This window comes from Dama dama, chromosome 5 (genome assembly GCF_033118175.1).
Source record: "Dama dama isolate Ldn47 chromosome 5, ASM3311817v1, whole genome shotgun sequence".
NCBI classification, from domain to species: Eukaryota; Metazoa; Chordata; class Mammalia; order Artiodactyla; family Cervidae; genus Dama; species Dama dama.
Window position 1 is genome coordinate 112,568,243 of NC_083685.1, and position 231,705 is coordinate 112,799,947.

Sequence of the window (231,705 nt, forward strand, 5' to 3'; positions counted from 1 at the left end):
AGGCAGGAAGCACAGGTTTGATCCCTAGTTAGGGAACTAAGCTCAGTGGTTAAGAATCTACCTGCAATGCAAGAGCAGCAGGAGATGCAAGTTCGATCCCTGGGTCAGGAAGATCCCCTGGAGGAAGTATTCTTGCCTGAGGAATCCCCATGGACAGAGGAACTTGGCAGGCTACAGTCCATAGGGTCCCAAAGAGTCGGACAGGACTGAAGCGATTTAGCATGCACACTCAATAGCTTCCAAATGGTGCCCTGTGGCTCCATAGGAACCCCTCAGGGACCTCCTGAGTGCCTTCAAAACTCCATGCCTCCACTTCCTTTTCTTTTTTTTCCCACTTCCTTTTCCAACCAGATCAACACAACTTTCGTCCATTTCTGAAATGGGCTTTTATATGTAAGGCTCATGAAGAAAAGCTTCCTTTATTTAAACTAAAGACAAAAGTCTAGAAGCCACTGCACTAGGTAACCACTCAGTTCCTTCCAGAAAAATTCAATGAAGCCATGCTCCCTGCCTCTGTCTCTCTAGCAAAACAGTAGCAGAATTTCTTCATGTGGGAATTTTACTTGAATAAACTCCTGGTGAGAACAAGAAGATGGGCATCTAATCTGAAGCTATTTGTTGATAGCTGCTGGGTTCAAGGGAAGATCCCCTGGAGGAGGGCATGGCAACCCACTCCAGTATTCTTGCCTAGAGAATCCCAAGGACAGAGGAGCCTGGTGGGCTACAGTCTACGGGTGGCCAAGAGTTGGAAACAACTGAAGCGACTTAGCATGCACACACACACGCTGGGTTCAGAGGAAGCTTCCCTTGGGCTCAATCATAGCTCTAATATAACTAGGAAAGCACATGAGGTGCCTGCACCCAAATCCATCCACAGCAGCCCCACCCAGGGATGCGGCTCACCTGGGGGTGGAAGAAGGCCAACTGCTCCTACTGTTACAATCAATCCTCGATTTGCAGGTAAAGAGAAACAGAACACTAGGTGATCAAAAATGACCAGTTGCTAGATCACCTCTGGGAATCCATTAAGTGCTTTTTAAAAATTTTTGGCTATGCTCAATCTTTATTGCTACACTCAGGCTTTCCCTAGTCGCAGTAAGCGGGCTTCTCATTGTATTAGCTTCTCTTATTGCAGAGCATGGGCTCTCAAGTGCATGGCCCAGAAGTTTTGCTCACGGGCTTAGTTGCCCCTCGGCATGTATAATCTTCCAGAACCAGGGATCAAACCTGTGTGCCCTGCGTTGGCAGGTGGATTCTTAACCACTGGACCACCAGGGAAGTCCCACAAAGTGCTTTCTTGAGCACGTACTGCCATTTTACCAGTGAGGAAAGTGAAGGTTGAAAATGCAAGGTAACTTTCCTAAGTGAGTAAATGACAGAATCAGATTTTTTTTTTTAGTTGTATTCTTAAATTGTGAAATAACCCCATGGAATAAAACATAAATGCAGGCCACAATGCAAAACTATTAAGCAAAGTGAAGTGTAAGTCGCTCAGTCAAGTCTGACTCTGTGACTGTATTGTGCATGGAATTCTCCAGGCCAGAACACTGGAGAGGGTAGCCTTTCCCCTCTCCAGGGGATCTTCCCAACCCAGGAATTGAACCCAGGTCTCCTGCATTGCAGGCAGATTCTTTACCAGCTGAGCCACCATTAATAAGCAAAAGCCTATGTAAATGCCACCCAAGTCAAAAAACAGAATGTTGCCAGCATTCAAGAAACCACTCTCCCACCCACCCCCACCTTGGGTCTCTGCTCCGTGCTGCTTCACTCCCTCCCCAGAGGTAAATGCTGTCCTGACTTTAAATTATTTTCCTGCTTTTCTTTATAACTTAACCACCTGTAGGTGCACAAAGCCAGGATTTCTACTCAGGTCTGTGAAAATCCAAAGTCTATGCTCTTAACCTAAAGATGTTTCAATAATGAGCCTTAAAGTCTTACTTGTTTCATATTAATAATGACCCCAGCTTTCTCTGGGTTAGTTTTGCCTGGTATCTCTATCCTTTTCCTGCCTCAGTAGCAGACTTAGAACATTTTTCTACAAATATTTTTGTGGAGTCTTAACCTATTTACAGTCATTGATAGTTCTTAATTCTGAAACACAAGACTAGGGAAAAAGTAAGAGAAAACAAGGAGATGTGAGTCTACGTCCTAAGCCAAGCCTCCAGCTTGACTCTTATCTCCTCGGGCAGCTGCATTTCTCTACAAGGAAAAGACTGCAGCTGGATTTAGATACATTCATACATTTCATCAACATAACACTCACGGGTAGGATATACATAACAGGAGCCAAAGAAAGCTGTTTAAGACTCACAGACTTAACAGACTTGTGGTTGCCACGGGGGCGGAGGGAGGCGGAGGATTGGGAGTTTGGGATTAGCAGATACAAACTATTATACATAGAACAAATAAAGAGCAAGGTCCTACTGTGTAGCGTAGAGAACTATATTCAGTATCCTGTGACAAATCATAATGGAAAAGACTATGAAAAAGAAGGTATAGTTTATATAACTGAATCACTCTGGTATATAGCAGAAATTAACACAACACTGAAAATCAACTATACTTGAATAAAATTTAAAAAAAGAAAGAAAGAAATCTGTTTATTCACAAAGATGCTGACTACATAAGCACACTGGAATACACTGCATAAATTCGTCACTTGTCATATAAATATACATGGTACCACAATCATTTCAAGTCAAACTATTTTATTGTCCAAGAGACTCCTTCTGTGTTCTCAGGAGGCCCGCTGTCAACGGAGGACCAGCGGGGCACCCGAGTCCTCACTCCTCTGCGCTCTGCGTGCTGACGTAGTCCTGGAGAAGCGCCTGCACCTCTGCCCGCCGGCTCATCTTGGTGGCCTTGCCCTGAAAGCGGCCTTTCTTCCCAGCGCCCTTGCCTTCCAGCACCTCAGCCACCCTGGGGAGCAGAGGGATGGTCAGGGAGGGTCTCTTAGGGGAGAGTCACGGGAAAAACCAGGCCAGCCCTGAAGCTTTCCTCGCGGGCTGAGGAGGAGGGAGAGAAAAAGTAGAAGGCTTCTAGAAATAGTTGTATGTGGGCACAAAGATACACGCAGCATGTTGATAAGAGTGAATAACTAGAAACAACGGAAGTGCCCTAGAAATGGGCTAAATTACAGCAACCTCCAGGGAGCAGGGCAAGCATAATTAAGGGTAAAGAGCTGTAGACACAAAGGCCTGTGGGAACAGCAGTGAGTGAAGCAACTGGGGCTGAGTGAGAAGGGTGGGCCCGCGGCACTGGCTGAGTCTATGGTGTCTGAAGAGGCAGCCGGCACTTACTTCCTCACAGATGCTACCCTGGAGGAATGTGGACACAGAAATGCCAGAGCATGCCTTTTCCCACCCCCACCATTTTTTAAAAAGCTAGAATTCTATACATTTTTAAGAAAAAATCTCCTAATTTTAAAAGGTAGCAACTAATTTTGAAAATTTAAAATAGTACACAGGCCAAACCAGTCTATAGGTCTCACCTGGCTGTCAGGAACCTCTGCTCTAAACACTTCTGTTTTCCTTTATGTTTTACAATGAACATGTATTCATCAGAGCCCATCAAGGACTTCAAAAACCCTAAATGCCACAAAGAACATGACATACTCCACTTCCATAGCTAATTTAAAATAAGAAAATACAAAAAATAAAAGTCCAACACAATTCTAACTTTTCTATAATAACTACATCAATGCTTTTTGATTCAGTTTCAAAATCCTAATTTTTTCCCCCAAGTTTGCCTCTATCTTATGGATGCCTTAAGCACCTGTTTCATCTGCCTAGGGAGAATCCAAAACCTATATTCAAGCATCACTTATGAATCTCAATTTCTAAAAGAAAAGGACTTTCAAAAAGTCCTGGGCTTGAGTCTCAGTTCTCTCACTTTAACCGTGAGATCTGAAGCACAGGACGTGCTGTCCCTCGTATAGCAAAGTGCGAATGATGGTGGTGATCATTATTTCTGCTCAGCCAACCTCACACGGCTGTGATGTGATCAACGTAAGATGCAGACACAGTGGTGGCCCTTTGCATTCATCAAGGGCTGTGTTAGCAGGTTAGGCTTACAGGCTCTCCCACCCGCACATAGCTGTCCACAGTTAATCACCTGGGCCCCAGGGTCTCCACGGCCTCAGCTGGTCCTGCCAGTAAGAAGAGTCCAGCACCTTTCTCATCGCCCACAGTTAAGAAGAGGAGGGTCTCCTAGGATGGAAGACAAGAAGATAAGCCCTGATACTTAAAGACACGCAGTCAATCCCCTCTAAACTGCACTCTTTTCAGCCTCAAGGACACATTTTTATCACACTGCAATATATATCAACACACTGTACATCTTAAGACAATGTGATATGTCGACTATACTTTAAAGAAAAACAGCTTTTCCCTCTAAACCACAAGTGATGTTCCTGATGGATGGTAAGACAGCCCCTCCACTCTGGGGCCCATAAGGGACAAGAAACTTTGACAATGGCTTTAGGAACTCAGGCTGAACATTAAGTAGGGGGCAGAAGGCTGCTGACCATGATCAAGGATAAAATGCCTTTCATGATCTGACTCCTGCCAACCTCTGGAGCCTGGCCACCCCACTGCCCTCCTACACTGTGCCTGCCACTGCCTACACCTCCATGTTTCCCTCGGCCAGGCCGCCCCGGCTCCTGTGTCTGCCGACTCCTGAGCAGTCTTCTAGGCCCCTCCCCTGAAGCCTCCTCAGCCTGACAGAGAATGCACTCCTCTCACTCTAGCATCAACCACCCTAAATTACAAAGATCAGCATACATAGCTATCTTCCCATATAAAAGTGAGCTCCTTGAGAATGTGCACTTCTACACAGGATTATGAAGAGAGATGTACACACTGCTTGGCCCAGAGTGACTATTTCAAAGAGTATTTTTGGAGTAAAGGCAAAAGAGAGACCTGGAAAACACTAAACTCTGGACAGTCAGGACTGGGAGGAATGCCTGAGGCCAGAGGCAAAGGTCAACAGAAGGGATGGCCTTCTAAGGACCAAGCCAACCCCCATATTTCTGAAATCAGGCCCTTGGCACACATAAATATGGGTGGTATGGAGGAATTCCAGTTCTGATAAAAGGAGCTCCAAAGCTGGTAAATGACACAGCCCAGAAAGGTCAATACCACTGAGCAAGTCTGACACCTAAAACAAAGCCTGGCTCACGGTTAGTGTTGAGAAAATGGCATTGAATGAGTTTCTATTTCCTATTCTCCACATGTTCATGAGGAAGACCCCTTGCAAGGTCTCCAACTAGGGTGGACAAACAACCTCACGCGCCTCTTACCTCTGGCCCAATCTCATTGGCGATGATATTCATGAACTCAGAATCGCCATCCTTCCTAAAACAAAGGGCACAGACGTGAGACCCAGGCTGCAAATGGAGCTGGGAAATTGCAGGAAGCCCAGCTCCTCCTACTGGCCTCCCCGCTGCCTTCCCTGCAAAGTGCCAAAGAAAGAGGGCAAACGGAGGGCCAGCCCGACGTCCTTCTCGGCCTGAGCACGTTACAACAAGCTTTGCTTTACGTTGTTTCTGTTTCCCTTAAACAGGATTCTCCCAGGTAAGTGGAGAATTGTTAGATGGTGAAGGATCTGAGGCAAGGTGCTAAGAAAGTTACATGTGAAGATGTTTATATCAAACCCAGGAAACCTGGAAGGTAACACATTACTTAGGGTCTTCTCAGTCTTGAGAATACCACGGGGGTGACCCGCCTCCCACTCCTGCACTCTACGCCGGGAAGAGGCTGAGCCCGAAGCCCAGCGCCCCCGGCCTGTCTCACCTGTGTAATGCGATCACACCTCCACAGTCCGCGCTGTTCCTGAGGCTGTGGGCAATGTGCACAGCCAGGTCTCTGAGCAGATTCAGGTTGTTCTGAAATGGACAGTGTCACTCAGTCATCCGGTGGGGAAAGGGTAACCAGAGGGAGCACCATCTCCCTCTGCCCCTCACTGCTGCCACACTGCACATCCAGTCAGGTGAGGGGCTGAGTCTGGGAGCCTGTTCAGGCAGAGCCCACGCCCTTTCCACCCTCCATGGATAAATCACCTTCTGCAGGAGCTTGCTGGAATTCTGCAGCTTCTTCACTGCTTCCACGTGGTCCTCTGCTCCACACCTGCAAGAGAAAGGTTCGTGGAGGCCTCCCCAGTTTCCCAACTGCTTCTGGTGTTGGGCGTAAATCAACAATGCCCCTCCTGATGGTGTGTCTCCCTCCAGATGGGACTCGGGGACATTTTGATGGAGCCTCAGAAGGTTGGGGGGAGAGGATATAAAGGAAGAAACCATTCTGTGTGCATCTGGCTAACTACCCAAAGCGCTGCAGCATTTATGACCGCATCTCACCTCCCAGAGATAAGAGTATTCTGTCTCCTGTACGGGTGGGCAGGCTACACTCTGGCTGCCCAGGAGCTGAGAGTTGAGCCCAGGAAGGGGGCATACGTACTTCAGCAGAGCTGTGAGCGCCTTCTCAGTGCCGTGACTCCTCTCCATCCACTTCAGTACCCGATTCCCAGCCAGGAAGATCAGGTTGGTTTTGTTCTTTTTCCCCTTCTCAGTGCCCAGAATTTTAATGACCTACATGAGGCAAGAACGTAACATACACATGTATACATGGGTAAGCCACAGCAGGTGCTGGACCCGAGGGTGAGAGACCCCAAGACCTCCCCAAACAGCTCAGGAGCAATAATGGAGTGACTTCGCTCAGGACCCCTCGGGTGTCCCCTCCATCACTCCCAGCCCTGCTGTGATCCCCCACCCCTGACACCCTCTCTCCCACCCATTCAAGAGCCCTCTCTCACTTACCTGAAGGTCACTGAGATTGCTCACGTGAGTCCCACAACACATGTTGGAATCGACGCTCTTGATCGTAACAACTCGAATAGGCCCAGCGTGATCATCCGGCAAACCCCGGCCCCTCACCTGGAACGTGAGGAAAGGAGGAGGGCTGTCTGAATTTTGATGAGGAGTCCTCGGGTGGGCACTCTGCATAAGACACCCCGCTGGCTCTCCCCTCACCTGCTCCACCTCTGGATCATCCAGGCTCAGTTCTCGCACGTTTACTGGCAGCCGATCTCGGATTTTTTCATTGACACTCTGCTCGATGGCAGCTACTTGCTCTGCAGTCACAGAGGGGCTGTCCAGCTCAATGACACTCCGGAGTCGCCCCAACTCCCTGCCAGAAGTAGAGTGGTCACAGGATGCTGACGGGGATGATGAACAGTATAAGGAAGAGTATCGTTTACAGAGCATGTTCATATAAATGCTGTTATTGAATCCTCACAGAAATGTCACAAGGCAGGGACTGTCACTTCCATTTTACAGGTGAAGGGGTTAATATTAAGGAACTTGATCAAGGTCATGCAGTTGGGATTCACCCTCTAGGTCACTGGGCTCCAAATTCTAGTTCACTCCTAAGCAAAGGCAGATGTTTCTCAGGGGGAAACAAAGTCATCCACCACCCCATCTTCACAGGGACCAGGTGAGCAAAGCAGATTTTTATTTTCCTGCCCCTAACCCATGAGAAGCTGGCAGTCAGGGACCCATGCTGGACAGTCCCCTGCTCACCATGATGTTGTCTTCAGCCCAAAAAGATCATCAGCAACTGCGGTGATGAGATGCTGCCCTGAACAGAGAGAGGAGACAGGAAAAGAGTAAAGATCCCAGGCAGTCACACAATCCCCATGTCAATATCATCCCAGAAATTCTGCTGAAGACCTGCTAGACATTGAGTAATACTCTCGAGAGATACTTTATTGAAAATCCTCAGGAGAATTCTGCAAGAAGCTTTATGATGCCATTTCATGAATGAGGAAATCGAGGCCTAGAGAGATCAAATAAATGACTTGCCAAGGCAATCAATGTACCTCGTCAGAGGCAGGATTTGAACTCAAGTTCTCATTGAGCCACATCCATTCATTTGACAAAAAGAAAATCTTTTAGGCATGTTTTTTGTTTTGAATTTTTGTTTTTTTCCTGGCCTTACCGCACAACTTACAAGATCTCTCAGTTCCCCAACCAGGAACTGAACCTGGGTCACGGCTGTAAACCTGGAACTCTCACCAGTAGGCCACCAGGGAACTCCCCATTTGACAGAAATTTATCAAGTGCCTACACATACAAGGCACAGGGCTTGGTACTAGAGCTATGGTGCTATCCCTGATCGATGACAGTGAGGAGGAGGAAAAAAAGCAAGAGGTGGAGAAGGGCTAACTGTGAAAGCAAAGGGAACAAGACAGCCAAAGGCCTTTAAGGAGGAAACAAACAGGATATATTGAAGAAATCAAGAGAAGGCCAGGATGCGGAGAGTGGGAAGCAGAGGCACTGGATGAGGCTGGAGCAGTAGAAAAGCAGCAGCCCAGGAAGGTCTTACAGCCCATGACAAGATGTTTGGCTTTACCGTGAGCTACAGGCAGCCTCTGAAAAGCTTGAAGGCTGGGAGTGGCTTGATCGGATTTTCAGTTTTATATTATTCTGGCTGCTTTGTGGAGAGTGGGCTGCAAAGTAGCAAGACTGAATGTGGGGAGACTAGCCAAGAGACTGTTACAGAAGGCTGGGGAGAGATGGCGAGAGGTGGGACAAGGACAACGGCGTTGACAGTGGAAGTGGGCAGAGAAGTATTGAGAAAGTAAACCGTCAGGATGCAGACTGACTGGCTATCCCTAAAGAGGGGTCTGAACAGACTACCAGGATTCAAGTGACCGGGTGGATGCTGATGCCATGCACTGAACATAAGAGGTGAAAGGAAAACCAGATCAAGGGGAGGGGGTGGCTTTTCAATTCCATTTTGGACATTTTGAGTTTAAGAAGGCTATGAGACATATCCAGATGAAGATATCCAGTGGGAGTTAGTAGTACTTAAATCCAGCAGTTATTCTAATACTTTAACTGCTCATCTTGGAGGGTTTTTGACTGTGCTATCTTCGTTGCTCTGCGTGTGCTGTTTCTAGTTGTGATGAGCAGGGGCTACTTTCGTTGTGGTGCCCAGGCTTACTCACTGCGACAGCTTCTCCTGTTGCAAAGCACAGGATCTAACATATGTGAGCTTCAGCAGTTGCAGCATGGGGTTCAGCAGCTGTGGCACATGTATAATCTTCCTGGACCAAGGATTGAACCTATTTCCCCTGCATTGGCAGGCAGATTCTCAACCATTGGACCACCAGGGAAGTCCTGCTCATTTTGCTTTTATAACATTTATCACATCTTGCCAGAATCCTGACTCTGAATACGTCTGTCTCTTCTAAAAGGTTAGCTCCTGGAGAACCCACACATCTCAATCATCTTGACATTCCCAAACAGCAACTGCCCCTGCTAGAAGTGTCCCATCCCACCCATCTACCTGAATGCTGCTGCATGTGGTCAAACCTCCGTTCCCAGTCCACCCGGACTTGAACCTCAGTCCCAGGGGTCAGGGGTGTCTGGGTGAAATGATCAGCCTGGGTGCCCCGGCGAGTCACTCTCAGCACAGAGATGTCATTGATTGTACCACGGTCATCAGGCTGCGTAAAGAAATTAAGATAATCAGTGGTGGCAGGCAGGGCTCACCTAACTCCTGGAATCAAAGACTCTCCAGGGCAAGTATGTGAAAAACACACCCAGAATTTGAGATTCTCTAAGGGAGAAAGGCAATGCCAAGTGAGGTGGTTCATTTTGCTCCAGGAGGGGACTATCTCTGTCCTCTTCACTCTGAACACCTGTATATTTTGGTCTTTAGAACAGAATAACAGAATTAAACGTTGTAACTATAGCAAGGAAACTTTTAGTAAAACCCAAAGAAACTTAATCCTCATTCTCATTGCTTGGTTTAGATTCTTCTCTTTCAATAGTTTCTAAAATGATCCAAATTTTTCTCCCTTCTTCCATTCTATCTTCTTCACTGCTACTAAGATTAAACTATAAAAATATGAAGTATTACAAAATACAACTGCTTACAAGATACTGTGACTGCCCAAGAACACAATGTAAATAAGACATGGTCCCTCAAGCAAATGAAGAGTCTGGAAAAGATACAGACATGCCAACGGTAAGACATGGTCCCTCATGCAACTGAAGAGTCTGGAAAAGATATAGACATGCCAACAAGCAATTGCAAAATGACCTACAGCCTGCTATAGTTCAAAAAAGTACACTGTTCTAGAGAAGCTCAAAAGAAAGGGTCCTAACAATCTTGGAAAATCAGGGAAGACTTCCTGGAAGGGGTGGTATATAAAATGAGACCTACTATGGATACTGGACGTCGCAGGTTTTCCTTCTGCAGATCAGAAAACCTCTACACTGGCCACTTAGTATGTTCTCTCACATAATTTCTTTGCCTAAGTACTTCCATGGCTCACCACAGCTTCCTGAATGAAGTCCACACACCTTAACACATCCTTCAAGGCCCTCTGAAATGTCCCCACTTAGCTTTTCAAAGCCATCTCCAGCCTGTCATCAACATGTACCATAAGCTCCAACTATATGGGACTGTTTGCAGTTAACCAGACTTGTCAGATTCTTTCAGGCTCCCCTGCCTTCGACTGTGCTACTCTCTCTGCTGGGAACGCTTCTCCCACAATGCCCACCTTTGAGGTGAGTATCCTCCTTTCTCAAGTTCTCACTGGATCTTGTCCCTACCCCATCACAGTATTGATAAGTCTGCCCTCTCTTGTGCTCCTTCAGAGGAAACTTTTCCCTCTGTGCTAAACATGCTAATGGAATTCCGACCTCAGGTCCTTTGCACTTATTCTCCCTCCCTGGAAATAGTTCCCCTCCCCCACCAGCATCACCAGATGACAGAAACGGCTTAACACCCACTTCCCTTAGTTCTTGACTAAAGTAACTTGTCCCCTACCTAGGAGATCATCCCATCACTCTCTTTCCCTCAAACTTTAGTTTTCTCCATAGAACTTATCTGAGCTGGTATATTATTTATCTAGTCACCGTTTTTTCTGTTTCCTCCAACAAATACACTATGTAGGTAGAGACACTTTCTCGTTCAACCTTTACCCTCAGAGCCTGGAACAGTACCAAAGAGGGTGTGTTAGGGCTGGATAAGTATCTGTCGATAAATATCTGTTGAGTGAACAAATGAGCTGAATTGAGCTAATTTCCAACTGTATTCATTACAGCTGAGACTGAGAGACAAGAGACACTTTCCACCGGGTGAGAAAGAAATTGAGGGCTTCCTGGGAAGGGAAGGGAGGAGATCGAGATGGGCCTGGTACCTGTCCCCCGCCCTCGGGAAAAAGCAGCGTGTCTTCCAGTACCACTTGGAAACCGCTCAGCACTTCCTTCTTGCCGTTGCTTCCTTCGGTGTGCAGCTCCGCGGGACGGCAGGAGACCACAGTGGTGGTAAACTGGATGGAGACGGATGCAAAAGTAAGCCCCGACCCCAACCCTCAGCGCACCGGACTGAATCCAGCTCGGCGCCCCCTCCACGCGGCGCCCCCTCGCCCCGCACCGCCGCACCCGCTCGGAGCAGCACGTTTCCCGCCCCGCAGGCCGCACCTCTCTGGCGTAGCTGTCCCGCTGACACAGAAACGCCATCGCTGCTGTCTCCCAGGACGCGGGGATGCGCGCTCACTGAAATGCCCGGCGGCGGACGGAGAGCAAAGCGGGACAATCTTCACACCGGGCGCGTCTCTGCGCAGGCGCAGCAGGGCAAAGAACGGGATGCGGTTTGAACAAATTTATTCAAAACGCGACGTGCAGGCTCTCGGAATTGTTTAGCGACTATTTGTGAAAAGGACCAGGAAAAAAAAGACAAAACTGCGGCCTGAACTTGTCGAAGCACTTCGTTTGGCCCCTTTGGACCTCAGGGAGGGACACAATTCAGCCCCGCGGAAGCCCGGTCGATAGAAACGTGGATGGTACTGGTTTGAATACATAGCAGCGCCGCCCAATGGAATTATAATGCAAGCCACATATGTTCATAATATTTTTATTTAAATAACCATATCTAAATTTTTTCACCATGTAATGAGTATTTTAAAATGAGTTTCTCCCCCACCCCGTACAAAATTTTCGAAACTCGATGTGTATTTTACACTTACAGCACTTCTCAGTTGGGGATATCAATATTTCAAGTACTCAGTAACCATGTGTGACCATTGCTACCTGATTGGACAGTGCAGATAGATTAAAAGAAATTAAACTGCAATCAGTGTCTTAAAACGTTAAACGAATTAAAAGTTTAGATTAACTTTCTGCTGTTTTGCTGCTAAGTGGTCAGTCGTGTCGGACTCTAGGACCACATGGATTGTAGCCCACCAGGCTCCTCTGTCCATGGGATTTTCCGAGGCAGGAATACTGGAGTGGATTGCCATTTCCTCCTCCAGGTTCTGTTCTTTTAAATTAATTAATAAAAAGCTTGAAGTCTCCAGATGCTTCAGAATTTAGGATTTTCCTGATTTTAGGCAGTAATGCAGACCATACCTATATGTTACCTAATGTGTTCCATTTGGAACTCTGGAGCAACCCCCTATGATCAAATGTATGAATATTTATGCTGAGAAATAAATGCACTAAACCAAATGAACAAAGACTATAAATAGCCTAACATCATTTTAAGTCATGTTTTGATGCCAGATGAGTTTTGGTGTTAATTTTTTTTAACTCATATTTTAGAACTTTTCAGTTTTCAGAATTGTAGGTGAAGAGAGATATGCTATACGAGTTCAGGTCCCAGCTTTGCCACTTACTGTGACCTGTTTGAGCACGATTAAGAAAAGACTTAATAATTTTATACAGTTGATATGAAGTTCAAATATGATATAAAGTTTACTTAGATAATATATAAATACTTAGTCACTCAGTCATGTCTGACTCTTGCAACCCAATGGACTGTAGCCTGCTAGGCTACTCTGTCCATGGGATTTCCCAGGCAAGAATACTGGAGTGGGTTGCCATCTTCTTCTCCAGCGGATCTCCCCAACCCAGGAATCAAAATCAGCTCTCGTGAACTGCAGGCAAATTCTTTACTGAGGGAGGTTCTAAAAAGAAACATTAGTCACTAATGAACAATAAGCAATCTCATAATTTAAAGCAAATAAAACCAGGGAATTCCCTGGTGGTCCAGTGGTTAGGATTCTGCACTTTCACTGCTGAATGCCTGGGTTCAATCCCTGGTCTGGGTACTAAGATCCTGCAAGCCTTGAAGGGCAGCTGGAAATAAATAAATCAAGCAAATCAAGCCAAGTATAATTTTATCTTGGCAAATACCTAAAAGAATTTGGAGAAGTGGTGGAAGTGATGGAAGTGGTGGTAGAAGTGAAAATCAGTATTTCATCTAAGAACAACTTAGCAACAGCTTTCAAAATGTTTACATGTATCTGCTCTTTGACCTAGCAATTTCACTTCTAGAACTTACACTATATGAACTCCTTGGCAGTCCAGTGGTTAGGACTCAGTGGTTCCACTGCCAGGGCCCAGGTTCAATCCCTGGTGGGAGAACCAGGATCCCACCTGATTCTGGCAGCGGGTAGAGGTGGGGGTGGTGTGGATTTACCCTACAAATGTTCTTGCCAAACATGTAAAGATGTACTTTTTAAACTGTTCCTTGCACCTTTGTGCAAGGAAATTTCAATTTTCACCTTCGTGAAACTTGAAAAAGACCAAATTGATAAGGAACCAGTTAAATTATGGAAAATATGTTCAACTGAATAACATGGAGCCATAAAGAAGAGTCAGATCTATGTACACTGACTTGGGAAGAACTCCAATATATATAAAGTGAAAAAAAGCAGGGTGCAAGGTGTATATAATAGTGTGATTCCCACTATACACACACAGAGTGCATTTGCCCACGCATGTGTTAAATTTTAATATATATTGTACTGTATATACACAATACAGGATACTGTATATGTTTATGTTCCATATATGTTGTATATTGTTTTATATATAATTATATAAATTATAGGTATTATATAATTTATAATATTATAGATAGATATAAATATATCAGTTTATTGAAGAAACTATTAACAGTGGTTATAGCTATTAAGAGAATACAAATCCTACTTTACATTGTACACCTTTCTATACTATTTAATTTTTAAAACTATGTCCATAAATTACTGATATAAATTTTAGAGTTTCTTTAAACAAATCTCAGTACTTTACCCTGAGTTCAAGGGCAAAGTCTGGGTATTGAATTTTGTTTAAGTCACAGTTTAAGTACACATTAGGCAATCAAAAAATGTTTGTGGATGAATGGGGTAGCTGATGAATGGAGAAGTAAAGAGACATAGGCATTAACTAATGTAACAATTAGCTTTAAAAGTATAAAGATACTTCTGGAGTATGCAGGAAGCTGAAGTAGGTTTCTGGCTGATGCTAGAGGTGGCAGTGTTAGCCATACAATGAAAGGCTGGATCCTGCTCTGAAGATCAGAGCATAGGTATGAGCGTGGAAAAGTTCCTCAGCTTGGTTACAAGTCTGCTTCCAACATCTTTCTTCTTCCAATCTTGACAGTAAGGGCCAGGATATCTGACACCCACCTCTCCACTAAAGGAGCTATAGAGGGGAAAGAGGCTTGCCTCCAGGAGGAAGAAGTACCAGAAGGGAAGAGACAGTTTCTAGAGATTTATTATAATCTATATGTTGCTTCTGTGGGTTTTGCTTTAAGGCATACACACACACAGGCTCAAATACTCAAGAAAGCCCTGATGAGTACAAATACAAAGATTACGGCCAACCCGTAGGAAATCAAAGGCCCCGTCTGTCTGCTCCTCTCCTATCCTGCCATCTGATACAGCAGCCATATCAAGTGCCTAAGGAAAAAAAATAAAAGATGAAGGAGGGACATCCCTAGCAGTCCAGTGGTTAAGACTCTGCACTTCCAATGCAGGGGGTGTAGGTTCAATTTCTGGTCAGGGAACTAGGTCCCTACATGCTGCATAGCACAGCAAATAATAATAATAAATAAAACGAAAGCAATGGAAGAAAGTGAAAAAAAAATGAAGGAAGACCCTTAATAAAAAGCTTCTAGGAAAGTTCAGAGATCTCAGAGGACACCGGTGCACCATCAAGGAGCTGACAAAGATGCAAGTCTTGGCTTGTTAGAGTGACTAGAAGATAGTCACAGCTTCCTCTTCAGCTTTGCTGTCACAGAAAGTTAATTACTTGTTGCATCAGCACTGTCAGAATCATCCTAGAGAAAAAAGAAGACAGAAATACCTGTAGAGTCTGCAGTGGACATTTGTGTTCACAAAAGCTGCTCACTCCCTCTAACTTCCTCCAAAGTTTTCTTTGGTGATTTTCTAAATCACACAACTTCTAGGGAGCCTAACACAAAAGGATTTAAATTTTGGATGATAAAATAAGCCACTGGTACTCAATAAACAGCACTGTGCCATGAATCATTTAATGTGAGAATTGCAACAAATGCTATACTGGTCCTTACAGTATATAATAATATATACACAGTATATAATAATATATACACAGTATATAATAAACAGGGCCAGGCCTGCTCTAAAATGGAGAAGCAGAAGGGAAGAGATAGAAAGGAGGAAGGGCTTACTGGGGTTTTCTAAAGCATTAAAGAAGGACATTTGACCTCTTGTGTTAAATTCAGATTTGGCTAACGTGCACTGAGAATCATGATATGCTAGAGACTGGGACCTTTCTAGAATCTTTATTTTTAAGGACAGAAAGGAAAGTGAAGGGTTAAGGAACAGGCTTTACTTACATCCAGATCATCCATTGCAGGGGGTGGTCCCTTGGTGCTGACCTTTTTCAAAAGCTGGTGGGAAGAGAAGAGGAGTCACAAAAGATAAAGAGGAATGAGGGAAGAGCAACCTGCATATTGATGAACCACCAGAAAATGGTCCCAGGCAAACACTTGCCCCAGTTTCAAAGCCCCTAACATAACACTGGAATAACAGGAGAAAAGTATATTGATCCCCTTTTTAAAAGGAAATTTAAACACACACACACACACAAATCCTAACAAATCTAGGTTAGTGTCTATTAGTGTTTTTGCAACTTGAATAAATAGTAGCTGAAATTCTGAAACCAAATATCTTATGCAAGGTGCAATTTATTGGGAAACAGTGATTTATTTTATGATGTGAATTTTTTGACTGCATAGTTTGAGTTTCCCCTGAAGCTGTCTGGGTCATGAAAACACATACACACATACGTACAGAAAACAGAAGAGAGAACAAGAATTGCAGAAAAGCAGGAAAAGTTTTTGCCAAACTTCATCAGCATACAGGCTCTACTCTAAACAGTGAATGAATCTGTTTATAGTTTCATGAACAGAATATTCACTTCTTGCATCCCTACTAAACAATGCACAAAATATATAAAGACGACCACACCAATGAGCAGCCTGCCGGGGAGCTCACATACTTCTGCCTAGCCTCATGACCCTGGAGGAGGGCATGGCAACCCACTCTGGTATTCTTGGAAAATCCCCATGGAGAGAGGAGCCTGGTGGGTTACAGTCTATGGGGCCGCAGAGTCAGACACAACTGAGTGACTAAGCAGAGCACAGCGCAGTTGATGACAATCTTTGAGTGTGTGCAGAGGGCCACCAAAAATGACTGAGATGGGCAGAAAATGGAATTACCTCTGCATAATGCTCCACCTGAGCCAGCTCCACTTCTTCATCCCCTTCCCAGTCTCTCCAGTTATCAAAGTCCACAGACAGCCACACTGGCTGTAGGAGAAAAGCACACAGAGTCCCAGGTCAGGAAGGCAGCAGCCGAGGTGCATAGATGTGTGTGGACATGTGTGTGGGAGCGTATGTGGGGGAAAGAGAGTCATTGCGGGTATCATCTTTCCCCTTTGACTAACCCCCCTCTGGGCTGCCATGTCAGCAGCAGCAGCAGCAAAGATTGACCAAGGACTTATTAAGTGCCAAGCACAATGCCAGGCATTGTAGGGAATGGAAAAGCATAAACTCTGCTCTCCAGGAGCAGACTGAGTAGACAAATAACACATCTAGGAAGATAACTGTATCATAAGGCATCCTAGGAGTCAACAAAGCTGCATTCCCTGGAATCAGAGACAACTCTTGGAGACTGATATTCGAAGTTCCCATGCTTAGACAGGGAAAGAAGCTGGTCACTCATTCATTGAACAGGTGTTTATACATACTATGTGATTCCAAGGTTGGCACTAGGATTATTAAAACATTTAATACTGAGTCCCAGCCATCAAGAAGCAAGTAGGGGGACTTCCCTGGTGGTCCAGTGGTTAAGAATCCACCGTGCAATGCAAGGGACGCAGATTTGACCTCTGAATGAGGAACTGAGATCCCACATGCCACGGAGCAACTGAGCCCATCAGCTGAACTACTGAAGCCTGCGTGCTCTGGAGCCCACATGCTCTGGAGCCCACGTGCCTCAACTAGAGTCCACACACCACAGTGAAAGATCCTGCATGATGCAACAATGAAGATCCCACATGCCACTAGATCCAACACAGCCAAATAAATAATAAAAATAAATTTAAAAAGAGAAGTAGGGAAGAGAAATGTAAATAAATTATAACACAGCGTGGAAAGTGTGACAGTGGCTTAGGTAGGGGGTAGTATGGGAAACCAGGCTTCTTGCGGTTTCAAGGCCTTGCCTTGAAGGATAAGCAGGGGTTAGGTGGGCAAAGGTAGTGATGATGGAGAGTTTCCAGGAAGAAGGCACAGTAAGAGCAAAGGTATGGAGGTAAACAATAGCCTGGTGCATGAAAAAGAGCTTCAAGCAGTTTGCTTTGGCTGAAATGTGAAGTCCAAGGCAGAGAGTAAAGTGGTGTGAGGCTGCAAGAAGGCAGAAATAGCCAAATCACGAGCTTATATACCACACTGCACTGTGATGCTGAGACTTCAACCCAAACAGCAGAAGCTACACATTCAAATGCCTAAGCGTGTCAGAGAGACAATGAAAAGGAGTGAAGTGAAGTGGAGCACATGCCCCATTTAAAGCTCAAACTCTAGGCATTTGAGAATTTAGATCAATGTGGTCAGAGTCTTTAGTTTCCAAGAGAAGTTGAGAATCTGGATTTTTAGGTGAAATTTTTTTTTTTAATCTCTACTTAAAAAACAAAAATCCAGGTCTTTCATTTTCTTTACACCTATCTTGCCATGATGTGTTGCAACAGTTCAGGCTCGCTTCCATTGGTTCTCATGAAATGTCCTTCTCTAAGCAGGGCAGGTGGGTGCTTCAGCTGAACTCAAGGACATTTCTCTTTGGCTTCCTTTCTTTTTCTGGCTTCCTTCCATATTTCTTCACACATTTCAGGAAGCTACCTCAGCTCTTAGAATGCTTACTATGCTTTTGGCAAGAATCCTGCCCTTAACTTGTTTGTTTACAAAGATGCCAACAGCATGCTGGGTAACACTGTACTCTTCCAGGGTTGCTATGTTACAATTATAACATTTGTGGGGCATTCATTTTTGAACAATGCCCCTTCCCTTGAGATCTACATCACCTTTCTTGTAGATTCACATGTATGTGGCCAAAGGAACAACTCCATGTTTTCTAAAAGGCCTAGAGAACATATAGTGGGTGCCCCTCCTCTTTCCCCATTGGTCTTTTAGGTGAATTACTGGAAGATGGTGGTTCTGGCCAAGAGGTGAAATCCTCACATTTTTAAATGTAAGTAACCCTTCAAAATAATTTTCAACACTGAGAAGACTGCTAAAACAAATCTGAGAGCCAGATCCAGCCAGCAGGGAGCCAATTTTCAACTTTTAGGGGAAAAGAAGCCACTGGAGGATTTTAAGAGGAAGAGTGACAGGGTCAAATGTGTATTTTGGACAGACCATGTTGGGAGTAATGCAGAGGGGCTGAAAATATGCAACAAACCTCACCCAGTAATGGATAGGGCCTGAATTAGGAAGATGTGAAATCATGGATTCAAGACTATTTAGGAGAGGACTTCCCTGGGGATCTAGTGGTTAAGAATCTGATGTGCAATGCAGGGGACCTGGGTTCCATCCTTGGTTGTGGAACTAAGATTGCACATGCTGCAGAGCAACTAAGCCCTTGCACAACTCGAGTTCATGCACCCCAATGAAAGATCCTGCCTGCAGCAAGTAAGACCTGATGCAGACAAATAATTTTTTTAAATGTATTATTTAGGAGGTCAAATAGGCAGGACCTGGTGAGTAACAATGTTTGTGGGAAAGGAGCCAAGGCTGATTCCCAGACCTAACTTGGGTACCTGGGTACACAGACAGAGCACATAGGAGAAAAAACAGCCACTTCCCACACACGCACCTTGATATCCTCCTTGGTGAGCCTGGGCCAGGCCACCTTCTCCTTCCATTTCCTCACAAAGCAAGTAATAGAGCGGCCAGAGCGCTTATCCTGGGAGTCCTGCCAGATAAAGAACCTCACTTTTAGGGTCTGAGGTTTAGAATGAATCTCCAATTTCCCAAACAGCTTTCCCATCCAGTCCTTACTGTTCCACCCCACCCTTACCTTGCAGTTCACCTTGGCATAGAACTCAATCTCATTGTAAAACTCCACTCCATCAGGATTCTTGCAGCTGAGGAGACAATACAGCTAAAGAGATGAGGAAGGCTGAGAGAGGGGGCAGCAGAGAAAGCAAAGATTCCCAGGAAGTGGGAGGTGGGAGGGTGGCGGGGGTTACCTGAACACAATGCGGTGGTCTTCGATGAGCACGTGGACATCCGTGCTGTCCTCAACACAAAACTCCATGAACACATACTTGGGCCTGTCGTACCACAGGGTCCGGGCATGCTGCCTGAAGAGGAGTTGAAGTGGGGCTTCATAGCCGTGTGAGAGGGAAGACTGAGGGAATTTGGGAAAGGTGGAGGGAAAATACAGTGACGTTTTATGCTACAGCACGGCCAAAGCGGGGCCAAATAAGACTGAAGGGAGTGGAAGAGGGGCTGACAGGACTGGGGTATGCGGTGAGGGGGAACCTGAGAAGAACCGGAAAAGTGAGAGAGTAGAGAGGTAAGGGAGACATGGAGAATATTCAGGTCACATTTCTCTTCACCACCCCAAGGGTACAGACCCGGAGTCCAGGGTTCCCTTGGCACCTCACAGAACCTGGAGGGCCCAGAAAACATAGAGAAGCGACTCTCTAGTGAAAGAGGCGGCCAGAAGCACTTACCGTGCCATGGCTGCTCCCGCTGCCCCGTGGCGTTTGGAGGCCGAGGCAGGGGCTGCTATCTTTAGATCCTGGGGACGCCCCCAGCAGCTGCCTCTCCTTATATGGTCGGGGAAAGGGTTTAGAGGAATGGGAAACGTGGCCTAAGCCAAGGGATTCGCATTCTAAAGGGTCTTTGGGAGAGCATAGTCCCTGCAGCCCTTCACATCTCGGGGTCTCCAGAAATATACACTTTAGGAACAGACGACCCGCCAGCCGGAACCAGAGGAAGGGCTAGAGGTCGATACACACGGAAGGACTTGTCCTGGCTTCATTCACCTGTTTCTCCAATGCTCAGTATACTCAGTGCCCGACACAAACCAGGCACTCAATTTAAAATAACCATTGACCAGAATTATACACCGAGGGAAGTCAGGCACCGAATGACGTCTCAACTTGGTGACGTCTGAGCCCCGCCCACACGCTCCCCGGGTTTCCCAGCTGGCGCGCCGTTGCCATGGCAGCAGGGGGGCGCGGCTGACGTGCGGCGGCGTTTCCTGAAACATGGCGGCTGTCGAAGCGGCTGCGGAGCCGGTAACTGGGCTGGCGGGCGCGGGACCAAAGGCGAAGGACGAAGAGGAGGAGGAAGAGGAGTCGCTGCCGCCGTGCGAGGCAGTGCGGTGGGCGCCGGTGGGGGCGGTGGCGGAGGCCGGGCCCGGAGCGGCGGCGTTCTCCGAAGAGGCGGCAGCCGAGGAGCCCGGAGTGGTCCCCGGCTCCCCGCCGGACTCCCCCGGCCGGACGCTACGGCGGCTGCGGGCCGAGAGGCGGCGGCTGGACTCGGCGCTGCTCGCGCTGTCCTCGCATTTCGCGCAGGTGCAGTTCCGCTTGCGGCAGGTGGTACGCGGGGCGCCGGCGGAGCAGCAGCGCCTCCTGCGCGAGCTCGAGGACTTCGCCTTCCGTGGCTGCCCTCACGTCCTGGGTTACGGGGGCTCGGAGGACCCCGCCAGCGATGATGGCGACGGGCTGCCGGGGGACCGGCCACGGTTACGGGGCGAGGACCAGGTGAACAGCTGGGGCCAGGCCCCGAGGGATATGGGAATAGAAGGCTGGGTGGGTGGCGATGTTAACTCGAACGCAGGTAGCTTTGGTGAGGAGCCGGCTCGTCTACAGGTGGGTATGCGTGTCCCAGAAGAGACCCGACAGAGACCACACAGAGAGGCCTGGGAAGCTGGTGATGAGAGGTGTCCACCAAAGGTGTGGAAAGACATGCAGGTGTGATGACATAAAAGGCAAAAGAGAGATGAGCGAGGAGAGTATTCAGACAGTAGAGCAACCAGCTGAAACAATACTGCTCCCAATCACCTTGTTATCGCTTCCAGTACCTGTCTTGAGCATGTTTGCTGATAGAGTACCCCGACCCTGGGGATTGAGAAAATTGTTTAGCGAAGAGCAAGCGAATTGAAATCCATGGAAATTTACATATACTCCTTATCTGTGCTTTCCCAGAATCTAGAGAATGTCTTTTATCTTCAGATTCTCCTGTCTGTGTGAGAGCTTTGGTAAACAGTAAGGTCTCAGTAATTGAAAGAAACACAACTCCTTATTATATAAATTTACTGATGCTGGTATTTTAAAAACTTCTTCCCACCCTACTTAATAACTAGATATTCTAAAGGAAGCACCTTTGGCAGCTATGACAAGATTGATTCAGTTAGCCGACACTAAGTACTGAAAATTTGTATGACATCCACAGGCAACATTTCCCTTCAGTTTTTGAACCGCTGTAAGTGCAGAATTGTAGATAGCTTGTAGCTTGTTGGGCTTTCTTTTCCCACCTTTTTGTTGTTTAGGTTACAATCCACATGTGGCTTTCTTCCCACTAAAATTGGTTTTAGCCAAGACGACTTATCAGTAGCAGATATTGACTTGCTTATTTTAATCTAAATGTTTCCAGTACAATCCTGTGTTTACTGTACCACCCTTCTCTCCACATACCCACAGCTCTTTGCACAAGTCCCCAAATTGCCAGGCTTTTAAGGAACAAATAGGATAGAACTACTGTGGTTGGACTCTGTTCAGGAGTGAGGAGCACCTAAGGTTCAGTGTGGATGTTTGGCTGTTCACTTTTACTTTTGGACACACAGTACAACTGAAAAACACCTGAGAGATCAAAACACCTGATGTGCAGCTGCAGTCTTACGTGCGTATATTGACACATGAACAAGTAGCACCAAAGTGAGGATGTGTTTGAACTAAATGATTTAGTATGTATCGGTTTCAGTTTTTCAGGTTTTTTAACCAGTATTTTATCTCACCTCATACTGGAAATTATTTGTTATTTCCTGTCTTGCACCAAAGCTCATTGTTCTCACCTAGTAAACTTGTTTGCCCACACTCCCGTAGATAGCGTACTCAATAATTACCATCGCAGGTGAAGCATTCAGCTGGTACACTCATGAAAATGGAATCATGATCTGACTGGTTTCTTTCTTCCTGGATTTCATAGCTTGGGAAAGGATACAATGAAAACAAAATTTCGCTACTTCTTTCCATTTGGGCCAGTCAAACAACTTTCACCATAAGAGTTCAGTATTTAGTTATGTGTCCTTCTGAACATGATTGAGTTCAGTAACATACAGCAAATGTATACTGAGAGCCTGCACTGAGCTTGACCCTGGGGGTACAATCAAGGCCTTTGCCCTTAAGGAGTTCATAGAACTGAGGAGACAGACTCATACACGGATCTTTATAATGTAACATGAGCTAGCGTAAAAGTGTATATAAAATACAGAGGATGTGGTTGGTTCTGCCTGGGGAAATCGAGGAAACCTCTTAAAGGATATCTAGGCCTTCACTCAGTGGGGGAGAACAGGATTCTAAGAAAAAAAAACTACGACTTTGGGAAAGGATTGGAGAGCAATATCCCCCAAGAAAAGGCTTGCTTTTCTATTGGACAAAACTAAAGCAAGAGGCTTGCTTTTTTAAGTAGCCAAACAAAAGTTAATTTGTTATTTTTCATTTGTTCTCTCTCATACCTACTTCTGGAGGCCTTGGTAAGTACCATTTTAAGATTAAATTTAATATCCTATAGATATCTAGTTTAAAATGCAGGGTTACACCTGCAAATAATTTGCTGCTTTTGCTTTTTATACTCAAGAAAGACAAGGGAGGGGCTTCCTGGGCAGTCCAGTGACTGGGACACTGTAATTCCATTACAGGGCGTGTAGGTTCAACTCCTGGTCCAGGAACTAGGGATCCCTCACGCTGCACAGGGCAGCCAAAAAAAAAAAAAGTAAGGCAAGGAAGAACCCGTTTTTGAGAACATATTGGCAAGACTTTACCTCTCCAAAGAGTTTTTGTTTTGTTTTCTTGCCATACAGTACTGCATCTGGGATCATAGTTCCCCCACCAGAGATTGAACCCACGCCCTCTGCAGTGGAAGCACAGATTCCTAACCACTGGACCACCAGGGAAGAACCTCTCCAAAGGATTTTTAAGCATTTAAATGCAGAAACGACCTGGTGACAGTGAGAAAAGGAGTCACTGTTTAGGGAACCTTACCGGACTTTTTTTTTTCTTTTTAAGAAAACTTATTACCTTCCCATCCCTATTACTTGGCTTTAGATTTTTTTTTTTTTTCACTGCCTTAGGCACTAGCATTTATTCATTTGATTTTGCAATATATTGGAGGAGGTTTGACCTTAAAAAACTAGTTATGAGTTACCAAGCCTTTCTCTACACCCTTACCTCTAGATTCTCTTGCACAATTTGACTGCTGAAACTCTTCAGGAGAATTGGCTATGGAGGATGGCATGTTTAATTCCTGGAAGGCTTCCTGGATGAAATAAATTGTGTCAGTCTTAACTAGAACTTTGTGGTGTGGGAGGGGGAAGCAGTGTTAACAAAAGGCCCCATTGTATTCATATCCTATTTCCAGTGAAGGAGAAATTCCTAAAGAAAACACACATTTAATATATTCTCCCAGATGAAATAATTCTTTTTGAGTCTGTCTCATGAATTCTGTATTTCATTTGGGTTCCTTGGGAGCATTTTACATTTTTCTAGTCATCATTGGCTTAAGAGGATTCTTAATATGTCCTGACTTTTTCTTTTCCTGTGAAACCGACCTAAATCTTTTTCTTTCTTAGAGTGAGCAGGAGAAACGGGAACGTCTGGAAACCCAAAGAGAGAAGCAAAAGGAACTGATCCTGCAGCTCAAAACCCAGCTCGATGACCTGGAAACATTTGCCTATCAAGAGGGCAGTTATGACTCCCTTCCACAGTCTGTGGTCTTGGAAAGACAGCGGGTGAGCAGACCTTGAGGCTCCTCCTTTACTGCCTCTGGTTCCTTTGTCCCTTCCCAGCTTGCTCACCCTCGGCCTCACCACTGGCCCAAATCAAAGGGAAATGTTGCTACTACCTGGGACCAGTCTTTATTCACACGTGGAAACAGAAGTGCCAAAGCTTTCTAATATGATGATGGAGCCTTTTTTTTTTTAAGTGGTGGTGGTTATTATTAATAGTCATATAATAATGTTAGGTAGTTAGAATAGGGAAAAAGAGTCCAAAATGGCGGTGGCTAAAAGACCTGGAAGGGAAAGCCCGGGAAAATAGAACAAAGGAAGGTCTGAGGACAGGAGTGAGAACCTCAGGTAAAACAAACAACGCTCCTGCCTAAGCCCAATTTACATAAGACAGGCCCAGGGACAGAGAAACATATAAAAAGAGGAGCCAAAGCCCTTTTCTACTGCGCAATGGGGCGATCTTCTCTTCGCATCTTTGGATCAATGTGCCCTCACACCTCGAAGATGGATTTTCCTGCTATTATCTAAATAAATAGAGCTGTAACACTGAGCTGTAACACTGATTTATTTAAGAGCTATAACACAGTCCGTTTGAGACCTGAGAGCTATAACACGGTCTGTCCTCCGAGAGCTGTGACCCGCCAAGGGGCTTTAATGTCCGTCACTCCAAATTTTTGTTGTGATGAGACAAAGAACCGAGGAACATACACTCGCGTGACAGTAATAAAAACAATAATTTCTTTCATTTGACATTAAAACCATTCTACTTGGGCACTTCATAGTAGTTTTATAAACTAGTTTTTTCCCTCAGCACCCGTTGAGAAATATTCCAGGACTCCTGACTTTAATGCTGTATATATTAAAGCAACACCTGGGCAGACAGGTAAATCTGCTGGTCAGAATACAGCCTCCCCTATGTGTTTGTCTTCCTGGAGCTGTGATGTGGCTTTTTTTCCGGCAGAGCTGGAGTTACACATTATATGGTTTTCACATTGTTCCTCATATTTTCACTGGGGTATTTTGGCTGCAACGTGCCTGGGTGTTTTGCAGAGCTTTTCCTTTAGTTGCCTAGAATAGGGCAAAGGGGGATGAGAAGGACTAGAGACTAGGATAAATCAGTATTTATTCTCTTGGAGGCCACGAGGGAATCTACTTATGGGGCTTTTGGGATCATCAGCCACTTTGGATCATTCACACTGTTGTTCTCCTGAGGGAAAGTTACCTGGCCAGGTAGAAAATTTGCAGCGAGAAGAGCTATTCTGTTGGAACCAAGTGTCCTTATCTCTATAAGAGAAGTAAAGGGCCTGTGCCCTCACCTTGATCAGCAGTTGCACCATTTTTTTTCACAAATTTGATTTCCATTTAAGGATAGGAGGGAGGCAACTAGTCAAGATTCTCCTTCTCCCTAACCCTCTCCCTAAAAATTCCAAAGGGTGTGCTCATGGCTTTGGTCTTGGCAGGTGATCATTGATGAGTTAATAAAGAAACTGGACATGAATCTGAATGAGGACCTCAGCTCACTGTCCACTGAGGAGCTTCGGCAGCGTGTGGATGCCGCTGTGGCTCAAATTGTCAACCCGGCCCGAGTGAAAGAACAGCTGGTTGAGCAGCTGAAAACTCAGATCCGAGACCTCGAGATGTTCATCAGCTTCATCCAAGGTCAGAGCAGATGGCTGGACGTCATCATAATTATATGTATTTTTGAGTACTAACAGCTTATAGTGTCGGTCCTTGATGAACTGTTAAAGAGATTTGATCACTTGGTAAGGGAGCCAACACAATGGTGTGGAAAGGACATGGATTTTAGAACCATAGAGTTAAAATCTGAGCCCTGTTGTTCACCAGCTTCGTGTCCTGCATGGACTAAAGAGGGTAGGCAGTTTTCTAACCTGTTTAGTCTGGCTCTCCTCCTCCATCAAATGATGATTCATGCTTCCTGCACTCAGCAAATAGTTATTGAGCCAGCTAGTATATTGCTAGTCACTGTTCCACACAATGAAATACTATTTGTAAAAGTCTTGTCACATGGTAGGCACTAGTAAATAGTATTTCTCCTTTAAAATGAGGCTTTCTCCTCATTTAGAAATGAGTATTTCTCCTGCCAAAATGAGGCTAAACAAGGGTCTTCTCTTCATAACCTCTGATTGCAGATGAAGTAGGAAGCCCATTACAGACAGGGAGTGGACACTGTGAGTGCAAGGCCAGCGGGAAGACAGGAAGTGACTCCAGCAGAGCTGGCAGCAGCAGACTGCCTCCAGGAAACAGCAAAAGTAAGTACAGCTTCCAGAATGCACAAATATAGAGAGACAGAAAGTGGACTAGCAGTTGCCTAGGCCTGGGGATTAGGGAGAAATGGGGAATGGAAAATGCCAATGCTACATGGTTTCTTCGGGAGAGGATGGTTGCACAACTCAGAATATTAAAAAAAAAAAACTGAATCATACACTTTTAATGGGTCAGTTGAATGTTATGTGAGTTATATCTCAAAATAGTTGTTATTAACCAAAATAGGTAAGTCCGGTATCATCCTGAGTGGCTCTTGGCTTCATGCAGGACCCGTACTGTAGGTCAGAAGCCAGCCTGAATCTCGGCTTCTAAGCTGTAGGCGGCACCTCTGACCACTACAGCCTCTCACTGATGAGTTACTGTGTTTCCTACGCAGCGAAGGCAGAAGATGTGAAGAGAGTTCGAGAGACAGGGCTGCACCTGATGCGCCGAGCACTGGCAGTGCTGCAGATCTTTGCCGTCAGCCAGTTCGGGTGTGCCACGGGCCAGATCCCGCAGCCCCTGTGGCCGAGGGGCCAGGCCGACAGGGACTACTCTCCCTTGCTGAAGAGGCTGGAGGCCTCAGTAGACCGGGTGAAGCTGCTCGCCCTGAGACACCAGGCGCACGGGCACGTCACCGGCTCCACCAGCCTCCAGGACCTCTCCCTGGGAGGCAAGGATGAGCTGACGGTGGCTGTGCGGAAGGAGCTGACAGCGGCTGTGAGGGACCTGCTGGCCCACGGACTGTACGCCCCCTCGCCAGGGATGAGCCTCGTCATGGCCCCCATCGCCTGTCTTCTGCCCGCCTTCTCCTCGGCCCCCGAGGCCATGCACCCCTGGGAGCTCTTTGTAAAGTACTACCACGCCAAGAACGGCCGCGCGTACGTGGAATCCCCGGCCCGAAAGCTCTCGCAGTCTTTCGCCTTGCCCGTCACAGGAGGCACGGTGGTGACGCCCAAGCAGAGCCTGCTGACAGCCATCCACATGGTGCTGACGGAGCACGACCCTTTCAAGCGCAGCGCAGACTCGGAGCTGAAGGCCTTGGTGTGCATGGCGCTGAATGAGCAGCGTCTCGTGTCCTGGATGAACCTCATCTGCAAGTCGGGGTCGCTCATCGAGCCCCACTACCAGCCCTGGAGCTACATGGCGCACACAGGCTTTGAGAGCGCCCTCAACCTGCTCAGCCGCCTCAGCAGCCTCAAGTTCAGCCTCCCTGTAGACCTAGCTGTGCGCCAGCTCAAGAACATCAAAGACGCCTTTTGAGAGAGTGCCCTGGCCCCAGGCCAGCACCTTGCTCAGTGGGGATGGATGGACAGTCTTCTGGGGTAAAAGCAGGAATTAGGAGAGGCTAAAGACATTTTCACCAGCCAGATAATACAAAGTCTGTTTTCCCCATCAAATTAGCATCTCAGAAAGATATGCTGGAGACCCTCTTGTTAAAAGGTTCAGCCCTGATGTGTGTGTACACATGAGCACATATACTTGAGCCTGTGGAAAAGAAGTCAGTCATGGGTACACCTTCATCATGCCACACCTGATTTTTAGAAAATCCAGGTTGCTGTAAGCATTCTTTTCACGGTAGTGAGTGAGTTGTTGGTCTTGGGAGAGATTTAACTTGAGGCTCCTGTCAGTCAAGTTGGGAGTCATCTTCCTTCACTTGAAGCAGGTTTGTGAGAGTCCTGGGTCAGAATTTAAATTCTTTTTGTGAATACCAATGCCTCTGTCTTCCTGAGCCCAGGGTCAGGGGAGGCCATTTCTTTTCCATAGCTTCCTCTAAAACGGGAGTAGAAGTATCTGAGAACAGTATTTCTAAGGGCATTAACCACAACTGGTTTTTTTTGTTGCTGTTTTTTGGGGTTTTTTTTTTTTTTTTTTGGTGGTGCCACAAAGCTTGTGAGATATTAGTTCCCTGACCAGGGATTGAATCCAGGCCTATAGTGGTGAAAGGGCCACATCTTAACCACTGGACTGCGAGGCAATTCCCCACAGTTGATTCTAATATGAGCCCTTTTTCACACGGAGGTGAGAACTGAATTCTGTCCCTGACGAGGTAGACACGGCCCAGGCAATGGTCTTTTAGTTTCAGAACTGGTTTCCAAGGACAGCAACCATCTGGTACCATATCCCCTGGCAAGTAACCTTTTCTCTGTGCACCTGCCAGCTCCCACGAAGGAAATGTGTTCAAGGTGGTTGTGCTCCATGAGTCCTGGAGGCTGCTTGGTGGAGGAGGTCTGACCTCATGATCAGTACTACAGCAGGGATAGGAACTGTGGCTGATCATTGGTGATAGAGAAGGGGCTGAGCATTTCCTTGTAAAACTGACTCTAGATTGGTCATATTTGGTCTGTTTTAGCCTTTTTAGTTCACATCTGCTATTCAGCTTGCATACTGCTCTGGGACTGACCAAAGATGAGCAAAGTGTGTCACCTTCTGGAAAGCCAAATGGGTTCCCCAACACTACTGGTTCAGCGTCATTTCATGTATTAAATTGCCAGTTGCACTTTGTGTCTGCACTGTTATGTAGTGCATTTTAACTTAATTTTGGGGGATAAAATATTATTTAAGATATATTCTTAGCAATTCATTAGAATGAGTCTTCCTTCTTGTGAAACAGGATAAGTGTAAAATATTGTGGAAAATGATACCTGTGATTGCTAATAAAATCATAGTATTTTGTGTAGCTTCTCTGCAAAGACCTTCGAGACCATTGGCTTTGGTTTATAAGTCTGTCTGAGCGCTGTCAGCCCATCTGATCCAGATCAGTATTGCCTTGAGTAATGCCTGGCTCCTGGCCTTTCCGCCTCTTCTCTGCCTTCCGCCCCTTGAAAAGTTCACAAAAAAGTGCCCTTGGCATTTTCATCTCATTCTGTCCAGGCCTGCAGTCCTGTCCCCACAGCAAATCTCATGACACATACCACTTTTGGACTTGGCACTTTTTGGTTTTTTTTTTGGCTTTGCCGGGTCTTAGAGCTTGTGGGATATAGTTCCTGGGATTGAACCCAGGTCCTCTGCATTGGGAGCTCAGAGTATTCACTGGACCACCAGGAAGTCCCACATTTGGCACTTCTAAATTCATTTGTCTGGGGCTTCTCTGGTGGCTCAGTGGTAAACAATCCACCTGCCAACGCAGGAGACACAGGTTCGGTCCCTATCTGGGAAGACATCACATACTCAGAGTAGCTAGGCCTATGCACACAACTATGAGGCTGTGCTCTGAAGCACAGGAGCTGCAACTACTCAGCCTACATACTGCAGCTGTTGAAGCCTGTGTGCTCTAGAGCCCATGTTGTGCAATAACAGAAACCACCGCACTGAGAAATGCACTCCACAAGCAGAGAAAACACCCATGCAGCAAGGAAGATGCAACACAACCAAAACTAAATAAAATCATATTTATCAATGTATGACAAAACCCACTACAATATTGTAAAGTAATTAGCCTCCAACTAATAAAAATAAATGAAAAAAAAAAAAAGCAGGCAGTTATAGCATCTATGACTGTTTCTGGATTGTAAAAACAGTCTTAGCCCCTGGCATGTGCATATAGATTGCTGAATTTCATGAAATAATAAAAATAATAGGGCTCTGTATTGGCATAATGCTTTATATCATTTTCAACACTTTGCCAGAAAAAAAAAAAGATATGAAAACCAACATGCATTCCCAAATGACCAGTAATAGAGCAATATGCCCGACTCTAAAATTTCTTTGTGTTTCTTGAATGCCCATGATGTATTCAGAACTGAAATATAAGGATTAAAGGGAGTTCAGTAGAGTAAAAAAAATAAAATCATATTTAAAAATCACTCAGCTAGATACCATTTCAGTCGATGAGTCAGTTCAGTCGCTCATTTGTGTCTGACTCTTTGTAACCCCACGGACTGCAGCACGCCAGGCCTCCCTGTCCATCACCAACTCCCAGAGCTTGCTCAAACTCATGTCCATCAAGTCAGTGATGCCATCCAATCATCTCATCCTCTGTCGTCCCCTTCTCCTGCCTTCAATCTTTCCCAGCATCAGGGTCTTTTCCAAGGAGTCAGTTTTTTGCATTAGGTGGCCAAAGTATTGGAGCTTCAGCATCAATCCTTCCAATGAATATTCAGGACTGATTTTCTTTAGGATTGACTGGCTTGATCTCCTTGCAGTCCAAGGGACTCTTCAAGAGTCTTCTCCAGCACCACAGTTCAAAAGCATCAATTCTTCAGTGCTTAGTTTTCTTTATGGTCCACTCACATCCATACGTGACTACTGGAAAAACCATAGCTTCATTTAGGGTGGGTGATAAGTGCTATAGCCATGTGGCATAGCTCTGGATCACCCTCCCCAGTATAATCCTCACAAAAACTTAACTGGTATGAAGGCTTTTATGCTAACATCATGAGAAGCATTTTGTGTGTGTGTCTTCCTAACTTAATTCTCACTACTTGTAAGGCAGGACAATATTATCCCCTTTTTGTAGTTGAGGAAAACTTACTGCAGATAGGGTTAAATATTTTGTTCCCATTTACATGTTGGAAGAGTTGGGATTTGATCTCAAGTTGCCCAAATCCAAATCCTATAGTCTTTATACTGTTATGTTACCTCATTGCATCATGCTGCTTCAAAATCTTTTGTTCCTCTCTCTCCTTTATCCACCCCATCATTTCATCAACACTTTGGGAATGACAAGGTATTTTCCACATACCTGCCAGAAATTTCAGCTGCCAAATGACTGGACTGTAGAGAGATGGACAGGCAGCCATTGTTGTGCCAAGTGCTTCATGAAACTTAAAAGACATGTAGAGACAGACAGGCATGCCAGCCATCACACATCTACTAGTCACTGGTAACGTCTGCAATATAACTGAGGACAGAAGTCTCTGCTTGGCTTGGAGTGAGGCAGACAGGATGAAGGAGGAGAGGAACAACTGTCAGCCCAGGTATTAGGCTATGCAAGATCAAAATGAAAGAGAACCATGGATATGTATCCAGTCAAAGTTCAGGTTCCATGGTATGATCTTCAAGGTGTTAAAGATTCCCAAGGTGCTCTGCCTTCATTCATTCACTACTGACCACACACCAACTGCTTGGGCCAGGCTAGGTGCTCAGGACTTACTGCTCTCTGCCTTCAAGGAACAAGATTTAGCAAAGGAGATACCAAATCGATTGGAGATTTTAGTACCTTGTTAAATTGCTGGGATCTATCCCGTTTTTTATTTAGTAGCTCTGGGATGGTTGCATTTCTAACAAGTTCCCACACTTGTTACACTGATTCTGCTGGTCTAGGGACCATACTCTGACAACCACTTTCCCAAACCAACTAAAATATGTTCTACAATAAATTAAATGTGGACTGGATTGCTGAGAGAGCATAGAGAAGGAAGAGATGAATTCTGCCTGGGAGAATTCTATACAGTGGCCTTGAAGGATGGATTGGATAGGATTTTGCCTGGCTACAGTGGAGGAGAAGAATAAAGAAACATGGAACAGCCTGAGTGAAGACCCTGGGCTCAGAAGAGGTTGGATCTTTGAGTAGTTGAGCTGGCTGGAACCTGGGGGATGTGAAGGGTGGTGAGGAGGGAGTGTGTGAAGGGTGTGAAGAAGGGAGAAGACAGGAAGGGAGAGTTCAAACTTTGGTTTGAGCCACCAAAGGATTTCAGGCAGATTAAGAGGCAGTACATAAGTATTGTGTTTAGGACTTCCCTGGTGGTACGGTGAATAACAAACTGCCTGCCAATTCAGGGGACACAGATTCAATCCCTGGTCCAGGAAGATTCCACATGCCACGGAGCAGCTAACTAAGCCTGTGTGCCACAACTACTGAGCCTGAGCTCTAGGGCCCACAAGCCACAACTACTGAAGCCCACACACCCAGAACCTGTGCTCCACAAGAGAAGCCACCATCATGTGAAGCCCATGCACCGCAACTAAAGAGTAGCCCCCACTTTTCACAACTAGAGAAAGCCCACACAGCAATGAAGACCCAGTGCAGCCAAAAATAAACAATTATTTTTAAAAAGAGTTGTGTTTAGAGAAGTTTCTCAAAATAAGACCTGTAGCTCATGACTCCACTCCAGACCCAAATTGGAGTCTCTTCAGTTGGTGATGCATATTTAATAAATATCCCAAGCAATTTTGATCCACCCAAAGTTTTGAGGAAGGAATGGAGAAGACAACTGAAGCTGGATCAGTTAGGGGGGTAGTGGAAAAAAAATTGACTTAAAAGGTGAAATTCACAGGATTTAGTTACTAATTTGATTTGGAGAGTTTAGCATGTGAGAAGAGTTCAAGGCAATGATAAAATTTCAGGGTTTGGTTTCTATTTTCCAAGAAAGAAACAGCAAAAGAGACAGAAGCAAATAAGGGGGCTGAAAGAAGACCATGGAGGTGGAAATGGACAGGTTGTGTGGTGCAGCGGCAAAAGCACAGGCTTGGGAATGCGGGTGCCTTCCTCTGTGCTACCAATTCTGTGACTTTTCTGCTCTAGAACTGTCCTCTAATCTTTGAGAGGCCCAACTAGATAACCCCTGAGGTCTTTTCCAACTCTAAAACATCATATTCTGAGTTAAAACATTTTAATTTAATATAAAAATGTAAGTATTGACACATAATTAGGGTGATAAACCATTGAAATGAAGTCCTGAGGGCTGCAGGGGAAATTGGTCCCCAATGAGTCTCTAGAGGAGAAATGATGAAACCCTGATTGTTCCCATGGCTTGCCCAAGACCTACAGATTTGTCAGTGTTCAGATGAGCAAAAACTGTAAGATGGTTTCTCTTGAACTTGAAAGACAACTGCATTGGGAATGTGGAGTCTTAGCCACTGGACCACCAGGGAGTCCCTGAAGAGTTCTCTTTGGCAAACAGTCTCATGGTCTAAGAGCTTCCCTCGTGGCTTAGAGGGTAAAGAATCCATCTGCGATGAATGCGGGAAACCTGGGTCCGATCCCTGGAAGATCAAACTGGAGGAAGGAAGATCCCCTGGAGGAGGCAATGACAACCCACTCTAGTATTCTTGTCTGGAAAATCCCATGGACAGAGGAGCCTGGCGGGCTACAGCCCAGGGGTCGCAGCGTCAGACCTGACTGAGCAACTAACACTTTGCTTTTGCTTTTTGCTCAAATACTTACTAGTTGTGGAGTTGGGGCAAATTACTCAACCTCTCCAAACCACAGTATCTTCAACTGTAGAATAGAGATAACAGTACTTATCTCCCAGTGTTGTTATGAGGATCAAAAGATAATGTACGTAAATACATTAACACAAGGCATGCAGCTGCTAGCTAGCATCACCATAATCATCTTCCACTTCTCTCACTTATTTTAGAAGGTTGAGGGCAAGCACCCTCGTTTGATTGATCTTCGTCTCGTCCTTATGCCTAAGAGTGAACACAGTTGGCACTAATAAATGTCCTATTTTGTTTATGATTCTTCCAAGGCAAAAAAGGAAATTTCAAAGTGTGTCTCCCCACCCTCTAGCGCCAGAGAAAGGACCTACAACAAGTGGAGCAGCGGAGCCGCTGTGTCCACCTTAAAAGTCTTCCGCGGGAGACAAAATTCCTTTGCCCCGTCTACTGCTGGAGCTGCTAATAAAGTTTGATTTGAATAAACGAGCCGCCAGACCTTACTTGCCCCTCAGGAGCTTCCTCCTTCAACACAGATTCTAAGCGCCACGGAAGAGGCGGGGAGAAGCCCAAGGGGGCGGGGCAGGAAGTGAGATCACGCTCCCGGGGGTGAAAGGTTAGCGGAAGTGCCCTTTCTTCCTTTCTGCTGTAGTCCTGAGTGGTAGCTGCCGGTGAGTAGTGGCTGTGGTTGGGGTTTCCAATCCGCCGCCATCCGCGGCCTTGGAGTCGAGTTGCGGGGTGGTGCGTGGTGCTTTCCCTTCTCCGGTCTCTGGCGGCTTCGTACCAGGTCCTGTTCTGCGAGCAGGGCCCGCAGGCGACCTGAACCGAGACGGCAGTGAGCACAGCTGAAGTTCCGGGGCCCACAGCCTGAACTGGCGGATTTCTGAGCGACCCCTTCTTCCTCTGCAGAAATGGGCAAGTTCATGAAACCCGGGAAGGTGGTGCTGGTCCTGGCCGGTCGCTACTCCGGACGCAAAGCGGTCATCGTGAAGGTACCAGTTCCCCGGGCCTGTGCGCCTTTGTATACCGTGAATGGGCTGGGCTGGCGGGCAGCTTGAAATTCAAGATCTAGTTTGGGGGCATTACTCCCTGAGCATTGCGGGGCGGGGGGGTTGTGAATGCATGAGACCATTTGAGAAAGACGCAAAATAAACGGGAGTTGAATTGGATGGTTAACACCTGACGCGTCCTCTGTCAAAGAGGCTTTTAATAATAGTAATGGCCAACGTTTATGAACTCTTGATTGGTCCGTGGCAGTGCCTTATAGGTGTTGTCATGTAGAGTTGCTTTCTACTGCTGAGGTTTAGAGGTGTAGAGTTTCACCTGAGGTCAAGCAGGTACTAAGTGTCCTTGCAGGGACTCCGTCAAAAAGAGAATAAATTGTTTCTAGTCCAAATGGTCACTTAACATAACCTAGCTCTTCAGTGTTTGCTTTCTGCCTACCTCTCCAGCCTTTTATGACATTTCCCTAAGCTCTGGTCACATACAACACTGTTTTTGACTGGGGCGCCCTTGGTTCCCCTTCCTCCATCTCCCTGAGGCTGGTTTTGGAGTTAGACGCCCAGGTTTGGCACCCTGCCTCTATCCCTTCCAGTTCTGGAGGAGATTAAGAGACTTCAAGTCCTGACAACCAGTGCTTGACAAATAGCAATCATTAATTATAATCGTTCACTCTTGTTACAACTTAAATCTCTTACTTCCCAGGCACCCTTCCAGATTTTTCCTGGTGGGAAAGATACCTCCCTTTTCACTGTTACTCCTTGGGCATCTAGCATAGCACTCAGAATGTTTGCTGTGTGGTTTTTACAGTCATGGGTGTGAGAGGCCTAGGGGCAGGGTTATTCTAGCACAGGGCCTAAATGGCTGGTAACATGTAATTCTTGCTCCTTCAGAACATTGATGACGGCACCTCAGACCGACCCTACAGCCACGCTCTGGTGGCTGGAATTGATCGCTATCCCCGCAAAGTGACAGCTGCCATGGGCAAGAAGAAAATCGCCAAGAGGTCAAAGATCAAGTCTTTTGTGAAAGTTTATAATTATAATCACCTCATGCCCACAAGGTGAGCATTTTGAGAATGGAAATGAAAGTGATTTCTCTTTTCCCCTTCTCTGCCTGACTGAATAAGAGGACAACCTGGTAGCCGCTGTAGTGTGGGGAGAGGCGTCGTTTTGAATTTGTCATTGGCAGTGGTTTCTAGTATTGTCTCTCTTTCTGTTCACTTTCCTGTCACTTCTGAAGTGTCTTCCCTGCCTTGGCCAAGTTTAGGTGTTAAGTAGAGATTGTTCCATTTGTTTCCAGCCACAGTAAAACACAGGATCTGGCCTGCCGTCTTCCTCTCTCAGGGATAATAGTAGTATAGGATAGGGTTGTTGTGGGAAATTGAGAGAATGAAGCATGAAGTTTTTCAGTGGCTTGAATCTGTGTAAATGATTTTGTTAAAATTGGGTGTTTTCCAGAAAATATCATTGGGACTTTAGCCTGTGTTGATAGCTCCTATAGACCATGACATGCCAGTGTCCCAGGAGTGGGATGGAGGGGAGAGGGCCCTGGCGGCCTGTGGGCTGCTCCTACCTTCTGCCATTGTCCCCAGGTACTCCGTGGATATCCCCTTGGATAAAACTGTTGTCAACAAGGATGTCTTCAGAGACCCTGCTCTCAAACGCAAGGCCCGGCGAGAGGCAAAGGTCAAGTTTGAGGAGCGGTAAGAAGGCTTTGGTAGTGAATGTTGGAGTGTGGTTTCACTGTCCTCTATGAAGACAGTTTTGTCTTCTGTGATTCCTTCTCTCATTTGTGTCTTTTTTCTTTCCCCCCTCCAGATACAAGACGGGCAAGAACAAATGGTTCTTCCAGAAGCTGCGGTTTTAGGTCTGTCTCAGTTAATAAAAATATTGAAAAAAAAAAAGTCCATGTGTCTGCCTATTTCCTCTGTTATCAGACTGGGAAATAACATTGGTGGATGAGGGACTGTGGGGAAATGTAAAATAAAAGCTATGTCAGCTTTTATGAGACATGGGCTACTTCTGTCCTCAGCCTCATAATCCTTTAATGGTCTGACTGAATGGGTAAAATGTGATAACTGAACTGTTTCCCCAGAAGAGCTACTGTGAACAATTTTAGGTGTGGACTTATGTTTTAAGTTTCCCTGGCTTCCACCCATTACATGTTTAGAGAACCCTCCCCCCCCCCACACACACACATTGTAACATCAGAAGACCCCTCTAAGAGCACACCATCTCCTTTGGATTGAGAATTGCTGAATTGTGGTTTGTTGAACCCATGTGCCAGATTTCTTCAAGTGCTACTTGGAAGAGGACCACACTGGAGAACTGCTGTAGATGGGGACGGACACCAACAATGAAGGCTTGAGCCACAGTGCCGCCATTCCTAGTTGCACCAGGGAGAGATCCCAAATGGTCTGGCGAGAAAGGGGTTTAGGCTCTGACTTGGCACCACTGTACTGCAGAAAAGGCATTTGGCCCTTTTATCTGACATTTTACCTCTCATTGGGTACTTAACTGTGACCAGGTTTTACTGTTGAAATAGGCTCTCTAGCCAAGCTGGTTCTAAGCTACTAAATGGACTAGGATTCAAATAGGCCTACTTGCCAAGCCTCACACTTGGCATACTTACATGAGGGGGAGAGGGATTGAGAAAGGGGCCCAGAATAGTGAGAAATCCTGGATTGGGTGAAAATAGAAGGCATCCTGCAGGATTTAATTATACTTGCATTTGACTCACCCTTAAGTGCTGGATGGCTCTATGAAGTTCAGGCAAGAATACAGGCGGGGACCCATTCCCTTCAAGGGATCTTCCCAAGCCAAGGATCAAACCCAGGTCTCCTGCATTGCAGGCAGATTCTTGACCATCTGAGCCACCACGGTAGCCCTGGATGTCTCCAATAAGTGTTAACAGCTTGCCTACTCGAGAATCACAAATAGAACTAAAATATAAACCCTCTGGCGGCAAAAATTCAACTACTTGGATATTTGTATCACTTCTAGCAGTGGGACTTTGGGCAAGTTTCTATACTGTGTTCACAAGTTTAGCATCTCTTCTGTAAAATGGAAAAAAGAAAACCAACTTTGAGGGGTTTTGAAGGTTAAGTCATGAAAAGCAGAATAGGGCATGTAACAGCTCTCAAATGCTGGCTATTACCACAGTTTGGCGAACTTGGGGCTTTTATCTATCGGTTGCAATTATCAACATCTGCATGTTCTGGGTAACATTCTAAGCCATTAACAAAGCAGACCAAATTCTACAAATAGGCCTGTACTGGGATTGCTAGGCTAGAAGGAATGGCTGATGTGGGCCAGCATTCAGTTTGTATTTGCTTGTGGGGCAACTTCCCTGAGGCCTCATAGTTGGGGGAAGTCGACTTTGAAGACCAGAAAGCCACCCAGGGGTGGAGTGTGGGAGGGGCAGGGACTTCAGTCAAACGAAAGTGAAAGCAAACAGCCTGCATAAGAAAGAAGTGTCTTCCAGGCTCCGGTGGGTAAGACCAAAGCTCCTCAAAGTGCAAGCAAGATTTTAGTTACTGGGGACTCTGCCAACGTGTGCCCAGCTCTGAAGGTTCACCTCTTGCCAACTGGATCCCAGACTATGTCGGTGAGAAGGAGGGTCTTGGGGGTGGGGAGAATCAGAGGAGCGCCCGTTTTGGCCAGGAATCTACCGGTTTCTGAGTCTAGCAAGGAAGCCTCTTCCTGCCCATCTCTTAGACCTGCAGAAGGTCCAGGGAGACATCGCTGAGATGACATCTCTAGGGTGTTGGTCCTCTAACTGCCTCAGAGACAGTTCTAAAACTACACCTCAGGAGAGCTTGAATTCCTCTTGTGGATGTGCATTTTTCTGGAGAAAGAATCCATCATTTTCATTATATACTCAAAAGGGTTCTGTGACCCCTAAAAATTCAGGAATTGCTCACACCTTTATCTCCTGAGATCTCCCTCAACAAATTCCTCCCCTCCTTACATTTCAGCTTAACCTAGGACTCTCTTCAGGATGAGAAGAAGTATTCCTCTTCTGAGACCTAACCCCCACCCCCCCACCACCCCTGTCTGCTGTGGTCCTCCCTTTCCCAACCCATGAATGCCCCTGCTCATGGTAGACTAAGCCCTCTGCTGGCTGGTCCTCTGTTTCAGCCTGTCCAACTTTGATCACCAGTGCCTGGCATGCAGTAGGCACTCCGTAAACACTTGTTGAATGAATGAATCTCATCGAAATTCTTCAGCCTTTCTCTCCCTCATACTACCCCATCTGTTACAAACACACAAATCTCTTGCTTGGAAATATTTCATCTGCTTCTCAAACGTAGGAAGAAAGACCACAGACTTTAGAGCCAGCCTGACTGGTTTCAGAACCTGGTTCCTCCCATTGTGTGGCCCTGGGCAAGTTACTAGCCTCTCTAATGCTTACAATCCAAGTCCTATTCCCCTATCTGTATGGTGGGAATAACAGTAACACTTCCACAGAAGAATACCTATCTGCAAGAATTAAACTAAATAATCCCTAAAATACATAGTGAACACTGCACACTCTGCTTGGCACATACTAAGTGCTCAATACCTGCTCATTATTGTTAACATTACCAACCTTTTCAGAACCCCAGTTCCCCAGGACGATCTTGATTCACCCCCACCTCACTCCTACCACTCTGCTAAAACTGCTTTCTCTCTTTTTAAAATTATTTTATTTATTTTTGACTTGTTCCAAGTAGACTCTCTCTAGCTGCGGTGAGTGGGGGGCTACTCTCTAGTTGTGGGATGCTGGCTTCTCATTGCAGTGGCTTCTTGTTGCAGAACACCGGCTCTAGGTGTATGGGCTCAGTAGTTGTGGCTTCCGGGCTCTAGAGCACAGGCCAAGTAGTTGTGGCTTAGCTGCTCCGAGGTATGTGGAATCTTTCCAGATCAAGGATCGAACCTGAGTCCCCTACATTGGCAAGTGGATTCTTTTTTTTTTTTTTTTAATGTATTTATTTTTAATTGGAGTATAATTGCTTTACAATATTGCATTGGTTTCTATCATATATCAATATGAATCAGCCGTAAGTGTATGTATGTCCCCTTCCTCTTGAACTTCCCTCCCATCTGCCACACCATGCCACCCCTCTAGGTTGTCGTAAAGCACTGGATTTGAGCTCCCCACATCATACAGCAAATTTCCACTGGCTATCAAATTTTACATATGGTAATGTATATATTTCAACGCTAGTCTCTCAATTCATCCCAAGCAGGTAAATTCTTAACTACTGAACCACCAAGGAATTCCTAAAACTGCTCTCTTAGACGGACTTTCCTCTTAAACAGGAAATAAGGAAGGTGGTTTTAGGAAACTGTAATTTTGAAAAATCACCCTGAAAGCAGGAGGAAGCCACAGCAGTGGGAAGATGATGCACTTTGGCACAAATTGCAGTCAATTAGGGATCCTTTCTCAGATTCAAGTTAGAAGTGAGAGTTCAGATAAGTGAGACCGCCATTGCTGCTTTGAACACCTCAGAAAGGGGGAATGGTTTCATCAGGACTGGAAAAAAAGAGCTTCAGTCAGTCAGTTCAGTCGCTCAGTTGTACCCAACTCTTTGCGACCCCATGGACTGCAGCATGCCAGGCTTCCCTTTCCATCACCAACTCCTGAAGCTTGCTCAAACTCATGTCCATCAAGTCAATGATGCCATCCAACCATCTTACCCTCTGTATAGTAAGAAGAGCTTCAGTCAGTCAGTTCAGTCGCTCAGTTGTAGTCGACTCTTTGCGACCCCATGAATTGCAGCACGCCTGTCCATCACCAACTCCCGGAGTTTACTCAAACTCATGTCCATCGAGTCGGTGATGCCATCCAGCCATCTCATCTTCTGTCATCCCCTTCTCCTCCTGCCCCCAATCCCTCCCAGCATCAGGGTCTTTTCCAATGAGTCAACTCTTCGCATCAGGTGGCCAAAGCATTGGAGTTTCAGCTTCAGCATCAGTCCTTCCAATGAACACCCAGGACTGATCTCCTTTAGGATAGACAGGTTGGATCTCCTTGCAGTCCAAGGGACTCTCAAGAGTCTTCTCCAACACCACAGTTCAAAAGCATCAGTTCTTCAGTGCTCAGCTGAAGAAGTCCAGCTCTCACAGTCCAACTCTCACATCCATACATGACCACTGGAAAAACCATAGCCTTGACCAGACGGACCTTTGTTGGCAAAGTAATGTCTCTGCTTTTTACTATGCTATCTAGGTTGGTCATAACTTTCCTTCCAACGAGTAAGCATCTTTTAATTTCATGGCTGCAATCACCATCTGCAGTGATTTTGGAGCCCCCAAAAATAAAGTCTGACACTGTTTCCACTGTTTCCCCATCTATTTCCCATGAAGTGATAGGACCAGATGCCATGATCTTAGTTTTCTGAATGTTGAGCTTTAAGCCAACTTTTTCACTCTCCTCTTTTACTTTCATCAAGAGGCTTTTTAGTTCCTCTTCACTTTCTGCCTAATAAGAAGAGCTTACTAGGAGTCAAAGAAAATAATATGAAATCCAGGACTAGGGCGCCCTCTACTAAATGCAAAGTTGGCTCTGATGAAAAGTCCAAGTATCCCTCTATAAAGATAAAAGGGCCACCAAGGAGTCAAGCAAGAAGGATCATTTGTTGTTTAGCTGCTGAGCAGTGTTCGACTCTTTGAGATCTCATAGACCCTGGACCACAGCACGCCAATCTTCCCTGTCCTTCACTATCTCCCAGAATTTGCTCAAACTCATGTCTATTCAGTCGGTGATGCCATCCAACCATCTCATCCTCTGTTACCCACTTCTCCTCCTGCCTTCGATCTTTCCCAGCATCAAGGTCTTTTCCAATGTGTCAGCTCTTTACATCAGATGACCAAAGTATTGGAGCTTCAGCTTTAGCATCAGTCCTTCCAGTGAATATTCAGGGTTGATTTCCTTTAGGATTCATTGGTTTGATCTCCTTGCTGTCCAAAGGACTCACAAGAGTCTTCTTCAGCACCACAATTTGAAAGCATCAATTCTTTGGTGCTCAGCTTTCTTTATGGTCCGACTCTCACATCCGTACATGACTACTGGAAAAACCATAGCTTTGACCATATGGACCTTTGTTGGCAAAGTGATGTCCCTGCAGAGATGAAAGTCAAAAGAGGCACAGCACTTCCAGTGCTAGCAGCAGCTTCAGGTCTTGGTCCAGTTCTGCCTCCAGTCTGGGCTCCAGCACCAGCACAGGCTCCATCAGTGACTCTAGCTCATCTTCAGCATCGAGCTGCTCAGGCAGTTCCAGCATGTTCCCCAGCTCCAGCTCCAGCAGCTCCTCTGGCTCTCCGAGTCCTTCTTGGCACAGACATGACAACAGGTGGCGTTCATGCTCCGAAAGAGATGAAAAGGAAAGGAAAAGAACACTTCCCCCTAAACCCACCAAAGAACACATGGGGAGGCTCACCAGGAATGTGATCAAGGATCACATCATGAAGATATTCTCCACCGCTGGAAAAATTAAAATGATTGACATACGCCTGTAGAAAGCATCCACCCCCATCTGTCTAAAGCCTATGCCTATGCGTGAGTTTGAAAATCCACATGAGGCTGAGAAGGCGCTGAAGCTCATTGACAGAGAATAAATCAATGACCAGGACATCATAGCTACTGCTTTGCTGGCCCCTTGGACTTGGCCACCCCCCAGGCAATCCCCGCCCCCGGTCCCCGAAGAATGCTGCCACTGCCTCCCATATAGCGCAGGTCCAAGGATGAGGAGAAAGTCACGTTCCCCTGGACAGACGCAGGACCCCGGTGCTCCTGTGATCCCGTTCTCCTGGGGCTGCCGCCACCACAGGAGTCTCTCCAGTTCCGACTCCTCCCGATAATCAGGGCCACTGAAGCTCTACCCCATCCAACTCACTTCTGTCACTTTTGTAGCCAAAGGAGGATTGGTAGGAAAGAAATCCCTCCTTAGGGGCAAACTTGGAAGGTGAAGGGAGCAGTTGAGATGTTCCCGGGGCAGCAGAGTTCTGGCTGTAGAGTGTTGTGGGTTTGGTTTGGTTGGCGTCTTGCTTGTAAAGATGCCCTCCTGTTTTCTAGCTAGAAAGCTTCCACGTTTCTAGTTCCTGAGAGTCAGTTTGGTGGCAAAACCAGCAGAGATGAGCAGGGGGCTCCTAGTGATGGGCCAACCCCAGCCTGGGAGCATGTTTTCCCATTCTACAGATGACTTGGAGGGCTCTGGAGTCCCACAGGAAAGGACATACTTTTACACAAGGGCTGTTCCTGTTAGCGTGGCCCTGCCCCCCTGCCTGAGTCCTCTCTGACCTCTAGGGTAAGATACCCCCACTTATCTACCCAAATCGTTCTTTTTAGACGTGTGTGTGTGCACACACCCAAGTCTCCCTCTCTTTCTGAAGTTGGTAAGTTGAGAGCCAGATATGCCAGGTCACCACAGAACCCCCCACTGTGTTGGTGTTCGTGGTGGTCCTGGGCGTTACCTTGGCAATGTGGACACGGCTTTTCTGGCTTTAATTGTACAGTCAGCACTATAAATTTTCTGTTTTGAGTTTTGTAACTTTGTAGAATTTTAGATAATGTTGTGTTTGTTGAGTAGAGTAAAAGAATTGTGTTGAATAAACCTAGAATTAGAGTTCCAAAAAAAAAAAGAAACACCCTAAATTCGTTGCTGAGAGACAACCTTTATTAATGACATTGTGATGTCTATCCTCCCAGAATTTTTTTTTTGCATTTCTATACTTTAATAAATATCTTCATGAGTTAAAACATTTCAAATCAACAGACTAGAAAGAAGATTTATAGGCAATTTTATATTTTGCTTTTTTGGTTTATTGTGACCATTTCATGTTAAATGTTCCTCATTACTATGTGTTTTAATTGCTATGTAATATTTTATATGGGTTTTACCAGGTGGCTTAGTGGTAAAGAATCCACGTGCCAATGCAGAAGATGTAGGAGATGCCAGTTCAATCCCTGGGTCAGGAAGAATCCCTGGAGGAGGAAATGGCAACCCACTCCAGTGTTCTTGCCTGAAAAATCCCATGGACAAAGGAGGCTGGTGGGCTACAGGCCATGGAGTCACAAACAGTCAGACAGACTAAGCACATAGCACCTAATATTTTATATTGAATTGTTTCTCTCCTGTTGGCCATGTAGATTTCTTTTTTTTTTCTGTTGTAAATAAGGCTACAATAATCATCCTTGTATGTGTGCTGACCATTTCCTTATGATAAGCAGGATTGTTTTTTGGGGGGTTTTTTGCTCAATCTCAGAGGTCGTTATCATGCCTCCTGGCAGAAGGCCTATTAGCAGCACTGTGCCCAGCCCAGGCTCTTCCTCCTTAAATGTGTTGTTCTTCATGCGCCGGTTTCACTAGCCTCTCTTCTGCATTCTCCTCGGCTGGTTCTACCTTGTTCCCCAATCTCTTAGTGTTGGATGCCCCAGAAATCAGCACTTGGACCCCTTCTTGTTGATCTCATTTAGTTTGTGACTTTAAATATCTCTGCATGGATAATTCTCATGTTTATACTCATGGCCTAAATCAGTGGTAAAGAATCTGCCTGCCAATGCAGAGATGCAGGTTTGATCCCTGGGTTGGGAAGATCTCCTGGAGAAGGAAATGACTGGTGGCTCAGATGGTAAAGAATCTGTCTACAATGCAGGAGACCTGGGTTTGATCCCTGGGTCAGGAAGATCCCCTAGAGAAGGAAATAGCAACCCACTCCAGTATTCTTGCCTGGAGAGTCCCATGGACAGAAGAGCCTGGCAGGCTACAGTCCGTGGGGTTGCAAAGAGTCAGACACAACTGAGCAACTAACACTTTGACTTTCCAATATTCTTGCCTGGAAAATCCCATGGACAGAGGAGCCTGGTGGGCTACAGTGCATGGGGTCGCAAAGAGTCAGACAGGACTGAGCACAAATACACACACACATATGTGGCTCATCCCATAGAATGTAAAAGCTCCACAGTGAAGTTTTCTCTGTTTGGTTCACTACTGTATCCCCAGAGCTTAGAGTAGGGTCCGGCACAATGTAGATGCCTCATAGTTGATAGTTGTATGAGTGAATATGGAAGCAAATGAGGGAGGGGACTTCCCTGTAGCCCTCTTTTTCTTTTGCCTGTTTTATTTTTCTTCTTCCTTTGTGTCTCTGACACTACCTAATTCTGGCCCTGGCCCTGTCCTGACTATGCCCTCTTTTTCCTCTCAGCATTCCTCTGCATGCATGCATGCTAAGTTGCTTCCGTCATGTCTGACTCTTTGCAACCCTATGGACTATAGCCCACCAGGATCCTCTGTCCATGGGATTCTCCAGGCAAGAACACTGGAGTGGGTTGCCATGTCTTCCTCCAGGGGATCTTCCCGACCCAGGGATCAAACTTGCATCTCCTGCATTGGCAGGTGGTTTCTTTACCCCTAGGGCCACCTGAGAATCCTCTGTGTTCATTTATCTTTCCTGAAAACTGACTAGGTATCTTCATAGATTTTTTTTCTGCTGTCCTGCACAATATACAGAATCTTAGTTCCCTGACCGGGGATAGAACCCCTGCCCTCTCCAGTGGAAGCATGGATTCTTAACCACTGGACTGCCAGGGAAGTCCCAAAGATCATGTATTCTGTCTCTGGATGAGTTCTTCCACCTTCTTGACTTCTATCATTAGCACATACTGTTCTAACCCAGAGTCCTGTCCACCAAGTCCTGTTCCTGACACCATGTGTCTTCAATAGCCTTGGGTTTGACTCACTTTTGCCCACTAGGGGTCTTTTTTGTTATTTTTGGTCCCACTGCATGGCTTGCACTAGGACATAACCAGATGAAGGGGGAATATATTTTCCTTTTTTTTTCATTGCTATGTCTCCAGAGTCTATAATATAGGACTGCATGGTGCAGGGCAGATAATCTGTATCAGAGGTCCTCAACCTCCAGGATCTAATGCTTGATGATATGAGGTGGAGCTGATGTAATAATAATAAAAATAATGTTAGTCACTCAGTCATGTCTGACTCTTTGCAACCATATGGACTGTAGCCAGTCAAGCTCCTCTGTCCATGGGATTCTCCAGGTAAGAATACTGGAGTAGGTTGCCATGCCCACCTTCAGGAGGATCTTCCCAACCCAGGGATCGAATCCAGGTCTCCTGCATTGTAGGCAGATTCTTCACCGTCTGAGCCACCAGGAAGCCCCAATAGAAATAAAGTGCCCAATAAATGTAATGCACTTGAATTGTCCCCAAACCACCCCCCTCCCCAGTCCACAGAAAAATTGTCTTCCATGAAACTGGTTCCTGATGCCAAAAAGGTTGGGGACCACTGGCTTAAAGGATCTCAGTCCCCTGACCAGGGATTGAACCCAGGCCATGGCAGTGAAAGCCCAGTGAAAGCCACTAGACCACCAGGAAACACCCTCTATTATTTAACCTTATGGGATCTCAGGTTCCTCAACTATCAAATGGGGATTATTAAATACAAAACATTTAACATAGCACTCATCAGATGCCAGAAACTACTTTTACAAATAAAATTATACATGGGTAGAAATTGGTGTTCCCATTTTATAGATGAAACCAAGGCACAGAGAGTTAAACAACTTGTCCATTGTCTTGCAGTAGTAAGAACAGCTGGATGTAAGTCCTGGAGGTTTGGCCCCAGAATTTATGTTCTTAATTGTTATGTTACACTGCCTGCCAATACTGCTATGATGAACACAGGTAGCATGAGATTTTACCATAGGTGTGGTCAGGTTCTAAACTTCACAAATAAGGAGGAGAATGCAGTTGTTGTTGTTATTGTTCAGTACCTAAGTCATGTCTGATTCTGCGACCCTAAGGACTGCAGCATGCCAGGCCTCCAGGTCCATCACTGTCTCCCAGAGTTTGCCCAAGTTTACATCCACTGAATCGGTGATATTATCTAACCATCTCATCCTCTGCCTCCCTCTTCTCCTTTTCTCCTTCAATCCTTCCCAACATCAGGGTCTTTTCCATTGAGTTGGCTGTTCGCATCAGGGGGCCAAAATATTGGAGCTTCAGCTTCAGCATTCTGAAGAATGCTTGCATGTAGTCAAATGAACCTCAAATCATTAACTCACTCCTAAGTTTCCAGAATTTACAGTCTCAATAAGCTCAATATAAATTGATATAAATATAAATTGGATAGCAATTTTTTTTTTTTTTCAGTTGAGCACCTGACAGATATTGGCTTCCACTTAGGGACCAAGTTATAATGTTAAGGAAATAAATAGCATGTATAGCTGAATTTAAGTGCAAGTTGCTCAGTCGTGTCCAACTCTTTGCCACCCCATGGACTATACAGTCCATGGAATTCTCCAGGCCAGAATACTGGAGTGGGTAGCGTTTCCCTTCTCCAGGACAGCTTTCCAACCCAGGAATTGAACCGGGGTCTCCTGCATTACAGGCAGATTCTTTACCAAGTGAGCTACCAGGAAGTCCTGAATTCAAGTAAACCACTATAATCAGTCTATGTTGTCCTTGAAAAGTCTGAAGTTTCAGCTGGGAATTGGAGATAGGAAGCAGTTTCATGATACTTAAATGGGATGGATTCCAACTGTGCCTGGCATTTAGCAGGTCCCCAATAACTACTGGCTCTCTTCCCTTGCTTGTTGGGTCAATGATATTATACCAAACCCTTGAACACCCAGGTCTGCAACCTCAGCACTCTCTCCAGTCTGTCCCCTCTGTCTCTGATCTGGATGTCTCCAGCATCCAGAGTCTGGGGGCTTTTCCTCAAGGGACATACTCACCCGCACGTGTTCCTTGTGCCCACCGCCAGAGGCTCAGGTCAGCTCCTGTCACATCTGTGAGAATTAGAGCTGCAGAGTCTGGGTTTGTTTCCTCATTCCACAGTTCCTGCTGCTCCCGTTCATCCTGCCATCACTGTCAGATAGAAATCTTTTTTTCTTTTTTAGTATAGTTGATTTACAATGTTGTATTAGCTTCAGGTATATAACAAAATAATTTACTTATATACATTAGTATACTTATAGTGATTTTCAGAGTCTTCTCTATTATAGGTTATTATAAGATATTGAATATAGTTCCCTGTGTGATATAAAGGATCCTTGTTGTTTATCTATTTTCTTCATAGTAATGTGCATCTTCTAATCCCAAACTCCTAATTTATCTCTCTGTCACCCCTTTTGTCCTTTGATAGCTGTAAGTTTGTTCTTTATGTCTGTCTTCACTTTGTCAAAAATTCATTTGTATCTTTTTTTTCAGATTCCACATATAAGTGATATTATATGATATTTGTCTTTCTCATCTGATTTATGTCAGTTAGTGTGATAATCTCTAGGTCCATCCATGTTGCTGCAAAATGGTGGTACTTCATTCTTTTTATGACTGAGTAATACTCCATTGTGTGTATAAAACATCTTTATCCATTCATCTATTGGTGGACACTTAACTTGCTTCCATGTCGTGGTTATTGTAAATAGCGCTCCTATGAACGTTAGGCTGCATGTGTCAGTGAAAACTCCGCAAGTTAGAGTTTTCATCTTTTCTGGATGTATGTCCAGAAACAGCATTGCTGGATGATATGGGTAACTCTATTTTTAGTTGTTTATTTTTTGGCGGCATCAGGGTCAGTTCTTAGTTGCAACATGTGGGGTCTTCCTTACATCATGAGGATCATTCATTGAGACACACGGACTCCAGTTATGGCGAAAGGGCTCAGTAGTTGCAGCACTTGGGCTTAGTTCCTCAACCAGGGATCAACCCCACATCCCCTGTCACTGGACCACCAGGGAGGCCCCTATTTTTAGCTTTTCAAAAAACCTCCATACTGTTTTCCGTATTGATTGCACCAATTTACATTCCCTGCAACAGTGCGGGAGGGTTCTCCACACCCTTTTCTCCACACCCTCTCCAGCATTTATTATTCAGACTTTTTCATGATGGCCGTTCTGACCTGGTCTGAGGTCATTGTAATTTTGATGTGCATTTTTCTAATAAATTAGTGATGTTGAGCATTTTTCTCATGTGCCTCCTGGCCATCTGTATGTCTTCTTCAGAGAAATATCTATATAGGTCCTCTGCCCATTTTTTGATGGGCAAATTGAGCTCTTTTAAACACTGTATCCATCACCTCACTCCCCCTTTCAGAAATCTTCACTAGTTCTTCATTTCCCTGCTGATAAACTCCCCAGCTTGAATATTTTTTTAATTGTATTTATGAAGCTTTTAAAAACAAATAAATTTACTTATTTAAAGCTACGTATTGAATAGCCTTGCCAATTACTAGGTTTTCAAACATGTCTAATTAGATCAAGATTTAAAGCAGAAGTAAAAAGAGGATAGGTTAAGGACTGAATCCAATTCAAGAATGCATTTTATTTGTCATATTTCTTTAAAGTCAAGCCATCTTTTTCAAATAAAAAATCTAGGTTTCTGATTTCCCTTAGAAATGGGAAGATATAGGATACTGAAACCACATTCCATGTGAAGAAAAGTTGGCTGGAGCCAAGATGGGGTTGCCACTCTAGTGGGGACATGCTGTCTCCAAGATGTCAGAGTCCCCACCTCTCCACATGACACTACACGGCCTCCCCTGACTCACGGATGTCATCTCGCTGCCCCTGAGAATCACTGATTATTTCTCACTACTCATTACCCAGCATTATTTGGTCCAGCCCTGGGTTTCGTCTGCTTAAAACAGAGTGAACTCACCCTGAATGACTCAGCGCCCTGTGTAATATGCTTCCATTATGTCGTTCGTTCACTTCATTCATTCATTCATTCAACACACAATTTACTGAATGCCTGTTTTGTGCTGGGGACACAGAGATGGCCAGGACAGAGTCCCGTCCTCCCTAGAGACCTCACACTTCCCTGAGCTGACCTTATTTATCAGGCTTCCAACCGCAGAGTGAGCGATCCACCCCACAAACAAAGGTGCATTTATTCCCATCCCTGGTGTCATTCCCCTGGCCATTTGTCAGCTCTCTCTCTCTCTCTCTGGACCTGCCCCAAATCACGCCCAGTCTGAAAGGCTGCTTGGCACAGGGGAAAGGGTGGCAGTCATGGGACAGGCTGGGAGATCTTGGGTAAATTGCTCCCCTATTCTGACTTTGATTTCTTCACTGTAAAGCACAGATTAAGAGTCTGGAGTCAGACTGCCTAGGGCCGGATGACTGTGAGCAAGTCATTTGATCTCTCTGAACTACAGTTTCCTCCTCTGCAAAATAAGGGCAAGAGTGTCTTTATTTCATAAGGTTGTTGCAAGATGTGAGTGATATAATTCATATAAAGGGCTTAGCACAGTGCCTGATATACAGTAAGTGCCTAATAAATGTTAGCTGATAGTCTTATCTTACAGCTCTAAGCCCCTATTCCTCCTCTAGGTCTCCCTAGCTGTGTTAACCCCTACAGGACGTTCCCTCCTCCAAATTCCTGCTGTCCTCCACCATCAGTTGTGTGGTTGTGAACTGTCTTGAGTACCATCTTACACAGGCCTGAGGGCTGGACCTTTGTCTTCCACTGCCCTGTGTCATGCCCAGTCCCTCATAGCAGGAGCTCAATCGATGTTTCCTGTTTTGTTTTGGACTATGCTGGGTCTTTGCTTGTGGTGCACGCACGCTCAATAGTTGTGGCGTGTGGATCTCAGTTCCCAGACCAGGGGTCAAGCCCGCGTCCCCTGCATTGGAAAGTGGATTCTCAACCACCGGACTCACCAGGAAAGTCCCTCGATCTGCATTTGTTAAAACTCTAGGGCTCCAGGAATGACCCAGCCACGGCTGCTGCAAAGGCTCCTGCCCTTCAGAAGAGCCAAGATGAGGGCATTCAAGCTGGGCCAGGACGAGCCCGGGCCAGGGTAAATGGGTTGGGTTGTTCTCAGGCTGAGCATCAGCCCTGCTCTTGGAGAGTCCTGAAGAGCGCGGCGCCCTTCCCCTGGCTCATTCATTCTCTGGTTGTTCCCCCTCTGCTCCAACAGGCTCTCCAGGCCCTTCAGGAGGAACAGGCCAGACTAAAGATAAGGCTGCAGGAGCTGCGGGTGCTGCAGAGGAATCTCAGGGACTGCCCCCAAGACAAGGTAAACTTCGAGGGGGTGTGGCCTGGTAGAGAAAGTTGGGGAAGTCTTAATTTCACTCCTGGCCCTGCCACTTCCTTGCTGTGTGACCTTATCCACTTACTCACTTCTTCATCCAGCTCTCGTTTCAGGATTAATCCCTGGCACTCAGCATCAGTTACATATAATCAGGGGTGCTTCCCTCCTAGAAGGGAGTGGGGGGCTCTCCCCAACCCTGAAGTCTGCATCACCCTCTCCTCCCCCACCCGCAGGTCCCATTCCCTGTGCCCGAGTCCCCTCTGGTGTTCCGAGGACACTTTCAGGAGGGCAAGGCAACGGCCAAGTCTGTCGTTTCCCATGTGCGGATTTGTTACCCTCTGCCTGGAGGCTCTGCTCTGGTGACCTTTGATGACCCCAATGGTGAGCTCCAGGAAACCCTGGGAGGGAGGCTGGGAGACTTCCAAGGACCAACCCTGCTCCCCTTCCCCAGTGGCCAAGCAGGTGCTGCAGCAAAAGGAGCATCAGATCAACGTGGAAGGGTTCCGGCTGAGGGTTCAAGTCCAGCCCCTGGAGCTACCCGTGCTGACCAGCATCCAGGTGACAGAGTGGCAGGGCCCTGGGACCCGCAGGGGGCCCCGTGCACTGAGCACAAGGGCGTTGGCTGTGCCCGGGACCACTTCCTCCTGTCTTTCCCCAGGTGTCCAGCCGGATGAATGACCAGAGAGTGCTGGTCAGTGGGTTTCCTGCTGAGCTCAAGCTAAGTGAGGAGGAGCTGCTGGACAAGTTGGAGATCTTCTTTGGCAAGACCAAGAATGGAGGTGGTGACGTGGAGATGAGGGAACTGCTGCAAGGGGGTGTCATGCTGGGCTTTACTGAGGATGGAGGTAAGGGCCTTGCTGGTGAGATGAGAGCAGGGGCATCAGGCCACGGGAGGGGAGAGCCCTGGATGCTGAAGGTCTCCTGCTCCCTGTCCCTGCAGTGGCCCAGCACCTGTGCCAGATGGGCCAGTTCACAGTGCCACTGGGTAAGCAGCAGTCCTGTCTGACAGTCTCTCCCTATATGAGCGGGAAGATCCAGAAGGCCGAGGTAAGTGGGAAGGTGAAGATGGGGACTGGGCCAGGCCACCTGTCTGCACACCAGAAACTTGCTCAAGGAGGGATCACAGCCCCAAAACCCCACTGACCTATCCACTTCCCACCTCTCCAGGCCTCCTGCCCCCTCCCATACTCCCAGGGTCACCACCTTCCCCGACCTCTGCCCCCTCCAAGCCCAACTCGCATGAGCCTTTGCCCATCTCCCGGCTCCCTTTCCAGGTCAGGCCCCAGCCTGTGCCCCAGTCGGTGCTGGTGCTCAACATTCCCGATGTCCTGGACAGCCCGGAGCTACAAGACATCCTGGAGATCCACTTCCAGAAACCCACCCGTGGAGGCGGGGAGGTGGAAGCTGTGACAGTCGTGCCCCCGGGACAGCGGGGCCTGGCAGTCTTCACTTCGAAGTCAGGCTAGGAGCCCGCCCTACTCATCAATCCCACCCCTCTGCCAAGGCTCTTAAACCAGGTTGGGGCTGGAGGCATGTACAGGAGAAAGTGATGACGCTGGTCAACGAAGGGAGGTATTATGAGCTGTGAAATGCTGCCCAAGAACAGTAAAAGTGCCCGCCTGGCGTGATCCTCTTCCTCATTTCACTTCGTAAAAGGAAACTTGATCGGGGCATGGAAGGAGGCTGGGGGAGGGGGAAACCCCAGCCTTCCGCTAGCTGTGCTGGCCTTCCACAAGCTCACCTTCCCCTTCACTATCAGAGGCAGGATCCAGGACTCAGGGTTTGGCGTTTTATTGACACAAACACAAAGGCAGCTTCGGTAATGGGGTGGGTACACAGAAGCGAAAACAATCGCACTTCACATGTTATTTGGCCTCATTCAGATGATGAAGAGGCTGAGCCCCTCCCCCTCACCTCCCATTGGCAATGGCTCGGGTAATAACCCTCCCTCATCCCAGATCCCAGGGCAGAGGGACCTACTGTACCCCTGCTCCAGGAAGTCCCTACTTTGGTTCCAGTGGCCCAGGTCCTAAACCACCCCACTTTGAACCCCTATTTCATCTCTTCACCCACGTAAACAAAGTCTGGGGCTGACTGTGAAAAGCTGCCTCCCTGCTCTGAGGAGGCAGTGGGCCTCCCTTGACGACAGGGGGAATGTGCTTTGATTTTTACACTGGTCCCAGAACAACACACAGATGGCATGGTCTCTCAGAGCTCTGGCTGGTAAATGCCACACTTAGCTGCAAGGCAGGGAAAGCTCCCCCACCTCTTTCTCCTCCACCACCACAGAGAAACGACAGCCCCAGAGACAGGACATGGCCCAGGCCCCAGGAGGCTAGGGGCTGGCCCCCCACCCACTGGCACACACACAGATTTTTGGCAGTGTTGTGGGACTGGGGAGCAGCAAAACCCCAGCTCCGGCAGAACAAGGAAGGCACTGGGGAGGACGGGGGAAGAGGAGGTGTGAGGCAGGGACCCCCACATACACAAGCAAGGTTTCCATTGCTAAGGCACTGAGAACAAATCCAGAGAACTCAGTGAAGGGCTGAGGGGGCTCCACGTCCCTCCCACAGAGGGGGGCTGGTCTGACTCCCGCCCCGGTTGGAAGAGGCACCTCTGGTTGAGAGTGGCAGAACACCTGGAGTGGGAGCAGCCCGATTGTGCTCGAGAAGTTGGCGACAGGACGAGGCCTTGCGACAGGGCGGGGGGCGCTGGCTGGCCCGGGTTGAAGGGACACTAGGGCGACAGAGGGACATGCTGGATTCACATAGATTGGCCCCATATCCTGAGCTGACATTTCATTTCTTTGGGGAGGTGTGGGGCAGGGGCATGGCGGGCGATGAGGGGTAGGCGGAAGCACACAGAAACAGGATGGGAAGGAACTGGCTAACCTTAATCTTGGCACAAAAGCAGCACAGTGGGCCTGGGGAAAGGGTGGGGGCAGGAAGCAGCTGCCTCCCTCTGACCCTCCCTGTCCCCTTGGCAGGGCCCAGACATCCAAGTGGTCACTTCCCACCCTCTTCAGAGGGCAGGAAGGCGGGAGGGGGAAGCCCTGACTGAAGAGAAAGAACAGGGCAGGGGAGAGGTCATCACCACGGGGACCTTGCGGGCAGAGAGGGCAATGTGTGGTGACAGAGGATGAACCGAACAGTGAGGGTCTGGTGGCCAACAGCACATGGCTTCCTAACTTCTCTCTTTCCCGGGCCCCGAGGGTTGCCTAGCCCCTGGCCTAGTTCTCCTTCTCCGGCCCAGGCACCAGGAGGACTTTGCCCACATTCTTCTTCTCCTGCATCTGCCTCATGGCATCCGCCACCTGGAGAGAAAGACAAGACTCTGCTTTCAGCACCATCCAGCTCCTCCAGCAGCCAGCCTAAAGGGGTCAGCCCTCTTCCTCCCCAGACTCCTCCTCTGAGGACCCCCGAGCCTTCCTGGGTGTCCTCCCCAGGCCCTCTCTGCAGAGCCACCACACTCACCTTCTCAAAGGGCCACACGGAGTCAATACGGGGCTTGATGTGGCCCTGGTTGTATAGAGCGAGGAGGCGGGTCACCACACTGCTGACCAGCTCCACCTCGCCCTCCAGGTAGCCCAGGTGGAAGCCACACACGGCTCGGTTGGCTGGCAGCAGCTGCAGAGTCGTCACGCTGAACTGATTCCACCACGTGCGTGCCAGGGCCATCAGGTTCCGCTTGGGGCCCGTCAGCAAGTTGGCCATTCCTGAGGCAGAAAAAGACACAGCCTGTGAATCCAGGGGCCAGGCACATCCCTGCATGTCTGGATTCATGCTCATCTGCCCACTGCAGGCCCTTTACAATTATCCATGCCGGCACCAGGAGTGACAGGAGAACCTTCCACCACCTGCTGGCTACCTGGCCCAACAGACTCAAAGATTGCTCTGAGCTTTACTTATTTATTTTGAGTGTGAAGTAGTTTTTTAAATGAAAATGCAGCTGGCCCAAGAAGCCTGGGAAGTAGGACAGAGGAAAGCAGACAGGTTGATATTGTATCAGGAATAATCCCCAAACAAGAACACAGAACACCGAATTTGCTATGACTCATGAAAGAGAAGGACAGTAGGTACACCCAGGAGGCAGCAACCTGAATGCAATAACCAGGACCATCCTAACAGTGATGCTTTCTCAGAGCACCGGAGTCTCCACACCTTCTGCCTTCAAAAGCCCCGGGCCCCTAATATCCCACCCCTCCAACCCACAATACTTCCCCAAACTCCCCCTTCATCTCTGGCCCACTCACTTACCGTAAGTGACTACTTTGCCCATGGGTTTGAGGAGGTTGTAGCCCTTGGCAGTATCTGACCCACCCAGAGGGTCCATGACAATGTCCACACCTGTCACAGAGTAGGAGGCCCAAGAACAGCATTAGGAGTCACAGATCCAGAGATGCCCCACCTCCCCAGCCCCATGCCATCTGAGCCCTTCCCATTCCCTGAGACCTTTGGGGGAAATCTTCTTGATCTCATCCACGTAGTCAGTCGTGTGGTAGTCGATGGGGTGTGTGACTCCGTTCTCCTTCAGCACCTCGTGCTTGCTGGCTGAGGCCGTTCCGAACACGGTCACATTCTCCACTGTCCGGCACAGCTGCAAGGCAGCCATACCCACACCCCCTAAAGCAAGACACTTTCATAAGGAGGGCATATGGGGTCACCTAGCCACCACTCCCCATTTCCACCCCTCAAGAATCCAGCCCATCATTTTGCCTAGGTTCATCCTGGGGCTTTCTTCCATCATCCCATGTCTAATTTCCAAGACTGACAACTGGGGGGAGGGAGACTGGCAAGGAGGGGGTGCTGGGCGAGGGCACGTTGCTATGATAGCACACCAGGTTGGACCTGGTGCCTGAGTGTTACCATGGCAACAACACTGCAGAGGCCTCTGGGCACCATAGGCCGAGCCAGCCAGTGTTGCCATGACAACAACCCAGCCATGCAGCAGGGAAGGGGCCTGGAAAGAAATCTGGGTGAGATAAACGGAGGGTGCCTGTCACCTGCAGCCATGTGTACCAAGACGCTGTGGCCAGGCCGTAGGTTGCCAAAGTCGAAGAGGACCATGTAGGCTGTGATATAATTGACCAGCAAGGCAGCAGCTTCTTCAAAAGTCATGGTCTCCGGCATCAGAAATGTCTGGGCTGAAGGCACAGTCACCTCCTCCTGCCACATGCCTGACCGGATCAACACCATCACTCGGTCCCCTACCTTGAAGAATGGAAAAAGAGACTGAATCACTTTGCTATATACCAGAAACTAACACAACATTGTAAAACTATAATTAAAAAACAAATTAAAAAGCATCATTCATTCACTCATTCATTCACCTGCTGGTAATTTACAACATTCCACTGTGCACAAGGCCCTCTTCCTGGCAATGAAGTGACAGTACAAGCAGCAGCAGGGCTCAGGGTAATGGTTATAATAACAACAATAGTAAATATATCATCAAAAACAATAACAATGTATCTTTGTTGACTGCTTACCAAGGGTCAGGGCCTATTGTAACCACTATATATAAACACTCAAAACTCCTATCAGCTCCCTGAGGAAGATACTAGCCTTATCTCCACTTACAAATCTTACACTTTACTATTGTGTAAGAAGCTTATAGTTAGGGCAGCATGAAATACTGGTGAAGATATCAAACTGCTCTGGCTATTAAAAAAAAAAAAGGCTCCATTGTTTTCTGACAGTATGATCTTGGGCAAATAAACATTGTCTAACCTTTTTGAGCCCCAGGTTTCTTACCTGTGAAACAGGGCAGTTAATGAGGATTAAGTGGCAAAAAATATATATATATCATTCAGTGATTTTTTAGCCTAATGTTTGGCACACAGTAAGAACTTCACAGTGTTAGCTAATAATCATGACGATAATGATGACAATACCAGAAGCAAGGAGGGGCAGTCACCAATCTTAAAACTGAAGGAAAAAAAAAATATTGAAGGAATAGGGCAGTATGTGCTAAGGGCCATATGAAAGTGCAGGTAAAGGTCTCTGAATAGCACCCAGGGCTCAGAAAGAACCTTTACCCAGTGACTGGGGGAAGGGGCAGTGGACAAGGAGAGCCAGCCACACCATCCTACCTATCAGGAAAAGACATTCCTCTTCCCCTTCCCCAGGCCCTCAGCCAACTGCACAAGAGCCTCCTAGCAGGAGGGAAAGGGAGCAAAGAAAACAGGAGCTTCCCCTCCAGTTTAACAACCAGGGTCAAGGGAAGGACAGGGGAAAGGGGGCAGTCTGTGGAGGAAAGCCTCTCATGGTTCTCTGAAGAGCATGGAGAGGGAGGTGTGGGTGCTGTTCCAGGACAATCTGAGTCTGTCTTGGATCCTGCCAGGAATGATGGGAATTCGGCATAGTAACCAGACTTGGGATCCATGGGGTAGGGGGATGGGACACCCACACATACCTTTTTTTTCATGTCCTCAAGCCCCCACACTCCACTAAGGAGGAATACTGAGGGCAGACTAGCATCTTTCTTCACAAGCACTGGCCTGAGATGAGGTCTGGGGAATGGCCTCCCCAAGACTCAGGACTAGCGGACTCAGAAATAACCATCGAGAGCTGGGAAAAGTGTGGTCAGTCTAGGTGGTGGATAGTCCCAGATTTGGTCCAGTACAAGGTCCACTCACCAAAGTTAATGCTCATCCCTCAGCCCAGGACCCCTTCCCAGCTAAGATATCAGAAGCGAGGAAGGGCTCTCCCCTCAGAATTCAGCCTCTTACATCAGATTCTTACCCTGGACAGGATATCCTGTATTTTCGAAGCGGAAAGTGTGGGGAGAAGGGGTTAGGTAGTTGGCCCGGAGCAGTAACATGAACTAAAACTCCCATCAAAAAAAAAAAATTCCTCTTAGCACCTTCTTGGAGTAGGGTTAGAAGTCAGTGGAAAGGGCGGGGTGGAAGCTGAATCCAGGGAGAAGCCCTTTAAGGAGGAAGGCGATGTATGCTTGTACAATAAATCCAAAATTCCCAGCTCTGGGATCTGGGGCCGGTAGGTGTGGCAAGATGAAGCCTGCCTTTGGTGAGTCTCTCCAGCAGGGGCCTGATTTGAAAAGAAACCCCTCAACAAACGACGTGCAAAGGCCTTATTACCCCAGGTCTCTCAAAAAGATCATTTGGATCTCTTCGTTGTCTGGGGTTTTGGCCAAGATTAATGATAAACAAAAAAGAGACACAGACCGGCAGAGCTGGGCCAACCTGCTCACGGTGCCACCGCCCCCCACCCCAGTCCAAATGGGCACCGGGCCCGGTTTCCGAGGCGAGGGTCCCCTCCGAGGAAGGCAGAGGTGGGTTCTGCCTCAAGTTCCCAAGAGCGGCGCCCCTGGGGTCGTGGTCGGCTTGGCTGAGTCACGGGCGGAGGAGATGTTGCTGTCACGGGAGACAGAGAGCCCAAGACAAAGATCCAGACACCCAATCTCGCCCCCCGCCCCCCCAAAGCAGTCCGCACTCCTACCCCTACCCCCACGATCAGTGGAAGGCCGGTGTTCGGGGAAGTGGGTGGCGGACTCCCTCTCCTCCATGATGGGCGTGCCCGTCTCCTAGGCCGGGCTCTGGGAGGGGCCGCCTCACACCCCCACAGACCACGGGGCAGCATGTGACTAGGGCTCTGGCACGGCCCGGAGCCCCCGCCCAACTCCGACTACAGAGCTCTTCAAGCTTCCTTGGCAGGGGTGGGGGGAAGGTCCCCACCGTCACTCAGAGTCACAGACGACAATTACCCGCGGAGAGTTCAGTGGGCAGGGGTACCGCATAGGTTTCACGGGTGGTGGTAGGGGGGTGGGGGCAGCCGGGAGGCTCACTGCGCGCATGCGCAAAGGCTCCTTATTGTTTTCCCACCCACCCAGCACCACAGCCGCTTCTGGGCGGCGGCCCCGATTAAAATGTTTGGGGAGCCGGCAAGGGCTCCCTCTCAACCCCCACTCCCCAGTATAAATCCAGTTCTCCAGGAGCCTCAGAGCACAGTCTCCTGTCCTGTGCTCTTCCGAGCCCGTCTACCCGGGTTCGTGCCAGTTTCCCCCAGCTCTGCCACACCCCCGGCGCCCGCCCACTCGTGCCCCACTGCCCGGTAGCCTGCGGAGCCTCTCCCCGCCCTGCCCGCTCACCTTGCGGTCGTTTACGCCCTCGCCCACAGCGATCACCACGCCCGCGCCCTCCATGCCTGGAGTGACGGGCAGCGGCGGGAGCCGATCGTACAGCCCCTGCCGGGCCATAAGGTCAGCGAAGTTGAGCCCGCAGGCCTTGACGCGCAGCGTCAGCTGGCCGGTCCCCGGGGCTGGGGGCGCGGCCGGCCGGGTCTGCAGCTTCACCTTGTCGTAGCCGCCGAAGCCGGTGAGCACCAGACAGCGCAGCAGAGGCGGCGGCGGCGAAGGGGCGGCTGGCCCCTCGGAGGCCGCAGACGGCTGAGCGTCGCCGGCTGCCTCCGCCTTCGGGGGCTGCGAAGAGGCATCTTCTCCAGCCCCTGCCTCGGCCGCCGCCACCGCGGTGGCCGCCTCGGCTACCTCTCTCTCGGCGGACATGGCTGAGACTCCCGACGTGGGCGCACAGCTGGACGGAGAGTGCACCGCTGGGGAAGGCGGGGCGCGTCAGGACTAGCGGAGGCTGCGGACTCTGAGCGGGCGGGGCGGGGCGCCGAGACAGGGGCGGGGCCTCGTGCGCCGACTTAAAGGGCCAGGGCCACCCGGCAGGTGCGGCGGGAGCGCGAGAAGTGGAGAGGAGCTTATGGGTACGGACTCACGCGAGATCACTCTTGGGATCAGGAAGACCGCGAGTTAATTTATGTATTCATGACAAACAAGTTTTAAAATATATTAAGGGACAGTCTGAAGGACGATCCCAAAACCTGAGCTTACGTCAGATGTGGGGAGCCAGCCACCTGTGGAGCGGAACTCGACCCAGCTGGTCCTCAGGCTCTGACACTATCCATATGTGATCCACTCTTTGTGTTCTTGCAGTGGCAAGCTGGAGCAGGGTGACCGAGCCATCTGTCTTTGTTAAAGCTCTGTGCCTCAATTGTTCCTTCCGTAAAATGGAAATGATGTTGCTTGCTCCAGTTATCCTTACAGGGTAAAGATACAATTAAATCGAGTATCCTCTATTTAAAGAAGCCCTTTTGAAAAGTAAAAGATGCCATGTACATGCAAAACAGGTTTGATTAATGTTAGGCTCCGAATTAAGCCTGAAATGATTTTAGAGCTTGTCTCTGGTTCCAGCAGGGCTGTCTCCCTGGGCAGTTCTGTCTTCCTCTTCTTTCTCTCTTCTCCGCGAAGCATCCACCAGAGGACGCAGCTTCCCCAAAACTTTCCACCCTGCGCTTGGCTGGAGAAACTCAGTCCATGTTTCCTTGCTTGTCCGGGCCCGCGGTTAAATCACTGCAGCTCCGGACCCGGCCGGCCGTTGCCATGGAAACGGAAAGCCATGACGTCACCATTGTCCTGGTAGTTGTGTTGGAGTCCTTTCCTACATATCCTCAAGACTCCCTGGACTTGAGAGTGGAGGAGAGACACTAAACCAAAAGACTCCTTTTCCCCCCTACCTTCTCGCGCCCCCTTCAGTTCAGAAAGTGCATGGATGCCCCCGCGCGTGTCCTCAGTAGCACACCGACGTTCACACGTGGGCACGCAGAAGGCCCGAGCCTCATGCGTGTGCAGCTCCCACCCTACCTCTGAGAACTTTCCCCGAACTCCGCCCCAATCCCAGGCGGGAGGAAGTCAAGTCAGTCAAACAACCCCGCTCAGCGGGCCCCAAACCCGCAGGGGCCCTATCACTCCGCGCGCAAGAACCCTGTTCCTGGGCCCCTGGCCCCGCCCCTCTCCTCTGGGCCCCGCCCCTCTCCTCTGGGCCCCGCCCCCCGGCAGCGCGGATGGGAGGCGGGGCCGGGGGCGAGGCCGCCGGGTTGGGGGCGGGGCGGAGGGGGGGGCCGCGGCCCCGGGAGGGGGCTCGGCTCGGGCCCGAGAGATGCCGGTGTCGGCGGCCCGAGCGGCTGCAGCTGCAGCGGCGGGGGAGGCGGCAGCGGAGCCCGGGAGGGGGGCTGCGCGGGGGGCCGGCGCGTAGCCGGGACCATGGAGGGGCAGAGCGGCCGCTGCAAGATCGTGGTGGTGGGGGACGCCGAGTGCGGCAAGACGGCGCTGCTGCAGGTGTTCGCCAAGGACGCCTACCCCGGGGTGAGGAACCGGCGTCTTGGGAGGGGGGCGCTGGGGCCGCGGGGGTGGGTGATTGGAGCCTGGGGGACGGACGGAAATGGGTGCTGGGGTAACCAGGGATCCAAGAGAGGGGTTTGGAGGACTGGGGAAGGCGTTAGGCTTTCTGGAAAGACTGCAGAGGTTTGGGGTGGGAGGAATTGGGGAGCAGGGTGAGATGAATGGGGCTTGGAAGAACCAGAGGATCCCGGAGGGGGCGCCAGGGGAATGTCGGGGGGGGGGGGGAGTCCTAGGCATTGGAAAGAGGAAGACTTAGGGCCTGAAAGGACCGAGAAGGGGGTCCGGGAGCCTGGCAGAAATTCCGCTGAGGCAGCGGCTCCCGGGATCTCCCCGTTGCCCAACACCGGACCAACTTGGGTCCTGGGGCTGGGCTACACGGGGTGTGGGAATTAGGAGTGCATTTGTCTGGGGTGAGGACTGGAGGATCTCATCTTGACCCATTCGTGTCTGCAGAGTTATGTCCCCACCGTGTTTGAGAACTACACCGCGAGCTTTGAGATCGACAAGCGCCGCATTGAGCTCAACATGTGGGACACTTCAGGTAGCCAAGTCCCTCGGGGTCACCCTGACTTCCAGACCTCCCCCTAATCCCTCCCTGGACTAGATCCTTAGGCTCTAGTTCAACCCAGCCCATCCATCCAATTCTAGGAGGAAGGAAAATCAATATTCTGCTTAAAGCCAGGGAAACTGAGGCAGAGCTTTCAGAGACACATAGAAACCTTGTCCTGAAGGAGAAAGCCTGTCCCCTTAGCTGGATTCTGCATACCTGGGAAAGTTGGGAAGGAATGACTTTTGTTTTGGAACATATTTCTTAGGAGATAAGGCTGGGTTTAGAAAAGACATTTAGAATTTCTTGGGGTGAGGGGGTGCAGCAGGAAACTGCTTCTCTAGACTGAACTGTAGAAATCCAAGATCAATTCTCAGGAGGAGAGTGGAAGAGCTCTGCCCCTGCCCGTTCATCTTCAAAAAGGGAGGGTGTTTTGTTTTGTTTTAAATTTTTGCTTGGCTCCCCTAGAGAGCTATAGAAGATGTCTATCAAAGCCCAGAAAGCACATGCAAAATTTTGTGAGAACGTTGAATGATTTCATGAGCTTCTCAAAGACCCAGAAGAGATTAAGAATGATTACTTTTAGAGAACCCCCTAGGGAAGTGAAGAGCTTATTTCTGCCCCTAACCTCCCTTCTGTCTGCTCTCCTTGGAGAAACAGACTCCTTGAAGGGGGCTAATACCTGCTCTTTCCCATTCTCTGCTCAGCATGCCTTAACCGCCAGGATTGCTAAGGTCTCCTGTTCCCTTCCAGGCTTTCCTCCCTCTCAGGACCCTCGTCTGTCCCCTCCCTCCTTGTCTTCTCTCAGGTTCCTCTTACTATGATAACGTCCGGCCTCTGGCCTATCCTGACTCGGACGCTGTGCTCATCTGTTTCGACATTAGCCGACCGGAAACACTGGACAGTGTCCTCAAGAAGGTGGGAGCCTGGGGAAGCAGGACAGCTAGACTGAGGGGGACAGGGAAACGCATGGGCCAGGAGGGAGTTAAAGCTGAGCATGGCCATTAGGAAGAAAGTGTGTGACACCCTCAACTTTTCCCGTCCTCCCTGACTTCCTGGAAGTCAGTCCTAGAGCTGGATATGGCATCTGGGGGACATGGGGGACAACAGAGAAAAGTACTCAAGGGATTACTAGTCCACCCTCCTCATCTCCTTGGATTTGGGAGCCCCTGGATGGAGATGGGAATGCTGCTGCTGGAGCTCGGGAAAGCCCCTGCAGTGTCCTCTGCAGGCCCCTATTTCCATGAGAAAAGCCCAAGGTGAATGGACAGAAGTCAGCTAAGGCAGCCCTAGTTCTCAGTCGCAGTTGTGGGAAGAGAGGGCGGGATTGGTCTGTTCCCAGGAACAAATTTGGGAAAGGGGGTGGGAATGGGAAGGTTCCAAGCTGGCCGACCCCGCATGGCCCCCACTCTTGCCTTCTCCTTCTTTCCCTTCTCCCACACCTCTGCCTGCTTTTCAGCCCAAGCCCACCAGTGTCACCTGCTTGCTTAATTACAGGGGAGAGACTAGAGGGGTGCATGATTCCTGCATGCTGTGAGCCAGCAGGGTGGTTCCTACATGTTGTGCCTCCTTCTACCCCTGCATAACTTTGTTTTCTTGCTCCAAATAGTGGCAAGGGGAGACTCAAGAGTTTTGCCCCAATGCCAAGGTTGTGCTGGTTGGCTGTAAACTGGACATGCGGACTGACCTGGCCACGCTGAGGGAGCTGTCCAAGCAGAGGCTTATCCCTGTTACGCATGAGCAGGTGGGCCTCTTGATCTGTGACCTAAGACCTCTCACCTCTGCCCCTCCCAGCCTCTTTTCTAAAAACACCCTATTTAGCTAATCCCTTGCCCTGGCCTCTGACCTGATCCCTTAACCCCCTGCCCCAGCTCCCCTGCCCCTTGCTGAACTGCAGGCTAAGTCCCATGACCCTCTCTACTCACTCCATCCTTCCAGGGCACGGTGCTGGCCAAGCAGGTGGGGGCTGTGTCCTATGTAGAGTGCTCTTCCCGATCCTCTGAGCGCAGCGTCAGAGATGTCTTCCATGTGGCCACCGTGGCTTCCCTTGGCCGTGGCCACAGACAGCTGCGCCGTACTGACTCACGCCGGGGACTGCAGCGATCTGCTCAGCTGGCAGGACGGCCAGACCGGGGGAGTGGGAATGGGAACGGGAATGAGGGTGAGATACACAAGGATAGAGCCAAGAGCTGCAACCTCATGTGAGGGGCCCTATGGGAGGAGGAGGGGGGCCTGGGGCACAGTTGTCCCACTGCTGGTCCTGGCTCCCTGATCTCCTGACTCTGTTTGGGACTTTAGGGTGGGCGAGTGAACAGTTCTCCCTGACAAGGGAGTTGGAGGCAGAAGGGTGCCTCTCTGTTCCCCACATCCTCATTCCGCTCCTGTCCAAGGCAAGTTGAGGGAACCAGCAGAGCAGGCATCTGGGCTGTGGGCTGGGATGAGGCCAGGGGTCTGGGGAAGCCAGCAGCAAGCAGTGACCTTGGTTGAGTCTCAATGTGTGAAGGGTGCCTTCCTCCCCACCTCCAGTCCCCATATCCTGGTCCTGGCGCTCTTCCCCAAGGAAAGTGTCCACTCGCTGACCTTCCTTCTTCCTCACCTCTCATTTCCACAGCTGTTCTCACTCATCCTAACCTCCAGGCAACATGCACTAAATTAAAAAGCAAATTGAGAAGCCTCTCCCTCTCCCCCTGCCCCCATCTACCCACCAGTCCTAGCTCCCTCCCTCCCTTCCCCCAGTAGAGTCCAAATAAAGCCCATGTCCATGGAAAATGACTGTGGCTTTAGTTTTGTTGCTTTCTTAAAAAAAAACAAACAATCTACCAGTGTCTAGTAGCTGGAGGGAAAGTTAGGCTTCAGGAAGAACTTCTCTGTCGATGCTCACAGATGGAGCAGAGGAAAAAGATGTGGGTTGGATCAGCAGTGTCCTTTTAGGAGCCAGAGGTGGGAGAGAGAGGTGTCTTGGGACTATTCATCTCAGTTAATGAGCCAGACAATCCTAAAGCCATTAGGGGGGTTTAAAGTGGACTGATGTGCAATTCATTACTTAGCCCAACTGGGGCCCCCTGCTAATGTGGGAGGAGGCCTGCTGAAGTGGTCCAGGACCCTTGATCACTATCTCCAGCCCCAACTTGGAATCAGCTGGTGCCCTGGGAGCTCTGGGGTGGGAGGACATTAAAAGCCTCTGCATCCAGCTGACCCCATGCAGAGTGAAGTTTCCCAAGGGGACAGTCATTTGATTCTGGGGTCTCCTTGGTGGCTGGGGCAGGGGCTGACTTCATCTTTCCATCCTGAGCAACTTGATGATTTTGGAGGGAGCACAAGATAAGAGTTGAGGGTCACATCTCCTCAACCTCTGCTAGACAAGGAAAGCCAGTGGAGGGACTGGCTAGAGTACTTGTTGTCAAGAAAGACAGTGCTGGTCTGTTTTCTCCGGAGTCTGGTTTCACATTGCCCTGTATTCCCTCCCTGGCTCTGATCCCACTGGCCTCTTTTTGGTGACATTCTCCCCCAGGAACCATCCATGGCTCTCCCCTCCCCCAGCCCCAGCCCGTTCTTGAGACACACTTCTGGGAGAGAACACAGACCTTACCCTCCCATCTGCTGGGATCCCCCCCTTCTAATTCACAGCCCCTCCCTCCCTCATTCATTCAGCAAGTGTGTACTGAGCACCAACTGTGTGCCCGACACTGGCTTTGGATTCTGAAAGGACCAGTCTCTATACTCTGGAGGCCAGCCCAGTGGGGAAGAGAGGTACCCCCGGTGTGATGGTGCCTCGGTTGTGGGAGCTCCTTACAGCCTCAGAAGCCCATCCTCTGAGCCAGGTCCTTGAGGGTCGAAGCAGAGTTTGCCAGGCAGGGAAGGGGTAGGAAAAGTACTCTGAGTGGAGGATACAGCATGTGCGAGCACGTGGAGATGAGGAAGAGCATGGCACTGGCACATTTGGGGCTGCCACGCCAGGGAGAGAGGAAGACAAGGCTGGGAAGGTTTATCGATGCAGACCCCGCAAAGGAACCAGGAGTTCATTCTGGGGATGTGAGGTGGCCAAAGGGGTTTCAAGCAGAAAATGAAGTGACCAGATTTGGTTTTTTGGATAGATGGTTATTTGGATGAGGTGACCCCGGGTGTGTGTGTGGGGGGTGGGGGCGCTGGGGGATTTGGCTCTGTGATGCTATTAAAGCTATTAAAATAGCTTCTCCCTTGGTAGTTCTCTGGTGGCCCAGTAGTTAAGACTGCTTCCACTGCAGGGTGCATGAGTTCTATTCCTGGTCAGGGAAGTAAGATCCTGCATGCTGCAATGTGTGGCCAAATAATTAGCTTCTCCCTTCCCTTTGCCAGGGTCCAGTCTTGAGAGGAAAGGAAATTCCTACCCCCTCCTGGCTTGTCAGACACTCCGTATTCTCCCTCTTCCTCCGAGACCCTGTCCATCTCAGCCAGTCTCCTCAAGGATTCTGGGACGGCTTCAAGGGCACTGGGTACCCCACCCTCTGAAACTGAGACCTGCTTAGGGGCTAACTCCAAGATCCTCTGCAAGTCCTGGACCTGGACCGAGGGCGCTGGAGAGAGCTGGGGCCCAGCTCTGTGGATCTCAGTCTGGCCCTAGAGGCCTGACCCTTCCCCCACAGGGGCCTGACTACCATTGTCTTGGGATTTTGGGGCTGTGGCTTCTCATCACTTTGGTACAAAGCAGGCTCAAGCCTGTAGCCGCCAAAGTGCATCCCAACCTCCCTCTCCTGCCGGGCTCAGGGAACGCAAATGCATTTCAATATCCGCCTAAAGCAAACATAATTAGGAAGATAAATCAGCTGGAGGAACCCCCAAAGTTTAATACATTTCTAGTACCACCGGGAACAGATTTTTGTCCCCTCTGCAGGTCTGGGCTGCCAGACGTTTTATTTCCACGGAGAAGGCTGTGCCTCTGGGCTGAGGAGCCCAAAGGATAGGAGGAGGGAATGGGACTATTCCTGTTCCTAGATCCTCAAAGGCCCCTGTGGGCTGGAATGGGGGCACCTACCCCAACCCCAGATATAGAAGTCAGACCCAGCTTCCTCCCCTGCAGCTGTTTCCCCCACAAATTAGACACTCATTTGGGAAACAATGTAGCCTCGTTAATCATTTAATGAAATAAACAACTAATCACACTGTGATGCCGCCAGTGCTTCTTAACACACTCCCCCCGCCCCCAATCAGCCTGCCCTGCAGGGAGGAGGGCAAGGAAGGGATGACAGAGGGTCTTTCCCCTCAGGACCCCAGCCTTTCCAGAAGGGACGGTCATGGAAAGTGCTTGAGATCTGGAGGCAGAGGTCCAAGGATCTGGGTCCCCACTCTGCTCCTGCTTCCCTGGGGAACCTTTGGGGAGCCCTGCAGACATATGAACCTCGGTTTTCACACATGGAAAAGGGAGCTGATGGCCACATCTGCCTCACTACGCTGTTGAGTATTCAGAGAGGAGAAAGAATGTACAAAAGTTGTTTGACCCTTTGGGTCAGACCCCTTTGGGTCTGAGTTGCTGTCAAGCTTTATTATTTACAACGTCGACGCCAGGCTTGAGTGTCTCTAAAGCAGGCCTGATGGAAGCAGGAAAAGCTGCTTGGAGGGGGCCTCTTGCGCTGGGCTTCAGGCTGGGGACAAGAAGGGGAGCTCAGTTGTCTCCACACCTATCCTGAGGGCCAGAGAGAGAGCTCTAGGGACCTCCTCCAAAGGCTGACGTCCTTTGGTCTCCATTTTTCTGAACTCCCCTCATTACAACCTTTTCTGAAGTCTGGGTGAGGGCCCCATGTTGCCATAGTAACCCCGCTCCAGATACACACAGACTGGTCAGAGGTGGGGGCTAAGGTCACGTCCTTGAGGTTCCTGGTGGACGCCAGAACCCTGGCAGGCGATCCTAGTACAGCTGTCTCCTTTGCTCCACTCTCTTCCCAGGAAAGGGGTTCAGCTCTTCAGAGCACCCCCCACTTCCCTCTCTGCCAACAAAAGAGTTTCTTCTACACAGTGCAGCCCCCTCCCCCGCTTCCCCCTTCCAGCTGGGTTCCCAGGTCTCTCTCCATTTCTAGCCAACCCCCTACTTCTCCTCTAGGCTGGGAGTGAGGGTCAGAGAGAGGGGAGGCTCCTGGTCTAGGCATGTGGGGTGATTCCCAAACAGCTACCTGCCCCCCGCCAGCAGCCGCTGGGAGCTACCCAGCTCCCCAGCAGCCAAAGAGACAAGAGGGACACATACATGAGTGTTCCTCCCCACTAAGAAAATGCCTCTGCTGTTGACTCCTAAATAACAGATGTCTGCCTGCATATTAATGGGATTGGACGAATAATTGGTGAGTTTTTCATTCAGTGTCAGAATGAACCCGGAGGCCTTATGTTCATGCACACAGACACCCACTCACCCCGAATCTCCCCTTCCCCCAGAGCACAATGAGACAGACACAGATGCTGGCAAGCTTGATCCACAAAGGGGAGGGGCAGACATGGAAGTGGGAGGGGGTGTCAGCAGGAGGGGGACCGCCGCGGTCTGGGTCTGTCAGTTTTCTCCCTCTTGACTGCTATCTCACCAACCCCCCACCCCACCAGGGGCAAAAGCTTGCATCTGTGAGATTTTACCATCATGCCGAAGGGGCCCAGAGGAAGGTAGGACCTGAAGGTAGGGAGGAGGGAGGCAGGTGCTGCCCCAGGGAAGCAACAAAGCAGTGGCCTCCTTCAGCAAGGTTGTACCTAAATGAACCTGGAATCAGGGGCCCCCTTACCCTTTGTGGGTCAAGAAAACTGACAGACCCAGACCGCGGCGGTCCCCCTCCTGCTGACACCCCCTCCCACTTCCATGTCTGCCCCTCCCCTTTGTGGGTCAAGCTTGCCAGCATCTGTGTCTGTCTCATTTAGCCTTTAGCCTCTGTGCTGGGGAGCAATGAGGAGCAAGGTGGAGACTTTTGAGTCAGATAGCCGCCATTTGGCAGCTGGGCGCTCTTGTGCAATTTCCCCAACCTCTCTGAGCCTGTCTCTAAGATCACTACCTCCAACAATTGAAAGGACAGAATGAGACAACATGTATCATGTGTCTGTTTTATTGTCTGCCTTATAAACCACCCCCCACCACACCCCAACAATCCCCTTAACACACCAAGACAGTTTCAAAATTGCTGCCTCTCCTGCCAGACCCACCCTTGTCAGGGCAGGGGTTAATTAGAAGTTTAGTAATTATCTTAGCTGCCTAGAAACCAGGAGGAAAAAATACAGAGAGGAGCAGGAACAGAGAGAGATTAGATAGACAACAGGAGAGAGAATTGATGGAATCCAATGCCTGGAACAGAAGGAAGGAGACCATAGAGAGGTAGAGCGGCAAGCTGGGAATGGAAAAGGTGTGGCAGGCCAGTGGAGTGAAGCCTGAAATGAGAGTCTAGAATTGAGACTGTAGATTCTAGAAGTCCCAGCTCTGCCATGAACTGGCTGTTTGACCTTAGCAAGTCTCATCCCCTCGTAGCATCTCAGTCTCCTCATCTGTAAAATGAGGGGGTTGCCTTGCTCTTGGGGTCCCTTCTCATTGTGTGAGAACAGGAGTTGCAGTGGCGGGGAGAGGGGACAGGGAGGGGAGGCGGGCTCCCCCTCCCCCCCAACTTACTATGGCCCATCAGTCACTCTTGCTCTGTGTCCTCTTTCCCTTGGTAAATGGATCTGCTGCGCCAGCAAACAACTGTCCATTGTGTCCTAATGAGGGACGAGCAGGGAAAACCAATCACTTATGATGCAAATGAGCGGCGGCTGCGGCCTCCTCGCTTTCACTGAGTGCTGTATTCCGCGGCAGCGGCACTGCCCCAGTTGGGCCTTTCTCCCCAGCCCCAGTTCCCATCTGGTCCTGCTGGAGGAGGGGGCGGGCCCAGACTGGCCTTCCCATTGTCCTTCATTGCCACTCCCAGCAAGGGGGCTCCACCCTCACAGCCTCAGAGAGGCCCAGCTTCTCTCTCCTCACCAAAGAGCTTCCAGGGCAGCTCCCTTCTAGTTTTTTAATTAAAGTAAAACCCACATAAGGTGAAACTAACCATTTTAAGGTGTACAATTCCATGGCATGCAATGCATTCACGGTGTAGTGCAACCACCGCCTCTCTGAGCGAGGGTGTCGTGCTGCTCTCCACGTTCCACGGGCTTCAGAGGCCCAGGGAAGCTGCCGAGGCCTCAGAAAGAGTTGAGGAGTAATGGAGGTTGGTGTTGGGCTAAAGGCTGAAAAAAGCCCAGAGCTGGCCTGGGGGTGTGGAGTGGACAAAGCCTGTGCCTCAGGATGGATCTTGGGGAGAGAGCTCGGGCTTTGGTGGGAAGCAAGAGATTATCACTGTCTTCTCCAGCACAGCCCTGGGACCACATCTTTAGGGAAAGGGCTCTTGTTTTTTAAATTAATTAATTAGGCCCACGGGCTTACTTGCCCTAGGGCATGTGGGATCTGAGTTCCCCAGATGGGAGTTGAACCTACTTCCCTGGCATTGGAAGGCTGATTCTTAACCCCCGGACCACCAAGAAGTCCCAGGAAATGGCCTCTTGAATTCCTGTCGAGATTTTTTTTGACTTAATTTTTTTCCCTTAATTTTTCTGAAACCAGAGGCTCCAGCACAAATCTTGGTTTCCATGGCTTTCACAGCCTGTGTGCTTGCGAGACGATGATCCCACCAGAAGGCTTCTCACTCTGGCAGCTGCGGAGTGCCCTGAGACAGCCCCCAAAGCCCTTTGCCTCCAGGAGAGACCTCCCCTCACCAGACCCCAGGCTTCACCAAGGGAAGATTTTTCTCTTGGTGAGACTAGTTTCACTAGTTTTCACTTGGGACTAGTTTATTGCAGAGTCCCACAGCCTAACAGCTGGGAAGACCCACATAAGTAGTCATTTGAGTTTCTCCTGCAATTTGGTTTGAGATTGTTTTCAAGAGAAGATGGCAAACATCTGCTTACCTGTGTGTCTGTTATCTTCGGATTCACCTCATTCCTGCCTCCTGCCCCCGCCCCAATCTGTGACATGTGGTGATGTTTTAAACAAAAAAAACCCACAAAATCTCTTCTAGAACTAACCAGTGCCAACTGCTGCAGGATTGCAGAGGAAAAGCTTTACAGGGTCACAAACTTTCTTTTATCTTTCCGTATCCCTACTCACCTGAGTCCACACACTCTCTCTCAGACAAAACATAGCTCAGACACCATAATGAGAGCATTTTCATCTGTGCTGTAATGAATAGGGAGTCCTGGGTTAGTCAGTTCTAGGTCTGCCATCAATTCACTGGGTGACCTTTGACCAGACCCTGGACACTTCAGTTTTTGTTTTGCTGCATGGTGCAGCTTGCAGGATCTTAGTGTCCCCAACCAGGAACTGAACCCCGGGCGCTCAGCAGTGCAAGCGCCAAGTCCCAGCCACTGCATCACCAGGGAATTCCCACGGACCTCAGTTTTATCACCCATAAAGTGAGGATAACAATCTCTACCCTAGTGATCTCCTAGGGAGCCAGCAAGGAGACAGAAATAATGGTTGTGGCAGTGCTTTGAACTTGCAGAGAGATTATAGTGAGCGTCCTACTTATTTCTCCAGTGATGGTGGCACAGCAGCTTATCTGTCGCAAGTATCCAGCCTGTGGAGGCTCTGCTGGAGGACACATGGGTGGGGAAACACCTTCTTTGTCTGGGTAGGTGGTGGTTTGACTCATCACAAAGCAGTGGACTTCATGAGATCAAGGAGGAAATCTGTAGGTGTGGGCTTAGGAGAGGAAGAGTAATTCTTGGACATTTGGATCTCTCATACTGTTTCTGGAATGAATTTGGGTGCTAGAAAAATGGGTGGGAGGGACTGAAAGGAATTAGCACTCTCAGTGGCAGAATGTGGCTGGTTTTCTTGTGGGTGGGGCCAGCAGTTGGATAAAGCCTTTACTCAAGAGTCCATTCATTTATCCTTTAACCCATTAATTCAGCAAATACTCATTGGGTACCCAACAAGGTATCCCCAAGAACAGAGCTGGGTTATAACAAAGATAAAATGATACTAATCCTGCCCATAAGGACCTTCTTGTCAAATAGAGAACATAGAATATGTACAGAATAACTTAGAAAGTATCATAAATAATGCAAAACTTCTGGGATGTTTGGGGATGGCAGGGGGGATTCTGGCCTGGAAGAAGTTGGAAAGGCTCTGTGGAGGAGGTGGGGTGGGCAGTATTGGGGCCTGCAGAGATGGCAGAGCAGGACACACTTAAGACAGAATGCGAGCAGAAATCTGTGAATCTCCATATATGGTGGCCAGGTTGCCTGAAAGAAACAGCAGGTGAGGCATTGATTAGGATGTGCTTCAGCTTGGAAGGGACAGTCTGAGATGCGGTAGGTCAGAGAAATAAATCCTTAGAAGACTTTCCAACTCTTCTTCTGGACCCTTCCCCCAGTTCTGCTAGTTGGGGGTGAACTGGGACTTCTGGAATCTTCTGACTTTCCACTTGGCCAAATCCTACCCAAGCTCCAAGGGTCAGTTTGAGATGCTTTGCCCCTAATACTAAGCCAGTGGTTCTCAAACTTGAGCAGCTTTTTGTTTTTTTAATATTTATTTATTTGGCTCCACTGGGTCTTAGTTGTGGCACACAGGATCTTCCATCTTTAATTGCAGCATGTAGGATCTAGCTCCCTGACCAGGGATAGAATCCAGGTACCCTGCATTGGGAGTGCAGAGTCTTAGGCACTGGACCATCAGGGAAATCCCTTGAGCTTGTTTTGGAATCAGATTGCTTTCCCCATGGCGTTTCTGATTCAGTGGGTCTGAAGTGAGTCCCTGGAATTTGCTATCTAACAAGTTCCTAGAGGATGCAGTTTCCGCCCACCCCTCAGTCCCCATCAGGGGCTCATGGCTTGGTTTGAGAATCATTGCACTAAGATTGCATGTCAAATGGCCTTATCATTCTGGGTCTCTGAAACTAGATCTCAAAGCTCCTGTTTGCCAGCCTTCATGTGAAGATGTGAGGTGCCCCACAGCAGGCAGAGCCCACCACACAGCTCCCAAAGGACTTCTGAACCAGAAAACGCTGTTCTTTTGTTTTTCTTCCTGGCTGTGCTGGGTCTTCCTTGTGGAACATGGGCTCTAGAGCATGTTGGCTTCTTTGGTTGTGGCACACGGACTTAGTTGCCCCATAGCACGTGGGACTTTAGTTCCTCACCTAGAGATCGAACATGCATTCTCTGCATTAGAAGGCAGATTCTTAACCACTGGAACACCAGGCAAGTCCCCCAGAAGATACAATTCTGCAAAGGTAATCGGTGGCTTCCTTGCTCCACCCATTGAATAGTAAGCAATTAGAAGGCCAGGGATGGATATTTCCGCCACTCTTCCACAAGCCTAGCACAGAAGAGTCCACCGGAGAGCAGGGCACGTAGTCACCCCTCAATCATTAACCTTGTTATCATCTCCTAGGACTGGTTCCCAGCACAATTTAGCTTTACACAAATCTTTGTTTGAATCAAAGCTCTGCCACCTCCTTCTGTAGTGTGACCTTGGGCAGGCTGCTTGACCTCTCAAAATGTCATTTTTAAGTTGGGAATAGATTCTGGCACTTTGTAGGAGTGCTGCAAATGATCAGTCACTTATGATTACGATTATTTATTTATTTGGCTGTACTGGGCCTTAGTTGAAGCATGCAGGACCTTTATTGCACATTCTCTATAGTTGTGGCTCAGGTTCAGGAGTTGTGGCACATGGGTTTAAACTGTTCCATGATATGTTGGGAATCTCAGTTCCCAGACTAGAGATTCAACCTGCGTCCCCTGCATCGCAAGGCAGTTTCATAACCACTGAACCACCAGGGAAGTCCCTTGGGATTATTATTGTTGCTCCTGAGAGCTGGCAAGATCAGATGATCCCTAGAACCCACGGTTGGGTTTCCATTTCTCTTTTTAATTGAGTCATCTTCTTCCCATCCGCCTCTGGTTTTGCCCTCCTTGGGCCTTTCCTGTCACTAGGGGTCTTCCCTGCCTTTCTCCCTCCAGGCCAGCTTTCTCTTCTCCCCTCAGAGCCTGTTGGTGGCCACCTCTCACTGTGTAAGGGCTTGATCTCCCTCAGTCAATAAAGGTAAATTATAAAATCATTTGTTGTATTTGTTCTCATTACCTGGAGGGTTGTCTGAAATTGCCTTTTGTTGCAATGCCACATTTGCATATCTCTATGCTGGAGTCAAAGGCTGCAGCTGTGGTTTCACTGCAATTTAAATATTAATAAAACCTCCTAAACCTCAAGCTGTTGTTTTAAGCAGCCTGGCTCTTCGGCTCCTAGGTTGCTAATATAATTTAATCTTTGTCCTTTGCTTCATATTTGTTTAAAGAGCCATTCTGGAGTCAACTGGAGCCAGCTCTGTAGATAAGATCCACTCACTGACCCCGGGAACCTTAGTTTTCCTTAAGGGGCCTAAGACCTACTTCTCCTGGAACAGAAGAATAGACCATGGGTAACATTTTATACCAATTAGCAGCCCCTTACACTAAGCCAGTGTTTCTCAAACCTGAGCTTGCTTGACTGCTGGGCTCTTCCCCCAGTTTCTCATTCACCAGGTCTAGAGTGAGGCCCTGGAATCTGCATAGCTAACAGATATTTGTCTCAGCCTCCCCCCATCACTCCCCATCAGGGGACTGTGGTTTGAGAATCACTGTGCTAACCTGCCCTTTCATTCTGGGTCCCTGAGTTCTGGTTGGCTGGCTCCCACAACATGCAGGGAGTCTCCTGTTCTCCATTTCTTCCAGCCCCTCAAACCATTGCTTAAGATTTTCCTGATCTCTGAGACTCATTTCGGACTCTGCTTCCTCCTGTACCTCCCCGATCCTGATCCCTGCTCTCCACAGCAGCTAGCTGTCTCCAGTTCTCTGTAATTTTCTATTGGCCCAGATTCATTTCTTTAATTTTCTCCTTGTTAGGGGCAGATTTACAGGCTGTTGAAGGGAGCCAGGCATTCTTGGAGTTTGGTACAGGACTTAGCCATTTCACAGCTAGCTCCCCCATCCCTGGCCATAGAGCCCCACTCTCTCTGGGGTTCTATAGGTGGATCTGCAGTTCCTGCCTCACCCTGCCCTGCTCCTCGTGCTGCCTGCCTCTGGGACTGCCCTTATCTGCTCCTCACAGCCTTCACAGGATACATTCTGGGCACCTTGGCTCCTTCCGCTCCAACCACCCCAACACCGATTCCTTTCTTCTTCCCCTGCATGTTTTTGAGCAGATACTTTGTGGATGATTCTGGTTGCATTTTTTTAGGAGGGAGATAATCTATGAGCTCTTCTCTAGGCCCCCCTCCCTGCGCCTGCATGATAATCCCTCCTCTTCTCCTTCCCTTCCAGCTTCTTTGCAGAAGTTCATTTCATGAAATGAGATAAAGGTAGTACAGGAACTCATTCCCCAAAGGCTGCTATGCCCAGAAAAGGCTGAATATTGTGGGATGGAAAAGTGGGAGGATACCTTAAACCCAGAGATCAAAAAAGCAAGTAGCTTTACTCCATCACCAGATAAGATTCTTAAGCTCTGCCAAGCATCATGAGGCCAGGGCCAGAAGCTGACTTCTGGGAGAGGTTAGGCAGAGCTGGGAAAACAGATTGGGTGGATATTTGTTGGGAGACTTTATTTTTTTTTTTGTTTTTGTTGGGAGACTTTAAAAGACAATTACAGAAAGCTTCTTAGTCTCTGCTTTCACCCAGGATTCCTGGGAAGGCAGGATACTCTACATAGATGTCGCTTTTTCTATTAACCCATCAGTGATAGGGGCAGCAGGATGAGGCCTAGCTTACCCTCAGGGTCCAGTAAGTCATGGTTTGTCACAGGAATGAGACATTTTGGACTGAAGACAGTGAAACACTTGCTTCCTGCCTGCCTTTATGGACTCTCTGCCAGGTAGACAGGAAGGTGCTGTGGGCCCAAGAGAGGCTGCACAGTGGGCAAGGCTGAACTGGACTGATCTGGACAACTGAAGGATCAACAACCCGAAATGAGGAAGCTAGATGGGAGTGGAAAAACAAGTAGGTATGATCCAGTCAAGTAAATCCCCTTGCCTAGAGCTGCTTTCCAAGTAGAGCTGCCATCAGGAGGTAGGAATTTTCTACTGCCCCCCACTATAGCCCATAAAAGAAACCAGAGAGGGACTCCCCTGGCAGTCCAAAATAGGGGGCACAGGTTTGATCCCTGGTGGGAGACAAGATCCCATATGCCATATGGTGTGGTCAAAAAAAAAAAAGCCAAAGTGCACTAATTCGTCTCACAATTTGCACCTCTCCCCAAATTCCCTTGACCTGAACCACTGCTTTCTGACCCAGGGTCAGTGACAGATGCAGGTGAAAAGTTGAATGGTGGGTTGGAAAGGGTGTGGGTTCAGATCTTTGCGTTGTCATTTACTAGCTGTGCAAACTCTGAGCAAAATCTTGAATTTCTAGTTCCTAGTCTTCAAATGAGTTGACAAATACCCACCTCACAGAGCGATGATGAAGACTAAATGAGGTATTTCCCTGGTGGTCCAGTGGTTAAGAATCCACCTGGTGAAGCAGGGTACATGGTTGGATCCCTGGTCTGGGAAGATTCCATATGCTACAGGGCCAACAAAGCCCATATGCCATAAGGACTAAGGCTTTGCTCTAGGGCCCATGCACCACAACCAAGAGGAGCTCCTGCTCACCGCAACTAGACAAAGCTCACGCACAGCACTGAGGACTTAGTGAAACCAACAATAAATAAAGGACTAAATGAGATAAAAATATAATGGCAGGTAGTTCCATTTTCTCTAGTTCTCCCCTTACCTATCCACCTTCCTTACAAATAAGGCAGTACTGAATTATGTAAGGATTCCCCTCTCTGAGTCAAAGAGGATGCTAATTTCTGAACAGAGCCAAGACCAAGAAAAGATACAGACTGTTATCAGTGGATTAAGCATGTTAAATAGGAGGGGTTGTCAGAATCCTAAAGATGTCCTCCCTGGATTTCTGGCCCCAGGGGTTATTCAATCAAGCACTAAGCTAGGTGCTGCTGTGAAGGGACTTTGAAACTTTAATTATGGTTATGGACCTTAAGATAGAGAGATCACCCTGGATTACCTGGTGGGTACACTCCTACCAGAAACAGAAATTTTTCTGGCAGGAGTTATGAGGTAGAAGCAGGAGTCAGAGAGATCCCGTAAGTGAGACAATTTGAGCAGGCAATGCTGGCTTCTGAAGATGTAGGTAAGAGGCCATGAGTTTGGAATGTGGGTGACCTCTAGAAGCTAAGGATGACCTCTGGCTGACAGCCAGCAAGGAACAGATATCTCAGTCATAAGACTGCAAGGAACAATTTGGACAACATGAAATGAACTTGGAAACATTAATTCCCAGAGCCTCTGGGAAGAAACACAGTCCTGTGAAACCTGAAACAAAGAAACCAGCTGAGTTGACTTGGACTTCTGACCTACGGAACTGTGAGATAATAAATGGGTGTAGTTTTAAGTCACTAGATTAGTGACAATTTGTTATGGCAGCAACACAAAACAAGTACAATAAGATTTTGAAGTCCCCTTGATAATCCTAGGAGGTAGGTACTATTATTACCCCCATTTAACAGATGAGAGGGGCTTCCCTGGTGGTTCAGTGGTAAAGAATCCACCTGCCAATGCAGGAGACTTGGGTTGGATCGTTGGGTTGGGAAGATCCCCTGGAGAAGGAAATGGCAACCCTCTCCAGTATTCTTGCCTGGGAAATCCCATGGACAGAGGAGCCTGATGGGCTACAGTCCATGGGGTCACAAGGAGTTGGACCCACGACTTAGCAACTAAACAACAACAGAGAAGATGAACATACAGTGAGAAAAGGCTCTGAGCAAGTCTGCAAGTGAGCCATCAGACTTGGTGGAAGTGTTTGCTACCAAGTTTATTTGCAGGTGAAAATACAACATTTACAAAACATATTTTGTACAATCAAGTCTTTACTGCCCCACACACTGGGCGACTAAGGAAGACCTAGTCCTTCCAAAAGTTATAAACAGTCCTGGATCATGAGTTTATGAAACACTTTCTCTTCTTCCAGCAAACAAAATTATTTATGAATCTGTACAGTTCAGCAATAGGGAGCAAAGGGAAAAAAAATTACCTCAAGGAAAGCAAACAGCTCCTTTCCTGGTGGGATCCGTCATCTTACGGACATGAAATATTCATATCAGAGATCTTACATTTCAAGAGGAATGGGTTACATATCAGAGCTACAATAAACATTTTATTTATTACTAATGGGGAATTAGAAGACTCTCTTTGGACACCAGTTCTTGAAAAGATTCTGTTTTAGAGCACATTAGTGCTGAGAAATTCTTTAGAAATCCAACAACTATGGCCCAGACTTTAGGAGATAAGGGCCAGTATGACTCCCCTCTCTTCTAAATAACCCTCAAATTTTATATTATATCCATTACCTGCCTCTGGGTTCACTTCCCAATGCTCCACTCCAACACTTGAGAGCTGCCCTCGGACTGTTCTGATTTTAAGTCACGTTATAGATCCCCAAGCACTCACCTTCCATTGAAGGATCTGACTTTTGGCCTTTAAGAACACAAGGTTTTTGAGAAACAAATTTGGGGAAACCAGCTACTCTCCTGAGGCCAGCCACTCTGTGCCTCCAGCTCACCCTCGGACAAGGAATAGGGCTGATAAAATAATGAATCAGCATCCTGTTCAATTGGTGAGGTTTAAATGATTTTAAATTCTTTTCAGGTGAAAAATTACTACAATTTTGTGCTCATGGCAGATTTCAAAGGGAGACCTGAAGCAGAAAATCTTTAAGCAACCCTTGCAGAGCCAGAAGTTCTTTTCAGGCTGATGTACATAAAATATTTAGTAATCGGGGCTGTGGAAGCACTGAAGAGGCGCTTTTTAGACCTGGAAAAAGACCATTTCTTAAGCTCATTCTTGGGGTCCTGCAGAGACAGGCCCTCTCCCTATATACACGGCTGGCTGGAATCAGCAGCAGCTCTGGGCGACCTGGGGGACCAGGTAGGTGTCCAGCTCCTGGCAATGGTAGAGGGCCACACTGTCCAGTACCCACTCTCGGGTTACCACAGGTGCTTCACACATCTGCCCGATCACTGGGGACAGAGAACAGAAGCAGAGATTAGTATCAGTTCACATTTCCCAGACCAGACTCTAAATCTACTCAGGGCAACTGGTTGGATGCCTTTGTAGAGCTCCTCAGGCAGGAGCAAAATCATGGATCCTCAGCAATGCTTCAGTATGTATTAACAGAACCTTACTCTGAAGCCCAGGAGTGACTGCTGGTAAAAGCCTACAGCCTCTGGCAATTTTATTAACATGAGCTCCAATCTGTTAAGGGAAAAATCAACGGAGACAGCAAAACAGCATTGCAATTTAATGATGTGGAAACATGTTTGTAATATCTTAAGTGAAAAAGCAAAACAGTTGATGAGCATGATCACATCTGTATAAAATATACGTGTGTATACAGAGACACACACACACAGAGGCCTGGAAGAACTTTCTAGTGATCCTCTCCAAGTGGACGATCTTGGGCTTACTGGGATTATTTTATTGTGTTTATGCTCATTTATATTTAATGTAATGAATTTTCATATTTAACCCTCCACCCCCCCCCCCCCGGGAACAATTCAGGCACTACTTTCAAAATACAAAATAAACAATAAACACTTTCTGAAAGGACATTTCAGCATTCATTCATGCATGCAACAAATATTTATTGAGCACCTAGAGTGTGCTGAGAACCGTGTTAATCAAGCACTGGGTAATCTGTACTGAATAAAATGCATCCCGCCCCATAGGACGCAGGTACAAGCCTATGGCTCTCTGGAGGCCCTCACAGGTGCACCATCCACCCAGTTGATACAAACAGGACATTTAGACCTAAAATCACCACACTAATCTGCACACTTAACCTGGACCTTCTACCCCAGACTCCACTGGATGAAGGCTTACAGAGAGACTTACCACGGAAGCCAGCATCCTCTGTCCAGGCATCCGGCTGCACGACCACAACTGGGTGAGTACCCTGCACCCCCAGGAAGGAAAAAACATTGAGGGTATCAGAACAGGACTTTTGCGACAGTCACTTCACCACTTCTCAATGGTTTGCTTAAGCAGACTACTCTGCGGGCGACCACACAAATGAGGGAGAAGGGCACATGGTAAAAAGGAAGGGTCAGAGGGAAAGAGGGCTTCCCAGGTGGCTCAGTGGTAATGAATTTGCTTGCTAATGCAGGACATGCAGGAGACTCATGTTTGATCCCTGGGTTGGGAAGATCCCCTGGAGGAAATGGCAACCCAGTCCAGCATTCTTGCTTGGAGAATCTCTTGGACAGAGCCGCCTGGCGGGCTACAGTCCATGAGGTCGCAGAGTTGCATAAAACTGAGCGACTGAGCACACATGCACATAGAGGGTGTTAAATACCCGGAGCTCTTAGGTTCTCACTTATCTCTTAGAGATAAGAGTCTTCTGGCACAGGTACAAGGTCAGAGAAGGGTCAGGGTGAGGTGAGGCACCTAAGGGTACATTGGGGGGTTCCTAGGGACTGATGGGTTCTTCCTAGGGACTGATGGGTTCTGTCTTGCTCAACCTCAGGACAGGATAATATGTCCTCCCTGATAGGGCACCACTTACCTGGCCTGGGGTGAATGACGAGGGCTCCTTCACCACAGAAGCCCCACACAGCTGCACCATCCACTCTAGTTGATCTAAACAGGACATTTAGACTCAAAATCAGCACAGTAATCTACACATTTACCTGGGCTCTCTACCCCATCCTCCTCTGGATGAAGGCTTACAGTAAAACTTCTCAGTGGGAGAGTCCATGTTCTGCTGCTCCAAAGGGACAGAAAGGCCTTAAACTACAAATTCTAATTCTACAAAGTAAGTCAATTTGCCACTGATATACTACCTACTTTGCTTATCAGCACCCATAAGGCCACTTGGTAGATAAGGTCTGAAAGTCTCTCAAATGAAACTCATTGGAAGAAAAAAAAAAATCAAGAATCTAATTTCCATTAATTTGCTAAATTGCTGGCTAAGATACTGTGAAAAAATACCCACCCACCATCCCTCCTTCCCTGCCTAATTCTGTGTTGGTAATTGATAATCACAGCCACTGAGAGCACCATGCTTGGTGGTAATTACTGTAAATGTCAAGAGACGGGAAGATAATTCATTCAGTCAAGAAAAAAATACAAGTCACCCTGGACAGAGACTCAGCACACAGGTGGGGAAAGGCCGTCTGCCGACCTGGAATCAAATCACTTGGGGGAAGAAAAATCAGAAGTGATCATAGAGATATGCCACTTGGACCTGGAAAATCAGCAGAACTGACCGCTGGGTGGCTTCCAGGCAGCTTCGAGTTCTCTTTTCCATCAGTCAGTCCATTTCTAGGGATTGCTGAGATACTCCTGCTTGTTTGGCTGAGTACACTGAGGTCCATTAACTCACCTCCAAAATGACAGCTGCTAGAGACCCCGGTTCTCATTATATCAAAGTACAGAAACACTGAGAAAGCTCTGAGTGGCACTTGGAAATTTCATAAAAACCCAATCCATAAACAATAAAGACAAAAGCAAAATTACTTTGCCAGGTTTTGCTCATCTGATCCTCGGGGGAGTAGGAGGACCTAATCCCTGGGACAGAAGTGGTTACAGAGGCAAAGCTGGGTAGCCAGAGGGTAGCCTCTGTCTGCAAAAGAACGAACCAAATCTATACACACCTCAGGAGCTCAGCGCTGCACAACTCCAGAGCTGAGCTCCACAGCACCTCTCAACATAACATTACATTCAGTATCAAATTTAATTAGAAAATGTTCATCAAGAGTCTTCCTCTGCTCTGGGCCTGTGTGGGGCACCAGGCCCACAGGGCTTAGGCAGCTGCTGTGCTTTTGTCTCTGTTTCAAATAAAGATGGTTTAGGAAGAGCAGAATTCTTTCTTGACATTTACAAGCCTAAAAGGTATCTTCTCCCTAACTTATTATTTCCCCCTTTCTTAGACCAAAGGGCGTAAAAGCCACTCTATCCCACTGAACACAGAGCATACTGTGTGCTAGCTCTTCACTGCTTTCTAGCTCTTGAGAAGGGGCACTGGGCTAGTTCCCTGCCATAGGCTATTTAGGCACAGTTTTGTCTGATGGGTGGTAGAGAAAGAAAATAACTTCTAGAATATCTCACCCACCTGAGGGAACCCCCATAAGGTGATGATGTAGGGGAAAGGTTGGTGTTGGATTCAGCAGTTCTCTTACCTGTGGGCATATTGGTAAAAGGTCCATAGCAACAGATCTCTAGGCCTTTGAAGATCTGGGAGAAAAGAGGGACAGAGGGGTGGAGAGAAAGAAACATTTGTTGTAAAAGATATGGATTTTATAAAAAGCAATATAGAGGACTTACCTGGTGGTTCAGTGGTTACGATGACACTTCCAAAACAGGGGGCAAGGGTTTGGTCCCTGGTTGGGGAACTAAAATCCCACATGCCATGGGGAGCAACTTCCCCCACAAAGCAATATAAAGACTCTCAAAAGTAAGAACTTTTCCTTTTCTTTAACACCTGATAATTTCTGCTGCTATTTTCCAGAGATAATCAGCCCAGTGTCCAGAACACTGATGGATTTTAGAAGAATTTAAGTGCTATATGTATTTGATCTACTCTACAGACATTCATTCTTTGTCGTTCAAGGGCTGAGCATCCCACCTTGCTACCAATCAGGTCCAGGCTCTCCCCTGACCTGTGCAGGTAAACTATACTTCTTGTAAGATGAGAAGAAAAAAACTGGTCCTCCTTTATGTTTAAGAAAAGGCTTGGATGGCAAAAGATTCAAGTTATCATCTGAAGTTTGATGTCTATCCAGACTTGATAAGTCAGTACAAAACAGGGGGCAAGGGTTCAGTCCCTGGTTGGGGAACTAAAATCCCACATGCCATGGGGAGCATGACCTGATCCTAATTGCCAGAGAGGTTTATATTTATTTTATGTGTACATGCTCCTTTTCTTCTAGTCCCAGAACATCTGCTCCTGCCTTCACACTGCTCTTCGAATGGCCATTGTTCCTTCAGGCAACCCAAGTTGTCTTTAATCTGAAAGTGAAGCCCGATTCTGCCTCTCTCCACTAAGCTGACTGCATAAATTTCAGGAGACACAGATCACACTGTAACTTACAGGTACCTCTTCTACTCACAGTACTCAACAGACTGTCCAGAGAACTTTCTGTGATGGTGGAAATGTTCTATATTTGCTTTAATGAGTTACCTGTAGCTAACGAGCACTTGAAATGTGACCAGGATGATTGAGGAACTGAACTTCCTATTTTATTTAATTTTAGTTAATTACCCATGTAAACAACTTCATGTGGCTGGTGGCAACTCTTTCCAGACAAGCAAATTCTTACCCATGCTTTGGCACAGGTTCTTAGTGAAGGAATTAGGTATCATTTTAAAGAAAAAGTTGAAATTGTGCCAGTTGGCTGGATACATACGATTTAGGTAGCCTGTGTTCTCTCCTGACCCTCCTTCTTTCTCCTTATTCCACTAAAATGAAAATTGTCTTGGCCTAGAACTCACATGGAGAAGGCAATGGCACCCCACTCCAGTGTTCTTGCCTGGAGAATCCCAGGGACGGCAGAACCTGGTGGGCTGCTGTCTATGGGGTCACACAGAGTCGGACACGACTGAGGCGACAGCAGCAGAAGCAGAACTCACGTGGCTTCAAGAGACTGGAGCAGAGAAAAATCAGAAAGCTAAAAACACATGTCGACCTTTTAGGAAATGCTCACCTCTCTCCTTCCTCCCCTCCCTCCCACTTTAACCTCAGCCAGAGGAATAAGGACAGACAGCAGGACAAGTCTGCTTCTGCTATAAATGACAAACTCCATCTGTGCCATTCTTACTATCTCTACAAATAAGCTGCATCCCAAACCTGTTAGCAGGACCTACATGTTTATGATGCTAAAAGTTGTCTCCAGATGGTCAGCTGGAGCCAAGTGAAGTGAAGTGAAAGTCGCTCAGTCGTGTCTGACTCTTTGCAACCCCATGGACTATAGAGTCCATGGAATTCTCCATGCCAGAATTCTGGAGTGGGTAAGCTGTTCCCATCTCCAAAGGATCTTCCCAACCCAGGGATTGAACCCAGATCTCCAGACCAGGTCTCCCACATTGCAGGTGGATTCTTTACCAGCTGAACCACGAGGGAGCCCAAGAATACTGGAGTGGGTAGCCTATCCCTTCTCCAGCGGATCTTCCCGACCCAGGAATCAAACCGGGGTTTCCTGCATTGCAGGTGGATTCTTTACTAAACGAGCTACCAGGGAAGCCCCACTGGAGCCAAATGTTGCTGCAAATAGTACAAAAGATTAGGAATTCTAATTCCTAGTTCCATTCTGGATGTCAACATCCAGGCTGACATTCACTGATGAGGATGTCTAGTTATGAGATAAGAAATCTGAAATTTCACCTCTTCAAATACATTTCTCTTCCACAAGGTGGAAGAAACACTACAGTGACACTTGGTGTCTTATGAACGACATTACTTTGACCAGCACGTTCTGTCACTGCCATCCCAAATGCAGGACAAAACTCCAAACGCTGGACTTTCCTTTCAAGGAGGGAAGAATCTGGTGCTGATTCTGCCTCGCATCCAGTGGAATAAAAACAACTGACTAGCTCACACAGAGCTGCCCTGGGGCCCAAGCAGGAGGAGAAACAGGGCGGCAACTTTTCTTGGCATCACTCGAAGGGTGAGGGTACGCCAACCACAAGGGTTTCTGAGCTCCAGGGCTTGAGCTGTGCTCATCTCCCAAAGCAGTTTTCCTCAGAAAAGCATCTCTGTTGCCTGTCTCTCAAGTCCTATAAAGGAACAGGAGGTGCTCTGTATGGGGATGTTCTGAGATGCCCACGGTGCACCCTTGGAAAAGGAGGGAATGCAGACAGAAGCATCAGCGCTCAGTCAGTGACCCGAGAGCAGCCAGCTCAGGCCTGACAGGCAGGTGTGAAATCTTATTCTTTTTTTTAAGTTGGAGTATAACTGCTTTACAGTGTTGTGTTAGTTTCTGCTGCACAATGACATGAATCAGCTATATATGTGTGTGTGTGTGTGTGTGTATATATATATATATATATATATCCCCTCCCTCTTGAACCTTCCTCCCATTTCCCCAGCCCATCCCACCCCTCTAGGTCATCACAGAGTGCTGAGCAGAGCTCCCGCTGGTATACAGCAGCTTCCCTTCCCACTAGCTATTTATTTTACACATGGTAGTGTATATGTGTCAATGCTACTCTCCCCGTTCATTTCACCTTCCCCTTCCTGCACTGTGTCCACATGTCTGTTCTCTACGTTTGCATCTCTACCCCTGCCCTGCAAACAGGCTCAGCAGTACCATTTTTCTAGATTCCATACATTTGCATTAATATACAATATTTCTTTTTCTCTGACTTCCCTCTATATGACAGACTCTAGGTCCATCCACATCACTACAAATGACCCAATTCCATTCCTTTTTATGGCTGAATAATATTCCATCATGTATATACACACCCCAAATCCTCTTTATCCATTCACTTATCCATTTGTCCTGGCTATTGTAAATAGTGCTGCAATGAATACTGGGGTACGTTTGTGTCTTTCTGAAGGTGTGAAATCTTGCCTGGATTTTTCCCTGAGAGAATGATATAATTTTGGCTATATCATCCACAACGGTATGATCTGGGGAGGAAAGTCACTGAATCTCCCTGGGCCTATAGTCTTTTATTTGTAAAGTTGTTAGAATAATTAATTTTCCTCCTGTATGAAACCTCCTACAACATTCCAGGAAACTACAGTGTTGTCATTAAGAGTCAGATTTGAGAAGGAGACTGCAGGGGTTCAGCTTCTAGTTGGGCTCACAACTAGCTGTGTGAGCTTGGGGAATTTACTCAACCTCTTTGAGCCTTAACTTTCTCATCTATAAAATAGGCATAATTATAGTACATGCTTCCTAGAGTTGCTGTAAAATTCTTAATTAATTAGCAGTCCCTGGATATAGTGAACATGGCATAGATGTTGTTAATGATTATCACTTTCTCTTCTATGCTTCCCAGACAGCACTGGGTACACCCCCCTCACAGCACTTACTACACTGCTGTAGAGAAACATCACCGCAAACGATAAAGGGCAAAGGTTTTAGATTCACATCTATCTCAAATGCCAGCTCTGCCATTTTATCAGCTAAGATTTGCACCCTAGAATGAAATCCAAATTACATAACTTCTCTAAACCTCTAAGCTCTCTCATTTATAAAACAGATAATACAGTTGGCCCAGTGTCTTATTGGATCCAACAAGTTCTGTGTCCAGATTTAATCAACTGTCAATGGAAAATATTTGGGGGAAAAAAAAAAAAAACTTTTTTCTAGAAAGTTCCAAAAAGCAAAACTTGAATTTGCTTTTTGGCAGCTATTTATATAGCATTTACACTGTACTAGGTATTTGAAGTAATCTAGAGTTGATTTAAAGTATATGGGAAATGGAATTCCCTGGTGGTTCAGTGTTAAGAATCTGCCTGCCAGTAGGAGGGACATGGGTTTGGTCCCTGCTCTGGGAAGATCCCACATGCCTTGAGGCAACTATGCCTGGGCGCCACAGCTACTGAGCCTGCTCTCTAGAGCCCATGAGATAAAACTACTGAAGCATACATGCCCTAGAGCCCATGCTCTGCAACAAGAGAAGTCACCGAAAGAGAAAGACCCTGCTCCCAGCAAGTAGAGAAAGTCTGAGCACAGCAAACAAAGCAAAAATTTAAAAACAACATATGGGAGGATATTATATGCAAACGTTACATCATTTTAAAAAAGGGACTTGAACATTCTTGGATTTTGGTTATCTGCAGGGTGTCCTGGTACCAATTCCCCAAGGGTACTGAGGAATGACTGTACTTATTTACTTTGTTGGGTTAGGAAAGCTAAAAAACAAAAAACCTATTATGAATGCACCTACTTGGTGTTCTAGCAATATCTATAAGGCCCCTTATAAGATGAGTCAGACCATCTCCATGAAGCAGGTCGGAATGCAGAGGAGTGGGTGGGCTTTTTGTCAACGCTGGGGAGAAGAGCTTTACCTTCTTGTCTTGGGATTCTCTTGCTCGCTTTGGGCCTTGATGGTTTCTTCCATTGACAACATCTCCTCTGACTTCAAAATCATGCTGAAAGAAACCAAACCCAAACCACAGGGGTCAGAGAAAAAGAAGCTTCCTTCAATGGAAACAAAGGAGATATGTCATATTTAAGGAATGTATTGCCAGGCAGTTTTGACCCCCTTCCCCCAAAATCATGCTTTTTGGTAGAATGAATGAAATGACCAGCATTTCAGCTGCTGAAATCAGTTCACTGAAGCCAATCTTTCTGGACAGAAACTAACAATTGGCTTTTCACCTCACTGGGACTTGATGTATTTTAATTTTGAACATCTATCTCCTCTCAAAACATTCACTTAGCATTTAGATTAAACTGCTAATACTGGGCTGTTTAAAGATAACTGGAGAATTCCTGATCTTTTAAATCAATCTGTATTATCATCTAAAGAAGTAAGGGCTTCTCAGGTTTCCCGTTGAGAGATGTACAGTTAAGGAAACCAAAATGATAAAATATACATTTAATATACTGAAGAAAGAGGGTTTTCATTATCATATTTTGACTGGTCAAGGATAAGGAAATAAAGACTAATCAGATTGGAGAGGTTTGGGGAGAATTTGGGGAAAAGAAAGCTTAGAAACAATTCTTTCTGAAACTCAGATTGTCAGGGACCACATCTGTTGCTAAGAGTATTACAAAGAAAAATAATGTCATGAGTATAACCACAGGCTGTTATTAGGTGAAATAACTCTGGGACTTTCCTGTAGTCCAGTGGTTAAGATTCTGCTTCCAGTGCAGGGGGCACAGGTTCCATCCCAGTCGGGGAACTAAAATCTCAAATGCTGCCTGGTATGGCCAAAAAAAAAAAAACAACCTCCGAATATTTCCTGGTCATGTAAATGAGAAGAGTCTAGTGATAAATATGTCATCTAGTTGAAGATGACACTAAAATTAACAGTCCTCACCATACCCCTGTGCCTACTAACCTCTCTATCTGGGTGTCACACAACATAATTCCCCAAACCCACGCATCTAAAACAGAGCTCATGGTGCTTCCCTAGTGGTCCAGTAGTTAAGAATCTGCCTTGCAAGGCTGGGGATACCAGCTCAGGAATATCCTACATGCCTCTGAGCAACTAAGCCTGTGGGCCGAAAGTACTGAGCCTGCACCTTAGAGCGTGCCAGCTGCAACAAGAGATGCTACTGCAGTGAGAAGCCTGTGCACCAAAACTAAACAGTAGCCTTGCTCTCCTGCAACTAGCGAAAGGCTGCCTGCATCAGTGAAGACCCAGAGCAGCTGACAATAAATAAATAAATAATTAAAAATAAATAAATAAAACAGAGCTCTTGATTCTACTCCTGCCTCTCACTCCTCCCCCTCCCAACATGCTCCTCCCTCAAGTCTTCCTTATCTAATGAACATCACTAAGGTTTACTTCACTGTTCCTGACAATCAGAGGTTCCTGACAACTGTACAGGAGGTGTGATCAAGGAGGTGTGATCCCCAAGAAAATGGAAAGCAAAAAGGCAAAGGTTGCTTGAGGAGGCCTTACAAATAGCTGAGAAAAGAAGAGAAGCTAAAGGCAAAGGAGAAAAGGAAAGATATACCCTGCATATTTAGATATGCAGAATTCCAAAGAATAGCAAGGAGAGATAAGAAAGGCTTCTTCAGTGATCAATGCAAAGAAATAGAGGAAAACAATACAATGGGAAAGACTAGAGATCTCTTCAAGAAAATCAGATACCAAGGGAACATTCCATGCAAAGATGGGCACAATAAAGGAGAGAAACAATATGGACCTAACAGAAACAGAAGATATTAAGAAGAGGTGGCAAGAATACACAGAATAACTATACAAAAAAGGTCTTCATGACCCAGATAACTACGATGGTATGATGACTCACCTAGAGCCAGACATCCTGGAATGCGAAGTCAAGTGGGCCTTAGGAAGCATCACTACGAACAAAGCTAGTGGAGGTGTTGGAATTCCAGTTGAGCTATTTCAAATCCTAAAAGATGATGCTGTCAAAGTGCGGCACTCAATATGCCAGCAAATTTGGAAAACTCAGCAGTGGCCACAGGACTGGAAAAGGTCAGTTTTCATTCCAATCCCAAAGAAAGGCAATGCCAAAGAATGTTCACACTACCACACAACTGCACTCATCTCACACACTAGCAAAGAAATGCTCAAAACTCTCCAAGTGAGGCTTCAACAGTACATGAACCGAGAACTTCCCAGGTGTTCAAACTGGATTTAGAAAAGGCAGAGGAAACAGAGTTCAAATTACCAACATTCAAAAAGAAAAAAAAAAAAAGCCAACATTCATTGGTTCATAGAAATAAAGCAAGAGAGTTCCAGAAAAACATCTATTTCTGCTTTAGTGACTATACCAAAGCCTTTGACTGTATGGATCACAACCAACTGTGGAAAATTCTTAAAGAGATGGGAATACCAGACCACCTAACCTGCCTCCTGAGAAATCTGTATGCAGGTCAAGAAGCAACAGTTAGAACTAGGTATGGAACAACAACCTGGTTCCAAATTGGGAAAGAAGTACATCAAGGCTGTATACTGTCACCCTGCTTATTTAACTTATATACAGAGTATGTCATGAGAAATGCTGGGCTGGATGAAGCACAAAGTGGAGTCAAGATTGCCGGGAGAAAGATCAATAACCTCAGATGAGCAGATGACACCAGCCTTATGGCAGAAAGTGAAGAAAAACTAAAGAGCCTCCTGATGAAAATGAAAGAGGAGAGTGAGAAGGCTGGTTTAAAACTCAACATTCAAAAAACAAAGATCATGGTATCTGGTCCCATCACTTCATGGCAAACAGACGAGGAAACAATGACAACAGTGACAAAGTTTATTTTCTTGGGCTCCAAAACCACTGTAGATGGTGACTGCAGCCATGAAATTAAAAGATGCTTGCTCCTGGAAGAAAAGCTATGACCAGCCTAGAGAGCATATTAAAAAGCAGAGACATTGCTTTGCCAACAAAAGTCCATCTAGTCAAAGTTATGGTTTTTCCACTAGTCATGTATGGATGTGAGAGTTGGACCATAAAGAAAGCTGAACACTGAAGAATTGATGCTTTTGAACTGTGCTTTTGGAGAAAACTCTTGAGAGTCCCTTGGACTACAAGGAGATCAAACCAGTCTATCCTAAAGGAAATCAGTCCTGAATATTCATTGGATGGACTGATGCTGAAGCTGAAACTCCAATACTTTGGCCACCTGATGCAAAAAACTGACTCACTGATGCTGGGAAAGTTTGAAGGCAGGAGGAGAAGGGGATGACAGAGGATGAGGTGATTGGATGGAATCACTGACTCGATGCACATGAGTTTGAGCAACTCTGGGAGTTGGTGATGGACAGGGAAGCCTGGCGTGCTGCAGTCCATGGGTGGCAAAGAGTTGGACATGACTGAGCGACTGAACTGAACATCCACTTCATTATTCAGGACAAAAATTTAAGCATTACCCCCTCAATTCCTTTCTTTACCCCATTCTCCAATTTAACCTATTAGTAAGTCTTATTTCCAACCATCGCAAACTAAACTCTTCTTACCATTTCTGGGCCTCATTACTGTACAGATAACATTCAAACTCTTTACCATGACTCACACCAAATCTGGCCCTAGTCTATGATCTTCTCCAACCTCTTATCTAACCTCAGCTGCCTATATAAGATTCACCAACTCCCCAGCTATACTGGCCCATTTTTCTTTCTTTTTTTAAAACATTTATTTATTTGGCTGCACTGGGTCTTAGTTGCAGCACACAGGACCTACAATCTTCAGCTGCAGCATGTGAACCCTTAGTTGCAGCATGTGAGATCCAGTTCCCTGACCAAGGACTGAACTTGGGCCCCTTGCATTGGTAGTGCAGAGTTTTAGCCACTGGACCACCAGAGAAGTTCCTCCCTGGCCTGGTTTTCTTTAACAAACAAAGCTCATTCCTTTATTAAGACCTTTATGTTTGCTATCCCCTGCCTATAACATTTGTTCCCTAAATTTTTCAAGGCCAATTCTTTCTTGTTTCTTAGGTCTCAGCTCAAGCTTTTCAGAAAGCTTCCTGGGTCTCTTTACCTAAATATTAATAGTCAACCTCTGTCCCTAGTCAACTGCCAGTCTATTGTTCTATATATTTCTTCATAGTGTTTATTGATATTTAAACACATCTTTATCTGTTTATCTTTATTTATGGTGTATCTCCCACCCCGCAATGAACATTCATCCCACCAGAGCAGGGGCCTATCAGTCTTGCTTTCTGCTGTATCCCTGGTGCCCAGCAGATAGTAGGCTCCCAATAATATGTCACTGAAAGTTAAAACCAACAGAAATGTCAATTAATTAATTATAAACATGCTGAATAGTGCATAATAGTTTAAAACTGTTTTCTGGTAATTTTATTTTGCCTGATCTGTTGTCACCAGCAGCTCTAAGATGGCTATGCTAAAATTATTCCTCCTCCTACGCTCTATCTTATTTACCTCTCACTGTTCTCAGTATCAAAGAGTAAAATCTCTTTGAAGGAATCAGATTTCTAAACAGACACATGTGCATGTTAATATGAAGGATTCTTCTTCAACTGTGAATGAGTTTTCTACAAAAGTGTATGTATGCGTGTAAGATTTAGGTGGGCCTGTTTCTCCTGCTTATGAATCTTTGTTTGCTACTTTATAAATTCCTTTTCTTTTCTCTGAGGAAAGGATTGTTTCTATTGAAACAAACGAGTGAGAACACAGAATTTCCTAGTTTGCTCTGCATAACTTTTTCTTTTTGGGGGGCTGCACTGGGTCTTCACTGCAGTGCATGGGTTTTCTCTAGTTGCAGTGTGCAGGCTTAGTTGTCCAGCGGAATATGGGATCTTAGTTCCCGAACCAGGGATTGAACCCGCATTGCCTGCATTGGAAAGCAAATTCTTAACCACTGGATCACTACGGAAATCCCTGCATAACTCTTGATGATCCATATAGTCAAAGAAAATCTTTAGAAAGTAGTGCAAGGCAGGAAGCAGATAAATTTTTGGTGACTGTATGACTCAAAGGTATAAAGTCTCTCTGATTAGTTTGTAAAATAGAGTACCTACCTCATCCAGCATCTTTCTTTCTTTAATAGACTGGGTGACCCCTGAAGAGATCACAGAAAAGACAGGTTACGCAAGAGCAGAAGACCTCCTTTCATGGAGGTGGATGGTGAAGTGATTCACATAACAGTGTGGGAGAAATAACACTGAACAGAGATCCTCTCTTTGTAAAACCACAGCTCCTTAATAGACTTCCTTCTAGAGAGACTGTTGATGCTTAATTTAACATTATAAAAGTGCTTCCTGCACGTGAATTTCTACCTACAATTGAATAATCCCTAGTTTTTATGCTCAACATTGCCAGGAGCAGATTAGGTCCTATTAGTTATCAAAAGAAAAACATTTCCCCCCACATCACCATCATATCTGAACAAAGACATATGCACTAAAGATAAAACTTAGTTCAGTGTTACTGTTAAAGACCTTTCCTTAATTCAGATTCAGCATCAGCAAAAACCTTAGGTGTTAAAATGTTAGGTGTCAAAATGCAATTCGGAGGTGTTAAAGGGAGGAGGGGAAAAATTATACGGTACTTACAAAAATAGCTAACTACCCATTTTCCTCCTGCAATTCCCAGAAAATATTTCAGTGTCCGTTCACACACAAACTCAGGATCTGCAAAATGGAAAACATCCAAAGGATTAGAAGTTTAAAACAAAATTAGGAAAGACTGCCATTAAGAAGCTGAAGCAGCCCAGGCTCCTTATGCTACTTGAGATCAGTCTGGATGGATGATTCCAACACCTCTGGTGATAGACTCAGAGGCTAAAAGCACTCGTAATTCTAACCAGCCAGTGTGGATCTTTGGAAGTTTGGAAAAGGCTGATAGGAAGGCAAGCCCATGGGAAATGTCAGCCCTATTTTCTACATGCCAAGGCCAGTTAAAGGTGTCTGTCATTGTGCTCAAGCAATTACCCATGTTGGTAGTATTGATATGTGCAGACGGGGAAGATCTATTTTACTGGATGGTACATGTGAAAGGAGAAGAAAAAAGTATTATTGAAATCCTAAATCTGAAATGTCAATGTAAGCGATGAATTTTTACCCCTAGAACTTCTACTTGGGGAATCCTAACCCTAATTCCTAATTCCCCTGCAAGTGACCAAAAAAAAAGTATTTTCATAGTTATCCTCTTTTCAACCTAAGTATTTTAGAAAGCAGCTGAAGAATCGCTTCTGTTTATTTTTTAGTGTTTTAAAGGCCCCTGTGAAGGACTAAGCGAACTCAGGAAAGAACACTTAGTTTTAAACAGGAGAAATGTATTTAACTAAATCCTGAACACAGCAGGCCATCTGCTGGGAGTAGCAACTGCCGGTCTTCCTAACCAAATTCTTCACAAATTAAAAAAAATCTCCGCCGCCCCCCACCCCCCACTCACAATTTTTAAAGCTTTTTGTTTAACTGCTGTGAAGGTTGATTTAATAATATGTTTTAAACCCAGAAATTTTAGGTTATTTCTAGTTTAAAAGCAACAAATGTACTATTGCCTTTTGAGTTTAAAGACTTGAACCACTTTCAATTTAATGTGCATTTTAAAGTTTTCTTTTCACCTATCAGCAGCCTTGATCCAAACCTATAGCTTAAGACATATTCAAGTTTAAAGATATTCATCTCTAAAACAGTACTTAGTTCACAGTACCTTGTTTTGGTGTCTGGTTCCTGTGAGCATTATCCTCTGTCCCTGTGGTACAATCTTAATACAGTAGAAACTTAAGCTCTTAGAGGTTTTAAGGTAATGTGTCCCTGCCAAGGAGTCTTGACCCCATGCTCAAGAACCTACAGTTGTATGAACAGAAAAACCCCAGAGAGGACTAGAGAATCCATTTTGTTAGGAGGGTTTTAAGAGGTGTGCTTCAACCTGTATCTTCTGTTTGCCACAGGAACCCGTCTTTGCTTTCTAGAGCCCATGAGTGAGCCTAACTCCTTTTCCAGACAACGACTCTTCAGATATTTCAAGACACTTATCTTGTTTCCTTAGGTCTTCTTATTTCTTCATTTCTTCCTCAAGTGACATTGCTCTGAATTCCCTTTCCCCATCCTCTTCATCTACCTCTGGATAAACTGTTGTCAGGGACCAGTGTGAAAAGACAGCACGGTGCTCAAAACAGAGCACATATCTTCCAGGAGCTCGCTCTAGAGGGGGTGGGGTTGTGTGTGTGTGGAGGGGGTGTCAGGCTCATCACCTCACTTGCTCTGGTGTTAGACTTGTATCAGTAAGGCCCAATTTCAAAAGAACTTTTGTTAGTGGCCCTGAAATGTTTACTCACATTTACCTTACAGTCAACTAAAAGCCTCTGAGCCTTGTCATCACATAAGTCAAACTTAAGATTTTAAAAGGGGAAGGTGTTGGACAAATGAATTTTTCCTTTCTTTTTCCTTTTTCATATGCTAGGCTATCTCAGAGCAATAACTGGACTTGTTTCCTGAAAAACTCTCAACCACACTGAAACTAGAGTTGGAGTGGAGTGAGGACATGGAGTGGACATGGAGCCAGGGTTTCCAACCACCTGGATTTTGAATAAGCAGATTTCACTTCTACTCATTCCCTTCTTTGCCCCATGTGTTTCTCTAGGACTTGGGCTCTGTCCTACCCAGAAAGCCCTCACACAGTGTAGTCCAGGCAGGGTGGACTAGAAGTGACTCATCGTTCTGGCTTATCACTCTCCAATATTAACCCCAAATAAAAGAGGTTCAGGAAATAGCAAAAGTATTATTTTTCTTTCATCAGGTAACAACTGACTGACTATTGGAAGAGGATCATTCATGCTATGCTTAACAAATACTCCCATTTCTTCAAGTAGTTTTACACAACAGATATAGCATATTTTGTAAAGGCTCTTGGTATACCTGTTTTCATAATGACATGAGTAGTCTCTTCAGTAATTAGATTAGTTAAAGTGACGTGATGTTTTCTGGCAAATTTCTGCACAAGCATCTGAAACCAAACCAAATATTACATTATAATAAATGACCTCTAGTACACAGCTTGAGAATTAGCCCAGTTTTGAATTTCCGTTTTTTCTCATAAAAAGTACACCCTCTTTATTCTAATATGAAGTCTCAAAATAAATAGCAATTTAATAAAAATTATGTACAAATCAGAGGAAGAAATTCTGAAGTAGTCTGTGCTAGCAGACATGGAATTATAACAAAAGATTCAAAATAATATTAATTTTCCCTTTAATAACAGATATGCAGATATCATTCGATTCCCTAAGACAGTTTCTTTGTGGAGTGACACCCTTTTATACTATAATTTAGATTTATGAATCTATACTTTATAAGCTGAGGGTTAACTAGCCTATACAGAAAGTTATGCTCAGATAAGTGGCTTATAATGAACTAGATTCACCCTGGTGACAGTTTCAAAACATTCAGGTCAAGATGCTTCTAAACGTTAATACAAATCTATCAATTCCTCTTAAGGAGAAGGACTGGAAGAGACACACACTCTCCCCAAAAGAAATCTAGAGCCTTTGAGTTATTATCTAGCAACCAAATAAAAAAATCAATAGGCAGTAAAAGAAATTAACCAGATCCATTATGGACACAGCTGACATAATTAGCAGCTACTGCTTGGTAAATAACTGTTTACTAAGGGTCATCATTGACTAGCCACCACCACCCACGCCAGTATTAATGGGTGCCACGAGACTGCAATGGAGGCCCGGCAACTTTCTTTCATGCTGCCTCACTCCATACTGCCACAGGGCACTGAAAAAGACAAGCTGGAGAAGTTAATGACATCCTCCCCCTTTTGCCACTGCCCTCTGCCAGGATCATTAGCAATTCTGAACTGATTAATTGCTGAAATCCCAGCCCTGAAACAGTGTTCAGTTAGAAGAGCAACTGCTGAAAAGATCATCTTAATATGGGCTTCAGAATTAATCATGTATAATACAGTCAGAAGCTTTCATAATAAATTTACCACACTTCAGCAAATCTGAATAGAGCTGAAAAGTTTTCCTCTTTGCTTGTTTAAAGACAACAGTTCCCAAGCCACTTAGAATCTAATATGCAGTTCAGCATTGCCCAGGGCAAGAAAGATTAGATCATTTTAGCCTCCTCTGAAAAGCTGATCTCACAAAACAAAGGAATGAGAAATGCTAATTTTCAACGAATAAATGGGAATTTTAGATGTGTTGGCAAAAGACCAAGAGCAACATTATCAGACATACGTATGAATTTTTAGAGCAAATAGCTATTCTGGACACATGGTTATGAGGTGAGAATTCTCGCATTATTGATGAGATTCACTGTCTCTACTAGGGCAGACATGGCTTACTTTTTGCCATTTTAGTAGTGAGACACATCTGGCCACAGAGATCAGGTGGAGCTGCTAACCTATCAACAAGCTAGGATGAGAAATGGCTCCTATCCCAGGAAGGATATATCAAGAAAGATATTTAAGAATGAAGAATTAGTGCGTGCATGCTAAGTCGCCTCAGCTGTGTCCGACTCTTTGTGACCCTATGGACTATAGCTAGCCAGGTTCCTCTGTTCATGCGATTCTCCAGGCAAGAATGCTAAAGCGGGTTGCCATGCCCTCCTCCAGGGGATCTTCCCGATCCAGGTATTGAACCTGCATCTCTGGTGCCTCCTGCATCAGAGGCAGATGGGTTCTTTAACATGAATGCCACCTGGGAGGCCTCATTTAAGAATGACTGAATCATTTCTCTGCATGCAATAAATGACATCCACTATTGAATCTTTTCAATAGAGAAAATAGCTGAAGCTCCAATACTTTGGCCACCTGATGTGAAGAACTGACTCATTAGAAAAGACCCTGATGCTGGAAAAGACTGAGGGCAGGAAGAGAAGAGGACAGCAGAGGATGAAACGGTTGGATGGTATCACTGATTCAATGGACATGAGTTTGAGCAAACTCCAGGTGATAGTGAAGGAAAGGGTAGCCTGGCGTGCTGCAATCCATGGGGTTGCAAAGAGTCGGACACAATTTAGTGACTCAACAACAACAACAAAGAATAGTCAAATTCATAGAGACAGAAAGTAGAATGGTGATGCCAGGGGGCATGAGGTGTTATTGTTTTATAGGTACAGAATTTTAGTTTTCAAGATGAACAAACTTCTGGAGACTGGTTGCACAACAACGTGATAAACTTAGCACTAACGGAACTATACACTTAAAAATGGTTAAGAAGGTAAATTTCATGTTGTGTGTATTCTACCATAATGGTACAACAGCAACATCAAAACAGTGTAATAAGCCAGGATAAAAATAAATAAGCAATGGAAAAATGCTACTATCTGATGATGTGCTTAGAAGCAGCTGAAATTTAGTTAATCATGCTGGTAAGTTCACTCAAGGTAGGAAAAAGATGCCTTATACTTACATGTTTTTTTCAATAGAAAGAAAATTAAAATTAAAAAAGCTCTGTATCATACTCAACACTCTAACTTTTCTGCTAATATTTAATAACTATTTCCTTTAGTAAATATATATAAAAATAACTCATGCTATAGCTTTATCTAGGTATAAATTTTTTAGAAATTAGTAATGGAAATTAAATTGCATAGAAATGAGCTTGTCAGCTAGATTTCTTCCTATAGGTTATTTATAGTTAATATCCATTTAAAACCATCTTCAGTACGTTAATGAAAGCTTGGTCATTAAGGAAATACACATGGAGGCACTCACGAGTTCTTTTGCGGTCAAGCCTGATGCCACCATAGAAAGTCTTTTGTTGCTTCTTCCTGTTGAAGATATCACTTCTGGCTTCTCTTTGCTCACACTTTCTTCCCTCAGGTTACACCCTGTAGTATTAGTAATGTGAGCAGCAGCTGGATTCTTGGTAGATTCTTCTACTCGAAATTGGGATAATTTCGGTGCAGAGGCAGAGGGTGGCATGCAGTGAACATGAGCTGGCTCTGGGGCTCTGTCTTCAGAGGGATCAGACTCGAGGTCATGAGAGAAGAGGCTGATTCCAGATTTCAGGTAAGGGGTTCCTTCTGGAAGGAATGAAGAAAGAAGTTTAATCTATATGGCCATGTATCTTGAATTATAACATCTAGTCTGCTAAGAACTAAAAAGATTAAGCTAGTTAAGAGAAAAATGGGTACATTAATAACACCTGGTAGATGTGCAAAGTGATAACTTTTCTAAAGGAAATCTGGCATGACGTGCAAAAGCCTTGTGTGTTTATACTTGCAGTCAACAATTCTAGTTTTAGAAATGTATCTTAAGGACATTAAAGAGGTCTGCACAAGTGTAGTCATGGGAAGGTTCACTGCAACAATGTTTATAACAGTAAAGCTTTAGAAGCAAACTAAATGTCCAATAATGAGATTAAAAAAATCATGCCACATCCATCACAATGGAGTACTTACTCATCATGTATTCCATTGAATTACAATAAAATGGAGAAATGTACACACTCACCTTCATTGTAGAATTATTCACAATAGCCAAGAGGTGGAAGCAACCCAAATGTCTCTCAATGGATAAATGATTGAAGAAAATGTGATACACACACACACACACAGAAGTTTTTTTGTTTGTTAGTGGTGTTTTTTTTTTTTCTTTTTTGGTTTGTCTTGGCCATGCTGCTCGACATATGGGATCCCAGTTCCCTGACCAGGGACAGAACTCAAACACCTTGCATTGGAAGCATGGAGTCTTAACCACTGGACCACCAGAGAAGTCCCTCACACATGGTTTTAAAAGAAAATCCTGTCACATGCTACAAACATGGATGAATGTTGAAGACAATATACTAAATCAAAGAAGTCAGTCACAAAAGGGTAAATACTGCATGATTCCATTTGTATGAGCTATCTAGAATAGCTAAACTCTTAGAAAGTAAAACGCTGACTCCCAGAGAATGGGGGGAGGGAGAAAAGGGAGTTGCTATTTAATAGGTACAGAATTTGTTTTACAAGATGAAAATTTTCAGAGATCTACTGCATAATAATGGGAGTATACTTAATATTGCTGAGCTCTTAAAAATGGTTGAGGTAAATTTTATGTATTTTTACCACAATTAAAGATAAACTTAAAAATTTTTAAAGATACCATTTTTTTTTTAAAGGAATTATGTTTTATTTATTTATTATAGTTGTGCTGGGTCTTCGTTGCTGCTTGGGCTTTTCTCTGTTTGCTGTGAATGGGGGCTATTGTTGTGGTTCCTGGGCTCTAGAGGACAGGCCCAATAACTGTGGTAAAAAGGCTTAGTTCCCCCAAGGCATGTAGGATCTTCCCAGACCAGGGACTGAACCCATGTCTCCTGCACTGGCAGACAAATTCCTTACTGAACCACCAGGGAAGTCGAAGATAACATTGATTTTTAAGATGCTACCCTATTTCAGTCTTAACATGAAATATGTTTGCATCTTAGAATCCCTTAGATGAAATATTATAAAGCCTGCTTTCTATAATTTCCATCATTTATCTATTTTAGTTCTTAGGGGATTGTTTTGATTCAAATGTATACTTCAAAAAATTTTTTATCTTATATTGGGGTATAGCTGACTTACAACATTGTATTCATTTCAGGTATACAGAAATGTGTTTCAATTATACTCAAATGTATACTTTAATTTTCTGACAGTTTGTGAAGATTTTGGCACTGACTATATCACTGAAACTTAAAAAAATAGGACCAAATACAAATAGTTGACTAAAAACAATCAAAATGTTTTTAAATTTAAAAAAAAAGACATGCTCCTGATATGTTAAAGATGGCAAAGAAATACTGATCATGAATTTTTATTAAAAAATTAAAGTTTATGTAAACTGACTAAAGATATATAGCATATTTTATTATTGATGACAAGAATATAGGTAATTTGAAATGGCTTTTTTATTACTTATATTCTCCAACCATCTGGTACTGAACATATTAGTACTTTTGTAAGGAAGGAAAAAGGGTTGAAAATGAGACAGCTACTTACGATGGTATCATTAAATTTTTCACTCAATAAATTATCAGCTATCATTACCAAATTAAAAAAATACTCCATCCCCAAAACATTTCAGAAAATGTCACTACATCAGCAAGTAAGCACAGCTAAGTGGAATGTATGAGATTACTAAAAAGACCCCTGTGAATATGGCCAAATACATTTAGGTGCCTAAGAGTACCTTTTATGACAATTGTGTTTTTGAGGGTTAATTTAAAACTTTCTTTACTAATTAAAACCTTGATTTACAAGCCATAAAACACACCTTTCAGTTATAGTGACTTATAAGGCATAAAATATATAGCAATTTATATTCATTAATTCATAAAACATGAGCTTACCTTAGAGATCTGACTCATTTTTCAATAAAGGACAGGCCTAAAACTTTACCCTAGGGCCCTACAACTCTTATCTAACAGTTGAAGTAAAATATTTAGACAGTACCAAGAACTCTCTCATCCTCAAAACTGTTAGAGTTAAACCAATATAGACAGATTAACAGTGGCAATAATTTTCCACTTGGATTAACATTCAAGCTATTTTTCTAACGGGTTTACATATAACAGATGCATTCATGATAGACTACTACTTTAGAAAGTTGATTTGCCCAGAATGTCTTTAGGTAAGACTCAGAGTAAAATAAAAGTGTTTTCTCCACCAGAGCGAATGAAATATTACCTTGATCTTGTCTTGGCAAATAAGACCCCATTAAATCTTGGGCCTCACACTTAGCCAGCTGTTGCTCCTCCATGTCAGCAACATTAATGGGCACCTTTTGAGATGGGCAGTTTCTGTCCTGAAGACTCCTTGAGTGGCTGTGCACATACCACCTATTATCCGACAACTGGAATTTAGAAGGGGAAGACCTGGAAATAAGCAAGCAGAAAACCACTGCTGTAGCTTGTGAAAAGACTAATCACACTTTCTGAACAGCCAAGGCATAAGTGAAACAGCTCACTGTCAGAGAGATTGGGAATGGCTAGCGAAAGAGAACACAAGAGATGGCTAGGAGACTGGATTCATGATGTCTGCCAACATGTCAGGGCTGACATGTAACATTTCCCCTTAGGTGCTGGTCTGAGGCAGCGTATCTCCTAGCTGTTTAAAAGCATGTCAGCAAATTTCATCATATTATCCACTGACACTCACATTCTATACACTATTTCAAATCAAGGTATGAGAATCAGTTCTCATGAAAATAAAAAATTGATTAATTTCGACATTGTTACACTCATTCTTTCTACCCAATTTTAGCAAAATTCATAGAACCATCCCTACCTCCTGCCTCTTCAATGTCCAAAATCACTCTAAAAACAAAAATCAGCTATAAAATATCATTAGAAGACCATATGTACATTGTAATTACTCTACTCTTCCAGGTGTTTAGAACTTTGCTGAATAAGATATTTACCTACAGATTTAAAGGACCTCAGAGGTCAGATAATTAATTCAAACAATTATTGGGCATTAAAGCTAGCTCCACAGACTAAAGATGAGCAAGACCTAAACTGTTGCTCAAGAGTCTAGTAGAGGGAGGAAGTTCAATCAATGTGTAGGTTTTTTTAATGGAAGTCTCAGGAGGGTACCCTGGAGTGGGGAAGGATGAAGAGGAATATTTCATCTAAATATTAAATGGGTGATTAGCTCAATTGGATAAAGCATGGCAATGAGGTCATTACCTCTAAACACAGGTTTAGTGTCTATGGACGTCCAATCTTTTCACTTTCTATCACAACCACCAGGCCAAGAACCCAGCCTCAAAAATAGATCCTCAGTTCAGTTCAACAGGCTTGGAAAAGATGGTGTGATTACATTATTGACAATGTGTCACTATTCCCAGTTAGATAAGTGGAAATAGATGTATATTTGGTAGAAGCTCCATACATATGAATTCCCTTTCTTTCCTAGAGTGGTGAGATGTGTGATTCTATCAGTTCTGAGACTCTTTCCTGGACTATCAATTTGGAATAATAGTCCAGAACTTGTCCTTTTACTTTCACTGTTATTAAGATCAAATGAAGGTACTTTTAAAACTTGGTAGTAAAAAAAAAAAAAAAAAAACAACTTGGTAGTGTTTCATAGTCTTATATCAATAATGATGTGAATAACATCTCTTAAAAATATTCTGAATATTTACTGGGGTAAATCAGTAGCTAAACTTTTTCTAGGAAGGCAAAAACTTCAATGAGGGCAAGTATGGCCTTAGAGCAGTCTACCTTCAGCCTCCAGGCTTACTGAGGCTTTAGTTTTATATATATATACACGTATATATGTGTGTGTGTGTATATATATATATATTAAACATTTTAAAAATTGGAGTATAATTGCTTTACACTGTTGCTAGTTCCTGGTGTACAACGAAGTGAATCATATATCCCCGGGCTTGAACCTCCTTCCCTCCCACCCCTCACTAGTTCTCCATTTTATTCTAACATCGAGAAGGAGTAGATCTACTGTGCATGCCTCATGTTGTAGCTCATGCCTGGTATAGGTCCAAAAAGCCAACATGAAATTAAACAAAAGAAGTGTCCTAGGGCAATGAGAGGTTAGAAATGTCTATGTACAAAAACCTAGAGAAAGTATGGCCAAAAAAAAATTAACACTAAGAGTTTAATGTCAGTAAAGGTGCTACTCAGCTCCCCAGACTTGACATTTATTACTTCTTACCCTTCCATTCCTGGTTCTTTATTTTTATTGGTAGAACTATCCAGAGATACTGGAAACTTGTCAGCAGAGAGGCTTTCAGGATTCTGGCTTCTGGAATAGTCTCTACTTTTCTCTGAAGTTAATATTGCTTTAAATGGAATGAGAAAACAAAGAAATCAACTTTACTGCTTTGTCTCGACAGTGATCATTTAGGTGAGATTATTGATTTTTTCTTTTTGAGATTATTGATTTTTTTCAAAAGCAGCAATCTGTGACAATCAACTTGGTTTTTAAACAGGTATACCAGACAGAATTTTATAAACACAAGCTGAACCAAATGGATACTGAACCAAATGGAACGAAATGACTAAAAAATAATAATGACAATAAAAAGGAGCACTTTAAAACTGGGTAAATAAAGATACCCAGCTGAGACAAGGTTGAAAAAATCATATATTTCTATTTTTTGACCCTGAATAAGGAAACAAGAATAGGAAATGAATTTTCATCTCTGCTGCAAACTATACTCAAATCCTCTCATGTAACAGGGAAGAGAAAGTACACCCCTCCTCCATCCCTATTTGCCTCCACATCAAAGGTTGTACAGGATGGGGTTTAAGCTTCCACATGTGTGTGGGAACAAGAGGGAGGGGTTAGATGAGAAAGAAAAAATGACGTGACATTTTGCTTCACATTTTTAAGAAAATAATAAACTGAAAAACCAATACAAACAAAAAACTCAAGGTGCCGACTGATAAGGAACCTAGAAGTAATATATGGAACTAAAGATGACCTGGTACAAGAAAGGAAAAAACACAGAAGAGACCCAAGGCAAAGTTCTGGCATGTTAGTACATCCTTTTTATTAATTCCTCCAAATATATTATTGTGCCACTTCTTTCTAGAAAGTGGCCTAAAGGCAGAAATATTTGAAAAGCAAAACCAAATACTAAAAAATTACAAATGTCTTCTACCCATTACAAAGTCACTGACAACTGTAATTTATTTTGAGCTTTTATTAGGAAAGTCAAATGCCATAAATCTAGACAGAAAAATGTAAACAAAGAGCTGTATTAATTAAACTATTTTTTAAGACACTGGGTAGCCTGGGGGGAAACAATCATTGATTTCCTGAGTTAATCCTCAAACACATTATTTATAGCTTCCTTTATAGTCATCTTTTCTGGACCCGTGCCTTTCTAGGAACACAAGAACCCTGCCCTGGAGGTAAGGTGCTGAAACGAAGGAGGGTCTAACCATGAACCAGCAGGTTTTTCTTTCAACTGGAAAGTAAAGTGTTTTTAATATAGGCATAATTTTCCACCTAAATATAGGGTGATCACTGATAGAAGGTAATGTGCAGTCTCTAAGGAAACAAATCAAACAGAATTAACCACTGGAAAGGGTTGTTTGTTTTTTTTCAGTTGTCTTTAAAGTGAGAGTGGGAATGGAAAGGCCTCAGACACAAACACAGATATTAAAAAGTCATTCTGTCACCTGGACAGTTAACATACGAGTTCCTCTTTTCACTACAATAAAGTCCGAACTACAAAGAAAATAAGCTACCCTGAGTTAGGATGCAATAACTCAGTATTACCTAAAAAAAAACACAGGGAAAAATGTTTCTGCTCTTCTTTTTCCCTTAATCCTTTTTTCATAGAAGCAGGAATCCAGTGCCCAAGTACTAGAATAGTACTGTAATCCCCCCTGAAATCATTCCTTCATCTGTGGATCTTAACATTAGTTATATTCTTCATGGGTAGGGAGTACGGGTCAGACCAAACATTTAATAAATTTTACTGACTGCCTATTAGGTACTAATAAGCATTGTTGCAAAGTATTGGGAAGAATCAAAGGAAAAGACATTGAAGAGGGAGGAAAGAGATACTGATTTGCCCTAAGTGTCCATGAATGAATGTACTGTAGGACAGCAAAACTATGTCTGAAAATTATCTCAGATGTAATAGACTATGATGTTACAAATGCTAATGTTTGCTTTATGAACAACAGGTAATTCAGGAGGAAAACAAAAAGCAAAAAAAAAGCAAAGTGCATGGTATGAAATAGCTTTACCTGCAGAGGGAAGTACACATAATTTGTAATGGTTAAGAATACACATTTGCACAAAGATATTATGTAGACTTGGGAATGACCCTTAGATAAACAGTAGGGCAGATCTAGGCTGAGGACAGGACATTTGATATAACGACCTTAGAAAGGGGGCTTTCATCATCTTTAAGAATACTGAATCTTAAATAAAAACTTGTGAAATCTGATTAAGTCGAGTTTCACTCACTACTAGTAATGTACTAATGTTGATTTCTTAGTCTTGACAATTGTACCATGGCAATGACCTAAATCAAATCCCTTATGACTGACTATACAGTGGAAGTGAGAAATAGATTTAAGGGACTAGATCTGATAGACAGACAGTCTGATGAACTATGGATGGAGGTTCGTGACACTGCACAGGAGACAGGGATCAAGACCATCCTCATGGAAAAGAAATGCAAAAAGGCAAAATGGTTGTCTGAGGAGGCCTTGCAAATAGTTGTGAAAAGAAGAAAAGCGAAAAGCAATGGAGAAAAGGAAAGATATTCCCATTTGAATGCAGAGTTCCAAAGAATAGCCAGGAGAGATAAGAAAACCTTCTCAGCGATCAATGCAAAGAAATAGAGGAAAACAACAGAATGGGAAAGACTAGAGATCTCTTCAAGAAAATTAGAGATACCAAGGGAACATTTCACGCAAAGATGGGTTCGATAAAGGACAGAAATGGTATGGACCTAACAGAAGCAGAAGATATTAAGAAGAGGTGGCAAGAATACACAGAAGAACTGTACAAAAAAGACCTTCACGACCCAGATAATCACAATGGTGTGATCACTCACCTAGAGCCAGATATCCTGGAATGTGAAGTCAAGTGGGCCTTAGAAAGCATCACTACGAACAAAGCTAGTGGAGGTGATGGAATTCCAGTTGAGCTATTTCAAATCCTGAAAGATGATGCTGTGAAAGCGCTGCACTCAATACGCCAGCAAATTTGGAAAACTCAGCAGTGGCAACAGGACTGGAAAAGGTCAGTTTTCATTCCAATCACTAAGAAAGGCAATCCCAAAGAATGCTCAAACTACCGCACAATTGCACTCATCTCACACACTAGTAAGGTAATGCTCAAAATTCTCCAAGCCTGGCTTCAGCAATAAGTGAACCGTGAACTTCCAGATGTTCAAGTTGGTTTTAGAAAAGGCAGAGGAACCAGAGATCAAATTGCCAGTATCCGCTGGATCATCAAAAAAGCAAGAGAGTTCCAGAAAAACATCTATTTCTGCTTTATTGACTATACCAAAGCCTTTGACTGTGTGGATCACAATAAACTGTGGAAAATTCTGAAAGAGATGGGCTTACCAGACCACCTGACCTGCCTCTTGAGAAACCTGTATGCAGGTCAGGAAGCAACAGTTAAAACTGGACATGGAACAACAGACTGGTTCCAAATAGGAAAAGGAGTACGTCAAGGCTGTATATTGTCACTCTGCTTATTTAACTTATATGCAGAGTACATCATGAGAAAAGATGGGCTGGAAGAAGCACAAGCTGGAATCAAGATTGCCAGGAGAAATATCAATAACCTCAGATATGCAGATGACACCACCCTTATGGCAGAAAGTGAAGAGGAACTAAAAAGCCTCTTGATGAAAGTGAAAGAAGAGTGAAAAAGTTGGCTTAAAGCTTAACATTCAGAAAACTAAGATCATGGCATCTGGTCCCATCACCTCATGGGAAATAGATGGGGAGACAGTGGAAACAGTGTCAGACTTTATTTTTGGGGGCTCCAAAATCACTGCAGATGGTGACTGCAGTCAGGAAATTAAAAGACGCTTACTCCTTGGAAGGAAAGTTATGACCAATCTAGACAGCATATTAAAAAGCAGAGACATTACTTTGCCAACAAAGGTCCGTCTGGTCAAGGCTATGGTTTTTCCAGTGGTCATGAATGGATGTGAGAGTTGGACTGTGAAGAAAGCTGAGCGCCGAAAAATCGATGCTTTTGAACTGTGGTGTTGGAGAAGACTCTTGAGAGTCCCTTGGACTGCAAGGAGATTCAACCAGTCCATCCTAAAGGAGATCAGTCCTGGGTGTTCACTGGAAGGACTGATGCTGAAGCTGAAACTCCAGTACTTTGGCCACCTCATGTGAAGAGTTGACTCACTGGAAAAGGCCCTGATGCTGCGAGGGATTGGGGGCAGGAGGAGAAGGGGATGACAGAGGATGAGATGGCTGGATGGCATTACCGACTCGATGGGCATCAGTTTGAGTAAACTCCAGGAGTTGGTGATGGACAGGGAGGCCTGGCGTGCTGCGATTCATGGGGTCGCAAAGAGTCGGACACGGCTGAGCGACTGAACTGAATTGCATGTGAGAGGTTAGGAGAACCGGAAAGTAGGAAAGGGGCAGGGTTCCTGCAAGAACTCTGTGTACTATCATTGCTCCTTTTCAGCAAATCTAAAGTTATTCAAAAATAAAACATTTATTTAAAAAACAAGTTATCTTAATACAGCTGAAGGTAAACAGAACTCCTTTTCCCAGGATTAAGAAGCTGCTTGAGGACTTCCAATGCAGGGGATGTGGGTTTGATCCCTCGTAGGGGAAGTAAGATACCACATGCCATGCACTGCGGCCAAAAAAATAGTTTCCTTGAATTTCAGTTAGAATCACACCAATTTAAGAGGGAAAAAAACACAAAACTTAAGCTGTTATTAAGTTGACGTTCAAAATGTTTCAGAACTAAAGCCACAAAACTCCAAATCCATATCTATCCATATCCAGAAATTTTCTTTCAGTAACTCTACAGTGGGCTTCAGAGTTTTGTTTTCTGTTTGTTTTAATATTTATTTATTACTTGGCTGTGCTGGGTCTTAGTTGTGGCAAGCAGGATCTTTAGTTGAGGCATGTGGGATCTAGTTTCTGACCAAGGATTGAACCCAGGTGTCCTGTTTTGGGAGTGTACAGTCTTAGCCACTGGATCACCAGAGAAGTCCCTGGGCTTCAGAGTTTTAATCAAGTGAATTAAAATATTCATTGAGGGGACTTCCCTGGTGGTCCAGTGGCTGAGAATCCACCTTACAACGAGAGGGGACATAGGTTCGATCCCTAGTCGGGGAACTAAGGTCCTACACGCTGCCGGGAAGTAAGCCCATGAGCCATAACTAGAAAGCCTGTGTGCCACAACTTTGTTGCTGAAACTAAGACCCAATACATCCAAATAAATAAATATATTAAAAAATATATATTTATTGAGTAGCTACTGTGTTCCAGGCACAGGTATAAGGGTTCTCTGCCCACATGGATCTTATATTCTAGTGGGAGGTAATAAGGAACTCTAAACAATATGCAAGACAAATTAGATATTGTTAAAAGTTAATAAGGGGTATAAAAAAAGTAACAGTCTAACAGGGTAAAATGGGACTGGAAAAATCAGACTTAAAAATCACGATTAAAAAATACTGCGGTTATGGGTGATCCTGAGAAGTAGCATTTCAGCATTATGAACAACATATTCAAGTTATGCAAATAAAAGTGGTCATGGCAGACACTCCCTGTGGAGTTGGAACTTTTTTTTTTAATGGGGAACTTCTCATAATCCTCTCCTCCCCTCCCCTCAACATTTACCCACTACCTTCTGAGGATGTTATAATTTCATGAGAAAGCAGACCAATGAATACGTTTATTACAAAGGATAGAACAAAAGGTTTCTCTAAAGAAAAATGTTTTATATAGAGATTCGGAAGAAATTTTCAGAGTTTGTCAAATTCAAATTAAAACAGAATATATAAAACTATAGCAAATTTGAAAAAAACCCACAGACACTGTGTGTATATATCTTCAGGAAAAAATAAAAACCCTCCCACAAAGATGAGATAACAAATTTACAGACATATTCAAAGCCAGACAGTAACATTTTATATCTGGTGCATTAAAACTGAAAGTCATCTGTTTTTAGACTAAAGATGGTGGAAGCACCAAAGAGAATTGTGATGGGTTTGAGATTTTGGGCTCCATTATCTGGGAGATGAACTAAATGAAGACAAAGTTATAAAGAACGTATTTAAGGAAATACATTTTGAACCACTGCCATAGCAACAGAGTTCCTAGCTTCTCATGCATGAGCTACTGTTTCTGAACATAAAAACACTGCAAGGCACACTCTAGAATCAAGGCCACTCTACTGAATAATTAAGAGTAGAGTTCCTAGAAAGACTCAAATGAAGGCCCTTCGGCCCCTGTAGCACTGATGAAAGGAGCAATGAAGAAGGGACTTTAACACTAAGTTAGCTAGACGGCTATCACTGAGATAGCTGTAAAGAGCATTGTGGGAAGGCCCACCACACCTGCCAGTTCCTAAGCACCAGCTCTCCCCAGAACCCAGGCCTGTGTCTGGCATTTTATTTGTGTGTCTACATATTTGTCCCTATTTAGAACAATGACTGGTATGTTGTCTTTCACAGGCCTTTTCCAATTCAAATTCAAATTTTCATCTCACTTTCATTTATGTGAGGTTATTCCTCAGGTCGGTGCTCACTTCTTCCAGCTCAGAACTCCACCTGCCCAGTTACTCCAAATGCCTCCTCTTGTCTTGGTGATAATAGTCATGCCGTTATAAAGCACTTGTCTTTACTGCATAATTGGGCTTTCTGTGGATCAAGGTGCAGTTCCTAGAGTATGTAAGTAGAGTTCAACTCTTGCAACCCCATGGACTGCAGCCTGCAAGGTTCCTCTGCCTAGGGGATTTCCCAGGCAAGCATACTGGAGTGGATTGCCATCTCCTTCTCCAGGGGATCGTCCCTACCCAGGAATCAAACCTGCATCTCTTCTGTCTCCTGCATTGGCAGATGGATTCTTTACCCTTGAGCCAACTGGGAAGCTCATGAAGTATGTACAGACATCTCTCTCTACAAACTGAAAAGTACATTAAGTAGAGTTTTGTGATCTGACACCAGTGTTAGAAGAAGTAAGTCTGAGTGGTTTTTAGTAAGCTTTCTAAAATGATGGGGTCACCTATTTCCAGCCTGCCCCATGACATTCAGGTCCCTGTGGGCACCCCCAATGGCATTTTCTTACCGTGGGTAGTCAGAGAGCAACACTTACTGACACTCTTGGTCCCTCTAAATGGCAAATTAGTTGTAAGCAGGAACTACAAGTAAGGCTCTAAGATTTCCCACCACATGACTCAGCAAATACATGCTGAGCAAAGATCATAAAATATTGGTGCTGGGTTCATACCTTTCAGAAAGAGATAAAGGCTTAGAGATGGAAGAATTTTGCTTAAGGTAACAGAGATTGGTCAGTATTACAAACCTCTTTCTGATGTGTTTTGCTCTGGATTTAGCAGGTGCTCTGGGCCACGAGAATCAGCTGTGAGGGAAGCAGAGCTGTGGGAAGGCTGGCTCCCGTGCCGCTCTAACACAGCTTCCAGCTCGGCCATTTCCTGCTGGAGCTTTAGTAGGTTATCTTGCATGGTATCCCTCTGCTGCAGACATGAGAAAATGAAACCAAGAAAGTCATATGCTTTTACAATAGAAACTTGCCCGAAAGCAAGAATATGTCAAACCAATTAATTTTAGCATGGGAAATGAAATCACCTCATATGGAATTATGAGTTCTGGCTGAACACCTTTTAATTTGACCATATTCACACAATTAACGCCCATGAAATTATTTCAAAACAATGTTAGAGAAGAAAGAAAAATTCCTCAAACCCTTTTAAGTATCTCCTACCAGTGAAAGCACAGAGTCTTAACCACTGGACTGCCAGGGAAGGCCCAACTGTGACGTCTTTTTAAAAAAAATTTTTAATTATCTGGTATGCTGCAGGGCATGCAAGATCTTAGTTCCTTAACCAGGAATCGAACCCATGCCCCCTGCAGTGGAAGCTTAGAGTCTTAACCATTGAATCATCAGGAAATTCCCAATGGTGATAGTCTTTTGAAGTTAGTGATTTTCTTTTAATGCTAGGGAGTGAAGAAATAATTAAGGTACTTAAATACTTTTGGTATTTACAGTTAGCATGACTGGAGAAGGAAATGGCAACCCATTTCAGTATTCTTGCCTGGGAAATCCCATGAACAGAGGAGATTGGAGGGCTACAGTTCATGGGGTCATAAAGAGTTGCTCTTTCACACTCAGGGTGGATTTTTGAGTTCCAAGTCACACTTTGAAGAACTACTTCATTTTATACTACCTTCTGTAAAAATAAAGAGTACTGTTTAAGAGAAAAAAAATTAGCATAAGAGTCAGTCCATATAAAAATGTCTGATTTCTGGCTTGTGAGGTCTTTTCCTTTTCGGGGATTCTTTGAACATTTATCTCTAACAGGAAGAGCATAGAGTTAACTCATTAACTTATCTATTTGTTCATTGAACTATTTGCTGAGCACCTATTATGTGCTAGGCATTGTCACAGGCTGGGGATACAGCTCTCACGGTGCTGCCATTCTAGACAGTGACAGGGTATCTACAGATCCATCGCCAAGAACCTGCTAGAGGAAAGGGGCCCACAGAAAGAGCACTTGGAAATTGTAAGGTGTTACTGTTTTCAATTGAAGATAACAGGCTCCTGTTGCTTATGGGGCTCCTGATGTTTATTTCTCCAGATGAAGAAGAAACCTGCTTAGTCTAAGGTTTTTGATTAGCAAAGTATCAGGTAAGGCGCTCTCCAAAATATATGTTTATTTTCTATTTAAAAAAATTTTTAAATTTGGTTGAGTGGGGTCTTCCTTGCTACGTGAGGGCTTTTTTTAGTTTCAGTGTACAGGCTTCTCAGTGCCGTGGCTTCTCTTGTTGCAGAGCATGGGCTCTAGGGCACATGGGCTCCTGTAGTTGCAGTGTGTGGGCTCGGTTAGTTGTGGCTCGTGAGCTCTAGAGCATGGGCTCAGCAGCTGTGTGGCATGTGTAATCTTCCAGGGCCAGGGATCAAACCCTTCACTGGCAGGTCGATTCTTATCTACTGTACCACCAGGGAAGTCACAAAATGTACATTTCTTCATTACTTTTAGGAGCATGTATGGCTGCCAGCAAACCCTGGGGAAATACAAATTGCTTCACCCTGTTTCTTCCTCAGATCCTTGCAAATGACTTTGCCCTCTACTAAAAACAAGTCATCTACTTTCTTCCGCTACACTGAATTCACAGTTTTTAGGAGGTTTTCATGACTGGTAAATGCATTCCCTGCTCCACGAAGGCTTCTACTGCTACCCTGAGACTGCCGTGCTGCCAGTGTCCACAGCAGCACCATTGCCACCACGTGGTACTTCTGAGTAGTTCCATCACTGACTGGATCCTAGTCAAGGGCTCACCACAGTAATCTGGGATAAAATCGCAGATATCAGATGAGGTTCAGGAGCTCTATTGGTCACTACTGTCATGGTCATCACCTCTAACTTCTGTGGCCATTAAATAGGTTAGAAAATCAGAAAATATTAACAGTAATGGGATAATAAAGGTAGATAACTTTCCTTTAGGTTTTTCCAAAGCAATTACTTCATAGCTTAGACAAATTCCCCTATAGGCAACTGGCCAGATACATTTGGCAGACTAAACCCAAATTGGTTACCAAGTTTTCCTGATTAGAATTATGTTTCTTGAATTAGTCCTACTTTTCTTATCTATTTCTACTCTGCTACTCTGATCTCTACTTTCACTACAGCTAAGGTTCCCTAAAAGCCATGCTTATCAGATCTCTTCTTTTCTAATTAGGAGCTTAGTAGTTGCCACTGATCAGATAGTAAGTTAACACTTTCTGAATACTATATAATTATTACTTGTTACTGCTCTCATGATAAATTCCTAAGTACAGATTCAAAATAGGCCTTCATACTCTGATCTTACCTCTTATTTCTCCCCAAACCACCACATATGCCCTATTTTTCAGTCACAATTTTGTGCTTCCTGAGCATTTCATGCTTCTGTGTCTTTGCCTCGATTTAATGCCTCCCTTCTCTTCCCACCTGGAAAAAAAATTTTTCTCATCTTTTAAGGTCCAGCTTGAATATCTCCTTTGGAAGTCCCCACTAATAATACATCTCCTACCAGGAACATAATTCCTCAGTCTACTGCATTTATATTGCTGATGTATTAGTATACCAAAGTGTAATACTTGACTCTCCGAGGTGGGAAGAATTCTTCCTTAAGCATTCTTGTATTCAAAACACCCAGCAGACAGTAAGCAGTTAGTAAGTGTTTAATGCAGACATGAATTAATGAATTTAGTTAATCAGTCTTTGATAAAGAACAGACACTAATGATACTGAATTAGCATTTATCCCCTAAATGTGTCACCCCAGTTCTGTATAAACAGACTTTAGGAAAAGATCCCACTTCAATCATTTTGCTTGTTGGCACTACTCTAAATTTAAATTAGCCCTGAAATCTGACTTTGGCTCTGTTTTGGGTAGATGCTTGATAAAAACACTTTACAAAATGAATCTTGAACAAATAGATACATCTCTAGGAGTAAGATCAGAAATATAGAAAACAAGGAGATAGTTTAGTTTATTGAATGTCATATATTCCACAATATGGCTAAAGCAGATGGAATCAGAAACCAGACACAACTATAAAACACAAGGTATAAAAAGGTGAAAGCCATGTTGACAGAGCCCCAAACCCACACCCAGAAAAGATCATAGGACTTGAAAACAGAGAAAAGGCTTCCTAGGAAATTCCTTGGTGGTCCAGTGGTTAAGACTATGCTCGCATTGCAGCAGGCACAGGTTAGATCCCCAGTTGGGGAACTAAGATCCTGCAAGCCGCAGAGCATGGCCAAAAAAGATATAAAAGAAAAGGCCTCCTAAATCCTTTCATTAATTAAGTCACCGTGGCAATCCTGCAGAAGTGGAGAATACTGGCGACAGTTCAGGCAGAGAACAGGCAGTGGTCTGACTCCAGAAGGCTTCAGTCCTAGAGGGATTTGCTCCATGTATAAAATAGGCAGGATAAGACAAGCCCTCTACCTACAGTCCTCAGAGCAATGCCAAGACTTAGAAGTTTAAAACTTGATACTACCCAGTGCTGGCCAAGGTATAGGAAAATGGGAGCTACCAATTATTACCAGGGCTGGAAGAGCACAGCTTGATTTGTTCTTTCTGAAGAAGAATTAATAACATGTGTCAAACACCAAAATTCCATACTAAGGAAGTCACTGGGGATATGGGCAAATTATTTAGTTATCACAATAAGATTACAGTGCTGTACATGATAGCAAACTGTATATATTGCCCTGAAACCCTCATATTCAACCCTGAATTCAAATTTTCACTGAAGAAAATTTAGTGACATAGTAAAAACAATATAAGGCCTTGGTAAATTAAAAAAAAATTGAAATCATTTCAAGCACCTTTTCTCTGGTCACAATGCAGTAAGATTAGAGGTCAACTACAGGGAAAAAACCACTAAAAATACAAACATATGGAGGCTAAAGAACATGCTTCTGAATAACCAACAAATCACAGAAGAAATAAAAAAGGAAATCAAAATATGCATAGAAACAAATGAAAACACGACAACTCCAAACCTATGGGATTCAGTAAAAGCAGTGCTATGGGGAAGGTTCATAGCAATACAAGCTTACCTCAAGAAACAAAAGAAAAATCAAATAAATAACCTAACTTTATACCTATAGCAACTAGAAAAAGAAGAAATGAAGAATCCCAGGGTTAGTAGAAGGAAAGAAATCATAAAAATCAGAGCAGAAATAAATGAAAAAGAAACAAAGAAGACTATAGCAAAAATCAACAAAACTAAAAGCTGATTCTTTGAGAAGATAAATAAAATAGGCAAACCATTAGCCAGACTTATCAAGAAAAAAAGGTAGAAGAGTCAAATCAATAGAATCAGAAATGAAAAGGGAGAAATCACAACAGGCAACACAGAAATACAAAGGATCATAAGAGACTAATATCAGCAACTATATGCCAATTAAATGGACAATTTGGAAGAAATGGAGGAGTTCTTAGAAAAGTATAACCTTGCAAAACTGAACCAGGAAGAAATAGAAAATCTTAACAGACCCATCACAAGCACAGAAATTGAATAAACAATCTTCCAACAAACAAAAGTCTAGGACCAGATGACTTCACAGGTGAATTCTACCAAAAATTTAGAGAAGAGTTAACACCTATCCTACTCAAACTCTTCCAGAAAATTGCAGAGGAAGGTAAACTCCCAAACTCATTCTATGAGGCCACCATCACACTAATACCAAAACCCAACAAAGATGCCACAAAAAAAGAAAACTACAGGCCAATATCACTGATAAACATAGATGCAAAAATCCTCAACAAAATTCTAGCAAACAGATCCCAACAACATATTATAAAGATCATACATCATGACCAAGTGGGCTTTATCCCAGGGATGCAAGGATTCTTCAACATTCACAAATCAATCAATGTGTGACACCACATTAACAAACTGAAAGATAAAACCCATACAATTATCTCAGTAGATGCAGAGAAAGTCTTTGATAAAATCCAACACCCATTTATGATAAAAACTCTCCAGAAAGCAGGCATAGAAGGAACATACCTCAAGATAATAAAAGCCATATATGATAAACCCACAGCAAACATTAGCCTCAATGGCGAAAAACTGAAAGCATTTCCCCTAAAGTCAGGAACAAGACAAGGGTGCCCACTCTCACTACTACTATTCAACATAGTTTTGGAAGTCAGCCATAGCAATCAGAGAGGAAAAAGAAACAAAAGGAATCCAGGTTAGAAAAGAAGAAGTAAAACTCTCACTGTTTGGAGAAGACATGATCCTCTACATAGAAAACCCTAAGGACACCACCAGAAAATTACTAGAGCTAATCAATGAATATAGTAAAGTTGCAGGATATAAAATTAATACACAGAAATTCCTTGCATTCTTATACACTAACAATGAAAAAACAGAAAGAGAAATTAAGGCAACAATCCCACTCACTATTGCAACAAAAAGAATAAAAAACTTAGGAATAAATCTACCTAAAGAAACAAAAGACCTATATATAGAAAACTGTAAGACAATGATGAAAGAAATTAAAGATGACACAAACAGATGGAGAAATATACCATGTTCATGGATTGGAAGAATCAATATAGTGAAAATGAGTATATTACTCAAAGCAATCTATAGATTCAACGCAATCCCTATCAAGCTACCAGTATTTTTCACAGAACTAGAATAATTTCAAAACTTGTAGGGAACAGCCAAAGCAATCTTGAGAAAGAAGAATGGAACTGGAAGAATCAACCTGCCTAACTTCAGACAATACTACAAAGCTAAAGTCATCAAGACAGTATGGTCCTGGCACAAAGACAGAAATATATAGATCAGTGGAACAAAATAGAAAGCCCAGATGTAAATCCACGCATCTATGGACATCTTATCTTTGACAAAGGAGGCAAAAATATACAATGCAGAAAAACCAATCTCTTTAACAAGTGGTGCTGAGAAAACTGGTCAACCACCTGTAAAAGATATGAAACTAGAACACTTTTTAACACCATACACAAAAATAAATTCAAAATGGATTAAAGATTTAAATGTAAGACCAGAAACTATAAAACTCCTAGAGGAAAACATAGGCAAAACACTCTGACATAAACCACAGCAAGATCCTCTATGACCCACCTCCCAAAGTAGTGAAAATAAAAAAAATAAACAAATGGGACCTAATTAAACTTAAAAAGCTTTTGCACAATGAATAAGCAAGGTGAAAAGACAGCCTTCAGAATGAGAGAAAATAATAGCAAACGAAGCAACTGACAAAGAATTAATCTAAAAAATATACAAGCAGCTCAATATCAGAAAAATAACTGTCAACCCAATCAAATTGATTTTCAACCCAACCAAAAAATGGGCCAAAGAACTAAACAGACATTTCTCCCAAGAAGATATACAAATGGCTAACAAACACATGAAAAGATGCTCAACATCACTCATTATCAGAGAAACGCAAATCAAAACCACAATGTGGTACCACCTCACACCGGTCAGAATGGCTGCTATCAAAAAGTCTACAAACAATAAATGCTGGAGAGGGTGTGGAGAAAAGGGAACCCTCTTACACTGTTGGTGGGAAAGCAAACTAGTATAGCCACTCTGGAGAACAGTGTGGAGATTCCTTAAAAAACTGGAAATAGAACTGCCATACCACCCAGCAATGCCACTGCTGGGCATACACACTGAGGAAACCAAAATTGAAAAGAGACATGTGTACCCCAATGTTCATCGCTGCACTTAACAATACTTGTTTACGATAGCTAGGACATGGAAGCAACCTAGATGTCCATCAGCAGACGAATGGATAAGAAAGTTGTGGTATATATACACAATGGAATATTACTTAGCTATTAAAAAGAACGCATTTGAATCAGTTCTAATGAGGTGGATGAAACTGGAGCCTATTATAGAGAGTGAAGTAAGTCAGAAAGAAAAGCACCAATACATTTTATTAACACATATATATGGAATTTAGAAAGATGGTAATGATGACCCTATATGTGAGACAGTAAAAGAGACACAGATATAAAGAACAGACTTTTGGACTCTGTGCGAGAAGGCGAGGGTGGGATGTTTTGAGAGAATAGCATTGAAACATATATATTACCATTTGTGAAACAGATGACCAGTCTAAGTTTGATGAATGAAACAAGGCACTCAAAGTCAGTGCAATTGGACCACCCAGAGGGATGGGTTGGGGAGGGAGGTGGGAGGGGGGTTCTGGATGGGGGATGCATGTATACCCATGGCTGATTCATATCAATGTGTGGCAAAAACCATCACAACACTGTAAAGTAATTAGCCTCCAATTAAAATAAATTAATTAAAAAACCAATGTAAGTGTGTAAAGTATTAACTCAATTATTTTAAAAAATTTTTAAATTGAAATATATAACTGAATGATTTTTAACAATAAGGTATACACACAACACATACCCTTGTGTACAATAGGAAGAATGGAAGAATATATGCCAATAAGTTAATAGTAATGATTTTTAACTCACAGAACTTAATTTTAAAAATAACTAATACAAGGGCATGATATAAAATTCAAGACAAAAAAGGATATTCAGAGAAAAATAAGGCTTTCTCCTTCTGTTAATCATCTATTTCCCCACCTGAAGGCAACTTCTATTACCTATCTTTTGTGTATGCTTCCAGAGAAAAATGTTAAAACTTACTGAACCATTCTCTTTGGGTGAGTTTTAAAACTGTGATAAAATATACCATCCCTAAGTATATAGTTTAGTGGCATAAAGTATATTCATATTGTTGTCCAACCATCATCAGTATCTATCTCCATATCTTTTTCACCATCCCAAATTGAAACCCTGGGCCCATTAAGGGATAACTTCCCCTCCTCCCACCCCCAAGTTCCACTTTCTGTCTCTATGTATTTAACTATTCTAGGCCCCTCATAAAAGTAGAATCATACACTATTTGTCCTTTGGTACCTGGCTTATTTCACTTAATGATATTTTCAAGGTTCTTCCATGAATGATTTTTATTTATTTGTATTTTCTAGGTTTTCTATGATGCACATATATAACTTTATATGGCTTTTCTGTTTTAACTAATCTGGCATTTCAGGAAGTTCAGGAAAAAAAAAAGTCATTCACTTGCTAGTAGCTGAAGGTGTATTTAAGATTTGGTGAGAAAAAGAAGTCAGGGCAGGATGATTCCAGGTAGTCCAGATATCTCCACCTTAAGAATGTGCATTGGGACTTCCCTGGCAGTCTAGTGGTTAAGAATCTGCCTTCCAGTGCAGGGGATGTACGTTTGATCCCTGGTTGGGAACTAAGATCCCACATGTTGCAGGGCAACTAAGCCTACAGGCTGCAACAAAAACCCAATGCAGCCAAAATAAAAAAAAATAGAATAGAGGAAAAAAATAAAGAATGTGTATATCATAGTTCAGAAATAAGTAACACAGGCAGGTACAGAACTCTCTTTAGTATCACACCAGCAACCACTGTGCTTGTACTCTAAAAAAATAAGCTGAGATGAGCCTGAATTTTTGAATATAAGAACTTGAAAAGTTTGGTGCCACTTCTACAATATAAAAATTAGGAGACAAAGCCAGGTTCTGTGAGGACTATGATGTCAATTTTCAGTAGAGAAGGCTTTTTTCTAGGAGACTGTTCTGCCAGGAACACTGAAATGGCTACGTTACCAAATGCTGTAGATATGACAAAGCTGTTACACTCTTCACATGTAACCAAAATATTGGATGTTGACCACTAGGTACAGGGAGTAAAATTGTGTATGTTATTCTAAAAAAATATGACTTATCAGCACTAAAGAACAAATAACTAGCTGATTAACAAAGAAAAAACAGAAAGAAATATTCATCAAACAGTGAAAGGTTAGATAGTCTCTAATAAGAAGAGAACTCTGTAGGTAACAATTTGGTACTGAGAAGAAACACACCCCTCTGTCTGATACAGTAGTGCTTTCACATACATTTTTGCTATAGGGCAAATGAGTTTCAAAGGTTTCACTTTCTCATTAAGTTCAGTATTTAATGTTCTGCCGTGAACAAACTGGTAAGTGTGTGTGTGTGAGACAGAAGGTAGCATGTATCCCATCTGGGTATTTACAATCCAATTTGAGGAGACTAGATCCCACACACATCTGTTATACCATTAATTCTAAGGGATGATGTAAGCAAACGTAAGAAGGCAGGAGGCATAGCAGTGAATGCAAAGAACACTGCACACACATCCCCTTGTGCTTTTTACCTGAGTGGTTAAGATATCACTCTGAGAAGACAGCCCCACAGAGTCTTCAGAGAGGCTTGTTTCACTCACATGGTTGGATGCTGCTTCACCTTAAATGATAATAAAAAATAGATTCAGATGTAAAAAAAAGATGGCAGGACAAAATTCACTTTCATGTCACAAAATGATTATACTCTTTGGGGACACCCAGATGGATTTCCTCTAAGAAATCATAATGAAAACCAGATGTAAGTCTGCCAGTAATTAGGGCCTTAAATCTCATTCAAATAGAAAAAATGTTCTAGCTGGGTAATGGACTTTTTAAAGGAAAAGCACCCTGGGAGGAACATGTTTAAAGTTTAAGAAACAGTTACTTTCACTGTGCTTGGAAACTGTAAAATGTGCTCCCCCAAAGGCACAGACATTTAGCTCATTTCTACAAAACAGACGGGGGCAAACACAAAAACTTGGTTCCAATACCTAAGTCTGAATCCACACTCTGCTCTTCTTGGCAACTATCTTCTTCCAAGCCGGTTTCCCTTTCTTCATCATCTGAAACCAATTCCTTGTCACTCAGAAATTCCTCGCTTTCAGACTGATACACTTGTTTGGAAGGATGCTCAAACATCAAGAAAGGATCCTGGGTGTTTGTATTAGTGGTCAAGTCTTCCATTGCACTGCACTGTGAGGAAAATAAGCTACTAGAACATCTCGCTTCCTCATTAAGGTGATGTTCCTGGGACGCCTTGGCTGATATTACCTGGCCACTGCAGTCATTTAAGCCACTCTTCAATGATTCTAGGTTCTCCTCTGTTTCCTTAGACAGACCCTCACTGGCAACAGTGTTACGTCCGGTAGATGGAGACAGTGTATTGGTTACTTTACCAAACAATAATTGTTGGAAGCAGGGAAGCTCTTCATCCTCACTAGACACAATCTCTTCTGACTCCAGTTTTCCAGCCCCTCTTTGGTGATCCTGAGCCAAATGTGTATGGGTGAAAGGGCCAGGGCTCCCTCTGAATTCTCCTTTTTGGACACTTTCACTAAAAACAGCAGATCTTTCCTTAATGTCACTTTCAGCAAAGTGGCTATTTTCTTTTATTTCATCATCATTTAACAAGTTGTCAGGTGTCTCAGAACAAACCTGAGAAGCATGACAGCTTCCCATAGGTTGTTCGAGATTATCTGAAATTAGACATGGGGAGAAATCTGCCTTAACAGCCTGAAGCATTTCCTCATTTTCTCCTTGCCTTTTTATTTCAGGATGGTGACAGTTACTTACAGGAAGACTTTGCTTATAGACTTCAGGTTGCATAAGACCTAATTTGAGTAAAGCTCTTAATTTAGGTTCTCTGTTTCTACCTGGTTCTGCTTGAATGTTTTCACCACTGGAACCTACTTCATTAATACTAGAGCCTACTTCATTAGTACTGGAACCTACTTCATTAACACTGCTTGAGCTGACTTCTTTAAAAGTGCTTTCTTGAATGTTATTTTGACTGACTGTGCTCACTGCACTTTGAATGATGCTCTCACTTCCCCGCGTTCTTTCAGGTGACATTACAGGTTCCTCAAACTTCTCTGATGGGCTTTTCTTACATACGGTTTTAACAGATGACTTGATGGGAGAAAGTGATGGTATAAGAAATGTTTTTTCTGAAATCCCATGTTTATTTGCAAAAACAAGTTCAGTTTTGTGGCCTCTCAACTGTGATGACTGACAAAGCCTAGTTACTTCTTTTGCACTACATTTGGCATCGTCACCCAGCGTCCTATCTTTCTGACCAGCCACAGGAAAGTGCACTGTTGTACAAATGGCCTGCACATGCTGGCTTTTAGATTCATTCTTTCCCCGACTGTCTTCTTTTTGCCTGCATTTGAGGGGGTCTCTTGGACTTTGATCTCTTAAGGACCCCGAGTGGGCAAAGACTGTGGTACATTCCTTTTGTGGATTTCCTGGATTTGAAAACAGAGCAAATGTCTGACGCTTTGAAACCTTGAACGTATTCTGCAAATACTGTGTATCAAGTTCACTGTCTTCCATTTCTCCGCTTGTCTCCTGAATGACGCAGTTAACGTCATGTCCCAGTAGATCCTGAAAGCCCTCTGTGTCGTTTTTGGTACCTTTAAAATCCCCATGGATAAGTTCCTTGGGGTTTTCGATTGCTGCACACAGACTCACACAAGGATTTGATGCAGTCTTTGCCTTCTCTGGGGTGTTAGCTTCCAGTAATGAGATACTATCCTGAGTGCTATAATCAGTATCAGGAACCAAGGAAATATTGGTACTCTCTACAGATCTTTCAATTTGCAAAGCTTTTCCTTCTCTTAATATCAGATCTTTGGGGTCTTTGGTACTATTTGACACTTGAATTGTTCCTAGATTCTCCTCTCTTTGAATGCTAGGATGAACAAACTCTTCAAGTTTATTAGAACTAGAACAGTTAGTAAAATAACCAGGTGTGTTTGCTAAATTTATTTCTGGAAAGGCATCACTACCAAGTCTTTTATTTATTTGTTCATATGCTTTGTTACTCTTCTTGGCTCCAGCTATAGGTTCTTTATCTCCCATGAGTTGAAGCTTTTGGCCCTGCCTGACTGGCATTTGGCTAGAATGTTTTTTCTTCATCTCTTCACTGCTAGAACAGCTATCAATTGGTAGCTCAGTATGATTAGGTGGACTTGGGTTTCTACTGACTACTAGTTCAAGTTCAGGAATTTTCCTGGTAGAGGACTTCCTCTTCAGCCTATTCTTAGGTGCTTTTGAACTGTGGATATTCAATTCTAGTTCCATATTGCTTACACTGATGCTTATAGGTTCAGCCTTAGTTCTGAAAACAGATTCTTTTTCCAATGATTCTGTTGGGTTAGCGTTTTGCTCTTTCTGAACATAATCACGTTTTGTTTTATTCTCATGACCATCACTAGTAATATTCATCCCATGACCTTTCTGCTCTGTTTGGTCAGTTCCCTCAATCATCTTTTCAGGAGTCTTTGGAACAATTGTCAAATCGACTTTCTTGATAAAATCCTCAGGCTGAAGGCCTGATGTACCTCTCCTTTTACACTTTAGTTTATTTGTGAGGGGCTGCTCTTGTGTTATCTGAGGTTCTACAGTAAACGTGCCTATAATTAGATCTTCAGCTACGTGGCTGAAGTTAGGGAAACTTGACTTCCTCCGATAGGTTTTCCCAAATATTTTATCTTCAATATTACTCTCTACTGGTTTGGAGTGGACTCTTTCATGTATTAAAGTACCATGAGGATCACTGGCCATTAAGTCGATTTTCTCTGAAGAACCTGAATATCCATCAACTTTATTTGGAATTTCCACTGCACCAGCTACTTCATTATTTGATTCAGACCCACCATCGCATGAGTCATCAGAAGTTAATATTTCATCACTTCTGGAAAACCATTCATTAACTTTCTGTATGCTATTATTCAGGGTTACCCAAGGAACATCTTGGGAATCTCCAGGACTGTTAGGGCATGCAGGTTTCTGCTTATGCAGTTCTTTTCTTCTGTAGAGGGGATCAGCATTCAGAACTATCTTTTTCCCAGTGTTGGGAATCTGCCTATCCTTACATGTGCCCTTACTTTCAGCCCATCTGCTCTGTTGGCTCTTTCCTAAGACAGGCTGTTTGCTTTCATTACAGAATTCAGCCTTTTCTACATTCAGTCTGTTTTCAGTGAGCAATAAACTGCTGTTCTCATGCTGTAATGAGCTGGCACGAGTATCTGTGCCACATGGCTCCACGTGAAAGTTTGAAACAGAAATACCCTGATAGTTTTCCGGATGCGTCTCAGTTGCATGCTTATGGGTGGTGATCAGATCTTTAATACTGAACTGATGATGTTCAGTATTTGTTATGTCCTTCTCAGAAAACTCACAAGCAGCTGGAAAAAACAACAACAACAAGGTGCTTAAAAACTGAATTACTATGAAAACAATATGTACTTAATACAACTTTGTAACTTGGTTGGAGGGTAATGAAGAAACTGGCTAATCTCAGACTACCAAGTATACTGAAGATGTAGCTCATACTCTTTTGCTTAATTCCTATTTGTCTAGATTCTCATTATTTCTGCTCAAAATAATTAAAAGTTTAATTTCAGAATTCTCCCTACTCATAAATTACACCTTCTATTTCCCTAACCTCTAACAGTGAATTAAAAGCAGTTTGAGACTCAGAGACACAGAGAACAGACAAGTGGTTGCTAAGAGGGAAGGGAGTTGGAAGAGGGATGGAGGGGGAGTTTGTAGTTAGTAGATACAAACTAGCATATATAGAATAAATAAATAATAAGGTCTTACTGTATAGCACAGGGAACTATATTCAATATCCTGTGATAAACTATAATAGAAAAGAACGTGGAAAAAAAAAAGAATGTGTATTTTATATATACATATAACTGAATCACTCTGCTGTGCAGCAGAAATCAACACAATGTTGTAAATCAACTATATTTCAATTAAAAAAAATAGCAGTTTGGGCATCAGACATATAACATTCTGTCTTCAGACTCATACTCCCTGTATCTGAGTACTAGTAAGCAAAATATGAAACACAAACACAGCAATTGAAAGTAAAAAGACAACAACCAATCACATAGGGTACTAGTATAACCACACTGGTCTAGTGCCATTCAAATAGATTAGGCTGTACTGTGACATCTGAGAAAGCACCATATTCTAACTCTGCCAAGACATATTGTAAATTATAAAAATGTTCCGAATGGTTCTTCAAAATACTCCAATTACAGTACTGTATCTACCTATTCTCTCTCTTTAGTGTCTGTGGAGTTACAAGACTTGCCATTACCCTTTTTTGCAGGATTCAAATTGGTCTCTGCCTTGGCTCCTTGAGGGGTGATTTCTAACAATTCATGTTCTCCCACACTATAGGGAAAAGACACAAGCCTTAGTGAAAAACAGTAGTTTATATGTGCACAGGGTTGTCAAACAATCAAGTATTTTAGCTCTGCTAGGTAGGGTTGTGATAAGCTGATTGATTTGATTCACTTTCTGAAATCAGCACTTTCCTTTGGCAACTTTTAGTCAAAATGAAATGGTCAAAGACAGAACACAAAAATCAGAGCAGGAGTATAGAACATTGCTTTATGGACATACAAATAAGAACCAAAAGTTAAATGACAGTTGAATAATCATTAAAAGATAGTAAAGAAAAAACCAACAAAACCTAAAGTGTGTATTAATGAAAAGACAAGCACAGTTACCTAAACAAAGGGAGCACTGGGATGGAACAGACATTCCACTAGAATGCAAAGAACATATTACTTTGCAATATGGCCTTCTGGGCTTTTTTTTCAAGCTAAAAACCATTTTCTCCCAATCGGGCGATCAGGAAAATGTCACTTGCAAACAAAACCTCATTGACAGTGACATTATCATAGTTCAGACAAGCCATCACAGATCTTAGGGTCATGCAATAATTCCTAAGGAAAGCAATTTAACAAGTAATCCACTTTGGGGCTGCTTGCAAATTATGTTTAATTGATGTAGACAAAGTCTGAGTTACAGACAGAATTAAGGAACAGTGGAAGGAAAAAATTGAAAACTGAGTAATGTTTTCAGCAGCCACAATCACCACTTAGTCAACAGTGTTGTACACAAGGAACTAAGCCAGAGCACAGCCATCTGCTGGAAGCAAGTCTGTGCAGAGTTCTACTGTTACTTTAAACTCTTTCAAATGCTTTACTAAGAAACCAACGAAACAAAAAGGATATTTCTCAGCTATAAAAAAAAGGAGGTTAAAGTAGATGATCTTTAAGGTCTATTCCAATGCCATGATTCTAACCTAAAGAAATATCAATCCTTAATATTAACTAAATATGAAAATGCCAGCTTCATAGAAAAAGGCTCTCTTTGACTCACCTGAAGTAACTGGCCTTATTAACTGTGTCTTCAGAAGAATCAGATCCTAAAAAAATTCCCCAAAGACCCCCAAATAAGAAATCAATAAAAGGATTTTTATTGAAAGCGTTAAACTCAAAAACTATACTTGTTGCAAAACATATTTTCAAGGAATATTTACTGAGCAACCAGTACAAGGCAGGGCTTCCTATGTGTCGCTAGTGGTAAAGAACACACCCACCAATGCAGGAGATGATGCGGGTTTGATCCCTGAGTCAAGAAGATCTCCTGGAAGAGGAAATGGCAACCCACTCCAGTATTCTTGCCTGGAGAATCCCATGGACAGAGGACCCTGGCGGGTTACAGTCCATGGGGTCACAAACAGTTGGACACAACTAAAGTGACTTAGCACACATACACTACAGGGCAGGAACAATGATACATGTCAGGCAATACAGAACTGTGGCTACAAGTACAGGTTCTAAAGCCAGAATTCCCAGGTGTGAATTGTGGCTCTGTCACTTACTAGCTTTACGACCCTGGCAGAATTTCTTAACCTCTCTGTGCCTTAAATTGCCTCATCTATAAAATAGTGTAAGAGTAGGAATCACCTCAGGTTTGTCATACATCCTATGTGAGTCACACAAGTAAAACACCCCAGTGCCTGGGCTACAGTAAGTGTTCCTAAACATTGTCTATTATAATTATTTTTATGAGGCAACATCTGTAGTCTAGGAACTTATGATCTTAAAAGGGGAAAACATACAAGAAATTTCTAAAGAATCTGCTAAGTGCTATGGCAAACATATGGTGGTGCCTGGGAGCCCAAAGGAGGGCCATTCTTTCCAATTATAAATATATTCTACAGGATAAAGCATAGAGAGACCTGTTTGAACTGAGTTCAGCTGTTCTGAAGTCTTTCCAGTCTAGTCTAATTAATTTTCAATTCAGTTCAGTTCAGTCACTCAGTTGTGTCCAACTCTTTGCCACCCCATGGACTGCAGCACGCCAGGCCTCCCTGTCCATCACCAACTCCTAGAGCTTACTCAAACTCATGTCCATTGAGTCAGTGATGCCATCCAACCATCTCACCCTCTGTCATCCCCTTCTCCTCTTTCTTCAATCTTTCCCAGCATCAGCATCTTTTCAAATGAGTCAGTACTTCGCATCTGGTGGCCAAAGTATTGGAGCTTCAGCATCAGTCCATCCAATGAATATTCAGGACTGATTTCCTTTAGGATTGACTGGTTGGATCTCCCTGCAGTCCAAGGAATTCTCAAGAGTCTTTTCCAACACCACAGTTCAAAGCATCAATTCTTCAGCACTCAGCTTTCTTTATGGTCTGACTCTCACATCCATACATGACTACTGGAAAAACCAGAGCTTTGACTACACGGACCTTTGTTGACAAAGTAATGTCTCTGTTTTTTAATATGCTATCTAGGTTGGTCATAGCTTTTCTTCCAGGAGCAAGCGTCTTTTAATTTCATGGCTGCAGTCACCATCTACAGTGATTTTGGAGCCCAAGAAAATAAAGTCTCTCACTGTTTCCACTGTCTCCCCATCTATTTGCCACGAAGTGATGGGACCAGATACCATGATCTCAACTTTTTGAATGTTGAGTTTTAAGCCAACTTTTTCACTCTCCTCTTTCACTATCAAGAGGCTCTTTAGTTCTTCTCTGCCTTCTGCTATAAGGGTGCATATTGATATTTCTCCTGGCAATCTTGATTCTAGCTTGTGAGTCATCCAGCTCAGCATTTTGCATGATGTACTCTGCATTTAAGTTAAATAAGCAGGGTAACAATATACAGCCTTGATGTACTCCTTTCCCGATTTGGAACCAGTCTGTAGTTCCATGTCCAGTTCTAACTGTTGCTTCTTGACCTGCATACAAATTTCTTAGGAGGTAGATAAGGTGGTTTGGTATTCCCATCTCTAAGAATTTTCCAGTTTGTTGTGATCCACACAGTCAAAGGTTTTGGTGTAGGTGGTAATGTCTAGATAAGTCTTTCCAGTCTAGTATAATTAATCTTAGACCCCTCCAAATGCTATAGCCCACCCAGCATGTTCTTTCTTAGCCCTACTCTCCATCTTTCCAAAGTGTGTTTACACATACTTAAAACCACATATCCTTCCTTTTGTTCTCTTTATAAAGTAAGGTGCTTTAAAGCGAGACCTGCATCTTTCTACATTATTTATCACACATCATAGCTAGTAAAATTATTTTATCCTTACTTTCCAGGGCTCCCTGCTATTGCATAAATTGTGACCAAGGTTTTTAATAGAACTCTTAGACAAGGAATCCAGCAACTATTATTCTAAACTTACAAAATCTGAGACTCTTACCCAATTCAATGTAGACGGACTTATTCTGAGATTGTATCTGCTGCTTTGTCCTCAGAGATCTTACAATTCCAAGGTTAGAGAGTTCGACAGTAAGACCAGTTTCCTGCTAAGCAGTAAATGATCAACAAATCGTTAGCCAGTTCTGTGCATTTTTTTTCCATAAGAGAAACTCAAAGCTATGGACAAAACAAACAGACAGTTGTCAATGAGCTAACCTCGAAAAAACACTTGGCAAACTACACAAACAAGATGTACGAGTCTTGTGTGGTTTGAATACTTTCTCCCTCTCTCAGTTGTTCTAAATTTTTCTATACTTAAATGTGTATCATCTGTGTAATTTTTTTTAAGGATAAGGAAAGCATATTTTTTCTTTTCATTCTCTTTCTTTTTTTTATGGGGAAAACATATTTTAAACTAATACTTTATATTATAGTGTAGAAAGGGGATGAGATTGATTTATTATACACTTCTAATCACATCTGACAACAGAGGTGATAACTAAGATAAAGTAAATTTTTAAAAAGGATAAATGAAAATAATAAAATCCAGCAAGCTTAAGAATATTCAGTACAGGAAAAAATATTTGGATACCCAACATTACTCTGCTGAAGCTTTCCTTCTTTTCGAGCCCTTCAACATCTACTGAGAAATGAATGCTGGTACTATGAGAACTACTATTTTTAAGATCCTCATTATTCATTCACATATGAGTAACAATAGAGCAAATCTCTGTATTTTCTTTGACAATTACACTTAAGTTGAAGCAGTTTTCAAGTGTTAAAAACTGATTATTTTTTTTTTTCCCCAGATAACTTTTCAGAGGAAATAAAATAGATACTTCTTCATGTCTGGAGAATTGCCATAAGACAGTTATTTTTTAAACTAGCAAATAATAATAATAAAACAAAAACTAGCAAGCTGAAAACCATCAGTGTCCTTGTGGCTATCTTAGACAAGCATCAGAATGGATAAAGCACTAAAACCAGGGACCTTCTCTCAACTCCTCTAACTCTTGTTCAGACACTTAATTGACCATCTTCCCTTGTTTACTGACTTTATATAAATCCAAAAGCACCCAGCACATTCACTAATTCACATACTCCATAAAGAGTTATTATCAGAACACACAAAAGTGGCCTTACCAAGGTAGGATTTTCAGGTTCACTCTGCCAAAGTCTTTTGGCCCGGTTCCTGTAGCCCATACTTTGGATGATAGAAACTTCCTCCTTCAGATGCTCAGGAGACTTATTTTCCTTTCTCGAAAAGTTATAGCTGTTTGCAACTGTGAGTTACAAAGAGAAACACTACTTTTGCAGTTAGGAAAAAAATGTATTAGGTTCCCTGGTGGCTCAGTGGTAAATAATCTGCCTGCCAATGCAGGAGATCCCTGATCCAGGAAGATCCCATATGTCATGGAGAATCTAAGCCTGTGTGCCACAACTATTGAGCCTGTGCTTCACAACAAAAGAAGCCACCACAGTGAGCAACTGGAGAGCAGCCCTTGCTTACTGCAACTAAAGAAAAGCCGGCACAGCAACAAAAACCCAGCACAGCCAAAAATAAATAAATAAAAATTTTAAAAATATATATTAAAAAAGAAGATTACAGGTAGTTAAAATTAACCTAGGCCAAAAAGTCTGGTCTTATCACCTATTCATATAAAATAACTGCACAAACTTTCATTTTAATAGATGGCCCCTTGAGCATTGGTGGCAAGAATACACAGTACAAAAAAGATCTTCACGACCCAGATAATCACGATGGCATGATCACTCACATTCACCTAGAGCCAGACATCCTGGAATGTGAAGTCAAGTGGGCCTTAGGAAGCATCACTACGAACAAAGCTAGTGGAGGTGATGGAATTCCAGTTGAGCTATTTCGAATCCTGAAAGATGATGCTGTGAAAGCGCTGCACTCAATATATCAGCAAATTTGGAAAACTCAGCAGTGGCAACAGGACTGGAAAAGGTCAGTTTTCATTCCAATCACTAAGAAAGGCAATGCCAAAGAATGCTCAAACTACCACACAATTGCACTCATCTCACATGCTAGTAAAGTAATGCTCAACATTCTCCAAGCCAGGCTTCAGTAATACGTGAACCGTGAACTTCCAGATGTTCAAGTTGGTTTTAGAAAAGGCAGAGGAACCAGAGATCAAATTGCCAACATCTGATGGATCATCAAAAAAGCAAGAGAGTTCCAGAAAAACATCTATTTCTGCTTTATTGACTATACCAAAGCCTTTGACTGTGTGGATCACAATAAACTGGAAAATTCTGAAGGAGATGGGAATACCAGACCACCTGACCTGCCTCTTGAGAAACCTGTATGCAGGTCAGGAAGCAAGTTACAACTGGACATGGAACAGACTGGTTCCAAATAGGAAAACAAGTACATCAAGGCTGTATATTGTCTGCTTATTTAACTTATATGCAGAGTACATCATGAGAAATGCTGGGCTGAAGGAAGCACAAGCTGGAATCAAGATTGCCGGGAGAAATATCAATAACCTCAGATAAGCAGATGACACCACCCTTATGGCAGAAAGTGAAGAAGAACTAAAAAGCCTCTTGATGAAAGTGACAGAGGAGAGTGAAAAAGTTGGCTTAAAACTCAACATTCAGAAAGCTGAGATCATGGCATCTGGTCCCATCCCTTCATGGCAAATAGATGGGGAAACAGTGGAAACAGTGGTTGACTTTATTTTTTGGGCTCCAAAATCACCGCAGATGGTGACTGCAGCCATGAAATTAAAAGACGCTTACTCCTTGGAAGGAGTTATAACCAACCTAGGCAGCATATTAAAAAGCAGAGACATTACTTTGCCAACAAAGGTCCGTCTAGTCAAGGCTATGGTTTTTCCAGTGGTCATGTGTGGATGTGAGAGTCGGACCATAAAGAAAGCTGAGCACCGAAGAATTGATGCTTTGAACTGTGGTGTTGGAGAAGACTCTTGAGAGTCCCTTGGACTGCAAGGAGATCCAACCAGTCCATTCTAAAGGAGATCAGTCTTGGGTGTTCATTGGAAGGACTGATGCTGAAGCTGAAACTCCAATACTTTGGCCACCTGATGCGAAGAGCTGACTCATTGAAAAAGACTCTGATGCTGGGAAAGATTGAGGGCAGGAGGAGAAGGGGACGACAAAGGATGAGATGGTTGGATGGCATCACCGACTCAATGGACATGGGTTTGGGTAGACTCCAGGAGCTGGTGATGGACAGGGAGGCCTGGCGTGCTGCAGTCCATGGTCGGACTGCAGTCGCAGTCTTTGCTGCAGTTGCAAAGAGTCGGACACGACTGAGGGACTGAACTGAACTGAACTGAGCATTGGTACCTGGGGTTATGCAATACTTACACTGCAATCCTGTGTCAAGCTCAAAAGCATGAATGATCTTCAACAGCTCTTCAACAAGTTGACTAAATCTTGTACTTTCTTGTAGGCTTCTGAAAGTAAATTGATTGAAAGACACACTTAGCAAGAGATTATCAACTTAAGGACACTAAAATAAGAAAAGACATTAAAGAAATAAAAAAAGATGCAGCAACAGTAAAAAAAAAAAACAACTATATGATAAGAACAGAGCTATTAAGTGACATTACACTATAATCAAAATATCATTGACAGCAGAATAAACCATAGAGCAGTCTTTTTTTATATACATGTATTTTTTGCCATTCAAGCTTATCAAAAGCCTATAACTATCTAAAATAATAGTACTTTGAATCCACAGTAGATATAAATCCACTGCATACAGAATTTAGTATTCTTAACATCTGAATCCCATCCACCCAAACCCCCACTTCTAGCTCTCAGGCATTTCTGCCAAATGATGATTACACTATTTTGAAATCACAAATAGTTATCAATGTCCAAAAAGAGATTTGGGTTTAGGAAAGTTGTAGGACAATATAATTTATTTATTCATTTAAATCTGAGTGACTACCATATGCCAAACATTGGATAAACAGTGTTGACCAAGATAGACAAAACCAGTGCCCTAATAGAACTTACATCCTGGCCAGAGGGACACACAATATATAAATCCACTGTGTTTGTGTGTAAAAAATTGAGTAGAAATAAGTGCAAGAAAGAAAAATAAAATCAGAATTAAGATAATGGGGGAAGGGTGGTACAGTCCTATATTAGATAAGACTGTAAGTTCTTATATCATTCAGAAGGATTAGAAAAAGGCAATGAATTGCAAATAACTGTACAAGGCAGATGTAATATAAAACTCTCAGAAAAATGATTTTGAAAATAATTTACCATGTCAGCTAAACATCCTTTTATATATTTTTCTACTGATGAGTGGTTTGATAGGAACACCAACTATATTATTACGGAATTTTTACTTTTTCCTGATGTTGTCATTTCTAACCTCCCATCAATACCAAAATTATATACCTTTTGGTTATATCATTCTTACACAAAGGACATTGTGAAGGCCCTTTCTTCTGGTTGAGAAGTTTCAGCATACAAAATCTATAAATTATAACGAATGAAAAGAACTCAAGTTACATTCTTTTTCTTTGCAGAGAGAATATTCAAATAGCAAATAACAATGAGAAAATAATCTCTCAACTGCCCTTAAGAGCCATTTTAAAGGTAATGGCAGATAATTACAACAGGTGGCTTTCTTTAATTGTTCTTAGATGCTGCATAAGAAGAAAACCAAACTAAATAAGCAATAATCTATGAAAACTGAACTTATATCCATGTCTTTCTGTTATGATCAAATAAAACTTATTAAAAGTTAATATAGCATATTTAATGATATACTCATAATGATATACTCATAAGTATTTCAGGCTGCATAATCAGATGTAAATGGTTAAGTACTTCAGGTAAAACTATTATAATTAGTTTAAAAACTTAGTACCCCAATACAAAAGTTATAGTAATCAAGACAGTATGGTACTAGCAAAAAGACAGATTAACACATAGATAGAACAGAATGAAAGTATAAGTCATACATCTATGTTCAAGTGATTTTCAACAACAGCACCAAGACAATTAAATGGGAAAAGAATAATCTTAATAGTACTCGGATAACTAAATATCACATGCAAAAAGAAACAAAGATTCCTACCTCACACAGTACAGAAAAATTAACTTAAAATGGGTCACAGAAAAAAAATAAAATGGGTCACAGAACTAAATGCAAGAACTAAAGTATAAATGTTTGTGACCATGGGTTAAGCAATGATTTCTTAAATAAAGAAATGGCAAAAGCACAAGCAACCAAAGAAAAAAATGGGAATATTAAACTTAAAACTTAGAGCAGTTCTCCTGGGTTCCCTTACCTACTGCTCTCCACCCGGGTGCCCTTTCCCAATAAAATCTCTTGCTTTGTCAAAAAAAAAAAAAAATAAAAAATAAACTTAAAACTTTTGTGCTACAAATAATACCATGAAAAAACTGACAGGACAATTCACAGAACGAGAGAAAATATTTGTTAATCATACATTTGACAAGGGACTTGTATCCAGAATATATGAAGAACTCTTAAAACTCAATAAAAAAAAGAGACGTAACCCAATTTAAAAATGGGCAAAGGATTTGAAGAGCCATTTTCTCCAAAGATAAACAAATGATCAATAAGCCCATGAAAAGCGACTTCTCTGGTGGTTTAATGGTTGCGAATCTGCTTGCCAATGCAGGGGACATGGATTCGATCCCTGGTCCAAGATGATCCCACATGCCATGGGGCAACTGAGCCCAAGCACCACAACTAGAGAGAAGCCCTCTCACTGCAACTAAGACCCGATATAGCCAAATAAATAAATATTTTTAAAAACAGACAAAACAAAAAACTGAATTGTACACTTTATATGGATGGATTTTATAGCATGTAAATTATATCTCAATAAGACATGTTTTAAAAAGAAAAACCTCAAAGCAGGAAGAAAACATGCTCATTTTTATATTTACAAGGCCCAACAGAATGTCTGTTGAGCCAGACACTTGTTGAACCAAGTTGTTCACCAAACACCTAAGAGTGAAGCAGGCTCACTCAGGCTTTTAGAATGGCTTGGGATCTAGAGCAACTGTTTTGGTTGTCTCAGACACTGAACATGGCTAAGAAGACTTTGAGGATCATATGCAATGTGTTCAGAGTCAGCTTCCTTAATAAAGGAAACTACTGCTCCCATTGGCTGGTGGTGTCCATAAAGATCAACATTCCCTTAGGAAAAAGACAAAAGACCCAAAACAGAGTAGAGAGAAAAGGGAAGAGAGCAGTAGAAGCAGCTGCGGTGATTATTATTAAAAGCAGTGGTTCACTCATACAACCAATATTTAATAAGTTAGGTATCATTCTAGATGCAAGAAATTCAGTGAAAAGGAAAATAAAACCCCTGCCATTATAAAGGACATGATATTATGGCAGGGGAGGTGAGTGGGGAAGGGATTAGAGAGAAGATACCAGGAAAGAAAATATTATGGGAACTGAAAAGGCAGTGGGAATGGTGAGCCAGCACACTTAGAGAAGCACTTTTTACTGGCCATGTCCTTTAACATGCATTGTTCTGTCAATATAACCCTGAAGTATCTTCATTTTACAGTAGAGATTTGTCCCAGATCACACAGTAATCAAGTAAGTGGTAAAGGTGATATTGGATCTAGAATTTAAATGTATTGCAATAGCAAAGCCCATGGCTTTTCCACCAGAGAAAGTAAATGTAGGTAGGTTTGGTCAAGGAGACCCAGGGGTCCTTCTACACCTCTACACCTATATAGATGCTTGAACAACCATATTGCACTTGACAACATATAGGTTAGGAAATGGGGGTGTCAAAAAGCTAGCTGCTTTGTATAAAAAGTCCATTTAAAGAGCCAAAACAGGGACTTCCCTGGAGGTCCAGTGGAGGAACTAAGATCATATATGTTGGTGCGGTGTAGCCAAAAAATAAACTTTTTAATTAAAAAAAAAAAAAAAAGAGCCACAAAATAGAGGCTACCACTCCTTGAGAAGATGCAAATACTACCTGCACTCTACCATAATGGCTCTAGGAGGCATCAAAGCTTCACGCTGGCAAATGGCACAATTCAACAATTCAGAGAAGTAGGGAGGTCATGCCCTAAACACAAGACTGCAGAATACAGTAGGGAAGCTATAAGATGATAAGCTAAGCTATAGATGATGTAGCCTGTACACAATTACACAAATAACACAGGAGAAGCAGGTATGTAGAAATCAACCAAGATATGGGTTGCAATCTTTCTTTACGCTAGGAAAAGGACAGATGCATAAAAGTTATTAACTAAACTCAAAAGAGAAAATGAACTTGTACATGATTGGAAAAGACTGAGGTAAGGAAAACACTGACAGATCAACAGAACACTGGCATGTCTTTCAGGGCTCAGATGAATTTATTAAACTCTGTTTTAGAGTTCTGGGGAATCTACGTGATACACTGATTAAATGAGAACACGTATACAAGTTCTACACAAGGTTCTCAATGAAAAGGTCTGAGACAAGTTCCGGGCTTCTTGGGTTTCTAAAGCCCAATGTTTAAAGAAAGGCAATACATTTTTTTTTTTTTTTTTTTTAGTTGGAGGCCAATCACTTCACAACATTTCAGTGGGTTTTGTCATACATTGATATGAATCAGCCATGGATTTACACGTATTCCCCATCCCGATCCCCGCTCCCACCTCCCTCTCCACCCGATTCCCCCGGGTCCTCCCAGTGCACCAGGCTGGAGCACTTGTCTCATGCATCCCATCTGGGCTGGTGATCTGTTTCACCATAGATAGTATACATGCTGTTCTTTTGAAATATCCCATCCTCACATTCTCCCACAGAGTTCAAAAGTCTGTTCTGTACTTCTGTGTCTCTTTTTCTGTTTTGCATATAGGGTTATCGTTACCACCTTTCTAAATTCCATATATATGTGTTAGTATGCTGTAATGGTCTTTATCTTTCTGGCTTACTTCACTCTGTATAAGGGGCTCCAGCTTCATCCATCTCATTAGGACTGGTTCAAATGAATTCTTTTTAATGGCTGAGTAATATTCCATGGTGTATATGTACCACAGCTTCCTTATCCATTCATCTGCTGATGGGCATCTAGGTTGCTTCCATGTCCTGGCTATTATAAACAGTGCTGCGATGAACATTGGGGTGCACGTGTCTCTTTCAGATCTGGTTTCCTCAGTGTGTATGCCCAGAAGTGGGATTGCTGGGTCATATGGCAGTTCTATTTCCAGTTTTTTAAGAAATCTCCACACTGTTTTCCATAGCGGCTGTACCAGTTTGCATTCCCACCAACAGTCTAAGAGGGTTCCCTTTTCTCCACACCCTCTCCAGCATTTATTGCTTGTAGACTTTTGGAGAGCAGCCATCCTGACTGGCGTGTAATGGTACCTCATTGTGGTTTTGATTTGCATTTCTCTAATAATGAGTGATGTTGAGCATCTTTTCATGTGTTTGTTAGCCATCTGTATGTCTTCTTTGGAGAAATGTCTGTTTAGTTCTTTGGCCCATTTTTTGATTGGGTCATTTATTTTTCTGGAATTGAGCTGCAGGAGTTGCTTGTATATTTTTGAGATTAATCCTTTGTCTGTTTCTTCATTTGCTATTATTTTCTCCCAATCTGAGGGCTGTCTTTTCACCTTACTTATAGTTTCCTTTGTAGTGCAAAAGCTTTTAAGTTTCATTAGGTCCCATTTGTTTATTTTTGCTTTTATTTCCAATATTCTGGGAGGTGGGTCATAGAGGATCTTGCTGTGATTTATGTCGGAGAGTGTTTTGCCTATGTTCTCCTCTAGGAGTTTTATAGTTTCTGGTCTTACATTTAGATCTTTAATCCATTTTGAGTTTATTTTTGTGTATGGTGTTAGAAAGTGTTCTAGTTTCATTCTTTTACAAGTGGTTGACCAGTTTTCCCAGCACCACTTGTTAAAGAGGTTGTCTTTTTTCCATTGTATATCCTTGCCTCCTTTGTCAAAGATAAGGTGTCCATAGGTTCGTGGATTTATCTCTGGGCTTTCTATTCTGTTCCATTGATCTATATTTCTGTCTTTGTGCCAGTACCATACTGTCTTGATGACTGTGGCTTTGTAGTAGAGTCTGAAGTCAGGCAGGTTGATTCCTCCAGTTCCATTCTTCTTTAAAGAAAGGCAATACATTTTTAAAGCAAATGTAGTCATTTTCCAAAGGGCAGCTTCAGCTTTATAAGAAAAGGCTGATGTCAGCACTGCCTTCTGGGTAAATGGTGCTAAAATTTTGAAGAGCGCATGCGTACGCTTTCTCGTTCTTTTTACCTCGTTGCAACCGAGAAAGCAACATGGGTCACCAGCAGCTCTACTGGAGCCATCCGAGAAAATTCGGCCAGGGTTCTCGCTCTTGCCGGGTCTGCTCAAACCGGCACGGTCTGATCCGGAAATACGGCCTCAATATGTGCCGCCAGTGTTTCCGCCAGTATGCGAAGGACATCGGCTTCATTAAGTTGGACTAACTGAACTTCCTTAGATGGCTCATCCAGAACATCACCCCTCGGCGGAAATAATACTAGCTCTTTGTATATAAAATAAAAGTTTTCAAAACTTCAAAAAAAAAAAACAAAAAACAAAAAAAAAGAAAAAGCTGATGGAGAACAGTAAAATCACAGTGCCACAAAACTAATTTGAGGGACTTCTCAGAGTACTTACTTTTGAGCACATCTTTACCCTGAACAGTTGAACAAGTTATTAAAACTCATCTAATTTTGAGTTGCTTGTCCAAGTCTATCCTGGCAGGAAGTAAAGAATTTATAGTTTTAAGTCTAGGCAAAATAAAGGCAAGCTGAGTTTTGGCTATGTTCAGCTATACTGGGTGCCCTGGATTACTGTCAACAGATTTAAGATAATGGACTAATATGGTCCCTTGTTAGAGAAAATAAAGACCCTGACAGCTCCATGGCTTAGCATCTCAGCATCCACTTACGTTGCTGGTCCCATCAAACCTCGTCAGTTTGGGTAATTAAGGCTCTTTTTTCTTGATCAAACCTCTGGTTTGTACTTTAGTTCCAACAATTAAGAAGCTATCTTGAGTTCTTCATCTGGGAGATTCTGCCTGACTTCCTTCCCGAGTATCACAGTTGTGGGTCAAGGCTCTTTGTCTCCTCAGGATGAGAATCCTACTGCTAACCTTCAACCTCCCGTGGCTGGGTCGCTGTTACTTTTCTTCCTTTGTAACTGCCACCCTGAACTTCTCATTTCTGCTGCTAGACTCCTGCAAGACTATGTTCATCTACTTGCTTGATTATCCATCTCTTGCCTACTTCTGGCCTCCTGACATCCCAACCTATTGCTACATTCCAGAATTCCCTGATTCTGCTGCTAAGTCGCTTCAGTCATGTCCGACTCTGTGCGACCCCAGAGATGGCAGCCCACCAGGCTCCCCCGTCCCTAGGATCCTCCAGGCAAGAACACTGGAGTGGGTTGCCATTTCCTTCTCCAAAGCATGACAGTGAAAAGTGAAAGTGAAGTCGCTCAGTCGTGTCGGACTCTTAGCAACCCCATGGACTGCAGCCTACCAGGCTCCTCCGTCCATGGGATTTTCCAGGCAAGAGTACTGGAGTGGGGTGCCATTGCCTTCTCCGAGAATTCCCTGATATCATGATCTAATGTATCTGGCCATGAAACCTCCCTGACACTGACTTACCACTTATCTGGATCTCCTCAGAAGACTTGCTTTACTTGGTCTTTCTGGTCTTTCAATCTCAGCCATCCTTGTTCTAGTCTCTCTTATTAATACTATCCTCCAAATAAGTGTCTAGAAAGGTCACCATTTCAGAACACTGCTTCTTCAACTTTAATGTACATAAGAATCTCCTAGGGATCTTGTTCAAATGCACATTCTGATTCAGTAGGTTTGGGGTAAGGCTGAGATTCTAGGAAGTTCCCATGTGATGTGGTTGGTGCAGAGCCATGAGTCCCACTTTGAGCAGTCAATTTTCTAGAGCTGTGTTATCCAACACAGCTGCCACATGTGGCTACTGAGCACTTGAAATGTGGCCAGTCTGAACTAAGATTTATGTTAAATATGGAAAAACACAGGCTTTCAGAGACTTACCTCAAAAAAAGAATGTCAATTATCTCACTAACATTTTTATATTTTGAAATGATAAAATTTTAGCCATAACTGGATTAAAAATATATAACTATAGTTAATTTCACCTTAAAAAGAAAACCTTTTAGTAGGGACTTTTCTAGTGTCCAGTGGTTAAGACTCCACACTTCCCCTGCAGGGGGAACTAAGTTCCATCCCTGGTCTGGGAACTAAGATACCACATGCCTTGGCACAGCAAAAAAAACCCAAAATCTTTTAGTAATGTGGCTATAAGAAGATTTAAGTTCGATTTATGGCTCAGATTATATCCCTTTGGACCATGTGGTCTAGATCTTTCAAAAAGTACTATATATTTCATCTGTTGTTTAGAAACCACAAGCTAATGCAGGAATGACCTAACATTTTCTAAACTGCTACTACTGTACCTTTTATATATCTCAGGAAAGACTTCAGATCTACAGGCTTACGTGGTCAACAAAGCTGCTTTATTGTTAGCAATTAGAGCCCGCCCTCAGAAAATCCAATTAATGCTTGGTGGTATTTTTCTGAGCTTTCTTTTCATATAGATCAAGGTGTTATTCAGACTTAAAATATGGCTGCCTTTTTTGCTTGTCATATCCTCCATATTAAGAATTTCAAGCCTTTTTCACTCTCCTCTAGTTAGCAATTTTATTTAACTTTCTCAGTCTCAACAGATGTCTTCACCTCCAACTTCACTGAGCTCAACTACCTCAACCACCCCTACTCCTATCTCAAAATCTTTCTATAGGATTAATTTCCTTTTCCTTCATTACTGTTCATAAATAACATTTCTCTTTCTTGCATCCCTTTTCTATTTCAATCCCTTCTGTCTCTTCTTGCACCTTCTCTGTTTTGCAAGTATCTCCCCTCTGAGGGCTCTTTTCTCTTCTAGTACAGCTCCTCTATACATAGAAAAAGTTAGTTTCTTTTTCCCGCACGTATTCTTTCTTCTCTTCATACCTCTGCTCATATTGCTTCCTCTGCCTGTAAAACTGCCTTTTTCTACAAGCTCTCAAAAAAAAGAATGTTCATAATTTAATCCCTTCTTTACATACTACAATACTGTGTATTCACTATTCCAGGTAATAGGAAAGCATACAGGATATTTCAGAAAGATTCTTGTCAAACAACAGTGAAAGTCCCAGCATTTAAAAGGTTAGTCTTCAGCTCTCTGTAACCTTTTCTTTTCTTTACTTATTTTTGTGTGTGTAACCTTTTAAATACTGGGACTTTAAAATGTTGTTTTACAAAAGTATTGATCACAATTCCTTGGTGATCCAATAGTTAAGACTCTGCCTGCCAATGAAGGGGATATGGGTTTGACCCCTGGTCCAGGAAGATGCTACATGCCACAGGGCAACTAAACTGGTATCCCGCAACTACTGAAACCCACCCACCAAAACAAGAGAAGCCACCACGAGAAGCCCATGTACCACAGCCAGAGAGTAGTCCATGCTCGCCACAACTAGAGAAAGCCTGAGCACAGCAATGAAGACCCAGCACAGCCAAAAAAAATTAGAAAAACAAAGCTTCTTAAAAAAAAAAATTGATCTACAAAAAAAACTGCCCCTATACCACAGATAGTTTGAGAAGCTTCCCTTTAGAGGCCACAAAACTAAAAATTCTTGAAGCAGAGATAAAGCCTTGCTGCCTTGGCACCTGACCAAGGAGACAGACCTGAGGAATGAGAAGGAAACTGCTGGGAAGAGAGTTAGGCCAGTGGGCTGTCCTGGGAAAGGCATGAGAGGCCATAGAAATGGCCTCTGGATCCTTCCTGGGACAGCTAAATAGCAAGAAGAAAGTAAGATTCAGAGGAAGGATCTTCTCCTTTGGAATGGATGTTTCCTTTTTCCAGCTGGCAGCCTTGTGCTCCGAGGATATTCCTCCAAAGGGAACAAGTTTCCTCCAGTTTCAGCTAGTCCTTGTTATCCTTTTTTTCCAATAAATTTTTTTTCTTATTTATTTTTAGTTGAAGGATAATTGCTTTACAATATTGTGTTGGTTTCTGCCATACATCAACATGAATCGGTCATAGGTATATATATGTCACCTCCCTCTTGAATCTCCCTCTCATCTCATTATTCTTAAATCAGAAGTTTTTCAGGATTTTTTAGGTTATCGTAACATTCCAAGCTGATGAAAATTATGAACTGTCTTACCAGAAAATTGCACAGGCCCATAGTTTTTAATATAATTGAACTTAAAATTCAATATAATTCTAGGAAATTCAAGAAAACTATTCAGGAGTCCTAAGTTACAAACCCTTGAATTTGAAAATTTCTTATAGGATACTTAAGAAATTGATAATTCCCGCCCCCCCCCTCCCCCGCCGGGGATGGAGGGGGAGGCAGGGGTGTTGAGGTAGGAGTGAAGAATACTTTGCATCATATATAACCTTTTATGCTAGTAGACTCATTACCATGGACATAGCTTTCCCTTTCAATTAAAATAAACAAAAATACTTAAAAACAACTGGCATTCAGGGCAAGTCTCAATCATAGCTTAACATCAGGGAAAGGAGAAAACCCTTGTTCTATAAAATTACCTACCAAACTTTTCCAAAATTCTTCTATCCAAGAAACATATTCATGGACTTCCCTGGTGTCCCAGTGGATAAGAATTCGCCTATCAATGCAGGAAAAACCAGTTCAATCCCTGTCTGGTAAGATTTCACATGTCACAGGGCAACTTAGCCTGTGTGCTACAATTACTGAGCCTGCGCATCCTACAGCCCATGCTCCAAAAACAAGAAATGCCACTGCAATGAGAAGCCTGCACATGGTAACTAGAGAGTAGCCCCCATTCACTGCAATACAGAAAGCCCAAAGTGCAGCAACAAAGATCCAGTGCAGCCAAAACAAATAAATAACTACAAGGAAAAAAAAAAAAAAAGAAAAAAACCCCAACTGGCTTAAAAAAAAGGAAACATCCATTCCAAAGGAGAAGATCCTTAAAAATATAACTTGAATCACTGGTATGAATGAATTTCAGCCTAAATATAAACTGATATCAGATTCTCTATTTTCACAAGGATTATGAAGCAGGCAAACACTGAACCTTAGAGGTCAGAGAGCAGAAGGACATCTAGAAATGAACAGAAAAGAGAAAACTGGGACAGTTGAAACACAATTTGCTAATTTCACAATTGCCTGCAATCTGCTTCCACCCTTGGACACAAAAAACAAACAGCTCTTCAAAGTGATTTCATATCCCACTAGATAAATGTGCCAATATTTTACTTCAAACTATGGCTACAAGCAACTTACAATTCTTTTCCACATAACTGAAGAAGCTAAAGCTTCAGTAGTTGTTTTCTGTATTATGAAGAATAAGTACAAAAGCTAATGATAGAGCCACATAAAACATTCAAACTTACTTGCAAAATATGTGGTCACACTTTGTAGAGACAGGCTCTCTGATCAACTCCAGACTAGGAAGGTGGGGGGGGCGGGGGGGAAGAAAATAAACAAAGGTCAATAATTCATTTAAAAATAAGTGTATTCTGGGGTACATTAACCCTGGCAATCCAGTGGTTAAGACTCCGCGCTTCCAATGCAGGGGACTTGGGTTTGATTCCTGGTCGGGAACTAGGTAAGATTCCACAAGCCGTGCAGCGCGGCCAAAAAACAGATAAGGACTTTTTTAGTATAAACATGAAACTATTATTACTCCTAAAAAATAATTTCCTTATCATCATCTAATATACAACTAATGCTCCAATTTCCTTCACTGTCTCATAAAAATTTAATCATTACATCCATTTAAATCAGGATCCAAACAAGATACACATCCTGCATTTGGTGGATACGTCTCAAGTTTCTTTTAATCTACAGACTTCTCTTTTCCTTCCTTGTCATTTATTTTAAAAACTAGGTCATTTGACCTGTAGAATTTACCAGATTCTGGATTTTGCTGATTATAACGCTATAATATGGTTTAACTTGTCCCTCTAATCTCCACTTCCTGTAAATGAGGCTTGATCAAAACCGGGTTCAATTTTTGGCAAGAACACTTTACAGATGGTTCTGTGTACTTTTATTACATCACTGCAGGAGGTACATGATGTTTGGTTTGTGATTACTTTGTAAGAACAGTGTAAAAAACACTCACTGAAGAAAATTCACAAAACAATAAACTTAGAAAAATACAGTCTCCAGAAAAGAAAATATATCATCCAAATTCCCATCCCTGCCCATCTAACCACAAGATTTCAAGGCGCTCCTGAGATTAATTCATTTAACAATTTATTAAGTATTTATTGTGCTCCTCCTATGTGCAAGTACTGCTCCCAGAGATAGAAATACAGCAGCAAACAAAATAAAGACTGCCCTCATAGAACTTACATTCTAGCTGTGGTAGATAGTTGGTTGAGAAACAAAGATATATGGGAATAGTGCTAAAAAGAAAAATAAACCAGGATAAGGGGAAAGGGGATGCAGTGTGTTGGGGGGAGGGGTGTATACACAAGGTGGTCAAAAAAGGTCTCATGAAAGGGTGACACTGGTGGACAGCTGAGCTATGTGAGGAAACCAGTTGTGCAAAGGTTGGAAGAACATTTCAGCAGGGAGAGCAGAAAAGAAAGTCTCTGAGCAGGACCATGCCCAGGGTTTTTGAAGGACAGCGAGTAGGCCAGGGGCCAGGATGGAATGATTAAGGGGGAGATACTAGTGGAAGAGGTCAGAGAGGTAGCTGGGAACCTGAGTAGGGAGGGACTGTTTTAAGTCTCTGGTGTTTATTCTGAATGAGAGCTTCAGAAACTGATTTTTGGTAAAGTTCAATAAAGGCATCAAAGAACAGATAACCTGTGTGTGTGACAGGAATGTGGCTTGTCAAATATTTAACATTTTAGAAAGGGATGACAAGAAAAGCTGGGGGACAATAGTCTCTTGTGAAGGGTTCAGTAACATAACTCTTACAATCATGGGGTTTGTAACACAGCATAGGGCAATGAAATGAAAAATACTAGAGTAAGTCAGAAGACTGGGTTTCTACTGCAATTCTCTTTATTAGCAGAGTGATCTCAGGCCAACCACTCTACCTGAACCTCAGTTTCCTTCTCGGTCACCCACTCTACCAGTCTCTTAAGGCTATTGTGAGAACAAAAGTAAATGCTACTTGGGAAAATGTTTACAACCTGAGATGATCTGTACTAATGTTAGTATTATTATTAGGACTGAATGTGATTTTAAGAAGAAAAACAACTGGACAAAGAGAACTTTGATTTGTTACCAAATCATTATTCCTCAGATAGGCTAGATAGCAAAAGAAATTCTCAGTAAAAGAGAAATTGGATTTAGCTATGATACCAGATGGCTTTCATTCTCACCACTGACTCAATTTTGAAATAATTATATTTCAGTATGGTAATTAAAAACTAAGCTATACAAACATACTGTAAACACAAACTTTGAAAAGATGAAAATTCCAATATGTAAAAAGGTAATGACTGTTGAAGGAAAAGCCTGGAGAATGGGAATGAAAGAAAAATAATTTAAATGTTTTCTTCTAGGTCATGATGAGAGTAAATGTTTACTATAAAAGTGATTCAAATTTTTTAAACACTCTTCAAACTTGGAAATGTTTTAGGCCTACTCCTACATTTTGAATGTAAATTACTAATTACAACTTGAGCTTCCAACATGGTAAATGATTGGAAAAAGCAGCTAGGTTAGGTTCGAAATACAACCATACCACCCACTAGGATACACACTTCAGCAAACTCTTCTGAAAGTCAAATAATTTATATATTCATGTAAAAAGTTAGAAAGAAATACCAATTATCAGAAATAAATGCCAATAGTGACTCAGAGGCCAGCAGAAGAAATTTCAGCTTGAGACCTCAAAGAAGATGGAAACCTACCCTACAGCTAACATAAGTAATACTGTTTCCAGTCACAATCAGGAATCATTTATTAAAACATAGCTGAAAATTGTAGTTCTGGGCAATGTTTAAAAAAAAAAATGAACTAAATATGATTCCCATCCTAGAATTCCAAATGAGTTTAAGGTTTAACAACAACCAAGAATAGCTTTAGTTTAAAAACTCATGTCTATGTCTAATAGAAAACAGATTGAAAAAATAAAAAAGGAGCTGGAAAATACACAATAATTGACTGAAAATAAAATTTAACATTAACTCTCATTCTTACGTCTTTAATTTTTACTTTATCTGAGATTTTTAATTGATGGATTAATTTGCCAGAATGAGAAAGAATATTACATAATATTATGACTGGGTCTCACGGAAATGTAAAGTAAATGGACCCAAATGCCATATTATTAAGGACTTTTTGATCACTGTTTGTAATTATCATGTTTAAGTCTTACGCTCTTTCAAAAGCAATTTTTCCCCAATTGTCATTTCCTCCTTCCCTGGCTCTGATGGTTCATAAATTTGGCTGTAAAGCTCATTCGGCTTGGGTTCTTATTTAGCTGAAACGTTGAGGGGCAGGAAAGCAGAAGGTAGGTTACTTATAAATCTTGTTTTTCTCTGAAAACACAACTTGCATTTTATTTCATATTATTTTCTTGATTCCAAATATGAAAAACAACTTTCATGAAGCACAAAGGAAAGGTGCAACTTTCCAGATTATTTTTTGAATAATATTCACCACTATCACCATATTAAAAAATTCAACTATATCAAAGAACCTATTTAGTTTATTAACACCTTCAACAAATGTTGACTGAGTGGCTATTATGTCCCAAATGCTGTTCTAACTACTGATGATATCAAGTAAATAAGACAAAAACCTCTGCCCAGAGTTTATATTCTGTGGTGGTTGAGAAAAAGGATAAATTATACAGAATGTCAGGTAGTAATGAGTTACGAAAAAATTAAGCATTATGGAGGAAAGGGGGATAAAGAGTATGTTGGGGGTGGGAATGTTTCAATTTCAAATTAACACTGTCCGCCTCTTTGAAAGATGGTATTTCCATCAAGATTTGTGAGCCACGCAATTACCAGGGGAAGAACGTTCGTTGTAGGCAGAGGGAGCAGCAAGCAAAAAAGCTCAGACACAGGAGAATGTTTGAAGATCAGTGAAGAGGACAGAATGACCAGAGAATAAGAGGAGAGAGGGTAGTCAGTAAACTTTCTAAATTTCCTTTCTGGCTTTTCACCAAGAAATTCTGAGGTATGGTTTTTAATTTATTTTGTAGATTTATTTTAACTTATGTAATAGATTTAAGAGATACCATTGAGATCATTTAGCCTGTGGTTCATAACCTTTGTTGTACCATTGACCCCTCTCGGCAGCTGATAAAAGCTCATGAATCCCCTTCTCACAGTAATGTCTTTAAATATATAAAATACAAAATATAAAATTACATTAAGAAACTATATAGGGAAAAAAAGAAGAAACTATATAGGAATATAGCTCTATCTATAGGCCTCCAAGGGTCGTGGAGGGTAAGTTAAGAGCTCCTGAATCCACACAAGATACCTTTCTAGGGTTGAAAAAAATGTTCCATACCTTGACTGGGTTACAAAGATACATACACTTACCCAAAGACAAAGACTTGTACACTTATGTTTTCTGCATTTCACTGTATGTAAATTATAAGCCTTTAAAATTCTAGTCCCCTCCTTATATTGTAGATGAAGAAAAACAAAGGTTCACTCATAATGTCTAAGACTGGGGAGGGGCACGATAGGATTGGCGGGGGTGAGAGGTCTAAGACAGACTACAAGGATGTATTACATTGGGATGGCCAAAAAGTTTGTTTGTGTTTTTCCATACCACCCTACAGGAAAACTGAATGAAGTTTTTGGCCAAACCAATACAACATGGGGAATATAGCCGATCTTTCGTAATAACTGTAAATGGAGAGCAATCTTTAAAAATTATATAAAAAATAAAAATTGTTAAATAAATAAAGAGGTACAAAAGTCAAAGAAACTTGCTAAAGGTTTTGAGGACTTGCAGTATTCTGATTTAAATATACAGGGCTAATTTCAGCCAAAAGTTCTCCCAGGACATACCCACTCACTGACATCAAGCATTCGTGATTTTATTTTCCCACTATCAATTAAGTCCATTCCAAGTGCTCAAGCTGGTTATGGAGCTGGATGAAAAGTCCAAATATCACTTAAGCTAAACCAGATCCCTGGTTCTACACTGATAGAACCAGTCAAGACAATTTGTGGACATTCAAGACAGGGAGCTGTGTGTGCTGAGGTGACAGAAAAAAAGGAAAAGGGAGAGCCCAAGTGGAGAAAATGTAGAAATTTCCTATATTCTTAAAGGTCTTCAGCTAAGAAAAGCAGCAACTTTAATAGCTTAATCTTAACAGACGTAACAATTTTTTTTCTCCTTACCATCTTAAGGTCAATTCAATTCATTTGCATAGGATATAGTGGATATACAAGAAGAATTTCAAATTAATAAACTTTCAACTTACCATATTGGACACTCTAAGATTTTCTGCATAGCATTAAGGACATTTTGTACTTCCTCAACATGATCCACAGATAAATCCATTTCTTCCTGTTCCAATGAACTACATAAATCACTTTAAAAGGGTTATATAAACAGCAGTTTAGTTTCATTAAGTGATATTTAAGATTGGAATGCTTTAGAATCAGACCATAGAACTAATGACCAAAGCCTTATTTTTAAAAAAATTCTAAACTTTTTGTGTAATTAAGACCATTTCAATTCTGTTTGTGCACATCTAGCCTCCAACCATTTCCTTTTGATTTTTTTCGTTCTCCAAGAAAGGGAAAGCCACAGTGGGATGACTGACTGGGTGAGTGCTGGTACCCTCCTATTTCTCCAATCATCACAGTTGTTTTCTTTCTCTCCCTTAAAATAAAAATCAACACCAACCAACGCTCCTATCCCTGTCCTTCCCCAGATTTTCCCACTGGCCTACACTCAGGATTCTCCTCAGGCACATCGGTACCAGCAGCATCTGGGCCTACGGAGGCTCCTCCCTCTACTTCCTTCTGGCCCCTTCACAGAAACTCACAAGAATCCAGCTCTTAAGGGCTCTGCCTCGTACAAAGTCCTTTCTCCTCCTCTTCCCAGATACATTCCTGCCCCCGTTTTCCCTCAGGGTCCCTTTCTCAAATATACCAGCTCGTCTTTTTATACCATGTTGTCCCCCTCAGGACCCATCAGGATTCCCCCAAGGACACACCCTGCTCTCGCCCTTATCATCTGCACCTCCCCCAGATCCCGTGACACATAAACAGCCCCTCTCCCCACGACTTCCACAGATTCAACGTCTTAGGCTTCTCAGGTTCCACCTTCCGCCCGCCCCCTACCCGATAACATCCGTCTTGCTCGCCTTCAGGAGTCACCTCTCCCCGGCTCTCCCCACACCGGTTTACTGCCCCAGAACACCCCACGGGCCGCTCTCCCTTCCCCACGGTTCTCTCACCTTTTACCCAGAACAAGAGATCCGGGCTTCCTGGACCCAGAGGCCCACTTCTCTGAAAAAGCCCCGGGACAGTCCTCGGTCCAGAGAGCTCACACCGCGCAGTCGCAGTTTCAACTAATCCGTAATTCCCGCGCTTTATTGTTGCCACGGAAACCAGCGGCTGCCTCGAGCGAGAGCCTCTCAGAACGCCAGAACCGGACACGTAACCGAAGGGCGGAGCAGAAAGTGCTGAGTCTCTCAGGGGCTCCCGATTGATCATCCATTCTTTCCCTCTTTACGTAATTAGAAAGAGACGGAAGAGACCAAGTTCTCCCGGAGTTTTTCTAATAGGCGCCCTCCCTCTCACTTCTGCGCTTCCAGTTGAGGGTTATTACGTCACAGTGATTGCCGTACTAACGTCGAGATCGCTCCCTGGAGCCCGAATATGAGCTCATGATAGTGCCTAAACAGTCGCAGGAAGAGGCCCAGCACCCTCACCCTTTCCGCCGCAATGGGAGTTTCAAGTTTAGGTAAATAATAGGGTTGTGAGGGAAAAACTACGATTTCCAGCATGCATTGCGGATCGAAAGGCCTTGGCCACAGTGTTCCTTGGAAACTGTAGTCTTATGGAGAGGAACTTCCGATACGGGAGGCAGACACGAGTCTAACGACAACTCAGTTGATAAACTGAAGAGCTCCGCGCGCTTATGCATGTCAACAGATATGGACTGGAGTGTTATGTTTTCGTATGTCGAGAGTGGATAATAGGCTAAAGAACCTACAAGTCCTAGTAAGACTACAGTCCCCATACAGCCCCGCGAGTCTCCAGCAAGTCGTTCTCTAAGGTCGGTGACCTAAAGAAATGCAACGGGCGCGTTTTTTACCTGGGAAGGGGAAATCATCCCGGGCCCCGGCCCACGGCTGCGCACTCGCAGTTCCGCCCCTTTTCCCCGTGTTTGTTATTGTTGTGAGGGTCAAGCTCCTCCTGCCCCGCCCCCGCCAACTTATCTTCGACCAATCAGTGGGGATGTAGTTTTGAAGGACACTTGGTAAGAACCAATCATCTTGTCGAAAACTCAGAGAACCTGGGGACTAGGCCCTGTCTCTGTCCGCCATGTTAGATTCACCCCGCAGAAATAGCAGCAGAGCTGGCAGCGAACGGTTCTTGCATTGGCCTCCGGCAGGCGCCCCCCGGGGGCGGGAAGCTGGTAAGGAAACAACTGCGGTTACCTAGGGGTGGTGTCACGTCTCACCGAGAGGACTTGGGGAAGTTTACGGGAGGAAGCCTCCAAAGGAGAAGGGCGACTTCTTCCGTGACTTGGACAACCGATCTTTCAGTGACCTGATGGGAGATCCGTTCGTGTTCTGAGGGGCCGAGGGGGCGGATACCACAGGAGGGACGGAGGGTCCGTGGTTCAGAACGCCTAGCTTCTGGTGAAGGACCCCAATACTCCCCAGGACAAAAAAGGCCTGGGCAAAGGAAACGAGAGAGTTCTCAGGGGGTGGTGACACTCTCTTGGGGACAAGGAGTGCTAGGAAACGATAACTGGAAGACTAGGATGAAGTCTGCAAGGAAAAAAAAGATGACATTGCCCACACAGCCTCCTCACTCCCCCTCATCCCACTTTTGGGGAACCTCGTAAGGAAGTCTTCTTGTTCAGGGACCTCTGGTATTGGAAGGGCACCGTTTTTCCTTTTTATTGAACACACAGCTTTCAGGTCACACATTTTAACTCCAGGATAGGCCTCAAGTGGAGACAGTAATCAAAGCTCAGGTTCTAGGTCAACTTCATTAAAGGGATGTTTGAGATCCTGGAAAAATCGACTTAGAGGAAAAGCTGACTTGTGCCAGGGGAAGCTGAGCCAGAACATGAATTTAATATAATCCAGTTAATGAAAGATGAAAGACTAGGCCCCAGCTACCCGACTTGACTAACTACAGTGACAGAGGACACTAACCACAGCTTTGGTATTTTCACAAGTTCAAGACAATACTCTTGCTGAAAGAATTTCACATCCAAGGAAAATAAATAGGCGACTCTTTATGAAGACCTGGCTATAGTTCAGCTAAACTAGAATCTCCCACTTCCTGTTTTCACCTCCCTAGTCAGCCAGCTGGATGAGTTCCAACGTATCTAAACTTATTTCCAGTTGTGTAATTTGAGAAAGAGGGAAGAAGGTTAGCTTCCTTTTGGATTCTCAAAAGTGTGGAAGTGTGTTTCTCAGAAGTTGAAAACTGAGAATGTGTTTTAGAAGATCGAATTTTGGCAGAGTGAATTAGTCAATCGCCCCGATTTTTTTGCCCATGATTCTGGGGCATTGACAGGAGTTTTGTCCAAATTTTAAGGACCCCAAGAATTGCATTCTGTGTGAATGAGATACTGGATGTCAGCAGGATTGGTGCCAGAAACTATTTTGATAATGCTCTTGGCTCTAGGTGGAGACAGAGAGTGGAAAAAGTTGGGAGATTTTTGTGTTTGGATTTACAAAAAAAACCCCTCAAATCCCTGATTCTCAGAGAGTTCAGGGTCCTTTTTAATGACAGTCTCACAGCTGTATTGTTTCACAGGGCAGTTCATTATACTGTGGAAAACAGCACTATGTGAGGTTCTAAAGGCTGATTTATATAATAATAACTTTCATGTTCAAGTACTGTTTTCAAAGAACCAGCATACACATTTTTACTTAATCCTTATGATGGTGGTGTGAGGTTAGCAAAACGGAGATCTCAGGCTTATTTTACAGGTTCAGAAACTGAAGCTCAGAGTTTAAATCACCTGCTCACACTTATATGGCTAGTAATGTGCCAGAGCTGTCTGGAATCCAGCTCTTCTAAACCACTGTGCTCCCTCCCTTCTTCACTGTAAACTCCTGAGACTTAATCTTGGTCCTCTGCAGTGTGTGTGCCTGGAGCAGAATCTGAATCGGTAGATGCTTAGTCAGGATTCATTAATGAATATGTTTTTAAGAAAACATGAAACATGAAAAGGCTGTTCTTTTACATTACAACTTATATTTAGGTTTAAACTTTTTTGTAAAGTCATAAAAAACAATCTAACAATTTGTAAGTAAAATTCTTATCTTTGAGAGGTAAAACCCTCAATTATTTTATGGATAAAATGATGGCTGTCAAATAATCCAGTAGAACGACTTCCCTAGCAGTCCAGTGGTTAAGACTCCACACTCCCAATGCAGGGGACAGAGGTTTGATCCCCAGTTGGGGAACTAAGATCCTGCATGTGGCGTGATGTGGCCAAGAAATAAAAACAATAATAATAATCCGGTAGGGAAAGGCATTGCTATAACAAGATTAGTCCTGAGTTGATGGTAATTATGAAGACAGTCGATGGGTCTTTCAGGGTTCATTGTATATTAATCTCTTTTCTTTGGTAAAGGTTTAAATTTTCCCATTAATAGTTATATTTTAAACATTAGTTGACTATAGTCAATCCATATTGGGGGGATGGAAGCGTATAGATGAAATGAGGGTAACTTTGAGTTGATCGGTATAGTTAGATCATCAATATTCTCCACTTTTATGTATATTTGAAATTCTCCATAAAAGAAAAAAGTAGACTGCCAAAAAAAAAATGAACTTGAATAAAGGGTGTTGAATGCTACACCTGTGTAGTTTCTTGGCTAGTGTTTCAGCCTCTAAAATTGTTAAAATAGATCTAATACAGAACCTAGGTTGCTCAGTTTAGGAAAAGGCATCTTTTCCAAGAGAAATTTATTAGAACATCTCCTTCAAGCTTTAGGAATATAAATTCCCCAAGGGTAGAGTCCTACTCTTACTCATCTTGGTATCCTACTAGTAGAATGTAACAGCAGGTGTCTGTTTAATTAAGCAGTCATCATAAAGTTCATAAAATCCAAAGGATTTTACAAATGTTAGATGATTTCTATGAATGTGACCAAAATTTACATTCTCTTTGCAAACATATGGAAGTGAGATTTGTTTTAAACCACCTCAGTTTAGTTCAGTCGCTCAGTCGTGTCCGACTCTGCGACCCCATGAATCACAGCACACCAGGCCTCCCTGTCCCTCACCAACTCCCGGAGTTTACTCAAACTCATGTCCATTTAAACCACCTACTAGACTGTAAATAGCAGAAGAGCAGGGACATTATCTTCTCATCCACTGCTGTGTCCTCCTAGCCCAGGCTATATTAGGTCCTCACAGATATTAGCTGACTGAATGTTTGTATAGTTTACAGAACCCTGTCTAATGTGTTTTCTCTCCCTCACCCACCCTGTCTTCTCTAGCCCCACAACATGGAACCACAAGTTACACTAAATGTGACTTTTAGAAATGAAACTCAAAGCTTTCTAGTTTCTGACCCAGAAAATACAACTTGGGCTGATGTGGAAGCTATGGTGAGTGTTATTTTGTTTTGTTTCTCCGTCCTTTAAGCAGGGATATTTTCCCCCAAAGTAGTTATTTTTAGCCATGCTTCTTAGCTGTAAAGTCTGTCATATTTACCATTTCTGAGCCTTTTGGAAAATAATTTTTGTCAAGGGTTTGGTGTTCATACAGATGTACCTGGTAGAGGAAACAAATTCGTCTTGAAGAGTTTAGAAAGGAAAGGTAAAAGTATTTTTTTAAGTGAAATAGGACTTAGAAATTCTTTCCTTGTAGATACAGCCTAAGGAATGAATTGGCGTGGGCCCCACCCTAACCAGGCCTCAGGTTAAGGTTCTCTTGATTGAGAGCAGATAGGTTATTGTGGGTTTTGAACTACCAAAGATACAGAGATCTTTCTTTGTCTCAAGATCTGATCAGTTGCTTTTATTGGTAGGTCAGGAGGATGAGTGTCTCAGAGTTGAGCAGGAAAACTGCCACACATGTTCACACAGCAGCTCATTCTGTTCCTTTTGTTGTTACTGGTAGTGCCTTTCCTCCTCTAGGTTTGCTCTTTGTTCTGTTTTTGTTTGATTTGTGATAGTGAATGTTTTACTTTCTGTGTAACTGTTTGTCTAATGAAACTCTTTGGTTAAAAACCTGCTTTTACCAGGTTATATGTTATGGTAAGACATGGTGGAGAGACCTCAAAAGATGATCTGATCTAGTCCTCTGTCTTCCAGGAAAGATTTCTTTCTATTTATTTATACTGCCTGGACAGATGGTTATCCAGAAAGTTAGATCTTGTTTGTCAAATGATCTGAAAATCAAAAACAGCTATCTTTCTTTTCCTATTAGTTAAATGAGCTGACAACTTGCCTTTTTTCTTTATGGTAAATATTAAATTATAAAAGTATATTATGTGCCTGTTACAAGAAATGAAACAATCCAAACATATATAATGAAAAGATTAATATCCCTCCACTCCCCTCACCCTTCATCCACTATTTCAACCTCTTTGGAAGTGATCAGTGTTAACAGCCCTGTATGTACTCTTAGTTGCGGCATGTGGGATCTAGCTCCCTGACCAGGGATCGAACCCAGGTCCCCTACATTGGGAGCATGGAATCTTAGCCACTGGACCACCAGGGCAGTCCCTATCCATCCTTTATATTATGATTTCTAGGGTTCTATTGCAACCTGCCTTTTTGATAACTTGATCATATAGTGTGCACATTTTATTTGCAGGTAAAAGTTTCATTTGATCTGAACACTATTCAAATAAAATACTTGGATGAGGAAAATGAAGAGGTAAAGTATATTACAGTACCCATGACCAGGTATCCAGAATAAGGATCTTATTTCTCAAGAGGGATATGGTATTCAAAAATATCAGAATACTGTTTATCTCATTTGTGTAGGAGTTTAAATATATTTGATAATTGCATGTTCTAAGCCAAGTTGTGGCATCTGAAATGGAGTTGAGAAATAGGAAAGCAGCGTTGAAAAAGAAAATCTGAGAGATAACTTTTAAAACTACAGGTGATCTTACGTTCAACTATATCACAAGCTGAACAACAGTACTATGTGTGTATACACTATTATCATCATCTCTGTTTTACTTATGAGGAAACTGAGGCACAGAGAGTTTCAATAACCTTGCCCATAGGAGCAAAAGCTTGGAAGTAGTAGACTAGGGTACCACTCATACCCTCTGATATACATACTTCATACTTTCTGGCTTCAGAGCCCAGGCTCCTAGCCACTATACCATGCTGCTTCTCAGTGTACCTGAAATAAAGGTAGATGTGATAGTTAAACAATAAAATTAATTATTCATAGTTAGTTCAGGTACTGGAAAAGTGGGACCCCTAACCTGAGATTTTGCATCTGTCCTATGAGGCTGAATATGCTGAATTGCTCAGTTGATGAGAAGTTTATAATTCACTGTTGCTTTTTCCTCACAGGTATCCATCAACAGTCAAGGTAAGTCCCTAAGAAAACCTATTGAGCTTTATTTAAAAATCTTAATCTGGTTATGGGCGTTGGTCTTTCCATTTACACTCAAATCTTGTGCAGTATAAGAGTAGAATTTGGGATAAATGCACTCATTTACCCAGGGGCATTAGATTCATGGCAAATCTTTATTTTTTAGCAGTTTTTGTGTGTAGGTTGGCACCTTGATTGGACCCAAAGGACCTCTTTAATGAGAGATTCTCTTATATTTAAGATACTAATCTTTTGAAAATACACTTCCCAGTTCAACACATTTAACTTGTTATCCTGGTATTGCTTTTTTCCTTGACTTGGTGTATATGTTAAAGTCCATGTATAAATAAGATTGTTGTTCAGAACATGGGTGTATTTTCCATAGGAACAATGTTATATTTTTAACTGGCTGAAATGATAGTATTACCATTATCCTTGAACTTCCTTGAGTCCTGAGCTTCATTAAGCCTAGTGTAAGGGAACTGGATTGAGTTTTTGTAAGTGGAAGGCTCTGGTAGCAAAGAGAGAAGGATTTAAGGGGGAGAACTAATCTGCAAGTAGCTTCTATTTGTGACAGCATGAGAAGGGAGTTTGTCAGCTATTTGTGTATAACAATTGTAAGCTAAGAATTTTTAAAAGTAAGAATTTACTGTGCTTAATTGAATCTTTTGGGCTGGTTAAAAAAAATATCACAGTATGTATTTTTGTCCTTTTAGGAGAATATGAAGAAGCACTTAAGGTAATGATTATTTCCTCTTGTTTTCAAATAATTTAAAAAATATTTATGGACTCAAACTTGAGCCTGAATTCCATTAGCCATGGGGAGAAACTAATGACTGTAAACACAGCAAAACCCATTTTTAGGGAGACTGGGTTGAGTTTGGCATACCACGCAACAAAAGGTACATCCTAATGTAAAGATTTTTTCTGATGATCATGACATCTCATTGCTGATCTTGAAGCCACCATCCTGGCATTTCAGAATTCAGAAAACTCTGGATTGATGCTTTCTGGTTCACACTTTTCATCTCCTTCCTTCACTTTGTTCCCTGTAGAATATTACACTATAATGTGGAAGAATTTAAGGTGTAACCATGCAGTTACAAATAACTTCTTGTTTGTCAGTGATCAATTATAGCATTCCTCAAGGTCACTTATTTAAGGTGTGCTAAGGTGGCCTTTCATTGACTATCCTTTTTGAACTTCTAGTCCAGATTAAGTCATTTTCCATAATCACTTTTGGTCTAGGGAGAGAAGAAGGGAAAAGCAAGATTTTTGTTTCAAATCAGTAGCTGAATTTACCCTTTCCAGTTTTTGGTCAAAACTGCTGTTCTGGGTGCCACTGGTTTCAAAAATTTAGCCAATTTTTTCTTTCTTTTTTTTTTTTTTTTTTTTTAACTGAGAAATCTTTATTTCCCAGCCAGTCTATTGGTTTTAGATATCCATGTCCTCTCCTGGTTTCTTGTAGTTGAAATATCCATCTGTGTTAAGAATTTCTCATGCTTCGTAATTTTTCTCTGCCCCAGTTCATGCAATCTTCCTGTTTGCTCTTTGACTTTAAGCTGTTCTCATATGATGTTCCCTAACACCCCTTTATTGTTCTTCAACCCTTCCAGCTTTTCGGTTTCCCAATTCTCAGAAGCTACAGTAGTTTCACAAAGTCTTTTTAAAACTTGAGAATTCCACTAACTTTCCCACATTCACTATTTTACCCATTCAGTCAGAAATCTTAGATATCAGGAGTCTACAGTTTATATAAGCCTGTCTTGCCCTAGGAAGCAAGACTTCTTTTATATGCATAGTTTTTACATAATTACTATATAATACTTAAAATCCCACATTTATATTTTGACACAGTTTCATTATAGTTATTTCTTGAGCAATTTTTTTCACAGACTCTACCAAGTGTTTTAGAAAAAGCTTCTTGGTTTCTGGCCTAGAATAGGAGTTGATGAACTATACCTGGCAAGCTGACTCTGTGTGTGTGCGCGCGCGTGTGTGTGTGTGTACATGCGCGCCCATATGTGTGCACGCGTGCGCTCATCACTTCAGTTGCTCAGTCATGTCCAATGCTTTGTGACCCCGTGGACTGCAGCACTCCAGGCTTCCCTGTCCATCACCAGCTCCCGGAGCTTACTCAAACTCATGTCCATCGAGTCAGTGATGCCATCCAACCGTCTCATCCTCTGTCATCCCTTCGCCTCCTGCCTTCAATCTTTCCCAGCGTCGGAGTCTTTTCCAGTGAGTCAGTTCTTCACGTCAGGTGGTCAAAGTATTGGAGTTTCAGCTTTGGCATCAGTCCTTCCAGTGAACATTCTGGACTGATTTCCTTTAAGATTGACTGGTTGGATCTCCTTGCAGTCCAAGGGACTCTTCAAGAGTCTTCTCCAACACCACAGTTCAAAAGCATCAATTCTTCAGTGTTCAGCTTTCTTTATGGTCCAACTCTCAAATCTATACATGACTACTGGAAAAACCATTGACTACACAGACCTTTGTCAGCAAAGTAATGTCTCTGCTTTTTAATATGCTGTCTAGGTTGGTCATAGCTTTTCTTCCAAGGAGCAAGCATCTTTTAATTTTATGGCTGTAGTCACCATCTGCAGTGATTTTGGAACCCAAAAAAATAAAGTCTCTCACTGTTTCTATTGTTTCCCCATCTGTTTGCCATGAAGTGATGGAACTGGATTCCATTACCTTAGCTTTCTGAATGTTGAGTTTTAAGCCAACTTTCTCACTCTCTTTCACTTTCATCAAGAGGCTCTTTAGTTCTTCACTTTCTGCCATAAGGGTGGTGTCATCTGCATATCTGAGGTTATTGATACTTCTCCCGGCAGTCGTGATTCCAGCTTATGCTTCATCCAGCCCAGCATTTTGCATGATATACTCTGCATATAAGTTAAATAAGCAGGGTGACAGTGTACGTCACCTTGATGTACTCCTTTCCCAATTTCTCTGTTGTTCCATATCCGTTCTAACTGTTGCTTCTTGACCTGCATAAAGATTTCTCAGGAGGCAGGTCAGGTGGTCTGCTATTCCTATCTCTTTAAGAATTTTCCACAATTTGTTGTGATCCACACAGTCAAAGGTTTGGTGTAGTCAGTAAAGCAGAAGTAGATGTTTTTTTGGAACTTGCTTGCTTTTTCGATGATCCAACAGGTGTTGGCAATTTGATCTCTGGTTCCTCTGCCTTTTCTAAATATATATATATAATATTTAAAATTTTTTCTGGACACTGTATTTCATCTGAATTTAAATGATAAAAGTATTATACCTCACTCAACTAAAAGGTTCTTTCAGTTCTCCAGACCAGCCTTACTTCAGAGGTAAATAAATAAGAAACAGATCACCTCACGCCTGTCAAAATGGCTATCATCAGGAAGGTCACAAATAACAAATGATGGCAGGGCTGTGGAGAAAAGAGAACACTTGTACACTATTGGTGGGTATGTAAATTTGATGTGGCCACTGTGAAAAACAGTTTGGATGTTCCTCAAGAAACTAAAAATACAGCTACTGTATGACCTACCAATTTTACTCCTGAATATATATCCAAAGGAAATGAAGATGCTAATTTGAAAAGATGTATGCACCCAATGTTCACAGCAGCATTATTTATAGTAGTCTAGATATGGAAGCAACCTAAGTGTCCATCAACAGACGAACGGATAAAGATGTGTACACACACCCATACAGTTGGTTGTTGTTTAGTTACTAAGTCATGTCTGACTCTTTTGCAACCCCGTGGATTATAACCTTTCAGGCTCCTCTGTCCGTTAGATTTCCCAGGCAAGAATACTGGAGTGGGTTGCCATTTCCTCCAAGGGATCTTCCCCACCCAGGGGTCGAACGAACATCTCCTCTGCATCGGCAGGTGGATAACACTGAACCACCAGGGAAGTCCAGGAATACTAGTCAGCCATAAAAAAGAATGAAGTTTTGCCATTTACAACAATATGGATGTAGCTTTGTGAAATAGAAGAGAAAGGCAAATACTGTATGTTATCATATATGTGGAATCTAAAAAGTAAAATGTGAATATAACAAAAAAGAAACAAACTCACCAATACAGAAAACAAACTAATGGTTACCAGTAGGGAAGGACAAGAAATGGGTAGAGGATTTAGAGGTACAGACTATTAATATATAAAATAAATAAGCTACAAGGAATGGAGAATTCAGCCATATCATATTTTATCATAACTATAAATGGAATATGATCTTTTAAAAAAAAAAGTTACTAGGTTATATACCTGAAAGCATATAGTATTATAAATCAACCATACCTCAGTTTAAAAAAGAAAGGAGGGACTTTGTGAAGGTCCAGTGGTTAAGCCTCCACACTTCTGAAGGAGGGGGCACATGGTCAATCCCTGGATGGGGAACTAAGATCCCACATGCCCTGTAGCTTGGACAAAAATGAAAAGTGAAAGGAAGAAAAGGAATCATGTAGACTATTTAGATATAATTTCTTTTTACAAAAACAGTATTTGAACATTTTATTTTCAGTAGAGCTTAACAATCTCAGTTTCTGTTGACAAATTTAGTTCAGTGTTAGGAGGGATAGTACATACCCGAACTCAGTAGCCAACAGATAACTTAATCCTTTCCACCAGAAAGTACTGGTGGAAATTCCTGAGTGGTCCAGTGGTTAGGACTCCGAGCTTTCACCATGGAAGGCACAGGTTATCTGGTTAGGGAACTAAGATCCTATAAGCTGCATGGTGCAGCCAAAAAAAAAAAGATGATACTGGCCTTTTTAGTAAAGTCTTAGAGCTTCTTCTCTCTTATTTCCTCCAAATTCTTCTTCTTTAATAGCACAGTTATCTTGTACTTGTTCACATTCTTCCTGTGCTTTTTTTAATTTTTGGTTGCACTGGGGTTTTGTTGCTGCATGGGGGCTGTCTCTATTTTCAGGGGGCTACTCTTGGTTGCGCAGGCTTCTCAGTGCAGTGGCTTCTCGTTGCAGTGCACAGGCTCTAGGATGTGGGCATGGTAGTTGTGGCACACAGGCTTAGTTGCCCCATGGCATGTGGGATCTTCCCGGACCAGGGATTGAACCTGTGTCCTGTGCATTGGCAGGCGGATTCTTATCCATTGTACCAGGGAAGCCCCTCTTCTGTGTTTTTTGGTATGATGTTTTCTTTTTATTAATATTTTTCTTTGGAATAGCAGGAGAGTTTACTCTTATGCTACATTGTTCTTCTGGCTGAGACTGCTCAAAGCTCAGAGTTCAGACAAAGCCTGACCAGTATTACATTGTTCTAGCAAATGTTGATCTACTCATTCTTCTGACAGTGGATGGTCAACTTCTAGTTCTGATAAGGACTGGTAACTTTTCTAGGTTGCTTCTTGAATCTTTCCTCTTTAGCTAATTAGAGGTGTTTCAAATGATCAGTATATAAATCTGCGAATTGAGATTCCTGTGAGGTTTAAGCCTTCATCTCCTGCCATAGCAATTTCTTACTATGTTGCTGACCTTTTAGTTTCTTCAAAATGTAAAGTTTTCCCTTGCTAGGAAGGGAACTTTCCTTGTGAACTTTTCCCACAGAGGCCTACAGATGATTGGTAGTTAGGTCACCACATTCTCTGTTTCAGGGTCTTATTTCTGAATCCTACCAGTAAAACTCATTTGCCATATGTCCCCAAAATCCTTATTCACCACCTTGCGGCTGACCTCACCCTGGCTGCATATTTAAAGTTTTATTAGAACACAGTCATGCCCATTGATCATGTTTTGTCTCTGGCTACCTTTGTGCCACAATGACGGAGTTGAGTAGTTGTAGGAGAAATTGAATGGCCCAGAAGCCTAAAATATTTATTATGTGGCCCTTTAAGAAGGTTTGTTGAACAAGAACCTCCTGTATAGAACGTGGAACTGTATTCAGTGTCTTGTAATAACTTATTATGGACAAGAAACTTGAAAAAGTGTATGTGTGTATGTATAGCAATCACTTTGCTCTACACCTGACCTGAGTCATTGTAAATACGCTATACTTCAATTAAAGAAAAAAAGAAATTTTGCTGATCCCTGACCTAGATAAGAGCTTTCAGATGTTTTGGCCACAGAATGCTGTTTCTAAGTGGAATCTTAAGACATCTACTGTGTGAAAATAGATAAAGAAAGAACAGTTCTTGTCACTGGATAACAAGTGGGAGGAGCTAGAACCCCACAGACTTGACCGTTAATCTCTCCTTGGATGCTAGAGTACCTTCTTGAAACCTCAAATGTTCCTTGAAGTAGTTTTTAAAAATAAGAGTGTTTGGAAAAAAAAAAATAGTAAGAGTGTTTGAGAAGATTCTTTTCAAAAAGGGGTGACCACTTAAGCATGCTTCCCAAAATACTGTCCTTAGTGGGAAGGTAAAGACTTAACTATGGGACGTGAGTTTAACTTTTCTGAGTCTTAGAACTGACTTTTGTAAAGTTGAGACTAGAATCTGTAAATAGAGTCCTACATTATAAACCAGTTAACAGATTGTAACTGGACAAAGGTGGTGATCATTTCACAATGTATACCAATGTCAGATCATCATGTTGTCCACCTGAAACTAATGTTATGTCAATCACACTTAAATTTTTAAAAGTCAAACAACCCAATTAATTAAAACATCTCACCTAATGAAGAGCTACACTAAAAACTTTGTTTTTTAACAAAACTATTCCTAGTTAACATTCTTGGCAAAGAAGCAGCAAGCTGAGTATTAGCATATTTGTCATTTGACTTAATTTAAAAAAGCATGAATCCTTGGGGATTTATCACACTACTCCTACTTTTGTGTATGTTTGAAATGTTTTCATAATAAAAAACTTTGAAAAAACACTTCCCCCACTCCCCAAAAAGAAAGAAACCATTTTGAGGAATAGGTATAGTCTTGGAAATCAGCAGACAGTTTACCTCTCTCTAAGATGAAAGAATATTAAAAAAATACTACAGATATACAAAGAAGCATAAATCGTGATAATTTCCAGCAAATGTTCCCATACCCTTTCTATTTTTGTGTCTTTGAATTTTTATTTAGGAAAAGAATCACATAATATTGTTTTTATTTCATAACTTCTGCTCTCAGATGGCAGTTAAGCAGGGAAACCAATTGCAGATGCAAGTCCATGAAGGCTATCGTGTTGTCGAGGAAGCCCTACCCCCTATTGGAACAGAAAAACGACCAGTTGCTAGGACAGGAAAGAAGCCACTTGCACATTATTCTTCACTGGTGAGAGTCTTGGGGTCAGACATGAAGACCCCAGAGGATCCTGCAACACAGGTACAAAGGGAACGACCTGTCTATGATTTTTCTGACCTGTGTTTCATTGTCTCTGGTCTAAGATTTGAGCTGTTCTTCAGAGGTTTAGGAGTTAATTGTGACCATCTCTGTCTGACTTTTTGAACTGGTAACAGTAGTTACTTCTGGAGAGGACCATGAATAGGGTGACATTTTTCTTATACTTTTTCATGCTCACTTTTTAAAGCTATACGTTAATATTATTTGACAAAAGAAACCTCAAAATAATACATTGTAGGACAATTACTTTAAACAGAAGGAAAAAAGTATCTTGGATTTGTGTTTACTTGCAGCAGCTTCCACCTGCTCCACGTAATCCAGACCAGCCTCAAGACAAGCCCCCTGACTGGTTCACAAGCTACCTAGAGACAGTGAGTGTTTTTTCCAGCTTGGGTTTAGCAGCAGTGTTGGCAAAGATGGATTGTTGAAGAAATAGAAAGCTAGCTCCAGAGGGCTGCTGCCTCTGGTACAGGTGAACAAAGAATGGTAGCTAATAATTTCCAAACTACAACTTTCCAACTTCCAAACTTTCCAGTCAAGAAAGTTCCTGGCTTTCGCAGTGATGTACTAGAAAAGGGGGGAGTTTAAGGATGTAAGGGAAAGAGACAAATTTCTGTGCTTGAGAAGGAAGTGTTAGAAATTTACTCATCAAAGGGCTTCTTGATATTTGCTTTGAAGCCACTTTAGCTGTGGAAGGATTAGACCTTTTTTTGGCTATGTTTCTGTCCATTCATTCTTTATCTATTATCTGATTATTGTGTTCTTATACCAGAGATGGTGAGGTTTCAGGTTTATTTTATATTTTCATGCCTTTTTCCAGTCTTGGAACTGAGAGAATCCGCCCCCCCCCCCCCCAACACCACCTTTTTTGTATTCTAGTTCAGAGAACAAGTGGTTAAAGAAACGGTTGAAAAGCTTGAACAGAAATTACATGAGAAGCTTGTCCTCCAGAATCCATCCTTAGGTTCATGTCCCTCAGAAGTTTCAATGCCTGTTTCAGAGGAGACACTGTTTTTGCCAGAAAACCAGTTCAGCTGGCATATTGCTTGCAGCAGCTGCCAAAGGAGTATCGTAGGTGTGCGCTACCAGTGCAGGTAAAGCAGTAGCTTGGGAATGAACACCCCTTAGTAGACCACAGAGCGGGAGGTTCTAATGTTCTGGGGGGTAAAGGGTGTACTTACTCTGAGCATCAGACACAGCAGCTCTGTATTGAAAACAAGCTACTCTTCACCCACAAGAGAAAATAACTATTTGAAGAGTGAGTCATTAGATTGCTGTGTTCAGGTATACATTTGAATTGAGAGAGCCAGACAAAATTAAGTTCCCCAAAATGAAATTGGATCCCCAAAGGTTGTCTCCCTATTCCCAACTCTTTCATATCTTTCCTCCCATAGAGTGTCCTTTGAAATAGGTATAGGTGAAGTGTTAATATCTTCATTTTATTCTTGAGGATTGAGACATGGCATGTGTGGGTGGCATGCTCAGGTTCCCACCTCAGTGGTGATAGAGCAAACATATGGAAGTCTGGGTCCGTATCTCCTGACCTTAGGTACTTCCCACTGTGCCATTCCTTTCCTCACAGCCTCTGCCCATCCTACAATATCTGCGAAGATTGTGAATCGGGGCCGTATGCCCATGACTCCAACCATGTCCTGCTGAAGTTGCGGAGACCGGTTATGGGTTCCTCTGAACCGTTTTCTCACTCGAGGTTGTCTACTCCTCGCCTTCCTGCTGCTCTGGAACAGGCCAGGTAAAACCATATATATATATGGGGTGTTTGTTCTCTGGTTGGCTTTTTGGTTTTGGTGACAGGGTGGGATCACAAAACTAAATAGTCTTCTGAGACTTCCCTTATGGTCCATCCAGTGGTTAGGACTCTGCGCATCCATTGCAGGGAACACAGGTTTGATCCCTGGTTGAAGAACTGAGCTCCCACGAGCCGTGTGGCACAGCCAAAAAAAAGACCAAAGAGTCTCCTTAGTTCCAGCTCCTTTCCAGTTGATGTGCAGTGACAGGGATAATTATCTGGAGCTAATGAGATGGAAACCAGAACTGCAGAAAGAAATTAAGAAGCTAAACTAGAAGCAGACGCTGATGAAGACCACAGGTGGCTCAGAATAGCTTCAAGGTTTATTTGTGAGATTTGTTTTTTAAGACTTTTTTTTTTTTTTTAATCTCACAGGCTCCAGAAGCAAGTTGATAAGAACTTTCTTAAAGCAGAAAAGCAAAGATTGCGGGCTGAGAAGAAACAGCGTAAAGCAGAGGTCAAGGAACTTAAAAAGCAGCTTAAACTCCACAGGAAGATTCATCTATGGAATTCGCTTCATGGGCTGCAGAGCCCCAAGTCTCCTTTGAGCCGATCCGAGAGCCTGCTGCAGTCAAACACCCCGATGTAAGCCCAGGGCCAGGGCGGGAGCCAGAGCTTTAGGTCCAGCCCTCTAAAACTGGAACTTAAACCAAATTCTGTCTTATTTATTATAGCTAACTCCTAGCACTCAAACCCTTAAAACTTCCCATTTTCTGATCTTAGTGTTCTTAAAGGGTGGTTTGCTAGTTATCTTTGATGCTTACTTTGTTGCCTTCTTCAGAAAAACAGAAACCAGTAAGGTTCAGAAACTGGTGTGATCTCTCTTCACTGGAGGCAGTCTGGATTTGAAGCAAAAGGAGCAAATGTTTTAAGAGCCCAACTCTCTAGTTGTGGTATTTATGGACCCTTTCAGTTATCCTCACCATAGTTTTTTAACTTAGGAGTCAGGTCCCCTTGTTTTATTCTTTCAGTGGCAGGTAGGATCTTAATCCACCGACCAGTGATCAGACCCGTACTCCCTACAGTGGAAGCACGGAGTCCTAACCACTAGACTGCCAGGGAATTCCTTGGGTCAGCTTGTTTTCTTAAAAAATGTTAATAGTTTGTTCTTGTTGGAGGGTTTTTTGGCTGCACCACATGAAGCTTGCAGGGTCTTAGTTCCCAGACCAGGGATCAAACCCAGGCCCTCAGCAGTGAAAGCAACAATTCTAACCACTGGACTGTAAGGGAATTCCCATTATAAAGCAGATGCACTAGTATGCCCTCCAGGGTCACAGTCTGCATATTGAACCACATATTGGATATTCAGAATACATCACACCCAACACAAGTAATTAAAATCGAAACTTTTGTCCAGGCTCCCTCTGCAACCCTGTGCCCCAGTTATGCCGACACTCAGTGCCGCGTTTGTGGACGAGAATTTGCCTGATGGGACTCACCTCCAGCCAGGAACCAAGTTTATCAAACACTGGAGGATGAAAAATACAGGAAATGTCAAGTGGAGCACAGACACAAAGGTAGTTTTCCCCACAAAGTGTGAATGTGAAGTGACTGAGATGGCAGAGTGTTTAACTGACAAACTTTCTTTCTCCTGTTACTGTTCTTTTCAGCTCAAGTTCATGTGGGGAAACCTGACTTTGGCTTCTACCGAAAAGAAGGATGTTTTGGTTCCCTGCCTAAAGGCCGGCCATGTGGGAGTTGTGTCTGTGGAGTTCATTGCCCCAACTTTGGAGGGAACATACACTTCCCATTGGCGTCTTTCTCACAAGGGCCAGCAGTTCGGGCCTCGGGTATGGTGCAGCATCATAGTGGATCCTTTCCCCTCCACAGAGAGCCCGGATAACAGTGAAAAGAGCATGATCAGCTCAAGCAGAGGTGATGATCTCACCTGCCAGCAAGAGGTGAGCATTGGAAGGGCCTGTTCACAGCTGGTGGATCCTCCAGAAACCTGGAAAGGCCAGCTTCTCCCCTCTCCCCAAACATATCAGTATGCTTATATTGGGCCTAGTCTTCTGGGGCTTTGTTTGTGTGTCCCTCAGTGCTTAACCCTGGTTGTTACTTGGTGTACAGTTTCTTTTTGATTTTGTTGTTGTTGTGCTATTTATTTATATGTGGCTGCACTGGCTCATCGATGCTGCACAGGCTTTCACCAGTATAATGAGCGGGGGCTGCTCTTCATCACGGTGCACAGGCTTCTCGCTGCAGTGGCTTCTCTTATTGTGGAGCGCCAGCGTAGTGCTTCACAGCACACAGGTTCTTCCCAGACCAGGGGTCATACCTGTGTCCCCTAATTGGCAGGTGGATTCTTAACCAGTAGACCACCAGGGAAGTCCTATGCATGTTGTTTTAGGGCAACTTCCCTATTTACTGCTTAAATTTAAGTTACCCAGTGATAATGTCCTGGTTTTGACTATTGTTATGGTTAATCTAAGTTACTGTCATTAGGGGAAGCTAGATGAAGGGGGTAATTAGTAAACTCTCTGTACTCTTTTTGTAGGTTTTTCATAGAAAAGTGTGAAATTAAAACAAAAAGTTTTACTACATACAGCGCATTTGATTTTAGGGAGGCAGCCATCAACTTGCTTCTTGAGTTCTGTTGGGGGCCGAAAATGTGTCCCAATGGTTTCTCTCCATAGGAAGCTTTTCTGGCTAAAGAAGAAATTCTGCCTGGTGAAACAACTGAGCAGACAGAAGGGACAGGAGCTCGCATCCCACAGAAGGCAAAGCATGCTGCCAGCAAGAGAGAGCTCTACATCCCATCCGTGGACCTTCTGACTGCCCAGGTGGAAGATTGAGCATTTTGAGGGGAAGGGACAGAAAGCCCTGGGGAACAAGTTCTTAACTTGTTGAAGGGAAGCTGGTAGAGCTGTCGGTTTTGCCCAGGAAGTTAGAGATAGACCCACTCTAATCTAGTGAGATGCATTGGATGGCAGGATCATCCCCAATGGAAGCAAGTTTCTAAACTAAATATTTCCTCTTTGAATTGGGAACTTATCTTGTGCTTCCCACAACTTCCCCTTCGTTGCCTCTTCTTTCTGCCTAACTGGTTCACCTTCACCCCCACTGCATCCGCTCTCTCTCCTCCCAGTGGCTATTTGAATGTTTGGTTCCCATTTAACTCTTCTTGTTCCCACTTGACTGAAATGAGACATGAATTTGAACAGAGTTGAGTCTAGGATGATGTGGAGCTCAGTAGCCTTTAACACAAAACATGGCTCTTGCATGTGTTGCAAGTAGCCTAACATGCCCCCCGCCTTTTTTTTTTTTCCCAGGATCTGCTGTCCTTTGAGCTGTTGGATATAAATATTGTCCAAGAGTTGGAGAGAGTGCCCCACAACACTCCTGTGGGTAAGAATGTCACTTGGTCCACCTTGTTTATTAACAGGCCCAATAGTACTGCCCCCCTGACTCTGGTAGTTATTATGTCATTCTGAGATATTAGTAGGCAAGGATTTCTCCCACAATGTGATATTAAAACTGCACCCATGGACCCATTTCCCTGTTTCTGTCAGAGGCAACAATACAAGTTTGTACAGAGCTCCCCCCCATAAAGGGACCTTCTTCTCCATTTCTCTCTAGGTGTTTGTGTCCCTTTGTTACTTTACATTCATGGTTCTGTGTCTTGGCCATGGTCTTCCAAAGCCAAACAACTGTTTATGATCCTTCCTGTGTTGATTGACCTGTCTGAGATACTTGTGTACCTGATGGTCTGGAGAAATTCTTTACAACAGGCCTTGAAGTGTACGTGGGTTTAGTTTAGCTCTGCAGGAGGCAGGAAACCTAGAAGCTGCTGTTTCTGGACACTGAGTATTGATGATGCAATGCTTTTTCTTGGTTGATGGTTCTCCTATCTTCATTCTCCAGATATGACTCCCTGCATGTCTCCTCTGCCACATGACAGTCCTTTAATAGAGAAGCCAGGCTTGGGGCAGATACAGGAAGAGAGTGAAGGGGCGGGATTTAAAGCACTTCCTGGTAAGGGGTTAAATATTTATAAAGCATTTGCAACCTCCCCTTCCATACCACACCCTGTTGTTATCCATACCTTCTACTAACCTTACCTTGGTGTGTAAACGGGTTTTCCATAGAATCTGATTTTTTGAGGTCTCCTTACCTTCACATAGCACAGATAGCAGCTATTCCTTGGCATCGTATCAGCATGGGGACATGACTAGAGAAAGCTCTGCAACACTTTAAACACCAAGTGCAGGCAAAAGTTCTGTCCTTTCCAGATTCCACAGTGTCAGTAAAGAAAAAGGCCGAGAACATTTCTTCCTTGGAGGAACCAGAAGATGATTTGAGTGGGACCCAGTTTGTATGTGAGACTGTCATCCGATCCCTTACGTTGGATGCCGCCCCGGATCACAAACCACCTTGCAGACAGAAGTCCCCGCAGAGTGAGTGTCCCTAGAATTCCCAGACCCCACCCCACCCCACCCTCCCTAGAATTCCCAGACCCCACCCCACCCCACCCCCCCATTGGGGTGACGCCTGACTGGTGGTTGCCAGACCTGAGCAGGTAGAAGTGCTCGTCTTTACTGAGAGTGGAGACAGGGGAATCTTTGTTAGAGTTTGGGTCATGGTTGTTCGTTTAGACGCTACATGTGCATCAGGAGCAAAGCAGCTTCCGTAATTCATTTCTGCACTTTCCCAGGGGCAGAATCACAGCTGCACGCCACAGAGGAACAGCAGCCAACTGTGCTGCCTGGGTTCTGCAGTAAGGAGTCTTCTTGTAAGTGGACGGAGCCCCTCAGCAGAGAACCCTCCCCTGCCCTCCCACCCCCACCCTCAGCAGCTGAATTGTCTCATTTCTCCAAGGGCATCAGTCAGGAAATAGTGGGCAGAAGCAGGAGCACCAAGCTGAAGTTTCTCAGAGTTAAATTCTGCTGTAATAAATTTCTTTGTAGCAGAATTTCTAGAGGTCAGATAGGCAGAACCAATTTCATGTATTTCAGATACTATCCAAACACTCAAATTTTAAACCTATGTATTTAAAAAATAAATATGTATTTCCACACACACACTTGAGTACAAATGGATAACAAAAAAAGTCTAAACAAAGTCTAGAAGGACTTATACCAAAATGTTCACAGTAGTTGTCTCAGTAAAATTATCGGTAGTTTGTTGTTGTTTTTTTTCTTAACTCATCCATGTTTTGCCAGTTTTCTGTCATGACTACTTGTTACTTTGCAAAGAAGAGGAGGGAAGGAGTCAAAAGTAGTCATACAGTCTTGTGGTACTTAGCACCAGATGTTTTCTCTTCTCATAGCACTGTTAGCTAGTTTAGCAGTTTCGATTTGAAACCATCCCAGTATGTTAGGGGCTTCCCTGATAGCTCAGTTGGTAAAGAATCCGCCTGCATTGCAGGAGACCCCGGTTCGATTCCTGGGTTGGGAAGATCCACTGGAGAAGGGATAGACTACCCACTCCAGTATGCTTGGTCTTCCCTTGTGGCTCAGCTGGTAAAGAATCCACCTGCAATGTGGGAGACCTGGATTCAGTCCCTGGATTGGGAAGATCCCCTGGAATAAGGGAAAGGCCACCCACTGCAGTATTCTGGCCTGGAGAATTCCATGAATTGTATAGTCTTTGGGGTCGCTCTGACAGTTACATTAACTGTCACCTAAAGGGGAAAAGAAAAGGGGCCTCCTTGTTTTAAGGTTCATGGTGTTACTCAGAAGCTTCTGCTGACCTTGTTTTTATGAACTTTGGTTCTTTGCAGCTTCAGACTTTGAATATGGCCCTCTGATTTGTCCCTCTCCTCTGGCTTTCATAATTATAGCTCATGAACCACAAGGTTTGGTATAGGGTAGAGTAAGCACGAGGGACTGTTCTTAGCTTGTACCTTAAAATTGGATGCTTTCACCCTTTAGTGAAATTTGCCTCACCTGAAGAGGGACCACTTGCAGACGAGAGGGAGGAGATTGTCCAAATTGCTGAAGAAGAGGCTGCTGTGGAGGAAGAGGATGAGCTCAAAGATGAAGTTCAGAGTCAGTCCTCTGCTTCTTCAGAGGACTATATCATCATCCTGCCTGAGTGCTTTGACACCAGCCGCCCCCTGGGGGACTCCATGTACAGCTCTGCACTCTCACAGCCAGGCCTGGAGCGAGGGGCTGAAGGCGAGCCTGGGATTGAGGCTGGGCAGGAACCAGTCGAAGCTGGGGAGAGACCCCCTGGAGGGGAGAACCAGCCACAGGGGCACAGCATCAATGACATCCTTATGACCTCACAGACTCTGGACACAGTGCCCCTAACCCCAGAGGTGGTGGGGCCTCCGCCACAGCTGCCCAGGTACCATCTGTACCCCACTCTGCTGGGCTGTCCTCCAGAGGTGGAATAAAGAGAGGACTCAACCTGATCTCAAAACCTGTTTCTCTGTCAGTGGGGGAAATGGCGATTTCCCATAGTAAAGTCTGATGAATAAAAGTTGTACTTCCCAGTATTTGTGGATCCTGTATTTAAAGAAACACTTGCTTTAGTTAACCTTAATTAGCTGAGTAATTAGCAGGGGAGTGACCAGACTGCAGCCAGTCTTTCTAGCTTGGCTGTGGCTGAAGAGGAAAACAGAAGAGTGAGCCCTTCCCACCTGATCCCTAGATGCAGACATGTGCTCTGGCTCAGCAGTGTGAAGCCTCTGTAGAGAATCTCGCCCTGCTGTGCCCGTTTGCTGTTTCTCCACTGTTACCAGAGGTGCCTTCTCAACTCACTGTCATTGTTGTGTCTTTCTGAAAGGAGTCCTCCCTGTGCACAGCATCATGGCTTCCCAGGAGTGGATTTACCAGTTACCGCACCAGAAGTTTCTTCAGTCCCTGGTCAGATCAGAGGAGGTAAGGACCCACCTGAGCTTTCTCTCTGTGCTCTTTTCTCATGGAAACCAGGTATAAGCAGGCACTCTGTGGTTCTTGGCAGTTTTGCGAAACTTGCCCTTTGACTTTTTCTGTGTTCCTCCCTCCTACTCTTTTTATTCTGTCTTCCAGCTTAATATTTATTAGATGAGACCCCATAGAAGCTGGCTTTGTGCTGTAGTAGAAAGAACACAGGTTTTGGAACCAGCCTGGTCTAGGTTCAGCCCCAGCTCTACCTCTCCTCACTGTGTAACCTTGAAGTGGTTCAGCAGGTTGATAATACCTGAAGGTCTGTTTGCTCATCTACAGAATAAAGAGAATAGCACTTTGGAGTTGTGAGTAGACCCTCAAAGTGGCTTCCCTCTCTTCCTCAAAAAACAGAGCCTGGACTTCCCTGGCGGCCCAATGATTTAAGACTCTGCATCCAATGCACGGGGCACAGGTTGAATTTCTGATCAAGGAACTAAGAGCCCACATGGCATGTGGTGCGGCCAAAAAATTAAAGCCTTGAAATGTTGTGATCAGATTGTTACCTGCCTCAGAAATAGCCCTGCTGGGAGTTAGGAAATCCCAGGCATTTCTAGATGCTGCATCTAACCAACAGCTCTTTTGCTTTTAGAGCTCAGAGGCTCATCAGGACTTGTAAACAGCAGACCGAAGAGCTATGACCACTCAAGGTAACTGGACCTTGCCTGTGCAGCCTCTTCTTCAGAAGCAGGTGGATGTCCCAGTGTTACCCCTGCTTACACGAGCCTCTCAGAGCACATGCCCCCTCCTGAGAGTGACGGAGGAGAGCCATCATCCCTTCTTGTTCTTATTTCTCCTAAAGCTCGTGAGCAACCCTGAGCAGAGGGCTAACACTGATGTTTAAGAAGGTTCCCAGTCCAGGCCAGGAAGAAGTGCCCTTGGGTTCAGGTCCTGCTTAGTAACAGAGGAGGGCAGGAAGGTCCAGCCCCTTGTGCATCTCGTAACTTGTTCTTAGACAAACCTGCTTCTCTGCTCCTAGTCATCTCAAGGCAGTGTTAAGTTGGGCCCTTCCCCATATACAGTGTTCAGAAAATCACATTTCCTTTGGAAGGTGTTTCCTCTGAGATGGTAACTGAGCAGACACGTTGCCAGTACCTCACTGTGCCCTTGACCACATTAGTTTTCCACTGGGGCTGAAAGCTGGCATGCTAACCAGAGTGACATGTTTTCTGCAGTGCCCATATCTTACAGCAGTAAGAACTGAGCCCCACATTGGACCTAGATTTGTAACTATACAACTGATAGGAAAACAGTCACACACTCATTTTACATTTGATTTTTTTTTCTCCAGGAAATCTCATTTACTTTCCCAGATGAGAGCCCAGACTATCTTGTAGGAAGATAATAATTAGTGTTTCTTAGGGAGATAACTTGGCTTTCCTCCTCAGGCACCACCACCACCACCACGGGAACAGCATTGCTGGGGGACTGGTGAAGGGGGCTTTGTCCGTTGCTGCCTCTGCATACAAGGCCTTGTTTGCTGGACCACCAGTCACTGCACAGGTCAGTGTATGTTTTATTTTCCTGAACCAAATCCAGGTCACTAGTGAAAGCAATGATATCTGCCTGGGCTGGAGAGAGTCACATGTCATCATAGAAAGCATGAGCTTCAAGTTTAGTCTTCTTTTAATTGGAGGATAATCGCTTTACAGTGTGTGTTGGATTCTGCTATATAGCAGCCGAGAATCAGCCATGAGTACATGAATGTCCCCTCTCCTGAACCTCCCTCCCATTCCCCACCCCATCCTACCCCTCTGGGTTGTCACACCAGGTTGAACTCCCTGTGCTATACAGGAACTAGCTATGTATGTCTCTTACATATGATAATATATATGTTTCAATGCTGCTCTCTCAATTTGTCTCACCCTCTCCTTCCACAAGTCTGTTCTCTGTCTTCATCTCTATTCCTGCCCTACAAATAGGTTCATCAGTACCATCTTTCTAGATTCCACATATATGTGTTAATATATGATATTTGTTTTCCTGTTTCTGACTTACTTCACTCTGGATAACAGGCTCTAGTTTCATCCATCTCTATAGAACTGCCTCAAATTCGTTCCTTTTTATCACTGAGTAATTCCATTGGATATATGTATCACAAAATTTAGTGTTTGATTAACACACAAAGACTTGGCCACTTTCCACTTATATGACTTTGGCTAAGTCAAGGGAGGAAAGAAAAAAGACCTAATGTTTGTTGCAGACCTAGTATGTGTGTGGAGCTCTCCCGGGTGCTAGTGCTACAAGAGGAATCAGACACCAGTTCCTGCCCAAAGTGGGGAAACAAGAAGTAAACAGACATTTGTCTATGAAACTTTTGAAAATTGCAAAGCACTATAGAATTTAAGGAATCTTTCATCTAATTAAAAAAAAAGACACACACATTTACTGTGCAGTGTAAGGTACTATACCAGTTTTCTTAGACCGGTGGAACAGCTCAGTCTGATATTGGCCCCACAGTGCAGCGCAGGAAGGCTTCCTGGTAGATGATGCCTAAAGTCATCCTAAAAGTGTTTGCTGAGAGTCAGAGTCAGAAAGGGTAGACAGAGAGTAGCCAGTAAAGAGATCTGAAAATGTGAACCTGGAAGGTAAATTTGTTCTAAGAAGAGAAAAGACCAGTGATGTAGGTGGGATGCTGTGTTAAGTGATTTGGATTTTATTTTAGGCCCCGTGGGCAGCTTCTGAAGGATTTTAGGAAAGTAATTAACATGATCAGATTTGTTCTTTGTAAGATCACTCCACTCCTCCATAGTGCGGAGGCTGAGGGAGCCTTAAGAAATCCAGCTGAGAATCCACGTATAAGAAAAAAAGAAGGGTAGAAGAGAAGTAGAAATGGCAAAACTTGGAGGCCATAAGGCTAGAAAGAAGTCAAGGATAAAAGTTTCTGGTTTAGGTAGTCAGTGTACCATTCATTAAGAGAGGATATATAAAAAGGGTATATTTGGGCAGAAGGAAAAGAAAATCAGGGTGAATTGGGGTAGTGTTGAATTTGAGACACACCCAGGTCAAGTTATCCAGAGTATAGTTGGATTTATACATTTGAATTACAGAGAAAAGAAGTTTGGCCTGGAAATTAAGTCATTTATGTACAAGATGTAACAGGAGCCACAGATTAGATAAAATTTTCTAGGAAGAATGGATAAAGGAAGGAGCAGCCTCTAAGGATCATGGAAAGAAGGAGGGCTCTGCATAGAAGACAGAACTAGGAGGAGGAGGAGGAAGGGAAGGGAGTTTTAATGAGGAGGGCATGGCCAGCAATGTCAGGTGCTGCAGAGGAGTGTGAAGGAGCAGAGAGGACTTTAAGAGTACAACTGTGCCTCACTTTCAAATAGCTGGACTATACAAAGGGAAAAGGAGAGTGAAAGCTGGGACATGTAAGGCAGAGGGAGACATTTTTAAAGGTGAGCCAGTAGCAAAGGAGGTTAACAATCAAAATAAGAGATCAATTAGTAGAAAAATATTTCCAAGGTGACTGAGAGGTAATGAGATACAAAGTAAACTTCATACAGAAAGATTAACCTGTAAAGGAGGATGGATAACTTACTCTGAAATAGAAGGGAACCGTAGAAGAGAGAAATACCAGAGACAGTGCTCAGTACAATGACATCCTTTCTTATCTTAATCCATTCAGTTCAGTTCAGTCACTCAGTCGCGTCCGGAGCTTTGTGATCCCATGGACTGCAGCACGCCAGGCCTCTCTGTCCGTCACAAACTCCCGGAGTTTACTCAGACTCCTGTCCATTGAGTCGGTGATGCCATCCAACCATCTCATCCTCTGCCGTCCCCTTCTCTCCCCTTCAATCTTTCCCAGCATCAAGGTCCGTTCAAATGAGTCAGTTCTTCGCATCAGGTGGCCAGAGTATTGGAGTTTCAGCTTCAGTATCAGTCTTTCCAATGAACACTAAGGACTGATCTCCTTTAGGATGGACTGGTTGGATCTCCTTGCAGTCCAAGGGACTCTCAAGAGTCTTCTCCAACACCACAGTTCAAAAACATCAATTCTTCAGCACTCAGCTTTCTTTATAGTCCAACTCTTACATCCATACATGATTACTAGAAAAACCGTAGCCTTGACTAGACGGACCTTTATTGGCAAAGTAATGTCTTTGCTTTTTAATATGCTGTCTAGGTTGGTCATAACTCCTTCCAAGGAGTAAGCGGCTTTTAATTTCATGGCTGCAGTCACCATCTGCAGTGATTTTGGAGCCCAAAAAAATAAAGTCTCTCTCAGTTTCCACTGCTTGCCCATCTATTTGCCATAAAGTGATGGGACTGGATGCTATGATCTTAGTTTTCTGAATGTTGAGCTTTAATCCACTCAACCACCCTGCAAAATACTAGCTAACCTGTGTCTCCATTTTTTTTTTTTTTAATAAGAAAATTGGTACTCAACACAGCTGTTAAGTAAATGATAACAGTGTGTTCCAAGTGTTCAGAGGATTTAGGAAGGTTATGAGTTCATCACAGGGCTTGGCCCAAAGAGGAAAGTAAAAGCAAAAGATTAAGTAAATTAGCAATAAAAAATTGCTCTTCTTTATTTCTTTTTTTAAAAAAAAGCCAAGAAGGTTGCCCAGGATGTCATTTCCTGAGCAGTTTCTGGTCTGGCTCCTCTGCGTATCTGAGTAAATTTCCCAGACTTTTTTCCAGTAACAGCTCTTCTTCTCCTTGGCCCATCATCATGATCACCTTTATCTTCACAGGGTTTCCAGAATGTGTTTGCATCTCTTCATCTAGTTCTAAAGACAGTTCATTTGTTACCTTGTTTGGGATACAAACATACCTCATCCAAAACAGAGTTTTCCCAGTCCTTCTTATCCCCTCAGAAGACCCATTGGTGTTGGGTGGACAGGAGTGCCATAGTCTTGCACCTAATTAACTAATGTTTAGAATAAATCTGGAAAGATTAGAATTACTCAACAAAATAATACAGATTTTTACAGAAACTGTTTTTCTGCTTTTCTTGACTCTACACAGCCAATAGTTTCTGAAGATCAGACAGCAGCCCTGATGGCCCATCTCTTTGAAATGGGATTCTGTGACAGGCAGTTGAACCTAAGGTTGCTGAAGAAACACAATTACAACATCCTGCAAGTGGTGACAGAACTCCTTCAGGTCAACAACAACGATTGGTATAGCCACCGCTACTGAGGAGTGACCTCGTATTAAATAACTTTGCCTGCTGCTCAGAGATGATCTTTATTCTGTTGGGGCATGGGGTAGAGACCCTTGTTTATTTTTTAATCTGATGAATCTATAATAGAGCCCATCATTGAATTATCAAGACAGTACCTGCATTGCAGTATTTTTTGGAGCAAATCAAAAACCAGAACTTAAATTTTCACCGTAGACATTAGGTGAATTGTAGGAAGAGCATTTTTCAATTGATTTTGATAAAGCTCCTTTCTTTGTTTTAGTGCACTGAAGAGTATAACTTAAACTTCCTATAGAACCATTTTTCTTTCTGCTTGTATTGAAGTTGAGTATTTTTCTTTGCTTAACGTGGATGTTTTTATGAGGATATCTGTTGTCAGTTTTTAAAAGGAATTAACCTTGGAAGTTGTTTTCCAGAATTATTCTCATAATTTCTCTTAACCTATCCCAAGCTTAAATAGCTATGTGGTATTAAAATGACACCTAGAATGTGATAGGAATTTTGTTACTCTTCCCTTTTTAAGTAGAAAGTCATTTCTCTGCAAGTCTCGGTAATCAGAACTGTTGTTTTCTAAAGACCCCACTGATGCGTTGAAGTATATCCACCTTCCATGTCTCTGCACTTCTGAGTAAGGAGCGGGGAGTGTGCTAAATAACCCACCAGCACCTGTTGAACAGTGTCTATTGTAGCAATTTTGCATACATTTGTATTTTATTTAAGGGAAAAAGTTTAGGTAGTGTGAAATATTTTGCTAATCCTATAAAGAAGAAAAAAAACTCTTCTATTAAAGGAAAAAGTAAATTTAACAGTTACCTTTTTTCTTTATGTCAGGGGGCAGGTCTTATTTACAGTAGAGTGGGCAAGGGCTGTATAGAAACATGAGAAAACTGAACTTTATTATGTGAATATCAGTAAAATTCAGGAGTGGGCAGATGAGTGGGTGTGAGGTTTTGAAATGGGATTCAGGAAGTCCTGAATGTCTCTTGAATGTTTGAAATCTGTTCAAGAGAACTTAGAACAAGAAAAAGAGGCTGATATTTTACAAAACTTGGATGGGGAGCAAACTCACAGAAAAAAGTTTTGGTTAATTTAACCCCAGGGTACGTGAGTGGGAAAGAGCTTGCTTACAAAGGTCCAAAGTCCTTACTCTGTTTATAGAAGGGAGTCTTGGGTATAGCTGGTAAAGAGGTAACAAAAAACACTAAAGATTTTAGTCATAAAAATTGCTTGCAGAAAAGAAATCTGACACCCCCCCCCCCCAGCCCGAAGGGGGAAGGATAATAAAATAGTATTATATAACCTGGTTGGTATTACAGTGAATGATGATTTAATCATTAGCCATAATGATGTTTATTTACAGTATAACTCTTCAATGCTGTTAAATAGGCCAGGATTCAGACTGCAAGCCAACCAGGCTGTTCGTTATTTAAAACGTTTTTATGGGGCCGTCTGGGTAGAGGCTGAGCAGCCGGTTGTGTGTAATTAATTGGGTTGATTTGGGACGGGATCTGTCTTGACCATCTGAGTCGTATTGTAAGGGTCCAGTCGTCTGTCCCATTGTACTTGTATGTAACCGCTTAAAGAATGGTGAAATAAACTTTGAAACTCTTACCTGCCCTGGCTGGTACCTTCGTCCAGTACCTCGCATGGCCCTTGAAGAGCTGAGAAACGTTCTGGCCGCTGTGTTGAGAGAGGCGGGCCCTGGGAGGGAGGGAGGGAGGGAGGGGGCCCTGGGAGGGAGGGAGGGAGGGAGGGGGCGGGTTCGGAGGAGCCGAGGCGGAGCTTCCCAAGGCTTTGAATCAAAGCTTGGGGCGAGACCCCGGCTCCCGCAGTTTCGGTTCTACTTTGCAGGCGTTTCTGTCGCCGCGGTCGCCCGAGGGTAAGGCGCTTTGAGAAATTCCTTTGCTTTTCCTCTGGGAGGCAAGGGCCCAGGCCCCTCCTGGGCCTCCTCCTAGCGCAACACGCAGGTACCGAACTCTACTAACGGCCTCTCGGGGTGTCTGATGGGACTTAAAATCCTCTTTCGATGAAATCTTAGCCTCTCAGTCCACGCCCAGCTTCAGAGTAGGGCGTGAAGCAGCTGGGGCTATGGGTAGGCCACAGTCGCGGCTCCCCACCTGCCCCAACGGGGCATTCGCGCCCCCCGCCCCCCCACCCCCCCAGGACTCTGGAGCCACCCTTCCCTCAAGGCTCTCGTCCCCAAAGACGTACTCCAAAAATCTCCAAAAGTCCTCGCAGCTGAGAGGAGCCCGGGATCTCAGACCTAAGCCAGATGAGGCTACCTTTATTTTAGCCCAGAAGGTCAGAGTTCAGCTCACCATGCCCACTCATTTGACTCCACTCTCTAGGGGAGAATCTAGATTTTTAGCCTCGGTTCTTCCTCGTAAAGGACTGACCCAGACGTTGCCCCTCCCCCAGACATTCTTTCCCATCCCACCTCAGAAAGCAACAGAAGTTTATGCTCCCTTCCACGACCTTTTTAGGGGTTTTTTTAACCCACATCTGTGACCAGTCTAGCTTCATTTTTCTTGTTCCAAAGAATCCCTACCTTCCTATTACACCAGTACCTGCCCAAGTTCAGGAATGGAAGCTGGGAGACCCAGGCTGGGAGACCTCAGGCATTTCTGCCCCGGGGTGCTGGAGAGACATCTTCAGAATCATCTTGTCTCAGAGGATGAAGGCTGCTGCCTGCAAGCCAACCCTATCTAACTTCCTTCCTTGGTAATCAGTGACAGCTCAGCAACTTTTCCAGAACAAAATAAGTGCTCTGCTTTCACTTACGAAAGTCCCTTAAAGTGAAATAACCTCTGCTTTGCATTTCCCTCTTGGGAATTGAGCTGTCCTACAATAAAGAGAGGAGTTGAAATGCAGAGATTCATGATCTAAGAGCCACGGGTAATGGCTTGAATTTCTGTACCTTCACTTCCTTAGGCTTGAGCTTGCTGAAATTGTGATGGGCCCCCTTGCCAATATCGAAAACCTAAAACCAGAGTGACACCCAACATCCACGCGAACTCAATTTTGTTCTTTTTTCATCAGTGAAAAATATCCCTGAACAATGGGTGAGACTTTCTCCCAGCTGGCCTCTCAGAAGGATGAGAACAAATTGATGCTGCCCCCCGACCCAGCCTTTGGCAGCAAGGCTGCCAGCTACTCCAGCACCGGCAACAGCAAGCCTTTCTGTTCCTGTGTGCCTTGTGAGAGGGCTGCTGGTGCTGGCTTTGTAACTTGTCCCACCTGCCAGGGCAGTGGGGAGATTCCTCGAGGTGAGTAACCGCAGGCCCTGGAAGTAGCCTGGGATCCAGGAAAGGCTCTTAACAGCCAGCTGGCCAGCGCCAGGCCCCTCTGAGTCTCCCTGGATGGTGTTAGGTCATCGGGCTCCTAGTCCCCCAGTTTCAGGCTGGTCCAGGGAGATTCTAACCCTCCCTGTGCTCTCTGCAGAGACCTCCCTCCTGCCCTGGTTGTACCACCCAACCCCAGGGGATTTCCAGCCTCTCTGCTTCCTTAGCAACCCTGCCGTAGGATTCAGGAAGTTACCAGTTTCTCCAAAGAAACTGGGCCTTTCTGACTTGTGGTGACTTGCAGAAATTCTTCACCCGTGTCAATGAAAATCTCACCTCCATTCGAGAAATGGCAAAACTAAGCTGCCAACAGCCAGTGTCCCCAGTCCTGCCCTGGGTCAGAGATAGTGTGCTTCTGAGACTGCTCTGGGACGGAGGGGTGCTTCTCGCAGGCTCATACAGGAAACTTGTCATGAACACTTCGTGGCTCTCCTCACCCTCTTTCTCTCTACAGAGATAGAGAAGCAGCTGGTGGCCCTTATCCCCTATGGGGACCAGAGGCTGAAGCCCAGGCACACGTAAGCCCCTCTTCCTACCCCAGTTCTGCAGGCATTGCCCATGGAGGCAGTTCCTCTTTGTCACCCCACCCAATGTGCCCTCCTCTACTAAATTTTCTCCATTGGTTCTCCTCCAAAAGCCTGAGCCTCACTGGGCTCAGACATATTAGCACCCTGTTTCCACAGATTTTCCTAGTTAAAGAATCTCAGGGCACAGCAGACCACCTGAGGTCAGTTAGTATCCAAAGCATCACTGCTTCCAAGAAGCATGCCTCCCTCTTGAAGACAGAGAGGACCTCTTGACTCTGCAAGTCCTTCCAAGATAGAGGGAGTTGCCATTGGTTTAGTTGCCATTGGTTTGGGGAAGTGATTTTTCCTAAGAACTTCCTTTGCTATGGCAGTTCAGACCTGCTTGTTCTCTTCCCCGTAGAGATGGAAAGCCAGCTACTCCCTGACCTGGGACCCTTCAGAACCTCAGAGGCAGCCCTGAGTTTCACTGTGGGGGCCTGTGACTCTGTCTGTCATCTGGGTCATTTGACATGAATCCCTGCAGCTCCTCCTCCCAGGGTCCTCAGCTTCCATCTGGGAGCCATCACCCAGGCTTCCCCCACCACTGCATCAGAGTCCAAATCTGGCAGTGCCCCTTAGAAGGTGCTACCAAGGTGCAGTCTCTTTAATGTGTATTATAATTTTGAATTAGATGGACAAATGATGTCTGGTTCTGAATATGAGTATTAAAATTCAGAACTCTCAAAATTCATGTGGACTTCTTCCAGTGATAGCTGGCCAATTGCTGGCATTGGTTTAGCCTTTGACTACGCACCAGGACCAGGGATTGGTGGCTTTTCCTGCGTTAGCCCATAACAGATTGTATGAGGTAGGTAGGTACGATGAATTATCTCCCATTTTATAGACAAGGAAACTGAGGCTTAGGGCTTAAATGGGTTGTTCAGAGTTACTGGGCCAGTGGGTACAGAGAGCTGGGGTTGGACACCAAGCTGCTGGCTTCTCAGTCCTGTGCTTCTCCCCACTCTGGGCCACCCCTGACTCTAGGCTGGTCCTCCACACCTGAGGAGCTAAGTGTCCAGTTGTGAGGGGAACTCAGAGGAGAGCCTTGTGTACAGAGAAGAGTATCTGAACACCCCTGGCCAGGTTGCTTCTGTGTCCAGACTTCTCCACTTCCCTACCCGGGTCCTGCTTTCCCACAGGAAACTCTCCGTGTTCCTGGCAGTGTCCATCTGTCTGGTGACCTCGTCCCTCATCGTCTTTTTCCTGTTTCCCCGGACAATTGCCGTGCAGCCTGTGGGCCTCAACTCCTCCACGGTGGCCATTGATGAGGCCAATGTCTACCTCAACATAACGGTGGGTGGGTGCCTGTGCCCCTGGGCTCTGACCCCACCTTCCAGGCAGCACTCCTCTGAAGCCCTTGTCCTGTGTTCTGACCTTGGGCATGGGTAGCCAGGGATCTTACGGCACTCAGAGGATGTCAGAAGCCTGGGGAGAAGCCCCTAACAGATTGTGTAGGATTGGAACTGTGAGAGGTTAGAATTGAGGCCAGAGCAGTATTAGGGAGTGGTATGCCTGAGACTTTCCGGGTGGGCAGGGAACAGAAAGAGCCTTGCAAGGTGAGACTGCTTTTTGAGACAGCTTAATGTCCCAGTATTCTTGCCTGGAGAACTCCATGGACGGAGGAGCCTGGCAGGCTACAGTCCATGGGTCACAAAGAGTCGGACAAGACTGAGCGACTAACACTTTCACTTTTATGGTCTTAGTTAACAGTGACCCTGTGTCATTAAAAGCCCCTTCAAGAGGCTCCTGGCACTGGTGCCCCAGCAGCTGAAGCTCTCGCTTGGGGATGGGGCTCAGTCAGGCTGGGGGTTTTTTAAACTGTTTGACTTCTTCTTGCCAAGGATGGTTACTCTCACCCCTCCCTTTCCCTTTCTTCCTCCCCAGAGTATCTTGAATATCTCCAATAACAATTACTGCCCTATCACTGTGACCCAGCTGACCATCGAGGTTCTGCACCTGTCCCTCGTGGTGGGACAGGTCTCCCACAGCCTCCTTCTCCACATCGGCTCTTTAGCCACTGAACAGGTGACTCCCTCTCGCTGGCCAGCCCCACACCGCACAAGTGTGTGGACACAGGTGGTGGGGGGAAGGGGGCGGCTACAGTTGGGGCTAACCCTATGACCATTTGGTTGACAGATGTTTTATGCAGTGGCCAACAAGATATGGGATGAAAACACATAGTGAGTAGCCCTTGATCTCTTCTCCCTCACCTCCATCCTGGTTGGAAACCCAGTTTGAACCCCCACCAGATTTCTTGATTGCTTAGCAACCCTGTAGCCAGCATTTAGCCTGCACGCTTATAGCCAAGACTGCAGTGTGCAAGTGTTCAGGGCCCCCAGCATCTGCCTGTTTGGAGCGGGATTGAAATGAAAACCAGGCTAGAATTGGGTTAATCCTTACAATATGTGGGACTTCGCTTGTAGCTCAGTTGGTAAAGAATCTGCCTGCAATGCAGGAGACCTGGGTTTGGTCCCTGGGTTGGAAAGATTCCCTGGAGAAGGGAAAGGCTACCCACTCCAGTATTCTGGCCTCGAGAATTCCATGGACTGTATAAAACCATGGGGTCGCAGAGGTGGACACGACTGAGTGACTTTCACTTTCACTTTTACAATATATAACTTTGGGCTCTTCAGCCTGACTCGCTGTTTTCTACTAAGGGAATGGCCAGCACATGCCTGGGCCAAGCCAGTGGGGGTTGGGGGAGTGATGTGCTCTCCTTAGGCAGAGGGAGCGGGAAGGGGTGGGAGTGGCCTGGGTCCTTGCCCTCCCCATGGAAAGGAGGCCAGGGGCCTGGGACTGCAGGTCTCCTCTGAACTGACAGGCTGCTCAGTGTGAAACGTGGTCCCGTGTTCTTCCTCTCTGTCTTTCTCAGCAAAATCTGTACCTGGCTGGAAATCAAAGTCCACCACGTGCTTTTGCACATCCAGTAAGTAGGATTTGAAGCCCTGGTATCCCCTCTCTCACTTCTTCTTTTTTTTTTTTTTTTTAATAGTTACTTATTTTGGCTTTGCTGGGTCTTAGGTTAAGCATGCGGGATCTTTAGTTGTGACATGTGGACTCTAGTTCCCTGACCAGGGATTGAACCTGAGTCCCCTGCATGGGAAGCTCAGAATCGTAGCCACTGGACCACCAAGGGAACCCCCTCTCTCCCACCTCTGACTCCTGCTCCCCCTAGTGGGAAGGAAGTCATCCATGAATCTGTTGGCTCTTGATAGTGGCACGTGCAGCCCTTCCTCTAGGGTCCACCTTGCTTCTGAGCTGTTGATGGGACAGCCGTGGAGCTGCCCGGGACCTGGGTGGGGCAGCTGTCCCAGGATCCATGACAGAACAGGAAGCCAGCCCTCCCCAGAGAACAGAGCAGGGCCAGGGCTTTCCTTTTCCTCCCAGACACAGTACCAAAGCCTCCTTTTCCTCTCCAGGGGCACCCTGACCTATTCCTACCTGAGCCGTTCCGAGCAGCTGGTCTTCCAGAGCTATGAATATGTGGACTGCCGGGGAAACACGTCTGTGCCCCACTTGCTGGTCTCTCACCCACCGTGACCTGTCTGCTGTCCTCAAGCTCCCGTCGCCTGCCGGCCTGGTCTGTACCTCCCACAACTCCGTGGTGCCCAGTAGGACCATAGTGACTTTGCCAAAGGAAAAACCCTGCTTTATCAGACCCTCCCCACCCCATGCACCCGCAGCAGAGGAAGCTTCCTGTGGAAGTTAACTTCATATACACTCACACACCCCTATATACTCTCTCTCTCACACATAGACCCATACACACAGTGTCTCTCTCTCTCTCTCACACATACACACACAAATACACACACACACCCACTCTCTGATTTTCACAGTATCAGAAGCCTGATTCTTCTAGAGGCCAGCAGCAGAGGCCTCTGGTTATGTCTTGAGGAAAGTCTGACCCAGAGTTTCCTCAGAGCTGCCTCAGAGCTGCCTCAGAGGCATGGAGCAGCACCCACCTTCCTATGCTGAGCACCGTGGTTGCCTGATTCCTCCAGGGAAGGCCTTCTTCCTGCCTGAATGCAGAGAAAACTTTCATTTTAGCTGGTTTGACTCCACGGATCCTTTTCCAGTTCTCCGCCCAGTGATGGAAATGACTTAGGGATCAGCCTATGCTGTCTGTCCTCAGGGACTTTTGCTTTGGTCACGTGACAGATCGCTGGTGACGGCCTGCTTCTCTCCTGGTAACTTGTTGCCCACCTTTTGGCCAAGGCCCTTTGGCTCTGCCTCCTTCCTGGTTGTAGATGGTCTGGGTCCCCAGGAACACAGAGCTGTTCTGCAGCTAAAGCTTCTCTTCTCCATAAGACACTTTCATTAATATTATTCTCTGCCCCAGAGTCATGTTAAAAGGTATTTATCGAAGGAGGTCACAACCCTGAGCCCATGTGCGTGGACACAGGTCAGATGGTGCCAGCGTTGCCTTTACTGTGGTTCCTGTCACTCAGACAGAGAGATGAGCTTGGAGGGTGGGGAAGGCTGAATGTGAAGTAGGAAGGATGGAGAAAGGGAAGTGGGGACAGAACCTGATGACTAGCTGACCAGGGTACAAGAGGAAGGGAGGAGTTCATGCCGTCTGCACGCTTTCATGCCTGAGTAACTGGGGTCAAAGTGGTGCTGGCAACAGCGTGAAAATCCATGAAGTCCAGGCTGGAGCTTGTGCTGTGTGGAGTTCGGAAAATGTAAAGGCTTTATATTGTATTCACTAAACTGTACTTAACAGTGTTTAAAAAAGAAAAATAAAGGTGTTCTATAATTGGGAAGGGAGCTGCTGGTGGACACTCCCCGTCTCAGCCTATTTCTTAATGTCCAGGTGGGCATCAAGGTGTCTTCCCCAGTCCCTGAGCCCCTTGGGAACATGCCCTGCTTCTCTGGCTTCTCTCCCTTTCTCTTGTTATGTATCTCTGAAGTCCCATCCAACTTTAATATTCTTGTTCTGTGTCCCCACCCTCCCCATACCTCCCCCAAGTGCTCCTCTCAAGAAACACTGCACTGAGAAGTTCCTTTGTGCATGCTAAGTCACTGCAGTCATGTCTGACTCTGCAACACTATGGACTGTAGCCTGCCAGGCTCCTCTGTCCACGGGATTCTCCAGGCAAAAATACCGGAATGTGTTAATTTCCCACCCAAAGGCCATGCTACAATGAAAGGACCCAGGTACCATCCCCCCTTACCAGTCAAGAGTGGAAGAGGGGATGAGGCTGGGGGACCCTACCTGTCAGTTTCAGGAAGTGGGGAGGGGGATATCTGGGGGCTTTAGAGCCTCTTAGCTGTTTCTGCTACATGGAAAAACTGAGACCCAGGGAGGAAGAAGCCTATGGATTTGGGGGGGCCAGTCCCCCTCTTCCTAAGGTCAGGTGTCCTGTGCCTGAGACTACAGTCCCCCTTTCCTCTGAGTTCTTTATCTCTGTCCCTGCCTCTCATCATCAACAGCGGCATGCCCACAGTGGACCAGACTGATGCTGGACTTGGGGCAGGGGGTCCCTGTCTGCCACTTCTTCCTATCGCTGCCCCAGGTCTGCTCTGGTGTGATACAACCCCTCCTCCCCCAGCTGTATCTCAGTAAGCATCCTCCAGGGAGCCAGGCTAATGGCTCCAATGAGAGTCATGAACCTGAGCTCCCGACAGACCTATCATTCCTAAATAAGGGCCAGTAGTGGAGCTGTAGACTTGAGGGGCACAAAGCCAAGTTCTCCCATAGGCTTTACCTGGAGAAGCAGGGACTTAACCTTCCACTTTCTTCCCACACTCCCTCCATCCTCTTCCTGCCCCTCCTCCTCATCCCAGTCTCACAGAGCCTGACCAGTCTCTTTGATTCTTTCCTGGAAGAAATCACATTTTATTCCTGGCTGAGCTCCTCTGCCAGAGTGGATCAGGAGGGACTGGCTTTTGAAGTGGAGGTGTTGCTGGGTGGTAAGAAGGTCAGGTTGCTTATCTGATTTTTTGCTGATGGCCAGTGGGATCTTGGTGTCTATTTCTGAATCACCACTGCTGGATGTAATTCGTTGACTGAGAAGGAGGAGAGACAGGAGGCAAAACAGGTCAGCAGTTCCCAGGCCCACTGGTTTTGCTTACTGTATTAAGTAAGCCCTTTGAAGCCAAAGGAATCAAAGTGAAATGTAGTGAATAGCCCAGTCCTCATCTTAAAGGACTAGGATCGGGTTCTCCCATCCTTGGCACCTGTGTCAGGAAGAAAAAAAAACCTTTCCAAAGCTCATCCTGTTTTATGTAATTCCCAAGACTCTTAAAAGTCTTCATGGGTTTGATGGTCTACAATTAGCGGACACTAAGCTAAGTGCTTCAGATGCCTTCCCTTTTAATCCAGTCCTCATGACAGCTCTGCTGTGTAACTGGTATCATTCTCCTTTAATGGATGGGCAGCTGAGACTCAGAGAGTGAGTCATGCTGCCAGAGAGTGGTGATCCTAGCTGAGAACCATACCTCTTACTTCAGGTCTTACCTCCCTCCTGCCTAGCGGACTCCATCCTAATCAGCCCCTAGATTTTGCTTCTTTGTACCTGTCCAGCCTTCCCAGCTAGACTGTCAGCTCCTTCACTTACACTTAGGGCTGAGCAGTGGGGCCTACCGAGACATTCTTATGGGCAAGGAATAGAGGAATGGGCCATCCAGAAATGACTGAACAGCTTCAATCTCCTCTCCCACTTCTGCCAAGGAAGCCTTTCTAGACTCCCCCCACACTTACACGCAAGCACACTCAGACACGCAGCCAGAAGCTATCTGGCTTTCACACTCTGAATCTGTCTCACCGTGAATCGTGAGTACTTGGTTTGCATATCTGGGCTACATTTCTTATAACCTGATGAGGAAATAAAGCACAATTACTCATCTGGCAGTTTCTGAGAACGGAACACGACACAGCTGGATTCTTTACCAGGCAGGCCATGGCCCCTATCTAAGGCAAGCACAGACCCAGCCCACACTGAAAATTCTCTACCAGGAAGCCAGCCTGTGCGTCCCTGTTCCAGACTCCACAGGGCTCAGGGTATTGTTGCTAAGCCTACAACTCATCTCCCGCCCTCTGTTGGCTCCCTCCCCTGTCTATCCCCCTCACCCTAGAGGAGGGACTGACAACTTCTGAGCCACCCTCTGTGGAAGTTGGCAGGTTTCTCTGCCGCCCTAGCTTGGCACAAAGCCACTCAGAGACAGTGACTCCCAAGTAAAGGAGATTCCCCCAGATATGGAATCTGGGCCCTCACCAGGGACTCCTTCCTCACTACCTCCTGCTGCGGGGCATCTTACCAGGACCATGAGGGTTGGTAACCTCTCCTTGGTATGTGTCCTTGTGGGGACCTGGCCTCTGGGAATCCTGGAGGATGTACTGGGAGGTGCCCTGAGTAAGACGTTCTTGGGCGTTTTGCTGCTTTGGCTGAGGCGGCTGTGGTGGCTGCTGGGGCACCTTCGGTGGCTGTGGCATCGGTGGCAACTGTGATTGCGCCAGGGGTGGCTGCGACTCCTGCCGGGACTCCTGAGGTGGCTGGGTTTTCTTCTCACACTGACGTTCCTCTTCTTGGAGTTTCTTCAGTTCCTGGCAAGAAGCCCCCGACAAGTGGAATCCTCCTCCCACCCCACCCAGTCACCACCTTGCCAGAGACACTGCAGGAAGCAAGACAAGGGAATCCTGAGGCGGAGGTGACTGCAGGGTCTCTGTTCCCTGAAGTTGAAGGCTGAGCCTGGAGCCTGAGCCATCTCGCCTCACCCACCCACACCCTAAACTGTTTCTATAGCAACAGTGCCCCCGGCAGAGCCCCTGCCCAGTAAACACAGCCTCTGACCACCTACCTCCTAGCTTGAGAGCTGTGTGCACTGAAAGCCATTTGCAGTGCCAGAGAGTAAAGAATAATCTCTTACAAATGCCTGGAAACAGCACTGTCCAGTAGAAATTTAATGGGTACCATATTCTGAGACAAATGCTTTCACTTTCATATATAATTTAAAATTTTCTATTAGCCACATAACAAAGGAAGAAGAAATAGGTGAAACTAAGTATAACAATGTATTTTATTCAACCCAATACATCCAAAACATAAAATCAATATGATAATATTGATAGTTGATAGTGTTTGTTTTTGTACTAAGTCTTCAAAACACAGAGGGCATTTTATACTCAACAGCACACCTGAATTTAGACATTACATTTTTCAAAACATGTGTGGTTGCAGGGCTTCCCTGGTGGCTCAGTGGTAAAGAATCCACCTGCCAATTCAGGTGACACCAGTTGGATCCCTGACCCGGGAAGATCCCACATGCCGAGGAGCACCTAAGCACAACTATTGAACCCGTGTTCTACAGCCCATGTGCCACAGCTACTGAAGACTGTGCCCTGCAACAAGAGAAGCCACTGCAATGGGAAGCCTGTGCACCGAGACTGGAGAGTGGTCCCTGCTTTCCAAATCTAGAGGAAAGCCGGAGCAGCAAGGAAGACCCAGCACAACTGTAAATAAATAAATTAATAATAACAAAAATGTTTGATCAAGGGATTTCTCTAGTAGTCCAGTGGTTAAGAATCCACCTGCCACTGTGGGGCCGTGGGTTCGATCCCTGGTCCAGAAAGATTCCACATGCCATGGGGCAACTAGGCCCGGGCACAACTTCTGAACCTGCACTCTAGAGCCCACCAGCCATGCTGAAGCCCATGCGTCTAGAGCCTGTGCTCTGCACAAGAGAAGCCACCGCAATGGGAAGCCCTCGCACTAGAGAAAGCCTGCTTGCAGTAACGAAGACCCATCACAGCCAAAAATAAAGTAAAACAAATTCATTTTAGAAAGGCAAGTTTTACAAAATAAAACTTGATCAATATTTCGAGTTCATATAATTTACAATCAAAAGAGTAGATTTACATACCCAAGTTGTTCCAAACATACTTAAAATTTTGCCAGTATGTAAAGTGGATATTTGTTTTTAAATTTATACTTAAATAAATGTATGTAAAATTTAAAATTCAGTCCCTCAGTCTCTTAGCCATGTCTCAAGGGCTATAGCACACAGGCTGGTAGCCACCGTATCAGACAGTGCAGCTTTAAAACCTCCTGTGCCTGACTGCTCAGTCCCACATGAGGCCTCAGCCTAGCATAACCACAAAGCTGAGTCACCCCAATGCACACACACACATCTACGACATCAAAGGAACTTGCTTTCCTCCAGCTCCCAGCAAAACAACATTCGCCAGATAATAGCTTCCTGGGGATCTGTTTTCCCTCCCCATCTCCTCCCTATCCCTGGAAGGACCCCGGTGAACCCGGCCCCTCTCTTGCACCTGCTCTTGCTGCTGCTGGGCCATCAGCCACCTCTTCCGGTCCAAAGCCATCTGCCGCCGACGGGCCTCCCAGTGGTAAGCGCTGCCCATGACAGTGAGGGTGACAGAGGGGTGGGGGCAAGGCAGAGCCCAGGAGGCTGCCACTGCCCCCACCACTTCTGTCTCCTCTCTCCTCAACCCCGTGGCCTGCGACCAGAACCACCTCACAATGTGACCACTACCAAGGCAACTGGGCCGGCCCCCCTCCCCTGCCATGGGAAGGCGGGAGGTGTTCTCCCCAAGCCTCCCAGGGAACATCTGTAAAGCACCTTTCTCTCTGGGGCCCTGAGCAGGTAGAAGACAGCTTTCCACCTTAGCTTTGAGTTTCAATGGACCCCAGGGACAATTCCCAAGTGGTCTGACTTTTCTCTCTGGTTTCTTTCTCCTACCCACCCCAGGATTTCAGCATCTTCATCTGGCCCTCTGCTGACCTCTCCCTCTCCTCCTGCTTCAGTCCTCCATCTCCTCCCCCTGTGCTAAGTGAAGAAAATGCAAGGACTTCCCTGGTGGTCCAATGGTTAAGAATCCACCTGCCAATGCAGAGGACATGGGTTCGATCCCTTGTCCAGGAAGATTCCACATGCCATGGGGCAACTAAGCCTGTGTGCCACTACTGAAACCCATGAGCCTAGAGCCTGGGCTCCATAACAAGCCACCGCAATAAGAAGCCCGCGCACCACAGCTGAAGAGTAGCCTCGGCTCTCAACAACTAGAGAAAGCCCAAGCGCAGCAACAAAGACCCAGCAGAGCCACAAAAAAAATTTTTTTTAATTGGAAAAAAAAAAATCCAACTAACCTTCACTGGGGTCTGAACTCTGTGAATACATGGTGGCTTATTAGAAATTACCCTAATCCTGGGGATTTAATATGCTGGGCTCAAGTCAACCCTCTATCTCTTCTTCTGAACTTGGGCTCAGCCTTACCTCTCTGAGACTCCCATTTCCTCACCTGGAAAACCAGAAAGGTAGTACTTGTTACAGTCCTCACAGGGTTCACACAGGACCAAATGGATTAATAGATGAGAAATACATGAAATTAAGTATAAAACTGCTGAGCTACAGGTTAGGATTTTTTATTATCCTACTTAATTTGCATCCTGTTGAGGAAAAATTCATCCTCTGGGCTTCTAGGTTCTTTGGCTGGTCTAATAATCAAATGGACACAAGACAGATGGCATGCATGCATGCTCAGGCACTCAGCTGTGTCCAACTCTTTGCAGCTCCATGGACTGCAGCCTGCCCAGACTCCTTTGTCCATGGAATTTCCCAGGCAAGAATACTGGAGTGCGTTGTCGTTCCTTCTCCAGGGGATCCTCCCAATCCAGGGATTGAACCCATGTCTCCTGCGTCTCCTCCATTGGCAGGCAGGTTCTTTACCACTAAGCCCCTTGGGAAACCCCTAAGACAGATGAACAGGAGCAAAACAAGTGTAATTACATATATTCAGGGATCCCATAAGAATATATAAGGGCCTGGGACCTCCCCTTGTGGTCTAGTGGTGAAGAATCTACCTTCCAAGGCAGGCAATTCCGGTTTCATCCCTGGTTGGGGAACTAAGATCCCACAAGCCCCAGGGCAACTAAGCCCAGGTACCTCAACTAGAGAGAAGCCCAAGCTTTGCAGGTAAGACCTGATTCAGCCAAAAATAAAAATAAAATAAGTATTTCTTAAAAAGAATATGAGACCCAAGGACAGTTGAGGCTTATATGCCATTCTTAGCTAAGGAATGGGATAAGAGCTTAGGGCTTCAAAACTGAGGAAAGGGTACTTCTCTGGTGGGGTCCAGTGGCTAAGACACCGTGCTCCCAATGCAGAGGGGCCAGGTTCGATCCCTGGTCAGGGAACTAGATCCTGCATGCTGCAACTTAGGCATTCGAATACCACAACTTGAGTTCACATGCCCGTGTGCCACAGCTAAGACCTGGCACAAGCAAATTAAAAAAAAACAAAAAAAAAACAGAGGAGGGTAAATCACAGGACAAAAAGAGAACATGTGTTTGGTAATGAGATGTTTGCCCTGCTGTGCAGATGAGTTTCTCAGATAAAAGTTCTCTTTGATAATAACTCTCTCTGAGACAAGCCCCCTGTCTAAATTCTTTTAGGCAATTGAGTGAGAGATAAAAAGCTCTTCCTGGGTCTTTAGATCCTCCATTGCCTTGAGCTCAAATCACCCCTCGTATTAGTGACACATTCTGGGGAGGTTCATTTTTAACTCCTTGGGTCTCCAGTAGGTGGAGAGGCTAGAACAGGGGGTCATTTCATTAAGTAGATTATTGGCCTTTCCCCACCGATTTAAATTTTTCTAGAAACAGCAGAGGCTGTTTGCAGCTGGAAACAAGGGAGGGACATGGGTGAAAGGGGGCTTCAAACCCAGCATCAGCCTGTAACACTGCACTGGTGGAGGGAGGGTGCAGGATACAGCCCTTGAACCAGAGAACAGGTTCATAGAGAGTCTGTCAATTCAGGCAGCTGGTATACTGTAGTCACGTAGGATTCTGGAGTTAGACTGACTTCAGTTGAATCCTGGCTGTGTCACCTGTTAGCTAGGAGAACTTAGGCAGGTCACTCAGCATCTCTGAGCCTTTCCTCTGAAGGTCGTTGGAAGACACCATGGATTGCTCGGCAAGTGCCTGCCATCCCACGGGGGACCTGGCTATGGCTGGCTGATAGGGTTGCCCCAGTTCTGTTGAGGAGCCGGTGGGTCTGTGAACCTTGCTACATCTCTCTTTTCCTATTTAAATTTTTTATAATATTTATTTGGCCGTGTTGGATCTTTTTTTATTTTATTTTTTAAATTTTGGCTGTGCCGAATCTTCGTTGCTGCTCCGGCTTCTCATTGCGCTGGCTTCTCTGGTTGCCGAGCAAGGACTCCAGGACACTCGGGCTTCAGTAGTTGCTGTGTGTAGGCTCAGGAATTGCAGCTCCCGGACTCTAGAGCACAGGCTCAGTAGTTGTGGCCCACGAGCTTAGTTGCTCCAAGGCATGTGGGATCTTCCTGGATCAGAAATCCAACCCACATCTCCTGCATTCGCAGGCGGATTCTTTACCTCTGAGTCACTGAAGAAGCCCTACATTGGGTCTTTTTTTTTTTCTACATTGGGTCTTAGTTGCGGTACACAGGATCTTTGTTGGGGCACAAGGGCTCCAGAGCACGGAGGGCTCAATAGTTGTAGCATGTAGTTTCCCCAGGCTGCTCTGTCCATGGGGATCCTCCAGGCAAGAATACTGGAGTGGGTTGCCTTGCCCTGCTTCAGGGGATCTTCCCAACCCAGGAATCGAACCCAGGTCTCCCACATTTCAGGTGGATTCTTTACTGTCTGAGCCACCAGGGAAGCCTGAATACTGGAGAGGGTTGCCATTTCCTCCTCCAGGGGATCTTCCCAACCCAGGGATCAAACCCAAGTCTCTTATGTCTCTTGCATTGCCAGGTGGGTTCTTTACCACTAGCACTGCTTGAGAAGTCCTGTGGGATCTTAGTTCCTCAATTAGGGTTTGAACCCACCCACATCCCCTATATTGGAAGGCGGATTCTTAACCACTGGACCACCAGAAAAGTCCCTTTTTCTTCCTTTTTAAAAGAGGTGCTACTCCCTTCTCCTCCTAGCACCCAGGGGTGTTATATGCAACAATAGATACACTAAGTTTTCCAGACACAAAATGTGAAGATGAGGCTTGTCACTGGACATTTATTTTCACAACATGTATATCTTCCTATAAACTAATTCTACAGACATTTAGGTGGAAAATAACTATTATAAGCAGAAGAGAAAGGCACTTGACTGTCTCAGTAATTAAATGGGCAAAAGAGGTAGTGGGTTTTTTTGTTTCTCAGTTTCCCTCTTCCTCTCTTCCTACCCTAGAAAGAGGGCTTCCCAGGTGGCTCAGTGGTAAAGAATCCACCTGCCCATGCAGGAGATGCAGCCTCGATCCCTTAGTCGGGAAGATCCCTTGGAGGAGGGCATGGCAACCCACTCCAGTATTCTTGCTGGGAAATTCCATGGACAGAGGAGCCTGGTGGGCTAGGGTCACAAAGGGTTGGACAGACATGCACCCTAGAAAGAACAGGGTTCAGATGCAGAGATGCTCAGGGCGGGGGAAGTGGGTTGGGCTGAATTAGGGGAACTGTTTTCAACCCTCTGAGCCTGTCCTCCTGCCAGAGGAAGGATTCTCAGGGTAAATCTGCCAAGACTGTGCCCTTCCCTTCTCATCTCTCTTTCAGAGACTGTCTCCTGCTTCTGTACACCCTGCCTCCCCCAACCCCATTTCTGACCTCAGAGCTCCTTCCAGCTCTAGATTCCACTCCATGTCCCACTTCACCCCTTCCAATCTGGATTTTAACTCATATCGGGCCTCGGGGAACTTTCTCGTGCTGCTACCTGATTTTAGTCACTTGGACATTTGCATCTTTTAATAAAGCTTGTTAGTATACAAGACCAATAATCTTTTGTTGTGGAAAGAACAAAGTATAGTTAGATGTGTAGACCAGGTAAATCTTGTGAAATAGCAGCTGCATTATTTATTAGGTGTGGGAACGGGATCTAGCTGCTCTACTGCTCTGATTAGGGCTTCCTGGGATCAGGGTTTCCTTGATAGATCAGTTGGTAAAGAATCTGCCTGCAATGCAGGAGACCCCAGTTTGATTCCTGGGTTGGGAAGATGCCCTGGAGAAGGGAAAGGCTACCCACTCCAGTCTTCTGGCCTGGAGAATTCCATGGACTGTGTAGTCCATGGAGGTCACAAAGAGTTGGACACAACTGAGTGACTTTCGCTTTCACCGCTTTGATCAGTTTCCTCTCCTACAGGGTAGAGGTAATAATATCTCTACCCTAGAGGGGTTGTGATGACTAAAGGAAATAATCCATGTGACACAATAAACAGAGGCTTTTTTTTATTATAGTATTTCACGAATTTAAGATGTCATTCGTGAGAGGTGCCCTTGTTTTCTCTAGGCATACTGCGATGTAAACACTGGCAGTGCTTTCTCCTGGCATCAAATGTAAGGTGCATTCTGGTTTCTGAGATATAAATATGTGAAAAATAGGGCTCATCTGGTGGTTCTGTGGTAAAGAATCCACATGCCAATGCAGGAGACACAGGTTCAATCCCAGATTTGGATAGATCCCACATGCTGTGGAGCAACTCCATGTGCCACAACTACTGAGTTTGTGCTCTGGAGCCCAGGAGCCGTGACTATTGAATCCCTCAAGCCTAGAGCCCGTGCTCCACAACAATGAAAATCACCGCAATGAGACGCTTACACACCACAACTAGAGAGTAGCCCAGTTCTCTGCAACTAGAGAAAGCTTGAGCATCAACAAAGATAATAAATAATTATCACAGCCAAAAATAACAAATGAAACTATTCTTTAAAAAAAAGATGGATGTGCATCTTGGAATGGAGGAAATTAGGCATCATTATTGAGTGTGACACCTTCTGTTTGGGACTGCTGAAAGGCCAAAAAGAAAATGGGGGTATTTGGGGACACTCGCTGAGGCTCGATAATGCCAGGCAAGTTTTGAAAAGCCCAGCTCTTGGTTGAGCCCAACAAGTTTTATGGATCCAGTCTAGCTGGACAGGAGACTGACTCTCTAGTACACAAACACTTATTGTGTGCCAGGATCCTCAGCACATTCAGGGTGGGGGGTGAGGAGCAGACACATTCTGCTGGCCCATGCACACCCCTGATAATGTTGCTGGGAAAAGCAATCTCCCTTTCCCACTGCAAAGACAGACAGACAGATCCAGTTCTGTTGTGAGTCATAAAAGTGAACGCTTTTTGTTCTGCGACTGGGAAAAAGGAGAAGGAGGAAGAGAGAACTGAGGCAAGAGGATGGGGCCAGACAGAAGGGAGAGATCAGGAGAAAACAAGATGGCATTTCCCTCCAAGTCTCTTCAACTAGTTGTGGAAGCTGACAAGTGATGAAAAGAACCTGAGGGAGCCATCCAAAAGGACAGGGTCAAAATTGAGGTGAAGGCAGGGCTGCTGCAGGGCCAGGAAAAGCAGACACAGTGAGCCTGGACTTGAAGAAGTGTCCTCCCCAGCTGGCAGGGCTCAGGCAGAACTCTGATGCCCAAGGATGGAACACTCAGAAGCACTCAGAGTTGGCAGCATTGGCGTGGGCAGACCTTATCTGATTGTCACAGGCTTCCATAGCAGCAAAGAGCAGTGGCCGTGGTTGAGTGGCAGCCAGAGGAGGAAAGGCAGAACACAGGCAGGTGCCCCTTGCTGACCACAGGGGAAAGGTCACGTTAACCTGTGTGATCCCAGGACCCACACAGTGGCATGCACAGAGTAGGTGTGATACCGAAGAATCAGTTCAATCAAGAATCTTAAAAACAGGATATCACAAAGTTGTTGTTTTTTTTTTTAAAAAAAGAGAAGTCCAGAAATAGACACATACAGACTTTTTTTTTTTTTTTTTGCTGCTCTGAGTCTTCATTGTGTTGCAGAGGCTTAATTGCCCCATAACATATGGGCTCTTAGTTCTCTGACCAGGAACTGAACCCCTGTCCCCTGCATTGGAAGGCAGATTCTAAACCACTGGGCTGCCAGGGAAGTATCACATATAGACTTTTTAATATGATAAAGGTGGCATCTGAGGGATTTCTGTGGCAGTCCACTGGTTAAGATTGTGAGCTTCCAATTCAGGGGGCATGGATTCAATCCCTGATCAGGGAACTAAGATCTTTCATGCTATGGGGCATGGCCAAAAGGAAAAAAAAAAAAGACAGCATTTGAAACTGATGAGGAGATGGGCTATTTTATATATGATGTTGGGACAACTGGGTAGCCATCCAGAAAAAATAAAGTCAAATGTATATCTGAATTCAAGTCCTAGGACACATGTGAAGTAGGTTAGAGATGGAAATGCAAAAATATCAGCAATTCAAAGGATAATGGGCAAAGGATATGAACACTCAATTCACAGAAAATAATAATGAATTTCAAGCAAACGGAAAATTGTACAACCTTGCTCACAGTAAGAGATAACATTGGATAGTATGCAAAAGTTTGATAACACGGTTGGGCAAGGCTGTGGGAAACAGGCACTGGTTGAGAAGTCTGTCTGTGGTCTTCCAGTCTCTGTTCTTGTTTATCATTTTCAACTCCCTGGCATCAGTGATAACTGGGTCTATAGTGAGACTGGAGGACACTTGGACAAAGGCCCGCCTTTGTTGCCCTGATCACACCCCTGATGTTGCCTGAATTTTTATAGGCACTTTGATCTGTACGCATGGATGTGATCTGGCTGAGGGGCACTGACTCACATTAACCAAACTCACAAGGTGATGCATGAACCAGAAGGCTAAGTCAATCATTTACAAAGGGAGATACTGCTTTGCAACCACAGACCATGCATGTCTTCAACCCAAGGCACCCCATTCCAAAGGTCAAAATACATAGGAAACTTAACTAGTGACCACAAGATGGCCTGATAAACATGGAAGCAAGCAGCAGTGTAGTGAAACACAGTATCATCATAATTGCTCCAAGCCGGGAGGTTCGCTGATCTCTTTCTATTTGTACAAATTGCATTATTTAATATTTATGCATGTATTTATTTAGGCAAAATATATTAAGTGCCTAGTATATGCCAGACCTTATTCTAAAGATTGAGGATATAAATGTGGATAAAACAGACAAAGGTCTCTGTTCTTCAGCTTACATACTATTAGGCTAAAAGCAACACATGAATGTATAAAATGTTAGGTGATACATGCTATGGAGTAAAATAAAACCAGGTAAGGGACAGTAGGGGCCCTGGATGAGTGAGGGAAGATTAAGCACAGGATTACATGTTAATATTTTCATTTTCTAGATGAAGAGGCTAAGCTACAGAGAAGTGACTTGCCTGAGATATTTTCCCTAATGCTTGCTCTTACATGTTAACTATATGCCAGGCATGTCTCATAATTCCTAAGATTATGTCTAGTAATTTCTCATCTCGTTATCTTCAATTTACAGATAATATATTGAAGACAGAGGGTTAATCGAGGAGGTCAAGTCACGACTAGGCCATGTGATTATTAACAAGTAAACAGGGATTAGAGGCCGGGTGTTCCAAGTCTCTGCTCTTAACTGCTGCACCAGACAGCTTGTTCTTATCTCTCTACAGAAGACCTGTGTGTCAGGCTCAGCAACACTTACTCTTATACTGGGCTGGACACACAAGAATGGCTTTCTTTGCCCTTTTCTAGGTCCCAGACTCTTGGCTTCAGATGGATTTGTCCTCTTGCCCTGTGTGGTCTTAGGCAGAGCTCCTTAACCTCTCTGTCTCAGCCAATTCATCTGTAGGTAAACTTTGAAAGTCTGATACAAGGAAAACATTTGGTGCAAACCTTGGCCCAAACAGTGTTTCTTACTGCATCGTCTCTCTGTGATACAGTTGCTTAGTTGTCTCTGTGTCACAGCTATGCCACCTTCATTGGAACCTCATTGGTTGGACACCAGGACCCACATTCTGGATTACTAAACCAAGCTTATCTCCTTAGCTCCCTTTGTATGCCCTCAAGTTGGATTCAAGATTGCTGGGAGAAACATCAATAACTTAAGATAAACAGGTGACACTACTCTGATGGCAGAAAATGAAGAGGAACTAAAGAGTCTCTTGATGAAGATGAAAGAGGAGAGTGAAAAAACTAGCTTAAAACTCAGCATTCAAAAAACTAGGATCAGTAGCATCCGGTCCCATCACTTCATGGCAAATAGATGGAGAAACAATGGAAACAGTGACAGACTTTTCTTGGGCTCCAAAATCACTGCAGATGGGGACTGCAGCCATGAAATTAAAAGACACTTGCTCCTTGGAAGAAAAGCTATGACAAACTTAGTGTATTAAAAAGCAGAGACAGGGGGACTTCCCTGGTGGTCTGGTGGTTAAGAATCTGCCTTGCAGTGCAAGGGACACCAGTTCGATCCCTGGTCTGGGAAGATCCCACATGCCAGGGAGCAACTGAGCCCGAGCTCTAGAGCCCACATGCTGCAACTACTGAAGCTGTGTGCCTGGAGCCCTTGCTCCACAACAAGAGGAGCCACTGCAGTGAGAAGCCCTTGCGTCGCAACTAGAGAGTAGCCCCTGCTTGCCACAACTAGAGAAAGCGCAAGTACAGCAATGAAGACCCACCATAGCCATAAATAAATAAATCTTTACAAAAAAATAAAAATAAAAAGCAGAGACATTACTCTGCCAACAAAGGTCCATCTAGTCAAAGCTATGCTTTTACCAGTAGTCATGTATGGATGAGCAAGTTGGACCATAAGGATGGCTGAGCACCAAAGAATTGATACTTTTGAACTGTGGTGTTGGAGAAGACTCTTGGGAATCCCTTGGACTGCAAAGAGATCAAAACCAGTCAGTACTAAAGGAAATCAATCCTGAATATTCATTGGAAGGACTGATGTTGAAGCTGAAACTCCAATACTTTGGCCACCTGATGTAAGGAGCCAACTCATTAGAAAAGAACCAGATACTGGGAAAGATTGAAGGCAGAAGAAGGTGACGACAGAGGATGAGATGGTTGGATGGCATCACTGACTCAGTGGACATGCATCTGGGAAAGCTTCGGGAGATGGTGAAGGTCAGGGAAGCCTGGCGTGCTGCAGTCCATGGGGTCGCAAAGAGTTGGACACGACTGAGCGACTGAAGAACAACAACCCCACAAAGATAGGCTTTAAGGTTTCCACCTATCAGCTGGGGAATTAGAGCTCTGAAGGTTAAGGGGTTTGCCCTAGGGGCTTGCAGCCGAGGCAGGGCGGGGGTTCTGACAACAGGGCAGCAGTACTCGGAGGGCCAGATCTGGGGTCTCAAGTTCTCTTGATAGCCCCTGGCAGGCGACAGTAGACAGACCCTCCCAGACTCCCAGCCTCCGAGTGGGTTATGGATGGACAGAGCCAATCCGTGGGACCCTGTTGCTTTCACAGCGAAGACCAGATGACTTTTTTCGTACTCAGACCAGTCGGCTGGTCAATTTCACAGGGCCCCTCGATTCGCCCAAACCCAACAAGTCCAAAACCTGCCTTTCCGCACGAGCCAGTGCCAAAGAGAGCTCCGCCCTAGCCCAGCTTCCGCTCATGCGCGCAGAAACCGTGCGGAGAAGCGGGCTGTCTACCCGCAAGGCTACACCCACCCTCGCGGAAAGGGCGGGGCATGCAAATTAGAAATGGCGCCTCCGTTAGGGAATGACAAAGTTACAGCAGGTATATAAATTCTCTCCTATAATGTAGAGAATAAGAAATCTGCACGAGAGTCCAGTACAGTACCATTCACAGTAGTGTCCACGAAGCAAAGGCAGGGAGACCTGGAGTGAGCAGGGACCCGGGTCACTCTGAGTGCAACATGCTCGACAGCAGGACGGTGACAGCGACAGGCGGCGACTCGGTATCGCTTCTCGGCCTTTTGGCTAAGATCAAGTGTAGTATCTGTTCTTATCAGTTTAATATCTGATACATCCTTTATCCGAGAACAATATATTAAGTGGGTTTTTGGAGCAGGGAGTTGGAATAGGAGCTTGCTCCGTCCACTCCACGCATTGACTTGGTATTGCAGTACCTCCAGGAACGGTGCACCCCTTTGGGGGGATATCTTGGGTGATAAAGATTGACTTAAACAGGCTGTTTTTCAGTACTTGACTTCCTTTTGGTTCAGACGGTAAAGTGTTTGTGCATGGATGGAGGATCCTGCTAGGACTACAGTCCATGGGGCCACAAGGAGCCGGACACGACTGAGCGATTTTACTCTACTTTTCTTTTGTTTTTTCAGTACTTAGTTGATTTGGGGGTTAAACGTTAGTCTATACTGTCATAGTTAGTGAAGTTGCTCAGTCGTGTTTCACTCTGGACTCCATGACTCCATGGACTGTAGTCCTACCACGCTCCACTGTCCATGGGATTTTCCAGGCAAGAGTACTGGAGTGGGTTGCCCTTTCCTTCTCCAGAGGGTCTTCCCAACCCAGGGACTGAACCTGGGTCTCCTGCATTGGAGGTAGATGCTTTACCATCCGAGCCACCAGGCACGTGTAAACAGTGTTAAGTTTCAGGTTTCGTCATACTTCAAAAAAATTTAGTTTGTAGTGGGGAACTAACACCTTGAGTATTGGTTTTTATTTTATTTATTTTTGTTTGTTTTAAGAAGGTTGAAATATGAACTAACACTTTCTCCACTTTAGACTTTTATTCCACAGAACTTTTGTAATTTTTTACTGTCCAGGCTTCAGTGTAACATACATTGACTAGTGTTTTCCATGGTAGGAACTCTTGAAGAAAAAAAAAAGGTGGGAAGGTGCTGGCACACCAGAAATCTGACAAAGTCCAGTGAACTTAGTGAGAAGAGAAGTGAAACTGCAGTAAAACAAGAAAGGCGGCGATGTTCGGGGGTTCCTGTTGTAGAGCACTGCTGGGGTCCAGCCCCAGCCGGATCCAGGGGAACCCTCAGGATGAACGGCATCGGCGAATGAGAGAGAGTGAGACAAAGCTCGGGGCTAAGTCTGAAGTTTATTTTTGCACAGCTCCTTTATACCCTTAAAAACATCTTTTTGGGGGAAGTGCATATTGCTTACACACAGGGCATCTCAAAACATTACAGCAGCTTGACCTTCAACAGAAACAGGATGTCACCCACATACTTTTTCGTTCACAAGAGTCTTTCTTATCATTTGGCCTTCAGGCCTGCTAACATTTTATGGCTTGCACCTGGTGTGACTTAAGCAACTTCAGTAGCCGACCCTGTTTTTCTTATAATTAATCTATTTTCTTTCTAATAAGCGTCATCTCTATGGGAACTAGATAGGATTACATTTTTACAGAACAGAAATGCGAAGGACTGCAGAAACAGCAGCTATGGCACAAAACAGGCTCTTAGTCTAAAAGTTAACCACCTGCAAGAAGTCGCCAGCTAATCTCTATCTAAAGTATTTTCTATTAGGCACATTTGTGGCTATCATATTTGTGGAGCTTTTCTCACCCCGTGAAGGGGCCTATGCTTAATAGTTTCTTTTGTTAGCATACTGTGCTTAGGATGTTTAGAACAATCAAGAGCATTTTGGGCAATGAGATCACACATTTATCAAACAAGCCAGAATGCTAGCAAAATGTTTGAATGGAAGCATTTCCTTCATCTCTGGCCCCTTCATAGGGCAGCAGCATCCAGGAGATTTATTAATTAGGGTTTTAAGTTGGTCCTCATTCAGTGAAACAGGAGCAGGAGAGCTCTCGGCAGGCAACACAAGAATCTGCAACAGGACAAATAAGAACAACAGCAGAAAAGGGGGGAAGATACAGGGTGGGGTAGAGGCCGAGGCCAACCTGGAGGGTCCCTTATCCTAGATGGCCTTGCCTGTCAGGTTCTTTTCCTCGTGACCTTGTCATGGATGGGGTCCTGGACGGCCTTGCCTGCCCGGTATTTTCTTCATGACCTCGTCACGGGCGGGACCCCCCATAACGGCTCCCAGCAGAGCACCAGTTGCAACACTCTCTCCTAGTTCAGTCGCTCAGTCGTGTCCAACTCTGCGACCCCATGAACCGCAGCATGCCAGGCCTCCCTGTCCATCACCAACTCTAAAAGTTTACCCAAACTCATGTTCATTGAGTCAGTGATGCCATCCAACCATCTCATCCTCTGTCGTCCCCTTCTCTTCCCTCCTTCAATCTTTCCCAGCATCAGGGCCTTTTCAAATGAGTCAGCTTTTCACATCAGGTGGCCAAAGTATTGGAGTTTCAGCTTCAACATCAGTCCCTCCAATGAACACCCAGTCCAATGAACTAGCAGTCCAAGGGACTCTCAAGAGTCTTCTCCAACACCACAGTTCAAAAGCATCAATTCTTTGGCGCTCACCTTTCTTTATAGTCCAACTCTCACATCCATACATGACTACTGGAAAAACCATAGCATTGACTAGACTGACCTTTGTTGACAAAGTAATGTCTCTGCTTTTTAATATGCTGTCTAGGTTGGTCATAACTTTCCTTCCATGGAGTAAGCTGTCTTTTAGTTTCATGGCTGCAATCACCATCTGCAGTGATTTTGGAGCCCCCAAAAATAAAGTCAGCCACTGTTTCCACTGTTTCTCCATCTATTTGCCATGAAGTGATGGGACCAGATGCCATGACCTTTGTTTTCTGAATGTTGACCTTTAAGGCAACTTTTTCACTCTCCTCTTTCACCAAGAGGCTGTTTAGTTCTTCTTCACTTTCTGCCATAAGGGTGGTATCATCTACATATCTGAGGTTATTGATATTTCTCCCAGCAATCTTGATTCCAGCTTGTGCTTCATCCAGCCCAGCCTTTCTCAGTTCAGTTCAGTCACTCAGTCGTGTCCGACTCTGCGACCCCATGAATCACAGCGCACCAGGCCTCCCTGTCCATCACCAACTCCCGGAGTTTACTCAAACTCATGCCCATCGAGTCGGTGATGCCATCCAGCCATCTCATCCTCTGTCATCCCCTTCTCCTCCTGCCCCCAATCCTTCCCAACATCAGGGTCTTTTCCAATGAGTCAACTCTTCGCATGAGGTGGCCAAAGTATTGAAGTTTCAGCTTCAGCATCAGTCCTTCCAATGAATACCCAGGACTGATCTCCTTTAGGATGGACTGGTTGAATCTCCTTGCAGTCCAAGGGACTCTCAAGAGTCTTCTCCAACACCACAGTTCAAAAGCATCAATTCTTTGGCGCTCAGCTTTCTTCACAAGGAGAGGTAAATTGTTTCCTCTTTCAACAGTGACCACAGAGAAGAAAGCACAGGGCCTAGTTGAACCTCTCAGAGTTCTGGAAACTTCGAACACATTCTACACAAAAAAATCCTCCCTGGGCTCATAAGCCAGGTGACCCAAAAGATGTTCAGCTTGGAGCTGGGCCTGGGCCAGAAAGGGGTGCAAAGCTAGCAAGTGAGGTGAGGCAAGCCTGCTACTCAGCTCAGCGGACCTGGCAGACCCTATTATCTTAGAGACGGGCAGGTGAGTGAAGGGAAGTAAGGGACTTGGTCGTAAGCTAAAGTGGGGATCGCAGTGCAGGTCCTCAGAGCTCTAGAGCCAGGACACGACACCCACAGCAACAGAGGCTTGTCCATGTTCCCAAAAGCAGCTTCTGGCAAACAACTAGGCATTTCTAGAGATAGATGGCTACCATGGGACAGAGACCATGAGTCACAAACTGTATAGCAGGCCTCCAAGACTGAAAACTTGGTCAGGCCCACAAAGCAGCCAATCTAAGAAGTGGTTTGTCAGGACTGAGCAGGAGGAGGGCACTGGACAATCAACAGACAGAATAACTCCACCAGCATTTGTAGCCGGCCATCCCCGGCCTGGTCCAATGGGCACAAGAACAGTGGGCCACTGTGGCAGGCAACGGAGGACACAATGGGCCCCACACTTCTTGGGGACCTCAATCCTGAACTCCATGGCGTCACAGGGCCCAGTCATTTCTTGGATTGGGTTGGGTTGGGTTGGGTGAGGTGGAAATCTGGACTCCTCTAGCTGCAAGCTTGGTTCAGAACTTCTTTCCTGCTTCCTGCCTTTTATCGTTCAAAGCATTAACCTTCCCTACTGTCAACCTCCTGCATTCCTCACTCTGTCTCAGTAAGTCCTTCCCTGATGACCTAACTGATACTATAACTCAGACTCTGAAAGTCAACTGTTTATAAACATTTATATATTATATCCATTTATATAATTAACATCTACACAACTAAAAAAAAAAGAAACTGGGAAAAAAAATATTTGCAAATCTATCACAGGTAGGGTGAATCTCAGTATTCTACGAAGAGACCTGAGAATGTGATCAGAAAAAAGCAAACCACTCAATAAAATTTGGCTAAAAAATCCCACAGTTCTGGGACTTCCCTGGTGGTGCAGTGGTTAAGAATCTACCTTGCAATGAATGTGGCAGTGGTTCAATCCCTGGTCGCAGAAGACCCCACATGCCACAGGGCAACTGAGCCCGGACACCACAACTGCTGTCTGCCTTCTAGAGCCTGTGCTGCGACAAGTGAAGCCACTGTGATGACAGTCGCATGTACCACAGCTAGAGAGTAGCCTCCACTCGGCACAACTAGAGAAAGACCGCACGCAGCAATGAAGTCCCAGCACAGCCAAAAATAAAAATTGTTTTTCTAATCACAGTTCTTGGGAAAGATAACAAATATCATTGTTTAGAGGCAGAAGAGAGTCATGACAAGAAAGGGACAGAAGGACATCTTCTTAGGAGATAGTAATGCTTTTTCTTAAGCAGAGTAATGGTGACAATTGTGTGTTTGTTTACTTTGTGAAATTTAATCAAGTTTTACCCTTAAAATTAACATCATTTTTGTATGCTGTCCTTCAATAAAGTCTTTAAAATTAGTTATAATAAATATGATTTTTCACACAACTATAAGGAGAGAAATGCATATTTAAACAACAATGAGATATAATCTATAACCTGTGAGTTTGGCAAAAATGCAAGAGTCTGACAATGTACCTGGTTCCCCAGGCTGCAGAAACAGGAAATGCTTGAGACCTCTCTGGGTCATCCTAGAGTCCCATCCTGACCTGTTACTCCTAACTCTTTCAGGGCAAGGATATCAGGGACTCTGAGGATACAATACCTTAGTGAAGGCACATGACATCTGGATGAGGTCTGGGGCCAGCAGTAGAATTTCTATCTGAGCAGAGTACAGGGGATGGTGAGGTTTCCCCTGGTGGCTCAGAAAGTAAAGAACCTGCCTGCAATGCAGGAGACCCAGGTTTGACCCCTGGGTCAGGAAGATCCCCTTGAGGAGGGCATGGGAACCCACTCCAGTGCTCTTGCCTGGAGAATCCCATGAACAGAGGAGCCTGGCGGGCTCCAGTTTGGACTTGCAGAGTCGGACACAACTGAGCAACTAGTACTTTCACAGGGCATGATGGGGAAGGGGTACTAACTCAAGTTAACCAAGCTCCCAAGGGTCCTATGCATGAACTAGAAGGTGACGTAAATCACTTTAATGTGAGACACTCCCCTGCAGGAATGTAACTGTCTGAGGATCAACTCCCAGATACCTGGGAAACCATAAAATGACCACTGAGGAACACGGAACCAAGTAGAGAGATCAGGAATTGGGGAAGCCTGAAGAGCCATTATAATAACCACGTGTCAGGGGCTGGGTAAGTGTGACTGATATAATATCTAGTTTAATACTTATTCACCCACTCGTCCATTCCATAAATGGATGTAGGTGTTGGGCACTAACCTAATGACTGTGACAGAGTGATGGAAAAAGCAGTCCAAGTGAGAATCTTCCCAGTCTTTAGGGTGGAGGGGCAGAAGGGGAGGCAGATAGTAGAATCACAGACAAAGCACACACATAGCATGTCAGGTCTGGTGCAAACTAGAAGGCAAAACCAGGTTGAGACATGGAGGAGTATCTCTGGTGGCAGAAAGGAGGGAGATTGCTCAAAACGGGGCCCAAGTTAGGTTTTCTTAGGACCAAGATTCACACTGGGAGATGACTGCTCAGAGGTGTGTCTAGCAAAAACTCTCTTTATCCCTAGTGTTTGCAAGTTGAGGGCTGACTCCCGCCAGGCATGTCCAGAGGGGACCTCAGAGCTAAACTGTCCGGAAGGTTATTAGGACTCCCTAAGGAGTGAAACAGATCACTCCCCCGACCCTTCCCCTGCCCCGGGAGACAGGGAAAACCCAAGCCGGCAGGGAATCAGAGAGCCAGAAGCCAAGGCAGGCTCAGGTGAGGATGTGACCCCAGGTGCCACCCACCCTTATCAAAACCATGGTGCTGTGGGCCTGGTGCCAGCAAATCCATGTGTGTGCCACCAGCAATCCTGCTGTCCTCCAATGTCGCCTTGCTCTTCTTGTGGCTTTCCCCCTCTTCTCGTGGAAAGTGTGCAGCGGGCGCAGCGACCTCTGCCACAGCAGTTTCTGCAGAGCGACGGGGGCCAGGACAGTGCCAAGGGCCGAGCTAGAAGGGCCCACCACGTCCCTGGGGCGGAGAAAGGCGGGGCATGCAAATTAGGATCCTCCTCTGCGGAAGGATGGGCGGGGGTGCAAAAAGGGATGTGAACGTTATAGACAACTAATGCAGTCGCTGGTCTGGACTCCATCAGTGAGCCAGACCTGTGCTTCAGAACCCGGCAGGTCTTGGAACACCGTGACCAACTCCGCAGGTCAACTGCCTTCTAGCTGAGTGACCCAGGGCAAGTTTCTCAGCCTCTCTGGTCTCACTGATCACGACTGTGAAATGAAAATGATAACAGCGTCAATCCTCTCTAGGGTGTCCAGGATCCAAGTGGGCTCGATCATAGCAAAGAATGCAGGGCAGTGCCTGGCAGGTGGCTGTCGTGAGGTCAAGGATCTTTCCCCTCAGGTTCGACTGAACTAGAGAGTCGGTTAGGGGGAGGGCCGACTGTGATAGCCTCACAGACCCTGCAGCTCTCTAGCGGCTTAGCGGAGAATGGAGGAAAGACAAATGCGCCCGCCTGGCGACCCCGGGGTCTCAATTAAGGAGCCTAGCCGTTACGGGGGGGACAGAGACCCGTTCTCAGTCAAGGCGGTCCCTGCCTCTCCCCTCCCCCGCCCTCGTAATTCTCTCTCTGCTCAAGCTCTGGGCTCTGCCTGGCGGCCCCCGACAAACCCTAATCTCCCAAATGCACAGTCATTATGACCCAGGATTTGCTTTGTGAGCCGGTCTCGTCCTGCAGCTCCCTCCATCGACACCCTGAGGCGGCCAACTGCAAAACCCCTGCGTTCTCCCCGGAGCTGGAAAGTGTGCGGCGAGCGCAGCGACCTCCAGCGCCACAGCAGCTTCTGCAGAGCGGCTGGGGCCAGGAGGAAGTCTGGTGCCGAGGGCTCAGCTGGACGGTGGTGGCCACGCCCCTGAGGGCGGGGCGGGGCATGTAAATTAGGGGCCTCCTCTGCGGAAAGATGGGCAGGGGTGCAAAAAGGGATGTGAATGTTGTAGAGAACAAGTGCAGTTTCACTGTTCTGGAGCAGACACAGGAGGGTAAGCCAGAAATGTCCACTGAGGGTTGGAGCTGAAGGGAGGACGATGACAGCTAGGACAGAGCATGTGGTATCGCTTCTCCGCCTCTTGACTTAGATCAAGTGTAGTATCTGTTCTTATCAGTTTTTAATATGTGATATGCCCTCTATCCGAGGACAATATATTAAGTGGGTTTTTGGAGCAGGGAGTGGGAATAGGAGCACCAATTTTATGCTAAATTTCTCTTTTATCTTTGAAAGCACTGTAATAAGGCTGTGTCCAGCTCCCTTAGTAGTTTTGTTTGTCTTTAGCACTCGATTATTTCTTCTATCCTGTGACAAGGCACTGCTCTCAACACCTAACAGAACTTTGAAACAGTTCAGGGTTGCTGGAGTCCCCAAGGGAAGACTCTCAGCTCTAGGAATTTTTAAAATTCAGGATTCCACCCAAGTGTGCTTTTCCTAAAAGAAGAAACCGAAGAACAGAAAGGTTAAGAAGCTTGTCCAAAGTCACCCAGATAGAAATTAGCAGAAGTGAGCTGTGAACGATCGTTGTACAACAGAAAACATCTACACTTCCTGGGCCTCACACCCAAGAAGGAAACTGTCATTTGATTATCTGATAAGGGCGCTGAAACTGGCAATCTCACCCCACCTTTCATCCTTTGCCTTCACCAGGAAAGGAGTTGATGAACAAATGGGAAGGAGGTAGTGGGGCAAGTTGGGGGTGAAGGAAGGGGCCCAGTTTGTCAGGACAACACCAGATTGTGGGCTTACCCAAGTCCAGAATCCTTTAACTGGGAACGCCAGTCCCCACATCCAAACCCAGCCTGGGGCCCAGGGAGACTTCCTCCATTAGTGACCATTTATTTCCTGGCAGCCTCACCTCTGCAGCCCTTTCTGTCCACAAGATCACAGCCCAGGACAGAGTGCATTGGAGGATACATTACAGAGAATATTTGAACATTCTTACTTTGAGCATTCACAGATGGAGTGCCTGCCAGGTTGAAGGTCTCAGTGCCTGCCCTCATGGAATGGACATTACAAAGAGGAAGAGGGAGAGACACACAATGACTCAAGAGGCTCATTTCAGATAGTGATACAAGCCATGAAGGAAAACAGGGAAATGTGCTGGAGAGTGACTGGGGAGAGAGCTATTTTACATGGGGGAGGGGTGCTCATGAAGGCCTCTCCAATGGTGACATCAGAGGCAAGATTAATTGGCCAAGAGTCAAGGACGCATTCCAGACAGAAGGACAGACTAGCTGGGACTTATCTAGTTCCTCCTATTGGCTCCCTGTCCTGGGTCAGATTCCAGTTGCTGAGTGATGTTCTTCCTCAGAGCTGTCTCCCCACCAGACTAAGCACTGAGCTCAGAAGCTGGTTCTTCACAGTCACAGCTCTGCAATGCCCAGCACTGTGCTGGCCACACAGTAGGCAATCAGGAAATCTTCCATGGCTCATGACTACATGATGGATTGACTAAATGTACTCAAGGGTTTCCTTGAGTGTGGGAACCAAGCACCTGGCCTTAGCTGGGAGTTTCCTGGTCTGGGGTCCCTGACACCTTGGGGCTTGGGAGGGATACCTATAAAACCCTGCACTTCCAGGCAAGGTCTGGGTGGTACTGAACCCTCAGGACTTTACTGGAGAGGAGAGAGTTCTTGGAGGACAAAATCAGAGGCCATGGGAAGGATGGCACTGGAGAGAGAGGCTGTCCCCCCGCCCAAAGCCTGGTGGGCTGAACCCTGGGCTGAGAGTCATCATGAGTCCTGTCCCGTCAAGTAAACTACCTTGGAAAAGCCACCTCGCCCTGGGAGCCTTGGTTTCCTAAGCATGTTATGAGGGGCTTAGGTGATTCCAGGTCCCTTTCCCGAAAACAGCCCAGGCTCTGGAGTAGGGGAAAGTACAGGATGGGTGGAGCTCACCTAGGAAGCAGCTGAGGACATTCTTGTCTCCACTGCATCCCAATGGAGTACCTGTGTGCACAACTGAAGGGAGGAGAGGAGTCTGCAGGAGGAGGGATGGGAGGGGAGAGGAGGTCCCAGATCAGCTTCAGACTGGAAATCACAAAGACCCATATTTCAAATCCCAGCTAAGGCTTCCTCAAGAATAAAACAAAGAGGGAATTCCCTGGTTGTCCACTGGTTACAACTCTCTTCTTCCACAGAACAGGGAAGAGGTTACATCCCTGGTTGGGGATCTAACATCCCAAGGCCAAAAAAATAAAATAAAATGGAGAAAACACAACTTACTACATAGAATGAGTGTGAAAAAGAAAGAGAGAAAGAAAAACTGTGGGAAGGGGCTCTTAGAGACCCTTTTCTCCCGCCAGGGGCCCATTCAGAGGCAACTCATCCAAAACCAAGTCCCAGAGCCCAGGCCAGGGCAGAGAAGGAGCAGATGCTGCCCCCTGGTGGATAAGTCTGTCACTGCCTCAGTCTGAAGAAAAGGGGAGGAGTCAAGTTGGACCGGTTCCTTTCCTTCCTTCTGCGGTTTTTGTATGTTTCTTTTTCTGGCCATGCCACCCAGTTTGTGGGATCTTAAAACCCCTACCAGGTATTGAGCCCTTGCCCTTGGCAGTGAAAGCGTGGAGACCTAACAACTGAACTGCCAGGGAATTCCCCTGGAGTCTTCCTTTCAGACAGGGCCTAAACTACAGTTTGAGGTAGGGAATGGAAGAGTCACCCTCTTGGAGTTGTTTTTGTGGAGGTAAGATCCGATGTAAATGAACATTTTCTGAGCAGGAAATCTGATTTCAGTGACATTTCTTATGCTTTTACTGAGGGCCTAATAGCTGGTGCTGGGAAGGCAGAGGCGGGAGGAGGCTGGAGGGTGGAGAAGGCTGTGAAGAGGCAGGTGCAGCAGGTTGTGGTGTCTTAGGAGACACATCCACACGGGACAGATTCCAGCATCCATCTGCACAGGACACTGGCACTTGGGGAGACCCTGGCATCAGGAGGGGCCTTGGGTAACAAGCAAGAAACAGCCAGAGCCCCAAAAGGGTGACAGTGTCATGGGAGCAACAGCCTGCAGCTGCGAGGGAGGAGTAACAAGCCCACCAGAGAGACAGAAAGGTGAGCTGAGGGGACAAAGCCAGGCTCAGTCTGTGCAGGGACCTCGCTGTCGGCCAGTTATCCGAGCTGAGGGACTCTTTAGAGCTTTCACAACAGGTGCCAATCCCCAGAGACTTTATAGGTTTGATTAAAAAAAGAGAATTTACTTTCTGGCTGTTTTGGGTTTTAGTTGTGGCACACAGGCTCCTGAGCACTCACAGTTAGTTGCCTCAAAGCATGGGGGAATCTTAGTTCTGGACCAGGAATCAAACTGTGTCCCCAGCATAGGGAGGTGAATACTTAACCGCTGGACCACCAGAAAGTCCCTGATTCAGCTTCTTGATTTCATAGACTTCTGTCAAGTCACACATGTTTGACCCACATTGGGAAGGGGCATAGCTTTGAATGGATGCATGCTCAAATTTGAGAATTTGCCAGTATCATGTAGAGGACTTGATAAAAACAGAGCTGGGGCCTCCTTCCAGAATTTCTGATCAAGAAATTTGAAGAATTTGTCAGGCCCAAGCTAAGCACATATACATTGTCTCATTGGACCCTCAACCATTCATTCAACACTTATTCATCAAGAGTCAAGTACATTCAGAGGACTACCATAGGTGCTGATAATACACCTGCAAATAAAATATTTACCATCAAGGTTAAAGACAATGCAACACTAATGGCTGTATATTTGTGAATATACCTACATTCTATGTGTCTGTGTCCATATCTACATGTATATCTATGCCGTGTGAGCATCATGGGTGTCAAAGCAACTTGGCAGCCCAGCAGAAACGTAAGACCAGGGAAAGTGGGATATGAAACAAGAATCCTCAGGGTAAGTAGGTAGAGATAGTTCGCAAGACTGTAAATTGGAATCAAATACCTATTTTACAGGCAAGAAGTAGCTTTCCCTAGGGTATACTCATCAAGACATCCCCCTGTGCTTTCATTTCCAAGGGTAGATTCACTAGTACCCTCACCAGAGAGGCATTCTTATCATCCCCAGTTAGAATATCAGGATTCCTGGTTTAAAAAACCTGAGGCCCCAGTGGTTAGCAGGATGCTTGAATGCAAAGCCTGATTTCTTTTCACATTAGGCAAGTTTCTTAGCCTCTCAGCACTTCCATCTGTAACAATGCTTTCAAGAACTATATGTCACAAACATAACTTTTTTCCCCTTAGGCCACGCTGTATAACTTTTGGGATCCCAGTTCTCCAACCAAGGATGGAACCTGGGCTCCTGCACTGAAAATATTGAAGCCTAACCACTGGACCACCAAGGAATTCCCTTGCCCAGGTAAATTTAAATATTCTTAGGCATATAAAAAAATAAAGAGAAGTGAGTGAAATTAAGTTTAATATGTTCTTTACTCAAGATATCTCAAATTCTCTGGTGGTCCAATGGTTAGAACTCCATGCTTTCCAATGACAAGGGCAGGGGTTCCATCCCTCTTCAGGGTTCTGGCAAACCCTTGCAAAACCCCCACAAACAAAACCCAATATCTAAAATATCATTTCAATATGTAATTAATATCATCATTACAGAGATTTCTTACAATTTTTAATACTATGTCTTTGAAATCCCATGTGTTTTTTCCACTTTCAGTACCTCTGAATTGGGAGGAACCACTAGGTTCCTCCTCTAGGGGATCTTTCCGACCCAGGAATCGAGCCTGTGTTTCCTGTATTGCAGGCGGATTCTTGACAATCTGAGCCACCAGCGAAGCCCACAGCTGAGGAGGAGGCGCAGGGAAACGAGGTCCTGGGTGGAGGGACCTTTCGGTAGGAAGCCCGGGATCGGTTTGGTTCCTAGAAGCACCGAAGGACGCGGGCGCTGGAGTTGGAGTGAACCCCTCGCGCGGCCCGGCCAGCCCTCCGCATCCACACGCCCCCTCCCTTCCCCGCTGTGGGCCATCCGCCTTCCGCCTGGCAGGGAAGCCCCCTCCAGACACCCGACCCTACGAAGCCCCTCTCTCCGCAGGCGGAGGCCTGTGTAACACACTGCAGTCCGGCCGTTTCGAGCGAGTCAGCCTTGCGACCTTGTCTTCAGGAAAACTCTCGGCCAAGAGCTCCTCTCACAGGCCCCTCTCGCCGCCCACCCCGCACCCGCTCCGGTCGGGTCTCTCCTCTCCCCCAGCACCAAGGACGAGCTCCTCTGCCGCAGCCGCGAGGCCGTCCCCAGGGCGCTGCGGTCCCGCCGGAGCCACGCCTTCCTGGCGACAGAGGGCGGGGCATGCAGATTCGAGATGGCGCTTCTGCCCGTGAACCACAAAGCTACAGCAGATGCGGAATTTCTCTTTTACAATGTGGAGGATGAAGCCTGCTCGAGAGTCTGGTGTGGCGGCGCCATTGCAGTGTCAACGAGACAAAGGCAGGGCGCCCTGGAGTGAGCGGGGACCCGGGTCACACTGAGTGCAACATGCTCGACAGCAGGACGGTGACAGCGACGGGTGGTGCAGCGGCATCGCTTCTCGGCCTTTTGGCTAAGATCAAGTGTAGTATCTGTTCTTATCAGTTTAATATCTGATACATCCTCTATCCGAGGACAATATATTAAACGGAGTTTTGGAGCAGGGAGTTGGAATAGGAGCTTGCTCCGTCCACTCCACGCATCGACCTGGTATTGCAGTACTTCCAGGAACGGTGCACCCCTTCGGGGACACTTACAAAAGTACCCAAAAGTAGAAAGTGGCTCTTTATCATCAAGAGTTGGATTATCTCAGTGGAGTTACCTTTTGGTAGGGTTTCTCTGGCAGTTCACTCCAGTACTCTTGTCTGGAAAACCCCAAGGACAAGAAGCCTAGTGGGCTCCAGTCCATTGTGTTGCAAACAGTCAGACTTGACAGGACTGAGCAATTTCACCAAGCACCTGGCCTTAGCTGGGAGTTTCCTGGTCTGGAGTCTGGTCTCTGAGACCTTGGGCCTTGGGGCTTGGGGCTTGGGGCTTGGGGCTTGGGGCTTGGGGCTTGGGGCTTGGGGCCTGGGGGCCTGGGGGCCTGGGGGCCTGGGGGCCTGGGGGCTTGGGGCTTGGGGCTTGGGGCTTGGGGCCTGGGGCCTTGGGGCGGATACCTATAAAACCCTGCACTTCCAGGCAAGGTCTGGGTAATCCTGAACCCTCAGGCCTTTACTGGGGAAGAGGGATTTCTTAGAGGAGAAAAAGAGAGGCCATGGGAAGGATGATACTGGGGAGAGAGCCCCACCTCAAGGCCTGGTGGGCTGAATCCTGGGCTGAGAGTCATCATGAGTTCTGTCCTGAGAAGTGAACTGGCTTGGAAAAGCCACCTCCCCCTTTGGAGCCTTGGTTTCCTCAGCATGTAATGAGGGGCTTAGATGATTCCCCAGGACAACCCAGGCTCTGGAGTAAAGGAGGGTACAGGATGGGTGAAGCTCACCAAGGGAAGCAGCTGAGGGCATCCTTGTCTCCACTGCATCCCAACGGAGTACCTGAGTGCAGAACTGAAGGGAGGAGAGGAGTCTCAGGAGGAGGGATGGGAGGGGAGAGGAGGTCCCAGAGCAGCTTCTGCCAGGGAATCACAAAGACACGTATTTCAAATTCCAGTTTTGCTTCCCCAGGAATGAATTGGAGAGGGAATTCCCCCGTGGTCCAGGGTTACAATTCTGTTCTTCCACTGTACAGGACACAGGTTACATCCCTGGTTTGGGAAGTAAGATGCCAAGGCCAAGAAAAGAAAGAATAAAATGGGGAAAACACAGCCTACTACCTAGAATGGATGTGAAAAGAAAATCTGTGGGTAAGGGCCCCTTAGACACCCTTTTCTCCCGCCAGGGGCCCATTCAGAGGCAACTCATCCAAAACCACGTCCCAGAGCCCAAGCCAGGGCGGAAAAGGAGCAGATGCTGCCCCCTGGTGGATCGGTCTGTCACTGCCCAAGTCCGAAGCAAAGTGGTGTGACATTGGACAGGTTTCTTTCCCTCCTTCTGGGATTTTTTGTTCGTTTCTTTTTCTGGCCATGGCACCGGGCTTGTGGGATCGTAGATCCCTTACCGGGTATTGAACCCTTGCCTTTGGCAGTGAAAGCGTGGAGTCCTAACCTCTGAACTGCCAGGGGAAACCCCTGGAGTCTCCTTTTCGGGCAGGACCTTCAGAACAGTTTGAGGTTGGGAATGGAAAAGTCACCCTTTTCTAGTTGTTTTTGTGGAGGTATGATCAGATGTATGATCTCCAAGCCAGGCTTCAGCAATACGTGAACCGTGAACTTCCAGATGTTCAAGCTGGTTTTAGAAAAGGCAAAGGAACCAGAGATCAAATTGCCAACATCCGATGGATCATCAAAAAAGCAAGAGGGTTCCAGAAAAACTTCTATTCCTGCTTTATTGACTATGCCAAAGCCTTTGACTGTGTGGATCACAGTAAACTGTGGAAAATTCTGAAAGAGATGGGAATACCAGACCACCTGACCTGCCTCTTAAGAAACATGTATGCAGGTCAGGAAGCAACAGTTAGAACTGGACATAGAACAACAGACTGGTTCCAAATAGGAAAAAGGAGTACGTCAAGGTTGTATATAGTCACCCTGCTTCTTTAACTTGTATGCAGAGCACATCATGAGAAACGCTGGGCTGGAGGAAGCACAAGCTGGAATCAAGATTGCTGGGAGAAATATCAATAACCTCAGATATGCAGATGACACCACCCTAGAGGCAGAAAGTGAAGAAGATCTAAAGAGCCTCTTGATGAAAGTGACAGAGGAGAGTGAAAAAGTTGGCTTAAAACTCAACATTCAGAAAACTAAGATCATGGCATCCGGTCCCATCACTTCATGGCAAATAGATGGGGAAATAGTGGAAACAGTGGCTAACTTTATTTTTCTGCACTCCAAAATCACTGTAGATGGTGACTGCAGCCATGAAATTAAAAGACGCTTACTCCTTGGAAGGCAAGTTATGACCAACCTAGACAGCATATTGAAAAGCAGAGACATTACTTTGCCAACAAAGGTCCGTCTAGTCAAGGCTATGGTTTTTCCAGTGGTCATGTATGGATGTGAGGGTTGGACTATAAAGAAAGCTGAGCGCCGAAGAGCTGATGCTTTTGAACTGTGGTGTTGGAGAAGACTCTTGAGAGTCCCTTGGACTGCAAGGAGATCTAACCAGTCTGCCGGGAGCCGGCACACGAGATCCCACCCATGACAAGGTCATGAGGAGAAAACCTGACAGGCAAGGCGGATCAGATTTTCAGGGATTCCGAAAAGCTGCCCCTGGCACTCACCTTAAAGATGATATCTGTCTTTCGGATGCTTGCTTCAAGACTACTTCCTAATTTATGTGACTCAGGCAGAAGGCCTTCCCCAATCTCTTCCCAAATAAGCATCAATTTAGAACTTTAATCAATAACTTTCCCAGGTGGTGGTATTTTATGAGATTATCCAGAGTGAAAGGAGTGTTTTAATTTAAACTCATTTGCTGGTATTTTAGTTTGTTTGGCAAATGCATTTATGCCCTTGGGACTAATATGCATGACTGCTCACAATACCCTAATCATAAAACAGCATAAAGAACCTGATCATATAAAGGCCCTAATAGACATAGAGCCTTTTTGGGGGGTGAAGGAGTCCTATTAGAAAACCTAAGAAAAATTATTCTAAAGATGGTTATTGGGTTAACATTTGCTTGCTGTGTTCTTGCTCTTAATGTGCTAAGGTTGTGTTATAGAAACGATTGTTAATATAGTTATAGATCTAGAAAAATAAGAGCTTAGCCCTAGTGTGGTAACAATGAGATGGTTGTTAATTGTCAGCCAGGAGTGCTAGGCAGAGGCTGCCTCACCAAAGTCGCAGAGTCAGTGTAGGGTAAACTTAGATAAACTCAACTGACAACTTCTGCAGAAGGGTTAATTTTTATGTTAACAAGGTTATACTTCTACTCTGTACTGTTGCCCTATGAGACTGCTACCTTTCAGTTAAGGTCACCATAGAAACGGAAAATAGGTTTACATTCACCTGACCTGCATAAAATGTTAATAGGCCCCAAGGCCAGAAGATAATATACAAGACCCTCATAAACAAAGAAGCATGCAGAAAACACCCTGGTTTTGTGAAGAACAAGCTGATGTAATGTTAAACTATCTTCCCCTTAGAAATGTACTAACTTAGGGTATAAAAGCTACGGTAAAAAATAAAGCATTGCCAGACCCTGCAAACACCTCTGTCTGGTCACTCTCTCTCTCTCTCTTTCTCTCTCTCTCCCTCGCAGACTTGGCCCTATCAAGGTTGGTCTCACGTGTCTTCTCTCGCCGACGCCGTTCATCCGGAGGGTACCCCCTGGATCCTGCCGAGGCTGGACCCTGGCACCAGTCCATCCTAAAGGAAATCAGTCCTGACTATTCATTGGAAGGACTAATGCGGAGGCTGAAATTAAAATACTTTGGCCGCCTGATGCAAAGAGCAGATTCATTTGAAAAGACCCTGATGCTGGGAAAGATTGAGGGCAGGAGAAGGGGACAATAGAGGATGAGACGGTTGGATGGCATCACCAACTCAATGGACATGGGTTTGGGTGGACTCCAGGAATTGGTGATGGACAGGGAGGCCTGGTGTGCTGCGGTTCATGGGGTCGCAAAGTCAGACACGACTGAGCGATTGAACTGATACTGATACTGATCAGATGTAAATGAACATTTTCTGAGCAGGAAATCTGTTTTCAGTGACATTTCTTATGCTTTTACTGAGGGCCTAATAGCTGGTGCTGGGAAGGCAGAGGCGGGAGGAGGCTGGAGGGTGGAGAAGGCTGTGAAGAGGCAGGTGCAGCAGGTTGTGGTGTCTTAGGAGACAGATCCACACGGGGACAGATTCCAGCATCCATCTGCACAGGAGACTGGCAATTGGGGAGACCTTGGCCTCAGGAGGGCCTTGGGTGATCAGCAAGAAACAGCAGCCAGAGCCCCAAGAGGGTGACAGTGCCCGGGGAGCAACAGCTAACAGCTGCGAGGGGGGAGGAACAAGCTCACCAGAGAGAGACAGAGAGGTGAGCTGAGGGGAGAGAGCCAGGCTCACGCTGTGCGGGGAACTAGTAGTTGGCCAGTTATCCGAGCTGAGAGACTCTTTAGAGCTTTCCCAACAGGGGCCAATCCCCAGAGGCCTTACATGTTTGATTCAGCTTTTTAAAAAATGTATTTACTTTCCGGCTCTTTCGGGTTTTAGTTGTGACACACAGTCTCCAGAGCCACTCAGACTGACTTACCGAAATGCATGGGGGAATCTTAGTTCTGGACCAGGAATCAAACTGTGTCCCCTGCACTGGGAGGCGGATACTTATCCACTGGACCACGGGGAAGACCCTGATTCAGCCTCTTGATTTCATGGATTTCTGTCAAGTCACCCATGTTGTTTGGCTCACACAAATAGGTGCATGCTCAAATTTGGGAGTTTGTCAGAATCATCTGGAGGACCTGATATACACAGAGCTGAGGCCTTCTTTCAAAATTTCTGATTCAGAAATTTGAAGACTTTGTCAGACCCAGCCTAAGCACAGTATACATTGTCTCACTGGACCCTCCTCCAGTCATTCAACACATATTCATCAAAACTCAAGTAGATTCAGAGCACTATCATATGTGCTGAGAATAGATCAGCAAACGAAAGGTTTCCCATCAAGGTGAAAGTACAGCACTAACGGCTGTGTGTTTGTGAATATACCTACATTCTATGTGTCTGTGTCCATATCTACATGTGTATCTATGCCATGTGAGCATCATGGGTGCCAAAGCCCCTTGGCAGTCAACAGAAATACAAGACCAGGGAGAGGGGGATGTGAACTAGGAGGGCTCAGGGTGAGTAGGTGTAGATCGTTCGCGAGATTCCAAACGGAATCATTTCTATTTTACAGGCAAGAAGTGACTTTCCCTAGGATATACTCATTAAGACATTCCGATGTGCTGCATTTCCTCGTGTAGCTTCACAAGTACCCTCATCAGAGAGGCATTCTTATCATCCCCAATTAAAATATCAGGACCCCAGTTTAAAAATCTGAAGCTCCAGTGGTTAGCAGGATTCTTGAATGCAAATCCTTACTTCTTTTCTCATTAGGCAAGATGCTTAGCCTCTCAGCACTTCCATCTGTAACAGTGCTTTCAAGAAATATATGAGGCACACACATAACTGTTTTTTTTTTTTTTTTTTTAATTTGGCCACACTCTGTGGCTTTTGGGATCCCAGTCCTCCAACCAAGGATGGAACCTGGACTCCCACACTGAAAACACTGAGGCCTAACCACTGATCCACCAGGGAATTCCTTCCTGCAGGTAAATGCAAACATTCTTAGGCAGATAAAAAAATAAACAGAAGTGGGTGAAAATAAGTTTAATATGTTCTCTAACTCAAGTTATTTCAAAATTCTTCAGTGGTCAGTGGTTAGAGCTCTATCCTTTCAATGACAAGGCAGGGAGGGTTCCATCCCATCCCTCCTCAGGGTTATTTCAAACCCTGGGGCACATTGCCCCCTCCCCATACAAAATCAGATATCTAAAATATTATTTCAATATGTAATTAATATCAACATTACAGAGATATGTTACAATTTTTAATAGTAAGTCTTTGACATCCCATGTGTCTTTTCCACTTTCAGTACCTCTGAATTGGGAGGAACCATCAGCCCAGAGTTCCCTGGATGCATGTATCTAGTGGCTGTGACAACACAGATCAACAGAATATTTCCTGTTGTTTAGTCGCTAAGCAGTGTCCGACAGTTTGGGACCCTGTGACCCGCCAGGTTCCTGCGTCCATGGGATTTCCTAGGCAAGAACACAGTCACGGGTTTCCATTTCCTCCTCTAGGGGATCTTGCGACCCAGGAATCGAACCCAGGTTTCCTGTCTTGCAGGCGGATTCTTGACAATCCGAGCCACCAGCGAAGCCCACAGCTGAGGAGGAGGCGCAGGGAAGCGAGGTCCTAGGTGGAGGGACCTTTCGGTAGGAAGCCCGGGATCGGTTTGGTTCCTAGAAGCACCGAAGGACGCGGGCGCTGGAGCTGGAATGAACCCCTCCCGCGGCCCGGCCCGCCCTCCGCATCCACACGCCCCCTCCCTTCCCCGCTGTGGGCCATCCGCCTTCCGCCTGGCAGGGAAGCCCCCTCCAGACACCCGACCCTACGAAGCCCCTCTCTCCGCAGGCGGAGGCCTGTGTAACACACTGCAGTCCGGCCGTTTCGAGCGAGTCAGCCTTGCGACCTTGTCTTCAGGAAAACTCTCGGCCAAGAGCTCCTCTCACAGGCCCCTCTCGCCGCCCACCCCGCACCCGCTCCGGTCGGGTCTCTCCTCTCCCCCAGCACCAGGGAGGAGTTACCAATGCCGCAGCCGCGAGGCCGTCCCCAGGGCGCTGCGGTCCCGCCGGAGCCACGCCTTCCTGGCGACAGAGGGCGGGGCATGCAGATTCGAGATGGCGCTTCTGCCCGTGAACCACAAAGCTACAGCAGATGCGGAATTTCTCTTTTACAATGTGGAGGATGAAGCCTGCTCGAGAGTCTGGTGTGGTGGCGCCATAGCAGTGTCAACGAGACAAAGGCAGGGCGCCCTGGAGTGAGCGGGGACCCGGGTCACACTGAGTGCAACATGCTCGACAGCAGGACGGTGACAGCGACGGGCGGTGCAGCGGCATCGCTTCTCGGCCTTTTGGCTAAGATCAAGTGTAGTATCTGTTCTTATCAGTTTAACATCTGATACGTCCTCTATCCGAGGACAATATATTAAATGGATTTTTGGAGCAGGGAGTTGGAATAGGAGCTTGCTCCGTCCACTCCACGCATCGACCTGGTATTGCAGTACTTCCAGGAACGGTGCACCCCTTCGGGGACACTAACAAAAGTACCCAGAAGTAGAAAGTGGCTCTTTATCATCAAGGGTTGGATTATCTCAGTGGAGTTACCTTTTGGTAGGGTTTCTCTGGCAGTCCACTCCAGTACTCTTGTCTGGAAAACCCCAAGGACAAGAAGCCTAGTGGGCTCCAGTCCATTGTGTTGCAAACAGTCAGACTTGACAGGACTGAGCAATTTCACCAAGCACCTGGCCTTAGCTGGGAGTTTCCTGGTCTGGGGTCTGGTCTCTGAGACCTTGGGGCTTGGGGCTTGGGGCTTGGGGCTTGGGGCCTGGGGCCTGGGGCCTGGGGCCTTGGGGCTTGGGGCGGATACCTATAAAACCCTGCACTTCCAGGCAAGGTCTGGGTAATCCTGAACCCTCAGGCCTTTACTGGGGAAGAGGGATTTCTTAGAGGAGAAAAAGAGAGGCCATGGGAAGGATGATACTGGGGAGAGAGGCCCCCCTCAAGGCCTGGTGGGCTGAATCCTGGGCTGAGAGTCATCATGAGTTCTGTCCTGAGAAGTGAACTGGCTTGGAAAAGCCACCTCCCCCTTTGGAGCCTTGGTTTCCTCAGCATGTAATGAGGGGCTTAGATGATTCCCCAGGACAACCCAGGCTCTGGAGTAAAGGAGGGTACAGGATGGGTGAAGCTCACCTAGGAAGCAGCTGAGGGCATCCTTGTCTCCACTGCATCCCAACGGAGTACCTGAGTGCAGAACTGAAGAGAGGAGAGGAGTCTCAAGAGCAGAGATGGGAGGGGAGAGGAGGTCCCTGGGCAGCTTCCGCCAGGGAATCACAAAGACATCTATTTCAAATTCCAGTTTTGCTTCCCCAAGGATGAATTGGAGAGGGAATTCCCCAGTGGTCCAGGGTTACAGTTCTGTTCTTCCACTGTACAGGACACAGGTTACATCCCTGGTTTGGGAAATAAGATACCAAGGCCAAGGAAAGTGCCGGGCCTACCGGCAAACGAACAGGTCGAGGACGCAATCACCAGCGCACCTGAGAAATAAAAGACTCGGAAAGATGGGGTTGAGAGGGACGGAGTCAGCTTGTGACTGATTCCGACGACTTTATTGAGGGGTAACATACATATATATGCTAAGAGGACTCACTAAATTTTAGATGAAAGACATGCATACGTGCAGAAGTGCAGACACTAGTTTTAGCTCAGGAATTTTATCTCAACTCTTTAAGACTACCAGAGCATGGCACTGGCGTCTTACAACAAAAGATTGCCTAGACATAAACCATTCACAGGAGCCTGACAATCTTATCAGAGTCAGGAGAATGGGCAAAAGGTGGCTGCAGCAATTTCCTTGAGGGAGGTGAGAAAGGCCAATTTGCACTTTAATAAATCAGGGGTGGCGGGACAGAGAGGGACCTCTTGATCTCTCTCAGGGCCAAGAAGGAGCCTGAGCAGTCAGGCCGGCTCCCCGCAGGAAAGAAAGAATAAAATGGGGAAAACACAACCTACTACTTAGAATGAATGTGAAAAGAAAAACTGAGGGGAGGGTAAGGGCCCCTTAGAGACCCTTTTCTCCCGCTAGGGGCCCAATTCAGAGGCATCTCATCCAAAACCGAGTTCCCAGAGCGCAGGCCAGGGGTGGGGGTGAGGGGGAAGATGCTGCCCCCTGGTGGATGAGTCTGAGTCTGTCACTGCCTAATTCTGAAGCAAAGTGGTGTTGTGTTGGAAAGTTTCTTTTCCCTCCTTCTGAGGTTTTGTGGTATCTTTTTCTGGCCATGCGACCCAGCTTGTGACATCTTAGATCCCCTACCGGCTATTGAACCCTTCCCTTGGGCAGTGAAAGAATGGAGACCTAACCACTGAACTGCCAGAGAATTCCCCTGGAGTCTTCTTTTCAGACAGGACGTTCACTATGGTTTGAGTTGGGAATGGAAAAGCCACCCTTTTCAAGTGTTTTTTGTAGAGGTAAGATGAGATGTAAAAGAATATTTTCTGAGCAGGAAATTTGATTTCAGTGACATTTCTTATGCTTTTACTGAGGGCCTAATAGCTGGTGCTGGGAAGGCAGAGGCGGGAGGAGGCTGGAGGGCGGAGAAGGCTATGAAGAGGCAGATGCAGCAGGTTGTGGTGTCTTAGGAGACGGATCCACACGGGGACAGATTTCAGATTCCATCTGCACAGGAGACTGGCACTAGTGGAGACCTTGGCCTCAGGAGGGGCCTTGGGTGATCAGGAAGCAACAGCAGCCAGAGCCCCAAGAGGGTTACAGTGCCCGGGGAGCAACAGCTGCCAGATGGGAGGAACAAGCCCACCAGAGAGAGACAGAGAGGTGAGCTGAGGGGACAGAGCCAGGCTCACACTGTGCATGGACCTCGCTGTCGGCCAGTTATCCTAGCTGAGGGACTCTTTAGAGCTTTCACAACGGGGCCAATCCCCAGAGACCTTACATGTTTGATTCAACTTTTTAAAACTGTATTTACTTCCTGGCTGTTTTGGGTCTTAGATGTGACACACAGGCTCCAGAGCACTCACTCGTAGTTGCCTTGAGCATTGTGGGAATCTTAGTTCTTGACCAGGAATCAAACTGTGTCCCCTGCACCCAGAGGTGGATACTTAACCACTGGACCACCAGGAAGTCCCTGATTCAGCTTCTTGATGTCACAGATTTCTGTCAAGTCACCCATGTTGTTTGACCCACACAAATGGGTGCATGCTCAAATTAGGGATTTTGTCAAAATCATCTGGAGGACATGATATACACAGAGCTGGGGCCTCCTTTCAAAATTTCTGATTCAGAAATTTGAAGACTTTGTTAGACCTAGGCTAAGCACATTATACGTTGTCTCATTGGACCCTCATTCTGTCATTCAACACATATTCATCAAAAATCAAGTTTAAAAAAATATTTTAAAATATATATATAAAAAAATCAAGTATATTCAGAGCACTACCATAGGTGCTGAGAATAGACCCGCAAACAAAAGGCTTCTCGTCAAGGTGAAAGACAACACAGCAATAAAGGCTGTATGTTTGTGAATATACCTACATTCTATGTGTCTGTGTCCATATCTACATGTGTATCTATGCCATGTGAGCATCATGGGTGCCAAAGCCCCTTGGCAGTCAACAGAAATACAAGACCAGGGAGAGGGGGATGTGAAATAGAAAGGCTCAGGGTGAGTAGGTGTAGATAGTATGCAAGACTTCAAATGGAATCATTTCTAATTTTCGGGCAAGAAGTGACTTTTCCTAGGATATATTCATAAGACATTCTGATGTGCTGCATTTCCTCATGTAGCTTCACAAATACCCTCATCAGAGATGCATTCTTATCATCCCCAATTAAAATATCAGGACTCCCATCTTGAAACTCCAAGGCCCCAGTGGTTCACAGGATGCTTGAATGCATATCCTTATTTCTTTTCACATTAGGCAAGATGCTTAGCCTCTCAGCACTTCCATCTGTAACAGTGCTTTCAAGAAATATGTGAGGCACACACATAACTGGTTTTTTTTTTTTTTTTCATTTGGCCACACTGTGTGGCTTTTGGGATCCCAGTTCTCCAACCAAGGATGGAATGCAGTCTCCCACACTGAAAGCGCCAAGGCCTATCCACTGAACCACCAGGGTGTTCCCTCCTTCAGGTAAATACAAATATTCCTAGGCATATCAAAAAATAAACAAGTGAGTGAAATTAAGTTTAATATGCTCTTTAACTCAAAATATCTCAGAAATTGATGCATGAGACAAGTGCTTGGGGCTGGTACACTGGGACGACCCAGAGGGATGGCATGGGGAGGGAGGTGGGAGGGGGGTTCGGGATGGGGAACACATGTAAATCCATGGCTGATTCATGTCAATCTATCGCTAAAACCACTACAATATTGTAAAGTAATTAGCCTCCAACTAATAAAAATAAATGGGGAAAAAAAAAAGATATCTCAGAAATTCTCTGGTGGTCAGTGGTTAGAGCTCAATGCTTTCAATGACAAGGCAGGGAGAGTTCCATCCCATCCCTCCTCAGGGTTCTTGCAAACCCTGGGGCACACACCCTCCCCCACCCAAGACACAAACCAGAAATCTAAAATATTTTAATATGTAATTAATATCAACATTACAGAGAAATGTTACAGTTTTATTTATTTATTTTACAATTTTTAAAACTAAGTCTTTGAGATCTCATGTGTGTTTTCCACTTGAAAGTGGAAACCGTTGAATTCCTGGTACCTCTGGATTCAGTGGTACCTCTGAATTCGGAGGAGCCACCAGCCCAGAGTTCCCTGGCTGCATGTGGCTAGTGCCTGTGACCGCTCAGATCAACAGAATGTTTCTTCTTGTTTTTAGTATCTAAGTAGTCTCCGACTCTTTGGGACCCAGTGACCCGCCAGGATCCTCTGTCCACTGGATTTCCTAGGCAAAACTACCGGAGTGGGTTGCAATTTCCTCCTCCAGGGGATCTTCCGACCCAGGAATCGAACCCAGGTTTCCTGTCTTGCAGGCGGATTCTTGACAATCCGAGCCACCAGCGAAGCCCACAGCTGAGGAGGAGGCGCAGGGAAACGAGGTCCTTGGCGGAGGGACCTTTCGGTAGGAAGCCCGGGATCGGTTTGGTTCCTAGAAGCACCGAAGGACGCGGGCGCTGGAGTTGGAGTGAACCCCTCGCGCGGCCCGGCCAGCCCTCCGCATCCACACGCCCCCTCCCTTCCCCGCTGTGGGCCATCCGCCTTCCGCCTGGCAGGGAAGCCCCCTCCAGACACCAGACCCTACGAAGCCCCTCTCTCCGCAGGCGGAGGCCTGTGTAACACACTGCAGTCCGGCCGTTTCGAGCGAGTCAGCCTTGCGACCTTGTCTTCAGGAAAACTCTCGGCCAAGAGCTCCTCTCACAGGCCCCTCTCGCCGCCCACCCCGCACCCCCTCCGGTCGGGTCTCTCCTCTCCCCCAGCACCAAGGACGAGCTCCCCTGCCGCAGCCGCGAGGCCGTCCCCAGGGCGCTGCGGTCCCGCCGGAGCCACGCCTTCCTGGCGACAGAGGGCGGGGCATGCAGATTCGAGATGGCGCTTCTGCCCGAGAACGACAAAGCTACAGCAGATGCGGAATTTCTCTTTTACAATGTGGAGGATGAAGCCTGCTCGAGAGTCTGGTGTGGTGGCGCCATAGCAGTGTCAACGAGACAAAGGCAGGGCGCCCTGGAGTGAGCGGGGACCCGGGTCACACTGAGTGCAACATGCTCGACAGCAGGACGGTGACAGCGACGGGCGGTGTAGCAGCATCGCTTCTCGGCCTTTTGGCTAAGATCAAGTGTAGTATCTGTTCTTATCAGTTTAATATCTGATACGTCCTCTATCCGAGGACAATATATTAAATGGATTTTTGGAGCAGGGAGTTGGAATAGGAGCTTGCTCCGTCCACTCCACGCATCGACCTGGTATTGCAGTACCTCCAGGAACGGTGCACCCCCTTGGGGGAACTTACAGAAGTGCCCAAAGTCAGAAACTAGCTCTTTCTCGTTATTTTTTGGTGTGTTACCTCTTTTTTTTTTTTTTTCTAGTTTGTTTACATGCTTAGCAAGTTATCCTGATAATGCAGAGGGAAGAATAAGTACATAAGTTCAGTCAGTGGGGGTAAAATATCAAAGCTAAGACTTAAAACTCACTTATTTTGTCATTTTCTTTTCCACATTCTTTCATTTTTCTGAAATTTAAACCATATCCAATTCTTTAAGAAGTTCTTTATTTCATAACCTCATTGAGTGCAGCTCTGTGGGATTCTCTCAAACCTCAAGCTCTCTGAAAAGTCAGTTCTTTCTACTCTGCATTCTCAGTCAGGAATGAGATGTTATGTCTCTACCGACTGCCTTCCTTTGCTGCCTCTAACATTTCGTCTGTGTACATGTTTTCTGAACTTCAGGCAGTTTCCAGTGAAAGCCACTGAGATCCACCTGGAGTCTAGGTTAAAATGATGGGCTTTAAATTCAGTCTCTGTGTTGGTTGTATTGGGATTTCATTTATACAGGTGGCTGACTGATGAGGTCTGTGCCACTGAAGAAGTTGTATTATTACTTGGAGTTTTTATTACGAAGAAGAGAAGAGGGCCTAAAGTAAGAACCACTGTGTCTTTTGGATACACAAGATAGGCTGTTCAGGTCAGCACAAAGTTCAAATCATGTATGAACCAGAACGACTTCCCCACCTTACCTTCTTTCGTCCATTTCCGTTGATTCCTGCATTCGACCAAGATCTAGCTGGGGTGCTGGTCTAAGTGCACCAGACAGTGTGGTGGGAAAAGCAGCCGCTGTGGCAATCTCCCCAGGTACCACCAGACAATTGCACTCATCTCCTGAACTAGTGAGGTTATGCTCAAAATCCTCCAGGCTGGTTCTCGGTGAACCGAGAACTTCCAGATGTCCAAACTGAGTTTAGAAAAGACAGAGGAACCAGAGATCAAATTGCCAGCATTCGCTGGATCCTAGAGAGAGCAAGGGAAATCCAGAAAAACCTCTACCTCTGTTTCGTTGAGTCAGCTAAAGCCTTTGACTGTGTGGATCATAACAAACTGTGGAAAATTCTCAAAGAGATGGGAATACCAGACCATCTTACCTGTATCCTGAGAAACCTGCATGCGGGTCAAGAAGCAACAGTCAGAACCTTCTATGGAACAACTGACTGGGTCAAAATTGAGAAAGGAGTACGACAGGCTGTTTTTTCTTGTACCCTGTCTGTTTAACTGTTACGCAAGCACATCATGCGAAATGCCGGGCTGGGTGAGCTACAAGCGGGAATCAGGATTGCCAGGAGAAACATCGACAGCCTCAGGTCTGCGGCTGATACCACTCTAATGGCAGAAGGGGAAGAGAAACTAAAGAGCCTCTTGCTGAGGGTGAAGGAGGAGAGTGAAAGAGCCGGCTTAAAACTCAACATTGGACTTCCTGGTGGCCCGGTGGTTAAGAACCTGCTTGCCAATGCAGGGGACATTTGTTCAATCCCTGGTCCAGGAAGATGCCACAGGCCCTGGGGCAACTAAGCCCCTGTGACACAACTACTGAGCCCGCACTCTAGAGCCCATAAGCCACAAGTAGAGAGTAGCCCGCGCTCCCAACTAGAGAGAGCCTACAGATGTCAACAAGGACCCAGCGCAGCCAAAAATAAATACATAAGTGATTTTGAAGAAAAACACCTCACTATTTAGAACAAAAAAAAAAACAACAACAACACTAAGATCATGACATCTGGTCCCATCACTACCTGGCAAATAGAGGGGGAAAAGGTGGAAGCAGTGACAGATTTCCTCCTCTTGGACTCTAAAATCACTGAGGAGGGTGACTGCAGCCAGGAAATCAGAGGACGGTTGCTTCTTGGCAGGAAAGCTATGACAAACCTAGACAGTGTGCTAAAAAGCAAAGACATCCCTTTGTCAACAGAGGTGTATATGGTCAAGGCTACAGTCCTTCCAGGAGTCATGTACGGTGGTGAGAGCTGGACCATAAAGAAGGCAGAGGCCGAAGAACTGATGCTTTGGAACTGTGGTGCAGAAGACTCCTGAGAGTCCCTTGGACTTCGAGGGGATCAAACCAGTCCATCTTGAAGGAAATCCACCCCGAATTCTCCTCGGAAGGACTGGTGCTGAAGCTGAAGCTCTGATACTATGGCCACCTGATGCGAAGAGCTGACTCCTTGGAAGAGACCCTGATGCTGGGAGAGATTGAAGGCAGAAGGAGTAGAGGGTGACAGAGGATGAGAGGGTTGGGTGGCATCACCGATTCACTGGACATGACCTTGGGAACTTTCTGGGAGATGGTGAGGGACAGAGAACCCTGGTGTGCTGCAGTCCATGGGCTCAAGGAAGAGTCGCACATGACTTGGTGACTGAACAACAGGACCAGTTTCGGGGGTGCGGGGTGTGCCAGGAGGCTTGGGGGAGGGGCCGGAGAGGGATAAGGCCTGGGGCAAGTGGGGTTGTGGGTATGTGGAGTTAAAAAAGCACGTCCATATTTCTATATGTGTGTGTATGTGTGCTAGTGTGTGTGTGTGTATTTGTATATGACATGTCTGTCTGGTGCTAGATACTCACAAACTCACAACCATCTTGGGGCACAGAGGGGCGGGCACCTCTAGTGGCAGAAGGGAGGGGGATGGCTGAAAAGGGGCCCACGTTAGGTTTTCTTAGAACCGAGCTTCCCACCAGGAGATGACGGCTCAGAGAAGTGTCTGGCAAAGTCACTGTTTCTCCCTAGTGTTTGCTAGTTGAGGGCTGACTCCTGCCGGGCGTGTCCAGAGGGGGCCTGAGAGCTAATCTGGCCGGCAGATTATTAGGGTTCCCTGAGAAGGTGTGAAACAGATCACCACCCCCACCCTTTCCCTCCCACAGGAGAGAGGGAAAACCCAGGGCAGCATGGAGTCACGGAGCCAGGAGCCGAGGCAGGGTCAGGTGAGGCCGTGACCCCAGGTGCCACCCACCCTTATAGAAACCCTGGTGCTGTGGGCCGGGCGCCAGCAAACCGGCGTGTGTGTCACCAGCAGCCCTGCGCCCCTCCAAAGTCGCCTTCTTCTGCTGGCCTCCCCCTCGGAGGCGCCATCAGTGAGCGGGGCCTGTGCTCCAGAAGCGGGCGAGGTCTTGGGACACCGTGGTCCACCCCGCAGGTCAGCCGCCCGCTAGCTGTGTGACCAGGGCAAGTTTCTTAGCCTCTCTGGTCTCATGGATCACGACAGTGACACGAGGATGATGACAGCGTCGATCCTCTCTAGGGTGTCCAGTATCCAGGTGGGTGTGATCACAGCAAAGAACGCAGGGCAGCGACTGCCAGGCGGCTGTCCTGTGGGGCCATCCCCGGGGGGCGGGTGGGGGTCTTTCCCCTCAGGGTTGACAGAACTAGAGCGTCGGTTAAGGGAGGGCCGACTCTGCTAGTCTCACAGACCCTGCAGCTCTCTAGCGCTGTGCAGAGAACTGAGAAAAGACAAGTGCGCCCGCCTGGCCATGTGAAAGTCGCTCAGTCGTGTCCGACTCTTGGCGACCCCATGGACTGGACCCCATGGAGTCCACCAGGCTCCTCTGTCCGTGGAATTCTCCAGGCCAGAATCCTGGATCGGGTAGCCGTTCTCTTCTGCAGGGGATCTTTCCAACCCAGGGATGGACCCCAGGTCTCCCACAGATCCCTTGCAGGCAGATGTTGCCACCACGGAAGCCCAAGAATACTGGAGTGGGTAGTCTGTCCCTTCTCCGGAGGAGGTTCCCAACCCAGGAATCAAATCGGGGTCTCCTGCTGGTGGATTCTTTACCAGCTGAGCCAGCATCCCAGGGTCTCAGTTAAGGAGCCCGGCCAGGACCGTGGGAAGGAGTCGGGTGTCTGGCAGCCTCGGGCTCACGCGGCTCCCCCGGATGCACAGCCACGGCCCCGGGGCTCACTTCAGGCTTCGCGGACCGTTCTGGTCCTGCAGCTCCCGCACCCCAAGCGCACTCCCCCCGCCTTCGGACCAGAGCTGGCACCTGTGATGCCTGAGCTGAGCCTGAGGATGCTGGTCACGCCCTCAGGGTGGAGGAGGGCGGTTCATGGGAGCAGGCCAGGGAGCCAAAAGAGATGTGAGAACCAACCAGAATGTGGAGAACAAGTTCAGTGTCACTGGTCTGGAGCGGACACGGGCTAGAGAGCCTGGCTAGGTCGCTCAGGGTGAGCCGAATGGAGAGGAGGGGAGGATGGTGGCCGCCTGCCCGAGAAAGCACCACTGCTTTTCCACCTTTAGGCTAAGATCAAGTGTAGTATCTGTTCTTTACCAACGTAATGCCGGATACCTCCTCTCTCTGGGAACAATACCAGTTAAGTGAGTTTTTGGAGCAAGGAGTTGGCATCGGAGCCTGCAGTGTGTCGCAGCACTTCCCAGGAATGGTGCACTCCCTCCGAGAACAAAACTGGCACCCCCAAATGGTAGACTTGTTCCTTTCCTGGTTTTTCTCCTCGGGAGATTTCTCTTTTGTGTTTTTCACTTGGACTTCAGTGGAGTCTGTGCAGCTTTTTCCCTGTCTTAGTTTTGTTTTCTTTTAAGCTGATTTTGATTCTTTCAGTTTGATCCAGTTGCTTAGTCCTGCTTTTCCCTGTCCATTTCCTGTGGTGACCCAAGGAGGGAAATGCAGGTAAGACCTAGGAGGGTCTTTTTGGAATGCAGGAACAGAAAGCAAGACCCTTATCGTCCTTTCCTTCCCCCATGCTGTAACCGTTAATGGATTTCAGGTCCTCGTGAGCAGTGTAACCTGTCTCCCCTCCTACGCCATAGGGAGAAGATATTTGCCTTAGTCTTCCCTCCAACCCACTATATGTGCCTCATCCAATCAGAAATGACCCCCAAGACCCCTATCCCACTCCGTGTACCCTGGGTATAAATGTGGACAAAGGACCCATGTTCAACGTCGGCTCTCTCTTGAGCTGGCCCGCTGTTCCAACAGTGTCTCCCATTTTAATAAACTTTATTTCCCTCTTGTTCTGTCTCATGTCTGGAAATTCTTTTCCAACCTGTGCGCCCGGACCATGACATTTCCCTGTTCGTCACTAACTCCCAGAGCTTGCTCAGACTCATACGGGTGATGCCGTCCGACTGTCTCTCTCATCTTCTATCCTCCCTCTCTCCTCCTGCCTTTGGTCTTTCCCAGCATCAGGTCTTTTCTAAGGAGTCAATCTTTTGATTCTTTAACCTTTAGGTTTTGTTTGGAAGATCCCCCCACACCAGCCCCGTGCTGTTGTTGTCTTTATCTGCGGACTGGTTTCTGGAGCGGTCTTTTCTATTGTGCCAGAGGATTGAGTCGTTCCTGTCTGAACTTTTGGTCTTCTCCTGTGTGCTTTGTACAGAAGGCGCTGTGCTAAACTCGCAGCCAACAGAGATTTTGGAAGCCCCGACACTCAGGTCTGAATCTATCAGGGTGAGTCTCATCAGGCTCCATCCTCCTCTCTCGTGCCTCGCCCCCATCTCTTCTGTCTCCCAAGCGCCTCCACATCTCCTGAAACTCGGTCATCTGCCAAATCTCCCACATATCTGCTGCCGTTTGTTTCTGGTACAGACTCTAATTAGTCCCAGAGAGGATGGCAGACTCATGCCTCAAAATATCCATCTTATTGGGGTCTAGAGGCCAGGTTCTTTCATGGAACCAGAGAGAGGGAAGCGGTGAGGAAGCAACGTACAAAAAAGGCCGAGGAGAGAGGGCGAGGCGGTGAGGAATAAACTAAAAGGGGCCATCAGTCCTGCAAAAACATCTCTTGGAATGGCCAGCCTTGCGGAGGGGATATGCAGATCTCATCTTTCTTGGAGTCGTGCACACAGGTGGGTAGGGTCAGATCAGCCCTCCTGGGAGCCGACCAAAGACACTTTAACAGACGGGCAGAGAGGCAGGGTTCTCTGGGGGCAGGCCATTGTGTATGATGATAGTAACAAAAGCAACAGAAACCCAAGCTTGAAGTCCAAGAAACAGATCCAACACGGAGTCAGAATTGGTTCTACCCTGGACGGTTTCCTAGATGTGCCTGGTTCACTCACTCGCCCTCCGCCCCTCACGTCGACCCCCAGCCGACGGTAAGTTGGACGGTGACCATCCTCTGGTAGAAATACCACCCAACATGGCCACGTAAGAGAATAGCTTGGACACCCCCTCCGATGTAGGCGATTGAAGTCACGTTCCTACAGGTAGCCCTAAGGCTGGCTGGGCCTGACCAAACAAATGACAGGCCAGTGACGTCCTACCCGCAAAGGTCTTTCCTCACAGGGGAGGAAAGTTTTCCCTTCTAGACCTACTGTGGGCGGGGGTGTGGGGTGGTGGTGGGGTGCTGTCCAGGGCTCTCGTCGCAGTCGTACTTGGGTCCTGGGCACCAGGCACCACCGTCCGGCCGTGGTGAGGCAGGAGGTACCTGCCGCTCCCCACCTCCACCCCGGGGTAAAGCAGTTGGATCAGATGTGTTCTCTATTGACCAAAAGGTCCAAGAGGAGAAGGGCAGGGCAATGAGGGCGAGCGGGCTGGGCCCCGCCCAGACCACACATCTCTCTTTCTGGAAGTCGGGACACCTCCCTGACCACACAGGTACAGAACGGCTCCTCGGAGGTCAAAGGGGAGTGATGCAAACGAACGCCAGGCTACCCACAGGCCTCTTGGGTAGAATCCACTTTGGCTAAGAGATGCATGCACACCTGTAGAAGGACCCTGAGATATATGCCAAATATGGCCTGTGAACCAGGCAGATCCAAATGATCGGCCAAAGGAAACCTGGAGAAATGCCTCACAAAAGCAATTCAAGGGACTTCCCTGGTGGTCCAGTGGTGAAGACTTTGCCTTCCAACACAGAGGGTGAGGGTTTCATCCCTGGTTCGGGGAGCTACGATTCCCACACGCCTTGTGGCCGAAAGATCTAAAAAGTAAACTGAAAAAGTAATTCAAGCCACCACAAGGGCGCGACTCAGGGACTCTCCCTCTGCGACTGCCCGCGTGCCTATCCACACATAGCGTACTCTTTTGCTCTCAATAAGTGCCCCACTTGTTTCACCACTTTCCGTCTCCGTGGGGATTCCTTTCCGCAGAGCCGAAGGGCCAGGGTCCTTGTCACTGACCACGGGTCT

The 231,705-nt window shown here is 45.1% G+C and overlaps 12 protein-coding genes, 4 non-coding genes and 3 pseudogenes across 35 annotated transcripts; 14 read left to right on the forward strand and 5 right to left on the reverse strand.

The window, feature by feature from the left end:
* Nucleotides 1–2,568: 2,568 nt before the first annotated feature.
* AARSD1 (alanyl-tRNA synthetase domain containing 1) lies at nucleotides 2,569–11,724 on the reverse strand. The gene is made up of 12 exons (XM_061144108.1): nucleotides 11,492–11,724; nucleotides 11,209–11,340; nucleotides 9,345–9,504; nucleotides 7,574–7,631; nucleotides 7,025–7,181; nucleotides 6,812–6,928; nucleotides 6,453–6,583; nucleotides 6,059–6,125; nucleotides 5,793–5,884; nucleotides 5,300–5,354; nucleotides 4,114–4,208; nucleotides 2,569–2,919 (listed from the first exon to the last, which is right to left on the reverse strand). Exons 1-12 carry the CDS (start codon nucleotides 11,528–11,530, stop codon nucleotides 2,784–2,786), a joined length of 1,239 nt encoding a protein of 412 aa, XP_061000091.1. The 5' UTR covers nucleotides 11,531–11,724; the 3' UTR covers nucleotides 2,569–2,783.
* Nucleotides 11,725–14,554: 2,830 nt separating this feature from the next.
* PTGES3L (prostaglandin E synthase 3 like) lies at nucleotides 14,555–20,616 on the reverse strand. Of its 2 annotated transcripts, none has more exons than XM_061144109.1 (7): nucleotides 20,390–20,616; nucleotides 19,586–19,699; nucleotides 19,414–19,480; nucleotides 19,210–19,308; nucleotides 16,563–16,652; nucleotides 15,678–15,731; nucleotides 14,555–15,137 (listed from the first exon to the last, which is right to left on the reverse strand). In XM_061144109.1, exons 1-7 carry the CDS (start codon nucleotides 20,614–20,616, stop codon nucleotides 15,102–15,104), a joined length of 687 nt encoding a protein of 228 aa, XP_061000092.1. In that variant the 3' UTR covers nucleotides 14,555–15,101. The 2 variants fall into 2 exon arrangements, with proteins under 2 accessions (XP_061000092.1, XP_061000093.1); XM_061144110.1 differs by lacking the exon at nucleotides 20,390–20,616 and adding an exon at nucleotides 20,075–20,331 and having other exon boundaries at nucleotides 19,586–19,746.
* On the forward strand, nucleotides 20,615–29,312 carry RUNDC1 (RUN domain containing 1). Its single transcript, XM_061144107.1, has 5 exons — nucleotides 20,615–21,112; nucleotides 24,199–24,357; nucleotides 25,815–26,013; nucleotides 26,505–26,624; nucleotides 27,017–29,312. Exons 1-5 carry the CDS (start codon nucleotides 20,615–20,617, stop codon nucleotides 27,880–27,882), a joined length of 1,842 nt encoding a protein of 613 aa, XP_061000090.1. The 3' UTR covers nucleotides 27,883–29,312.
* Nucleotides 29,313–34,268: 4,956 nt separating this feature from the next.
* RPL27 (ribosomal protein L27) lies at nucleotides 34,269–36,625 on the forward strand. Its single transcript, XM_061144111.1, has 5 exons — nucleotides 34,269–34,391; nucleotides 34,630–34,712; nucleotides 35,613–35,782; nucleotides 36,314–36,424; nucleotides 36,540–36,625. Exons 2-5 carry the CDS (start codon nucleotides 34,632–34,634, stop codon nucleotides 36,586–36,588), a joined length of 411 nt encoding a protein of 136 aa, XP_061000094.1. The 5' UTR covers nucleotides 34,269–34,391; nucleotides 34,630–34,631; the 3' UTR covers nucleotides 36,589–36,625.
* A 1,545-nt stretch (nucleotides 36,626–38,170) lies between these two features.
* IFI35 (interferon induced protein 35) lies at nucleotides 38,171–52,401 on the forward strand. Of its 2 annotated transcripts, XM_061144113.1 has the most exons (8): nucleotides 38,171–38,328; nucleotides 50,426–50,527; nucleotides 50,648–50,746; nucleotides 50,995–51,142; nucleotides 51,213–51,319; nucleotides 51,420–51,606; nucleotides 51,702–51,808; nucleotides 52,036–52,401. In XM_061144113.1, exons 1-8 carry the CDS (start codon nucleotides 38,323–38,325, stop codon nucleotides 52,225–52,227), a joined length of 948 nt encoding a protein of 315 aa, XP_061000096.1. In that variant the 5' UTR covers nucleotides 38,171–38,322; the 3' UTR covers nucleotides 52,228–52,401. The 2 variants fall into 2 exon arrangements, with proteins under 2 accessions (XP_061000096.1, XP_061000097.1); XM_061144114.1 differs by lacking the exon at nucleotides 50,426–50,527.
* LOC133056110 (RNA-binding protein with serine-rich domain 1-like) lies at nucleotides 41,124–42,566 on the forward strand (annotated as a pseudogene).
* Nucleotides 52,402–52,536: 135 nt separating the features above from the next.
* Nucleotides 52,537–59,358, reverse strand: VAT1 (vesicle amine transport 1). Its single transcript, XM_061144112.1, has 6 exons — nucleotides 58,871–59,358; nucleotides 55,764–55,971; nucleotides 55,213–55,383; nucleotides 55,018–55,107; nucleotides 54,235–54,476; nucleotides 52,537–54,074 (listed from the first exon to the last, which is right to left on the reverse strand). The coding sequence occupies exons 1-6, from the start codon at nucleotides 59,282–59,284 to the stop codon at nucleotides 53,991–53,993; spliced, it is 1,209 nt and encodes a 402-aa protein (XP_061000095.1). The 5' UTR covers nucleotides 59,285–59,358; the 3' UTR covers nucleotides 52,537–53,990.
* A 1,414-nt stretch (nucleotides 59,359–60,772) lies between these two features.
* Nucleotides 60,773–66,626, forward strand: RND2 (Rho family GTPase 2). Its single transcript, XM_061144116.1, has 5 exons — nucleotides 60,773–60,928; nucleotides 61,418–61,505; nucleotides 62,320–62,429; nucleotides 63,121–63,255; nucleotides 63,450–66,626. The coding sequence occupies exons 1-5, from the start codon at nucleotides 60,827–60,829 to the stop codon at nucleotides 63,714–63,716; spliced, it is 702 nt and encodes a 233-aa protein (XP_061000099.1). The 5' UTR covers nucleotides 60,773–60,826; the 3' UTR covers nucleotides 63,717–66,626.
* A 10,723-nt stretch (nucleotides 66,627–77,349) lies between these two features.
* Nucleotides 77,350–148,609, reverse strand: BRCA1 (BRCA1 DNA repair associated). 9 transcript variants are annotated; one of them, XM_061144126.1, is made up of 23 exons: nucleotides 147,699–147,927; nucleotides 146,715–146,825; nucleotides 141,688–141,741; nucleotides 131,639–131,716; nucleotides 130,589–130,677; nucleotides 128,372–128,511; nucleotides 127,230–127,332; nucleotides 124,902–124,947; nucleotides 123,829–123,905; nucleotides 122,786–122,902; nucleotides 119,024–119,112; nucleotides 109,597–109,768; nucleotides 102,260–102,386; nucleotides 100,271–100,458; nucleotides 97,332–97,642; nucleotides 94,520–94,607; nucleotides 92,210–92,287; nucleotides 91,676–91,716; nucleotides 86,568–86,651; nucleotides 81,727–81,781; nucleotides 80,112–80,185; nucleotides 79,442–79,502; nucleotides 77,350–78,567 (listed from the first exon to the last, which is right to left on the reverse strand). In XM_061144126.1, exons 2-23 carry the CDS (start codon nucleotides 146,792–146,794, stop codon nucleotides 78,443–78,445), a joined length of 2,277 nt encoding a protein of 758 aa, XP_061000109.1. In that variant the 5' UTR covers nucleotides 146,795–146,825; nucleotides 147,699–147,927; the 3' UTR covers nucleotides 77,350–78,442. The 9 variants fall into 9 exon arrangements, with proteins under 9 accessions (XP_061000109.1, XP_061000104.1, XP_061000107.1 ...); XM_061144121.1 differs by having other exon boundaries at nucleotides 119,483–122,902; XM_061144124.1 differs by having other exon boundaries at nucleotides 127,230–127,335.
* LOC133056111 (small ribosomal subunit protein uS14) lies at nucleotides 136,477–136,799 on the forward strand. The gene has a single exon (XM_061141219.1). It carries the CDS (start codon nucleotides 136,525–136,527, stop codon nucleotides 136,693–136,695), a length of 171 nt encoding a protein of 56 aa, XP_060997202.1. The 5' UTR covers nucleotides 136,477–136,524; the 3' UTR covers nucleotides 136,696–136,799.
* Nucleotides 148,360–176,731, forward strand: NBR1 (NBR1 autophagy cargo receptor). Of its 6 annotated transcripts, none has more exons than XM_061144128.1 (22): nucleotides 148,360–148,522; nucleotides 151,944–152,054; nucleotides 153,268–153,330; nucleotides 153,987–154,005; nucleotides 154,725–154,747; nucleotides 161,077–161,271; nucleotides 161,583–161,660; nucleotides 162,169–162,383; nucleotides 162,872–163,039; nucleotides 163,472–163,681; nucleotides 164,454–164,613; nucleotides 164,707–164,997; nucleotides 165,733–165,879; nucleotides 166,369–166,444; nucleotides 166,961–167,071; nucleotides 167,329–167,493; nucleotides 167,751–167,828; nucleotides 168,970–169,387; nucleotides 169,829–169,923; nucleotides 170,561–170,618; nucleotides 171,357–171,471; nucleotides 174,943–176,731. In XM_061144128.1, the coding sequence occupies exons 2-22, from the start codon at nucleotides 151,953–151,955 to the stop codon at nucleotides 175,114–175,116; spliced, it is 2,961 nt and encodes a 986-aa protein (XP_061000111.1). In that variant the 5' UTR covers nucleotides 148,360–148,522; nucleotides 151,944–151,952; the 3' UTR covers nucleotides 175,117–176,731. The 6 variants fall into 6 exon arrangements, with proteins under 6 accessions (XP_061000111.1, XP_061000110.1, XP_061000112.1 ...); XM_061144127.1 differs by lacking the exon at nucleotides 148,360–148,522 and adding an exon at nucleotides 148,761–148,885; XM_061144129.1 differs by lacking the exon at nucleotides 148,360–148,522 and adding an exon at nucleotides 148,761–148,885 and having other exon boundaries at nucleotides 161,586–161,660.
* CCDC200 (coiled-coil domain containing 200) lies at nucleotides 174,486–188,446 on the reverse strand. 4 transcript variants are annotated; one of them, XM_061144137.1, is made up of 4 exons: nucleotides 188,305–188,446; nucleotides 186,291–186,576; nucleotides 176,733–176,821; nucleotides 174,486–174,704 (listed from the first exon to the last, which is right to left on the reverse strand). In XM_061144137.1, exons 1-4 carry the CDS (start codon nucleotides 188,392–188,394, stop codon nucleotides 174,699–174,701), a joined length of 471 nt encoding a protein of 156 aa, XP_061000120.1. In that variant the 5' UTR covers nucleotides 188,395–188,446; the 3' UTR covers nucleotides 174,486–174,698. The 4 variants fall into 4 exon arrangements, 2 of the variants coding, with proteins under 2 accessions (XP_061000120.1, XP_061000119.1); XR_009693043.1 differs by lacking the exons at nucleotides 186,291–186,576; nucleotides 188,305–188,446 and adding an exon at nucleotides 177,688–178,126; XR_009693044.1 differs by lacking the exons at nucleotides 186,291–186,576; nucleotides 188,305–188,446 and adding an exon at nucleotides 177,669–178,126.
* On the forward strand, nucleotides 176,913–183,797 carry TMEM106A (transmembrane protein 106A). Of its 2 annotated transcripts, none has more exons than XM_061144133.1 (8): nucleotides 176,913–176,999; nucleotides 178,160–178,386; nucleotides 178,916–178,979; nucleotides 180,167–180,320; nucleotides 180,912–181,052; nucleotides 181,164–181,207; nucleotides 181,900–181,953; nucleotides 182,447–183,797. In XM_061144133.1, exons 2-8 carry the CDS (start codon nucleotides 178,179–178,181, stop codon nucleotides 182,565–182,567), a joined length of 786 nt encoding a protein of 261 aa, XP_061000116.1. In that variant the 5' UTR covers nucleotides 176,913–176,999; nucleotides 178,160–178,178; the 3' UTR covers nucleotides 182,568–183,797. The 2 variants fall into 2 exon arrangements, with proteins under 2 accessions (XP_061000116.1, XP_061000117.1); XM_061144134.1 differs by having other exon boundaries at nucleotides 176,956–177,087.
* Nucleotides 188,447–198,724: 10,278 nt separating the features above from the next.
* On the forward strand, nucleotides 198,725–198,915 carry LOC133058233 (U2 spliceosomal RNA). Its single transcript, XR_009693333.1, has one exon. It is a non-coding gene; the product is annotated as a U2 spliceosomal RNA (small nuclear RNA).
* A 7,464-nt stretch (nucleotides 198,916–206,379) lies between these two features.
* Nucleotides 206,380–206,553, forward strand: LOC133058236 (U2 spliceosomal RNA; annotated as a pseudogene).
* A 5,255-nt stretch (nucleotides 206,554–211,808) lies between these two features.
* LOC133058232 (U2 spliceosomal RNA) lies at nucleotides 211,809–211,999 on the forward strand. Its single transcript, XR_009693332.1, has one exon. It is a non-coding gene; the product is annotated as a U2 spliceosomal RNA (small nuclear RNA).
* Nucleotides 212,000–218,953: 6,954 nt separating this feature from the next.
* LOC133058224 (U2 spliceosomal RNA) lies at nucleotides 218,954–219,144 on the forward strand. Its single transcript, XR_009693324.1, has one exon. It is a non-coding gene; the product is annotated as a U2 spliceosomal RNA (small nuclear RNA).
* Nucleotides 219,145–224,389: 5,245 nt separating this feature from the next.
* LOC133058229 (U2 spliceosomal RNA) lies at nucleotides 224,390–224,580 on the forward strand. The gene has a single exon (XR_009693329.1). It is a non-coding gene; the product is annotated as a U2 spliceosomal RNA (small nuclear RNA).
* Nucleotides 224,581–228,836: 4,256 nt separating this feature from the next.
* LOC133058246 (U2 spliceosomal RNA) lies at nucleotides 228,837–229,009 on the forward strand (annotated as a pseudogene).
* Nucleotides 229,010–231,705: the final 2,696 nt, after the last annotated feature.

Coding starts and splice junctions, on each gene's coding strand:
- PTGES3L (XM_061144109.1), bottom strand. CDS start 20,616: ATGTTTCAGGAAACGCCGCCGCACGTCAGCCGCGCCCCCCTGCTGCCA. Junction 19,481..19,585: donor GACCACCGCATTGTGTTCAG/GTAACCCCCGCC, acceptor TTGTCTCCTCAG/CTGCAAGAATCCTGATGGAG. Junction 15,138..15,677: donor CTGCAATGGATGATCTGGAT/GTAAGTAAAGCC, acceptor TTTTTTCTCTAG/GATGATTCTGACAGTGCTGA.
- LOC133056111 (XM_061141219.1), top strand. CDS start 136,525: ATGGGTCACCAGCAGCTCTACTGGAGCCATCCGAGAAAATTCGGCCAG.
- RPL27 (XM_061144111.1), top strand. CDS start 34,632: ATGGGCAAGTTCATGAAACCCGGGAAGGTGGTGCTGGTCCTGGCCGGT. Junction 35,783..36,313: donor AATCACCTCATGCCCACAAG/GTGAGCATTTTG, acceptor CATTGTCCCCAG/GTACTCCGTGGATATCCCCT. Junction 36,425..36,539: donor AAGGTCAAGTTTGAGGAGCG/GTAAGAAGGCTT, acceptor TCCCCCCTCCAG/ATACAAGACGGGCAAGAACA.
- IFI35 (XM_061144113.1), top strand. Junction 51,143..51,212: donor GACCTTTGATGACCCCAATG/GTGAGCTCCAGG, acceptor CCCCTTCCCCAG/TGGCCAAGCAGGTGCTGCAG. Junction 51,607..51,701: donor GGGCTTTACTGAGGATGGAG/GTAAGGGCCTTG, acceptor CTGTCCCTGCAG/TGGCCCAGCACCTGTGCCAG.
- AARSD1 (XM_061144108.1), bottom strand. CDS start 11,530: ATGGCGTTTCTGTGTCAGCGGGACAGCTACGCCAGAGAG. Junction 7,182..7,573: donor GGGCTGAAGACAACATCATG/GTGAGCAGGGGA, acceptor TACTTCTGGCAG/GGAGTTGGGGCGACTCCGGA. Junction 6,126..6,452: donor GCGCTCACAGCTCTGCTGAA/GTACGTATGCCC, acceptor TTTCTCTTGCAG/GTGTGGAGCAGAGGACCACG.
- BRCA1 (XM_061144118.1), bottom strand. CDS start 146,794: ATGGATTTATCTGTGGATCATGTTGAGGAAGTACAAAATGTCCTTAAT. Junction 122,903..123,828: donor TTTGAATCCTGCAAAAAAGG/GTAATGGCAAGT, acceptor TGTTTTTTCCAG/CTGCTTGTGAGTTTTCTGAG. Junction 81,782..86,567: donor GAGAATCCCAAGACAAGAAG/GTAAAGCTCTTC, acceptor CTTTTCTCCCAG/ATCTTCAAAGGCCTAGAGAT.
- RUNDC1 (XM_061144107.1), top strand. CDS start 20,615: ATGGCGGCTGTCGAAGCGGCTGCGGAGCCGGTAACTGGGCTGGCGGGC. Junction 24,358..25,814: donor TGGTCTTGGAAAGACAGCGG/GTGAGCAGACCT, acceptor TGGTCTTGGCAG/GTGATCATTGATGAGTTAAT. Junction 26,014..26,504: donor GTTCATCAGCTTCATCCAAG/GTCAGAGCAGAT, acceptor CTCTGATTGCAG/ATGAAGTAGGAAGCCCATTA.
- VAT1 (XM_061144112.1), bottom strand. CDS start 59,284: ATGTCCGCCGAGAGAGAGGTAGCCGAGGCGGCCACCGCGGTGGCGGCG. Junction 55,384..55,763: donor CTTGGTACACATGGCTGCAG/GTGACAGGCACC, acceptor GTCTTGCTTTAG/GGGGTGTGGGTATGGCTGCC. Junction 54,075..54,234: donor CCGTGTGGCCCTTTGAGAAG/GTGAGTGTGGTG, acceptor CTTTCTCTCCAG/GTGGCGGATGCCATGAGGCA.
- RND2 (XM_061144116.1), top strand. CDS start 60,827: ATGGAGGGGCAGAGCGGCCGCTGCAAGATCGTGGTGGTGGGGGACGCC. Junction 60,929..61,417: donor CCAAGGACGCCTACCCCGGG/GTGAGGAACCGG, acceptor TCGTGTCTGCAG/AGTTATGTCCCCACCGTGTT. Junction 62,430..63,120: donor TGGACAGTGTCCTCAAGAAG/GTGGGAGCCTGG, acceptor TGCTCCAAATAG/TGGCAAGGGGAGACTCAAGA.
- TMEM106A (XM_061144133.1), top strand. CDS start 178,179: ATGGGTGAGACTTTCTCCCAGCTGGCCTCTCAGAAGGATGAGAACAAA. Junction 180,321..180,911: donor ATGTCTACCTCAACATAACG/GTGGGTGGGTGC, acceptor CTTCCTCCCCAG/AGTATCTTGAATATCTCCAA. Junction 181,053..181,163: donor GCTCTTTAGCCACTGAACAG/GTGACTCCCTCT, acceptor TTTGGTTGACAG/ATGTTTTATGCAGTGGCCAA.
- CCDC200 (XM_061144136.1), bottom strand. CDS start 188,394: ATGGGCAGCGCTTACCACTGGGAGGCCCGTCGGCGGCAGATGGCTTTG. Junction 186,577..188,304: donor CCCAGCAGCAGCAAGAGCAG/GTGCAAGAGAGG, acceptor GCTTCTTGCCAG/GAACTGAAGAAACTCCAAGA. Junction 176,822..186,290: donor TACCAACCCTCATGGTCCTG/GTAAGATGCCCC, acceptor CCTCCCTCCCAG/GGCCCGCCTCTCTCAACACA.
- NBR1 (XM_061144128.1), top strand. CDS start 151,953: ATGGAACCACAAGTTACACTAAATGTGACTTTTAGAAATGAAACTCAA. Junction 152,055..153,267: donor GGGCTGATGTGGAAGCTATG/GTGAGTGTTATT, acceptor TTTTATTTGCAG/GTAAAAGTTTCATTTGATCT. Junction 165,880..166,368: donor TGGACCTTCTGACTGCCCAG/GTGGAAGATTGA, acceptor TTTTTTTCCCAG/GATCTGCTGTCCTTTGAGCT.